This window comes from Centropristis striata, chromosome 20, assembly GCF_030273125.1.
Source record: "Centropristis striata isolate RG_2023a ecotype Rhode Island chromosome 20, C.striata_1.0, whole genome shotgun sequence".
In the NCBI taxonomy this organism is placed as follows: domain Eukaryota; kingdom Metazoa; phylum Chordata; class Actinopteri; order Perciformes; family Serranidae; genus Centropristis; species Centropristis striata.
Window position 1 is genome coordinate 24,198,782 of NC_081536.1, and position 288,358 is coordinate 24,487,139.

Consider the following 288,358-nt stretch of genomic DNA (forward strand, 5'->3'; position numbering starts at 1 on the left):
GCGGGGGGAGACCACCTGTGCCACAGTTCCTCCAGGGCTCCTCTCTCCTGTGCTCAGTGCTCAGCCTTGGAAAAGTCCTCCCTGCAAAAATGTAACAACCGACACAGGAGTTTAATTTGTTGCTGGTGTGAGGCTGAAACTGCTCGCTGGAATATTCTGTCACTAAAGATGCAACTTTTTGTAAACATATTTGTTGGCACAGATCTACCAGTGCTACCAGAGTGCTGAATTATAATGTATCTATGATTATCATTCATAGTGACCTGCATCTTTAATCATCAGAAGTATTTGTAGTAAGCATTTAATATTTGCAACTTTCTTTAAAATGCACCAGACTGTTCTCACTCTGTACATCCTTATTGTATACCTACAAAAAATAATGTACTATTTTATATATAAAACACATGTAATCATAAGCCAGGAGGTGCACTTTGTTAAGACCAATATTGATGTTTGTTGCTAGTAATTTTGGCGGGAGCAAAGGAGGAATTTAGTGAGTATAAAGTGTGATAAAGTCTGCACAGGGAGAAGGAGCTTAAGGCAGATGAATGGGTCCAAAAAAAGGGACTTTGAACCAGAAGACTGGGGTTCCTGTCCCCTGTGAAACCAAAAGTCAAAATGATAATTGTAAGTTACATACAGAAGTGAGCTACTCATTTGCCATCCCTACTACAAACTCTATTAATTAATAATTAAGCCGCCAACTAGCTGCAGCAAGGGAACCAAGAGGTAACTATACTGACTAATTGTAAGAGTCAACGTGAAGTGGCTTTAAATGGGAAAAGGTTAACAGGCATAGTGGTGCAAGTAGGTCAGGTAGATTGATAGGGAGTCGTGTGTGTGTGTGTGTGTGTGTGTGTGTGTGTGTGTGTGTGTGTGTGTGTGTGTGTGTGCGCGTGTGTGTGTGTAGCGTGTGTGGCTGACCAGCTGACTAAAAAGAGGGAGGGGAAAGAGGAGGAAGGTTTGCAGGATTTACTGTAAGTGGGTCATGAAACAAGGTAGATTGACAGGAGGTGGCAGGGGTGGAGAGGAGGAGGGGTGGAAAATGAGAGATAGAAGCGGAGGTGAAGTGCCAGGCGGGGGTTTTCATGTCAAAAGGAGAGGGGTTATAGGAGAAGAAGGGGAGAGGCTGATAGAGGAGGACTTGAGGGGTGAAAGCAGTACGGGAGGAGAGGAGAGGAGAGGAGACGCAAAGGTGACAGGAAAGCTTGGGGGTGACAAGAGTGGATTGAGGGTGAAGTAGCGAGGAAATGGCAGATAGAGGCTACAGGGGGTAGAGACATAGGAGGAGGCTATAAGGGAAGGAGAGAGGGAGTAGCAGGTGGGAGGATTACTGGAGGTCAGAAGAAAAGGTTACAGAATAAAGGTCAAGGGGGAAGGGGAGCAATGACACCAAGAGTGATGGAGGGAAAAAAGAAAGAGGGATGTTCCAGCTGCAGCTGCGACACCGCTCACCTCCTCTGATCTCTGTTTCTCCCTCAGCTGCCAGGTATGTTTGTGTGTGTGTGTGTTGAACAGTCCTTGTTTGTGTGTGTTGGGGAGCATCAGAGAGGAAGGATGGCCTCCCAGGACGCTTGCCCTACTGTAGGGCTGGTGCTTTTCAGAGCTCGGAGGCCTCTCCCAGAGTGATGGGCCTCCAGAGCAACCTTTCCACCCGGCCGCCTGTCAGTCAGCGTTATCTCTTCCAACTGACGCCAAGAGGAAGACTCACAGAAACACTGAGCTCCTTTCATGGTGCAAGCATGATGCCTGTGAAAAGTGGGTTTTTTCTTGATTTCTTTTTCTTATTTCTGGAGCTCTCTCAAAGCAAACCATGACGTCTACGGCTTACTTCAGCTGTCTCAGATTATAATTGACAGATCTGGCAGTTGAAATACTTCAGTCTGAGCCAAAGTGGTGCAACAGACCAACAGCACTCCACAAAGCTAAAGCTCTTTATCTGTTTTTCCCACTTTTCTTGAAATAATAAGTCATTTAAATTTGCTTTATTTGTCAGTCACTAGATGAAGACTCATTTTCTTCTTTTAATCATGTATGTTGGGCTGCAAACAGCAGCTTATATCATCATTTTTTAATCAGATTTGACTGACATCTTATTTTATATAATGTCTATTTTTGAGTATTCTGACTACAGTAGCAACTATCACTGTTCATTAAGTGACTTTTTGCATACAAGGAGAACTCCGCCTTTGGCCTTTGCAGAATGAGTAGGTTTTATCAGTTGTTTCTCACACAATATTAAAAATGTATCACTACTCAATTACATATAATTATCCTGCTAGTTTAGTGACCTTCAGTTGAAACTAATTAATAGGCATAGTATTTGTGTCCAGACAAGAGGATTTAGCTTCCTGAGATTCCAACATGATGACTGTGTCAGCCACACAATGCCCAGAAATATCACAAAACACAGCAAAATGTAAAAATAGTAATAATAATAAAAACAATATGTCAGGGAGCAGGGTCTCTGCAGATACAGACACCAACACACATGTCTTGTGTTAGTAGTCTTAAGTGATGAGATTATTATTAGTTTTGAGTCTTTGAAGAGTATTAGATTAGATTAGATTATATTCAACTTTATGGACGCTCGTATGGACGCTCCATCATTGAGAATGTGGATGAGGGAGCTTTTGGACTGCATTGGACTCGAAAGACTAACTTACATTGCTAAGGGCAAACAGAAAGACTTTGTTCAGCTTTGGGAACCATACATGATTATCATGAAAGCTGGAATAGTAGGCTTTACCTGAGAGGCGACTGTGAACAATGTAGGGGAACAGTTTTATTTTATGTTAATCCTGTCTGATATTGGTGCAAGTCGTGTGTGTGCGCGCGTGTGTGTGTATGTGTGTTTATGCAATATAAGTATTTCCAGTCCCAAACTGTTAAGTTGTTATTGAATGTTTCGTTGATGGGAAATTGTATTATGAGAAAAAGAAATAAATATATTGGGGGAAAAAAAAGTTTTGAGTCTTAATTTCATAAAATCCTACTTGCCTTTAATGTCGGAATTTGTGCAACTTAAATGTTTCAATCTGTTTTTATATGAATTTGTTAAATCACTGCCAGGGAAGACACCTTACACTAAAGACACACATGCATAAATACATACGTTGAGGTAGTTTATAGTGGTTTTGCAGTTTTACTAATATTAACATGCAAAACATTAATCTGAATCTGAATCTGAATTTTTATATATTTACTAACAAACTCTCATCATGCATATACATTCACTTCATTTATATTCTTTGCAATTGGTGTTCAATTTATATCTTATTATGTTATATTTTATTCCTTTTTTTAACTTGCACTGCTTTATGTTTAGATTTCGTTGTGTGATCTTTTTTTTTATACGTATTTAATGAGCATTGCTGGAGGCTGCCGGAGACTTGAGATTATAATTGCCATCGACTGCTTCTTTTAATTGTTTAGCATATGATAAATAAAGAACTTATATCTTCTTATATCATTATATCTTCATTGTTTCTGCCAGTTCTTCCCTTGTGACCCCGCTCCTCCTACAGCTCTTTTTTAACTTCTTCTATTGTTTCTATCTTTTCTCATTTTGTCTATAGTTATAAAACATGTGGGCGCTGTGTAGGTTTAAATGAGGATTTATGTCTTTCGATCCTCCATGTAAGTTCTCTGCTAGTACTTAGATGACCATAAGCAAGCGCATTGATGTGCACAGGTGGATAACATGCTTGCAAATGATGTGATCTGTGCATTTGTATATTCGTATGTGCTGCAGGTGCAAATGTGTGTGTGTGTGTGTGTGTGTGTGTGTGTGTGTGTGTGTGTGTGACCTATTCTATCCACAGCTGTCTCTGAGAGCAGAGAGCTGACTGCTGCATACAAATGATGTCAAAGGGCACCGAACATGCCAAGCAGTGTTGATTAAAGCTGACGGTACAGAGATAAGCTTGATTAATTCTGCCACTTACTACAGGTTGACAGCTGAACAAATACTGCAAGTTCATTATGAAACGCTGCCAAGAGAGAACTCTCCAACGCCGATCTGCATTTGATTAATTCTGCTCAGAAAATCTTGATTCCGAATTTTGCTCCCTGGTGTAGATTTCTGATTAAACACCTGATAAAGCATCAAGTTAAACTTCGGAAATGACCAGTGAGAGAAAAATACTTGTGGTTGTTTAATAAGCTTATACCACTGTAAAATGGGTCTTCAGGTGAATTGTTAATTGAATAAAGCTCTCTTTCATAGACTCAAACTCACATACGCTCCTAAAAATAATAATCTGGCTAAATATTGTGCTTATTAACAATTTGACTTATTTTACTGTTTCAAAGTAGTGTGTCCTGTCTTTGTTTTTTGTTTGACCAATCCATACACTTCCTTCTTACAGACTTTGTTACTCTTTATACTATGTCACCTCACTTTCTCCTTGCTCCCATCATAATTACCATTAACAAAAAACATACAAACATACGTTGAACAGGTGCACATAAAGTGGCTGGTGAGTGTATTGCATTTTCCTGCTGAGGAAAGTCAGATTATGATACTTATAATAAGACTGAAGTTGTAATAAACCAGACTTTTCCTTCAATCACCTGGTACAGAACTCATAAAAAAAGGCTTGAAGTGCCACAGGCAGCATAGGCCCTTAGGTAAACAGTTAATGAAATAGATCATTCCCTTCTGAAATGGACTCAAACTCACAACCTGACCACACATTGTGCTCCGTAACCTGATGTGAGCTTCCTGTCAGCCTGGTGTAGATTTTTAATAAACTGGTGTTATAGCTTCATGGATACCAGAAGCTTGAGGGTATACACTGACTCAGAGGACTCGAACCCACAGCACACAGTGCACCCGAACCCGCTGCGCCCCTGCATTCATCACCATCTCGTCTTGGATTACAAATAAAGCTTCCTCACAGCGCTGCAGGTATCACCAGAGGTGCACACCCACTCCGAGGACTCGAACCCGTGGCCAGATGCACAGGGTGAACCCTAACCCGCTGAGCCACTGCGCTCCTCCACAGCTGAATGTGAGCCTTTTTTTTAATAAAGCAGCCTTATAGCACCACAGGTAGCAGAGGCCCTCAGGTAAACAGCTAATGAAATCCCTTTCTCCCTCTCAGACTAAATCATCCAAATAGCAACCGGCACCTCAGGCACAGAGGCAGACGGATGGCCAAGAACCAGGCGGAGCAGGGGGGAGAGAGGGGGAGAGAGAGAGGTGGAGTGGAAGGAGAAGAGAGGAGGAGGAGGGGTGAGAGTGATGGAGGGAGACAGTAGAAAGAGTCAGGGAGGGAGAGGATTAGAGAAATTGAACGATAAGGTAGAGGAACTGAACATGTGTGTTTGTATGCTATAGTGATACAGGATATTATAGGGCAACACGGAACAGTTACATTACATCATATACCCTAAACATCTCAAGTGCTATCAATCACCACATTAACCGACCCGGCTCTGGAGGAGGCAGCAGGCACCTGGCTGTGGTTATCAATCCAGCCTTTAAGGTGAAATTCATTTTCTTTGCACTTGATGTTGTAACTACGACTGCAGCCACTTACTGCGGCTTCCACTTTGTGTTCTCGCCAATAAGCAGGCCTGTTTACATAAAAAGAGGACGTGTCATTTCATATCAGTCATTACCGAGGCGCAGTGGTCTTACTTTGTTCAGGCGAGTCAATATTTATTGAAGTGTTTGTCACTGCAGTTTCAGTTATGCCAAACAGTCCTGAAGCATGGAAATTAGATAATATAGAGGTAAAAGAAGGAATTGATGCATGAATGTTTGGGGATATGTTTACACATTAAGTGCACTGATACAGTGATTTTATATGGGGTTTATTTTGTTGTTGTTGTTGTTGTTGTTGTTTGTTTGCTTGCTAAATAGCAGCTTGACTCCAAGGATGGAGATGTTGGTCTGGCAGCTGATCCGCCACTTGGGTCCACTTGGGACTCACATATCTTTACTACTGGTGGATGGATTGCCATGAACTTTTGTATGAACTGTCATGATCACCAGAGGATGAATCTAAATACTATAGAACTAGTGCCTCTCCAGAGTGGGCCGGTTGATCAGCCTCCAGTTTTGCTGCTTGCAGCTTTCTTGAGAAAAGCTCATCAGATCGGGTCATTTGTACATGCAGCAAAATACAATCAATATTTACATTTTAGACTGTCCTCCCCACCCTCTAGCAGCCGTAGTAGTTATGAATGAGAGCGATGCAGAGTATAAAACCTGGAAGTTGCATTTTGTTGGGGTGGAAGGGGTGGAGGATTGGTCGAACCATAGACTGTATATAAATAATGGACGTAGTCACCGTGACGTCACCCATTGGTTTGTGGACTGCCCGTTGGAAGCCTCGAGTTCAGCGTTATACTCGTCGCCATCTTGTTTTTTCCGATACGTGGAGCAGACTAATTGGACTGTGGCGGAGCGCGAGGGATCTGACGACACTGACTACACGCCTCTCTACACCGGCAACTCGACTGAGAGAAGCCGCTGCTAATTCATGTTAGCATTAATTGGAGCATTAACTGGGATGTTAGTTTTGGCTAGCAAAAAAACAAAAACAAAATGTATCTTTCTTACCTCAGAAAACTGAGCAGCGATTCCTTGGAGTGTCTGGTAGTCCAACCAAACACTGAACAAGACATTTTTACTGAACAAAACGTTCAAATAAAATGTCATTAAGTTAGGGTGACCAAGAGTCCTCTTTTGCCCGCACATGTCCACTTTTTACGTCCTGTCCGGGGCGTCCGGCCAGGTTTTATAAATTCACGAAAATGTCCGGTGTTCACTATTTTTCATAGGACCAGTACACGTAATTACGAGAGACGTAATTACCAAGAGGCTGCCTTGTGGGCGGGTCAGCGCCGCGCACACAGAGAGAGAGAGACAGAGAGCAGAGCAGACAGAGGGCAGATCGAACAGCGGAGCAACATTGCACGGGAAATGCCGAAGCGTAAGTGCAGCTTCACAGATGAACTGCAAAACAAATTTCTGACGTACCGTCCCGGTCGGGACAGGTGGGAGGTGGAGTGCACCGTGTGCAATGCTGGCACATATGTCTCAGTGTCTAATAAAGGTGCTGGAGATCTCAAAGCTCAAAGCTCAAAGACAACTAAAGATGAAAAGTATAGATCCTTTTTGTTCGTTAAGTTAGTATCTTTGTGAGACTCTTCTATTATTTATCTTATTGCAGTTATTAAGAGATATATTGTTGAAGCTAAATTTTCTAACAGAAGAGTTCATATTTATAACATTATTTCATATTATTTATTCATTTATTTGAAAAGAGTCTACGAGAGCTATTTTGTTACAAGTTTTTACAGATTTCATTTTATTTTATTACAGAAGTTAATTTTGCACCATTGAAGCACAATAAAGCATGTTCATCAACCTCAGAGAAGCCTGTCTGAATTTGTGTCTCGAGGCCGTGCCGATTGTCCTCTTTTTTGGAAATCAAAATATGGTCACCCTAATTAAGTGAAAATACAGTGTGAAAGGGTCAAAGATATGAGACCAAAGTGGTAAACGTCCTCATTTCTATCTATATAATGTTATATATAACTTTATTGACACGTTACGCATTGCTCTGCTTCTCTCCTGATGACGGCTCGCCTTGTCAGTGACCTGAAGCCACGCCCCAAATCATACGATTCTTTATCTTCTATTTTCTTCTAAATGGGGCCATTATTAGAACTATTGACATTAAATTGTCTTGAAGATGATTTTTTTACTAGCGATTGAGACCATAATGTTGTCCTGAAAAAATTTTCTGAGGTAATAATCAAGTGAGAATTTTTCAAATTTTGCACTGAAATGAATGGGCAGATTTTTTTTGCAGCCAAACTTAGCACCCCCTACTGGAATTTTCGGTGAATTGCAGGCTTAATGCACTGCCTGGTTGGCCTCCATGCTCAGGCACGGAGATTGCCACCTGGGTCGAACAGGCAAACGGTGTTCATGTCCCATGTGAAAACAAAAATCAACAACTTGATTTAAACATGACTGAACTTCTGTGCCTCACGTTTTGTGCATCATGTTTTTTCGTAACTACTTCACTTTTGCATTTACATAAATTTATTTACTGTTTAAACACCTCACCAATATTTTTTTAGCCCTAAATCTTGGTCATTGGTTTTGTAGCCTAAATTCAATCAAACTGCAGCATTCTTATTACAACTGTATATGTATCATGACATATGCACTATTTCACTTTATACACATACATCCCCCCCATTCATCATAATAAAAGAGACTTCAGTTCAACTGTTGACTGAAAAAACGGGTCCATTATGACTCTTTAAATAACTAATTTTTGGTCCATGGAGGTTTTATATTTGTAAAACTTTCCTTAAACTGAGAAAAGTGATTTATAAACCTGACGTTTATTCAGTAGACCACATAAATGCAGAACTAAGTCCATTAAGAGTATGAACCTGGCAAGCAATTCTTACTAGACTGAATTGCTTTTGGCCTTTTCAATGCTTTTTTATGATCTACACTTTTTCTATCTTATTTGTCAATCATCTTTGAAACACTTCAAACTGCAGTAACCTATATGAAAGGTTATAAGAGGCAGTTATTTGGAATAAGAAAGAAAACGTTTTTTTATGATATAGAATCTCCTGTCTCTCTTTTTCATCAGCATGCTATTTTCCAGTGTAACAGTTAACAACACTACACAGTGTGTACATAACGCACTAAAACCTATGTCCCATTGATCTCAAGAGCTCCCACTCAAGATAACACTTCCTTGAGTCCACAGAAGTACACTAAGTGTGAAGTAGATTGGATTAACGGTTGTCAGGAAGATTGAAGGACAGACTCCTTCCATTTAAGTTACATTTCTTGACATCTAAAGCATAAATTGCCATGAAATGCACAGCCATGTACGGTCTAAATGTCAACTCTCAAATAAAAAGTGACAGCTCTTGAGTCAGAGCCTTTGAGCTGGCAGTCCTGTTGCAATGTTTCAATGTTCAGAAATACAGTCTTAAATACAAAAAAATATTACATTTGATTCCCATATCGCTTAGTTAAAGACTGCTGCTATAGCCAGTAGGCTTTAAAGCCACAATATAATCAACTTTTCTAACTGCAGTGGAGTGTTTGTTTGTTGAAAACAGTGTAAGTGGAGAGCTGTGGTCCAGCAGCAGGCAGGGAGCTGGCTGCACACCAGAAAGCTTCCACACTGAATGTTTATTCCTCTGCTCACTGCAGTTTCCTGATACTATTTCTACTGCAGATTCTCACTCTGTTTTAGTCCCAATGTACCACTACACTCTTCTGATTTCTGACCTTTTTATTTGGACTCGTTTTTGATTTGCATTGGGTGTCTTACATCTTCATTTGGCTTCAGCGAGGGCGGCAGTTTACCTGCTGTGGCCTCCCACTAATGCAGAATGAACAGAGTTAAAAACGATCAGTGCAACATAGTTCAACAGTTAAAGGTTCAGTGCAGTAGAACAAAAAAATCTGGCAGGAGCTGGAAAGAAAGAAAAAACAAGAAATGGTAATAAGAGATGGAACAAAGTCTTATCAAATAAACTGCTAACAACAGACTCTCTTCCAAGTTAAGCAGAGATCTGACCTTTCATGCAAATCCTTTCATTGAGTCTGTTTTGTATTGTATTTAGTCTTTTACTGGATTGTAGAGTGGATACACAGTCTGTTGCATGGGAACTGGCACGAAACTAAAAAAGCAAATCATTGAATTGTGTTTCAGTAGCAGTATTTTAAAAAAGGAAACCAGAAACTATTGTTCATCCAAAATCAATTCACCAACACACTTTACTACACAATCTTGTTTCACAAGCTCCCTTATGTGTGTTGGCACCTCTCCTGCTCACAGTTGTTCCACCCACCATCAAGGTCATATTGCGGTCCCATTTGTGTTTGTTTATTGTTTGGCAGGACAGTTTTTAAAAAACTTGTTAACAGATTTCAATTAAGTCTGGAGAAAGCTTGGGCCACATGCCAGGGAATAAATGAAGAGTTTTTGGTGTGGATCCAGGATCCTCCACATTGAGAGAGGGAGATTTCTGATCATTTTTGTTATTTTCTCATGAACTGTGGCACTTTCTTAATGAAGAACATGCTGGCATACACGTGTCAAATTATGACTGTGTATCATCTTTATTTTTAGTTTTTTAATTAAAATAAGTTTAAAGGGTTGTGCAGCATGTTCTCCTCCTTCCAAGTTTTAAGCTCATATAAATAACTGTGAATTCAGCATACAGGCAGTCACATTTGACAGAAGAGAGTGTTATTTATTCACAGACAGCCTTTATCCACTCAACCAGGTTTGGATGTTTCCTCCACTTTTCAACATCATCACATCAGTATCAGTCTTCCTTCAGGGGCTCCTTGCAAATTCAGCCATTGATTACAACAAGGTATTAAACGATCAACAATATCTCCCCGTTTCACTAAACCAAGATAAAGCTGCTCGAGCTTGAACATGCAGCTTGTTGGACTACTTTTTCATTCACTGCAAGTCAGAGCAAACAGCAGGAGGCAGAGCTGTCTCCTGCAGCGCCCCCCCTCCATCCTGAACAAGATTTATGCTGATACCTGTCTGAGTCCAGACCGAAGGCGGGTCCGCTCAAGTCAATTTAAGTAAAGTCAGTCCCGATCGACATACCGGCGGGTTGTTTCCCGCTGTTCCCCAGAAATAGACTTTGATTCACACAACTTGTTTTATGTGACTAATGAGGGCTTCACATTTACTTCACTGTAACTTTACAGGTATCATATGTAACTTTTCCACTTTAAAATATCCAAAAATGACCTTTCAATCCTATGATATATTTGTTAAGTTGTGAACTTGATTTTCCCAAGTTATCCCAATCATTTCAAAAACAAAGAAAAGTTTTCAATTTAAATATTTTAATCAAAACATCATCTTTGGGGATGTATCAGTGGTGTGGTTGTCTGGCATAAGCTGTCACAAATGTAATTTAAGTTTTAAGCTCCATTTTTTACAATAAACTTTTTAGATCTTGGTCATTCTTAACTATATATTTTGACTGGATGAAGGATTTTAGTCATCAGATGTCTGGTTCTTAAGTTATCAGAGGAACGAGCTCACAGCCTCTCTGGGGCGCCCTGTGTCTGCCAAATAGCACTGAAGAAACACATATTTTTTATGTGAAACTGCTTTACTCACTAGTTTTAATCACCTGGTCTGTTTGTTTTGGAGAGGAGGAGACCTCTGCGGATAATTTGGCTCCCAGTAAAAACCTCATGGATGACTTGATCTTAAATTATCAGAGTAACAAACTGAGCAAACGTTACAACTCGGCTGCAGCCCCTCTGGGAAGTCTTTTGTCTGCTGAACAGCATCAGAGAAACACTGATTTTGAGTGAAACTGCTTTATTTCGTGTTTTTATCAGTTTCCATTATCAAGTCTGTTTGAATTGGAAAGAAGAAAACCTCTGCGGATAGTTCGGCTCCTGGCAGAAAATTACATATTGTACATTTAAAACAGTAATCGAATAAACTGCTTGTTGAATAAACAAACAGTGTCTGAAACCCTTCCCCCTGACCTCCTCTACATCAGAATTTGGGGACTGTGTCAAACAGTTTCTGTGTTTTTCCAAAATCAACAAGAGTTTTTTTTTTTTTTTAAAGGGATGTCATAAGAGATGTTCTCTAAATGTTTAATTTTGCATTTATTTCTATCATTTATATACATTCTGGCCACCAAGTTTGTGGTGAAACTAAAGCCTTTGAATTAGTTTAAAAGCTGTGATACTGTGATTGCTTCATATATTGTGCTGAGTGAAAACTCGATTTCCTCACATAAAAAGGTTTCAGTTTAGCATCAGTAAGTTTTAAAACTCAGCAACTAAATGAGAAGTGTAACCTTTTCGTCTCCAGCACCCAGAGCAATTTAGGGAAAAATTAGTCCCACTGCTGCCATGTAGGGACTATTTAAAGGCCCACAACCCATTTTGTTTACTGACCCATAGTATAAAAAGCCTTTTAGCAGAGAACAGAAAACTCAGACAGGACCTTGGATTGTGTGAGCACAACATTGGCGGCAAACCAGGAGTGAAGGCTTCACTTGGCATCACTTTAATCTACACTTTATATTCTTTACTCTGTCTGCTTTGTTCATCAGAGAAGCAAGCTCTTCAAAAGCCTTTCAGCGTTCGACCAGGCCGGCACAAACTTTATCCATTTGACTTTTATTTAAGTGCCAACAGATAACATCTGCAAGTATAAATCCACCGCTGAAGAGGAAAAAAAACACAAACGGCCTTGCGGGGAGGATGCAAACACAGACAGAAAATTGTGCTTCAAGTGCATTAAAGAACCAGTCGTGATTCCTGTGAATGCTGACATTTCATTATTCAGAATACAGAAGAATGTGTCAAAGTTGGACACTTTATGGCTTGACATGAATCATTCATAGGGGAGGACTTGTTTGCTTGTTTCTGTTGGCTCCTTCATTCGATCCTGACATCATTAAAAAATAATATCAACTGCCATTATTTGTTTTGATCAATATTCAATGTATATTTAATTATTTTGCAAAAAGAGTGTATTTTAGACTAAGTTAGGTTAAAAACTTAAATAGAAAATCTGTAAGTAAACGGAAGAGGCTCAGGGTCATTCTTGGACGTGAATAGCCAACTTCATTGATGACTATTATGGCTCACTTACTTTAACAACTTCAACAGACTTTAACTGATTTTGCTGCAGACTAATAAGTCAGCATCAATAACAAATAATAACCAATTCTATTGATTGTCGATTAATCACTTGACAGTTATGCATTCAGAAAAAAACAACCATTTTCTGGTTTGATTTGCTGCTTTTCTTTGTTTTACAAATGGAGTCTCTGTCCCACTGCACTTTGATGTATTCTTGAGGACCCAAGGAGTTTTGAGTGTAAGCTATTGAGATCTACACATGTATTAGTAGTGTGTGATGTCGACACTGTAGTGGAGTATAGGAGTATAGGCTTAATTTAAGATGAAATTAAGAAAGCATGACCGAAAAGATGTAGCAAACTCAAACATTTCAAGCATCAGTGATACAACTTTTGGAAATGATTGTTTGTTTTTTAGATATTGCCTGGGCTCAAATAGCTCGCTGTTAGAAATTGACACCTATACTGTTAAAAGGCCGCTCCTGTGCGCATGCACCGCTCACAAGGTCCCCTCTCGGTGCGCCTTGGTAATACGCACGGTGCGCCACGGTAACACGCACAGTGTGCTTCGTGGTAATCAGTCGGGAGCAGAGTGGACCGGAGGAGTGCAGAGCGTTATGTGTGCGTCATTGCTAAAACGTAAGTTGTTCTTATTAATGGTAATGTTCCCTGTTGATTTGAGTGGTGTAATTATGTATATGGCATGATTGAGAGTGCAGTCGCGGCATTTATAATGTCCGTGATTATGCTTCTATGGTAGTTTGTGTTTGCTCTGGTGAGGTAACTGTTGCCGCCGAGTACATTATAGCTTGTTTAAAATTATTCCTGTTATGTTACCTTTTTCCTTTAGTTGTGAATGGCATTTGCCGCTACTTTTGGCTATGTTTGGTGACATTAGTCACGGTGTGACGGCCGCAACGGCTCCTATGTTAGCGGCAGCCACGTGTGTGTTTTATAATCCATGCTATTATTTGTTCAACCACTAGGTTGTGCTAGTAGATCATTTATGCTAAAGAAATATAAGCCTTGATGTAGAATTGGTTTAAGTAGTTGTAATAAATGTGCTTTCTTTACATATTACTATATATTTTATTCTAATGTTGTTCCATTGTTTTCTTACTTTTTAGACCACACTCAAACACTCCTATAAGTAAACTGTGTACTCTGGCTGGCTAAGCTGTGCTGTGTAAACCCTTTCTAACAATAAAATCTTTCGATTCAACGGAGGGCTACTGTGTGTTTTGGCTGACACACCAGGCAGACACCCATATATACTTTACCTACAGCCCAACCAGTGTCCTACCTAAGTCACCTACAAAATATATACTGTTTTTATGATTTCTGACCAAAATAATGTACTCGAGTTTGTAGGATTCCATTAATAAACAAATATACTTTTATCAGCAAGGAACAAATGTAATGGTAAAAGTTAGATGCGTTACCTGTCAGGTGGGCAGGACAGGTGGTGGATGAGCAAAGCCCTGGTCTTGCACTGCAAAAAAAAAAAGGTGTGTCTAAAAACAAGATAAAAACACTAAATCTGAGGGAAATTATCTTGATGCATGGACAGATAATTTCACTTGACAAGATTTCTTAAATTAAGATTGTTAAATCTAGAAATACGCATGTTGAACACTTAAAATTTGAAATTAACTCTTAAAACAAGATAAATTATCTAACACCTCTAAATTTAAAGGTTTTTTTTTTATCTTGGTAAGAAACAAATAATTTGCAGTGCACTCTGCTCGGGCCAGATCATCGCTGCTAGCTTCTTCTTCTTCTTTAATCTTAATTCAAGAAATCTTGTCAAGTGAAATTATCTGTCCATGCAGCAAGATCATTTCCCTCAGATTTATTTATCTTGTTTTTAGACACACCTTTTTTCAGTGTAAGAGAAATATACGTTCCCATCATGGTGATGAAAGTTATATCCTTGAGTAGAGTTGAAGCCTAACCCTGATCTTTTTTCCTAACCTTAGCATAGTGCTTCTGTTTCCTCACCTCAAAGAAGTTGTGTTGGTTGGTAAACCTAACCACTTTAATTTACTTACACATTAACAATGTGGTTTAAACAGTGATTGTGACAGTGGGCGTCATGTGTTGACAGCGAGCTGCTGTTGAAAAGAGCACTTGCCGTGTGTGATATTTCATAGGATATTATAAAAATGTAATTGCGTGTTCACAGAAAGTCATACAAACTCTGCCACACCATGGCAGATGAATTATTCAGGAACCAAGGAAGTGCAGTGTTTAGTGTTACGTTTTTTTTGATGCATTGTTCTCGAGAAAGTTGCACAGGTGGAGCAATCCAAACAGGAACATTTTGAACATGCACTGCTCTCGTCAATGTCATTCAATTCCTTTTGTTTAAACTTTAAATCAAGTGTCATGTTGTGCAGCTGCATTGAAGTGTTAAAATATATTAACAACTGCAACCTGATAAATCCTCTCGACTCTTTTTTATATCACAACACGGAGTCTCCAAACACCCTCTAATACACATAAATTTAATTGGGATATTAAAAGTAAAAGAACATGAGAAAAGAGCTGACACTTTAAATTACAGCCAGGTTGTTATATGAGCTATGTAGATGCTCAACATGAGGTAGCCTGCTATAGATTTAGACATCAGTGGAATCAGAAACAGAGCTACACCACCTCTGTTTCTCAGTCTGAAAGAAGATCAGGGTGTGCTGCAGGGAGGGGTTTAGTTTCAAAAACCCCTCATCGGCCTTCAGCACACAACATAGATACAATCAGGTGTACCGGTGCTCATTGTTTGACTGCTTGTAATCCTGAAGATTCAATGCAATCTCTGCATTCTTTGAGCTAAAGCTGGTTCAAGAGCTGTGATACAGAAATTATATATGTAACTGAACAAAAAATACAGTAAAATTATGAAAATGTCTTTTTTTTTTTTACTAAGTAAAAGTCTTTCTCTCCAGCCTCTTTGGAAACAACACTGTCTTTTTTACTCTTTACAGGCTTGTTTTTGTTTTTCCAAGGCATATTAAGCAGGTTAGTTGAAGGATACATACACTTCATTATACACCATGGCACCGTGCATTACATTTACATTTCCAGTTCTTATTTAGACACATATGTGGTGTGACTGCAGTAATTTCCCTGCATCTGATGCTTTCCCACAAATAGAAAGAGAAGATAATGAATTTCTATTTGCATTTCTCTTCAGTGGAGAGGAATGATTAACACATGTCAGGAGATTGAAAATTAAATATAGTCGAACATGATAGAAGTCAAGGAAAAGGGAGCAGCAGGAAATCTAAACGTCACACTGAACTATAGCTTTTTCCAATTTCTGATGCCCGCTGTGTTGTTTACGTACTGCATCCAATCATATAACGCATGCGGATTCTGTCCTTGCTTGCACAGTGTGTGGTTTTAAACAGATTTGAAAACAAATGTCTAAATCTAAAGAGGAAAAAACAACATTTGTAAGCACTTCACTCATTTTTTTCATGCAGAGGCATTTTCTAAAGGAAGAAAAGTTACAGAAGATGACTGACTTCTGTGAGCTATTGCAGGAGACCATCAACAGTTTTATACATTATGACAAACTTTCTTTGTCAACTTTTAAATTAAACAGACTTTAGCATCTTATTTCATTATAAACACAGGACTTAGGATCCAATAATCAAAAGGTTCTTATATTTAGGGGTCACATGCTCTGGGTTTTGTTTGTTCTATTGTTGTCTGTTCAGGTCGGCCACATTTTGGATCAAGTCACATTTGTTTTGGAATGGGACTCTACACTACAGAGCTTTTTCAGCCCCTTTTGGCTCACTGTTTTGGTTTTATGGAACATTTACTGTATGAGCTTATCAATCTAGTTTTCACTGAACATCACAAATTTATGATGGATTTCTATTACAAAGGCATGTCACTGCTCTATGCAACTAAAGTCTCTCATTTAGTTTGCCATTAACATAAGTCATGGATGGTACTTAGTACTTTTTCGGTACCAGTTTAGTTGAGTTTTCGAGCAAACTGAGCCGAGTTCCTACCAGTTCAAACATTTATACCATTTATATTGTCACTACCCCTTCACAGGACATCCTGCACAAACCTGCCATTTTTATATCATCAAGCTACCATCAACAGCAACCTCTTTTTTTTTTTCACTTGACCCAGATTTTCTTTTTAAATGGCAGACACTGATGCAGACACCAAAGTGGGTCTGTGCAATCAGTGACCACTTCATAACTTGCTGTAATCTTTTCACCTTTCACCTAACTATCTAGTTATTACCAGCTAAATCAATTTTTGACCATCCATTCTTTTTATACATCTATGGCTCGCACCTGCAGCAGCGATAGAAACCACCTGTTCTGGGCTGGATTTAATGGCAAGGTGACGTGGGTAATTACTTAAACCCTAACCAACCAGCTGTGCACAAGCCAGTGCTGATAAAAAAGAGGCATAAATGCAAAGAAAAGGAGGAGTGGAAGGAGTGTAATCTGTTTCTGCAGTGTGTGAGGCCTGAGAGTTCGTCCTTGGCGGCCAGTCTTTTCCACTAAGCTAGTGGTTTCCTGTGGAGAAAGGCTTTGGCTGGAGCAGGGAAGCAGAGCGCTCAGCTTGCGGATGTCGAATTTGCAGCGTTAAACAGGTGGCACATTAATGGGTTTTTCCTTGGCCCACAGTTCATCCTTCCACCAAGTTTAATAAAAAATCAGGCCATTAGCTTTTCTTTTTTTTTTTCTTTTTTTTACATTATCCTGCTGGCACAAAAACAAACAAGGTCTGGAAATATAAACTTCTTGGCAAAGGTTGCATTAATATATCATAGTCAAAATGTGATTTGAAATATGATGATTTCACCACAGAAATAAAACTATAATTTGATCAAAAATCTGATGTACGTAATTGGACTGTTAGCCAGATGAACCTAGAAAAAAAGGAGTGATAATCACAAGAGTACCACATAGGATTCAGAATGTGATCAGACTGCAGGCGAATCTGATTCAAATCAGATTCCTACTCAAATCCGATTTTTAGGGCTGACTGTCCAGACTGTTTTTAGCAAGTGTCCAAATCGGATATGGCTCTGTTCAGACTGGGCCACATTATTGACTGATCTGACAGGTTGCTGTAGTAACGGCATCGGATCGTCTGACATCATATAATTGCGACAGCGACAACAACAACAACAACAAACATGATGAAGGCAGGTCACCTCAGTATATTGGCCTTATCACTGTAGAGGTGCAGAACATCTCAGACGCACCAGGGGAGAAACCGGGCGGATGGACGCCCCCGTCGGGCCCACATGACTCGGGCCCGGCTGCTGGTGGACACCTTGTCTCTGCGCTGCCCGCGCTATGCGTGCCGCATAGAATGATGTCACGGACAGTCAAAACCGATCTGAGTGTTTCAGACTGAGAAGCATCTGTCCAAATGCGATTTGAAACTACCTCCCGAAGGTGGTTTCGATCTGGTCGATCGGATCACATGAATTCGGATTTCATGTGATTTGTGACTGTTCAGACTTCAAAAGAGCCATCCAATTCCAATCTGGATGGGCTAAAAATCAGATTTTGGCTGGCAGTCTGAATGAGGCCTAAGACTCAGGAAACATAGCAGGTTATTTCAAGCTTTACTTCCACATCTGGTTGAAGGTGTGCTCATCAGGTAATCAGCTGCTGCAGATACTGCTGGAGATGAAAACTGTTTCACTCTGGATTAAACACGGTTGAGAACAAGTCACATAGAGGACCCTTAAAAAGCACATAAGCCTACAACACCTCTTCCTTCCCTTTGGTTTGACAAATATCTTGTGATTTGAGACTCTGGTGATAATAAAAGTGAGGACAAAGCTATGTTTCTTCTCTTCCTGGAACCAAACAGAGCAGAACAGAAGAGAGCGACTGAGAAAGGCGAGAGCTCGGCTTCCAGGAAAAAGCCCATCGCCATCCCAGGAAACTACGCCTGGAGCACAGAAGTGCAGAAGCCTGCGAAAGCTGCCCTGCAGCGCTGCTCTCCAAATGCCAGCTAGTAATGTGCCACCTGTTTAACGCTGCAAATTCGACATCCGCAAGCTGAGCGCTCTGCTTCCCTGCTCCAGCCAAAGCCTTTCTCCACAGGAAACCACTAGCTTAGTGGAAAAGACTGACCGCCAAGGACGAACTCTCAGGCCTCACACACTGCAGAAACAGATTACACTCCTCCTCCGCCTCTTCTTCTTCTTCTTTCTGTGCCTGCTAACTGCCACTGTTTTTCTTTCTTTAAGATCTGCACTGGCTTGTGCACAGCTGGTTGGTTAGGGTTTAAGGAATTACCCACGTCACCTCGCCCGGTGGACTCCAGCTTGCTGAAGGGGGAGAGTCGTTACATCTTTATCTCTTTCTTTCTTTTCTTTTCTAAATCTTGCTGTCATTGTAACTTATGTCCTCTGTCTCTATTATCTCAGCAAATAACTCTCTGTTTTTGTGTTTTGCTCCATCACACAATGAGAACAAAACACTCAATTATTTTCAAACTGTTGGGGTAGTTTCTCCTTTCCTTACTTTCGTCCTCTTTGTCTCTCCTCTCTGTCAAATTCAAATATGCGCGATTACAATATGACTGCAATTAATAAACAAACACTCATCCAGCAAAGTACAACACTGAATGAAATTGCTATCACAGAAGTTTCTGCGTCCTCTCTATTCTTCTTTCCCTCTAATCTCTTTCCCTTATTCCTCGGCTCTACTTTCATCTCCCTTTTTCTCCTCCTCTTTTGCCTTTTTCCCTTCCTCTTCTTCTCTCAGCAGGATGACTACTGGCAAATTGAGTGAGGCAGGATTAATTGTAATTCAATGTCTATTACTGCCAGTGCTGCTTAGATCAAGCCAGCGCTGTAGGTGAGGAGATGAGAGATAGAGGGAGGGAAAGAAAATAGAGAAAGGGAGGGTTGGAGATGAGAAGAGAGGAGAGGAGAGGAGAGGAGAGGAGAGGAGAGGAGAGGAGGATGCTGTACAGTAAAAGACAAAAACAGACTGCACCCTGCTGTCAGCCAGGATGTCCAGACTGTTTGTGCCCCTGACATTTCCCCCTTGTCTCAGCACAATTTGAGGCCTCCTGCTAAACAACACCCCCTCCTCCCCATCACACACACACACACACACACACACACACACACACATAAACACATTCCCACAGCAGCATGAGGAGAGTTACACACCAAGGGCGAAACATCCAAGACCTCCAGAGTCACATCGAGACAAGCCATCATCTGCCTGCAACACCTCCACTGCCCAAAGTGAATATAACATCTTACGTAACTAGAAAATCACATGAGCTCAAGGTGCACTTATCTGCCTGATCCATAGCTTTTCACTGTACCTTATGTTCTTCAGCAGAAGATTGAACAAACTGTCAAACTTTTTATGGCAAAACTTTTTCAAATTGGTTGGAAAGTTGGCAGTGGAAAATGTAAATACTGAAAGAAACAAAGCAACATGGAGCCGAATGTGCCATGAAATATTACCTTGACTCTGTACTATCGTGAGCACAAATCCTTTCTACTCCACTTGACCTCAAATTATTTTAAAAGTCCAAGTCAGTCCTCTTGCATCTGTTGCTCTGTTTACATCTCACAGGTCGCCCACATTCCCTACGTTTTTGTTCATGTCCTGTAATTGGGTCAGTCACCTTCACAGTGCAATCCAACCGCACTAGGGTTCATTTGGAAATAGACCAAGACCCCTCTTTGCAAATAGTCTCAGAACGGATGTCTTGGTCCGCACCAGAGTACGATTCACAGTGACTAAATGAACTGTAACAAGGATCACCAGAGTTCAACTGAAACAGACTGAACTACTGACAGCAACACTACTAGGTTAAGTTTGGGAAAAGATGTCAGCTTTGTTTCAAACCTACAGCCCTTTGATGCATGGCGTCCCCACTTTCTCTTGTCTTTAGCTGTCCTACCCAATAAAGCCAGAAAATAATAGTAGTTTGTGGAAAGCATTCTCATCCCAACTTATCAGACAACGACATGCGATACCTGGTTCTGGACGTGGTGGGGACGGTTTGTCACTTTATAAGAGTTACATTCATAGTGACTTTTCTAAATAAACATTTGTGTTCACAGAAAACTTCAGGCAATACAACCACTTGACTGAGGTAAGACTGAAAGAACAGGTTTGGGCTTAAGAAAAACTACTTCTGCATTTCACTACCGGACACAGATAAGCAGGTTATAACTCTCCTGACGTCCCTAAGTGGGCTTTGTCATTCTTTATACCCTCTTCTGGGTTCCTTCATGATTTCTACAGCCACTAGATGGCGCAGTTAACTACAAACATTAATATGGGGTGTTTTAAGCTCATGTACAAACAACCCATGGGGGAATTTTGGGGAGTGGACAGCCTAATAAATTGTGTTTAACTATGGGTTAAGGCTTAAATGTAATAAAAAGCTCTTAATAAACAATCAGTAATGAACAGATTGTACGCTTGTTGGCTTACACCTATAGATTCAACCGTTTAAAGGTAATTAGCTAGTATTCATGTGCTATTAGCTTCATGTTAAGTTTTGCGTGCACCTCCTGGCATCTGCAGCTGATCCTCAGATTGTCAATTCTACGAGCTCGCAGGTTAGAGTGTCATCTGGTGCTATCAGGGGCGAAATGTTCACACCGCAGAGCGTCGCTGAGTAATGACTGCTACCCAGAGAGTGACCCCCAACTATTGAATTCCCCTTAAGATTAATGTGGATCTAGACTGCACCCAAAGCAATAAGAACATAGGGAAACAGTTGGAAATAGAAAGCAAAACATTTGTGTGTAAGACTACTTCAGAGCGAAGCCTTTGAGAAGCAAAAAAGGTAATAGAAGTTTCAAAAAACTGTGCCTGAAATAAACAAAAGAGGCAGTCAATTATTGCTCTTTAAATCTCACTCTCTTTGCATTTTGAGCCCAAACTCAAATTAAGACATAGATGTAACTACAAAGGCAGGAACTGCTAACAAGAGTGACCGGGAGGACTCCAGCTGGCTGCATTACCTTTGGCAGTTCTGGACGAGAAAAATGGATCAGAAAACAACCGAGGGCACAGCCTGGAGCAGAAGGAAATGTTGGCATCTCACAGCCAGCAATAAGAGGGAAAGCTGAGCTCACATAAACCACTGTGTCAACAAAAAATACATCAACAAATATTGTAAAAAGTCAGTGGGGTGATGGAGGAAGGAGGACTGGAGACATGGGGGGGGAAACAGCTTCTTCTTTCAAGAGCTGCTGTGGAGTAACAAGCTCTATAACGGTGAGTAAGCAAAACAGTAACTTTGTGGTGCTTTGCATCTGCAAAAACAGTACATTATATCATAAATTATGAAAAATGTTGTTGCAGTCCTACCATATTACTCTGTATGTCAACTGCAAGTACAGAAGAAGTAGAATAAAGAGCAAGTAGACGAGAGTAATTTTAAAATTCAAGAATAAACCTCTTGAGCTGATAATTATAAACATTTCAGAATACAACTATATAACAAAAGTAACTGAAGTATGAAGTTATAAACAAGTCCTTAAAGCCATACAACCACTTAGGTTGTTTGTTGCTGCCCAATTATATAAACCAGAGGAGAAGATCCTAAAGTAGTTGCTCTTTTAAACATGTTAACATTGTGAAACGGTTGCAGTTTGGTTAGATGTGGGCAACATAAGCACTTGTTTAAGCTTAGGAAAAACAGTACTTGGTACAATGAGTTAGTTACTTTGGTGAAGTGACATAGCTACATGAGGGCTTTGCCCAGAAGTTATGTTATGGTCAAATAAAAATGTTGACTCTTGTTTTCACATGTGACTTGAAATACTGGGTCAGTGTCCTGTGTTTGTTTGATCCATTGTGCTTCCATGCTTCTGCCTTTGCTTTTTTGCAATCAGTAACATCACCTCCAGCTTGGTTTCCTTAAGAACTACTATGACCACTCAATTTAGTGATGCTAACTTTCAACATATTTTGTAAATTTTGATCATAATAAGCTGCGTTCAGGTCAAAAGGAGCCAGTTGAGGTGGTTCCGGCATCTGATCAGATGGTCTCCTCGGTGCCCCCCTGATGGAGGTTTCCAAGTAGGATCAACTGGTAAGAGGCACCAAGGAAGACCTAGAGCACACTGAGAGATTATATATCTCCCCTGGCCTGGGAATGCCTCAGGGTCCCCCAGGAAGAGCTGAAAACCATTGCTGGAGGAAAGGGACATCTGGAATGCCTTGCTTAGTTTGCTGTTTCCGCAACCCGGCCCCAGATAAGCAGTAGAAAATGGATGGATGAATGGACTCGCTGTTTATTCCCCTGCTTCAGTCTTTTTGCTAATTCCCTCATGGTTGTAACTCCTCCCGGAACATACAGACACAAGAGTCAAACCTCATCTTAACTCGCAGCAGGAAGCAGGATAAGCATAATTTCCCAAAATGTCCAACCGCTCCATTGACAATTTCTTTAGCTGTTTAGTTGGCTTGTAACCTAAAATATTTATAACAAGATGGTTCGTCTCAAGAGTTTTGTTCCTGAATTTTAAAGCATATGTTTACTAGTACATATTCTACTTTGTACAGTAGGATTATAGAATACTGTGGAAATACTGTAGAACATTTTTTATCCACTTTTTATAGATGCAAAGCACGTTGAGGATCCAGACGCTATTCCCTCTTGGAGCTAATGTTGGTTTTATAAAATCTGATTTGAAATTACATTAAATTCATGTTTGGTAACACTTTCAGTGCTGTTCATAAAGCATGACGAGGCGTGATAAGTTATGTGGAAATTATGATAAGGAAACAAGTATTTTTCCTCTCAAGGCAACTGTTTCAACTTGACTGAACTGACGGAGAGAGAGTGACATGGAAATAAACAGGAGAGGAGGCTGGAGAAGGGGAGATGTGAAGATGGGGGCTCAGGGAAAGAATAGCAACACACAAAAAACAGGAGAAGGAGAAAACAATGAAACATGGAAAGATGTGGGGATACTGGGAAAGAGAGAGGGATGGAAAACGAAAGGGAGAGATTGAAAGACAGTAAAAGAAAGATCGAAAAGTAAAGGTATAGTGGAGGCATTGCAGGCACGGCTACCCAGGTCTGCGGTTTGTTAAATAGCTTTTTGATGGAATTGGTAAAGCAGTGAAGCCTGTGACACTGTTAGCTGGCACACCACAGAGAGGGAGAGAGAGAGAGCAGCAATGGAGGGGTCAACTGAAAGAAAGGAGGAAAGATGCAGGTCGAAGGTAGGGAGCAAAAAGAAGGAATGAGAGGGAGTGAAAGTGAAGGAGAAAAATATTAAACTGTTGACTCTTCGGTTTTACTGCAGAGTCAGTCTGCCCTCAAGAGGTGAAGATTGGTATAACAACTCAACCACAGGACTGTGTGTGTGTGTGTGTGTGTGTGTGTGTGTGTGTGCGTGTGCGTGTGCGTGCGTGTGCTTATTGGGCTGACAGAGAGAAGGTCAATGTTGATTTGGGGTTAGTTAAGTTCAAGTTTAATACTGCATTTTCTGCTATGTTTTTATGTGTGCTTGTCAGTTAAGATTATTCTCTTATAGTAACAATTACTCTCATATATTCCTATAGGTCAGATTCATAATCCTCATACAGAAATCAAAAAGTTGTATTTTTAAAAACTATAACTCCTACATAAATGTGTCTATTCTAATCTTTTCTGATTGTATTCTATGCTGTTGTCTATTTACCGTTGTAATGTATTGTTAGTCCTGAGTACAAAGTACAGTAGTGGATCACTAGTCTTGTTTTATTGTAGAGAGACTGTTACTATTATCAAATGTTCTTGAAATCATGCACAACAGTAGATCACATTCAGTGCATTCATACATTTCTATAAAGTCCTCCAACTCATACAACTACATAGGTTGCTTGTTCGTACCCTCATATATGACCCACAGGTCCTACAAAGTTCCTACCAGCCCGGCACTTTGTCACAGCCTTCGGCGTGTGATACTCAAGGCAACTTTTAGTGCAGAACTTTAGAGTAAATGGCGTTATATAAATTGAGACTGTCTGCTCAGGGTGGAAAGACTTCAACTCATGAGACCAGTTGTCTTATCCCATGAGACAGTGTTGTTATTTGGAGTCAACTTGCATAACTGTGTCCGGTAGTTAAGTTCAGAAGTATTAGTATCCAAGCCCAACCTTGTTCTTTTACGAAAATTTTTGTCAAGTGGAATTTATTGCCTATGTCCTCATACCTAAACTGAATGTTCGCCATTTTAAACACATGGTTAATGTTGTGAAATGTTGCAGTTTGGTTTGGTTTAGGCACCAAAACTACTGAGAAGGTCATGGTTCGGGGGAAAATAAAAAAAACCTTTGTAACAATAATTTTTATACACTACAGGCCAAATATTTGGAAGCAACTTAAATTTTCTGTTCACAATGGCTTTCTTAAAAACCAGTATGGATGGATATTTTGATTTTTGGATGTGTTTACTGCATGATCATACTTTTTTCTTTATTGAATTGAACCATTTTCCTCAATTGACCTTTAGGTATAGATTAATGTTACCAGACCATTGCTGAATAAATGTTAACAAAAGAAAATAAGTTTTAGGGTTTAGAAGACTTGGAAGAGTCACAACTTCAGTGCAAAAGTAAAAAACAAATCAGAGTTTGCATTATTCACTTTAACTCTTTGGCTTTTGAGAGTTTGGATACAATAATCCCAATAAATCTCAACTGTGAAACAGAAATGGCTAAAATTGAAGCAGCTGAGTCAAGAAACATGAGTACAGATTAATACATCAAGAAAAGAATGATACACAAAGTCTAAGCAATAAAAACCCAAAGACCTGATAATTATAGTAAAAATGTGTTCTAATAAGTGACTCTTTATATAATAATCACATTTATTTTGTTGCAAAGTATAGCAATGAAACTATGATCTTTTTTGTACAAATTTGATCTTGCTTCCAAACTTTTGGCCTGTACTGTATATGTCATGTTGTTTTATACATAATGTTGAAAATAACGTACTTATGTCACAATTGTAACGACGTGTAGTTAAAATAAGTCAATGCAGACTTTTTGTTCCAGATGGGAGATGAAGAGAGGTTTCCTTGCTAAAATTACTGTTTGTTTGACCTGACCTCCTCCCTTGCTCATTTCACACATGACTTGCTCCTTCACTCCTGTCATAATTATGAATGTCATAAGGTTGCCACCACAATAAACGTAAATATGAGTCAACATAAGCTGCTTGTACAGACAACAGGGGGTTGTTTTCTGATGGACAGTCTCTTCTATAAAGCTGGTTCATCTGTATCCATTCATTTAAACATTTTCCATAACTACGTTTCCGATAAATGCCACATCTCACTAATGATTTCTCATATTACGGGATCTTTTGTGCACCCTTCTTACAAAATGTATTGATTCAATTATGTCAAGGTCATGGCTTTTCATCAATTTAATCTGAATAAATCCTGCAACACTTATAATACCCCTTTTGTGGCTATTAACTTCTGTGGCTGAACAGATTTAGACAAGAGTGTCATCTACATAAAGCCAAACTCTATCAACAGAGAATAAGAGAAAGATCAATAAGAAATCACAGTTGTGCACACACGGTTGAAGTTGTGTGATTTCTGGGAATAAATAAAACAGCTGCTTAGAGCCACAGATGTTCTGGTTTAACAGATGATCACAGATGTACAGAGACCTTTGCAGCCAGCATTGTGTTTCCTCGAACATTACCAGAGGGACGCACAGAGGGTATCTACATAATAACTGTGAAAATGAAAATGTGCAAAGGTTTCACATCTGTTTCATATCATGTCAGCCGTCACTCGTGCTGGCAGCTTCAGGACTCATATTTCACAGGCATACTAATATATAAATAAATTATTTCCAAGAAAATGTTTCACATGACTGACAGCTTCTTAGCCTGTTTGTATTTTGTAAAAAAAAAAAAAATCCCTCCAAAAAAATTCAAAGTGCTGAATAAAGCTTGGTGAACTTCAGCTGCTTCAAAGGAATTTGACTTGTGCATGAAAAAGCATTCTGGAAGATGAAATATAAATCAATGTAAACGCAGAAAAGTGGGTTAAAAGCTGTTTCTAATATTTTGAATAAAATATTTGACAGCTTTTATGGAAATAGATTTTAATCTTTGTAAAAAGGACCCTGAGTGCAGCACTGCTCTTGTAGCTAATAGCTCCCTGCTGCTGCTGCTGCTGCTGCTTCTTACCCACTGACACACACATACACCAACACAACATGACTCACACACTCATACACATTTAAAAATTCATAAATACGTAAGCCTCTGCTCTTTTCTGCTCCGAAGGGTAAACTTTGATTTTACCCTAAAACTGCTCCTGACAAAATAACACATCAGAGTATCAAAACACTATAAAGAGGGTCTATTTTGGTGATCCCCCCCTCCCCCCATTCCCCCTACTTCTCTGTTCCAGATCGATTTGTTTCTTTGAAGACGGATTGTGAGAAGAAAACAGAACGGCTCAATCCATCATCCTGTCTGCCTGAGGCCCTGTGCCATAAACAATACATTACTGGTGGTATCTGAAAGCGCCTGTAGGAGCCCGGCACAGTTCAAAGCTATAACCACAAACAAACAGAATGGAACCACACAACTTATTTCGGATAATTCATACTGCTATTCGCCTGTGTGCCGCTTCCTCTGCTTCACACCATTTAGACTCACACTGAAGTAGCATTTAGCACATGCATTTATCTGACACTCTTAACGCGGAACAAGAGGAGACTTAGTCAGCATTCATGATTCACCGTGCAGCTGAAACAAGCTGCGTCGCCTCTGCTTCTTCGCAGCAGGAACGCAGGGAATCCTGCAGAACAAAACCGGGACAGATGAAGGGTGGAGGATTACAGCTTCAAAGATTTAAACGCTCTGGTGTTAAGAGAGAGAAACAGGAATCTGAGATGTGAGATGTCTGACGGTTTTAACGCTTACAGATGCTGCATGAGAATGAAGGTTAAAATTTTTATCAGTGATATTAAATTGAGGCGTTTAAAATACTTGTCTCAAAGATTCACAATATTTCTGTATCTAGTCTCCTCATCTATTTATGGTTTTGCTGTTGCCCTAATAGCTGCAAGTTAAAATAGGGTTCATGTTAGCCTGTATTAACCTCATCAGAATCATTGGGCTTCATGCAAACAGATTTATTCTTAAGTGGCTTGTACTAGTGATGTACGAGAACTTGCTGCATTTACCAATTTTCTTGGATTTTGAATGCTATCTTTGGTACAAAGATAATTTACAAGTAGCACAGATCTGTTTTAGGAGTTATGTGCACTTTTTCATACATGGATTGTATATTTCATGACTTTCAAGGGATTTTGAGTTTGAAAAGCCTTAAAAAAATTAAATGACAAAGTAAGATAAAATCAAGAGAAGAATACAGAAATGTTGTTGCATGATGCCCAGTGAGCATTAGCCATCTGCGTGCTTAAATATTTAAAAAAAAAAAAAAAAGTTTTGTTTTTTTATGGTAAAATATTTCCTTAAAGCAGTTGGGCACAGAGGTTTTTTAACAAATGCAGCTCAAAAAGGAGGAAATGGTGTATTTTTTGGGGACTATTTTCAGTGGCGGATTAATCTAGTTCTAGCTATAGTGAATATTTCTTGCAGCAGGAAGGTGTATGTGGGATTGGGTTGAAATAAAAAAAAAAACAACAACAACCAGAGCAACAGGGTGGCTAAACATTTTTTTTATAGCTTCTGGATAACAATGGAGCTCTCTTGCACGGATGAAGAAGATATATCCGGCTTTAATACACAGATAATACTCACAGAAAATGTTATTTCAGTGGGTTTTTTGTAATTTTATTGGATTTCTTGACCATGAAGCTATAATTATTTTAATTAATACATTATTTTAAAAGCTCCAGTTTAATATATTAAGTAAGTACATCTTATTTTCATTATGTAATGGGTTCAGTTTTGTTTTATCTTCATAACCTCCTTTTTTGTCAGATTATTTTATAATAATATTTTCAATCCTAGTATGCAGTAGCATTAATTTTGTAATTTAATAGAAACCCCAAATATGAGATATCACCTAAGGTTCACACTTCATGTTTTAAAATGCAAACGGTGTTAAGTTGTAAAATCTCATCTGTGAGTTGGCAAGAATTTGGAGATTAAAAAGCGCCGTTGGGTGAAACAAAATCAGAGTTATTAAAAAGAAAAACACAGTAGCTGTTGAGTTTAGTGATTCCTTTGATGGATTTGTAGATGCAGTGTTACTTCGGGTGAAACTCTGGGGAGTTATTACCTGCTGACAAAGACTGGAATATAAAACATTATTATGAAGGATAAACTGTCAAATAGAGAGTGAGATGTGCTCAAGAGGAACTTCATGAATATTCAGATTTCTCTTCAACTCCACATTTCATTTGTTTCTGTGGGTGGCTGCAGTAGCTCTGCAAATAATGTGTTATTTGTGCCGGTTTATATTAATTTGTACACTGCTTATGCATTTGATGTGCAGATTTTAAACCCTTATTGTACACAAATATCAAATTTTATGACTAAATGAATCACTAATGTCATACTGATGTATATTTTTGAGTATTTATGAATTGTTTAAGACAGTAGAGGTAGTGATACTGAGAGCACAACATTTCGTCGTGAAAGGGTTATGATATATGATGAAAGCATTTAATGCGAAACAGTCACAAGATCGTTGCAGCCTGTTCTCCTGTCAAAAACGTTAATATACGTTGTGTGTACGGCATCGAAAAATTTCACCGTCCACTGTAATGCGCCCGCCACAGTTTAAAAGGGCGGATTCCCACGGTTAGTTGGAGGTTGGGGTGGTGGATGGGTCGAACAAGCAGTGGACTTTCCCCCAGGATTCGCGTCCCATGTGAAATCAAAAGTTTGCCATTTTTAACGTAAGTTACGTGAATCACATTTTTTTATGTAACTTATGGGTCTTTTTATGTAACTTGCGGCAGTCACGTGACCTTTGTAACTACTTCATTTTGGGATTTACGTACATTTATTTACTGTTTTAACTGTCTTTCATAACGCCTTACCAGAAGTTATTTGCTCTAAACCTAAGGTCAGTGGTTTTAGAACATAAATCCACAGAAACTGCAGCCTTTTTACAACCGAGGACCATACGTCTGTGCTATTTTTAAGACACGCCGCAAGCCGGCCAGCGCCGCAATACGAACATATGAGCCCTGAAACACGAGCCGCGATATGTGCGTACGTGCCGTAATTTGTGATACTGACACACAACTTCTGCCGTTTCTGTTGGAGAACTTGTTGGAGCATTGTTATAAACACGCTCTGAAACCAGACTACTTTGTTAGGATTAGGCTCCAAAACTACTTGGTTGAGGTTAGGAAAATGATCAGGTTTGTATTAAAGTAATTACTTCTGCATATAATTACTGGACGCAGTCACGTAGGTGATATAGAAGTAGAGTAGAAGGTCTTCTGGGTTGAAGTCCAGATGTTTGTTCTACTAATCCACCACACACTCTCACCTTAAATGACATTTCTCTGCATGACTTTTCATAGGTGAAATAGTAATGAACAGTGAATAAGAACCAGCTGAACAATTCTAACCAAAGAAACCTGTAACAGAGTGAAAGCATTACTCAAGGGCAGACAGAAAAGTAAACAGAGAAATCAATTCCACATTTTTCTATTGCACAGACAGAATACACAAAACAATGTGTTCAAAAATATTTTTGCTCTTGGCCTTCAGCACTGTTTGTTTCCAAATGCAAAGGCCACATCCTCAAACAAATATTTCTCTGACTCACTGGAAAACACAATTAAACTAAAGTTTACCCGAACACAGCTGTCTGCTTCTTACTCAGGTGCCAGGTTGATGAAATTACAATTCATTATTTTTTCAAATTGTTTTGTGCATCAGATGAAAGACTTCTGCTTATGATCGCAACACTAACTCATGTCAGGTGTTCATCTTTTCTATGCAAATATCAGGAGACTAAATGAGATGTGGCCTCATTTAAACTCAGCTGCAACATCTGAAAGTCATATTTTTTTAATTATTTGCAGTTCTGAAATTCTATTATTTTTTCCAAGTGGGTAACATTCATTGTCTGACTCAAACTGAAACTGGCCTTTCTTTAAAGAGAGGCACAACATAAAAAAAACAACTGCTCTCCAGACATTCAAAATACAAGCAGCCGGCCTCCTCTGCCTCTCACATGAAATAATTCAGATTTACTGCGCAAAAGATGCAGCGACTCACACTTCAGCATCATTGTCTTTCCACAGCATGTTGCCAAACTAATGACTCGCCACTTGAAGTGAAATCTTTGCTAGAAAAGTGAGCCATGCTGTCACTTCCCTTAACACTTAGCATCGATGAAAACAAAGGGCTCTCTGAGTAAAGGCCGGGGATCGGTGCCGGTCCACGGGCTCATTAACCAGCATCTATCCTGCTCTATTAGCTGTAATGGAAGAGGTCCCTGAAGGTGGCAGCCCTGTTACTCTGTAGTCCCAGAGACAAAAAGGCAACAATTTTCACACATACTGATCCCTCGAGGGCTCCCCGGCCTGGTTAGCAGGTGCACAGGGAAAGCTATTAGCTACCAGGGATTTTAATGGGAGCAGGTTAGCTCTATCAGAGACAGTCACTGTGACAACGCTGCTGCTTGTCATTCCCCGATACTTAAACACAAATGATGTCTGCTTCTCTGTCACCAAGACAAAAAAAGTACCCTGCTGCTTTCAAGGCCCTGAGCTGAGAAATCTTGCTATTTGTTCCTGGTACAAAACACCCACAATGTGTTTACCTTCAACTAACAGGCAGCATGGTTCCACGGGCAGAAATAGTTTGCAGTTGGTGTTTGTTTTTAACAAAGGTTTTCATCGACAAAGTGCAGGAGCTGACAAGTTTCGGCCGTCAAGGAGGAGATAAGAGAAGGCCTCGAGAAAATACGACACAAATACACACATCGTGTTCAGTCACTCGTACAGACACACCGATGGCTGCGTGGAAATACAAGTACCTTCACTTCTCTTCTTCTCTCTTTCTCTCTCTCACACACACACACACACACATAATGGTATGCCATGCATGCACACTCACACTGAGCCACATGTAACTTGGGATGGTGTGTGTGTAGGTGAAGGACATTTCAGTCCATGCATCTTTTTATTTCTAGAAGGTTACAGACTGCAGGTGAGCTCAGGTAACTCTTACAGTAGGGAAAATCAATGTAGCTGCATAGTTGACATTGAGTCCTTATAGCAGCCAGCAGAAAGTATTTATTGATGGGACTTACTTCTTGTTTCACTTGTGCAACAACTAGAGTGGCTGAAGAGATTCTCTCCAAACAGCACAGAACATTGAAAATTATTTATATATAAACATTTTTTGGTCCTCTACTGTGTTTTTATTTGTTTTTCATTGTTTTTAAATCATGTTCCTGACGTCTTTTTGGAGGGGGCTTGATCTAGAATGATGGATGCTGTCATGTTCTCAATGAGGAGGTGATTGAAAGGGTCATTTGGTGAAGGCTGAGAGGTCTGACTGATGGACTGTACAGTGTGCTGGATGAACAGACAGAGCAATCAGCTTTTTGTCCTCTTCATTTCACTCCTCTTAGGGTGTTTCTGACTTTTCTGGCTCACAGCTTCATCTTGATGGCGTCGGAATTTTCAGACAATCTGTCACTGTTGTCAGTGATACTTCCTGGAGTTAAATCAAGAAGTATACATTGGAACAATTTTATGAACCATAATAAAAAGAAAGTCAGATTTCCCCCTGTTCTTTGAAAAGGAAAAGATCAGAATTAGCCACACAGCTGCCAGCTCAAATACAAAATATTTGATAACCATTGTATTTTATTGTTAATTATTTATTTTTAATATTTTATTAAAAATTATTATTTTTACATATAATATATTAATAAATTATAATATTACTAATAATGTAACTATTACTATACTGCTATATAACTGTATATTAATAATACAATTATTAATATTATTATTATTATTATTATATTGTTTTTTTTCTTATGGCACAATATTGTACATTTATTTAAAAAAAAAGAAGAAACAAAGTTTTTAATATTAGATTTATCCATTTATTTATTATTTAATAGGGCCACGGGGCAATCGCACCGAGCACTACTGTTATACTGTGGATTTTTTCTTCTTCCTCTTCCGGACGCATTTTCGTCCCGCCACTAGTCCTACAACTTAAAGAGTTGCAGGACAAATTATATATCAAAACGTGCGGTTTGATCGGGATCGGTGTGCTATTACTTTTCTCTACAGAATACGAATTTGGGCGAAAAACTGTCCAAAAGTTTGCATTGAAATGAATGGGATGGCCGGAAAAAAATGAGCAATAATCCAACAATAATTGGAGATTTTTAAACGTCTCGTTCTCCGGCATAGTTTCACCTCAAGACTCCATTTAAACTTAAAACAGTAGACACAAGTCTTGTGTATCGGTGTATTAATCCACGTTTCGATAAGTCATTTAGTTATAGGTAACTTTATTTTAATTACACACACACACACACACACACACACACACACACACACACACAAATTATTATTTATTTACTCATTTAGGTTGGTTTTGTGATTTTATTGTTGTTGTTCTTTTTCTTTTCTTTTTTTTCTGTGTTTGTCAATTGGTGATTTATGTTGTGTTTTGTTTAAATTAATTTAAAAATAAATTAGGTGTATTTTGCTTAAAATTGCAAAATGATCTGCCAATGGAACAAGAAAATTTGGCTTGTCAAGACTTTCCAAAACAAGTAAAAAAATATCTAATGTCCTTCTCATTTTTTTCCTGAAGCATTTCTAGATATTTCTAGATCTTTTCCTGGATTTTCTAGATTTTTTCTAGGTCATCTTCGAGATTTTGCTAGATCCTTTTAATTTTTTAAAAAAAAATTTGATATTCCTGGACTTTTTTCTAGATTTTTTTTTCCTTGTTCTTCTCAGAGCTTTTCTAGATTCTAGATTGATTCTTTTTTTTATTTTTCTTGATCCTTCTCTAGATTTTTCTAAAGTATTTCAAGATATTTCTAGATCTTTTTCTAGATTTTCTAGATTATTTTTCTAGAATCTAGAAATGCTTTAGAAAAATCTAGAGAAGGATAAAGAAAAATCTAGAAACATCTAGAAAAGATTTCGAAAAATTAAAAGGATCTAGAAAAATCTAGAAAATGATCTAGAAATGCTCATGTAAAAACTAGGGAAAAAAATCCAGAAAAAGATTTTTAAAAAATCTAGAATATGATCTAGAAAACAAAGATCTAGAAATATCTAGAAATGCTTTCGAAAACTCTAGAGAAGGATTAAGAAAAATCTAGAAAATATTTCGAAAAGTTAAAAGGATCTAGAAAATGATCTAGAAATGCTCTTGTAAAAAATTTTTAAAAATCTAGAATATGATCTAGAAAACAAATATCTAGAAAATCCAGAAAAAAATCTAGAAAATCCAGAAAAAGATCTAGAAATATCTAGAAATGCTTTCAAAAAATCTAGAGAAGGATTAAGAAAAATCTAGAAAATAATCAAGAAAAATCTAGAAAAGCTCTAGAAAAGATCTCTATGTTTTTTTCAATATCACTTTCTAGATTTTTGTAGATCCTTTTCTAAATTTTTCTAAAGCTTTTCTAGATATTTCTAGAATTTTTTTCAATTTGTTTCCTAGTTTTTCCTCGAGCTTTTCTAGATTTTTCTTGATTATTTTCTAGATTTTTCTTGATCCTTCTCTAGATTTTTTTGAAAGCATTTCTAGATATTTCTAGATCATTTTCTGGATTTTCTAGATTTTTTTTCTAGAATCTAGAAATGCTTTAGAAAAATCTAGAGAAAGATCAAGAAAAATCTAAAAAATGATCTAGAAATATCTAGAAAAATATAAATATAAATAAATATCTCGAAAAATTAAAAGGATCTAGAAAAATCTAGAAAATGATCTAGAAGTGCTCTTGTAAAAACTAGGAAAAAAATCCGGAAAAGATTTTTTAAAAATCTATAATATGATCTAGAAAACAAATATCTAGAAAATCCAGAAAAAGATCTAGAAATATCTAGAAAATGCTTTCGAAAAATCTAGAGAAGGATTAAGAAAAATCTGAAAAATAATCAAGAACAATCTAGAAAAGCTCTAGATCTCTAGATATTTTTATCACCTTCTAGGTTGTTCTAGATCCTTCTCTAAATTTTTCTAAAGCTTTTCTAGATATTTCTAGACTTTTTTCTCAATTTGTTTCCTAGTTTTTCCTAGTATGTTCGTGTCACAGTGTGTGACATCATCGCAAGAGTGTAGAGGGAGAGAAAAAATTGTCAAAAAATAAATTTGAAAACTGCGCTCAAAGGTGCAAATTCCACTCTACGGAAATAATTTATACATAGAAACTTAGGATAATTTGTCTTCTCACTCACAATCCTCTTGTAAAGCTGTCAGAGTTATAGTTTGGGCGTAGGACGCACAGACGCGCTGCCAACACACACCAACAGCCTCATTGGCTCCCATATTAAAAACGGAGGAAGATTTCTGAAAAAGGGACATGTAACAGTTTTTTTAGATCGCTCGAACAAAGCTATTTTTTTTATTTTTCTAAAAAAACAAAACATATGTAGATGTAAAAAAAAACCAGGACGCTCAAAGTGAAGTCGGATCAATGATAGGTATTATGGTTTTGCGAAAAAAATGCTTTCTGTTTGAGGCCAGAAATTCCAGTCTGTCCACCTCTGTCCTGGAACATTCGGCATCTCATCATAGTGGACATACACTGGCAGTAGCCCCCGTGGCCCTTTCAGAATTTCCCCTGAGGAAATTTTCTAGTTATTATTATCGTTGTTATTATATTGTTGTTACTTTTATTATTATTACTATTATTATTATTAATAATAATACAACTATTATTATTATTATTATTATTATTATTATCTCTCTCTCTGTCTCTCTCTCTCTCTAGGTTTGAATAATATTGAATTGATATTTAATGATAGCAAGGGTGAAAGGGATAATTAAAATAATTTCAGCTACTTAAAAATAGTAATAGTAAAGTGTGACGCTCACAGCCAGTTCCCAGTTCGCTCTTGGACATACAGTTCATTACGCATCAGCTGTAATGTACAAATTGAATATTAAGTAGCCGTTAATAAATGTGAACCGTGCATGGTTCAGAGAACAGTAGCCTATACTAGTGTATGATGATACTTTCCCCCTCTTTTTTATGCTTGATAATAAGTATTTATTAATACAGGACATTTATTTTGTCACGCAGTGTTGACATACTAATATTAATACCATCCTCGTTTTTACTTCCCAGTGTCTCAAACCGAGAAGGTAGTAGTAGCAGATTAACTGCGATAGCGCCATCATTGCTACTGAGAGAGGATTTACAGACGTTTCCTTTTTCTTTATCTTACGAGGATCTCGTAATTATGAGATCAGGATCTCGTAATTACGAGAAAAGGTGTCTATTTGTTTTTTTATCCAGTGAATGCAATGCGCTTCCGTACACAAGCTCTCCCAACAGAGCTCTATAAAGGCTGTACACAATACAACAGTAAAGACAAAACATGCGTATCGGCTCTATCGCACGGCACAATAAATCATTTTATTGCACAAAGTGCCGACTACAGATGAACCCAAACAGTAGATAAGGTGTTAAGGAACAGCACAACATCAGACAGAATCCTCACATTAACGGTTTGTTTAACGATTGTTGTTTCAGTAACACGGACAGCTCATGCGTAACAGAACATGCGCATAGCCTACGGCAACCAGTTAGTGTGGAAACCATTAAGGACACAACACCGGCCTTTAATCTTTCTGTTGTCTCACGCCAGTGTTTACTTGTACTGTTTAAGGTTGAGCCGCCAGCTGTTGTGAGAAATAAAGCACGACGCGATGCGAGCCGCAAATATAACGACCACCCGTCAGCGAAGAGTTCCAGGGTGGTCACAAGGGCCGAGTTACAAATGCAATTATACATTTATTTCCTTTCTTACATACTTGTTTATATTTTTTGTAATAAAATATGTTTTTATCAAACTATGATGGCGAATTTTGAGTTTAACAGCCGCTTGGCTTCACAATTAAAGCAATCCATGTTTTACCAAGAGAGACCTATTACACAGTTTAGGCTGTTTTAGTCTACCTAAATGCAATTTAAGTTCACGCCTCGGCTGATGCTTAATGAACTGTATGTCCAAGCGCATAAAATTACTCAAGAAGCATCCTTACTCATTGGACAGGTCCGCATGGCTACTTAATATTCAATTTGTACATTACAGCTGATGCGTAATGAACTGTATGTCCAAGAGCGAACTGGGAACTGGCTGTGAGCGTCGCACTTTACTATTACTATTTTTAAGTAGCTGAAATTATTTTAATTATCCCTTTCACCCTTGCTATCATTAAATATCAATTCGATATCATTCAAACCTAGAGAGAGAGAGAGAGAGAGAGAGACAGAGATTTCGTTAACAAGAAAATAAAAACGGGCCTGAAAATAATAGAAATATCCTGACAGCTCTGTGGGGGCTTGGAGTTCATCTATAAATTCTGCTTTCACAATCCCGTGTGAAGCTGAGACTCTGTGTAACAACTGAACTGTTATAGGCGTACACGCATTACACACACACACAGGGGTCCGCTGCGTTCGCTCGTGGCACGAATGACTCATCGCTACATGATTTCCACACACTCCACAGCGTGTGTCTGTACGCCTATGTAGAATTGTACTTAACAGTCACGCTGGTCTTCATGTCACGTATTTGAGGCGTAGTTCACCCGTCACGCAGCCGTCACGTAGGCGTCACGCAGACGCTGTACACGCGTTGTTGCGCATACGCCTATGTGACGCCTGTCTGTCCATTGAAAGTGAATGGAATTTACACGCGCACGTTAGACGTTTGATGTCATCGCATAGGCGATGTACACGCGTTTTAGTATAGTGTGCTGGCATAAAATGCCCCTCATAGTGTGTGTGTGTGTGTGTGTGTGTGTGTTTTAAAGTTTTAAAGTGTCAATTAACCTTGTTTTTCTCTCTACAGGGTCACAGAGATTATGGTATATTTTACCAAACAAATAAATGTCTACAGCAAAGTTTGAGGGTGTCTGGAGCTGCCCAAACACGGCTGCTGCTGAATTTTTCAAATGTCATTTTCACTGTTTTGAGCAGCACAAACAAAATCTCATTCATGTCTAATGAGGTGGAAGCAGAGTCCCCTCTTTAACCCTAAAATAACTGGAAAAACCAAACGGGAGGTAATTCCCCACAATGTGATGAAAACATGACACACATTTCACACCTGCTTTTTACATGTAAAAACATTTTAGGTCTTCACAGCATAACTCTGACAAAATTTGTGTTTTAATTACTGACATTACAGCTTAGCATTAATTAGAAAGTGTAATTACCATTTTTGATTACAGTTTGTGTGACCTTTTTAATAATTCATCCCCTTAGGAAGACGTTGTGGAAGGTGGCTGAACTGTGTGGCCTTAGAGCTTTTTTATTTATTTTAATTCTTTTGTGTTTTTTGCTCAGTTCACCTCTTTCCTTTACATTCTCCCTGTCAGTCGTCAGTGCAGGTGGAGAAATAAAGATTCATCTCTTCCAGCTTCAAGTCATTTATTCTAGTAAAGTGTGAAAACCAACTCCCACAGATTGAAAATTGCCTGAGCTCAATAATCCATCGTACCAAACATGAAGTACTAATTTATTTTTGTCAGAGTTTCAGTTTCATCATTATTTCATTGTGAACGAGCGTTTTCACATCAGTGTGCGGATTAAGTAACACTCTGCTTAGTGTCATTCAGCTGACACCCACAGGCAGAAATGAAAGGAAATAATCCCTAAAAACCACACAAACTTTGTCACATCCATGCACTCATAATGAGCTCAGACAGGGAGAGAGCATGTCATAAGAGAGCATTAGGTTTTATTCTTCAAAACAGCACTGTTCTTGTTAAAACTCTTGTTCACATTTCTTCTCTCAACATGCTTTTATGTAAGACTTTATATCCAGTTGTTTTGTTACCCTTTAGTGCCTTTAAAAGGTGCTTTCAGACAGAAGTTTCTACTGGAAACATGGCAGCTTAGCTACTGTCATCTGAGCTGAGGATGGTTTGACTTTTTCTTAGCTTTTGTTACATGGAAACCACAGAAACTACATGGAGGAAAGTAATGCAGGAGGTCATTTCACTGCTTTCTGAGACTCTCCAACAGGAGTGAACACATCAGTTAGAAAACACATCTGAGCAACATCATCATCAAAGTCTGACTGAAGTCAAATAATTCATGATACATAATTAACTACTTCACTACAGGTGAATAGGGTCTTTTTTTTAAAAAAACACTTACATATAGCACAATGAAACTTCCCCGGTTTGTTATTTACATTAAGCATTTTTTTTTTTGCATTACAAGCATTCTGAAATGTATGTTAGATATGCAAATAAAGTGTGAGAGAAGGAATTTGGAAAAACTCCTGTTATCGTTTCATAAATAAAAAAGCTTCACATGGGCGCTGGAATATACATATATTTAATGATAATAAAATAAAAATAATAAAGATTGTTCTCAGAATATATATATACATTTAATAATAATAAAATAAAAATAATAAAGATTGTTCTCAGAATTTATGAATTAATATTTGAAAATTAAATGTAATATTGATTAAATCGAGAAATCGATTTTTTAAACCTAGCCCTAGGCGCAAATGGATAAAATAGTAAAATATACACTTAAATGTTTGTATTGGGTGTTTTCCTTCAACTATTGTGAAAGAAGACATGTTATGGGAGAAAAAAGGAATGTCTCGCCTTAATCTAAACTTGCAATATTTCTCATATTGTGTTGCTCACACTGAAACCTTAGATTCTTCTTAATCAAGCTGAAATTTCCTGGAGGCGTCATTTTATGCACATTTCCCACATTTCTCTGGTAACAATAAAAATCTTGGGACCTCTACTAGAATTTCAAGGTTTGGCTGCTTTTGTAATGATTTTTTAGGTTAACCAGATTTTTTTTTTAAAGCATAATTTCAATCTCTTTGAGGAAAAAAAGCCAAGAAAATATCAAACACCTTACAAACAACATAAGAAAGGCCAAGAACACTGCATGAATTAGAAGCAAAACACAGAGTATTTTGGGAAATAAGATTCTTTTTGTTCTTAAGATCAGTACTTCAGTCAATACTCTGCTGTGTGTGTTATGAGTCGAGGTGGAGCTGGGCCGACGTAGCTCTCTGTAAAGACAGACTGCTGTGGGAACAGCTGGCCTGGCTTTCTTTAAAGTTCAAAAATATGTCTGTCAACATCTCTGAAGCTCACAGACTGACAAACATCTTGGTTGCTTTATTCGTACGCTAACATAAACGGGCCGCCCTGCTAGGTCATCTGGTCGAGCGTGTCTGTTGAGCAATAAAGAAAAATAATCATCTTATGAATCTCATGCTTCTTCTGTATTTCATCTGCCAGCATCCTCCTGTTTTGCTGCTTCTCCTGGGAAACTCCTGTAATTTGCATGGTACTCAAACTTATTATAGCTAACCAGCATAAGCAGATCCATAAGCTTCTTATGTTTGTCTGATCCTCTGAAAACACAATCCTTGCACTAATGATATTTCAGTTGGGCGTGAGGCGGGGTACACGCTGGACAGGTCTCCAAACTATCACAGGGCAGACACATAGAGACAGACAACCTTTCACACTCTCATTCACTCCTATGGGTAATTAACCCATAAGAACCCATGGTGACACCCTTGTAACAAACACTTCAAATCTTCAAAGCTTTATGCTTGTTTTTTTTATTATTGATTTGTTATTATTTTGTTACTTCTGAAACATAATTTGTTGTTAAATAGCACTATTAATGTCACAATTTCAATAAATGTTTGATAAATGAGATGCAAAGAAAAATGTAAATATGTGTTTCTGTAAGCAGTAAATGTGTTTTAAATTTTAAAATAAGAAATATCATAAACATAAATACCATAAATGCCCAATGTACCGTATATATGTCACATCAGAGATCTTTGACATTTAGGGGTAGTATTTTTTAAAAACATCATAAATGTGTTCTATGTGGTCGACTTGGTCTGTGGTATATCCCTCATAATTTTCCTTCAAGGATGAATAGGTCTGGGTTCTAATGGGTTAAGATCCCTAAATCAACCTAAGCTGCATGTTTTTGGACTGTGGGAGGAAGCTGGAGGACCTGGAGAGAACATGAATACTTCACAAAGAAGAGCCAGATTTGAACCTGGAACAGTGCTGAGCACAACACCACTCTGGACTGAACATTTTTCCATTTATTTTATTTATTTATTTTATTTGTTTGTCACTAGGATAGAGGTTGTTTTTTTCAGGGGCAGATCCAAATGAGGCTAAAATCTGAAATAGTGTTGTGATGGCCCATGATGCCTAGTGCTGGACTGAGTAGTTTAACTTTGCAGTTTTATCTTCCAAAATGCAAAATGTTACTTTTTTGTTAGTGTTCTTTCTTTGTCTGTTCCAAATAGTTTTGTTATTTTTGTGAGTGTTCATAGTTTTAACCATTAGTTAGTGCTGAGGCAGATACAGCCTCTTCCCTCACATTATCAGCTTTTACAAAGGCAATACCGTTGGCATGAACAAGTGAGATACAACATGCTAATTACTGATTTTTAGGGGTTTAGATTGGCATATTTTCAAACGAGAATCAGGTAAGCTGTTGTTTGTTCTCCATTTGTTTCCACTCTTCATGCTAAGCTCCCCTAATTGCCTTCATGTTTAAAACATGAGCATGAGTTTATAAAGCTTTTAAACTAAAAATAAACCCTCTTGTGAAGCTGTTTTTCAGATGAAGCACTCAATTATAGGCATAATCGTTAAAGAATATCAAACACATTACCGACTGAAGATTACTGTGTGTGACGTTTACATTTGCCTCCAAAATCTATACAATGTAATGCTAATTGAACACTTATTTCCAGCCCTGCAATTGTAATCTGGGTCTTATAAAGTGACACTTGTTGTGAGCTAATTGTTGCCTCTTGGGAAATGTATAAATCTAATTGAATGAGTTTAGCGGGGCTCATTTCGCATATTCAGTTAAAACCAATCTATCCTCACCGCTGGAAACTGATGATTTGCGAGAAACTCTTTTGCTAAGTTGACACACACACACACACACACACACACACATATACACACACACACACACACACACACACATACACAATTTTCCCCCATCCACCCACACATAGCACACACACTACGACTGCTACAACTTAATGCGTGTGTCTGTGCTTCATAATAGTCCATTAGTGTGCAGTAAAAACACAAATTAGTTGAGATGAAGAGACAGACCCACTGGGGTTCAGAGCTAATATGCAGTACAAAACACACACAGACACACACACACTCATAGTGTGTCAATAAAGACGTTTAACTGATGTATTACTGAGTCTTTGCACAGCAATGTTGAACATTTAATTTCCTTCTATAAGAGCTTCTCTCTGTATTTAAATGTGTTTATTACTGTATACTTTTTGCGTGTGTTTGCATTTGTGTGTGTGTAACTGTGTGTCCCACAGAGTAATGAAGGATGCAGAAAGGAAAAATGCAAAATAAGAGCGGGGGAAAGAATCTGACAGATGTTCTTTGGCCTTTTGCATTGCCGAGAGACAGGAAGCGAGACAGCAGGTGGAGAGAGGAGAGGTCACAGACGTAATTAATTGCTCCTTTTCACTCCTCGGAGTAAAAAGCAGAGATGATTATGCGTCTCTCCTTTAAACACAGGTATTGAGAGAAAAGCAGAGAGCAAAGAAGTGTCATCAGAGTAATATTGTGTTCAAATTGCAGAGAGCTGGAAGGAAAGGAAAAAGTAGTTTCCCATCGGAGTGAAGCTAAGAAAAGAGCGGCTGCTCGCTGAGGGCCGTTAGAGACAGGTTTCAGTGTCTGTGTTTCGAAGTCACTGCTGGTGTCTTCATGCATATGTTGCTCTCAGATAACAGCTGGAATGCCTCCATCTGTAATTGTAGTCTGGTGGCCTGCAGAGAAGACAGAAATGTCAGCAGGGCTCGACGGCAAATTGCCAGAGCAGCTTTTTCCAGATTGTTTGTGTGGGCTGGGATGGTCTTTTTACTTTTGTGTGTGCTTTCAGAATGCGTGTTTGGGTTTATTTGGCAGTTATTTCACATTTAATGGTGTGTGTGTTTGTGTGGAGTGTGGAGTGAACTTATGTCTGTTGATTTGAGACAAGTAGTGTTCAAAATTACACCGTTTTTTTTCAGCAGAGAACTATTTTTGGGCATGAGGGGTCGGAGAGTCCTGCATATAAACAGACACATACATGAATTTGTCAACTTACATTACAAAAATATACTATCAATACATTCCATTTCATACAGAGAAACAGAGAAAATATTCACCATTGCAAGTTTTTTTATTCTTGTTTATTTTTTTCTTTTTGCTCTCTGCTGAGAAACTATAAATGTGCAAATGATGGACAGACAATAGTTTGCAGAATGAATAAAAATAAATCCACTAACAGCCAGAAGATGCTGACTTGAAAGAATGCAAACAATAAGTAACATGTGTTGAATGCACAACTATGCACGGATGACCGCAGGAGAAATAGGCAGCATTGTGTTTATTAGACAAATTATCGAAACTGTTATGCACAAACAAACAAGCATGTTGATAAATGCTTAAATATTTGCATATATTTGTTCCATAAACCTATATGTAAAGTAAAAAAACAAATTTCTATAGAAAAGAAAAAACATTTGCACCTGCTAAATTTACAAATGAGGCTTTCTGGAGAGAGGTATTATAATCCTTGTGGACAACTGTCCAATTATTGTCCAATTGTTGTCCTGCAAGACTGTAAAGAGAAATATGTCTTATTAATATGCAGTGCCTTTTAATTACATAGAAATGTGAAAGTGAACTACTTACTGTAGTAAAATTAACTTAACTACAACAAAAAACAAAACAGTGAAGTTTCAGACCATAAAACCAAAATAATTTCTTGAAGATGCTAAAATAATGCTCTATTGTTTTTTTAATGTGTTGGATAATAGCCTCCAAGCTACAAATATGAGTATTTACTCCAAAGATTACTGCAGGAGTGAAACTGACTAACGGATTGTTTCCATCCAGCATCACATAATTACCATTTAGACCTCCCAGCTTGGGAATAAACTTTCTTGGCCTTTTCCATGTTACCTTTTCATTAGTTGTATCAATAAAGACTTTTTCTGTACAATCTGCACAACCTTCCCTCAGTCAGTTTCCACACCCGCTGTTTGCTGCAGAGAAAGGTGTTAAAAACAATGAAGAAAAAGGTTTGACAGCTCAATTTGTCCTTGCAGCAAACAGGTGATGGCCGTTTGCCTGCACCTGCAGACCGCTGCAGCTCTCCTGGAGCCACAATTGATCACTGTGCAATGCAATCACTGTGGGGAGCCATACTACACACTTTAGTGCTTTCAGTTTCTCTTTTTCACCGTAATTCCAGTTGAAAACTAACATAAATAAACTGGATTTCTTAACCTTTATGTATTGTCCTTCAACTAAATGAACAGAGGATGCTGAAGAATTAATTTAATACCTGTTTAGATGATTAAATCACCCTTTTCTTGCCAGTACTTCTACTGTACTATTTGTTTTCTGCTAGAAATTGAGCGTGCAGATAGAGAAATGTGTGACATTTTGCACAAAACTGCACAAATTTGTATATATTTGAATTAACTCATGATCCGGCATTAAACAGGAGGGGAAACTCTGTTGGTCAGCACTGTGGCAAACTCCAGGTGAGAAAGTGACTGAATAATTAAGAGGAAGCCTCTCCAAACCGTTCAGGAAAGAAGCAGAGCATTCAAACTTGAGGATTGCTGCTGTGAAAATAACTCAGTTTGACTGTGTGAGAATTCGTCCCCTCCCTAAATCGCACACACATAAGTAATGAAGTCACCCAGACTCATTTAAAGCATATCGATACTCTTGTCATGTCACAACCCAGCAGCAGTGACTCACCACCTACTTAACTTTGGGGTCGCAAACTCTGGCTGCAAAACAAACCATATTGAAAAACGATCTCTCCTTGTTTGCCAAATCGCCTTGGATTCTCATCGATTTTTTTGCGAGACGTTTGCTGTTGACTGATCAAGTGGAGATTAAACGCCTCACTGAGTGGCACAGCTACTCGTTGTCTCCACTCCCATCTCTCTGTGGCTCTCCTCTGGCCCTTCAATTTCTCCAGCTCTCTTCACCAAAAACCAGTTATCATCACACAAACAAATCCCTGAGAGTGTGATAAGTAGGGATAGGACACACACAAAGTGTCTCTCAGAGTACTGAACACAATGATAGGGCAGAATTAAGACCTATATCGAACTCTGTTTTTATTTCTTTGTCTGCTTCCCTTGCAAGAGTTTTTGACCTTACCAACACAGTCTTTGTGTGTGTGTGTGTGTGTGTGTGCATCCATCCTTTCCAGCCCTCTGCTATTACCACTAACTACTCCAGGCCACAGTAGTTCAGGTATTGATTTTCCTCCTTGTTCGTTCTGTTTTTCTGTCCCCTCCAAACCACTCCCTTGAGAGGGTGTGTGAGTGTGCATGCTCTCGTACATTTTATCTTTCTGTCTGCGGGCCAATTTCAGTTTTAGAGTGTTTTCTGGTTAGATGCGAAAGTGCATTTTCTTTTTAACCGGCGCCTACTTTGTGCAATAACAATAAAGTTAATCGTGAGTCCATTTATTTCGACGGGGGTCCTCACAAGAAAAGAAATACAAATGTGTTTGTTTGAATCCACCCTTACGACTCCCATCTGTTGCACTGCTTACAACAACAACAAAAACACACTTTTAGTCACTTGTCTTAATTAAGCTTTTAGCAAACGAATCAGGGAAAATTTATTTTATAGTGACTTAATATTTAAAGATGCATAAATATCTTTTTACACATCATTGTAAAGCTTTTATTATAATCCATCTACCAGTCCCATCTTCATGACATTGGCGACAACAGAATTTGACTTTTTTCCTTGAACACTAGGATAGGGCAAATTCTGAATGCCTCATATGCCCTTATAAATATAACTTTATATTGATCTGATGTGCTTGATAGTGTCATCATAAAGAGCACAAAAGAGCTTTAATTTGATAATAATATGAATAACAACAATTACAAGATTTATTATAAGAATAAACTTAACTTGTGAAGTGTGTGTTATGACTTCAGTAATCACCTCAATATATGTGTATGCAGTCAGTGGGCACAAGTTAAAATAAGATGTTAAATTAAGTTAAAATGGCATAGAGATGATAAACTGCAGTAGGTGTGTTACATGTTTATGAGGAAGAGAAAAGAGAGAGTAAAAAAATTAGTAAGAGGGGGTGGAAGTGGGGTAGATAGACAGACATGGACCAACAGACGAAGACAGACATGGATGATGCAGGTATAGGAGGCCAATTGGACACCTTCTGTGTTGGTCTGTGAAAAAGAAATGGACGCTAAATAACTTTAATGACACAAAATGTCCAGAAGATGGTGTTAGAGGACTGTGTTAAAATGTCTTCTTCGGTGCAGTCATCGTCATGATGTTGAACACAGCAAATGTATTATAAATATCATTTAGTTTTTCTCTAAGATGTATTATTAAAAGTCTCACCCTCTCTTCCTCAAAGTTATTAGATGGTGAAGGTTAATTTTATTTCCTATTGTTTGATTTTACTCTAAGTGCTGGTCCATTCTATCCACTTATTATTCACTTCAATCCAATTTTCCATTCACACCCAAGCAAAACGTATTGTATAATATGCAGTATATACAGTTATACCTATTATAACAATAGCAGCCTATTATCGTCACCCTGTTAAAATAGTTTTGCAGGAAACACAAAAAACCTCACCAAAAGTGTAACATATGACATTTATTGATCATTTCACTCAAAAAGGATGTAACAAAGGATGGCTATTGGCATAGTAATAACACTGTGTGTAAATGATGTAACTTAAGAGAAATAAATGACTTAGGCAATTTTTTGAACATGCCTTTGTGACTTAAGCAAGATATGGTAACACTTTATTTTGAAGGTGTCTACATAAGCCTGTCAGAAACATGACATGACAAGTATCATGAGCATTAATGTTACTTCAAAGTGTCACTAATGTTCATGACACATCCCATGTCATGTTTATGACAAGCTCATGTCATTCTTATGTAGACACCTTAGAGTAAAGTGTTACCAATATTAGTGTCAACAATAAAACACTGATAAACTACTAAACTGATAACTAAACAATCTCCTGTTGTGTTTTGTTTAAATTAATAAAATAAAAAAATAAAAAACAATCCCCCTCTAGCTCTTCTTTGCTGGGTTCTTCTCTGAAGCCTATGGATGTGGCAAATTGTCAAAAAGTGATGATCTTAAAGGGGTAAAATCACATGATCCGATCAACTGAGGATGTAGGCAATTTTACCATAGGTGGCCGGCGTCATGAGGAGATGGTTTAGGCAAAAAAAAACAAAAAAAACAAAACAATTTTGACAAAAAATGACTTAGGCGATTATTTTAACAGTGTGATGTTATGGTACTCTTAAATATAGTACTGTTGGTGTCCTCTGGGGGGCAGTAAATGGCCTAAGAATCTGCAATGCAGCATAAATAAAACGTAGAAGAAGACGCTTCGCTCAATGGAGGGAACTTTGACGGCTCCTTTATTGTAAACGCACGGTTTTCTTAATGTTTTGAGTTAAAATAGCATATTACCGTCGTTTTTCGAGCGTCAAACTATTTCACAAGGCATAACGAAAGGTCTGTGTCAACCCACTGTCACTGTCATAGCGTTTTAACGGTAAACGTCACAGATAACAGACATAATTAAGCTAACGTCAGTTAATAACGTTACACAACGCAAAAACACACCGACAATAACGTAACGTTAGACTTGAATTCAACACAGTTTAAGACATCACAGTCATTTAACGCCATCGTTATAAAATATGGCACTGAATTTAGGACTTTAACAGAATTAGTTTAAATATACATTGTTTGTCTGCAGTGAAAGTTAATGATAGTTAACTAGCTATAGCAAAATGTGCAACCGACCATTACTAACGTTGAACGCTAACTGTTGAATTATAAACGTTGGGCATTTGCTAATACAACTTAACGTTACATCTTATTATACTGTTTGTATGCCGAGATGAAAATGGTTTGATTATTGTTGAACAATTTCTTTAAAGCGCTTAATTCGGTCTGCTAGATAGACGTGTTGTCTTTGCTACTAAATTCACAGCTTTATAAATCGTCAGACTGTTAAAATAATCGCCTAAGTCATTTTTTGTCTTTTTGTCTTTTTTTTTTTGCCTAAATCATCTCCTCATGACGCCAGCCACCAATGGTAAAATCACATACATTCTCAGTTTATCAGATCATGTGATTTTACCTCTTTAAGATAATGGCCTATGTCAAGTGTGAGACTTAAGCGGATTTAATTATGCCTAAATCAAAATAAAATGTGACTTAGGCAAGATATGGTAGAACTTTATTTTGAAGGTGGCTACACAAGACTGACATGAGTGTGTCATGAACATTAGTGACACTTTGAAGTAACATTAATGCTCATGATACTTGTCATGTCATGTTTCTGACAGGCTTGTGTGACTCTTACTGGGGATTTCCACCGGACGCGTTACTGCAGCAGCACGTCTCCACAGCGTTTTTGCTGCGTCTTGTCAATTCACACCGGACGCGTTACTGCAGCAGCACGTCAGTTTAGCGAGCCGGCCGTATACACGCGAGATAACGAGATCACGCGATAATCCTGACCATACGGGAGACCGCAAGCTCCCGTGATAAACTTTAAACTCTATTTATACAGTCTATGGATAAACTGTGTGTATAAAGTAAACAACAACAACAAAAACCAACTTACTTTGCTTCTCCGAGGTGAAAGATATGTTGATCTGACCATCTATCCTTATAAAAACAATATATTATGTCATAAATGATTGTATGATGTTCCACTTCAACAATTAGTCTCTTGTCTTCCGTGTCGCCGATCCTCTGAGACCCTTTGATTGATTGATTGCCGATCTGGTGCCCCGGTCATAACATAACGTTGATGTGAAGTAGTTTTAGGCTGCATGAACTGCGTATTGTGTTTTATTTTGAAAGGGGCGGAAGTGTTTTACGCTGAATCTGAGTCGGACTTCCTGTCTGGTGCGATCTGCTCTGTTTAAATTCACGCGAGTTGGCAGCGTCTCGCAGAGAAATAGAAGTCCTACCTAATGCTCGCGTAGAGACGATGACGCGACGCTGCAGTAACGTTACGCTACGCGCCCGGTGGAAATGCTCTCATTGATTAGATTGTTACCTATTTGCAACGTCATACGCGACGCTGACGTTACGCTGCAGTAACGCGCCCGGTGGAAATCAGGCTTTATGTAGACACCTTCAAAATAAAGTGTTACCATATCTTGCTTAAGTCACAAAGGCATGTTCAAAAAATTGCCTAAGTCATTTATTTCTCTTAAGTTACAAAATGTACACACAGTGTTTTTACTATGCCTATAGCCATCCTTTGTTACATCCTTTTTGAGTGACATGATCAATAAATGTCATATGTTACACTTTTGGTCAGGTTTTTGTGTTTGTTGAAAAACTTGAAAAAATGAGTTAGGTGATTATTTTAACAGTGACGAAATTGAGTTCAGAGCACTGAAAAAGGAATAGCGATAAATTCTAGCTAACGTTACATGACAGTTTATTCTTGCAATACGTTGTTACTCAGAGCAACATGTAACACAATGAGACACACCGTTTATCCAGTTTATAAAGCACTTATGCCTTTCTATTCAATACACGTGCATGCTTGTGAAATGTTTGACTGAGAATATGATGAAAAGAAACTACTTTGCTTTGTATACTCTGTTGTTTCACTCACTAATTATTGCTGTATTCATCCTCTTTGCTTTGTTTTAGGAAAGCCATGAGTGGAGAGGAATCCCAGAGAGGCTCATGGAGGGTTGGAAGTGGAGGATGGAGAGGAGGAGGAGGAGGTAGTAGTAGTGGATGGAGAGGAGGAGGCAGCAGTGGCAGTAGTAGTGGATGTAGAGGAAGAGGCAGCAGTAGTAGTGGATGGAGAGGAGGAGGCGGCAGTAGTAGTGGATGGAGAGGAGGAGGCAGCAGTAGTAGTGGATGGAGAGGAGGAGGCAGCAGCAGCAGTAGTAGTGGATGGAGAGGAGGAGGCGGCAGTAGTAGTGGATGGAGAGGAGGCGGCAGCAGCAGTAGTAGTGGATGGAGAGGAGGAGGCGGCAGTAGTAGTGGATGGAGAGGAGGAGGCGGCAGTAGTAGTGGATGGAGAGGAGGGGGTGGATGGAGGAGTAGACCATGGAGAGGAGGGAGAGGTTCAACAGGAGGATCAGGAAACCATACCTTCAGCAGTCAAATAGGTGAGTATAATTAGCTTTTCTCTATTACATATCCAGCAGTAAACTTTTTAGGGGGAAAATGAATTGCTGTATTATTTGCTGGCATCTTCATTAGCAAAGTGCACTTGTTAAAATAGTGTAATGTGTGAGAAAAACATAATTAAGCAAAACACAAATGTAGCATTAGCATCCAATGTTGCTACACCATTTTATCTAATGAAATACATGAAAAGTTGCAACAACATGTGTCATAATTTACAATCCTAACTGCCTTCTACTGCCTTTTCAGTCCTTTGTCAGACTACTCTGGATATATCGTGCCCGTACAGAGGATGGACACACTACTTCACAGAAGGTGTGTGTGTGTTTATAGCTCTGTTTCCCGTAATGTTAAAGCATGCTATAGATGCAAAATGGTTTTGATGTTGTTTTTTTTCTGTCTTTATATGTCTTTTTATATGCAGGGTTCATAGAGAGCTCACCCAGTGTGGAGAAGATCAAAGTGTTTGAGAAGTATTTCACTTCAAAGATTCAACTGTATGACAAGGTCGGTCTATGTATCTCACTGTTTAATGAACTGACTTTTAGTGTTATATTTGTTTCAATGGAGTCAGTGTATCCATGACATGATCTTTTTTTCTCTTTAGGCAGGGGGAAAAACCTTTTTCAATCGAAATGTTTCTACTTTTTTTCCTGATTTATACATGATTTATACATCAGCTAAAAGGCAAATTCTTGTGTGTTTGTGCACAGGATGAGATCGAACGTCAAGGCAGTGTTTTGGTGGATTATGCAGACTTGACTGGAAACAAAACCGTTCTTGAAGCGCTTCCCGATCTGATCACAGAGCTGAAGGAGCAGCCAGAGCTGATGCTCAAGTGTTTGGGAGTGGCCATTCACCAGGTACATGTTCACAGTCACTACTACACACACATATGTTGTCATCTGCAAGTTATAACCTCTTAGAACGTACACATATCATGTATCTGCAAAGTTATTAAATACTCTAAGGTTTGTTTGGGTTACATCACAGGCACCTGCACAAATAGCATTCAGTAACTAAAATACTATTATTTACCATAAATACTGGATATAAATAAACCAGTTTCTTTTTGTTTCCCTTGTAAACATCATATCCAAAATTGACAAGAGCTGTGATAAGCTTCATAACCAGGATACTCATGTCCATGTAAACACATTCATAGTTACTTTGCATAGATTATTAAGTACTCAAAACCTTTTAATAAATTGATATTAAATGTGAAATTGTACTCTGGAAATTAATTCTTGTCATTCTTGTTATTTTTCACATGTCTGTCAATATTGGCAATTCTATTTTTTTAGGTGTTGACAATAGATTTGCAGAAACAAGCTGCCGAGCTGCAAGGGGAAGAGCTTCCTGTCGCTGCACCAATCATCAACATCCCTCACATCAGCGCAAGGTAGTGCACACAAAGAATCAGCTGTTTGCCCTAATTTAACTGAAATCACAACTGCAAGACATGAATTAAGATTAATTTATTTAAAATCATCCACAGGCTGTATAACTATGAACCATTGACTGCGTTGCGGACGTTGCGTGCCAGTGTGTTTGGACGACTGGTCTGTGTGAGGGGAACAGTGGTCAGAGTGAGCAGCATCAGACCTCTGTGTACCAGGATGGCCTTCAGGTGCCAGGGCTACTCACACACACAGTCTCTGCCACTGCAGCATGGGAAATACACTACACCCACCAAGGTATTCACACACACATTTTTCCTACAATATCTTTTCTTTGCTCTAATGTTTTCACATATTAAAGTAATAATGTATACATACATACAATTTCCCGACAGCATACACATGCAACCATCTTTGACACCATTACTTAGAAATACAGGTTTATTTTGCCTTTTAATGTGTGTGTATGTATGCGTGTTCTTAATCACCTAGTGTATCCAGCCTGACTGCCGCAGTCGTTCCTTCACCCCTGTTCGGAGTTCGCCTCTTACTCACACTGTAGACTGGCAGATCATCAAGTAAGTACATCATGTGCCTGTGTATACTATTGAATGATCAGCTGTTAAAAACTGTGGCAGAACATTGTTGATTAAAATGCTTCATATTAGCTGTTTCTCTGATCAAAAAGAGTGAGTAGGAAAGACATTGATTGCATTACTGGATTCGTTGTTCGATTTGCACAATGTACTTTATCTCCAATGGCACAAAATGTATTACTAATACTACTTCTCGACTGAAAAGTGGAATATAATATATTAACATATTCTAATGCAAAAAAGCTGTGAATCTTCACTCCTGAGTCACCATTTACATACTTCAGTTGTAATTAGTGTATTTGTGCTACTTCAGGGTGCAGGAGTTGATGAGTGGCGAGCAGAGGGAGACTGGGCGAATCCCACGGACTGTGGAGTGTCACCTGACCTCCGACCTCTGTGACAGCTGCGTCCCTGGAGACACGGTCACTGTCACAGGGATAGTTAGAGTCACCAACGATGGTATGAACACACACTCATTCTTACCAGGGTGGGAGATTTAATTTGGAGTAAGCTTTTGTAATTTTTTAGTAGGTAACATATATATTTGTATATATGCTGCCACTTTCAGCCTATATTTAAGTGCCATAATTCTCGTAGGGGGAAACGACGAAGAATTTCTCTCCTGTCTTAGAAAACAAAACACTCACAAAACACACTCTTATTTTATGTATGCAGGTACTTCTCGGGGAAATAAGGACCAATGTATGTTCCTCCTCTACCTTGAAGCCACTTCAGTCAGCAATTCTAAAGGTACTGAAGCAAGTGTGTTTAGACTTTGCAAAGCAGTTTTATGTTTGTTATTTAATGAAGCAATAAGTTGTTATTTCGTCTTTATTTACAGGTCAGCAGTCCAAGTCTGGTCAGGGGTCGCTTGAAGATCGTTCTGGAGGGGAGGAGTTCAGTCTGAAGGAATTATATGCCATCCAGGAGATCCAGTCACAGCCTGACCTGCTGAGACTTATAGTACAGTAAGATATCCATTACTTACAATTAGGGCTGGGACTCGATTAAAAAAATTAATCTAATTAATAAGAGGCTTTGTAATTAATTAATCTATAATAATCGCATATAAATATTTGACCTGAGAACAGTGAGATGTAATTTTTTTCACATGGATTTTTAGTTTACCATCGAATAATGACTAAATACATAAGCTTAAGCAAAAATATTGTTTATTTTTTTTCAAGTCCAACAGACCAGTGCAATTTTTGCCATTAAGTGTAGCAATAGCATATTTAGAAATATAGTACATTACATAAACTATAATACCTTGGTTTTTTAAGTAAAACACAATCCATGCTAGCTACCACACTAGCTGCTAGCTGCTATATGTTTTGCATTGAAGTGATACTTGAGGCTCGATGTGCTGCGGTGATTTGTGAATTCCTTGTTGCATATCTTGCTCACAACCATGCTCTTATCGACACTTCCATCCGTTTGTTTTTTGTAACAAAATTTCCCATCCACGGGGCCAACCAAAGCGGTCTCATCAGCTTCTCCGTTCATGTTCACTGTGGTTTGTTGTTGTCTGAACTCATGAACGCTAGTTGGTGCTCCAGTATATTCGGTCCGCCTGAAACTCAAAAATAAGTGCGATTAAAATGCGTACATTTTTTAAAGTCCCGGCCCTACTTACAATATGACATGTTTTAGGCGGTTATTAAATATCAACTTGTAGTTTTTAAAAATTGTGATTATTTGTGTTGGAAAAATGTGGGACAATTTTGATTATTTTAAACATGACAGAAAAACAAATCTTGCAGGTGTGTAAACACATTTGTCTGTTTATTTTTACGTTTCAAGTGTGACAATTCAGAGATGAGCCTGCAAGCCCAAAGTATGTCACAAAAGTGTCCTGAAATGGTAATTGTCTCAAGCATTAACCCTTCCGGTGTAGTTAAAGCTAACACACTTGCTTCTGACACTACCTTAGGGTGAACGTGACATTTTTTTCCCTGTTTGTCTGAAGGATCTTGGAAATAGAAAATAAAAAAAGACTTTTGCTTAGTGTTATGTTCGAGGCATTTCAGCCACGCAGGGATGCTACTGTGTGTGAGTAGACTTTAAGTCCTCTTTAGTGCTGTTAACTCATACAAACACTCTGATCTTCTTTTCTTTCAGGTCTTTGTGTCCTGCCATCTATGGCCACTTAGTGAGTTGAGCAACTGCACTGCACTTCTGACAACATTAAGAACACCAACAGTATTTTCATAGGGATCCCTTATTAAAGGGATACTTGTGATTTGGTTGAATACAGCAATGTCATTCACACCCGGTGTAAACAGGGCATTTTCTGTCATCTTAAATTTGTCAAAAATGATAAAAGTTTTATATAACATTCTGTGTTCTTGTGTGCCCCAAGCTGGTGAAAGCTGCTCTAGTGTTGGCGTTGTTTGGAGGCAGACAGAAACACACAGGCAAGAACAGCGTCCCTGTAAGAGGAGACCCACACATATTGATGGTGGGAGACCCTGGGCTGGGAAAGAGTCAGATGCTGCAGGTAAACACACCAGAAAAAACACGTTGATGGAGCAGTAATATCTGCTTTAGATTTGTAAAACACAGTCAACAATGTTATTTTTTTACTCTTATGCAAAGGTTGTAATATGTGTTTACTTTTTGAAGCTGTGGTATCTGAACCAGTTTCAGTGTGTAAATGTAACTTGTTTGCTCTGTGTGTAGGCAGTGTGTAATGTGGCTCCCAGAGGAATCTATGTATGTGGCAACAGCACAAGCACCACAGGTATATTGTCTTTAACTACTCTCCATAAATTATTCAGGTTGTGACTATTCTCTGGACAGTCTTTCAAATGCATTTTAACATAATCGAGTTGCGATTTCAATATTTTATGTTTATTGTTTTTAGGGCTAACAGTGAGCTTATCCCGAGACTCAGGAACAGGGGATTATGCTCTAGAGGCAGGAGCCTTGGTGCTGGCTGACCAAGGTGGGAAAGACATACATAATAAATATAATAATAATACATAGTATATATTGATTTATTATGGTTGTCTTGAAGTCCTGTACCAGTAACAAATATTTGTTTGAAGGTTGTGCCCGACTCTTTTGACCGCCGACAGAAAATACCAGCTGTAATGTCTTGAATCTTCTGAAAAATACTTGCGCAGTGCAGCACTATCTCTTTCCTGAGGTTTTAAATAACCCTCAAGTGTCAGGTGAACTTCTAAACTCAATTAAAAAAACAAAAAAAAACAAAGCCTTGAAGTGAAACTTGAGGAATCAACACAATTAGATATCCATGTTTTCCACACAGTGTTGGATCTCACTGCCTGTTGGGGCGGCTAGTATGCAAAACTCAAAAAAAAAAACATTGACTTATTCTCTTTCTCTGTCTGTTGTCTTTAGGCATGTGCTGCATTGATGAGTTTGATAAGTTGGGCAGCCAGCAGCAGGCTCTGCTCGAAGCCATGGAGCAGCAGTCTGTGAGTCTGGCTAAAGCTGGAATAGTTTCCTCTCTGCCTGCCAGAACGTCAGTCGTAGCTGCTGCGAACCCCATTGGAGGGCATTACAACAGAGGCAAGACTGTTTCTGAAAATCTGAAGTAAGTTAGCTCAAAAATCAGGCAATCAATTCACTGGGGTTTACAGCAACTGCTGGAGTGCATTACTGTATATCTGTGTAAATATACAAGTGGCTTACTTGTATTTACAATTGTGCCTTGTCTTTAGAATGGGCTCAGCGCTTCTCTCTCGATTCGACGTTGTCTTCCTCCTTCTGGACATCCCAGATGAGTCACATGACCGCCATCTGTCAGAACACGTCATGGCAAACAGGGCCGGGAGAGGCAAAACCAGCAGCGCCACTGTTACCAGGGCCAACTGTGGTTTAGAGACCTCCATCCTGCTAGAACACTCAGACCTGCCGCTGTCTGAACGTTTGCAGGTAAAACAAAAAGGAAAAGCCGAGGAGTGCAGTAATATCTGTCAAAAATCTTCACATTGATGCAATATATGTTTATTTGTGTCAAGATCCCTGCAGGTGAAACTGTAGACCCCATTCCAGTATGTTTGCTAAGGAAGTATATCAGCTACGCCCGCCAGTACGTCCATCCCTCGCTCTCTCCTGAAGCAGCAAATACACTTCAGGACTTTTACCTGTCACTGCGATCTCAGTCACACTCTGCTGATTCTACACCCATCACCACACGACAGCTCGAGTCTTTAATCAGACTGACTGAGGTAGGATTCTGTATGTTTGGTGTGTTTAGGACAGTAACCCATTAGCACTTAGCAACTTCTTCTACTTTTGTGGTTAACTGTGTTTTTGTGCAGTCAAGAGCCAGGTTGGATCTCAGGGAGACGGCTACCAAGAGTGATGCTGAAGATGTGGTGGAGATCATGAAACACAGGTGACACAATGGGAGTTTTTATTAGAGTAGCAAACAACAAAAGACAGACAAAAAAACAGCAAAATGCCCATCACAATGCCCTTAAAGCCCAGATGCTGTTAAAAGGTAATATATTTAGTTAAATTAAGACCCAAAAAAAGCAGGAAATCCCCCCTCATTTAACTCAAACCAGGAAATATTTGGCATTTTTACAAAAAAAACTGCCAAATGTTTAACTACAACATCATTTAGCAGACATTTTTATCCAAAGCAATTCAATTATCAACTTGTCATCTAGTTGTTTTATTGTCAATCAATTAATAGACCAACTTGCAGCTTTCATGTGTATGTGGCACTTCTAAAGAGACAAGACTTCTTTGCAGTATAATAAATAGAATTTGTTTTTAAATCCAGTGCACATAGCAGTACACCTTGCAGAACTGATAACTGTTTTTTTTCTAAATTGTGAAGCCTTGTGGGATTTACATGAACTAACCTTAGATGTATTTTTCACTCTCTCTCTCCTTCTGTGTGTCTTTGTGATTTTGTGTTTCAGTCTGGCTGACACATATTCAGATGGTCTTGGCAATCTGGATTTTGAGCGCTCTCAGCTTGGAGCAGGCATGAGTCAGCGCAGTGCTGCAAAACGACTGGTCAACGCACTCCACTTGCATGCTCAGAGGACCAATCAGAAGCAGTTCGACCTACAGACGCTTCGATCTGTGGCTGAAAGAATGAAAATCAAGGTGAAACTCAAATACACATGCACTCGATAAAAACAATACCCAAGAATTTCATCCATTAAAGGCACAAATGCCAAATTCCATCGGTGAGATATAATCTGTGACTGGGATTTTCATCTCAGTTAAATTAGCAAACGAAGGAGAACCCAAGCAGTGCCCCAGTTCCACTCATATTGCGCTTATTTAAAAAATAGTCTTCAACTTGCTAAGGATAAAATTAAAAGTTAAGACACCAACACATTATTCAAGATTTTTAATGTCGGGTCACTGAACAAACCCTAAAGAAATGAGAAAAATAAAATGAATTACTGATAGATTAAAGATGGTAAGTTGCAACCAATTGGTAAGTCAGCACCTTGCATGGTGGCTCGGCCACCATGGATGTATGAATGATATGATGTGTGTGTGAATGGATGAATGAGAAGCAAATTTTAAAGTGCTTTTTCCAGTAATGTATAATGTTGCTGTAAAAATGTTGTTCATTTACGGTTTAATAGAAAGATGAGATTTCTGTGGGTTGAAATATCTCTTTGTAGAATAGAAACATTCTCAGTAATAGAAGCCACAAGTTAGTGTTGAATACATGCAGTAAAACCTGATGTTGCACTAAATAATCATTCTATGCATGCTGGATGATTCATTTTCAGTCATTGGTTTATTCCTTCCAGGTGATGGATTTTGAAGGTCTGGTGAGTTCCCTGAATGAACAAGGTTTCCTGCTGAAGAAAGGACCCAAGCTGTACCAGCTGCAGACTGTCTGATCACTAACAACTACACCATAGTATGTACCTGCTCCTTCCTGCAAAACACTATAAGGTCAGTGTTTGGGATAACTTAACATCGTCTCTTTGTACAGAGAATGAAAAACTTTTGGTGTGGAACCCATTATCCAGACCACTTTCACCAAACCAACACCTGACAGACTACTGAATAACCTTTTGAAGAGACTGTAATAACCACAACAACTGACAAAGACGGGACAGATCATCCAACTACTGAAAAATCACACAGAGCATCTCTCCACTGGACCTTAAAGCAACCACAGCTTCCCACATGAGCACAAACTTCCTGCTAAAAAGAGGAAGTGACACCATTACACATCTCTGTTGAAATAGTCACTTATTTACACACAAAAAGCTTCAAACTAAACATGGCATAATGTTATATGGCTGTGCCTGCATTGCATCACTTAAGTAGGATTTAAACATTACTCAGGCTTTAAGAAATGTAATTAAGTGCATCACCTCTTCAGTGGTGTCACAGATACTTTTATGTTAAAGATATAAAACCTTTTGAAAACTTTATAAACACTTATAGTCAGGTACGCTTTCACTGTACATGTATTTTACAGTACATGGTGATTTGTCAAACAGCTTTCATACCTGAATTTGTTAAGCAAGGTCGGTCTGATAATGCACTGATAATAAATAGTAATGCATATAAATTGGATGAATACTTTATAGGGGAGTATATTTTTTCACTACTGAGAGTTGTTTTTTATTTTACTTTGTTCATAAAGACTTCTATGAATATGGTGAAAAGGCCACTATTACTTATTTTATACATCAAATGACATTTGTATAAATTAATTCATGTTATTTTAACAGTTGCTTCCAGTGATGCAGCTTGTCCTCACTTTGCAGAGCAGTCTCTGCGGTTCCGCTGCACGTGGCACCAAGCTGCTATATATAGGTCTACACAGTGAACTTTCATCCACTGAGGTTAACTGTCACCAACAACACCAAAATATTACAGAACAAACTTCACAATATAAGTATCGAAACATTTAAAATCAGCAAAAGCTGAAACAGGAAGCTTGATATTACCTTCCCTACCCAAAATGCAGACCTGTTTTGATGTGGTATTTAGCTGGAAGTATATTCTTCTCAGATTGACTTCATCATCATCCTCAAGTATCCAGTATTGGTCGGGCTATAATCTAAAAAGCTGCATCATGTACTTCTTTTTCTGTCCTTATGCTTTCTCAAATGTTCTGTATCGTCTACTATTTCTGTTTTCATTTTGTTCCATATGCACTTTATACGTTTTTTTTTTTTTTTTAAATTGTGAATAAATAATTTTATTTTCTTATAAATCTTTTTCTTAAAGATTTCCTAATGTATTGTCATATCAAAGCTATTTGATATAGTGCCTTTATTTCTTTTGCTGATATTTAGAAATCTGAGTTGTCAAAATCACAAAATATTTGATTTTCAAAATAAAAGCTTTGTTAACGACAGCGTTATTAGCGATTTTACGACACCGTGTCAGTTTTACGGCAACATGGCAGCCTGCTGGCTGGAGCTGGGACTCAGTCGACTCTGACCGTCAGAGTCTGAAACTTAAACATGAAAACGTCGCCGGGCAGCACGAGACCAGCAGGTCGGTAACGAAGGGCTCGTGATGATGATGATGATGTGTTTGCGGAGGATTTCCGCGCCGCTGAGCCGCAGCGCAGTAACCGTCCGCTGCCTGGTGTCAGCGCGGGGTGCTGGTGTGTTCTGGCTGGAGCCTTCGTCATGGCGGCACGCACACAGACCTGTCACAGACCACACAAGGTTGAAGCAGTCCCCGGTAAGCGGCGCGTGGCTCTTTAGAGTTAACGGGACGGGGACGGCTGGGATCCTCCAGCAGGTAAACGCGACACCCTGGCACCAGCAGGGACCCGTACTTCTGCACCGGGGAGGTCACGGCAGGACGGCGGACAGTTTACGGTCTCTGCTGTCACCCAATACTCGTGGGCTCTGCAGCGGTAAGACCAAGGAGACACCGGATAACACCCCAGCGGCGGACCCGAAGGAAGCCACTCCGGTACCGGGACAGGGACTCTTTAAGTTCAAAGAGCTGGTGAGTAACTTGCAGAGTGAAACAGTGATAGTTACAAAGTATATTACAAGCCTTGAATCTAAAAATGAAAGTATCCAAACGTTCTATTGGACTACAGTTTTGCATTATAGCAAGGGCATGGTGATATGACCAATATTTTATATCCCGAAATGGGTCATTTCATATTTCCATTATTATTGCATTTATAGAATTTATAAACCACATGGTAAAGCCTGTTTTTGTATGTGAATTAAACGTAACAAATCAGTGTATTTTCTCATTTTAGAACTAAATTTTTGAGTAAAATTGTTGAAAATATTTATATTTCCAGCTATACAATGACTATTTTTACTTGCATGCGCATGAGTACAGCGTAATCCGATTAAGACACCATTTTAATGTATCTGCACTGGGATATTCCCCTTAGTATGATGGATCCTATTCTAATGAATGAAGAAAATCCTGCACACTAATCAAGTCAAAGTTTATTTATAGAGCACATTTACAAACCACCTCAATTGACCAAAGTGATGCACCTTTATTAAAATACAATACAATAATACACAAATATAGTAATAAGTTGAGGTTGGAGTTAAAAAGGAAATAAAAGAGTAAAAAGTAAAACTACACTACTGCTCGAGACACTATTTATTTTCGCTAACATTTGGGTTACAAATTGAGCTTTAACATTATTCTCCACCATTATGATGCAGAGAGAACCCTGAGCTGCATATAATAGTATTTCAGTTGTGGAGTACTAACAAGTTTATTTTTAAACTGTAAAATTAGCTGATATGTGATTAGCAGATTTTTGTAACTCATGAATATCATTATTGATACAGTCCTTAAACAATCTAGCAGCAAAAACAAACAATTCCAGTGCTCCTTGTTTTCCAAGATTGATAATGAGGATGAATGAAAAATTCACAATCAAGCTGAGGGTAAAACCTACTGTGCATCCTCATATAAGTAATCATGTCAGAAGTAGAACCACTCTCTTGAAAGGTTTAAGGATGTATTTAACATATTTATACTAGTTATAGGAGAAGTTCTTGTAACTTCATCTGTGAGTAATATGTATCTAATCTGTTCTTCTGCAGTATGAGAACCCGTGGACGATCCCCAACTTCTTGTGTGTGTGTCGGATTTTGCTAGCTCCGTTCTTGGGTCACCTGATCATCGAGCAGCACTTTCACCTCAGTCTCGCTCTGTTCACACTGGCCGGAGCAACTGACCTCGTAATTCAGACGCTTTCACTGAAACACTTATGTGGGGTTACAGATTTATACACAGATTGACTGTACTGCAGTCTATTTTTAGTTCAGTTTAGTTTAGTCGATAATTGCTAATGTCTTACAGATTCAAATGATTTTGGTCTTGGAAACTGGGAATATTACAGAACATATTTGTATCCTGATATCAGTTATAGTAATACCGTCATAATTAATGTGTCAAGATAGAATTTCAAATTTTGCATTAAGGCTACATCAGACAGTTATTGTTTTAAAAATATGACTCATTTTATGCTGATGTCTGTCTGGACCCTTTTGACATTGAAACTGAGTTGACATTTCAGAGAACATAATTTTAAATTATTAAGATGGATATTAATCACAGTGACGAATGGGCTCATTGAACAAGCTACATTACAAGACAGCCTACAAAAATGTGTTAATTAAACATTTTTAATAATGATCAGGACATCCTAGACATGTCATTAGATCAGGATGATAATTAAGAATGGGATGGTCCAACCATTATTACTGTCAGATTGGTTAGAATCAGGATGACCTTATACCTGCTACATGTTCTCCCTTAGACCTGAAAAATCATCTATTCAATGTTTTGTATGTCCTTTTCTCTGTCTCTCAGTTGGATGGTTATATTGCCAGAACGTGGCCCACTCAAAAATCAGCTTTAGGCAGCGCTCTCGACCCATTGGCTGATAAGATTCTCATCAGTATTTTATATGTCAGTCTCACCTATGCTGATCTTATACCAGGTATTGGAGTCATTTCTTCTTTATGCTTCTTTCTTATATATTCTTAAATGTAATATTTAAGAGAATGATGAGTGACAGTAGAATTAAATAGCAGCATTTATCTGTTCAGTGTTGTTTTTTTCCATCTTTTATTTCATTTCAAAGTTCTAGCAATGAAAACACAGTGTATAAACAAGATTATTGTGCTGTTTCTTCTGTTTTAGCTCTGCTCACCGCTCTAGTGATTTCCAGAGACATTGGTTTGATAGCTGCTGTCTTCTGGGTTAGATACAAGACTGTACCTCCACCGGTGAGACACATTACATTTCACTCTAAACAAGCACACTTTGACAAAGCTTTTTATTCATTAGAAGTTGAATACTGAGACTGTGAAGCACATTATCTGATAAAAGACATTAGAAGTGCTATGGATAACAGAACTTTCAGTTCAGATTGTGCCGCAGATCAGATCATTCCAGGATAAAAATGCGGACGAGATGAATATATCTTCTGAAAAAACAGCTCATCATTCTTTATTAACTAATTTAGGGGGCAGGATTTATGCAAAATAATCAGTAGAATAATGATATGGTAGGATTTCAATGAGGTTAAAACTTTGACATCCCACCAATATAATGTCTTTTCACATGTGTGTTTATTATTAAAAACCTTTAAATAATGTAAAAAAAAAACAAAAAACTTTGAACACTATACACAAGTTCCTTCCTGGTCACTGCCTACGTTATTTTCTTATTTGTTGCAAGAAATAAATATGCAAGATTCTTCATTTCCCACACCCAGCAACCCACTGCCACCATTGCCACCTGTTTAGCTCTACGTTTCGTTACGAGGGATGGCTGCTAACACACCTGAGATAACAGATTTCTTTTTGCCGCATTTAGGTCAGCTGTGATACACACTAAACAGTCATTCCATATCGGATGGAAACATCAGAATTTGTTAATTAGTGGATGAAACAATAACAGATCCCCATAGTGTTCATGCTGCAGATTGAGACCGTGTCAAAGTAAAAACAAATGGGATGAAATGTTTAATGCTGTGTATAACTGACCATATTCGCCTGTAATGTCACTTCATGTAAAATGCCAAATGAAAGCATATGGTCAAAGTGTTTAAGCCCTGCTACAGTGTGTGAATCCAAGGTTCTCATTCATGCCAAACCGTGGGAGGAGATCTGTACAGATCACTGATTAATATGGTCTGCTGGAACACTGCTAGACCTGCTAGACCTGCTAGAAGTAGAAAGTAACATGAATTTTACTCTCTGTTACAAAGGCTGTTACAGCAGAGCAAACAAGTACTTAACAACCTCTTCCTCATTTTCCTCCAGGTGACCCTTAGCAAGTTTTTTAACCCCTGCTACACTACGGCACAGCTCAAGCCCACACTCTTCAGCAAGGTGACACACACACACACACACACACACACAACCACCCACTCTCACTTTGCACTGGACTTTGAACATTTTGTACATTTCTGCAATAAGTGGAGATTTAGCAACAATGGAGCCAGGATGTAATGAGTGTGTGCAATTATTTTAATATTAATATATTTTCTGACACTTTAGAACATGTGAACGACTGTAAGGAGATGCAGAAACATAAAAGCTGGCAGACTCGGCACACAGACATGCTTACTTGACTTTTAACTTTGTAATTTTCTTGTCATTTTGATGATAATTTGATGTTAATGCAGGTAGTGTACTTGTTGTTTTAAAAATCCAAGCTATGTTATTGCAGAAGTGCAAAACAAATCTCATAATCAAATTTATAGTTTGATTACTCCTATTTAACTGATAATTGCTCTACATGTAAACAAACTCTAATCAGCCAATCTAAAACTTTGCTGGGGATCTTGTTGACCATTTATCCATCGTGTTAATTTGAGTCTACAGTACTAGGAATGCCAAATTCTGCAGCGTGGATGCAGAAATCTGTTGTGCAAAAATTAACACATTAAAATTCACTGTCAAATGTTCCTTTACGGCTCCACCACGAACCCTGCATAATTTATTTTGATACCTGGAAATAATGGTGGCTGGCAGGAGAAGTTGTTTTTTTTGCTGCCAAAAGGTGTTTTGTGATGTGCAACAAGTTTTTTCCTGAAAAATAATGAGCCAAACTTCATTTGTTGGTGAAGCAGGTAGTCTGTGAATGTGAAAGGATGTTTTGACTTTCTAATGTTAATACTCTGATTTACTGTGTGTGTTAGGTGAATACAGCCATCCAGCTCCTTCTGGTTGCATCTTCTCTGGCTGCTCCGGTCTTCCAGTATACAGACAGTATCCTACTGCAGTGCTTATGGTAAACCACATACACTATTACAAATACACACACGCAGGTCTCATCCACTTGACTTTTATTTCTATAATCTCCTTTACTGTTCAGTGTAGTGGCTACAGCAAAAAAATATTTGTGCAAAGGGTTTTTGAATACAAATGGTTTCATCTCAAGCACATAAATGCTGTTTGTTCCAGCAGAGTGTTGGGGTTAAGTGCACTGACTCGTTTCAATCCACAACTGTGTGACTGAGTTGGAGGAGAGATCCGACTCCGGACAATCATTTCGTTGTGTCACAGTAACCTACATTTTTCTACATATTCAGCAAACTATTAAATGCATCGACTCAAAAACAAACATCTGTATTTTACTGATTGTTTGTTGTTTATTTAAGCATCTTTCATACATGCACTGCAATCCTAAACTTTCTAGATATTAGGAGCTGTTTGTGAGAACAGAAATGTCCAAAACAGTTGGACTGGGCATTAAACAGACTTTTTCCTGCCAACTCCCAAAGTACAAAGTCTGTGTAATGTCCGATCGAGCCTGTGTGTAAATTGAGCAGGTGATTGTCTGAAGAATTCACAGCACGCAAGTGGGCTGTTGATGATATTTTTATCATGCAACTGGCTCAAAACCAGAAATACGCAAACACTAGAGGGTGAAGAAGAGGGTTGAGTCATTTACACAAATACAAAAATGAGAATGCAAATGCTGAAATCGTCAGAGAAATTCAAGGAACGGCAAAACAATTTTTGCAGCATACTTTTAGCTTCATGTGCTGCGAGCTCTAGCTCGCAGCACCCGTCGTCTGAACCAAAGAGAGTATTTCCAGTAGGTGAGGATGCATCTGATGAGGACAATCTCCTGCTGTATGCTACTCCAGAAAACAACTTTATTTTCACACTTTTTTATTAATTTGTTATGGGAGGTGTATGACAAAACCGTAAAGCCTCTGAAACCAAATTGTAGCTTGAACTTCTACTTAATTTATAGTAAGTTTCTTCCTATAAGTTAGGTTGCTATAATGCTAGTTTATTTTATTGGTTGATTATTACTGATTAATAAATCTAAGATACAAGTTCTGGACATTTTACATTTCTTTTTAAATTATTTTTAAAAAGGATAAATTTAGCATAAAATGCACCAGTTAATACTGTTTCTACTTGTTTTAATTGAATTTATGGATAAGTTAAATTACATTAAAAAAGAAAATTGGGATATAAAGGGATGTTTTAAAACCTTTTTAATATTTTATTATTTTTCATTTAATAGAGTGCATTGCTTCACTGTTTCTCTTGATTCTACCACTAGGGGGACAAGTTTTATCCACATTTTACACATGGAATTTAAATGCACGATTTGAATTAAAGTTTGATCATTCAATACATAGTTAAAAATGTATCAGTTAATCCATCGACTGTGACCACTGGAAGATGGTTATTTATTTGTTGAATTAAACAGTAAAAAAAACTTAAATAGGGAATTGATTTGAAACAAATCTGCTCATGTGAATGAAACTAGTGATTGAATAACTGTTTATGGCATGTGTTGTGTGATGTTGCAGGTACGTTACAGCCGTGACCACAGCAGCGTCAGGCTACAGCTACTGGCACTACGGCCGCAAGACAGTCAAGGTGCTCAACACCAGATCACCATGAAAGCCATAAAAGGAAAAACAGCCAGAAATCTGAGCCAATAGCGCTGACAGGCCCTGCAGAGACTCTGATCAGCCGTTGCGAAAGTCGGACAGACAGATGGACGATCGCCAGGAGCTCTGAAACCAAGTAGCTGTGACAACCATTTATGAGTGGCAATGACACACGGAAACCAACCGAGGATGCAGACGGTTTACTGCAACACTACAGAAACACCCAACAGCAGCTCTGCCACTGCACTGGCATGTGGACTACAGACATGCACACATATAGAAACTGCAAACACAGATATAGACCATCCACCCTCCCACCACGCACACGCTCAAACATACATGTCCAGTGTATGTTCAGTAATCCGGCAAGAGCTTCTATTTTTTCTTAGTTTTTCAATCTGGAGGTTGCAATGTCAACATGATTGTCAGTTTTGTAAACCAATGATTTATGATTAAAAAGAAAATCTGCTTTGGTTAGTCTGTGTGTGTGTGTCTCTGTCTGTGTGCGCATGGAACTGCAGGGCTGGTTTTTCTTCAGGGAAAAAAAGACATGTTTAATCTCATGAGACACAAATCTGACAGTCTATCCATTTTGGAATCAGCAATCAGCAGATTAAAAAATGCAATGACATGCTAACAGCGTTGCACAGGACCAGCATGTCTTTGTGGTCCTTCATGTACTTGTAATCTTAAAGCTAGAGCTGCAAATTATTACTTTTCGAGTAGAGCGGAAACAATTATACTATTAAATAATTCATACATTTTACCAGTGTGTATTTTTTATAGGAATCCTCTGAAATATTTTCTTGCAAGAAATACCTAAAATTGTCTTGTTCCAGCTCTTTCAGTGAGAACGTTTGCTGTTTTTATGTAAATATTGAATATTTTTTTATTTTATCTTGCTTCATCGTCAGAAAGTAGCGAAATCTGCCAATCACATGTTCCCGGTAATTTCAAGCTTCCTGAGAAGGCTTTAATGCTGGCACACTTGCATCACATTGATGTTAAATAATACTTGCTATCTCTGATTAATGAAGTAAAAAGACAGAAGGCATCTTATAATTGCTTTTTTGTTGCACCGACAGTCAGGCTTCAAAATATATTCAACTCAAATAATATAAAATCAGCAAAACATCATATTTGAGCTAGCACACAACCAGTACATGTGAAATAAAGGACCAATTTTCTCTAATTTATTGGAGCACTGCTGTTTATTATCTCTTGCTCAGGTACAGCAAACATCTGAATCCCCTGCTTATGTCTCTGCTCACTGTTATTATTAAAAGAACAACAAATGCTGCAATGCTCCTTTCAAGTTCCTCCAGTCTCAAGATCAATAAGCCCAATAAGCTAGAGGTTATTTGGAGACACCAGAGTCTACTGTAGCTTTTTCACTGAACTCCTCTGGCGACTGCTTCTGACTCTGCTGCTTATTTTCCCCCCTCAAGAAATCTGGCGCGATGAGGGAAACGTTGCTGCGTAACCTTTTCAACTCTCCCTCTTATTTTCCGGCAATTTTCAGCACCACTTGTGTAATGCTGTTTCATTACTGACCGCGTGCCGCTGACTGCCAGGCTTGTGTGAGTTGTTTTCGTGGCCTTGTGTGGGATGTCTGCTCATTATCTCTTCACTGAATAATTTAAAGAGTCTTATTCTAAAATGAGATATCCATCACTGGGAACAAATTGATACCTACGCTCATTAAACGAGTGCTTAAAGAAGTTGCTGGTGCTTTTTATTAGATAGTTACTTAAGTCCATATTTGAAAACACAGATTGGAAGTGTGTAATCTGGATGATGCCTCACAGGCTTCTCATGTGGTGTTTGGGGAAAGCTCTTTAATTAGTAGTGCCTCAGAGATGAAAGCTTAAAATAAATCAAGCCGCTCTATTCTTTTCAAGCTCTTAGTGATGAACTTGTACTTTACTTTGCCAGGCTGCTTGTGGTCATGATTGACAGTCATTGAGAGCTTTATTCATTTTTGGTACAGTGTCGTGAAATTATTAAAACAAAAAGTAAACAACAAAGGATTGATTTATGAATTGAAGTTAGAAAATAACTAATTCAAACTTGGTCAAGTTTCTCTAAGATTCAGTCATTATCAGTCTTGAGGAGACATTTAATTGAAATAAGATGTAAAACTTTTCACTGGTTTTAAAAAAAAATGCAGCCAACATATTGCTGACATGCGGATTTGACCTGTGACTTCATGGTTTTTCTGCTATGTTGATCACTTTGAAAAGTTGTAGTTCATTATTTTATAACCTGAAATCATAATAGGCTATTGTAATTACACTGCAAAAAAGGTGTGTCTAAAAACAAGATAAAAACACTAAATCTGAGGGAAATGATCTTGCTGCATGGACAGATAATTTCACTTGACAAGATTTCTTAAATTAAGATTGTTAAATCTAGAAATAAGCATGTTGAACTAAAATAATAAATTAACTCAACACAAGATAAATTATCTAACACTTCTAAATCTAAAGATTTTTTTTATCTTGTTAAGAAACAATTAATTTGCAGTGCACTCTGCATGGGCAAGTTCATCGCTTAATTTATCTTGTTTGAAGAGTTAATTTCTTATTTTAAGGGATCAACATGCTTATTTCTAGATTTAATCATCTTAATTTAAGAAATCTTGTCAAGTGAAATTATGTGTCCATGCAGCAAGATAATTTCCCTCAGATTTTAAATACCCATTTTTTGCAGTGTAGGAGTCCATTAGCTCAACACTGCTGCGTTGATATAATTCTCCTTTTCTTGTCATATTCAAATAGATTGTATGCCCTCTGTCTCTGGACTCCCACTCGCCTTTTGATATGGGAGTAGATTGAATGTTAAATGGAAAAGTTTGTATCTGCTGGTGTATAGTTGTTATATGTGACTAGAAGTCCATGATTACAGGGTGCCTGATCAGACAGCAATATGCCGCTTTATAGTGATTTAATTATTGAGTGAATAGTAATCAAACCTGCAGTGTAAAATATCAATAAACCAAGAAAAATGTTACTTCAGATGATTGAACAGCAGTAATGTACACATTAATCTTGTCATTTTGCAGCCTAAATGTCAAAGCTCTGCACTAAACCTGAATTTAGCTGCACCTTCATGTTGCCCATTCCCCCTGCTGAAGGAAGCCTCTGTAGGGCTTTTCTCAACCACTAGATGGAAGAACCAGATAGAATCTCTCCAGGAGCTTTCACATCCAGTAACCTTGTGGCTTTCCAAAACAAGTTCAGATGTGTGTTTAAAATGTCAATAAAAACACAATGCATCTAATTCAGAATAAGTGAATATTTACAAAAAATAAATTTTTTATATAGTTTGAGCATTAGATATCTTGTTTTTGTACTGTTTTACACATGAATGTAGGAAATCATTTAATTCTGTTTGTATTACATTATTTTTGCAGCATCCCAACTTTTTTTGAAGTGAATTTAGTCATACTCCATTACCAACGGTCTATAAAACTTGCAATAGAATATTATTTTCTCTGCTCACAAAAAAGATTAATTTACAGACTTAATACAGACTTACATTATATAGAATTCTTACTGAAGGCCTTTTTGTTTCTGCTGCTGAAGTCTTTGTTGAGGATTTTCAGCGATTCTCAATTGAAATGCACGAGGTGATCCTTTTTTTAGAACTTAAATATGGAGTTAAACCATGTGTGACTGTGAATAAATATGAATAAAATGAATTATGGGGTCAAAAAAGGAGCAGCCAACTTTTAAAATAATTAATTTTGTCTCAGAGTGTTCTAGTTTTGTTCATGTGCTGCTGAGAGTTTCTATTTTGACAGGAATACAATTTATTTTGCTTGTTCAGAAAATGTTCATATTTAAAGGTATTGAGTTTGTGCGCAAACTACCAGCTGCTGGCAGTTTCAGAGTAACTGCGTTGGTGTTGGTCAATATCCCATAACATGCTTTATTGACTTACTGAAATGCTTCAGAACTACAGTTTAGTGAGAGAAGCTGTAAGCTTTCAAACAAAGGCACTGGAGAAAGAAATGTGGATGGTTCAGAACTGTTTTGGAGAGACACATGATCGTACATTTATATTAATAATGTGGTTTGTGGTAATGTGGTAAAGGCTTTTATTATTTTGTTCCTCACTCTTGGTCCTATATTGGTATCACACAACATATTTATGCTTCCGTTTTCAACACTTGAGGGAAAAAAAGATCTCCAGAGACCACCCTCGTGTTGAGAAGATGAAGCTCGGTTTGAAAGTAAAAGAGTGGTACAGATGATTTAGTGATGGAGGCGAGAGCAGCCAAATGTGCCTTCACACTTCACAGCCCGGCTCTCCAGAACCCACAGACAGGCTGAATCACACTAACAAGGACAAACTTTGGATCTGTACGCCTATGTCAGCACGGCCCTCCAGCTACCGCTCACAGTTGAAGGCAGTCCTGCGTCAAGTGAGAGAATCCTGTCTCCTACGGAGCTAAAGAAAGCCTAAATCTGCTCATCAGCATCTCAGGATAGATGCTTTCTTTCCCCCTTATTTACTGAGCAGTGGACTGCTCCTTAGAGCGAGTTTACCAAAAAAGCCAGGCTTATTTTGAGTAGTCTGACTCATTTTCATTTGATTCACTTTCATAAAGCAGATGCAACATATTTCCTAGCATAAGTTGCCATAGAAACTGAGCTTGAACTTTGCTGAATTTGCTTTATGGAACCAAATCTACTGAAAATGAGTCAAACCAACCGAAATACAGCTGGCCTATTTGTTAAACTTGCTTTATGGATTGGGTCCTAGGAAATAAGGCCTTGAGATGCCTAAAACAAGCTTTAAAGCTATGAATGTAAAATCACTTGTTATTCATTTGTTACCTAATCTCGTTGCCATCTGAATTTTAGATGAAACAAAACATTCTGCTCAAGACTTCAGTCTGAAGATGTCTTACCTGATGAAAGACCTATGAAGTGGCAGACAGTGTGTGTGTGTGTGTGCGTGCGTTTGTTTGTTTGTGTGTGTGTGTGTGTGTGTGTGTGTGTGTGTGTGTGTGTGTGTGTGTATTCTTGTACTTCCTACATAGTAAGGACCAGAACATGTTTTTAATTAGGTTTATGTTAGGGTTATAGGGTTAGGGCATTTAATTATGATGGTGAAGGTTAGGTTAAGGGTTAGGGTAAGGGGCTAGGGAATTCACTATTCCAATGAGGGCCCTTACAAAGATGGAAGTGCCAGAGAGAGAGATCACAGAAGTCATTAAGGTCCATCATGTGGGCGAACGTGACCATTTTATTGATACCAGTCGCATTATCAATTCTCGTCATCGGTCCTATTCGGAATAAAGTCTTTTATTGATTCCTGATTGGGGTTTTTTTTTTATGGAAAAAAGTGTGGATGAAGTGAGAGAATATTTGTACATAATTTTTTTAATTTTCTTCTTCTTCATTAATTTCTTCTTCTTTCATTTTTCTTGCATTAAGAGTCATTCCTGAAATGTAAGACCATGTTTAGTGGAAAGATGTTATAGCATATGTGCTGATGATCAGAAATTTTGTAAATGGTTCTCAACCAAAACAGTTTGTTGATTACCATTACCTAACTTTGAATGTTTTTACACAGTTTCATGCAATTGAGTGCAATCCCCAGAGCCACACTGTGCTTAACAGAAAAAGAAAAAAACATTTTCTCACTTTTCTCACTAGTCATGCAGATGTTTTAGTTTATCAGGTTCAGAAATATCCATAACTGAGATCTCTGCCTCCACCCCAGTACATTAAGATTAATTTGTGAAGCTCACAGATTTCACCAGTTACATTTAGATAACTCTTGTAGAGGCAGTAAGTAAGTAAGTAAGTAAAGTTTATTTATATAGCACTTTTCACAGATAAAATCACAAAGTGCTTTACAAAAGATAAAAATAAATAAATAAGATAGGGGAACATAAGACAATTAAAACACAGTTAAAACACAATCAAAACACAAATAAAACACAATGAAACATAGATATTATAAAATAATATGTACAATGCATGGTGGTCATCCAAATTTCTGTCTAAAAAGATAGGTCTTAAGGTGATTTTTGAAAGAGTCCACAGAAATAGCAGGCCGTAGGGGGAGAGGCAGAGAGTTCCAAAGTTTGGGTGCCACATATTCAAATGATCGATCACCACGTTTTCAAACGGGTACGTGGAACAGACAGAAGATGTGTTTGACCTAAGAGACCGAGCTGACAGATATGTTGAAGTAGTTCAACAATATATAGGGGAGCCTGCCCATGCAATGCTCTATATGTGAGAGTAAGAATTTTAAACTGAATCCTGTATGCAACGGGGAGCCAGTGAAGAGGCTTCAGGACAGGGGTGATGTTGGAGCGTTTGTTTGAACCACTGAGTAATCTTGCGGCGGCATTCTGAATTGACTGAAGGAGTCCTTCCCCTTACTCTGTAAATTCCATAAAACATCCTTTGGGCAGGTTTTTGTAGGGACTGTTTCTTCAGAAGAAAGTAGGTAGCCCTTAAAATGTTTCAGAGAGACCTCAGGAAATTCAAAGGAGCTTTTTTGGGAGAAGACTGCAATTAAAAGAAGGTTTTGGAAAGGCTCTTATCAGAGCTGCGAGGGAAGAGATGTTCCTGCCAAAACATCCGGGTGCACTTGACATGTCTGTGGCTACAACAAGTAAACATGTAGGCATTTTCCAGTTGCTACACAGCTCTGTGGGATCGCTGCCTTTTGAATGTGTGTGCAGGCAGCTCCGGGGTGTGACTGAGCGCGTCGTAGGCACAGAGACTCTCTGAGCTGCCAGAGGTTCTGAGCCAAACTTCACTTCAAACTTGACTGGTTATGAAACCCACTGAATCAGAGTCCTCATAGTCCTTACAGCAGGCCTACACACACACAGCTGCAACAATACAAATCTATATGGGTACTGTAGCCATGCACACACACACAAACACACTCGCACACACGCACACTTGCGTCTTTTCTGGTCCTGAAATAGCTCTCAGCCTCCCACTCTCCCTTATATAAGCTCCCAGCACGGAGATCTGCTGGTGAAGACTGGAGTGTGTGTTAGTGCATGTGCCTGTTTATGTGTGTGCACATGTGTGCCTCTGTCTGTGTGAGTGCCAGTGTGTGGGCAGTAGGAGTGTCTTGAGTCTTGTGTGTAAGTATATGTGTGTGGAAACATTTGTGTTTCTGCTGGTAATGCATTGTGCTGTAATTTAGAAAAACAAATTCTTGAAGCAGTAATTCCAGTTTTTATGCAACCATCTTATTTATGTAGTTTTGGCCGTCGCCTGTCATGATGCTGCTGTGACATCACCATAATACAGCCTGTCAGGGTCAGTAACAGTGCCATGCAGTGATGCAGGTTGTAAACAAACACTGTTTGTAAACCTTGTGCATCGCGCTTAAAATCTTCCTTGTGTTATTTTAGTGGATGGAAATGTCCCCTCCAATAACTATAAATTATTATTATCTTCCACTTTCAAAGACTTAAATCTGTTAACCAACTTCAGTCCAGGTCCTGACTATTAAATAAGAATTTTCTGTATCTGAAACCTTTAAATGCCATTTTTTTTACATAATGTCCAACTTTTACTGTAAATGATGGAGGGAATTTTTTATTTCTCAGTCTGAGATATGTCAAGGATAACAATTTCATTTTTCCTTTTGTTCGCATTTATTAGCAGACAAGAATGTCCTTGCTATGAAAATACTATATATAAATATTATTAACATCATATGAATATTAACATTTTTTAACGTCAGGCTCAATCATAAGCAAATACTAATTAATTGTATAATTTTTTAAATTTTTTTTTTTGTCAGTTAGTTTCTTTACTTTATGTCATTGTTGTTATGAAAAAATACACATCAATTGTAAATTACTGACTGTATTTTTTACCAACTATAGGAGTTTGAACTTCCAAAATTCAAAGTAAAACTCACACCCTTGCCAAAATCCATGCCATATGGACAAAAAAAACAAAAAAATTGAAAAAGGAAAATGCAAGAAATTCTCTTAATCCTCTGGAGTCCATCTATTTATTGAAAATACACATGTTTTATTTACAGTAATAACTTTATTTATATATGATATGTAGACAAGCTGAGAAAGCCAGTTGAAAGTGCAATCATAGGAGCTTTCACAGTGTGCTATTTATGTTTCTAGACCATTTTAAAAATGTGAATTTTCTTTCTACAATGAAAACTATTACCTTTTAAATTACATGCATTTTGTAGTTTTATTATTTATTATTTTTTCTGCTGTTTTGTGTGTATAAATGGTTAAAAAAAGGTACATTTCCATAGACACCTGTGTCTTTTGTTAATTAAAATAAAATAAAAAATCTGACTGATAGCCAAGTTTGTGTGGAGAAAAAGGAGCCATGCATGTGATGTAAGGACAGACTGAAAGATGCTAAACAGAGACAGAAATGAATGCATATGAAGTTGACAAATTTGAACCAAAATCTCCTGGACTTCAGAGGTTTAAAGAAGTATTAGGACTGTTTCAACTCCGTTTTCTAAACCCAATTGTTTGGAATTGAAAAGTAATCCTCATTATAGTTGTCCATTGCAATAAAAATCTAATATACAGCAAATTCTGCTGTTTTTTTCGTTAAAAAAAAAAGAGAATTCTTGATGGACACCAAATACTATTTGCAGTGTGTAGTTCAGCTGTTCCACAGAGGGACTCTGTTACAAACCTCCTCTTCTCATTTTCTCCCCATTCGTCCCTTTGTATCACCAGCTGTCTCTGTTGCAGAAGGACCTTGTTTATTGTTAGCAATTATAAGCAGCAAGAAACAGCCAACTGTGGTTGTAAGTGAGGAGATGTAATCCAAATGTTTGAAACAATCTGCACCTTTTAAATGAATGTTTTAGTGAAAATGCTGCAATGAATGATCTTTAATTAAACGATGAACACAACCTCTAAACACTTGTGTTGCTTCTCCTAATACACTTAAGACCCAATGGTGATATTCACTCTTAAATTATGAATGTAGAAAGGGAAACCACAAGAGGAATCTCTGCCCCCAAAACTACCATAAATGGTAGTGAGTGTTTATTTCTTTCATTGGACTTTCTGTATGCAAATCGAGCAGGAAGATCCTGAACCGAATCCATCTGAGACAAAGCCTCCCACCCCTTCTGTGGGAGCTCCTCCGTCTCATCTCACGGAGGTGCAACACAGAGCACCTTGCTGCTCTTTTGTGCTGACAGCTATAAAACTGCTCAATGCTTCCCCAGTGTTTACTGAAGCAAAGCGCCTGCTGTGTTTATGTGAACAATGCTCGATTGTTATCTGGACTGAACAGCATTTGTCCTGTTTTTCTTCTGTTAATGCAAAATCCCGCTTGTCCTCAATTATGATCTGATGTAAAATCTAAGCTCCTGGACCTCGTCTTTTCCATATGTTGATTTTTTGGTGTAGAATTTAACACTATATAGATTTTGGATGTCGGTATCTTGGCAACATGAGTCTTGCATGTGTCTTTTTCTGCATTAAAGTGTTTGTGTGTAGGAGGCTACAGGCCGGTAAAGCGGGCATGGATATGTGTTGAATTATTTGTGTTTAAGGCAGTGTGAAGGTCACAAGGTCAAACTGTGTTATTGGCAGAATGTTCTTGTGTATGTGTGGAAATCAATATTTTATGTGGGCACATGTGTTAAGGCAGACAGGCATGTGGTTGGTTGGCAGTGTTGTGTGTTTGAAGATGCTTTATCCATCAATTGAGATTGATCGACTGGTTTTTGGGCGCTCTGTGTCACTGTAATCTGTGTCGTCTGAGTCAGTAGCTCAGGAAGCTCTGCTAATTTCTCTTTGGGAACAAATCCTATGCGTCTTAAGCAAGCGGCAACCTCCGGGTCTGAGCATGGAGGCAAACCAGGAAGTGCCTTAAGCTGCATTCTACCGAAAATTCCAGCAGGGGGCGCCAAGTTTGAAAAAAATATCTGTCCATTCATTTCAAAATGAGAAAACTTCTCATTTGATTCATTACCTCAGGAATTTTTTTTAGGACAACACTATGGTCTCAATCACTAGTAAAATATCTTCTTCAAGACAATTTGATGTTAATAGTTCTAATAATGGCTCCATTTAGGAGAAAATAGAAGATAAAGAATCGTATGATTTGGGGCGTGGCTTCCTTTGATTAACAGGTCACTAACAAGGCGAGCCGTCATCAGGAGAGAAGCAGAACAATGCGTATCCACGGCAACGTGTCAATAAAGTTATATATAACGTGATATAGATATTTTAAAAAAGGACGTTTACCAGTCTGGTGTCATAAATTTGACCCTTTCACACTTTATTTTCACTTAATGACAGTTTATTGGAACATTTTGTTCATTAAAAATGTCTTGTTCAGTGTTTGGTTGGACTAACAGACACTCCAAGGAGTCGCTGCTCAGTTTTCTTAGGTAAGTAACATACATTTAGTTTTTGTTTTTTTGCTAGCCAAAACTAACATCCCAGTTAATGCTCCAGTTAATGCTAACGTGAATTAGCAGCAGCTTCTCGCAGCCAGGTTGAGGTGTAGAGAGGCGTGTAGTCAGTGATCAGATCCCTCTCGCTCCTCCACGGTCCAGATATGGTCTGCTCCCCGTATCAGAAACAAGATGGCGACACAAGATAGTGATGAGTGAAACACTGAACTCGATGTTTCCAACAGGCCACAAACCAATGGGTGACGTCTTGGTGACTACGTCCATTATTCATATACAGTCTATGGTCTTAATATAGTATAGGTATAGTCTGAAGATGAACTCACTTAAGATGTCTTAAGATGCCAGCGAGGAGGAGCAAACTTTGAATGTTGTGTTCCAACTTAATGTACCTTTAAGGAAAAATGCCAATCATACTCCTGTTTTATATTCCTGTCAATTGTATATATTTGGGTTTTAGACTGTTAGCTGGGCAGAATGAGCAATATGAAAGTATCAGCTTGGGCTTTGTAAAATGCAATTGGATTTTTTTCATTTTATATAATTTTATTGGCATAGAAAATAACCGATTAATCAAAGTCATCAAATAGAAAACATTTTTTTTATTATTCACCTCTATTGGTTTATGTTGCTGCAGAGTTGCTGATTAGTTTTTGGTTTAATATTCTTATGCTATCTGTCTTCATGCCACTAAAATAAAGTGAAGACAAGTGGAATTAACTTGTGGTTCTTTCATCATTCAAAATTAAATTTAAAATTTTACAGCAACACCCATTTCTATTTAGTTTATAATTTTGACTTAGTTCAAGTAATGCATTGTAAGACCAGCTTCAGACTCACTGTTTCTGTGAGTCTGGATAATCAACAGACTGCACTGTGAGCATTTTTCATCAGAACTACTTTCCACTGAAAAAAAAAAAGAATTCAATGAAAACAGCAGCCTGTGAATGATCATTAGTTGCAACATTTTCTTGCCACAAATGTCCTTGTGATATCACTGAGGATGCATTTTATTGTTTTTATGTATCTATGTTGTCTGCAGCACCGCAAACACTTAACGACAGATTTTACTGAGATTGTTTTACAGAAGACGGGACTGGATTTAAAGCCACAGCCTATTGTTAAACACAACACGCAGCTGCAGATATTACAGACGTTCACAGGGTCATGTCCTTAGATGTCCTTATTCCCTCTGAATCATTACACACATACTCACTATAAACCATGTTCTCTTGGACTATTCAGACACTAAATTGCCAATTTCAGATTTTGTATTATGAGGCAGAGACACATGCTTGCTGCTTTCTTCCTGTTTGTCATTGACTGTTTTTTTGTACAATATTATTCCAGTTATTTCATCTCCACTGTCTCGCCCACTCTCCTCCTTCCTGTTATAATTAGTTGTATTTGTAAACATACAAATTCCAACCTGTGTATTTTTAATACACTGTATTGCCAAAAGTATGTGGACACCCACGTACATATTTGGGTTGTTTTCATGGTTTGAGCCTGATCGTGTGAGCGGAGCATGAGCAGGTGTGGGACGTCAGTGGAAGGATTGTGGATGGAGCGTTGCCTTATTTCCCGCTTTATCCTGCTCTAATTGTCACTTAAGTTCCGTGTGGACACATCTGTGTATTGTGTACCCACTCTACTTTCTGTCAAAAATCGGTTGTTTTGTGCTCAACAATTGAGTTCTACAATTCTACAATTCTAAAATTGTCATTTAGCAGACGGTTTTATCCAAAGCGACGTACAAATGAGAGTTCACAGAGGGTTTTTGTTTTTTGGAGTGGACAGTGAGCAATTTGATTGTTAAGCATCGATAGACATTGAGCTGTAAATTGTCACGGCTCCAGCATAAAATTCAATTTTAAACAACAGTGTGCTTCTAAAATTGTGTCAACAGCAGAATGTATTTGACCCATGTAATGGTGCTAGTTGCTATCAGCTTGTGATAATGCAGTTAGTTATGCAGGGTTTGTAAGTGTTGGCTATATTGACTGGTATTGACTTAATTAACTGGGTTGTTTTAACTACGAGATCATGGATATACATTGATTTGCTTGATTTATGTTAATGTTAAATGTAAAAACACCCACAAGGTTGTACTGCTGCTTCTCATAGCCTCTTGCTGATGAGTTATTTATTATTTTAAAACAGATTGTACTAATAATTTTGCACAGTTGTATGTACCTAGTTGTATATTACCTTTTGGAGGGCTGTGTAGGTGCACTGCAGCTTCAGTTGAGCACTCTGCGGCAGACATGCCCCTTTTTTAGGCTGTAAGGAAGAAGTCGGATAATGTAGTATCAAAACTGACAAAGTCTGCAGAGGCAAAGTGTTTACGGATAATGAATGAATGAAAGTTATGGAACAAACATAGCAATAATTAAATTAAACCAAATTTTTTTCTTAAACTTAACCATTGTTGCCTAAACAGGTTCTGCAATATTCAATGTAAATCAATATTATTATTACCATACCGATACGTTTTATTATTAAAAGTGCCTATTTTATTATGTAGGGGAGAGCCATGCCTCAAATGATAAATAATTCTGAATATATTTTCATCACCACCAAATTAGACAGATATACTACTATCCATTGTAAATCACTTACTGTATTCAGATGCATGTTTTATAGTAAATGTTTATTGTGTGAATTTTCTGAATCGACAAGCGAAACAGCAGCAGAGGAGCAGAGAGTGCAGAATGATGTAACGTGGTTACAGATCATATTGCTGCTCCTATGAATTCCTAAAACAGGGCTTGTTTATGAGTAGTATCGTCCCAGCACCATTAAGAGATGAAATCCTTTTTCACAGTTTGATGTGGAAGAACTTCACTGGCCTGCACAGAGCCCTGACCTCAGCTCCACCCAACACCAACGCTGACTGCAAGCCAGGCCTTATCGCCCAACATCAGTGCCAAATCTCACTAATGCTGGCCAAGAGCAAATCCCTACGGCCAGCTTCCAAAATCTGATGGAAGGTCTGGAACCAGAGTGAAGGCTGTTATAGCTGCAGGTTGAAGCTGACGGTTTAGGGACATGAATTACATTTGATCGTAATGTTTAGTGTCCACATACTTTTGGCAATGTAGCGTATATTCAAAAGTGGCCTCATTTGACAGTAATCCTAGTTCAGTTTGTATCACCCTCCACCAAATCGCCCACTCTTTCCCTTTTCTCCCACAAGCTCTTCATTCTCTCTCCTCTTCTCTCCCTCCTTCTTCTTCTCTTTTCATTTCTCTCCATCTCTCCCACTCTCTTCTTTCTTTCTCTTCTATCTCTCCCTGTCGCTCCTGCTCTCCCGCTCTTATCCCTCCCCCATCTGTGGGAAGCTGCCGTTGTGCGCATGTCGCCGATGAGTCAATTTGTGGAGGCAGTGCACACCCGCACACACACACATGCACACACACACACAAATACACACACACACACACGTATCCTGTCTCCCACGAAGGCATCTGTTTCAGTCTGTCTCTCTGTGAGATGCAGCACCAACAGAGGAGAGAGGGGGAGACAAACTGAGGGAGGAAGAAGAGAAGAGGGAGAGATAAGAAAAGAGAAGAGAGAGGACAAGGAGACACAGAGCAGAGAGAAAGAGAAGAGAGAAGGACTAACATTTAATAAAAGAAGAGAAATGGGAAGAGGATGCTGCTGCAGCTGAGTGTCTCTGCCTGACTTCTGAGGAGTTTGGGCTCGGACATGACAGAGATGCAGTATCCAAGTGTCTGAGCATCTTCCAGTTTGTGTGTGTGTGTGTGTGTGTGTGTGTGTGTGTGTGTGTGTGTGTGAAGTCATGGCGAGTGCTCAGCCGGGGGTCCATGCATTGAAACTCCAGCCTCCCTCCGTCTCCATCACACTGAGGAACGGAAGCAACTTCATTAAATGGGACGAGGTAAGGACACTGATTTTCCTCAAGTACTTAATGGAAAAAAGAAGTGCAAGCCGAACCCCTTTCTTATATTCTACTCATTAATTTCATCAAATTTTGGGAGTTTATTCTTATAGTTTGCAGGCAATGTCAGAATATTGTCATGACTATATATTATTTCCCACTTAAACTGAATCCAGTTGAATTGCATTGGAGTGAGAGAAAAGGAGGAGGAAGAGGAGGAAATGTGCCATGTTGTCAGATGTGTTTACTATTCATTTGTTGATTGAGCTTTGGCAGTAAGTACCTGTGGATTAGACGCCAGTAAGACAGACAGGAGATGGACTGTGTGTGTGTGTGTGTGTGTGTGTGTGTGTGTGTGTGTGTGTGCGTGCGTGCGTGTGTGCGTGTGTGCGTGCGCGCTCGGACGTGCACAAAATTGTGGTCAGTTGCTTTAATACCACCTGTTGGCATGAAATCCTTTAGCATGGATTTACAGTGTGTGTGTGTGTGTGTGTGTGTGTGTGTGTGTTCGCGTGTATAAAACACACACAGGCCGAACTCCTCTATTGTTGTCATGTGCAGTCAAACACATAATTGGAGGTATTTGTAACTGTGTGTGTGTGTGTGTGTGTGTGTGTGTGTGTGTGTGTGTGTGTGTGTGTGTGTGTTGGTATGCTGAAGTACAGAGCCCTGACAATGAAAAACGTGCTGTACGGTTGCCATGGTAACTGGCATGGCTACCACCACCTAAACAGATCAGTTGTGTGTGAGAACGAATTGTGTGTGTGTGTGTGTGTATGTTTCTGTGCATGCTTGTGTGTGTGTATAAATCAATGCATTGAGCCATATAATATCATGAATCATACTTACGGAAGAACTAATCCAATGCACTCCCGAAACCATTCTCCATGGTTGAATTAACTGTGTATGTGTTGGTGTGTGTGTGTGTTTTGATATTTGAATTTCTCCAACATGTAGACCTGATCTTTATGAAAAATAGAATCAGTTGCTATGCCAACGAGTGACAACCAGGGATCTAGTTAACCATCTTCAGAGCTTTTTTTGTTGCTTTTTTTCTTCTAGTTTTTATTCTTTTGAATATCGGCTGCACTATTTATGAGGAAAGCAGCTCCAACAGCACAATCCACGACCTTTAAAAAAAATCATGCAAAGATATGTACAGAACTTTGTAAGCTCTGACATCTATTCAAATATTTTAGCAGACTGTTTCCCCACGAGATCTTAAGCCTAAAGCCGGTCACCAAATGTGCACTTTTCCATTAGTCTGTAGATGTGTTTCTAAATTCTGAGTTAATTTAAAAGCTCAATTTTCTTCTCTCACAGAATGAGATGCTCTTTAACATACTAAGCCATGTAATATTATTATGACACTGTCCCCTCCATACATTTGAACATTAAAACATATTTAAATTCAGAGTAAAAAAATGATTGCACAGTGAAAAATAACATTGTGAAGGTACATGTGGACTCCCATTCCTTCTCCACTCAGTAGTTAACATGCTCACTTAATTATGACGGCAATCTTGCAATATCCTTAACCAAGGGTGCTCGCAAGATAACGTTCATTGTTCCTGAGCAGTTATTAATTAATCATGACTATAATATTTCCCTAACCTCAGTGAGTTAATATCACAGTACATAGCCATCAGAGTTCAGAGGATGAAAGCATTAGAAATTACAATTCCATAATATTTTAAATGTATTATTATCATATTCATCCATTCATTCTAATGAGTAACAGAAATGCACTTATACCCAATTGACCGTTCACAAAAGCGAGTGTTTTTGGAGTCATACCTCTGGGAGGTAGGCTGCCCATTCACAAAATGCACAAAAGCTTCATATTGGCCTCTTGGGATGTTATGTTCAACATTGATATATACATTACAGGGCTGTACATTAACTGTTGCTTATAGCACTGGTGCTACAGAGGTTGATAGTTTTGTAGCACAACCCATAAAATCTCTATCATTGGTATGTAACTATAGTTACAAACACCTCATCTGTAGGCTACACTCTAAAAAACATGTAAAATAAGATGTCACTGGTGCCAAGATCGTAAATCATCCATAGCACAGACTGATGTACCATATGCTATAGGCTACATCAGTATTTTTACTTTACTGTGACTTATTGTGAAGGACTGAATAAATACAGAATCGGACCAGATGTACGTTGAAAACGATGGTTGATAACAGTGATATTTATTTGGCTTACCCAAAAACAAAAGCAGTGCCCATAGTTTTACAGCGAAGAGATGAAAGTGACCGATCCATGAAAACAATAGTCCTAGGCTAATTCACCAGCATTAGCGTCCTTTTGCCCACTCTGGTAAACCCGAGGCTAATGCACACGGTTAAAACGCTATACAGTTTGAAAGTTGTTTCACAACACTTAATTAATTGGAAACATAATATGACTGTTTATATTAGTGGTTAATGTGAAATTTTGATAGAATGTTAGCCAAAAGCCTGCCGATGGTGGATTCAGTGACGCTAACTATTAGCACTGTACAGCACTTTATTATGTTAAGCTCCTAGCAACATTGCTAGCTAGCTTAGTGTGCTAATTTCACAGACAGTGTCATTAACATACGTTTGTTGGACTAGTTCTGCACTAATAATGTATGATACTAGTAGTGAATACTAGTTGACAGCATGGACTGTATATATATAATGGACGTAGTCACCCATTGGTTTGTGGACTGCCCGTTTGAGGCATCAAGTTCAGCGTTACACTTGTCGCCATCTTGTGTCGCCATCTTGTATCGACATCTTACTCCCCGGAAACGGGGAGCAGACCATATTTGGGAACTGACAACACTGCACTACACGCCTCTCTAATTCATGTTAGCATTAACTGTATCATTAATTGGGATGTTAATTTTAGCCAGAGCCGGCCCAAGGCATAAGCGAACTAAGCGACTGCTTAGGGCCCCTTGGCCGCTAGGGGGCCCCTAAGAGGAATTAAAAAATATATTTTTTAGTTTATTTTTTTGCATGTATGAGTGATGATTTATATTTGATCAAATATATATTATTGTACAAAAACACAATTTCATGTCAACAGAGTGCTGCTGCTGTAGGCTTAGTGATTCTTACTGCCTCTCTTTATAATGTAAAAGCTCCCCTGCTCCGGCAGTGCGCACTGCTCATCCAAAGCGCAGGTAGTTGGAGGCAAAATATTGTCGCAAAAAGGACATATCCTTCAGTGGCAGAGAAAAGAAAGAGGAAGAAAGAGGAGGAGGAGAAAAAACGCCAAGATAAAGGTATGTTTTCATGGCTTGGTAATGGATTGTCTATCAAAGAGATTTGTGTAGCTGTTAATAGCAAATTAGCTAGCTAGTTAAAAACGAGAGAAATGTGTCTTTTAACTGGCCTGTTAAATACATACTAGTCATGCTAACATGTTTGTATTTGAGGGTTGGTCCTATATATTTCTGCTTCAAAATAAAGTTTTTGCTAATGTTTGATAGCAATCATTAATTAAAACGTCGCCTCGTTTGCTAGCAAGTGCGGTACTAGAAATATGTTTTTGCATCGGGCTACTAGTTATAATTTGTTTGCACAAATTGTTTGCTGCAGAGCATGGTTATTTTTGTGAGTAAAATAAACATATTCTTTATCACATCAACTCATAAGTTGTGTGAAACTTCCTCAGGAGTTGTTAAACTTTGGAGAATCAGCCCAGAGCCATTCCACATCCTCAGGCTCCACCGTGGGAAAGCATCAGGTGAGGGAAAGACTGTTACCATACACTATACATTTAATTTATAAGTATCAGAATTACACCTAGAGGGAAATTAATTTTGTCAGGTATCTCATTAATATGAATGTATATGTAAGTATGTATTTCATCTTAGGTCCATCTCCATCATCTACAGAGCTCAGTCTGTCCCCCATCCTCTGGGCCCACTGTCCCCTCCGTGTCTGCAACCACAGCTGATCTACCTGGTAAGTTAACAGTAAACACCCTTTATAACTGCTCATTGTACTGCAGAACTTTCTGAGATTAATAATTATGCCCAAAACTTAATTAATGTCCATATTGTTTGTCATTGTCTTTCTTTGGTTCTTCCTCAGCACCACAACGTCCCCTTGGAACCATGGATCATCATCATCAGCTCACGTTGACCCAGCTGAGTGGCCTTGAGGTGGTGGACTTATTCATGAAGTAAAGGTGTTATATGATATATATAGATATATAGATATTTCTAAGTGATTTTATTTGTTGTTGCACTTTATTGTTGTTCTTGCACTTCAATTTATTTTCACACAATGCTGTTGCAGTTTTTTGAAGCCAAAAATAATAAACCATATGACACTTTTACTAAATTATCTATAATATAGTTTTTTTATATAATGTTTTACCATTTGGAACGTTGTGTGAATCAACCCTAGCTCGCTCTTCTAGTTGAATATGCTACATTTTGAGAATAAAAACCACATGTGACACCCTGGACATCATTCATTCATTGGTATTATTTGTATTATTATTGCATTGGTATTATTCATGTTATTACATTACATTAAGGATAATGTAAACAACACTGCCAGAGTCACAATGAGTTTATAGTAGGTGTTTTAATGATCAACAACCAATATTATTGGCAGAATTAGAGGGCCCCAAAATCAAATTCTGCTTAGGGCCCCATGGAGGCTTGGGCCAGCTCTGATTTTAGCTAGCAAAAAGCAAAAACAAAATGTATGTTACTTACTGAAAACTGAACAGCGACCCATGGAGTGTCTATTAGTCCAATCTAATGCTGAACAAGACATTTTAATGAAAAAATGTTGAAACAAAGTGTCATTAAGTGAAAATAAAGTGTAAAAGGGTCAAAGTTATGAGACCAAACTGTAAACAGCCTTTTTTTTTAACTTTATTGACACAGTGCCGTGGATACGCATTGCTTTTCTTCTATTCTGATGATGGCCTTGTTAGCCACATGTCAATCAAAGGTAGCCACGCCCCAAAACATACTATTTACATTTATTTACATTCAATACATTCTATTTTCTTCTTAATGGGGCCATTATTTACACTATTAATATTATGTTGTCTTGATGAAGATTTTTTACTAGCGATTGAGACCAAAGTGTTGTCCTAAAAAATAAATTCTGTGGTAATAAATCAAGTAAGAAGTTTTCTAATTTTGTATTGAAATGAATGGACCTAAATGCTTCTGCAGCCGCCATCAGCACCCCCTGCTGGCATTTTCGGTAGAATGCAGGCTTAAGTCACTTCCTGGTTTGTCTCACTGCTCAGACCCAGAGGTTGCTGTTTGGTTGACGGACCTTCTTCTCTTAGAAACGGTTGCTAAGATATGATTTAACGAGAAGTGTTTGGGGGCGAAGTTTTGAGAACGGTCAATTGTAAATCAGGTTTTTAAGTTACAACAACTCATGCTGCACAATTATGACCCATGATCACCTTTGCTGTGGTCTGAATGCAGTTATTTTTGCATTCATAACTGCTTTGAGCACAAAATAGCTCCTTCCTTCCTCTTAGATCCTGATCTATAGACCTGTTTTCATAAAAAAACAAAACAATGCTTATGTTGATTCCAGTACTGATTTTATATAGCTTGAGTTGCTGAATTGTGAGTTAAATGTCAACTTTAAATCTGTGACTGCAGGCATCTCTTTTTGAATCAGCTAAAATTTGGACAAATTTGATTCTGACCAAAATTCAGTCCAATAACTTTCCAGTAGTGTCTATAAAATTGAGGCACTTCTATCCAGCCCCAGAGTAAAGAAAGAGCTTTCCCAATCATTTTAATAAAACACTTGTTTGATACTTAAAGTGTAACAAAGTGGACTTTGGTGCTAATGGATTTTTACTTAACTACAACAGTCATTCATAGCTTCAGCATGGCTGCAAACTTAAAGACATGATTTACCGCAACTCCCCTTATGTCTATCCAATGCTACCAGTTAGTCTATCAGTCTTCAGTGGCTGCAAAATAACTAAGCAGACTGTTTTGGGTTTGGGTTTTTTCCTTTTTACTTCTCTCCATCAAGTAGCCACATGAACAGTTCCTCTGAAGGGAATGTTTCATTCAAAGTGCAAAAGCTTTTTAAACAGCAACACATCAGGACAGCTGCACTGCCTCATTCCACCTGGAGCCAATTACCAACTGTCGTGGTGGGTTACGATGGCAACAGGGACAATAGTTTGGTGTCATGACAGCTGAAAAGAACTTTAGTCAGTGAGATTTTTTTGTGTCTGAAAATCACTCGATGCTCCTTGTTTAACCAAAAGACTATATTTACTACTATGAGGAAAAATGCTACAGCATTTGATCTGATTGGTGTGAAGTCTTGAAATTTGGTACGGACATACTTTAGAAATGTATGTAACAGTACAAACTTGTAATTCGTGAAACATACATGAAAAGAAACATTTTTACCGATAGACATAGTTAGGATTTTTGAAAAATGAGGAGATATCTATCTATCTATCTATCTATCTATCTATCTATCTATCTATCTATCTATCTATCTATCTATCTATCTATCTATCTATCTATCTATCTATCTATCTATCTATCTATCTATCTATCTATCTATCTATCTATCTGTCTATATATATATATATAATTGATTGTGTTCCTCGTAGTTTCTGAGATACAGCCATTTTATATCACTACATACATACATACAAGTCTTTGAGCACAGGGAATACTGTTTCTCAGTCCTATGTGCCAAAGATTAGATATAATATGATAGGAAAAACATACTTTTGACTGATTTTTGAACATTTTTGCTTCAGCAAACCCAGAAAACCTTTCCACCAAAGGAAATACTGACATTTAAAATGCGGAAACAACATTTTCAAGTTGGTTCTGTAGTGAATCATCGCCTATTTTGCGCCACCCCTGACAGGTGTAGAGTGCATAATTCTGCCTTTTCTTCTAATATAAAGTGAACACTGAGTCATCACATTGTGAGATGGAATTTATAGCATAAAGTAGTACTGTCCTTAGGCAGTATTCTTTTGATGTATTGTGGTAATTTTGAGTGCATTACAGTTCACTGTTTTCACCTCTCTCTCTCTCTGTAGGATCTGTCTACCGTGAATCCAGTGACTCTTCACGTGGATCCACATGGATTTTACCTCTACTGGACCGACCAAAACAAGGTTGAGCACACAGAGAAGTTAATAAATCCATATTTGATTAGTTGAAATATACCAAAACTATGATTAATTAATTCAGTAAACTGATAACAAACTAAATGCAGCTGCAATGTGAAAGCAGCCTTGCCCTTAACTATTTATAACTTTGAGCCTGAATATAGATGATGCAGATGAGTTATATAAAAATATACCACCTTTACAGTTGTTGTGAAAGAGGAAAATTAGCTATGAAGACAAAAAACGTTTGGGGCAGCAGGCTGTAAACATGCTTATTTTTGCTGTAAGTTTGGCATTTTAACACAGGTGTCAATGAGGACTGACTAAATTTTGCAGCCAGACTCAAGTGGTGAGTCAAGAGACCGCAGTTTATGACCCTTTCATATTGGCTTCACCTGACAGCCCCAGGGACTGATACTTGGCTAATGCACCACAATATTTCCAGATATAGAAAAATGACAAAAACTGAAGAGTGAATGCCAGCATACTAATGCTAAATTATCTGTTATTACCATACAGGACATCAGGATAACTCATAAAAAATGTGCTATGAATACATACATACCACAGTGTAAGGCTGAAGGAACAGCTCTAAGTACATATTACAAAGAGCAAGAGAAAACAGACAGCATGTGATCATTGATTGTCACACAATTGATTGTTGAAACCATGAGTATACACACACACACACACACACACACACACACACACACACACACACACACATACACACAAACCTTCCTTCCAGGTGGGCTTAATCCTGAGCAGGAAACAGGATGAAGCATTAAGCTCCAGCTGATTCTGTGTGTGTGTTTTCTCTAGGAGACAGAGTTGCTGGACCTGACCTATGTAAAAGATGTCAGAACAGGGAGAAGCACCAAAACACCCAAGGTACCATTACATCTCTGATCACATAATGCTTTAATCATTAAATCTTCATTATTTTAGGCTTTTCTCTATACGTTCCTCTTTGTTCATTTTCGTCTTTACAACAGGAATTCTTCTGTCATTATATGATATATTTAATGCTTCATTGTCCTTTCATTATGTTTTAACTTCCTGCCTTTGGAAAAATATTTGTGTAAGCGTTCTATAAATAATCAAAGAATATAATATCTATTGTTCAGTTGCAGCCACCTGAATGGGGTTCTCAAATGATTTTAAATCAGGATTGCTTGGCTGCTTCACAAATTTCCAATTATCTTCTCACTCTGTTCCTTTCATTACCTCCGTGTTTATTTTGTCATCCAGAAATTGATGTTCATATTGTAATGTTGCTTGCTGTCGCAGACGAAAAGCTCCTCATAAGCTGCAGGATTCCTCCTCACTAAATCTTCTCAGTTGGGGCAGAGGAGGGAATTAAAGTTATTGTGATCACACCCCAATTCTTAAAGAAATACATTCAGAAAACTAGAGAGATAAGGCGCTGCAATGGATTAGACTGTGTGTGTGTGTGTATGTGTGTGTGTGTGTGTGTGTGTGTGTGTGAGTCTGCCTTATTTTAAACCCTGTCTCCTAAAAATTACATTTCAATACAATGAAACTGCTTTCTTAGTTACATTTCAAGGGACACACATTTTTCCTGGATTAGAGTCACAGCTTTAGGGTGGTGAAAGGGTCACATTTTGTTTCGCTTAGTTAGGTTTAGTAAAATATCATGTTTAAATGTCAAATAAATACATATGTTGCGTAACTTGGTTAGGTTTACGCAACAAAACGCAAAAAACATTGTCTTTATGGGACGCAATATGAAAATTTTTTATAGCCCATCTATCCACTCCAACCTCCTCCGAGCAAATACATCCACAGACTTTGATTAGAAACTTTGAGAACAAATATAATCAGGGAAGAAATATTTCCCTCAATGGGAGACCAGGCTGCTTAGTTCCAGATCTGAATAAAAAGAGAGCCAAATAATTTGGAATTAGGACCACTAATAAAAGTGATCTACAAAAGTAGGCTAAAATATGACTAATTAAAATCTGCGCTGGCTTTTATTCATTGTTGTTTCATGATGATATTTGGGGCATTTGCTATACATTGCACTTTATTCTTAAAATATTCTATTATAGTGTTGGATCAAATGTGCCTGAGATTGTTTTGGTTTTGTACATTCATGACTAAATAAATGTTGTGTATTGAGCCAATCCTATGTGCTCTCCAAAACTCGACACATTGGCAGTATGCAGGGATCAGCAGATTTTCCACATGAAATGGCACATGCCACTTGTGCCAACTTAAACTGACACCTTCTTCAGCCAAGAAGCAAAACACCACATGCACCATTAGCGTGGTAAACAACATATTTAAAACGTAGCTTTCAGATGCCTCGACATAAAACTACTGTCCAGTCTCACGTTAACCCCAACAAACAGCAGTTTTTAAAGGTTTTTTTTCTATCTTCAGCTGGCAGCTTTTTATTCTATCGTCCAATAGGAGGCCAAGCTGCGCGAGCTGCTGGATGTGGGGAACCTGGTTGGCCGGCTGGAGAACCGCATGGTTACAGTGGTGACGGCTTCAGACCTTGTGAACGTCAACCAGCTCAACTTCATTGCTTCACAGGAGGACGAAGCCAAGGTACCCAACTCACTATGATGATGTCAGGGACTGATGATGATGATGGTGATGGTGATGTAATCATGATAATGGTGATAATAATGTATCTGACTTCGGCAGATGTGGTGTGAGGAACTGTTTGCTCTGTCTTCAAACCTGCTGAGCCACAATCCCAACAGAGACCACAGTCTGTTGAAAGCGTGAGTATGCACACACACACACACACACACATGCATATTTAAGGACACACCTATAGCACGCGCATCTTCAGCATATGTATTGCACTTGCTGATTTTCTTGGTGGCACGTTTCTTTGTTAACATGAACATACACACAGTGTAGTTTATTTTGACTCAATCCTGCACATCCAAACACATCCTGCTCCACTAGATGTAGATTAAATATGTGTGTTAATCCGCAGATGAAAATAATCCCCAGCAAAAGCACAATTTCCTCCTGTTTGAGTAATGTTTGCTCAAAATTGCAAAACCCAGCAGTTTGAGGAATTTTTTAAATGTTATTTCAAGCTGTATATTTCACAAAAAGAAAAATAAAGCCTCATATCAGTCATATGCTTTAAAGTTGTCTTTTTTTTCCTCAAAAAGCTTAATCTTATGGTCTACACACTGACCTGTCAAATAATTTATTTCATATTGGTTCAGGGCCAAGATACATTTCTGATCTTTTGTTAAATTATAACCCATCCAGACACCTCAGGTTGTCTGGAACAGGTCAGCTTTCTATCCCCAGGGTCAAAACCAAACATCGAGAACCAGCGTTTAGTTTCTATGCTACATATATCTGGAACAAACTTCCAGAAATCTGCAAGTCCGCTCAGTTCTTTTAAATCAAAGTCAATCAAAGTCTTCTCTGTTTGTCTCTGACTTTCATTAAATCATATAACTATTAATTTCTTACCATTTTTAGTCTTGTTATTTATACTTCTCTCGATTTTAGCTTTTTTTCTACACTGTAAAAAAAGATAAACAATAGCTACTCAATAAAAATGAGGCAACAGATTGCACGCAATATTATTAATTAAATCTAACTACGTTACAAGTTGAGTTGATAACAACTTAACAGGAAGTGTCTGTCAATTAAAAACTGACTAATTCTATTGTGTTGGATTCATTCAAAATTCTCTTGATTTAGAATTACATACACATAAAGATTATATTTAATGTGATCAAAATAAGTAGATTCCATCCCAAATATTTTTATATTTAAGTTACTTAAACAACTGCCTCAAAATCAAGGATGCATTTATATTTAATACATTTTATCAAATATATTAAGTAAAATGAAATGACTACAGAATAATTTATTACAGTGTACAGTGTACTCTCTCTGCTCTTTAATGATCGTTCATTTTCAATGATCATTTTGTAGTGTTTTTTTTGCACTGGACCTTATTTCATAACCTCGTAGAAAAACAAATTACATTTTAAGTAGATTTGAATATTTTTATTTTTTTTTTGTATTTTAGATTGTTAATCTGTTGAAGTAGATTGTAAACAGAAGTTTTTACTGTGACCCTGTTGCAATGGCTACTTTCTTTAGATATAGGTTGATACTTTGTAGAATGGGCATTAATTTAGAACAGTTAACAGACTACTTAGTAGGTGTCCTTTATCAGGAATTAATTTACACCCTGCAGCCAATCAGAATTGAGAATTCACCCAAAGCATGACATAACTGAAGTATGTTTATGATAATTTTGCTGGGTACTCAAGATTTGGATAAAGTATCAGCTCTGAACTTTTGCACTCCTTTTGTTTCAGGTACGTCAGGTTAACCCTCCAGCCGAACGCAGAGGGGAGAATCCCTGTCAAGAAGTGAGTTCCTGATTATTTTCACCCTCCTAATCTTTAATCAATGGTCCTGTGCTAACTGTGAGGCACATGTTACAGTAGATGGTGTATGTGAGGACGTGAGAAAATAGCCTGACTGAAATCTGTAGAGACAGGCATAAACTCAAACTTTGCTCTTTCCTTTCCCTTGCTTCCAAAAATACACTTAATTCCATGTGCACTTGGGAAAGCAAAAACAGGGACAGGTTTCATGAAGGTGCTTAATTCAGCACTGACCTGGTAATCAACCACTGCCAGAGCATGAGATGGGATAACACAGTTAAGAAGGAAAGCTGTATTTTAGAAGCAAGGCGGGAACAGAATTAAGGTCAGTTAATATATCGTGGAAGTCGAGGAGAATGCTTATGAGATGGTTTGAAAGTTCAGGGAGTTGGAAGGAGAAAGTTTGGGGAATGATGAGAAGGAACAACGTTCATATCGTCTGGGTAAAATTTGTTTAAGTGACATTTTAGGAAACCAGGAGGTTTGGGGAAGGAAAAGAAGCTTCATGGAGAAAGAAGAGAACATTTGGGGGAGATAATGGAGTAAATTTAGGGTCATTAATTACAGGGAGGAGATTTAGCTTCGGGACATGTTGCGGTTAAATGTGAGGTGATAATGTTGTGATTTCATTGTGTTTTGCAGCTTTGTTCGACTGTTTTCATCCGACAGAAAGAGAGTAGAGAATGCCCTGGAGAGCTGCAGACTGCCCTACGCACGGGTAAACACTTCCAATAAGTTTGTGTTATTATTAGCGGCAGTAAATAGTAGATACACGAGTCAGAGTTTAGAGTTTAAATATGCAATAGATACGTGCTTTGAAAAGCCTTCTCTTTGGATAACTACGTATAAGACACACTCACACAGTCCTTCTCAACTCTATCCTTCTCTTTTCTCCACTTTCTACTGAGGCTTTTATCTGATGCTTTTTGTCCAGAGTGACTCACGGTGCATGGAGGGGTGGAATGAGCTCAAATATCTGGGTCATCAAGTTTTGAAGCAACCAGTGAAAAGCAGAAAAAAGTCAGATTCCCCTGCTCACACTGAATCTCACATTTAATATTCCTGTGAGCACAGAAAGCTTCTTTTTAATGGAGAAGAGTTGGGGAAATAAATCAAAGACGAGGAGAAATGTTTATTTTCAAGGTTTAAAAAACTTTTCTTTTTTTTACCAGCATGTAGGAAGAGGATAAAAACACAGGGAGGACCAGGAAGCTGACACTGGCAGTTCCAGCTCTTGCTAATTAAAAAACGTGCTTGTGTTAACGTGCGTGTCCTATATATTCGACAGGGTGACAGTATCAAACTGGAGGACTTAACGCCTGAAGTCTACAGAAGCTTTTTGGACAGTCTGTGTCCTCGTCCTGAGCTCAGCAACATCTTTAAACTGCAGTAAGTGTTTGGAAAATCTCCCGATGCACCGCTACAGTCACTGACCTCTGATCAGCTCAAAGACTCACTAATGTTAATCAAGCTACTCTACTTTTAAGTGTGTTGTTATTTGCTTCGGGCCAATTTCTTTGATATGGGAAGGATGATGAATAATGATTAATCTTGTGTCCCACTTGTACACAGAGAGGGATTAAAGAGAAAAGCTGTGTCTTTAACTTTGGAGTGTTAATCACAGTAGTAACTCTTAATATGTCAAGCAAAATTATCTCCATCATTGATGAATCAATTGATTTTAATTAATTAATTAATTAATTAATTAGTCTGAAAACTGTTAAATAATATTCACAAAGGTTCTTTATCTTCCACTTTGTCATTTTGTCTGAACAACAGTTAAAAAACACAAAAGGATTCAGTTTATGATGATGGAAGATGGCCAAAGTCTTCTACCCCCATATTGTTAATTTCATATGATGATAACTAATGCATGTCATGATATAGAATGTTTTCTGGCAATTCAGTAAATAAATAGTTTAAATGAAATAAACACAGAGTAAAGCCTGTTTTTTAGACTCCATCTTATAGTAAATAATAGCTCCATAGTTCCCTCCCACGTGCAAGAATCAGAATGTAAAGCGCCGTCCAAATGGCAGAAATATTTCCATAAAAGCAGTACAGAAAAAAAAAAGATATGATACACATTTGTATAAGCTCTTAATCCTACAAATGATTGGAACCAACAATGGTTGTTTCAGCTCTGATTCAAACTAAAACATCCTCATTTTTCAGTTTTTAATTATCAAATGTGTATCAGCTTCATTTTATTTAACTTGCACTAATATCTTTACATATAGCTTAATTTTAACGGATAACGTCAGATGTTTGGAGGGTCTGTAGACACCCTGTAGTGCCCTGTAACCTCCGGGCTGACCTCGCTCTGTTCTGCAGAGGATGGGCTGACGGGACGCTGTCAGTCGATCAGATGACAGAGTTCATCAACAACAAGCAGAGAGACCCGAGGCTGAATGAAATCCTCTACCCGCCTCTTCGTCCTGCACAGACAAACACTCTGATGGAGCGCTACCAGCATGACATGCCGCTGCTGAAGCAAGGTACACACACACACACATATACACACACACACTGTCTGCAGGATATTTTTCCACTGTATTCCTAAATAGCTTAAAATGCCATTAGCTACTCAGCTGCGTTTGTTATCAACATGTAGTCTTGAATGTGCACATGGGTCGATACCAAAATACTCTTCTAACCCACACACATGCCCACAGAGTATAAACTGCCATAAATAAGCACTTGAGGTGCTCACGTTTGTGTTGGATGCTGCCAAAAGGAAATTTGGCATCTGCTTCAAATCTAGCACTAACTCTTGCATGTTATTTATGTTGGTTTTGTTCTATGTGTGAGACAGAATAGATAGATTTTTGCATTTATCTGAAGTCAGAAGGAAGCTGGCAAACATTGTTAGAAATGACTTTGCAACAAATCTGGTTTAGCAAATGTGTTTTTGTGTTAATTGAGACAATAAATGGTACTTACGTTTGTATTCAGTAGGAAAGCAGGAAGTATTCGAAGGTTTTATCTCTACAAATCTGTATTGTGCAGGGTTTTTTTCCTGAATCTGTAGGGACAAGATTTTGGTATCAGAAACATTCTGCTTTCCGTTTGAAGTCTGTTTATAGTCCGAGTAGTGTTCACTAGGCGCGTTTGAGCTGATTTTGGTTCCAAGCAGATTAACAGTCCGTACGGAGGGCAGAAGAGCTGGAGAGAAATTTTGATTTGGAATGTATTATCTACTGTGTGATAAGGATTTCACTTTTTATTATTATTTTTAAAAAATGATCTGTTTTTATCTAATTTTTATTTAATCAGGAATGTCCCATTTTGATACAACATGTCTTCTGCCAGGGAGTCCTGGTCAAAATGGGCAGCAAAGAAAAAAAAAGTTATATTTGAATATGCAAACAAGCAATAAACATCACAGGAAACATACCAAAACACAACAGTAAACACAGGAACCAGAGGCCAATGAAGTCAATTATTGTTACTTGTTAAAAGCAACAACAGTGTTCCATAAAAACAGATTTTTCTAAATATGTCCAGAGACGGGAAATATTAAGCAAGCTTTGCATTTCATTCCAAGCTTGTGAAGCATGAAAGGAAAAGGTACATTTACTGTTACTCAGCTCTGTTCGGGTTGATTGGGACCTTAAGAAATATTCTCTGATGTGTTTTAGCAACTTGAGTTATACAGTCTAGTTGTAGATGCCGTGTCTCAACTCAGACTCCATTCTCATGTCTCAAATTGCTAATTGGACTGTAAACAATGACCAGCACACTAAACAGGAAGTCTTGGCCTGGATATCTGATAGCCATTGGGTTCAGAAATTGCATTAATTTAAAATAAATCAAATTGTGTATCACTCTGATATGATTTTGCTGTGAACAAACATTAAAATGTGGATGAAATCTTTGCATTAAGCATGTGTCCTGATTATTTTATTCTGTAGCAAAGCAGGAAGTTAGGGGCTGTTTTTACCTTCTCAAGTGGGTTCGACTAAACTTTTCTGTCGAGTTTAATAGGCAATATTTTCAAATCTAAAATATAAGAAATTTAACTAGAAGTTGAGACAGTTTCAGAGTCTTAGAGGGAAACTGCATAAAATATTCATAATAAAGAAATGTTTCTCACTTTTATGTCCATGAAATCCTTTAGCATGGATTTACAGTGTGTGTGTGTGTGTGTGTGTGTGTGTGTGTGTGTGTGTGTGTGTGTGTGTGTGTGTGTGTGTGTGCGTGTGTGTGTGTGCGTGTGTGTGTGTGTGTGTGTGTGCGCGTGTGTATAAAACACACACAGGCCGAACTCCTGTATTGTTGTCATGTGCAGTCAAACACATAAATGGAGGTATTTGTAACTGTGTGTGTGTGTGTGTGTGTGTGTGTTGTGTAGGCGTCATCACTCTCCAGGCGTTCTCCAGTTATCTGTCCAGTGATGAGAACGGAGTCATCCCACCAGAGAAACTGGATCAGTCTGAAGACATGAGCTTCTCCCTGTCTCACTACTTTATCAACTCATCACATAACACATACCTGACAGGTACAAACACTCACACACACACACACACACACACACACACACACACACACACACACCACACACATGCACAGATTCATTACTTTTTATTAGGAGATTGATGCATTCGTTGGCTGTCAGGAAACAGCAACAAACTCTTGTATTAACTCATTTGAGGGGATGTTTGTTGACATCCATCTAAGAAAAAGAAGTGTGGGCAAACTGCAGTCTGCACTGATCATAGTGCTTCACCATTTATTCATTCAGTTGGTTTCATTTGTTCAGATTATCTTTTTTGTTATGACACTTACACATCCAATATCTCCAAACAAGATGACGGTTTTAATTCTGTGTAACTGAGCAGAATGTCAGGGGAACATAAAGCTCCACTCTGTGAGCCATTATAGTTCTTCATAGTGACTCTGGAAATCACCTCCACTAAACACTTGATATGTATTTGTAGCAGCGGGAAAATCACCTCAGAACCAGACCCAGACTCAAAGACATTTTTGGTCTATTTTGTCAGATTTAATTACATATAAACATTTCTAGTCAAGTAATTCATACTAAAATTAACCAAAAAAAGTTTATGTAATTAAATCAAATAAAACTCAGAAAAACAGATAATATATTTAACTACAGCTAATAGAATTTACCTAATTTACATTGATGAAGTTTATGTAATTACTGTTAACAAATTGTTTATTTAAATGTGTTTTTTAAACATCTGTTTATCTGTTGTTTTGGATAGTAAACAAACAGTAAATACTGCATAGAAGTTATCCCAAATAATACAGAAAAAGTACAGAATTTTCATACACATGGATTATCCAAATTATTACATTTCTTTATGGCCCAACTACAAATTTCTATCCAATTGAAATTATTTAACTTTAATTTGCTTGGTCACACTTGGACACACTTAAATATAATGCATTAACTTTAATTTCATAAACTTTAAGGTACATTTATTTAGCTATAGTTACATACATTTCTTATAATCTTTTCATCAAAGTTTTATTTGATTTAATTACATAATTTTTTGGTTTATGTTAGAATTACTGAAATTATTGGATGGATATTTTATAAGTGAGTTAACCTGACAAAATAAACCCAACAATTTCAAAGTGTTTGTGTCTTGTTCTTAATGGAACCATGAAGTTTGTTATCTATGTCATGCTCTGCCCTAAAAAAATGTTGATTAACATTAAGAAGTTATGTAAACAAAACAGCAACAAAGCTCTCCTACACTGGTCAGAACAAAAAAAAAAACAACATTATTTGAGTTTTCCCTCAAATACAGTCACAATTTAATCTTTTAATAGGAGATAATTTAAAATGATCTTCACAATCTTATTGAACCATCCAGCCAAAAAAGGGCTTAATCACTGTACTGTAGCTTTGTGGATAAATCTTTCAAAATGTCTTATTTCATTTCCTGCCCTTGTGTTCCAGCGGGCCAGCTGGCAGGGAGCTCCTCAGTGGAGATGTACCGGCAGGTTCTTCTGGCTGGATGCCGCTGTGTGGAGCTCGATGTGTGGAAAGGACGAACTGCTGAGGAGGAACCTGTCATCACTCACGGCTTCACCATGACATCGGAAATCCCTTTTAAGGTGTGTGTGTGTGTGTGTTTGCAGTGTAATGTTTTCAGCTTCCTATTATGTAGTCATATTGTAGTTTGGTGGAATGTACCAAATTATCAAACATGTTTAGTGGACCATTTGACTTTAATTACTCACATTATTGTTGCTCTGAGTAAGTAAGTAAGATTAAATTATTCAAGTATTGCACTTCTGTATAATTTTGAGGTACTTGAGTATTTCAAACTACTTAATACTTCCCCTTCACTTCCTTACAGGACGTATTAAAGTGAGACCTCTCAGGTCATCTGGCACAGATGCTAATACGGAAGTGCCTTAAACCTGTGTTCTTTTTAATGGCCAGCAGGGGGCGCCTCCACTGGTTGAAAAAATAAGACGCTTTGTATAAAAGCCAATACAGAAATGAACCTGCTTTCACTTGATTTATTGCCTCTGTAAACACATTTCTAATGAGTTTATGGTCTTAATCACTAGTTTTTAAGTCTTTTCAAGACAGTTTGATGTTCATTGTGTAAAGGATGGTCCCATTTAGCATAAAATAGACAATAAAGTAGGGGATGCTTAGGGCATGGCTACCTTGTGATATATTTTGGTCGCCATAAAAATATCTTGTTCAGCCTTAGGTTGTACTACATCCATACATTTTTCTGGTCTTAACTGCTGGAATATTTTGCCATTTTGCATTAGAAGTGCACAAAAATAATTACACAAACTGAAAACAATACTTCCTGTGAAATGTGCTTGATTAAAAAAAATAATAATGTAGCTTTCTTGCTATTTTTTTTGCTACTTTTTTCTTATTTTCCAGGAAGTGATTGAAGCTATTGCAGAGTGCGCCTTCAAGACCTCACCTTTCCCGGTTATTCTCTCCTTTGAAAACCACGTGGACTCGTGAGAACCTCTTTTCATTATACATTCATTGAGTTATATGTTGATGGATCAAAATGGAGGGATACAATATAAGATGTCTATCTATCTATCTATCTATCTATCTATCTATCTATCTATCTATCTATCTATCTATCTATCTATCTATCTATCTGTCTATCTGGCTATCTATCTATCTATCTATCTATCTATCTATCTATCTATCTATCTATCAGTTTGAAGCAGCAGGCTAAAATGGCTGAATATTGTCGATCTATTTTTGGAGATGCACTGCTGATTGACCCTCTGGACAAATACCCTGTAAGTAGCACACACACACACATATTAATTATGTGTTTTTATCCAACCACAGCTATCCATTGTGCTCTCATCTCGATTGTGTGTGTTTGTAGCTGGAGTCAGGTGTCCCCCTGCCCAGTCCTCAGGAGCTGATGGGCAAAATTCTCATCAAAAACAAGAAATCCCACAAACCCTCCAATAACACGGACACCAAAAGACTGATGGACCAACCTGCCAATCAGAGCAACGAACCAGTGTCTCCTAGCAACAACACAGGAGGTAGGACACAAAGACAAAAGGACTTTTTTCAGCCTAGAAATCCATGTGAAATGTGTTCAGCTGTGACACACTGACAGTCTTTGTATCAAAACACAAAACAGCTTTTAATGACTGGTGGTTTCTCAGGCTACAAGAAGCACGTACAGCTGGAGAATATTAATAAAACCAAAGAGTATTCAGAGTTTAATTTAGCAGTACTAATTGTCAAGGATTTTGTGTGGAATCTTGCAAACTGTTAGTAGCAGACATTCCGGATGTCCTCACAAATATGAGTCACCACCAAATTAGCTTCAGTTTGAAACAGGTACAGTTGGCGCTGTAGCTCCATCAGCACTGCCACTGATGATTGGTTTAATGGGATTCAGACAGCCCAGTTTATTTTTACATATTTATTGAACAGATCAAAGGAAAGAGAAAGAGAGAGAGAGAGAGAGAGAAGAAGTATTTGAAGAAGTAAGGCGAAATATGACAAATATCAGAAGTTTATTCAAAAGTCTTTGGTAGAATATTATAAGCACGGCAGTTACAGAGTTTATCTGTCTGTAGCTGATTAAAAAAAAAACATGTTTTCAATTGAAGTTAAATGGATGGTTTGGATTTCTTTTTTGTATGAGGTACTGGTACAGGCAGACAGGAGTACTGGCACAGAAGAAAAGCAATGTATGGGGGCAAAATGCAGAACTTTCTATTTCGGCCACCTAAAAAACAATCAATGTCAGTTTGTATGCTACATTTAGAATACTTTTTCAGCTTTTTTTTTGCCCTCAGACAGACCATCTATGCTCTTTCCAAAGAAATTCCTTTGACAAAAATAGTTTTTTTACCTACCAGAACACAGGAGTTGCTGGTCTACAGCTGCCTCTGTTAGTTTGTTTGTGTTATCGTGTGACTTTGGTGTTTTCAAGAGTTAGTTTGGATCCACCAAAGTCGCACAATAACACCAATTAAAGCAACCAATTAAAGCAGCTGTAGATCAGCAATTCCTGTGATCAAGATTAAGTTATTGTTTCTGTCAATGGAGTCTGGTAGTTTTGAAGAGTCCTCAGTTCCCCTTCAGAAAAAGGTTGTCTTACAGCAAGGTAAAGCAGTAAAACTTTTGAAATATAGCATACACTTCAACTGATATTGATTTTTCTGAGACTAACATACATTGTGCTGCTGCCCCCGACCACAGCAGTACACGCTTCACTATTCCTGCCTGCTTCTCCAAACTGCGGCCTTCCAACTATAGGTAGTATAGGGAGTCTCCTTTAGAAGTGCGTCTGTCAGAGGACACTTCATAATTCAAAATTTCCATCATGACTTAGGCAAAAGTGACAGATCTGCTCCTCTTGCTCACGTTGGTGTCTTTGATTTTCTTCTGCGGTCCTGCACCTCATCAGGGATGTCTCAGTAATGAGCAGGACATCCCAGAAGAGGGCGGAGGCTCAGAACAGCAATTAAACAGCAGTGCAGGGGGAAATTAGGAGGCCTTATTGACACGTCTGATGTTCAAATCCTGAAAACAGGTCTGGGACTAAGAGCCCAGCCGCACACAAAGAGCAGACTAGTAGCCGCAGCTGAAGTACACACTCATACGCTGGCCCTGACCCCTTTAGTCAGTGAATGCTTGAGTGGGCTGAATAATCACCCGCAGAGAAGTTAAAGCAGTGGGTTGTTTACAAAACTACAGGCATCTGTTTGGTTTATATTCTGGTATTTTGTGTGTTTTCTACTTGAAATCATAGCACCTAGTTGAGTTTGCCATATTTTACTCAGATAAATGTCTACAGTTGGTTAATTTGTGTTTATATGATGGTTTTATGTTTGCAGTGAGAGTAAAAAAACCTTGTAATCTAACTTCTGATCAGTTTTCATGTGTACACAGAATCAGCTGAACATATGGGGTCTATGGCAGGCCGTTTTAATAATTATCAGCTTCGTTTGATTGATTGATTTCCAATAAAGATGTTTACGTTACCTTTTGACTTGTAATTCAATTGTCTGGTTATAATTTTACTTCAAGATATCTACAATGTCATTATGACTAGTCAAAACATCAGTAAGAGATATCTCAGTTTTAAAGTAGCTCAAAGTAGCTCCTAATAGTTGCCAAAATCTCAAACAAACATTAACGGCAGTTGCTGTTATGGATATTATTTTTAAAATAATATGAAATAGACAGAGTTTACCATCAAGGAATTTGAGGCAAACGAGAGCTTTGTTCACTAGAGAGTTGTGGTTAAAAAAATGTACATCAAATTATACATATATTTATTTATATATATATATATATATATATATATATATATATGTATAATTTGATGTACATAATATATATGTGTGTGTGTGTGTGTGTGTGTGTGTGTGTGTGTGTGTGTGTGTGTGTAATTAAATGTAAGAGAAAGTTAAAGATTTCTATTCCTAATAACTCATTTGAGATATTAACAAAATCATTTGACTCAAAACTTAATTTCAAGAAACTTCAAAAACCGACAGTATAGATGTATTTCATTGAGGAACCATTTAATTAGATTGTAGATGTATGGAGTTATTTGCACATCCAACTATCTCAGGTGCAGGTGCTTTTGGAAGTAAAGGTGTCTTATGGAAGGAAGATTAATTTTCTGTTTTTGTGTGGTTTGTTTGAGAATCTGATGGATTACAGACATGCTGCTGTTGATTGGGAGACAGTCCAATGGGATAATTACTGTCACACAGAGAAACTGAGAGAAGGTAGTGAGTAGCCACAACATTTGTGATCATTAATTGTGATGCTGTGCAATAGCAATGTGCTGTATCTTCCTTTTCTGAAGAAAAAAAATATGGAACTGAAGAAAAACTAATCATAATCCAGCTGTGGATATCTGAAACTAAATTGTAGATATCTGTAATGAGAAACCCCAAACACAAGAAGTAGTTTTATTCCTTGTTAGTCAAAATATAATTACAGATATCGTGAATTAGAGCTTTGACGAGGCAAAATGGTGCTTTGGATATCAGTAATGAATATCCAGTCAGGCTTTTAAATGTTAAAACGGCGTGCCACGCAGGGTCAGGGTTTAAACTGGTGTTTGATATTTGGAAAAAAGAAAAAGGGATGAAGAGGCGCTGAGGATGAAGACTTGTTTAACTTTAATTTTAACAGAGATGGAGGCTGAGAGTGAGGAAGATGATGATGATGAAGATGATGATGGTAAAAAGGTCAGTGGTGACATCATACGAAGCTGAGGGGCGGTCGCCCTCACTGCTGTCGCCATTTGTTAATGTTTATAAGTGTTTTCATAGTTTTCTTGTTTATTCTTTATGCCATCGTCATTGTTGATCTGTGCTCTCTTTATGCTGTTGTTGTTGTTGTTGTTGTTAACACTGTTTTGCTGCATCTTGCTATCGTTTGTGCTTTTTTTTGTCGCTGCAGTGTGTTGAGTGTTTAGTCCTCTCCCTGTCGTGGTTGTTGTTGTTTATTCTTAATGTGTACTATTGTTGCTATTTTATTTTCTGATCTCCAGTGTTCACAGTGGGCCTGAGCTGTAGCCATACAAGTGATGATGGCTTACTGTTTACTCATTTAATCAGGTTTCAAAGACAAAATGCTAAATTTTCGAATGACGCAGACATTTGCTGCACTCACATGGTCCTAAAATATAAGATGTTTTTCCGATTTTGGCGTGTTCATGAGCTTTGAGTCATAATGTGGAAAAAACATTCATGTTTTTTTATTGCTCAGAGCATTTAAACACCAAAATAATGACAGTTAACCTGACCTGTAATCAGGATTAATGCTATAAATGTTTCTAACTAATATAATATATATAATATATCAGTTACAACCTGTTACTATATTACAAATATACAAAAATATTACAAATATATATATATATAATTATTATTGTTTTCTTTCTTACCATAAACCCAAGATTTACTTTTGATACCAAATAACAATAATAAAAGCAATAATAATGATGCTAATAATAATAATGATAATAAACCCTGCAACCCAGATTGAGATAAGGGGTTTAGGAAAATAATTGAATTATTTATTATTAATATATTATTAATTATTTATTATTATTTAATATTAATTATTATTATAATTAATATTATAATAATAACTTTATTAATATGGCACTTTTTACAACAACATCAAAAATAAAATGAAACAAGAGGAAAATAAAATAAAGCTGCTTTGTCAGAGTTTAGGTTGTCCTCAGCTTGCAGCAGCTAATGTTGCCTCAAGCTGAGATGCGAAGGCTATAGAAGTCTGATAAGACTTCTTTCTAACACCACTTCCCCACATCTATTTCATTTTTTATATGGTAGTCTTCAGTCCCAGCTGACGCTGACTCAAGTTGCATCACTTAAGGCCATTTGTCAGATTTTGTGCAGCTCCCTGTAGAGCCACAACAGCCTTTAGACGTTTTTCTCCCCACATACAGTATACAGTCATAATCCACTAAACCTTTCAACACACTTTGATGAACAGGAAGAGCTCCCTTTTAACTTCACAAAAAATTAGGGGGGAATACAAGAAGAAAGACAATCTGGTTAAACAAAGAAACAACCTGCTGATAAAATGTCTCCTGTGTTCAAACACAGTTCACTGCAGAGAAGAGAAGAGTAGGGTGTAAACAAATGTAAACAATAACAAGAAAAATAGGCCTGCTGTGAAATGTTTTATGAGAGAAAGATGCTGTGTTTGTGTTTGAAAGTGTACATGGATGTCTGTTGGAAGTAGTTTGCTTTTTACTCTTGTTAGTAACTCAGCTCGCTGTCAGATAATGGTGCTGTTTTTCTGCCACTAAGAACTGAAAGTTTGCTGGAGGACAAAAATAACGAAAAATGTGGATCTGTTGAGTCGGTTTCCTCCCAACATTTGCCCCGTACACACAGCAGTAAACCACTTATTACAATAAGTCATGCTTTAATCTAAAAACTATCTAATCCAAACTAATCTTCAAACTTTGTTCCTGTTGTCGTTTATTTCAGGGCTCTGCAGAGCGGGAGGCAGTGGCTACAGAGGAAATGTCAACTCTGGTTAATTACGTCCAACCAACCAAGTTCAACTCATTTGAAGCCTCTAAGAGTAAGAAAAGCAGATCAGCTCAACACTTTGACATTCAGATACAAACTCATAAATGTTGTGAAAACGTAATAAAAACAGAATGCAAGGATTTGCAAATCCCTTTTTAAACCTACACTGAATTGAACACAGCACAAAGACAATATATCTAAGAGTAAATATGTAAACTCATTCTCTATTTGATGCATTCTGTTTTGATTTACACTTTTTGTGGAATCAGGGTTGTATATTTTTCTCGCTGCAAGACAATTCTTGGACAAGTACTCCCACGAAGCTGGAAAATCCTTCAATTTCTTTCCCTGCCTCAGTTCTATCTGCACAAGGATCAACATGTCATGTTGGAAAATTACAATGATAGAGCAGCAGTTTCTCTGTCATTGATCTCATTGTTTCTTGAGAATAAGTTATCTGATGTGTCATTTTGACCTTTATCATGTTTTGGGGACACAACAGGTGACATTTCCAAAGTTTGTTATTTACATTAAAGTATTTGGGGTTTTTTACAGAAGGAAGTCTCCTTTTATCATTTCATAAATAGGTAATATACTGTCAAAAGCCATAAAAAATATTTTTGTCATGTTTTTTGGAACAAAATATTATATAAATCAGGGTATGAATAATATATAGACAACCCCCTCTGTAAAAACCTTCAGAATATAGTTAGTAATAAAACGTGTCAGTTTGTTGTCTGTAAGTGGATCTGAAGTTGAGATTTATGGCTCAGGATGAATCATTTTGAGAAAATGGCCTTTAAAGATGTCATACATTCTTAATGGAAATGACTATTTGAAGTACACAAAATATTTAATCTAATTCACAGCAACAACAATATAGAACATGTAAAATACATGATATTGTGCAGGAGAGTGGAGAGCTTAACGATGATGTGATGACGAGGTTTAGACTATGTTGTGGAACTACACAATGCAATAGAACACAAATTTTTAGTGATTTTGGGAGAAATCTGCAAGATATAGTAGATTATACAGCTAAATGTTTGTTTTGTATGGCTTGAGGAAAGAAATAGCCCAAAACCTCCAAATTGACCAGTGCATGAAAAAAAAGTGTTTTTGCCTGTAACCACAGAAGCATAAAACTGCAGCAAATTATTAATTTATATGCACAAGAATGTGGGAATCGTGTTGAAACCAAGATAATTGCTGCATGTTTCTTTGTGTGTGTGGGTGTGTGTGTGTGTGTGTGTGTGTGTGTGTGTGTGTGTAGAGGCAGCCCGCTGTTACCACATGTCGTCTTTTGTGGAGACCAAAGCTTTGGAGCACCTCACAAAGTCACCAGTGGAGTTTGTGGAGTATCCTTGGCAACAGTTACACCACACCATGGCAACCGCTTCTATACTTTGTGTTCCTTTTTCCTCTTTTGATGCTTTTTTTATTTCTTCTTTTTTTTGGAAGCTTCAAAAGTGTGTCTCAGTCACTGAGCCACTTTTAGTTTTAAATTGAATTTCAGTAACAGCAGTATTATCTTTGAAATGCCAGTTTGTGCAAGGTACAACACATTTTAGTTGAATATATATGATCATGTAACAAGTGTAGAACATCAACAAACATCTGACATTATTTACATTTACATTCAATGTTAGGATTAGATAGATAGATTACTTTATTCATCCCTGAAGGGAAATTCGGTAAATTAATATCTTTTTGTACATGTGTACGAAAGATGTCTTTGTATTTTTTGATTTTTCAGTATCAGGCAAGTGTTTGGCATGACATGGGGGTAGAATATTAATCAACTAACTTTATATAGTTCTTAACCCTGCAATAACCAGATATAATAAATCCCAGTTGAGTCGTATCTATCCAAAAGGGACAAGAGTTGACTCGTCCAACTTCATGCCTCAACTGTTTTGGAACGCTGGCTGTCAGCTCGTGGCTCTCAACTACCAAACTATTGGTGAGTGTGAAAGTCAACATGATTCAACATTTTTATACCTTGTGACCTCTTAAATTAAAGCCTCTTAAAAAGTTGCATGTGCAGGTTGTCACCAGTTCAACTGTTATTCTCCCTTCACAGATGTTTTAGAGGGATAAAGACATAACATTCTCCACTAATTCAAAAGAAAAGTTGATAAATGCTTCATCTTGTGACCCTTTGGTTTATTTAAGGTATCTAGTACTTGATGCATCAAGTTTTTATGTACACAGTCTATATCTTCTTCTTCTTCTTCTTCTTCTTCTTCTTCCTCTTCTTCATCTTCTTCTTCTTCTTCTTCTTCTTCTTTCGACATTTTCCCATTTGGGATTGCCACAGTGGATCATCCTCTTCCAATTTGGGATATGCATCTTGTAATTGGCAAAAGTTTTACACCGGATGCCCTTCCTGACGCAACCCTTATCGAGGCTTGGGACCGGCACTGATGCTACACCGGCATGTCTCATCAGAGGCTAGATGTACACTGTATAATGTTTTTTGGGGGTTTTTTTTAACCAATGAACCAGAATTGTTTCATTGTAGTTGTAATTTCAATTCAATGCAACCAGGAGAGCGTCATATTCATCTAAGCCTTGGAAATCTGCAAGTCGGATAAAAGTGGTAAAAATTAAAAGGACCCTGGTACACTGTTTGTGTGCTACAACTTGTGACTTTGCATTTTTTTTAGCAGGAGTGCAACATCTCACCTTAACTTTGTGGCCCTGAAGTTAATATCAGCTTCTTGTTCTAGATTTGTCCATGCAGCTGAATCTCTTCATGTTCGAGTACAACGGTCGGAGCGGCTACAGACTGAAGCCAGAGTTCATGAGACGTCCAGACAAACACTTTGACCCGTTCACAGAGAACACAGTGGATGGCATCGTAGCCAACACCCTCTCTGTGAAGGTACTTTCCTTTTGTTAAAGCATCTCTGTGTTTGATTTAATGTGATAATAATATCTTACAACTTGATGTCATACTGACTGTCTTCCATGTTTCCTTGCTCTGCAGGTGATTTCAGGCCAGTTTCTGACTGAACGACGGGTGGGTGTGTATGTGGAGGTCGACATGTTTGGGCTTCCTGCCGACACCAGGAGGAAAGCTCTGAAGACCAAAACCTCCCAGAACAACAATGCCATCAACCCGGTGTGGGACGAGGAGCCGATCGTCTTCAAAAAGGTGAGACGCAGCAGAGAAACAGGAGGGAATCTCATCTTTTACCACCATTCTCCCATCTGTCTGTTAATAATGTGACTTCACTCTCTGACAGGTGATTCTTCCGACTCTGGCCTCTCTGAGAATCGCTGCTTTTGAGGAAGGAGGGAAGTTTATTGGTCATCGGATTATTCCAGTGTCTGCCATCAGACCAGGTAGTTATTTAAGTCACATTTATCCAAACCCTTATATCCCTAATATTCTCTCTGTCTGCTGTGAAACGTTATAGTAGTTACCTGTGAGATTCACAGGAAATCCTGGAGGGAATTTCTTTCAACAAATTAAGGATTAACCCTCTGGAGTCCATGAATTTATTGAAAATACACATGTTTTACTTACAGTAATAACTTTATTTATATATGATATGTAGACAAGCTGAGAAAGCCAGTTGAAAGTTCAATCATAGGAGCTTTCACAGTGTGCCATTTATGTTTCTAGACCATTTTTAAAATGTGAATTTTCTTTCTACAATGAAAATTATTACTATTTTTAATTTACATGCAAATAGACTGTTTTGTAGTTTTATTTTTTATTTTTTTCTGCTGTTTTTGTGTATATAAATAATTTTTAAAAAATGGTAATGGTAAATTTCCATAGACACCTTTGTCTTTTGTTTGTATTTTCGGTTCCTGGTAGCTTTATACTTTTTTAATCAAAATAAAATGAAAAATCAGACTGATAGCCAAATTTGTGTCGATAAAAAGGAGCCATGCATGTGATGTAAGGACAGACTGAAAGATGCTAAACAGAGAGAGAAATGAATATATAGGAAGTTGACAAATTTGAACCAAAATCTCCTGGACTTCAAGGGTTTAACTGATTAGAGTTTGGTGTCGAAAGGTCAAATGTTAAGGTCACTGTGAACTGCATTCATCCTATTCTTGTGAATGTGACATCTCTGGAACGCCTGCAACATTTCTTCAAATTTAGCACAAACATCCACTTAGACTGAAAGATGAACTGAGGACAAAGGTCAATGCAACTGTGACCCCACAAAATACATTTGTAGCCATAACTCTAGAATTAATACGCTTATTATGACAAAATGTTGAATATACATCTAAAAGGACAATGACGACATTTTATATTCAAAAGTTTAAGTTCACCTTCACTGTAATGTCATAATATTCTGCAAACACACACAATTTTGTGGCCATTGTTCAACGCCAGAGCTCAGGAACACCTCAAGGAACAGAAGGATAGACTATTGGTTGAATACTTTGTGTTGCCCACCTTAAAACTGTGGTAACTGTATAGATCTTTTGAGTTACCAGGATGAAGATGTGTCCACATTTGAAAATGTGTAGTTTCTTTGCAGCAACATCCACATTTTCAGTCTTCTGTCATGGCTCTATGAGTCTGGACAGACGTGATGTAAACTGAAACTTGACTGGTTTGTGGAAGCATTCAACTGCAAGGAGGTAACTCTAGTTGATCCAGTCAGTGTGGTGTCTTTAACTAGTTGTGTCATTAAAGTTTTTATAAGTTTCACTCTTTTTCCCTGCCCTATATCCAATTTGTCTTAACATGTAAATGTCAGCAACTTTCAATATTAATAGATGCATTTTAATTTCCTTTTGCCTTTAATACCTGTGTCCACAAATCTGTTTGTCACCTTATTTAACAATTGCCAGTCTTTTCTACTTACCTTACCTCCCGGGAGACACCAGGCTCCCACTGTTTTCAAAAGCCCATTAAAACACTTTGTTCAGACATGCTGCTGCTTTGAAAATGTCATTCACCAATTCACCAATGGAAATTACTGTTGATTTAGATTTTCCTTCAAATTCTAACTGATGACTGCATCTCTCAATGTCTCTCTCTCTGTCTGTTTTCTAACGTTCCTGCCAGATTCCTACATTACTGTTCACCTCAAATAACCCAAATGATGTAACTTCACACTCTGTGTTGGTTTATGTTTGCTTTAGGTTATCGTTACATCAGCTTGAGGAATGAGAAGAACCAGTCTCTGATTCTGCCGGCTGTGTTTGTCTACATCGAAGTCAAAGATTACGTCCCAGACACCTTTGCAGGTACGACTTTCTGTCATGACAAAACTTTCCCCTTAACCTCCACTTCAGTCTTTGACCTGATATTACAGAAATGAATGGCTGCATTCCTGGTTTATCCATTATTTTCTCTAAACAAAACATGTTAAACTTGAGATTTAGTGAAAACACTCAAGTACAAGTACCTCAAAATTCTATTAATGTGCAGTTCTCATGTAAATGCACTTCTACCACTGCTTTATACTTTCAGTCTCCATCCATTTTACTCTAAATTGGACCATAATTTACCAAATGAACATCATGCTGATTTGAAGAAGACTTAAAACTAACAACTGAGACCATAATCTCAGTAAGAAAAATTTAACTGACTTAAATAAATCATGTACAAAGAAAAGTCAATTTTAACTGGACTTCTATAGAATTTGACTCCTTTTTGCTACTGGTGGAGTTTCCCCCTGCTGGCCATTACAAATAATGCATGTTTAAGGAACCAGGAGGCTACGTCCTCTTCTTTTAAACTGTTTTTTAAATATATTACCTCTGCAGATGTGATCGAGGCTTTGTCCAACCCTATCCGATATGTAAACCTTCTGGAGCAGAGGTCCAAACAGCTGGCAGCTCTGACTCTAGAGGACATCGAGGAGGACAAGCAGACTGAAGTCAGCCCTGTTTTTTTCAGATTTTCTGTCTTTGTCTTGAAAGCAGAAGATTGTGGTTGTAACCCTGTTGGTTGTTATGATTCAGGATGAGGTGGACAGCTGTGCAGAGCGTAAGAACGACCTGAAATCAGCTCCGCTGGAGAACGGGCTCAGCCCCGCCCCTGGCCCTGCAGGCCACACCCCCATCGCCACAACGCCCAAAGCCTCCGCAGCCAATCAGCAAACAGTTACGACAGGTAGCAACCATCTGCAAACACAGACACACCCATTCAAATATTACTTAAAGTGCATCTTAAATATGCTAATATTCATCATATAACCTCTCTTACAAAAAGTATAGCTGATTTTATTGTTATTGATGTTTATTATGTTTTCTTTGCATTTTAGAAGCAGCCAAACCAGCAGCAAAGAGTGAAGATCTGGTTTTAAGTGTCTTGATAGGTCAGTTTTTTACATGTTGCCTTCTAATCTAATAATTTTAGAAATTCTAGGTATGCAACCAATTAGTAATAATCATTTAATAAAATTAAATAAAACAGAATGTATTTATTTATTCATTCAATTATGCATTTATTTATTTAATTATTTGTGATTTATTTTTTCATTAGGTCCTTTGTTATGTTTTATTCTGTTAAAATGGAAAAAATGTGTATGTATATATGTATATACATATATACATATATATATATATATATATATATATATATATATGTAGGTATATATGTGTGTGTGTGTGTGTGTGTGTGTGTGTGTGTGTGTGTGTCTGTCTGTGTATATCGATAGAAATGAGCTTTAAGAATTGTGACAATAGTATAAAGCATATTTGTCTTTAAGATATAGATGTGTCTGCACTTAAAATTATAATGTCTCCCAAGCTTCAACAGAAAGAACAGAGACAGAAAGAAAAAAACAGCAGAGGAAGCCGTTAGAGTTTTATTAAAATATGCTGTGTGATCACTTGTGGTAACAGATGTCCCAGTGTGCGCCTTGGAGAGTCTGCAGCAGTCAAAGGTTTACCAGAAGGAGCAGAGACGTCAGTTTAAAGAGCTGAAAGAGTTGGTGAGGAGGCACCAGAAGAAAACCTCCGAGCTCCTCCGAGAGATCAACAACAAGTACAAGAAGGTGACCAGACAGTGCAGCAAGAGCAGGTACACACAAATTATCTCCTTCTCTCCACACTTTAACATCGAGTGAAAAAGATGTCACTTTCTTGTTCAGTATGCAGTGAGATATACTTAATTATTGTAATATCAAAGTGTGCAACTTGTTCTTTATTTACGTGTATGCGTTCATCAGGAATTCGTGTTCGGACAGTGAGAAAGACGAGCGCCTGCAGCAGCTGAGAGACGAGCAGGAGCAGCAGCTTCTGGCTCTGAGGCAGGAACAGTACTACAGTCAGAAATATCTACAGAGAGAGCATATCAAAATGGTAAAAACACCTGAACACTAGTATAAGTATTTAGATTAATTATTTCAAAGTTCCCTTTCTGTTCCAGGCGTTTTTTCTTGTCTTGTGAAGGTTAAAACAAAACCCCAAAAAACACAAAATTCTGAAAAAAAAGTTATTTGAAGATGAACATAGCACAATATAATTAACAAAAACGAAATTTTATTGAGATTATGTGCTGTAAGGTTATACAGGATGTTATAGGCTATATAGGGTTTTATGACATGCAAAAAATAGCATCAAATTGTGATTTTTGTGTGTGTTTTTTTAGTCATTTTTGCATTTCATTTTAATTGAAAAAAATATAAAAATGATGATTTAATTTTAGCTGGGGTTTCTAAACAAGCATTTTCCCTGTCATCTAAATATGATTTGTAGGCCGGATCATCTCTGTAAACACCACAGTAATTTATTTATAATGGTACATTATGACACATTTTACATTAATCACAAATTACAACTTGTGTGATAAGGATTTTGAACTTAAGCCTTAAGGTCTCAAGGTTCTGTTGTTATTCATTCTACATTCTCAGTCTGTGTTATACTGGCCTACTATGCTTTGAGCCTGAATGTAAAAAGTGAACAGTAGTTTCTGTTTCCTCCAGCTGTCAGAGCGACTGAGTATTCTGGCTGAGGAGAGTCACAACACCCAGATGAAGAAACTCAAAGACATCTGTGACAAGTGAGTTACAGCTCTAGAAAGAAAATGACAGAATATGGTGTTTTAACCTTTCTGTGGCAAATTACACAAAAAAAACATTGTTAAGGCCTGCTTTCATCTGATTTTAGAAATGTCATTTTCACATTTAAGTTAGTTTTTATACTCTGTTTGTATGCATAGTATTGATAAGGTCTGCTTTTACTACAAGAGGTTTCCTTTTTTTTAAATCTGTTGATGCTCTGTCTTTGATATTTTGATATGATAATTTTAGAGTCAGCCAGTGAGCATCTCTTGCTCTGTAACACTGTTTGAGACCACTACCTGCTGCAGATAAACCCATTCTCAACACCAAAATGAACATTTCAAACCACTTTTTCAGTTTATTTTTCCCCGAACCATAACCCACTCTGAGGTTTTTTCTGCTGCCGTAGGGAGAAAAAAGAGTTGAAGCGACTGATGGATCGAAGGAGAACAGAGAAGATCAACCAAGCGAAGACCAAAGAGAAACATCTGGCTGAAGAGTACGATCCATTAACACACACACACACACACAGCATTAACAATGTACAGCCCCTAACCCTAGATACCGGCTGTAGCTCTCTTATCTTCTTCATGCACTGATCCATGCAGCTGGTCTTGTCAGAAGAGAAAAATGTTTAGCTGAAACTCATCAGACTGTGTGTGTTCCCAGGGAGAAGATTGAGATCAATAAGTCCTACGTCAATGAAGTCGTCCAGAACATAAAACGGGTGAGCGGCGGGTGAAGAATCTGGGTTACAGGATTTTTCTTCTATAGTCTGAAAACTGCAGAGACTATGATGAAAATTTTTAAGTTTGTATCACTGTGTCTGTGTCTCGCCGTAGCCGAGTTTCTCTGCAGTTATGAAACACTTCATAAGACTCTTTGACTGTCTGTCTGTGTTTCTGTCTGCAGCTTGAAGAGACTCAGACGAAGCGACATGATCAGCTGGTGGAGCAGCACAATGAGCTCATGCAGGAGATACAAGACATGAAACCAAAGGTGAAGTACTAATTGTCTTTCTCTTCTAATTGTCTGTTTTTATTTCTTTATTTCTTGTCTTACTTACGTGTCATAACCTACCAGATGGTTTGTTACACTGAACCACCTGAGAAACTGTCACTGGTAACTGTTTAAAACAAAAGGCAGGCATTACAAAATATACCTGGCAGGTGATTGGTGAACCATCTGCCTATCATGTCACACACAGAGAAGAAAAGCAGAAGCCTTTAGTGCTGTTCTCTTCTTTTAACGAAGAAATACTTTACAGTTCTGATATAACTGATGCCATTTTAGGATATACGCTAACCTCTTCATGAGCAACCGCCATTATTGTTTCAGTGCCTTTCTGTGTCATCACACATCCAAACCAGAACTACTCTATTACAAGAAGATGAAGCATTCCAACTTGTGCCAATTGTATGAAATCATATTCACTCTCTTTTTCTTAACCCTTTGATGCACAACATATAAACACCTTCTAATGCACAACATGAGTAAGAAATGACCCACATTCATTTCCCATGTTATTTCATGTTGGCTGTGTGTTTAAAAATCGCTTTTCTTTTTTCATTACAATAGATCTTTATAGCCATTTTTCCTTTCATACATTATGAAAAAAGTTGTTTTTGTATTATTACATCAAGTTAACACACACGGGTCAAAAATGACCTTGTGCATTAGAAGCAAAAAGTAATAAACTAAAGCAAAAAATTAGGACGTATGATGATCAAAAACAAGTTAACTGGGGAAAACCTGGAATACTGAATGATGAAATTAATCTATTGCAAAAATACAGAATATAAAAACTTAGTCGGGTCACTAGACCCATGTTGTGCATCAAAGGGTTAAGGGAGAGTGGTCTCCCTCCTTCTTGAAAGTGTTTTGAATGCAAAGAATGATTATATTGTATTGGATGTTATTCTGTTTTTTATTGTTCCTTATACATTTTTATATTTTTTTGCAAACATCAGATACAGCTGACAGAACCTCCTCATTGTAATTGCACAAGTACAACGAAATTGAGGTAGAAGGTCTCAAATTCAATGCAATTTCTACATAAAACAAAAAAAGCATGTTTAGCATTACAAAAATCTGTAAGGTAGGATGTTCGTACAGTCTTTACACAGTTTGGCTCAGGCTGTCTGTTATCGCAAGATTTTGGTTAAAGATACTATATAGCACTATATTTGTTGCCAGAACTCGCAAGAGTTGAAAAAAGGTCATTTTCTCGTGATTTGTCTGTCTGAAAATGCTATTTTTGTGTCAAGTGTTCAGAAGGGGTATGGCCTGTGAAAATTGGGTTCAATATTTAATTTGGTGACACTGGAGCAAAGAAATCAGTCACAATCTGAGCTCACTTTCATTCCTCCAATTGGAATCAATAGAACTGCAGCTAGTCTCCTAAAGGGGCGTGGCAGTAACTAACCCCATATGACAAAGATACAGGAACTGACTGGACAGTGACAGTCTTGCTTCTAAACCGTGTCTGCCTAAACCATCCGTACCTGCCAGTAGCTGCAAATCGGACTCTGATCGGTCAGAACCTCCAGTTGTTTGACTCAAACGCACAATTTGGAGCCTGACAACATGGATTTGCAATCTCGTGATCCTGCAAGAATCTAGCTGCCATGGAAGGTATTCAGTGTAATTCACTTCCTACCATTCTGTATAGTTCACAAAGCAAAATTGTCTTGTCTTTGGGGCTCCAAGCTGCTGCAGTCTGACGCTCCACACCCACACAGTTTGGGATCATTGCTGACGTCAACGCGGGGCGTTTGAGTGATGTAACATGCCCTCTGGAAGCCATATTGGAGCCGTTCAACATGTTGGCAGCAATGGCCGGCAACAGCTGGTTGCATCTCTCAATGTACGACCCATCTGTCTCAACAGCAGGAAGTAAACAAGGGACATTTCTGGGTTGTTTTTGATTTGAGTCTTCACCAAGATATTTCACTGATATGGGTTTATATAATCTCTAGTATGTCGGCTAATTTGGCCGTTTTTTAATCCTTCTCATCCCGCCTGTATAAACCACTTTCTACCTTTACAAGACCACTTTGACTTTGACTTACTGGGTCAACATTTTGAACCCCCAAAAAACTAAATATCCGATTTTGAAAATTATGTTTTTGTACTTTCAAAACACAATCATGCTCAAAGAAGAATTTTAAATCTTGCAAATGTGAACACAGGTTGCAGATATAACATATAAGAGGCAAAAGTGAAATAGATTTAGCAAATTAATAACGATTTTCATGAAGGTTGTGACTTTAACCTCCACTGAACAGATTAAAACCTTCTGCTTATCACTCAACATAGATCTGATGTAACCTTATTCACATTAATTCACAAAACAAACAGAAATGTCATATTTCCATGCAGTTTTTCCAGTGTTTGAGGTTCAAGTGTATTTTTTTTAAATTACGTGATCTTGTTGTGTCCTGTTCTTATGCAATTATATATTGGTTATCACCAGCTGAACAAGCTTATATTAATCTCATAACAGTAGTGGATGGAGAGCATTCATTCTCTAGGAATTGTGATTAAAATTTGCTATACATTTGGATGGAAACCTTACTTATGTCCATCATAATTCTGGTGTTTCGGCAGCTGCAAGCGGCCGTGGAGGCAGAGTTTCAGGAGAAGTTCCAGTGTTTGCCTGGAGAGATTCAAGACTTCCTGCAGGACAGGAAGACGGAGGTCAGAGGTCACAGCAAGTCCCGATCATCGACCCCACATGATACTCTGTCAGAGGAGGACTGAAGGAGAAGAAAGAAAAATGTGCCCGAGAAGAATCACAAAGAAAGAAAGTCAGAAGGATCAAAACACAAGGAAGTAAGAAGGGAAACTCTGATGTAGATGTCAAGATTGTAAAGACTGTTACTTTTCTTTTCAATGGAAGAATGCTTTAATGATTTGTTTTATATTTACATTTCAAGCATGCACTTTGCTGTAATTCAGCGTTTAATCAGATCACATTTAGTCTTGATTTACTGTCATGTGTTGCTTTGACAGACAACTGAAACCCAACAGTTTGTACTGCATGACAACCCTATCTATCTATCTATCTATCTATCTATCTATCTATCTATCTATCTATCTATCCAGTTTGTCCAGTGAACATACTATTTTATATGCTACAATGGTCAGAATCAAAAACTGCAATAACAATAATACACTTGGAAAGAGCAGCTGGAAGTTTTCTTACTTTGCTCACAGGCACCTCAGTGGTTGTGGTCGGATTTATCCACCACATCTTGCTCGTCTAAAATTTAAAAAATGTTGCATATTATAACAACACAGGAAGATGTAAACAGCAGCACAACATAAAACACACATACCATAGCATAATGTGAATACTGTATATTTTAATATTAATACTGTATACTTTTCAGGATATGGGAAAACACACACACATACAGTGACTTTTTAAGGTCATGGTTTTATGTTACATCAGTTCATTCTCATGTTGTAATATTTCAGAAAAGTATATTATCACACATTTTTTAGGGGATGATGATTTGATTGTTAATCTGTATAACAACAAGGACATTAAAGCTGGAGCGCAGGACTTTTATATACACACAAACAAGTTCACACAAAGATGATAAAGTCTTTCGCCACCATAACATTTTTGCAGTATGCTGGATTTGTAGTGTCTGTGGTGACATGTCTGTGTTGGCACATCGAAACACAAGTTGGTGTAAAATAATAGAACAGTACTCCCTAAAAAACCTGCCTGTTTGCACAAGAAGATCTGAAGCGGTGCAAGGGGGATGGTGTGTTTGTGTAATTACTCTACCTGCCAGAGAGGGGAGACAAACGTTCTGCACTGCAGCTTTAAAAAGGACGAAGCCCGAATATTCAGAAAAGTGATGAGTTGAGACACTTGATTTTGAGAGAGGAAATATTGTGATGAGTTGAATGTGAGAGCAGCAGGGAAAGAAAAAGGCTCAGTTAAAAAACTATCTCTACTTTGTGTTTTACAGGATTTATGCTACATTATCACTTCATCATTTATGAGTCCTTAAATAACAGAGATGTGGACTTGAGTCACCTTTTTAATGACTTGCAGCTTGATTTGACAGAAAATAAATGACTTGAGACTTGACTTGTAAAATTATGACTTGAATGACTGTGTTCTTCTAATGTTTTCAGTTTAAATATTTAATATTAGAAATGTCCGATGTCTGTGTAACGTTACCCATTACTACAACATCAAACTTTGTTTGGCATTTGAAAATCAACTCAAAACAACAACTTTCTCTGAGATAACGTTGCCAGACACATTAGAATAAAATCTTGGCATATTAATGTTACATTTCTGAAAACTACGCAAACGTTGAAACCCAATCTCTAAATTAAATACACTTTATTGTTGATCCTAATTTAGAATATTTGCCTCATTTAATCCTGTATTGAATGGTTGTTACCAATTACGTTTTATGTTGTGTCTTGACTTGGGACTTGCCTTAACAAATTGCCTCAGTTTGACTTAATTTAACTTGTGACTTGACTTGAGACAAAATGACTTGGGACTTGTTTTTGACTTAATGATTTGAGTCACATGTCTGTCAAATAGTTTGATTATGCACTTATTCATTTATTGATGTATTCATTTATTTATTTATTTAATTATTTATTCATGAAATTGGATCACAATAGCAATTTCTGTTAAATTATTAGAAAAATATATAATAGCATGACTGTTAGCCATAAAAGACATTAATGGACTTTTTTTTTTATTGGACATTTTGTAGTGAAGGGAAAGGATTTGCAGAGAAAGATTATGGGATAAGTACAATATTCTTGCAAATGTTTTAGTTTTCTGAGCAGCAGCAACAGCAGCAGCAGCAGCATCCCATCAGTTCCCCCAAACCGACTCACAGCTGGATGTCCTGTTAGATGTGAAAGAGCCTTCAAAGTCTGCTGCCACTGCATGATTTATTTGTTTTGACGTGAAAGTTGTTTTCACATAGTTATCATTCTGATGATCTATTTATTTATTTATCGTTATTTTTATGATAATTAAGGATCAAGGATGTAACAATTTATAAAGCTGTTGAAGTTATTTCAGAGTGCAAAGTCTACCTTTTTGTAAAAATGTAAAATGAATGGAGCTCGTCACTCTTTGTACAGTGATCTTCCAGAAAAATATTTGTTGGGACACTTTCCATGTTCTGCTTTTTATTCTGGACTAAGGCTTCAGCTGTGTTCAACAACCTTTTTGCAGGGAACCGTTTCTTCAAATTTAAAGGGATAGTTCTTATCTATTGAGGCGGGGTTGTTTGAAGTACTTTTGCATGTTCAGTGTTCAGAAAGAGGTCGAGAGGGATGACAGAAGCTAAGCAATGTACTGCTCAAGATCATTGAGACACATAAAGAAATCAATATCAGTTCAAGTGTAAGCTATATTAAAAATATTTTTCCTGTTTTAACTTGCCATCAGACACAACAGATCAGATATGTCTATAATATATCTATGCTTTCTGCTCAGCCACCAGACTCTTTTGACAAAAACAGTAATTTAACCTCAAAAAACACAGGAGTTGCTGGTCTACAGCTGCCTCTATTGGTTAGTTTGTATTAGTTGAGTTATTTGGATGGAATGAGTTATTGTGTGAGTTTGATGTTTTGAAGAGTTTGTTCAGGTTCACCAAAGGCACACAATGACACAAATATACTAACCAAACGAGGCAGCTGTAGACCAGCAACTCCTGTGTTCTGTGAGGTAAAATGACTGTTTTTGTCAATGGAGTCTGGTGGCTTTGAAGAAAGCACAACAGCCTCAGTTCCCCTTCAGAAAGGGTTGTCTGGAAGCATGATAAAGGGGTTATAAGTGTACGCTAGTCCAACACTTTTTGACAGGGAACTAAAGCTGTCAAGCTATCTCCAACACCACCAGACTCCTTTGGCAAAAACAATAAATTTGCCTTGTATCTACTGGTATTTATCACATCTATCCGACCTACTATATTAGATGTTACAATGGTCAGAATCACAAATCGCAATTAATCACTTAGAAAGAGAAGCTGGGGGTTATTTTACTTTGCTCAAGGCTACTTCGGTGGTGATAATGAGGGAGACTTTTCTCCACCCAGATTTATCCACCACATCTTGCCAATCTAAAATTCAGATAATAAAACAACAAAAGGATTTTATCCACTTAAAGTATACACTTTATTTAGGATATTTTCACCACTTTGCCTTGCACTTTCAGACAGCACTTTTTGGCATAGAAGTAAAGCCATTACGCTGTCTCCAAAGCCACCACACTCCATTAAAACATTTAAAAAAAACAGCAATTTTACCTCGCAGAACACAGGACTTGCTGATCAACAGCTGCCTTGATTGGAATAGAAAGTTAGATAAGTTTGTTGGTGTTATTTTGTGACTTTGGTGAATCTGAACTTACCCTTTAAAAAACCAAAGTCACACAATGCCACAAAACAACAAAACAATCTAGACAGCAGTAGACCAGCAACACCTGTGTTCTGCAACGTAAAATTGCTGTTTTTGTAAAAAAGAGTCTGGTGGCTTTGAAGAGAGCAGGGATGGATGTAAAGACTTAAGTTCCCTGTTGGAGGGGCTGAAAATATTCTAAATTTATACACTCAAACTGATATTATTTATTCAAGTGGCTCCCATATGTTTTGCTACTGCCGGTCACATTTTCTGTAGATTATAAACTGATTATGGATAAGTGCCTCATGCAACCCCACTTCAAATATCTAAACTGTCCCTTTAAGCCACTGTCGATTAAGATGAAAACAATCTTGGCCACGGTCTGAACCTGACCTCATAAAAGTAGCCTACACTGCAATTTTTAATGGCAATATTTTAGACTCAGCTGCTAACATTACAGTACCTCACTATTCTGTAGAAACGATCTGTTAAAAGCATGTTTAAATCTGCAAAGTGGTTCTCCAACAAAACGCCTTGTTGAACGCACCCCTGCTTTAGTGATTAAACTGAGCATGCTTTATTGTCTTGGATTTCTCTGCCAGTTGTTTCTTGGTTTTACTGAATGCTATTTTAAGACCAGTTTAAAATTAAAAAAATATTTGATCTAAAAAATGAGGTGTTTTCAGCTTATATACCATCATTATAGCTCTATTAACTTTTTAGAGAATATGCACTAACGAGACACATGAGAGGAGGTAATTACTGTTGTCAGCCACATCAAGACAAACCCACTGCATTGCACAAACCTTCGCTGTATCTTTGTGTACGAGCTTGATAATGTGGGCTTTCACAGAGAGGCAGCGTCCTGTGGTATGTGGGGGAGGAACGTGGAGGAGGGTTTTCAAGCTGAGAGATGGTCTGTCATTATTGTGTTGCACTAAGATGAAGTTTCAACCTGTCGTTTTCACTGACAGTATGAAAATGTCATTGTGTGTAAATCTTCTTTTTAATTGCTTTTTGTGGGTGGCTTATTTGTTTGTCCTTTATCTACCTTGTCAATGCATTATATTCCTTTTCTGCACAATGAGTTGCCTTTGTTTTGTCATGTAATTTGTGTTTTTCTTACTAAATAGTAAGAAAAACACAAATTATACTATAGTATAATGGTAAGTTTTAATAGTGCATTTTAATAGTTTAAACACATAGAACATGACTTATAATTTGTGTCACATTAGTTTCCATAAAATTATAAGTATTAACTCATTTTGTGGATTTTTTAAATGTGATGGTACAGCCGATAGAAGATTGCATTAGACAATTAGAGCTCCACAAAGCCAATTTTCTTTTACATAACAACAAAGCAATGTGTAATATAAAAGGGATTCCTCTTCACCAACTCTTTATGGCACAATGTTTTGTTTTTAATGCACATTTACTGTGATCCAGACTCATCAACCCCATTAATGAGCAGCAAACAGTGGAAACAAGCTTTAAATACAACACTCACTGATATAGTATCACCTTTTTGGTCATTTGTCTGTATATCTCATACTTAGAGGTCAATTCAGTATTAAATAACAGAGGGTTTTTAAAACCATTATCATTACCAGTAGAGTATGATGATGTTTCCTCTGGGTTTGTCACTACATCACCTTTCAAATCCAAGTAGCCCTATGGACATTTGTTAGTACAAAAAATATTACTGCTGCTGTGTTAATATGTTGAGAGTTATGTGTGTTTCAGCTTCCTATTGGATTTTACTGCCCCCTAGTGGCCAGATGTCAGTGACTGCACCTTGTAAGCCTCAGAAAAATAGCCTTTTTTATTCAGTGTGAAGATTTAAGATCATAGAAAATTTAAGCTAAAATTGAGAGGTTTTGGAACTTAATATGGAAAAAATTGTTTCTAATGTTACGGGTAAACTGTGAGGTCTGTGCATATCTAGACTAATTAATGTTTTGGGTAAAACGTGTTGCTATTACAATTAAATTGTTGTTAAAGTTGCACTTTACTCGAGTATATCTATATATTTTAATTAAGCTACTTTTTACTTTTGTGCATTCCACAAGGAAACATACTTTTTATTCTGTTCGACAGCTTTAGTTATTAGTTACTTTTCAGATTAAAGATGTAAAACCTATAGGCCTAATGGGGTTCTTTTTATTAGAGTTGAACAAAAAATTAGTAATGCATGTTAATATTAGTTTTTAGTTTTATTTTGACTGTTTTTTATACTTTTTTATTTTATTTTTCACTTTTTTTGTTATGTAAATCACTTTGTGTTTTGAAAGGTGCTATATGAATAATGTATTATTATTATTTATCAAAATTAGCTCAACCAGCTTCAACCTTCATAGCAAGATCAGATAAAATAGACTTTTGATCCCACACCAGGAAAATATCCCTGTCATGGCAGCTCGAGAGTCAAGAAAATCCAGTGAGAGAATGTGATTAAGTGATACTAAAACAATTTTTTTTTAAACTATATACACTTCATACCTTTCACTTGTACAAATATATTCAATGTAAGTGATTAAACATATAGGATGATTGCACCTAAAATTATGTTACACATGTGGAGCATTGTACTAAAAAAACTAATAAAATAGAATATATATTATTAAAATTGCACTGAATAATTCCATGATAATTGTACCCTTATAATTATGATAAACATGGTGTGTAGCACTGTAAGTACTTAATACTATAGTTTATGATACATTGTTCACAATGACTGGAGCCCTTTTGCTGCCTTTAATTTTTTTGCAAATATTTATTTTGCTACTATTACTCAAGCAAACTTTTAATTAAAAACTTTTACATGTAACAGAGTATTTGTGATGTTTCCATTCTGAATACTTACAATACCCCAGCTCCACACTAGAGGTGAGTGAGCAGTTCAATATAATGTGGGTCTTTCACGTCTTCTTGAACGAGGGTGTCTCTGCAGACCAGGAGACTGCAGACTCAGGCCTGCACTTCTGGACCTGCAGTTCTAGACCCCTTGTATTTTAGCAACAATCCCCATGTGAGTATTGAATGTGAATCACATTATTTTTTTAATGTCATCAAAGTATTTTGTTGACATGAAATAGACAGCAAAATGTATGTTTTTAAGATGATATGACTGTCTTTAGCAAGATAATATACTATACTGTGATATATATATATATATATATATATATATATATATATATATATATATATATATATATTTAATTCATTCATTCGACCTCCAGCTGGTCCAAAGTCCTCCTACTCACAAAGCTGGCAAGAACCTTGACTTAATTCTCATCCGTAACTGTGCCACAGATGCACTGGTGGTAACGCCTCTCCACCTGTCAGATCACTTTTTTATCCAGTTTAATGTCACTCTACCAGAGCAACCCTCTGCTCCTGCACCAATGGTTACGTTCCGCCGCAACCTCCGGAACTTATCCCCAGCCCACTTCTCCTCTATTGTTGCCTCTGCCCTACCTCCACTCAGCACATTCTCCTCTCTGAAGGCTAATGATGCCACTGACTCACTCTGCTCTACTCTGAACTCATGTCTGAACAGGCTATGTCCTTTATCTACAAGGCCTGCTCGACCCAACCAATCCCACCCATGGTTGACTGATACCCTTCGATCACAGCGTACCAAGCTCAGAGCTGCTGAAAGGAAATGGCTCAAAACCAAACTTCCAGACGATCTCATAAACTATCAGACACTATTGTCCTCATTCTCAGGCAGCATCACCGATGCAAAGACTGCTTTTTACAACGACAAAGTCAACAGTGTCACTGACACCCGGAAACTCTTTTCCACCTTCAAATCACTACTCAACCCTCCGCCTCCTCCTCCTCCTACCTGCCTCACCGCAGACACATTTGCATCCTTCTTTACAAGCAAAGTTGCAGCAATTAGCAGCCAATTCTCTGACCCCCACCCGACTCCTAATACTGTGACATGTAGAAGTCCTACTACTTGTCTTTCTGTATCTCAGCTGGGCGGCACTGAATCAGCTGCTAGCACCTCATTTTCTGGCTTTACACCCCTCTCTGAGAGTGAGGTATCCAAACTGTTGACATGTAGCCGTCCTACTACATGCTCGTTGGACCCTATACCAACAAACCTTCTCCAGTCCATTAGCCCAACCATCACGCCAGCTGTCACACATGTGATTAACGCCTCACTGTCCTCCGGCACTTTTCCCACTGCATTCAAAGCAGCTCGGGTAACACCTCTTCTCAAGAAACCCTCTCTCAACCCTGCTGAAGTCGAGAACTATCGTCCTGTCTCACTTCTTCCATTCCTATCTAAAACTATTGAACGGGCGGTCGCTAAGCAACTCTCAGAATTCCTCCTACAGAACAATCTTCTTGATCCAAATCAATCTGGTTTCAAAAGCGGTCACTCAACTGAAACTGCTCTGTTGTCTGTGACAGAAGCCTTAAAAGAAGCAAGAACAGCAGCAAAGTCCGCAGTTCTCATTCTGCTTGACTTGTCAGCTGCATTTGACACAGTTAACCATGGCATCCTCCTCTCTACTCTCTCTAAAATGGGCATCTCTGGCTTGGCTCTGTCCTGGTTTGATTCCTACCTCAAAGGACGCTCATTCAGTGTATCCTGGCATGGACAGTTGTCTACTTTGTCTTGCCTCACCACAGGGGTTCCCCAGGGCTCAGTGCTGGGACCCCTGCTATTCGCTATCTACACCACCTCTCTGGGTGAGGTTATCCGCTCACATGGCTTTTCCTACCACTGCTATGCAGATGACACTCAGCTCTATTTGTCATTTCCTCCTGATGACCCATCGGTCTCTGCTCGGGTCTCTGACTGCCTCTCTGACATAGCCACTTGGATGAAGGCACATCACCTCCAGCTGAACCTTTCAAAAACTGAACTGCTGGTCCTCCCTGCTAAACCCACAATACACCACAACATCAACATCAAGATTGACTCCCTGTGTCTTTCACCCACCAAGGTGGTGCGAAACTTAGGGGTGATGATTGATGACCAACTCACCTTTTCCAGTCATGTCGCCTCAGTTACCCGGTCATGCCGCTTTGCACTTTACAACATCAGAAAAATCAGACCTTACCTAACTCAACATGCCACTCAACTCCTGACACAGGCTGTTGTCATCTCAAAACTTGACTACTGTAATGCCCTCCTGACAGGCCTGCCAGCCTGCTAAGTAAAACCGCTTCAGATGATCCAGAACAAGGCGGCGCGTCTGGTCTACAACCAGCCAAAAAGGTCACATGTCACTCCGCTGCTCATTGAGCTCCACTGGCTACCTGTTGCAGCCCGCATCAAATTCAAATCTCTAATGCTGGCCTACAAAGTTGTCTCCGGTACTGCTCCTACCTACCTGAACGCCCTGATTCAGACATATGCTACCTCACGACCGCTGCGCTCTTCCAATGAACGGCGCCTGGCTCTGCCCCCCGTTGGTCCAAGGCAATCCAGACTCTTTGCACTTCTTGTTCCCCGCTGGTGAAACACACTACCAGTTCCTACCAGAGCAGGGGCGTCCCTCTCTACCTTTAAAAAACTCCTGAAGACCCAGCTCTTCAGAGAGCATCTTCTCTCCTAGACCACATGATAAGTCTACTCCTCAAAGAATTGTCACTAGCACTAATAGCTCTTATTGCACTATACCTTGATTGTTTGCTTTTTACTCTTCCTGTAAGTCGCTTTGGATAAAAGCGTCTGCTAAATGACTAAATGTAAATGTAAATGTACTACTATTATTATACTCACCTTATTATTATTATATTATCATATTATTATTATATAATGTACCATTATTATATACTGTCTAGTCACAATAACATTATTACCATCATATCATCAGTATAATTATCATCATCTTGCCACTGTACCTTACCTACTAACTTATCTTCTATTTAACTCTTAAGTGTCCTTGTTCTATTCTGTTTTTTCTATTGTTGTTTTTATTTATTCTACCTTAGTATTTTATTGTACATTTATGTATATCATGTAATACACATACACACACGTATTTCATTTATTATTCAGTTTTTCTCAGTCGCTTTGGTGCATTTCTCACATCAATATTAACATTTAGCACAACAGTTAGTTCAACCTCCACAACATTTAGTCATTTGTGCTCATCAGCAGTTTCTCATTCCTTAAAACAAATTAAAAAGGCTTTTGTACATGGATCTATTGCTTTCATACAACTCTCTGCTGTTTTATAACATTATCATTTGCTTATGTCATGTCAGTCAAAATTAACTATACTTGTGAATGCTGGATAGTCATTCCATATAAAACGAACAGTCCTCATTTCATTGCTTGAGTCATTACATACAAAAATGTTGAACTAGTTGTCAAAATCTGTCAAGCTAATTTTATACATTTTTTAAAAATCTTTATTTTTTCCAGAACATGTCTTGAGAATTGAACAATTTCTCTCAGGTGAACCTCAGCTTCCACTGATGAGAAGGGCTGTGTGAAGTATAGTTGAACCAATGATAAGCCACTTCTCTACTGTCACTCAGAGCTGAATCCAATAAACCATAAACACTTTACAACATATATGAACCAAGCAGGGCATAGTGTGGACCATTTCTACAATACTGCAGAGGGTGGATTCACCACTCGACGAGATACTTTCCTTGCTGCATTGCAATAGATGATATTGGCTGTGATGTAGAGGAAACTATGTGGCCAGACAGAGGGGAACATCTTGATGTGCATAAATGATTTACATTACTATGAATGTTGTATGTTCAGTTCCATTAGGTGCTGCAATATTGTTTACAGTTGTGCACAGCTCTACCCAAAGGGAGTTTATATTTGTTGTTAATAAGGGTTTTTTTTTCTTTTGCACAATGCTGTGAACAAAATAGAATTGCAAAGAGCACATGCAATAAAAATGTGAAACATTCATATTCAGTGTGATGTACTCAGTTACCTCACTAAATACAGTAATGTGTAATTTTACTGTAGTTTTCAAATCGCTGTGCAAATAGTGCTGTCTTGAGCATTTTCAGGTATTGTCACCAAGATCTGACTTTTTTTGCATTGGAAAACATTTACAGAGTAAACTGTCATAATGAAAACATGACAGAGATATTTGACGATCTTGTTCATAAACATGGCGTCAGGACTTTTCATCTTGATGTCACTGACACTTTCATCGACATGAATACTTGCTTTCGAGGAATGAGCTATGACTCCATTTTGAGCAAGTGACACGCTTTACAGTTTATCAATAGGTCTTGCAGTTTGTACTAATTGTACCAAAGAGACTGAGAAAAACTGTATATAGGCCATAACGTGTGTTTATATCACTACATTGATATTAGGCTACTCTATAGCATATATTTAGAGATTTATTGGACAGAGATTAAGCTCAATCTAAAATGTATTTTTGCCTATTATTAGGTTTTGGCCTTGATTATGTCTATAAAACGGATGAAAAATATTAACTATGGTTAATTAAGCACTCTCTTTTTAGGTGCACATTACAATCCAGAAAAGGGAAACCTTGACCCAAAGAAATGTTCAACGTGTTGCTAGGACTGTCGCGATAGACAAGGGGTCTAGAACTGCGGGTCCAAAACTGCAGGTCAGAATCTGCAGTCTCCGGGTCTGCAGAGACATACTACTGTCTTGAACCATGCGGTTGCATATCATGTTTGTTCCCAGCAGATGGCAGCACCGAGCCGCCCATGACCCTCCTCTCTCCCCGTAGAAGAAGCGCTGCAGCCTCTCAGCATCAGCACCAGCAGAGAGACGTCTCTCTCCCTCCTCCGCTCCGCTCAGCTCTCCTCCTCTCCGCTCTCCGCTCCTCTCCACTGCGGAACCTCGGCCTGTTTTCCTCCGATCCCTCCGCCAGTGGCAGACCCAGCTCGCCATGGACAACTCCGGCAAAGAGAAGGAGGCCATGCAGCTGATGGCTGAAGCCGACAAGAAGGTCAAAGCGTCCGGATCCTTCCTCGGGGGGATGTTCGGGTAAAGGATGCTCCCATCCTCCTTCTCTATCTGTTTACCTCTCTCTCTCTCTCTCTCTCTCTCTCTCTCTCTCCCTCTCTCTCTCTCTCTCTCTCATTTTGGTTGGGGGGATTCCTGCACGCAGGGCCTCTTCAAGCCTTTCCTTGACGGAGAAATCATGATAATATCCCTTCTGCTCCATAATGAGCTGTAGCGGCCTGATTAAACCCACTATTCCTTAATTTTATATTTCATAATAGGCTTTTCTTCCTACATCCCTATAGGGCTGCTAACTATGCCTGTGACATTGTGTCCTTCTCAAAGATTATCACACGATTGTCCTAGCGCCTTTTTTTCATCAGCTGTGTGCAGAAAATATGAGCCGATTATATGGCCTGCGTGTCGTGGCGTGTCACGCAAGAAAAATGATGTGAATGTGGCACATCATCGATATAGGTGGTGGTCCTGCTGCTGCTGCTGCGGGAGGTGAGCGGGTTCCCAGGGAGCGTGAGGCCGGGCAGGAGGTGCAGGGAGGCGGGGGGAGCAGCGCAGTCAGGCCGGTGTGCGGAGAATCAGTCGGTTATGGTGCTGGTGATGCGGGGGCTGGTGTTTTTAGTGTGTGTGAGTGTGTGTGTGTGTGAGTGTGTGTGTGTGTGTGTGTGTGTGTGTGTGTGTGTGTGTGTGTGTGTGGTAGGACCGGGCTGGTGGCCTTCATGTGTGGGAGGGGCGGATGTTTACATGTAAAATGAAAACACTGGAATAATGGAAAATATAGATAGATAGATAGATAGATAGATAGATAGATATTGATTAAATTGACTAGCTGACTCAGGCTATTGATTGATTGTGGCCCCACATAATTGAATTGAGAGCGCTGGGGGTATAGTGCCTCGTCATTATGTTATGTTATTACGGTAAACCTGTTTATTTTCCTATTTTATACATTTGTGGTATGTTTTCAATAATGCATGTAGGGAAATTATAGATAAATACAGTGTAGTGCAGTGCAGCGTGTAGAGATAGCAAAGGGATCCAAAAACTGCACTGCAGAAAATGATTTGGCAACTATTTTGGCAGCCAATTGAAGATTTATTGAACAAACATTCCCCAGCTTTTTAATGTTTTTTAATGCTTTTCTTTGCCTTATAAACGGATTTGATATTGGGTTTGGGATAGTTTGTTGGACAAAATAACCATTTCAAGATGTCACATGGGACGTTTTTTTCTTTTCTGACTCACCAAACAATTAATGAATGAAGAAAATAATCAGCAGAATGATCCATAACGTTGAGAATTGTTAGCTGCAGAATTATTTCAATTAATTCATCCATGAAATCATCATATAAATAACTATACATTAAAATGAGATTTTAAAAAAACATTGATTTAAACTACAACAACATGAAATATTCAAGCCAATTTTGTCCATTGCTTTATATTTTGTTTGAAAAATGCAGATAAAATCAAAAGAAAGCAAATTGTGAGATAGTTTATAGTTCATCAGTAAGATTTTTTAATCTAAATTAGTTTAGTTTCAATCTAGTTGCTGCATAATGTTCCCACCAGCATGATGTATCCACATTTAACTTCTTCACGATATAAAATCAATTTTTTAGATAAATAATGTGATAATCTCTCCTGTGATCAGGCAGCGTCCTCAAACCTCCAAAGTGAAATGGGTCACATCTGTTTTCGCCTCATGGATACCAGCATGATTTTTTAATGACCCTCAGCCCAGAGTTAAGAGATGAAGAAAACTCAGTTTGGGTCATTTAGTGGTTTTTGGCAGATTGTAGTGATCCATGATGAAAAATGTGACATTTATTCTATAAATTTGGTTTATATAGAAGTCCCTTTTAAGGGGACCCTTTTAAATTGTCACACTTTAACCTGTAATAAATAGTTAGAAATGGAGGAAATCAGCTTCCTGGGAGCTGCACAGAGAGACATTAACTTTACTGGTTCAATAATAGATGTTAGTTATTTTTTATCACAAAACAATGCACATATATTTTATGCAATTAAAGCTACAAATCACAGTTTTCACCCATGCTCCTACTATCTATCAATCTATCAGTTTTTCCATGTTTCGCCTTCATTAAATAGACTCAGAGCTCTGTCCCATGAGAGTGACGTAAACACCGGGTGAACTAGTTCTTCTAACAGTCACATGGTTACAAATCACATATACAGCAGACGACATAGGAATCAGATGCACAGGGAGTCAAATATGAGTCCGTTTGAGATGTATGTCTGTCATCGCTGCAGTAAAAACATCCTATTTATGCCTCAGAGGAGAAAATCTGATTTTTGGAGCATTTCAGCTGCAGGTTGAATGTGTCCTCATCTGACCTCAACAGTGACGTCATTCACCAGGATGAAGCTGCACGATGGTTTAAAGGCAGAATTAGCAGGATTTTCACACAGACTGTGTAAAGAACATCTCCACTTCTTCCCACTGTACAAAAATGCAGCCCAAATATCCTGGACACAAGCTGCCATCTTGCACGGCACGGTGACATAATTTGTAGCCAGAGTCTGCACAGTAGTGACAAAGAGTGGAGCCACAGTACCGAGTTCCCACCTGACCTTAATCATGATGTTACAGCCACATTTTTAACATCAAATAACTAATGAAAACTAAACAGAACAATGAACAGATGTGATATGAACTACCTAAAATGGTAGAATGGTAAAATGGTAGAAACCATCTTTAATGTGTGTGGCAGTGTCTGTGGCAGTGTCTGTACCTGCAGAGACTCTGCGACGGTATTTTATTTCATTTTGTCTTGTTCTGGATGTTTCTGGACGTCAGAAAAGAGCCTTTGGGCATTGGGTTCGTATCCCCCAGTCACAGCAAGCATGCATCCAAGATTAAGGGCATAGTGCCCAAAAACCCCACAGATATAATGAGGCGAAATGTAAGGAAGGAAAATCAAGGAAAATTTTGGTCTATGTTATCAGGTTTACTTATGTCAATAACACATAGAATTTTAATCCAATTAATCAAGTCAATTAATTATATCATAACCCATGTACTTAAATCAAATAAAACTGAGATGAATAGACTAAAGCTATAATAGATACTATTTTTCTAATTTACATTAATCAAGATTATGTATTTCATGTAATTACTATAACAATAAAAACAAAGTAATATTAAATAATTTCAAATGGATAGAAATTTACAATTGGAACAAAAAAAACACCAAATTTATTAACAGTAATTACATAAAGTTTATCAATGTAAATTAAGTAAATTCTACTTGCTATAGTTACATAAGTTACTCCATCTCAGTTTTTTTTATTTGATTACATAATTGGTACTTATTAGGTTCATTTAGAATTACATGACTCAATTAAGAGGGGAACCGACACAATAGACCAAAAAAATTGTGAGTGTGCCAGGTGGGAAAATCTTGTTCCAAAGCAAGGCTGAAGCTGAGGTTTCCTTTCACCCACTGTGCCTTTAAAATAATGTTTCATATCAGAGGAAACAGGAGTGTCAGTTTGAAACATTAAAGTAAATACCCTACTTTAAAAATCTATGGAGCTCTTTTGTATGGAAATAGAACAAAAAAATATAAAATTGAAATTAATTTTGTTTTTCTTTGTGTGTGTTTTAAGGGGAAACCATAAGGTGGAGGATGCCTGTGAAATGTACGCCAGAGCAGCCAACATGTTTAAGATGGCAAAGAACTGGAGTGGTAGGTCACACACACACACACACACACACACACGTCACATATTCATACTGCCTACGAAACAGAAGAAAACACTCATAGACTTGTGCACAATTACAGAAAATCCCATACAAACACCCACTCACCAGCACACAAACACATTTAAACAGGATGTAAATGATTTAACAGCTTGCATAGAGAGATATATTACAACATACAAGCTTTAAATAAACAAATACATGAACATTCAGGACAGTGTGGACAGATATGTGTGAAGTTGGTTGCTGCAGAAAGCAGTGTGTGTGAGTGTGTGCGCTGTGAGGACAGATGTGCCAATAATAGCTCACGTTGTGAAGAATGTAGCTGTTCAGATGTGTGTTTGATGGTTCAGCTGCCTGATGTGTGCAGACAGACTGAATCATGAACAGAGTCATGAAGTTAAAATAAAAAAATGAGGAGTGTTTCATCCACAGCAGGTTTGGTGCAACTAGAAACTGTATTTGGATTAGATTTGCATTCATCTGAGCATTCATTGTGACTTTGTGTGTGTGTGTGTGTGTGTGTGTGTGTGTGTGTGTGTGTGTGCGTGCGTGCGTGTGCGTGCATGTGTAGCTGCGGGGAATGCATTCTGTCAGGCTGCTCGGCTCCACATGCAGCTGCAGAACAAACTGGACTCTGCCACCAGCTTCGTCGACGCCGGCAATGCCTACAAGAAGGCCGACCCACAGGGTGAGCATCGCTGTTTCTCTTTCTCTCTCTCACACACACACACACACACACACACACACACACTGCACATACATTTATCTCATAGTGGTTCTCTTGTTTTGCTTATCACTTTTGTTACGTAAGAAAAGAACATCAGGCATAAGTGTTTGGATAAAAGCATATAAACAAGTGATTTCACATCTTATCAGACCTCTGTAGTTCTCTGCAGGTTTCTGTTGACAATAAGGAGATAAAATCACAGATTCATATCAGCTGGGAGTTAAAGTAAAGAGTCTATGTGGGGTTTAAGGATTGTATTTGTGTGCCTTCCAGTTTAGATTAGTCCTATTAGTCCTATATTTAATTCAAAACAAAGACAAAATATTTAAAGTATCTTTTGTGCAGAATGGACCTAGTCCGATTGTTTTATATATTCTAAATGTATTATTATTATTATTATTATTATTATTATTATTATTATTATTATTATTATCATACATTTATGAAATATACATAATTTTACTTTTAACATGTTATTTTATGTTTAAAATCTCAACCTGAAGAGTAATTTAGGCTGTCAGCTAAATGTAGTGGAGTAAAAAGTACAATGTTTACCTCTTGAAGAAGTATAAAGTTATATGTATGGAAATACTTGAGTGAATGCACTTAGTTATATTTCACCACTGGTTAGGACATGACATCACAGATGTGAGCAGGAGGTAATAAAACAAATGTTTTACTGTGTTGTTGCTCCGGGTCAAACACATTCTGAATCCAGGACTTTTACTACACTGTGATAGTACATTATGAAAAGAGAAGCATCAGTATCACAGTCAGGACCCTGAGGTGGTATTGCTGGAAGATTAAACTGGGTCCCTGGGTTTCTCAGGAAAATTGATTTCTGGGTTTTGCTGCAGCGGCCCTGCTGCCTCCCTGTGATGAGCTTAATAAAATACTGTGGGTGAGCAGGTTAGTACTCGCCGGAGGAGAAAACTGAAAGAGCTTTAATTTCACTTATCAGTGGGCTTCAGCACACTCTCCAGCTTATTTTGTATTTATAATATCGCTCTTTTCTCCTCTTATCTGTTTCCTTCCAGAGGCCATCAACTGTCTAAATCAAGCTATTGACATCTACACTGACATGGTAGGCTCTGCTTCAGACATTTAACTGCTCCCTGTTACAATCTTATCTTTAAATACAAATATCCTGTATGTATGTGTGTTGGTTACAGGGTCGGTTTACCATCGCAGCCAAACATCACATCACTATAGCTGAGATATATGAGGCTGAACTGGTTGATATTGAGAAGGTATGTGAGGGGGAGGGATAATAACTTTTAGGTTTTTTATTATGTTTTTGATTAATATAAATGATTTTCTGTTCTTTTTTCTTGTTTTCAGGCCATTGCCCACTATGAGCAGGCAGCAGACTACTACAAGGGAGAAGAATCAAACAGGTATTTGTGCTGAAAATAACACATAATAGATGAATAAAACTGAAATGATTAGGTGATTAATGGGACACACTACAGGTGAATTGGGTCAAATTTTTAATGAATGGATTTCACTATTCTTTTCTTGTATCGCAATTTTTCTGTATTTTTTTTTTAAATATGCAGTTCAAATTGTTGTTATCTTATAAAGTATGGGCATAATTTGCATAAACTTCCAGAGAAATCTGGACATTGGATAAAGTCAGGTTTAAATATTCTTGTTTCATTTCATTTAGGTATTAGAGTTACATTTTACAGGGGGATGTTTAATATATATCTTTTTATCACTTAACAGCCATAGAATATATCAATTATCAGCATGTTTTTTGGAATGAAATGTTGCACTGTATCCTGAAGGTTTTGGGGGAAAATGGCACAAAAAAAGGCAAATTTATAATCAAATCAAATTTTTTGCCTCCCTCTGTATGTTGGTGTGTAATAATAAGCATTGCAAGAGAAAAGAGCCTGATAAACAAGTACAATAAAAGCCAAGAATAATTAATACAAAATATAGTATGGAATGCACAAAAAAAGATTGATCATTTGAATAAAATTCTTAGTTGTAGCTTTCATGGGAGTCTATGATCACACATGAATAAAAAAAGTATTAATACTTAAATTATGTAGCATCTTTTTGTTCAGGAATCCTTTTGGGAAGTTTGTCAGCAGCAACGCTCTGGATATTGTTGCTACTGCTGCACCAAAAGCTGCAGCCCTGTAACAGAATGAGCTGGTCAGTGAACTTTATCCAGTGAAGCCTGATGGCCTTTACAGAAGAGTAACACGTCATCCATCATATAAATGAGACTTCTCTACAAAAGCTCGGCCTGGATGATATTTATCTTTATACTTTAATGCAGTGAGCATAATGCTGGACGCAGTGGTGATACACATATTAGCTGTTAACTAGTGGGTTTTTTGTTTGTTTGTCTTTCAGCTCAGCCAACAAATGTCTCCTGAAGGTCGGACACTACAGCGCTCAGCTGGAGCAGTACCAGAAAGCTATTGAAATCTATGAACAGGTAACAGCTGAGTGTATAAAGTAATTATGAAATGATTACCACACATCATGCAAAATTTTAGGAACTATTACAAAACCACTGAGCTCCTTATCCTGATTGCATTATATTAGTAAAATAACAAACACGTAATGATTAACAATATTCGTAATGAGTCAAATTAGTGTGAAACAGGAACAAATACATTTTAATAATTAAAAAAGTAAATAAATAAATTAAACAAATCTGTTTTAAAAATTATAATAAATACAATTAAGAAAAAGGTGTAGTGCTGATAAATTTGGTTCATTACAGTACATAACAAGCTGTTGGCAGATTTCAATTAAATATTATTCTGAATTTGGATCCCCATTTGCTTTCACAAAGTGGTCTTTATTTATGACAATAAAATCAAATTTAAAATCACAAAGTATCAAGTAAACACACAACAAGCCAAATGTTGTAATAAAGACATCATTAAAATTATGCAACTGCAAATGAAGACAATGTCCTTTTAATACATTTTGCATAATTAAGTTGTTGTTATATTGTGTTGTGAGCTGTAGGAGGCTAGTTCAGGTTTCTGACATGAATAAATATTTATACAGAACATTTCACAGCATATATTAAAACAATTATTAAAAGAATGTCCACACAGTAAAAACAAATGAGTGTACACAAAATAGTGTGTTTTTTTGTATTTCAGGTGGCGATGAGTACCATGGACAATCCTCTGTTGAAGTACAACGCTAAAGAGTATTTCTTCAAGGCTTCACTGTGTCACTTCATAGTGGACGAACTGAACGCCAAAGTAACACACCTGCACACACACACACACAAACACAGACTCACAGGGCCACCTGCACACATGCATACAGATATACTGATGGCGAATGATAGATGAGTATGAATATGAATAATACATGTGTGTGTGTGTTGCAGTTGGCCATTGAGAAATATGAGGAGATGTTTCCAGCCTTCTCAGACTCCAGAGAGCTCAAACTCTTAAAGGTATGTTTCTGGGTTTGTTTGTTTCATCTCTTTCTCACCATTTCTATTTATTCATAAAGGTAATCATGCTCAGCTCAAGAGAACACTTTATTTAATTAACATATGGTTTTGATTAGTTACACATTCATTAAGAGTTGCAGAAATATTATAGTCATGTTTGCTTCTATATCAGCAGCCTTTGATCATAAAAGTTATCAGTTATATTAACAACAATACAATCAATTGGTCTGTTTTTGTGTTTTACAATTTGCCTTTTTTTAGCTGTACAATTATTTGCTAAATATTTTTTTTAAATAGCACCTAAATGTATGAAAAGGCCCCAAAGATGTTAAAAAAAGACAAATAAACAAAAAACACAAACATATAATGGGGGAATGGGGGTGCAGTGCAAATTGCTATTTGGCCAAACAAATGCATGCAGTGATAGTGATGGCTAATGCCTCTTGCTAGTGTAACCTTAAATAACACAGAAACGCTATCTTTCTGTCCTTATTATGCTTAGCTGTCAGTTAATAGAGTTTTGTTTTTACTGTTTTCAATGGATCAAACTGTTGCGGAAGAAAGGGCTTAAATCTCCGCTTAGCATGCTAAACGTGAGATAGCACATTACACAGTATGCTGCACTAAAAGTACATTAACATGAACCCAATTAGCTGATATGCTGTATTGCATGTAAGATATGCAGTATTGCATGTAAGTATCTCATATCAAATGATTATGGGCATGATGCTAAGCAACATGAATGTCATCCCTATAAGAAGTGAATAAAGCTAAATATCCGCTTAGCATGCTAATCGTGAATAACATAATTTGCACATTACATGCAGACCACTACAACGTCTGCAACTCCATAAAACACTTTTCATAAGGTACGCACACCATCCAGCACATACGCATTGAACATTGACATTCATTGAAAACTATTTGATTATTATTGGAAAATCAAATCTTGTAGCGCACTTTAAAACTCTGAAAGATAGGTAGGCTAAATAGGCTAACAGATGAGATGAGTCAGGCGTGGAAATCCAGAGTGAGTTGTGTTACTGACCAGGTGTAGGTCTATCACACAATGGGGCGGAGCTCCCCTAAAAGGCGTCCGATCGGAAACAGTGCAACACGTCCTACGTAAATAATGATATTTTGAAAAATGAATTCAAAATCGAGGATGCACAACTTCATGCCATGCGCAAGCCATATACGAAATCTGAGGTCAGTCTGACTAACAGTCAGCAAGATATGAACTAGACACACATCCACACAGACGCTTCTTGCTTTCATAGATAGATTTGCAGATATAGGGCTGTGTAGCAAAGGGCTAGGGGGTGTCTTTACTCTGTGTTGTTTTTAAAACATTTTTCTCAATGTTCACACATTATCACTCTATGTTAGTAAAGTCTCATGTCCTTTATGTGATCACAGAAACTCCTAGAAGCCCACGAGGAGCAGAACAGCGAGGCGTTCACGGAGGCCGTCAAGGAGTTCGACTCTGTGTCTCGTCTGGACCAGTGGTTGACCACGATGCTGCTCCGCATTAAAAAGACCATCCAGGGAGACGCCGGGGACCTGAAATAGACAAGTTTAGAGAGAGGGGTGGGGGGTGGGGTGGGGTGGGAAGAGAGAAGAAAGATCAAGGTAGGGGAGCTTTGAGACGTGTGTTGGTGGAATAAGAAGAGAGACAGACAGATGAAAGGGGGATAAAGGGACTGAGGGAGCTTACAGTTGTACATATCAGTCTGCATGTAACCCCAAAATATCTAAGCATCACCTTTAAATCTCCTTTAGACGACCCCGTGTCCCCGGTCCTACAGTATTGCTCTCGTAACAATGGACAGAATCTTACTTTAAGAGACAGAAACAACAAATGTGTGTACGTGTGTGTGTGTGTGTGTGTGTGTGTGTGTGTGTGTGTGTGTGTGAGAGAGAGAGAGAGAGAGATAGTGTGTGTGTGTGTGTGTGTGTGTGTGTGTTTGTCCACTGCAGTAAGGTAAAACACTATTTGATGGGAAAGTGTGCAGCAAAGATCACATTTAAGGATATATGTTGTTAAAAAAGGGATAATAATGTTATTTATGAGATATTTATTGTCTATACTGAAAATTATTTATGTTTATTATGGTACTCAGTGTTACGATTTGTCTTAATATTTTAGGTATTAGCCCCTCCTCGTCCCTCCTCTCTTTTATTCTCCTTCACCTCCTCTCCTCATCTGTTCCTCCTCCTCCTCCCCTCGTCCTCTCCTCACCCCTTCACCCCGTCAAAGTCAGTAAAATCACCCGTTGTGATTGGTTGGTTCTTTGTGTTCTGGCCGAACGGTTGGTCGGTGCGGTTGGCCACCACCAGTGCTCCCCCCGCCCCCCATCACTGCCTCGTTTGTGCATGTCTGTTGTCATGTTGATGTAATAGTTCTCCGTGTCGTGCTAATGTGTGAAGAACATACATGTAGCCTGGTATCATTTGTGTGCAATCAGTAAATATGTACCTCAGAGTTGAAATAAAAACACCATGGCTCCAGATATATAACTGATTCTTAGTGGGTTTTTTTCAGTAGGTGGCACCTTTCCTGAAATTCTTAAAGCAATGGTAAAAGCCAAGGTCACATCATGATTGTAGTTCTGAATGCTCTTTGTTTTAAGCAACAAGTAGCATGATGTCATGTTGCATCAAAGACTGTTTACCAAAGTACATCATAGATCTGGCTTGATTTTAGTACAAAGAAAATAAACAGCATTTAGAGCTAATTTTATCCCTTAAAATGCCTTATTCCACTTTCTTTTTTTTTCTTTTGTTATGGGATACTCCTACCTTTTAAATTAGCCACCAAGAAATTGTTGGCAATGAGGCTAAAAGCACCTTTACAACTATGAAATCGTGGTAATAAAATATTTATATTGCTTAGAAATAGAGTGCTTTTGTGTGGTGACAGCAGGTGGAGTCTCTAGTTATCAGCTCAACTGATTAACTATTTATTACTATGACTGAATCATTTTCAGTAAAAAAAAAAGAAAATAGAATAATGATTCGAAAATGATAATTCATATTGTAAATCATGTTGCACTTCCAATATTAGTCAAAAATAATTGCAATTTGTTTGGGTTTTTTGTAACCCAGTTATGCACTCCTCACTATCATTGTAATAACCTTTGCATATTTGTATTTTATCTGCATCGTTTTTGTTGTTTTTTATTGGCATCTGCAGGTGACTCCTCAAACCACAAGATTACTTAAGATTGCATTTAACAAATTCAGCATGCTAATAACATAATATCAAAATTGGCCACAATTGAGCCCTGTGTGGCTGACATTGAGCCTTGGCAATGTTACCAGTGATTGAATATGGCATTATTGAATTATTAACTATGTATGTGTTATTTATTTTAATTATAGGGTATCATGATAAGGTATCACTGCAATTTCATTTAATTGATCTTGTCACTTCAATATTGTGTGCCAACACCTGCTGAGTAGGGGTTTTGCAGGTGTTTCACTAATTATAAATCACCAGAAACAGCACAGGTTGAGATTGTAGCATGTGCAGGTGTTACGCCAAAGTTTGTTTCCACTTCAAATAGTGCCCTCAGAACCGATAGGCTACACTCTGCGTTTGTCGAAGAAAAAACTACTTAGAATTAGGATAAATGTATTTCTAGTTAAAGCATCGCAGAAAACGACTGATAGGAGAATGGATTAGTTGTAAGGCCGGTTTAACTATATGGGCAACTGGGCAATTGCCCAGGCGCCCCCGCCCTCTAAAGGGCCCAGGGCAGTGTGGGGACAAGCAACGTATCTGGTTATCTCTCACTTATATGTTAAACTGTCCATCGGAGCCGTTGCTCAAAGATGAATTTTGAGGTGACAGGGTGATTTCTGTTTAAAATGAGCTGAGACCAAAATGCTACTTGATTCTAGATTCTTGATTCTTGTTTGTGTCTTGTCTTCCTCTGTGATACCTCTATCAATTCAATACATTTGTGCTGCTAGGAATAGGTGCTGTCAAATAAATATTGGATGCTTTGAAAGTGGTTGCTTACTTATTTTTTGGTGAAAATTGAGGACGCTGAGTTCCTTCCCTATCTTTTTCTATCTTTTTGTACAGTGTCCTTGAATGCCAAGAAAGGCGCCTTCCAAATAAAATGTATTATTGTTATTATTAGGCGTATCATCATCATCATCATCATCATCATTATTATTATTATTATTATTATTATTATTATTATTATTATTATTATTACTATTATTATTATTATCTATGTAGTGGGTAAGATTATACTGATGCTGAGTGGCCTTGACAAGAGGACATCGTGGTGCATTTCAGCGTTTGCACATCTGTACATGAAAATGCACTTGATGACAGTTAGTTATTGATGTATTGAGTATATTAACTGTATATTACTGTAATTTATTCTGTATTTTGCCAGATTATGGTGATTCTGGGGTCGTGATGATGGGGCATTTGAATATTGTTGCCCAGGGTAGAGCAAAGGGTTAATCTGACCCTGATTAGTTGGGCTCAGTAGCCTACGTGTTATCGGGGGAACACAAATCGCAGGGGGACCGATTACTACGCAACACTTGCACAATAATACCCACAATGCACTTCGGCGGACCGTTGAGTTTCCGTGTGGTGCACGTTCTGTGCTCTGTCTCGTCTTGGGTTTAGTTTGTGTGGAAACTGTGAAGGTCACTTTTCATCGTAACTGGTTGAAAATCAGTTACAATATTTTTACTAGAGGAAGGGAGAGCAAAGAGCCGCCAAGATGCCGCGAATTATGATTAAGGGAGGTGTCTGGCGCAACACTGAGGTATGTGTTTACATGGCTATCCGCGTTAGCATGATGCTAACCACTAATAGAAAATCTATGAGTCTGGAGTTAGCATGAAGCTAGCTGCTCACTTAACGGGATTGAGCGCGTAGCAAGTTTGGTGTATTTGAGTTGTTGCCAGCTATATCGAAAGACTTTATTTGACGTCCCTGCTTGCGCTACGTTTAGTAAATTTTAACGTTTTTAATCTGAAAAGATGGCTACGGCATTAGCAAACATGACAATTGCCTGCTCTTCTTTGCAAGTGTTAGCAAGTTAGCTAACAATAAGTGAGCTAAGTAAGAAGAATATGTTTGCCAGCAATGAATGCCTTGTCTCATGCATTAAAGGAGTAGTAGTGCAATTTAATTGACTGACAGGATAGTCCCTTGAGTAGCATTTTTATTTACAAAGTGGTTTAATAGATACAAATGCAACATAGACAAACAAAAACATCATTACTGTAAAATCATACTATCACACATCAATACACTGCTCCTTCACCCTCTCTCAGCCACACCTCCAGTCCATAGCTTTTTCACAATAAACCTGGCTAATTAATCAGTGACATCAGTTTGCTTGGTGCTGAGTTTTTATTAATCACAGTGGGAAATGTTATCAGCTTTAACTGAAAGAAGACGAAGATGAGGTGCAAAAACAAGCTGCATCAAATAATGAGAAAATTATACTTTTAGAGACTCTTTACTGGACATATATGCATGTCTGAGGAAGGCTTATTGTAAAATGAAATGCAAAGTAAACTGTCAAGGTGTAGTGCAGTTAAGGGTATAATCATCTAAATAGTATGAAAGATCAGATGAGTTGAGTTCAGGGTGAAAATGTGTATATATTGGCTAGTGGTCGACTGATATGGCTTTTTTAAGGCCGATGCCTGATATGTGCTGCCAATTTTTTGGGCTGATTCTTGAAGCCGAGATTGCCTTTTCTCCCTAAATTTACATGATAAAAATGACACAATGATTAAAAAAGGGGGGGTCGGGGGCTTTTGTTGTTGGTCATCATTGTTGAAACATTTATTTTACAAACGCTGTGTCTGATTGAACAATGTGATTGATTGGTATCAAAGGTGAGGCAGATTCTTATAAATTTCTTTCTGTCCTTTGTCTGTCCCTTTTCTAAACCTCCCAGGATGAGATCCTCAAGGCAGCTGTGATGAAATATGGGAAAAACCAGTGGTCTCGTATCGCCTCCCTGCTGCACCGCAAGTCTGCCAAACAGTGTAAAGCCAGATGGTGAGTCTTGATACAAAAACATGTGATGGCAATATTTGCATTCATCTTTCAAAGCTATAGCAGGACTTGTAGAAGTAGCTGTTATCTGCATATTAATATTCCTGCACTTTGAAGCATTTACCGCCATTATTTCGTACTATATTTTAGAAGTATTTAGAGATGTCTGTGATTGTTTTGTTTGTACGTACAGACTTATGTGTAACTGGTTATTTGTAGTGTGTGTCCTGTTTCTATACCTGTTTACTCTGCTGTATTGACTCTTTTATCTCAATTCGATTTCCTGTTTAAATAACTGTTCTTTTCTTTGCTTTTGTGTCTGTATGCAGGTACGAGTGGTTGGACCCCAGCATCAAGAAAACCGAATGGTCCAGAGAAGAGGAGGAGAAGCTTCTTCATTTGGCCAAGCTGATGCCCACTCAGTGGAGGACCATTGCTCCTATCATAGGACGCACTGCTGCCCAGTGCCTGGAGCACTACGAATACCTGCTGTATGATTTGACATTATTAAAAACACCTTTTTACACTTATAATATGCTTCACACTTATTATTCTCACAGACCCCTGACCTTTTGTGTTTTAGAGACAAAGCAGCGCAAAGAGACAATGAGGAGGAAGTGGGAGACGACCCAAGAAAGTTAAAACCAGGAGAGATCGACCCTAATCCTGAAACTAAACCTGCCAGACCTGACCCTGTGGACATGGACGAAGGTATGCTGACACCCTTAAATCAATGTTGGATGGACTGTTTTTTTCTCAAAATTGTTGTTTGAACATTGATGCAGGGATGCAGTCTGGTCTTTACAATATCACCCTATGTACTCTCACAGTTTCTTTTGCATCTGTTGTAGAGCTTGTCAAAGTTTTTATTTTCTCTCAAGAAGAATTTAGTATCCAGCTTATCATGTTGTGATCATCTTCAAATGTTGTATCCATTCAAATAAATCAAATACTACTTCTCTTTCATGTGTGTGGCTGTATAAGTTTAATCTTACCAGCATCCTATCAAATGTGTCCTATCAAAGTGATTAAATTGTCTGTCTAACTATCTGTAGATGAGCTGGAGATGCTGTCAGAGGCCAGGGCTCGACTGGCCAATACCCAGGGCAAGAAAGCCAAGAGGAAGGCCAGAGAGAAACAGCTGGAGGAAGCCAGGTACGATAAAAACACACAGTATTTACAAATACTGGGTTGTCTCTTTATTCAGACATTTTCATCTTAAATGTATTTATGGATTTTCCATGCCTGATCTCATTTGCAACTATGGGAATGGGAAGCTTTCAACATTCTATACATCATTGAGTTTCTCTGTCTTTTTGCTGCAGACGATTGGCTGCTCTGCAGAAGCGCAGAGAGCTGAGAGCGGCAGGAATCGATGTTCAGAAGAAGAGGAAGAAGAAGAGAGGAGTAGACTACAACGCTGAAATCCCCTTTGAGAAGAAACCTGCACAGGTAATCACTGTTGATTCTTTCAGTTAATTTTAAACCGTACCCACAACATCACTACAGCATTTGGGCTCAACTTAAAATTGCAATTATTAATTATTGTTTAATTTATGTTCATTTTCAGGGTTTCTATGACACCAGCATGGAGCAGTACAACCCTCTGGAGCCAAACTTCAAACGACTCAGACAGCAGCACCTGGATGGAGAGCTACGCAAGTCAGTAACATTAAACACCACATTTTATAGTTTGAATAACACAGGAACAAACTTTAGTAGTAAAATTTAATTAGTTTAATTCGTAAAAATTACAGTACATACAAACCTTAGTCATTAAAAAGGCATAATGGTATTGTGAACTTTCATACATTCAAATTAAATGTTAACCCTTTTGTCTCATATTTTTTTATTTTTCTCTTTGGCTGAGTAAAAAAAAAAATTAACCAACATCAGTCTGGATCCTAACTAACAAAAATGTACTCATGTTCGTCATTAATTAACACTTATATGTGTTTTTTTTGTGGTTAGTGAGCAAGAGGAGAAGGACAGAAAGAAAGATAAACAGAAGATCAAGAAGAAGAAAGAGAGCGATCTCCCATCTGCCATCCTGCAGACCAGCGGAGTGGCAGAGTTCACCAAGAAACGCTCCAAACTGGTTTTGCCAGCACCTCAGGTAAGCACTTTGCTCTTCCTATGATTCCTATGCTAAATCTCTTGCCAGTGTCCAGTCCAAAACATATGCTGAATGTATCTATCATTAATTTAATCTGCTTCATAGATCAGTGATGCTGAGCTGGAGGAAGTCGTCAAATTGGGTGTTGCCAGTGAGGTCGCCCGTCAAGCTGCAGAGGAGAGCGAAAGTGGAAACTCCGCCTCTTCTGCCCTCCTGTCAGAGTACAGCGTCACCAACGCCATGTCAACGGGGCTCCGTACCCCACGCACCCCTGCTGCCCAGGACAGGATACTGCAGGTTAGAGACACACACACACTGAATACATGATCACTTATTTAAAGACTGTAAATGCCACAGAGAGGATGAACACACACTTTAGATTCTTTATTGATAGTCAGTATTTCTAATCTGATAAATAGAAAGGATATTTCAGTGCAGCTCTAAATTAACAGTTTAAAACTGAGCTAGAGAAATACAACTTATGCTTTAAACTGTATTTCCTTTTTAAAGACACCTGCCTTTGTGCTTTTTTATTGCTAGATGTTATTTTTAGTATCAAGTAATTTATTTTAAGTTAAAGCACAAAAACAAGGAAACAAACATTAATTTAAACAAAAAATGAATGCAGAACTAATACTGTTATGATAATAACAATCCAAACAGCACATCTTAATCTCTAATCTTCTTTCTTTTTTTAACTGATTATTTTCATAATTGTGTGTTCATATGGGACATGAAGGAAATTACGGAAGCAAATTTCCAGTGCGCACTTACATAATAAGTTAACGCAAACTGACAAATCTAAAACTCATGTGAGAAGAAAGACAACAATTGGTTTCGTATTTCGTTTTAATTCACCATTGAGTATATAAAATGTGCCTAAAATATGCTTGATTTTATTTTTTACTCCAAAACATCAACATGCTGACTTCTTCATCATATCCAGTTAACATAAAAAGAAACTAACTACCTGTGTCTGTGTGTGTTTTCAGGAAGCCCAGAACCTGATGGCTCTGACCAACATCGACACCCCTCTGAAGGGAGGCCTCAACACTCCACTGCACGAGAGCGACTTCAGCGGAGTGACACCTCAGCGGCAACAAGTACAAACACCCAACACGGTTCTCAGCACGCCGTTCAGGTAACAGTGCTCTCACCTCTGATACAACACTGTGAACTTAAATGTCAAACCAGCTTGTACTGTTAATGTTAACATTCACCACCATGTTATTTTAACAGAACCCCCAACCAAAGTCAGGGGCAGGAGGGCATGACCCCTCAAGCTGGAGGAGCGATGACCCCACGTGGGCCAGTGACCCCAGGTTTGACCCCCGGCCGCACTCCTCTGAGAGACAAACTGAACATTAACAGTGAGGAGCAACTGGCTGATCCTGCTTATGCTAAACACCTGGTAAAGACACGCTCCAAGTACACATGTAACACTCACTCCATTCTGAGTATGTTGAATTTAAACTTTAATATGTTTGCTGATGCCACAGAGTAAGTTGTAAGTAGCAAATGTTGCCAACTAAAACAGGCCACTGCTTTGTCAAATTAGATTTTTGATCAAAAATACTGCAGACTACAGTTTAAAACAAAATGAGACTGTTGTAATAATGTAATTTAAATTTAAAGAAAATGCATTAACCGCTGTCTCTCTCCTCTCACACACAGCAAAGGGAAAGCCTGCAGCAGCTGAGACAGGGTCTGATGTCACTTCCTGTTCCCAAGAACGACTTTGAGATCGTTCTCCCGGAAAATGCGGAGAAGGAACTCGAAGAAACGGAGGCAGAGACCGGATTCATAGAGGACTCTGCAGACATAGAGGCACGAAAGCAGGTATGAACACAGCACTTTTAGTGAGGGCGGTGACATGATTTTCATGAGTCCATAACCTCATTTAGATGATGTAAACCTATGTGTGTATGCCCATAGGTCAAAAAAAGCTAATGTTTCTGTGTGTGTCAGGCTGTACGGGATGCAGAAAGAGAGAAGGAGCTGAAGCTGCGACACACTTCTGTTCAGAGGAATCTCCCCAGACCCACTGAGGTAACAAACACACTCCCTATTTGACAAACTCTAGCAGGATAGTCTGTGTTTAGCTGGCATGAAAAATAGTAAATTCATTTAAAACATTGTTGTATGATGTGTCAGCCTCAACTTTGTTTCATACTGGAATATAATGAACATGCTTCAGTGCTTTAGTTTGCCTTAGCATGATGATCACCTTGTCTGTCTCTGCAGGTAAACGAGTCCGTCCTCCGTCCCACCTCCATGGAGCCTCTCTTGGACCTCCAGCTGGCCGAGGAGCTGATCAAACAGGAAATGATTACCATGCTGCACTACGACTGTGTGCACCACCCGGCTGGCAACTCAGGCAGTCAGCTGCAGCGCGGCAAAGCCAGAGGCCCCACCTCCACGTCAAACAACGCTTCGCATATAGCTTACCTGGAAACACATTCCTACAAACCAGTCAGCACAGAGGACATGGAGCAGGTAACACACACACACACACACACACACACAAGTTTTCACTTCAGAAGTTACTCAAACAAATACATTTGTTTTAATACAACCTGTTTACAGATATTCTGCAAATAAGGCATGGTTATTAATGATGTGTGTCAATTGACAGGCAAAGGCGGGTACTGGCTTCAGAAATGGAGGTGGTGAAGTCTGGAATGGGCCACGGTGATCTCAGCATGGAGGCCTACAGTCAGGTGTGGGAGGAATGCTACGGACAGGTAAGCATCCCTCTGTCATCTGGCCTTAGAGATAAATTGCCTTTCCTTACTGTCATCCTCATCCAAATAAACTTCTCTCTTGTTCTGCAGGTTTTATATCTACCTGCTCAGAACAGGTACACCAGAGCCAACCTGGCATCAAAGAAAGACCGTATTGAAAGCCTGGAGAAAAAACTAGAGGTAAGAAAGCACACAGACACGTGGATCAGAGTTAGAGCTGCAAAGATTTGTTTGATTTGATTTTGTTTTTCTGACTACGCATAGACCAAACAACTAATCCATTAATTGAGAAACAGGTTAATCAACAGTGAAAATTAAAGTTGGTGGCAGCCCTTATAAGCGCTCAGATCTTAAGATTGCTGTTCCTGTATCTGTCTCTCCAGGTAAACCGTGGCCACATGACAGCAGAGGCCCGCAGAGCAGCTAAACTAGAGAAGAAACTCAAAATCTTGCTGGGAGGGTTTCAGTCCAGAGCCCTGGGGCTGCTGAAGCAGCACAATGAACTCTGGGAACAGGTACTAAATATGACAGAGTTTAGAATCTTTAGCATATTTAAAACAAGTCCCACTTGTAAAACATTTTTTAATTCTTAGCGTAGTGTTAGAATACAGTTGTGGCCATTTTTTTCTCCACTCCTTGTTTAATTTGTCATTTAACAGAGCTTAGCTAAAGGATGCATCTGTGTAATATTGAATATTGACCCCAAATTGAGTGGACTGACTACCTACTTTGTAGACAGTACTGCTGCAGTGTACCTTATTGCTGCACTTAAAACATTGCAAGTCTTGATCATTGTATGAATGTTATTGTAATAACTGTCATATTCGTGGTGTCCACCAGGTGGAGCAGGCAGCCACAGAGCTCCAGACCTTCAGTCAGCTGAAGAAACAAGAGGATACAGCGATTCCCAGAAGAAAAGAGGTAATACATTTTCCAAAAATCAAGAAAATACATAGAGCATCCAAATCCACCCTGACCTAATTTTTTAGTTGTCATTCTATTTCACTAAAAACACACATAGGGCTCAATATTAAGCTTTTTTTATGTTTGTATGTCATCAGAATTTCATAAAAAATAGTTTAGTATGTCGTCCAAAAGTCATAGTATAGGGGTCAGCAACTTTAGGTGCAGGAGCCATGACTGGCTTAACCAATGTCACACTTACAATAACTCTGCAAGAGGGTTCTCCCTTTATGACATTTGCTGTATTGCAACATTTTGTAAATGAGGGAATTTCGTTTAAAGCAGTTGAAATGAGAACTCTGTATATAAAAGAAGTAAATCTATTAAGTATATATTCCTGATGAACAAGATTGGTGGAAGGTTGATTTCAACTCAGATATGTTTTTGTATAACCTTTAAGTCCCACCTTCTTGTAGATCATGTGTTTAGTATATAGTTTGTCCAAATATAGCGGAAAAAATACCATATTATGGCATGACCCTTTTTCATTGTCGATTTTTGTCGAAAGTTTTACATTTTAAAATGCCAAAAAATGCTTTAAATGGGTCAATTATAATCCGTTGATACATATTGGAGCATAATATAGCCAGAAATGACAGAAAAACACCTTTATGTGCAATGTCCAAAAACTGAAAAAAAGTTATACTATGACAACCGAATACTGGTGGTCAAAAATGGTAAAAATGAGAACCTTGATAGATCAGCCACAAGTCACTGCAAGCTGCATGTTTGCCACCCCCCTGGTTTAGAACATAAAAGAATACACCGGCATACTATGTAGTACATCGAATGTCATAGCCATGCACCTCTATGAAGTAAAAAGCAAAAGTAAAAATCACATATTTAATCATCTTTCTGTGTGTGTTTCAGGCCTTGCGGGAGGACGTGGAGAGGCAGATGGAGCGAGAGCGAGAACTTCAGCAGAGATATGGGGAGCTGCTGATGGAGAGGGAGGCACTGATCAACAGTGCTCAGAAATACTGAGCTACACACTAATCACACATTCATGCTACACACACTGACATATTCATCATGGAGACTGATATCAAGCTAAACACAAAGCTTTCTTGCTCATCCGCCCTCTGAATCGACGTATTGAACCCTTCATTTTTCAAGATTTGCGCAATTCCAGAAATAAGCCCCACCTCCATGTGCTCATGTTGCTATGATGCCACAAGCTGAGTTTTAAATTTGCTCAGTCATCTCTTGTTTCTGTATTAGTGACCAATAAAGTTTCTTTTCAACAATGATACAGTTGTGTTTTCATAAAATACAAACACTTTTTGCAAAGTCTTTATTACAACAATGAAATAAAAGTAAGTCAATTGTGCAGGTACATGTAAAAAATGTGTTGCATCTTTAGCAGGCGAGGAAGGCCATCCCACTCCTCCAATAAGCACCCTGAGAAAGAAAGGGAGATTTGTTTTAAAATACTGCCTGCCATTCCAAATTCAGTGTGTGGTTTTGAATTATTCTATAACATGAGTATCGCATTGGGATAAACTTGAAAACGCTCAAAGCCGTTCTTTAAATATGGAATATAATAGTGTGTCTGTGCCAATGTATGAATGTAACTCAATCAATGTAATTAACAGTGTTTTGTGTATGTGTACATACTGTGTGTCTGTAGTTGTATCTTCTAATAGCCTCTCTGATGTGACATGGCTGGATGGCCCCACTGGGAGGTTCGACTGTAGCCGGACAGCTCTGAAATAAAAACTATTAATACAACATAGCACACCAAGGTCATGTCTCCAGTATAGTTTCAGTGATTGTTAGATTATAACAGTCATAGTTTAGTATGTCATTAAAATTTTAAAAAAAATAAGTCATAGTATAGCATGTCATTCAAAATGTCAAGAAAAAAAGTCAGAGTATAGTATGTCATTTAAAATTCTTGAAAAATGTCATATAGTATGTAGTTCAAAATGTTGGAAAAAGTCATATAAAGTATGTCATCCAAATTTCATGAAAAAAAGTCACGGTGTAGTATGTCATCCAAATTTCATGAAAATGTCATAGTATAGTTACAGTATGCCATTTAAAATGTAAAAATGTTTTATAGTATATAGTTCAATAGTATGTGATGAAATTTGACTGGTTCTGTATGTAGGCTTTATACATACCGATCAGAAGGTTTTGGACCAAACATACCTTTTTCCGTTTCCTCTGTCTCGCTCGGCCGTCCAGACTGCCATTACCCTGTGGGAGGGGCTTTGAGGAGTGGGAGGAGCCTGGGGTAGAAGGGGGAGTGGCTTCAGGAGAGTCTGGATCCTTCTTTACCTGGAAAGACAGAGGGCAGACTGTGGTACTCTGAATATAATAACTGAATATGACATGACCACATTTGTGTGTGTGTGTGTGTGTGTACCTCAGTGTGTGTGTTGTAGTGGATGTAGTTGGCAGAGATCACATGACCAATGGGATTTGATTTGGCCGCCATTTCTTGCTTTACCAACAGAGACAAGTCCACAATCTGAAGAATGACAGAGATTTTAAAACACTGGGAATTTTTAATTTACACATGGATAAAGAAAACAACAGGATATGTGTGACATCATGACATCACCTTACCTGGGCTACAGTCTCATAGGCCAGGTATGACAGGATCTCCATAGAGATGCTGTTTGGTTTCAGCTCTAAACTGCTGCAGTCCAGCCAGTCCCGAAACTTTGACGCCTTCTTAGCTACAAACACAATTGGTCAATTCATAAATTAATTAATGGACAGCACCATTTTGATAATGGATTTATATAGTTTTGAGTCAATTTGCAAGTAAAAAATACAAACGTTTGTTAGTTCCAGCTTTTTAAATGTGTTCCTTTTCTCTATTGTATACAGATTATAGGAAACTGAATATTTTTGTATTTTGGATTCAATGTGAAGATGTTCCAAGACATGTTAATGGTCTTTTTTTCCTACAATTTCAGACTTTTTATAAACTAAATAATAAATTAATCAAGAAATAATTCTGAATAAACCTGTAGCTTTGAAAAAAGGCTGAATGTTTTGTTATTAAGGGCATTTTTCACTCCTCCCTTATTATTATCACCCAGTTGTTTTATTTTTTTCAAAAACATATGTATCTTTTCTATAACTATTAATATTCCCCTTACACACACACAATACAAATCAACATACCATATTTAACAGATTTACACGAATTAAAGTATCTAGATTGTTAATATATAATGGTAATTATTGTATTATTATAATTAGGAAATATTATGACTATTTATTTGCTGTTGGCTTGTTATGTTATATATAGCTATATGTTTTATAATAGAATAAAGTTTGATAAATGTTATCAAGTTCTGTTTGTCACATTATTTACTTTCTTTTCTTTCTGCGTGCCTGTAAAATCACTACTGTCGCTTTGGTGTCAATAAAAAAAAGTAAAGCTTGAGATGGTTTTAATTTAATTGATCGGCAACAAAAACTAACCTTAACTGTGATTAAAATTACGTATTAATAAAATATGGTAATCTAAAATTCTAGTCAGTTATGAGAGGGCGAAGGCTGGCTAAACAAATACAGTATATAACTTGAGTTTTAACAACTTCCTAAACTACAGTAGGATTATTAGAGATAGTTAATTCCTTGATTATAATCTTACCAAAGCTGAGCTGTCTGCTCTCACAGAACTCAGAGTACTGAGTCTGGTCCATGTTTCGAGTCTGCCGCTCCAAACGCTGAAGACACACAGACACATAAACAATAATTATCATGATCATCCTCATTATTAATCTTGAAAAATGTCAAATGTGTTGTTCTCCACAGTCAAATCACTGAACACATTAGGATGACCCCTGACCTCCATGCGCTCCTGTTTGACGGGGTCCACCTCACGCTCAGCCAATGACAGGAGCTCTCCAGTCTGATCCATCCACACCAGGAAGTCCTGGGCCAATCGCTGTCGCCGCTGGTTACCACCAGGAACACCACCAGGAGCACCTGAAACACACTGAAAGTAATTAGTTGACGTTTCACAGCAAAAGTAGGATGTTCTTCCAATAAAACACTATCAACAACATTTCATTTTGTAATTACACTTTCATCAATCAATGTTATTGATTACTGTGTGTGTGTGTGTGTGTGTGTGTGTGTGTGTGTGTGTGTGTGTGTGTGTGTGTGTGTGTGTGTGTGTGTGTGTGCGCGCGCACATACTTGTTTCCTGTGGAGGTTCTTCGTCCTCAAGAGACTTGAGTATTTTGGATTTATAATCTCTGAACTGGAGATATTTTAATAACCTTGCCACCTTCCTCTGATGAAGAGACATGAAGGGACAACATACAGAAAGTACAGAAGTGAAAAAGAATCAATATGAGGAGAATATTTTATGTTGAGGAGAATGCAATAATGAACAGAATAGCTATATTAACCCTCTGGAGTCACCAAAAGCGCCAAAGCATGACTTCTTCACGACATCCAGACATAAAAACAAAACAGCGTCCAGCCCTACCATGAATTTACCTTGTAACACCATGAGGCCAGTTTTAGTTTGATGATGATATACCAAGTAAAACTGGAAACAAGGTCAAATATATTTTGTATAAAAATATAGAACTGGATGTAACCCTCTTATACGTTATATTTGCAACCTGTGTTCACATTTGCAACATTTCAAATTCTTCATTGAGCATGAAAGTGTTTTGGAAGTCACATTTTATGTTGTTCTTTCTTTGTTTCTTTTGGGTTCAAACTGTCTAAGCAGAATGGACAAATAGCCCAAGACTCCATAGAGTTAATAGTTGATTTCAAAGCTGCAAGCCAAAATATTTTGAGGTAATCAGGGATTTTCCTTAATAAAAAATGCTTCATGATAATAATTTTTGTGTCTTTCATATTGATTTTGTGTGTGTGTTTTGTGTCTCGTATACCTTGTCCCTCCTCATCAGGAACAGGACGTCCTCAGCTGAAATGACCCTTGACCCACGAAGAGTCGCCCCTTCACAGGCCTGATGCAGCTGATAAAGAAAACACACGAAAATCCCAAAAAGCATTAGGTACACTAATTTCCTTTTAATTAAAAAGGTTCAGAATTGAAAGGATAATCAGGCTGTTTAGAGCGTAACTTACTGCTTACATGCTTCTGACATTCACCTTCTTAAATGAAAATTGTCCAATAATAAACAGCCTGCACTCATTTTTTTCTCATCAGTTATAAACAGAAATACGTAGAGAAATCTTGTTGAAAGTTTGGATTCTAGTCTTTCAATTTATTCTTCCACTGAAGTCTGTCTAGTGAGTAGAAGTAGAGTTCAGTAGAGTCTCAACATGATGAGAAATGTTGTGTTATGAGAATAAATGAAATGTATGAATACATTTCATATATAAATATATATATATATATATATTATATATAATAATAATAAATGCTCATCTTATTTTATTACCACGCAGGTGTAAAGTAACAAAGTACCATAGTAATGAGCTGTGTGTGCACAATGTCCTCTACCAGAGCTGCAGTCTCGTGCAGAGGCCTGCGAGCATCTCCCAGAGCAAACCTGAAACACACAAACACAAAATAATAATCAATGTTCAATCAATGTTGTCGAGCTGAGCAGAGTTTAAAGTTTTTGAACAACAATTAAAGTATAAATATATTACGATTTCAACTGTCACTGCTTATTCTAACTTCTCAGTTCTTTTCTTCCACTTTTCAACCAAGTTGCACTATTTGTTTCTGCAACAAAAATGTGTAATGTGCAATTAATAACAACAAAATAAATGTTTACTAGTATATTTATTCGCACTTATTGATACTAAATATTATACACAGTTTAATCTAAATACAAAAATGACTCCTATAAACAGCAATAAACTGTGCAATTATTCATGATATTTGAGGGAGACAAACCAATAAAAACGGCGTTGTCCAGATAAATAAATAGCTCGCAAATATATATGCATGAACATGTTCATCCATTTGTCTACCTTTCTCACACACAAACACACACACACACACACACACACTGACCACAATTTGGTCAAACCTCAATTTGCATCCAGAGAAGCCACTTCCATGATGGCAGTCGAACACAAACCGACATCCTGAAGCTCGTTCCTTCTCTCGTTCCTGCTCTTTCCCTCAAACACCAGACAGCCCCCACTGTGGTCTCTTCAACTCCCCCCTCCTCTTATCTGTGCTGTGATTGGCTGTTTGCAGCTGTCAGTCACACAGGTGAGCCTGGCTTTGGTTTGGGGTTGCGGGCAGGTTGGCCTAAGATTCAGAGGGTGGCTTCAGGCTGAGCGTTGGTTTTAGGTTTTGGGGTTTAGTTTGGTTTCAGCCTCTCTGACCACCAACACTATCTCTCCGCAGCCCACACACACACAACACAAGGTGAGTACCCCCAAACACACACACACTAATGAGAAGTCCCATCACGTATGTGACTTCTTTTGGAAAACCCACAGAATGATCTTGTTAGCGACAGAAAAGGAATTCTGTATGTTTCTATCTTTGTATGGATAAAATAAATGTTGAAATCACAACACTTAATATAGTGCACTTTGGAAATCAAAATTTTTTTGTAATCTTAATGTTTCAGTAACATTTAGAAAAGTTGTGTAATCTGCTTTATCCTTTTTTATTGTGTGTTTTAATTGTCTACTCACATATATTTTTGTCTGGTGTATTCCATCAATTAGTCCTCACTTTTTGGTGAGAAAAGTATTAACTAGACATTGTCATGTTGTGAACTGAAAGTTTTTCAATGATCCTAAATGTGTGATGTTTAGTGAGATTTCTTTAACACACTTGTGAGCCATTTCTATATAAATGCACGTGCCTTTTCCGGTTTGTTTAGTTTGCAGTAACTTTGGCAAATAAACAAGCAATAGCTTTTTTATTGGGGACAACATACATTAATCTAACTTTAAGCAAATGTAAAGGTATGTAGTTAGTTTAAAGGCTGGTTATTATTGGCAGTCACTAGACATTCTCTCTGTCGTTTGTTGAACAGGTTTTTTATAATGGCTTCAAACAGTCTGTTCAGCAGCAGCAGCCCGATGCTGTACTGGGGTGAGTCTCATTGTGTGTGTGTGTGTGTGTGTGTGTGTGTGTGTGTCTTACATCATGCTCTGTAGCTCTGGGATGAAACTTGTCCGGGAAGCTGGACGGTCTTTCGAACTGGAGGCTGCGGAGCCCGCCATGGGACTACTCATAGCCACAGCCACCTGATGGCATGAACAAAACAAAGAAATAAAGCTGCATTCAAATAGAAAATATAAATTAACTGAGGAAGCATTTTAGATCAACATTACGGCGAATATCCAGAGTAATTTCTGTAAATATAAGCAGATAGCATTTGTTGTAGAACAGTAGGTCAAATTTTTCTCCCAGCAGCATAATAAAATTGCTGAACATACAAATAAATAATGATACTTGGTATAACAAATATTTGCTGTCTAATACAGCAATTAAACAATAACTCTTTTATTGTGAAGGTTATGTTTAAGGTGCTTTTAAAGTGATGCTTATTTACCTGATTGGTAATTTTTGCAGGATGTACTCTTAAATTTTATTGTATTTTTCTGTGAAAAGCATTATTTATTTAAGACTTAAATAAGTGTAACTAATATGTTGACAGCTGAAAGTAGACTTAATGAATCAAAATGCTTAAAAAAGACTTTTGTAATGAAATATATCCCAAATGAACAACTATTTCAACCCATTAAAACTAATAATATCTCGAAAATGTTTTGACTCAGTTGTAGATTAATTAGGTACACAGAGCTAAATGTGATGCAGTCTAATACAACAATGCCTCAATAAATAACCCTTTTATGATGTAATAATGTTTAAACTGTGTTTATTCATCTGATTGGACATTTTGAAGGTTTTAATTTGTGTCGCTGTAGTTTTATTGTAATACAGAGCTAAAAAGATTTCAGTAATTAATTATATCACAAAATGTCACAGCAGCATCCCAATCAAACAATATTCAATGTTTGTTTATAATTTATTTTTTTTACTGGTTTAAATGAGTCTGTAATGTAAACTTTGGCATCGTTTAACCAAAACAAAACTCCTCAGCTCTGAAGTACAAAACAGAAGCTGAGCCAAGAGACTAAAATAACAACATAGCAGAACAGATTTGAGGTAATGTAGACAGTGAGTGTTGACACACATACATACAGAGAGGACAGGTGGTGTGACCGCAGTAACTTCCCGTCCGGCAGTGAAATCTGAATGATAATACAGCTCAGTTCCCTCCTATTCAAACACTGCGGTGAATAAAACACAATGCAGGGAAGAAGAAAAAGAAAGAGACGGACAGCAGGAGGAGGACAAGAAGACCAAATGACCGGAGAGACCGAGAGAAAGCAAGAAAAAGACCAACAATATATTTAAAATCGCACCAAAGATCAAGAAAACGTTGTTGTTGTTCCTGTTGACGCTTTTCGAGTTGTTTGATTTCGGCGCGGGTTAATGACGTCAATCGAAGGAGGAAGCGCGGAGGTTTGGTAGTTGTAGTTTTATACACTTTTGGCCTGAAATCTCCCTCCAACGTCTTGTTTGGTTGTGTGAGAGGTGAAATAAGGCAGAAAGCACACCGTAACTATGTAATTTGTGAAAAACACTGGCTTTGGCCCCTATAATAAGTGGTCAATAAGAGAAACAATATTTTGCCTACTAATAATAATAATTTGCCTTGATTAGCCAGAAGAATGCCAGCATCAATATCTTTATTAAGATTTTTTAATAAAGATGTTTAATTAAGACTTTTTTAAACGTTTTTTATTCATGCTATGACACATTTTATTTATATCTGTTCAAACGTTGATAACAATCTGTTTAACTATCAAGTAGTGTTATTTTATAATTATTTACTCATTTACATTTTGTTTTTATATTGCTGTAATTGTTTGTTTTCCTGGTTTAACAAAGTAAAGCACTTTCTGACTTTGTTTAGAAGAGTGCTGAATACTACTTTTTTATTGTTGTTATTGTTATTATAAAGTACTAGTACAGTGCCTGTATGAAGTATGTATTCGTACATTACATGCCACAACATTTGCAACTCCATAAAACACTTACTTTTCATAAGGTACGCAAACCATCCAGCACATACACATTGAACATTGGTATTCGCTGGAAACTTTTCGAATATTATTGGAAAATCAAACCTTGTAGCGCACTTTCAATCAGGTAGGCTAAATAGACTTACAGATGAGACGAATCAGGCGTGGAAATCCAGAGTGAATTGGGTTACTGACCAGGTGTAGGCCTATCACACAATAGGGTGGAGCTCCCCTAAAAAGCCTCCGATCGTAAACAGTGCAAAATGGTAAATAATGATATTTTTGAAAAAATTAATTGAAAAATCTTCAAAATCGAGGATGCACACCTTTGTGCCAGCGAGATATGCCCTAGACATACACACACACACACACACACACACACACACACTTCTTGCTTTATAGATAGATCTTGATATAATTGTAACCAATGTAAATTATTTTAAAAAATCCATATACACTTCTGTCTTATAAAAATAAAAATAAAAATAAAAAAAAGATCACCAAGATCACTGCAACACATGGTTCACACAACAACTTAAACTTTACAGGCAAGCCAGTGCAGGAAAGTATTTTTGTGTGATATGGAGACTTCAAACCACAGCGAGGGAAAATACTTCACCATTCATTTCTGATTCAAAAGAAACTTTGATGTATTTTTGTTCAGGACAAAACATGGAATCAGTAAGCCACTGGGAACTGTGAGGAATCTGCAGCTGGCTTGAAACACCTATATAAAAAGCAGGCTATGTTGTACTGTAACGTAATACAGTTTTTGTCAACTACATGAATTTTATGTATAGAAAAAAATTATTAAGGACAAACAAAGCCAACATTTGAGTGCAAAGATCTCCCTGTTGCTCCCTCCCTCTCAGATCCTGTGGTGAAGCATCGGCCATCACCCACCAGCCGCCAACTGGACGACCAGGAGGTGAGGCCCCTCCACCAGCGCAGCACAGCGCCACCCAGAGGCCTGGTGCAGACTGATAGCCCCAACTTCCTCTGCAGCAGCCTGCCGCCGCACTGGAGGTGTAACAAGACCCTGCCAAGAGCTTTTACTGTGAGCTATCTATCTAATTATCTGTCTGTCTGTCTGTCTGTCTGTCTAGGTTGGCTTCAGTTCACATAATGTCGAAGGTCAAAGGTCATTTAATAAATTTGAGACATTTTGCCTTGAGTGTATCCTACCAGACAGGCAAGTTTTCTGAGACTCGGGTGAAGGCCTTGTCCTTTTTTATGTCCAGGTGGTTGCCCTGGGCAACGACGTGCCAGACGGCGTGGTGGTCACAGTGATGGCTGGCAATGACATCAACAGCAGCGCCGAGCTACGCAACGCCACAGCGACCATGAAGCAAGGCTACGCCCACTTTAATGATCTCCGCTTCATAGGCCGCAGCGGGAGAGGTAGATGGACAGATACACTAAACAACAGTTACAGTAATATATGTAATATTTAACATTCAAGGTGACACACAAGCAGTTGGAATAAGTCACATTGGAGGATCAACACATGACAATCCATATCTAGAATATTATCCTCACCTCCTCCTCATTCATTGATTTCCAGCTTTTTACATTTTAATTATCTTTCTCTTGCAGTAATTAGACATTTTCTTTATTTTGTCTCATCATCTTTGCTCCAGTATAATGGGTTTTGCCTTGTAAGTCAGATAATTAATTCTAAAGTTAGAAGAATAAACAGAAAGAAGCCTGAAAGAAGACAGGGATACATTTTCTATTCAAGCAGTGGCCAATCAAGGACTACCCGTCTGTTTATGACCCAAAACCCAAAATTTATCTCAGAGGGCTTTACAGTCATTCTTTGCAACATATGACTATATTGTAGTGGCTAAGTCATTAAAAAGCCAACATGTTTTCATCATAGTTGAGCATACAGAGCATCCTTTTTTTTCCCATATGGCAACCTCTATTCCTAGATTTCAACATCCCTGAGACAAAATTGATATTTGACTTTAAAGAGCCCGTTTTCAATCACCGTAACATGTCATCCATTGTAACTTTGTTGCTGTTGTTGTCTTAAATTATTTTTAAAACCTGTAAAACTCTCCTATACAGGCTCAAATTGTAAATGCGTTTGTTTTTTTCAGGCAAGAGTTTCACACTTTCCATCAACGTGCTCACCTCGCCGCCTCAGATCGCCACCGTGCACAGAGCCATAAAAGTCACAGTGGATGGACAGAGACTACCGAGACGTCAGTACAAACCGGAGAAAAATAACGTGATGGTGTAATCCAAAGCTTTCAGTTTGAAATAGCTTCTTCTGTGTCTCTTTGCTGACAGGACAGAGGCAGAAGGAGGTGAAGTCAGGAGTGTTCAGGTCACCGATCAGCAGCACAGCATCGTCAGGTCAGTGTATATTTAGTTTAAAATCCTGCCTTATCATGTTTACTAATGTAACTTTAAATATGACCTATGATGAATATATGTGTATATATATATATATATATATATATATATATATATATATATATATCAATCAGACTTTATTTGTATAGCACTTTTCATACAAGCGACATGCAACACAAAGCGCTTTACATAAAAAAGAAAGGAGAAAATAATGATAATAAAAAGATAACAAAACATAGAAACAAACACCCTCCGCCCATTCACAACCCTCCACCTTCATCCCACCCATCCTATTAAAAACAAAGCACAAACTGAGGAACTGAGGAAGCGCCATCTCAACATGGAGCAGTGAGGAAACACTGGAGGCAGGTTAGAAATAAATTAGATAAAGGACAAAGTAAGATAAAATAAAATAAGATAAAAAGATATGTATAATAGTAATAAAAAATAAAAAAGTAAAAGTCAGTAATGACAATGGAAAGTATATATATATATATATATATATATATATATATATATATAAAATAAAATAAAATAAAATAAAATAAATATAATAAAATAAAAAGCTAGATAAAAAAGATAAAACAATAAATAAATAATTAAGATAACTAGAGCATGATAATATATATAGAGAGAGATAGACTAATAAATAGTAGCAAATAAATAAATAAATAAAAGAGAAGATGTAATAACACTAAGATGCATGAGCAGAAAAATCTCTAAAAATGGTTCAGGTAAAAGCCAAGTTAAAAAGATAAGTCTTAAGTTTGCTCTTAAAAATATGAACAGTCTCTGATGCCCTCAGGTCTTCAGGAAGGCTGTTCCACAAACGTGGACCACAGTGAGAAAACGACGCCTCACCGTGGGTTTTAGTTCTAATAACACTTTTGGTACTATTAAAAGGCCACTTTCAGAAGACCTGAGGGTCCTCGAGGGTTCATAGGATAAAAGTAAATCAGATAAATAGGCTGGACTAAGACCATTTAGAGATTTATAAACCAGTAAAAGAATCTTAAAATCTAATCTGAAACGCACAGGTAGCCAATGCAGAGACTTTAAAATAGGTGTAATATGAGATCTTTTTCTGGTCTTTGTCAACAGACGAGCAGCTGAATTTTGTAATAACTGTAATCGATCTAATTTTTTGTTAGGTAGACCAGAAAGTAGAGCATTACAATAGTCAATTCTACAGGTAATAAAAGCATGCATCAATGTCTCTGTATTGGCTTGAGAGAGAAACGGTCGTACTTTGCCAATGTTCTTAAGATGATAAAAGGCCGTTTTAGTAATATTTTAATATGGGGCTCAAAGCTAAGATCACAATCGATGATAACTCCCAGGTTTTTAACTTGTTGAGAAGGGTGAAAATTCAGTGTTTGGAGTTTCATGGTTAGTTTCTCTCTCTGTGCTTCAGTACCGATAATTAAAACTTCGGTTTTGTCCTGTTTTCTCTGCCATCCATTGTTTTATGTCTAAAATACAGTTAAAAAGACCATCAATTGGCCCTGAGTCATCAGGAGGCGCGGCAATGTAGAGCTGTGTGTCATCAGCATAGCTATGGAAATTAATGCTGTGTCTCCTGATGACATCCAAGTGGCAGCATGTTAAGGTTAAAAAGAGTTGGTCCTCAAATTGAGCCTTGGGGAACACTACAATTAATTTTAAAACTACTGGATGAACAGTCACCTATACTTACAAAAAATTCTCTGTCATTCAGGTAAGATTTGACCCAGTTAAAAACAGTACCAGAGATGCCAAACAAATTATTTAATCTATTTAAAAGAATTGAATGATCAACTGTATCGAAGGCTGCAGTTTAATCGAGTAACACTAAGATGCTGGGTTTTTTCAAGTCCATATTGCATCTGAGATCATTTACGACCTTTATTAGAGCTGTCTCAGTGCTATGATTGGCCCTAAAACCAGATTGGAACTTTTCAAAAATGTCGTTTGAGTTGATAAAATCATTTAGCTGATTAAAAACAAGCTTCTCTAAAATTTTGCTTGAAAATGGCAAGTTTGACACTGGTCTGTAATTACTAATAACTGAGGAATCTAGATTGTTTCTCTTCAGCAGACGCAGAGGCAAGTCGGAAAGACACCCGTCTGAAGAGAATAATTGACAATTGTGAGCAACTGTTCTTCTAAAATACTAAAAACATTTTTAAAAAAGGCCGTGGGAATGTGATCTAAAATGTACGTTGAGGTTTTTAACTGGGATACAACCTTACCAAGCATTTCAGCATCAACCAGGACAAAGTTCTCCAGTGTTTCCTCATATAAAAGCAAAGGATCTTGGGAGTTTTTATTCAAAGACTGAAACTTACCTAGATCCAACCTAATTGTATCTATTTTGTTTGTGAAGTGGACTGCAAATTCTTCACAGCTGATGTTTGTATAGGCAAGGTGCTCGGATTCATAAAAACAGGACTGGTTAAAAAAGGAATTTGGGGTTATTGTTGTTGGATATCAATTTTGAAAAGTGTGCTTGTCTTGCGTGTTTAATTTCCCTGTTATAGATTGACAATTGTTCACGTAATATTTCATAGTTTATCATAAGTTTGTTCTTTCTCCGATTTCTTTCTGCTTTGCGGCAGTTTCTCTTTAGTTGTTTAATTCTCTCATTTTTCCATGGAGGTATTGGTTTGGAGTTTACCTTTCTTAATCTTAGGGGAGCCACCTTGTCCATTGCAAGCCTTAGTTTACTGTTAAAACTTTCTACAATAAAATCACAGGATGAAGGTAAAATATCTGCTGTGGTTTTGCTTAAAAAATTTGCAGCCACTTCAGAGTTAAGATGGCGCTTCCTCACAGTTTGCTCTGTAAAGTCCTGCTGAATAAAACCAGTGATAGTAAAAAAGACACAGAAATGGTCAGATATCCTGACATCGACAACAGAGGTCACACTTGCAGATAGTCCATAAGTTATGACAAGATCTAAAGTGTGACCTCTGTTGTGAGTTGGCTGGTTAATGTGTTGGTTAAAATTCATACAATGCAGCATGTTCATAAAATCCAACGCAAAAGAGTCTGATTGAATGTCCAAATGTAGATTAAAATCGCCTAAAACAAGAATACGGTCGTATTTGGTGTGGATGATTGATAAAAGTTCTGAAAAATCTGACACAAATGACGAGCAACGTTTGGGTGGCCTGTAAACTGTCATGCATAATATTGGAGGGTTGCTAAAAAAGATGGAATTATATTCAAAAGTTGTTTAGTTACCAAATGTTATGTCTTTATGAGAAAATGATTGTGGCAAAATAGATGCTGTATCACCACCTCTTCTGTTTTTCCTGTATGAATATGTAAAGTTGTAGCAGGGTGGAGATGCTTAAATGAGATTTGCTGGTCCATCAGTGCTAAGCCATGTCTCAGTAAAAAAAACATACAATCAATTCCATTATCTAAAATAAGGTCATTAATTAAAAACGTCTTGTTTAAAAGAGATCTAAAATTTAAAAGTGCCATGTTCGGAGATACGGGTGGAGTGGCTGTAGGTGATGGGGTAGTGGATGGTGGTTTATGTGTGTACAGAGATATGAGATTGTGAAAGTTTACACCATGAGTGGGTTAGTGATTTTGCCTGGTAGTGATTATGACCGGGATCGATGTGTAGGGGGAGCTAGTCGTGGAGAGTGTACCTGATTCAAGAGGGGTCAGTCAGTCACGTGAGTAAGTATGTGTTGATTCAAGCTGGTCCACGGCAGGTTGATTGGTCTTGTGATGCAGGATGGTGTGTGAAATGTTTGAAGACAGCAGGCGTGCTGCTCGAATGTTGAGATGAATCCCATCGTGCCTAAAAGAGTCACGGCGCTCCCATAAAAGATTAAAATTGTCGATAAAAACAGCACCATGCTCCTGACAAGCGGTGGAGAGCCAGGTGTGGAGGCTCAGTAGCCTGGAGAAACGGCCCATCCCACGGCCAAGCAAGGGGACCGGTCCGGAGATGAAGGTCCGCACTTGTGCTTCCTTTAAAATGTTCAGGAGCTGGATAAAATCATGTTTTAAAATTTCCGACTGCTGCCGCGGTATATCAACAACCATGGTGTTCACCAATGGATGAGCTTCTAGCACATTGCGGATCTTGCTCAAGATGTCGATGACGGTGGCGCCGGGGAAACAGAGAGTTTTGCTGGACTTTGTTTTGATGGTTCTGATAATGGAGTCCCCGATGATGATCGTCGTGGGGCCAGAAGGAGGACCAGTGCTTCTGACAGGAGGAATCCCAGGGCTCGCTTCGGACCGAGAGTCTCTGGCGATGAGTCCAGCTGAGCCTGACCCAGTAGAAGCCCTGCAGGATGGCGGAGACACCCGGGGTCTGGGAACCGGGTGGATGAATGAACCAGCGGTGTGGAGGCCTGGATGTGGAGTGAACACCAGGGCAGCTGCCTTACGGAGGGTGGCAGGTCGGGCAGCCGGTCTGGAGCCAGCTGGGTTGGCACGGTTGCGTCTCAGGCTGCAGTGTGGGGATCCCGTGAGTGGAGGAAACTCTCGGTCATCCAGCACAGAGAGCTTGTTGTGGAGGCAGAGGTCTGGAGCCGGTGGAGAGGGCACACGACCCCCATTTCCCTGATGAGAAGGGTGAAGGGAGACTCTTTTTTTGTTGCCGACCACAACCCAAGGCTGATGCGCCGCTGTCTGCGACGGAGTAGAGCAGACCGGGGCGTTTGGTTTAGCCCCGAGCTGAAGCCACGAGTCCTCCGGGAAGATGTCTGGAGCAGGAACCGGAGGAGCCTTAGCCGGTGGAGTGGAGGCTGTGGCATCTACGTGGTAGGGAGCAGTGGTGGCCAGCTCCCCAGGACTGTAGCCACGGGTGTGCCAGAGGCAGCTGGCACACCCCAAAAAATTGCCGTCAGATTATGCGTTGCGACACCTGGGCAGGTGTGCACCCATCAGGAGTGATTCTGATTTGCGCTCCTTGTGGATTATCCTTGACAGACAGCTGGTCGAACTGAACAACCGTTTTCAGAGTGACTCTTATGGAATAATGAAGGCTGCTGCCTCCCTGCTGCCTGCGTCTGACGCAATTTGCCAGCTGGACGCATTGCGCGCGCCGTGCAGACATTATGGACTTCGTTTGGAGGCATCTGAACTCACTGTGTTTGGGCAACTCATCAGGCGTAAAGTTGACGGGGGACATCAGTTCTCGTCCCTTATTGAAGTCTTGGATTCATGTGACAAAGACGTTTTTCCCAACATGAACTGTTTACTGCGTATTCTGTTGTCACTGCCTATCACAACTTGCTCTGTTGAGTGCCTGTTTTCGTTTGTGAACAGGAATAAATCCACCAGCAGAGCTACAATGCTCACAGAGAGACTTGACAGCATTTCGTTGCTCGTGTTTGAAAAAGAGCGTGCGGAGAAACTGGACTCCGATGAAATAATAAATACGTTCAAGGCTCAATGAGAGCTGCGCAGTGCGCAATATCGTTGTGTCCTTTACTCTGCTGCTAAGCCCAATGTGTTCAGATGGTTAAATAGTGTTTTTGATCACACGTAATGTGGATACGTTATGGCTCCGTGCATGAGTACGTGCATGAATGTTACATTTCACTATGTTCATCTCATTGGGCACGCAATATCTGTGTTTGTGTTGTGTTTTTGCGGTGGGCTTTTTCTATTATTTTGTTATCCTGGGCTTACACCAAACAATTTCCCCAGTCCCAGACTAAAATCTGAAAGTCTTTAGTAAATCTAGGAGTTTTACTGGAGTCACGGCAATCCCGTCATCTCCATCGTTAAGTTTAAGGTAGTAATCTGCTCTGTTTCATATCAGTCTTTTCCTAGTCTTGGGTTTGGATCATTTGAAACGTGTTTGATATGATCGCAAGTCTCAGTGATGTAACACAATCAACAACCAATATATGAGCGAGGAAAAGGTCCCTGGTTCCAGACTGGCCAGTAAAGCCACTTCCACAGGAAAAAGTAACATCACAATAATGATAGTAAGCTCAGTCCTAAATACAACTAGGCCTGCAAGCAGGACTGAACGGGACCGAGCAGAGTGGAGCCATCGGAGGAGGCCACCAGCGTGGCGCTATGACTGTGTGTTAATAACGCCCACATAGTGTGACTGTCAGTAAAGATTTGAATAACTTTTCATCCCTTCCATCCCCACTTTTCAAGTCCTTGTGATGGTACTGACCAACTTTAAAGTCAATCAGGTTAAATCTGTAGGAGGAGTTCATTAAAATATGAAATGTGGTCATTTAATGAAAGGGGGCGTGGATATAGCATAAGGGGTGGGGCTTTATGAATTATTATGATTTAGAAGTGTTAAGGGCTGGACTCTGATGAAGCATGAGAAGTTTGGAGCAGATCGGACAAAGAATGGAGAAGTTATAACGATCTTGTGTTTTATGGCGAGATGCCATATTTTGGCGCCATAGTGTGACTGTCTGTAAAGATTTGAATAACTTTTGATCCCAAAGGCCTTGTGATGGTACTGACCAACTTTGAAGTGAATCAGGTTAAATCTGTAGGAGGAGTTCATTAAAATATGAAATGTGGTCATTTAATGAAAGGGGGCGTGGATATAGAATAAGGGGCGGGGCTTGATGAAAGATGGTTATTTAGAAGTGTTAAGGCCTGGACTCTGATGAAGCATGAGAAGTTTGGAGCAGATGGGACAAAGTCTGTAAAAGTTATAAAGATCTGTTGTTTTATGGCGAGACGCCATATTTTGCCGCCATGCCACGCCCACATAGTGTGACCGGCAGTAAAGCTTTAAGTTTTTGTTTTTTTCAACACAAACCACTGCACACACTAGAGCAGCTGGAGCCAAAACCTGCTTCTCCTCCATTTAGACAATTTTTACTTAGATCATGATAAGGGGAAAACATGCATGGTAGGTAAAAAAAAATGCTAAAAGAATCTAGTTGTAGTCTTGAAAATAGTTACCCTGAAAGATTGACAGTCTTTGTAGAATCTCAGTGTGAGACTAGGCTGTGACTAAAAACTCTAAACACTTGTCTTTAGATGTGAGCAGGTGTGAGCTGATAGTCTTCCAGGAGTCTTTTCCAAATCTTCTGGTGTATAGGTAGCATTATCGATTTATTTGAGAGCACGTCACAAGTGAATGTTTGTGGAGGCTCTGTTGAAAATAAATTTGGCACACCCAGTATTGCTGGTGCACACCCAATGTCTTTTTTCTGGCTACGCCAGTGATATATATCTATATATATATATATATATATATATATATATATATATATATATATATATATATAGTGGGGCGGATTAGCTCAATATTTTACAACAATCGTTCACTTTGTGATAAAAGCATGAAATTTGGTAGATGTGTTGGTGAATATGTTTCGAACAAATCTGGATATTGGGCCACCTCAAAAGCGCCCCCTAGTGGCCGTGGCAGGCATTTGTTATACAAATAAATCAATGATGAATAAAAACTGCCCTTTTAATAATACAAACTGGTGATGAATTGTATATTGTTGGAAAGCCTGATTAGTCACCTTTACAACGAGGTACAGCTTGTAAGAATCGTGCATTCATGGAATGAGCAACGGGGCTAAACGTGTGGGTAGCACCCCCCAAAAATGTGCATCCCCTGTGTAGTGGGGCGGATTAGCTGAAAAATCGTTCATTTTGTGATAAAAGCATCAAATTTGGTACACTCATTGCTGAATACATGTTTAATGAATCTGGATATTAGGCCATCGCAAAAAAAATTCTGATGGCTGTGGCGGCCATTTTTAAAAATGGCCATTTAAAAGCGTCCATTTTTAAAAATGGCCACCGGTGGTTACTGGCGAGGAATGCTTTGCCTACCCTACAGCTGCTGTTTCATGTTTTCAGCACCACAAAATTTTAGAATAATTTAGAGACATGTTAAAGTGACAAAAGCTTTATTACAGTCTAATAGAAAAAAACATTAACTTTGTATAACATTTTATTAGGACTTGATATTCCCATTCACAGGCTACGGCCTCCTCTTTGGCTTGTATTCTTTTGTTGCTCCTTAAAAAGAAAAAATAATTTTCAATATTGTATGACCTGCAACAATAAAAACAAAACACATTTAGACAGAGAAAAAAATCATACATTTTAAAAATTCTACTAGGGTTACTTGTAGCAGGTTACTCCTTCTGGCAAAATCCTTGTACTGAGGTGTGTGACTTAGTCAGGCGACTTAGCCAAATAAAGGGGACACGCCGGACAAGAGCACCACATTTTTTCCACATACTCTCTATCATTATAGGTTTCAATTTTTAGTAGGAGCCACTTCATCAAGATTGCGGTGATGGCAGCCATATAAAGTCTATGAGAAATGCTATATCTTCCAAGCCACTTAGAAGGTCAATCTTGGTGTCAAAATATACATTTTCTGGGTCCAGGAATCATTTAAAGCTATTGAGAATATCACTAGATGATTATTTGATCAAATACATATGTTCATTTTCACTCAGACTGGGCAACTCGCTTCAAGTTGCAGCAGGGTATCCTGAGTTGAAACTGTTTGGAATTAATGTTCACCGGAGAGTGTGGATTAGCTGCCATGTACACTGCTCAAAATAATCAAGGGTACGCTTTCATCTCATGTCAGATCTTGATCAACAAATTATTTACAGTGAGTCATCCAGTGATATTTTCAATAGCTTTAAATGATTCTTTGACCCAGAAAATGTATATTTTGACACCAAGATTGACCTTCTAAGTGGCTTGGAAGATATATTGGTTCTCATAGACTTATGGCTTATGGCTGCCATCTCCTATCTGCAATCTTGATGAAGTGGCTCCTACCAAAAGTTGAAACCTTTGGTGATAGAGAGCATGTGGAAAAATTTTGGTGCTTTTGTCCGGCGTGTCCCTTTCTTCTCAAATCTGGTCCTAAGCCGCCTGACTAATTGTGATGGAGTTATAAAATACATTTTAAAAAAAAGAAAAAAAGAACCACATGGGCAAAGGAGACATTACATATAGTGTGTGTGTGCCTGTGTGTGTGTGTGTGTGTGTGTGCAGAGAGGGATGTCCACATTCCACAGGACATAATTTAACAGTGTCTTATTAAGCTTTCACACCCAACAGCCACTGATACATGTTCCAAGCTAACTAGCTAGCTTAAGTACCTATTTTTGCTATCTTGCTAATTTACTTTTCCGCCAAGGCCCATGATGATTGTTTTTCTCTTTAGCCTTTATGATGTTCATAGCATATTTTATTCATAATTATAACAGGTGAAATAAAATATTTAGACATACCTTGATGGACAGTCCACTGCACTGCTTGTCCCAGGAAGCAAATGCTAGCTAGCTCATTTGCTAGCTAGCTCGATGGCTAGCCTGATTGTGGTGGGGCAGGAAAAATAACTGAAAGAGTGTCTAACTGGATTTTTGTTAATTTAATATGTGTATTTACATTTTTTAATTTACGTTTGTGTATTTAGTTTAAATTTTTTAAATATTTTAAGAAATAATTTAAATATTTTTTGTAATTTTAACGAAGAAAATGACTGCTATGGCCACTAGGGGGCGAATTTGCGATGGCCTAATATACAGATTTGTTTGAAACATATCCACCAACACATCCACCAAATTGTGTGCTTCTATCACAAAATAAACAATTCTTGTGATTTATTGAGCTAATCCGCCCCACAGGGGATGCACATTTTTGGGGGGTGCTACCCACACGTTTAGCCCCGTTGCTCATTCCATGAATGCACGATCCTTACAAGCTGTACCTCGTTGTAAAGGTGACTAATCAGGCTTTCCAACAATATACAATTCATCATCAGTTGGTATTATTAAAAGGGCAGTTTTTATTCATCATTGATTTATTTGTATAACAAATGCCTGCCACGGCCACTAGGGGGCGCTTTTGAGGTGGCCCAATATCCAGATTTGTTCGGAACATATTCACCAACACATCTACCAAATTTCATGCTTTTATCACAAAGTGAACGATTGTTCAGCTAATCCGCCCCACTAATATATATTTGTTACTGGCATATGTTAACATAAACAATTTGGAAGATCTAGGTTTAGGTTGGCCTGCTGTATTATTTATAGTTTCTCCTCAGATTGTAGATCCTTCTCCTCCTCTCTGTGGGCCAATGAGCCGTCCTTCCTTCAGGTGACTTCTCTGGCCTCCTCCTTCACTCCAAGTCCCAGAATGCACCACCTGCCTCCTTTCTCCTACTCCAACCAGCCCACACCCTACAGCTCCTACATGTCTTCTCCTGCTCTTCCTCCTCCCCCACCGATGAGTCACAGTGGTCCGTTCCAGCCGGCCAACTTCTACTACGGACCGAACCATTCGCTCCAAACCACGGGGGAGGACCGCAATGTGGTCACAGCTCTGTCCAACTATATAGAAGGGGCGTGTCTTTCTTTAAGAGGGGAGGAGCCTGTCTGGAGGCCTTATTGATCGTCTTTAAAAAAAGAATATTGTTGTTTTTTTTCTGTTGCAGTGAATTTGCTGTTCTTATTTTTTGTATTTTTATGAAAATATTGTATTTAATTGTTTCTGATTATTATTTATTTATCCTTTAATAATATACATGCACTAAAACAATACATTATTAATGTAATGAATGTCGCAGTTTTCTGCTTTTTTTTATTAAAGTTTTAAGGATCACAAATGTGTTATATAATAAAACATTTTATTAGAGCAACATTATTTTCATGACCCAAATACACGAAATACTGACACAATTAATCCTGAAATCAATCTCCTGAGTGTTTTATCAGCCTGATTAAACAAATTAGTCAGATTCAGTCAATAATCAGTATTACAAATTGTCTTTGCTAATTATATTGAATTAATTAAAAATATATATTTTCTTAAATAATTGACAAAACAAATGTTTAGAAACAAAGTTAAGTTACCTAAAGAAAAAAATGAGATAAAAATGAAATGAAAATAAAAAAATGAAAATTTGGAATGATTTGCCCATTAACAGAAAATTAATTTGCAACTATATTATAAGTAGAAAATATATAATACATTTTCTTTTAGCCATTTTGCATGTCAAAACATTTTATGGTTCCAGCTTCTCAAATGTGAGAATTTGCTGCTTTTGATGTTGTTGGACAAAACAAGCATTGTAAAGGCATCACTTTTGGTTCTTTTTTGGTAATTTTTTATTAAATAATGAACAAAATCAATGTTTAGAGTTACAGTTAACCAACCCTAAAAATTCCCAGAATTAAATAGAAAAATAGTGACATGCCAAACCAAGTTGGAACAATTTTGGAATATGTAAAATAATAAACAAATAACATATATATGAAACAAATGTCGATTTCTATCTGATCAAGTCAAACTATAAAAATATTCTACGTATAAAGCAGCGTGATCTCAGGGCTCCATGGCAAAGTTCTCCTGTTGGAAAAGGCAAAAGGGGCGATCACTTTCAATTTAAGGAGACTTTTACATTACATTACATGTCATTTAGCAGACGCTTTTGTCCAAAGCGACTTACAATAAGTGCATTCACTTATAATAGACTTATAATAATAATAAAAAATGGATTACATTTCTCCATCACAGCAGCAGTTTATTGTTGACTGTCCACCTGTAAAGTGTTAAGTTCAGCGACTCTCCTGCTCCACTCCTCTTCTGTCATCTCTTCTTCTTCTGCTCCATCGTTATCATCCTCCTCCACCTGGTGCTCCCCTGAAATACAAAAAATCATGGAGCAAAAATTAAAGAGAAACAACAGCAGCTGGTGAAAAGAAAAAACACAGAAGCACTAACAGAAGGGAGGAAACCTGAAACCTCTTTAATTTAGAAGCAGCAAAAATCATCATGATTATTATTATTATCAAAAAAAGAAAAAAAGGGGGGTTTTCTACATTAAGTTTCCTACTTAAGTACTTTTATTACAAATAGTAACCATAAAATACATGTTAAAATCTGTAAATATAATATAATATAATGGGACATTGATGTTTATTTTTACAGGATTAGTCATGTTGAATTATAGTGAATTCTATGTTAAAAATAAATACACATCAAATTGCTAAAGGTAAAATACAGCTTTCTATTTATTTTTTTACAGTAAAACATGAAATTTAATGTAAAACAAAATGCAAAAAGAAATCATAAAAACACTTCCAAACACTTCATAATATTAAAGAAAAGGTTATTTGACAGATTTATGTTTTTTGAAATGTATATCATCTGGAATTTTTAAGAAATTGTACTTGTATTGAAATCTGTAAAAAAAACAAAAAAACAACAACAGTTTTTTACTTTAGCTGCCAGACCGTTTACTGTTAATGTTTGCATGTGTATTCTCACCATTGCAGGTCAGAGCGGTGCAGACCCAGTTTCCACAAGCACACACACATTTGTTACACTCCATCTGAGTCTCAGCTCCGTCCTCGAACACCTCATCCTCCAGAGCACACTCTTCATACACACACACACACAAGAAAACACACAGGTTAGAAAAAACTGCAAACACACTCTGACATGGTTGTGTTTTGCTCTTCAAATGTTTTTCAAAAGTGTGTCTCCTTACATGCCAGATTTTTATTATGTGTGTTTTGTTGGCATTTTACAAAACAATATTTGGTCCTGGAGATAAGAAATAAATATCAATAAATAGGCAGATATAAACTTTAAGTAGGTAGGTAGATAGGTAGGTACAACATACTTGTCAACAATTTCACAATGCACAAATACACATTTTAAAAAACCTGTCATGTATGCATTATAGTGTTAGAACTAGAAAATTTCCTCTGGGGAAATTCTGAAAGGGCCACAGGGGCTACTGCCGGTGTGTGTACACTATGATGAGATTCTTCAGAGATTTCAAACTATGCCCTTTAACCTCAAAATATGTGTGTGTGTGTGTGTGTGTGTGCGTGTGTGTAATTAAAATCACATAAAGTTACGTGTGTGTGTGTGTGTGTGTGCATGTGTATGCATGTGTGTATCAGGGGTATTTTATGCCAGCACACTATACTTAAACGCCTAAAACGCGTCACCTGTGCCAGCATAAAGTCTGATTAATAGGCGTGCTTACAGACACGCGTATTGCGAGTACACCAGATAACATGGGTGACGGGTGAAAAGTGCCACCAGCGAACGTAGTGGATGCCTGTGTGTGTGTGTGTAACGCATGTACGCCTATAACAGTTCAGCTGTTACACAGAGTCTCAGCTTCATACGGGATTGTGAAAGCAGAATTTATAGATGAACTCCAAGCCCCAACAGAGCTGTCAGGATATTTCTATCATTTTCAGGCCCGTTTTTATTTTCTTGATGATATTTAATGATAGCAAGGGTGAAAGGGATAATTAAAATAATTTCAGCTACTTAAAAATAGTAATAGTAAAGTGCGACGCTCACAGCCAGTTCCCAGTTCGCTCTTGGACATACAGTTCATTACGCATCAGCTGTAATGTACAAATTGAATATTAAGTAGCCATGCGGACCTGTCCAATGAATAAGGATGCTTATTGAGTAATTTTATGCGCTTGGACATACAGTTCATTAAGCATCAGCCGAGTCGTGTACTTAAATTGCATTTAGGTAGACTGAAACAGCCTAAACTGTGTAATAGGTCTGTCTTGGTAAAACATGGATTGCTTTAATTGTGAAGCGAAGCGGCTGTTAAACTCAAAATTCACCATCATAGTTTGATAAAAACATATTTTGTTACAAAAAATATAAACAAGTATGTAAGAAAGGAAATAAATGTATAATTGCATTTGTAACTCGGCCCTTGTGACCACCCTGGAACTCTTCGTTGATGGGTGGTCGTTATATTTGCGGCTCGCACCGCGTCATGCTTTATTTCTCACAACGGCTGGCGGCTCAACCTTAAACAGTACAAGTAAACACTGGCGTGAGACAACAGAAAGATTAAAGGCCGGTGTTGTGTCCTTAATGGTTTCCACACTAACTTGTTGCCGTAGGCTATGCGCATGTTCTGTTACGCATGAGCTGTCCGTGGTACTGAAACACCAATCGCCGTTCATGTGAGGATTCTGTCTGATATTGTGCTGTTCCTTAACACCTTATCTACTGTTTGGGTTCATCTGTAGTCGGCACTTTGTGCAATAAAATGATTTATTGTGCCATACGATAGAGCCGATACGCATGTTTTGTCTTTACTGTTGTATTGTGTACAGCCTTTATAGAGCTCTGTTGGGAGAGCTTGTGTTATATAGGCAGTGTTTTATTATTTCTGCCTTCGCCACTGACACACAGTCTCAGCTTCATATGGTATTGTTTATAAGAAAGCATAACTTATAGATGAAGAGAAAGACTATCTCGTACATACCAGATAAACTTAACGTTTTTCCGGCCAAAACCGGAGGCTTAATTAGCCTGTTTTAGGAGTGAAAGTCAGCAAAATGCAGCTTAAACTAAATGTTTTACCTTATTAGCTAACTACAAATATCTGTAAAATATAATGGATCTGTGCATAAGTGCCGAATTGGGTTAAACAGTGTAGATATAAGGTCCGATGGAATCATATTGCGGACTGCTGTCCACATGGCTACTGAATATTCATTAGATAGGTCCGCATGGCTACTTAATATTCAGGGGTGACAGCGATTATGGCGTCTGCAGGCAGGTAAACCTACCTAATTACAGCTGGTGCGTAATGAACTGTATGTCCGCGCGCGAAGCTGGGAACTGGCTGTGAGCGTCGCACTTTACTATTACTATTTTTTAAGTAGCTGAAATTATTTTAATTATCCCTTTTTTACCCTTGCTATCATTAAATATCAATTCGATATCATTCAAACCGAGAGAGAGAGAGAGAGAGAGAGAGATTTCGTTAACAAGAAAATAAAAATGGGCCTGAAAATAATAGAAATATCCTGACAGCTCTGTGGGGGCTTGGAGTTCATCTATAAGTTCTGCTTTCTTATAAACAATACCATATGAAGATGAGACTCTGTGTAACAGCTGAACTGTTATAGGCGTACACGCGTTACACACACACACAGGCGTCCACTACGTTCGCTAGTGGCACTTTTCACCCGTCACCCATGTTATCTGGTGTACTCGCAATACGCGTGTTTGTACGCCTATGTAGAATTGTACTTAACAGTCACGCGGGTCTTCATGTCACGTATTTGAGGCGTAGTTCACCCGTCACGCAGCCGTCACGTAGGTGTATGCGCAACAACGCGTGTACAGCGTCTGCGTGACGCCTACGTGACGCCTGTCTGTCCATTGAAAGTGAATGGAATTTACACGCGCACGTTAGACGTTTGATGTCATCGCATAGGCGCTGTACACGCGTTTTAGTATAGTGTGCTGGCATAAAATGCCCCTCATATGTGTGAGGAGTGTGCATGCTTACGCGCATGTGTGTGTGTGTGTATATCTGTAACTGTAATCACATCAAAGATCAAAGGCAATCAGATCAAAGCAATCAACAGAATTAACTGACACCTGTTAATGAAAGAGTGACAGCAGCCAGAGGTGGACTGGAATTTATGGCCTTGAACAGAAAGCATTTTTGGTAAAACCATAATACCTATCATTGATCCAACTTCACTTTGAGCGTCCTGAGTTCTTCCTGAACGTCTACATATGGTTTTTTTTAAGAAAAATGAAAAAATAGCTTTGTTAGAGCGATCTAAAGAAACTGTTACATCTCCCTTCTTTTAGAAATCTCCCTGCATCTTTAATATGGGAGCCAATGAGGCTGTTGGTGCATGTTGGTGGTGCATCAGTGTGTACTACGCCCAAACTATAACTCTGACAGCTTTACCAGAGGATTGTGAGTGAGAAGACAAAGACCTGGAGCGCAGTTTTCAAATTTATTTTTTGACAGTTTTTTCTCTCCCTCTACACTCTGGCGATGATGTCACACACTGTGGCACAAACATTCCGTGCAATACACACCCATTATAATCTCAGAATTTCTCCAAAAATTATCATGGTCATTGAACATGGATTGATAAAAAACTACTTATATATATATATATATATATATATATATATATATATATATATATATATATATATATATATATATATATATATATAACGCAGTTTTTCAATACTTACGTTGCGAAAAATTCGTATTCTGTAGAGAAAAGTAATAGCACACCGATCCCGATCCTGCAACTCTTCAAGTTGTAGGACTAGAAGCGGGACGAAATTGCGTCCGGAAGAGGAAGAAGAAAAAATCCACAGTATAACAGTAGTGTAGCAGGACAGCTACACTACAGCTATTGCTGTATGGGACCAGTGCTCGGTGCTATTGCCCCGAGGCCCTAATTAAGTGGCTGCTGTTGTGGTCAGAATAAGCGAGGGATGGTGTTTGGATCTGGCAACATTTTTAATGTTTCCATAGCATTTATTTTGTGTTTTAATATCCCATGTATCACATTTAACTTATTGTTCAAACCCAGGCAGTGACAGATCAAGTGTGCAGTGGTTAAAATCACCTAGAAATATCACTGTACATGCATGGATTCGTTGTGTGTGTGAGATTACTTCTCTCGTATGGATGGTAGGTGGGCGTCAGACAGTTGATGAACTCCGTTAAACTCAGTTTCCAGTCTGCGTTTTCATCTGACAGCTCGATCAAAGCGTCGACACACAGAGACCTGACAGACAGAGAGTGAGCCATGTTATTAATGTGGGACTACATGATGTATATTATTACAGAAACTCACTAAGCAGTTGTCAGATTTGTCTGACATCGTAACTGTGTTCATGGCATACAAATGTATTTACTTTGTATAAAAAGAGAATTTATAACATTTAAACTATGACAGTGAGTTCATACAGTCTCAATCACTGCCAGATTATTGCCTGTGTGTGTGTGTGTGTGTGTTTGTGTGTTTGTGTGTGTGTGTGTGTGTGTGTGTGTTGTGTGTGTACCTCAGCAGCGAGTTAGTCCCCAGAGTATGAGAGTAAGTGAGGTTGAGGGCTGTCTCATTATGTTTCAGGAAGCTCAGGAACTCTTTGGAGTCGAGCGCTGAATCTCCGCTATCGTACATCTGTAACAAACAAACAGAGTTAGAGATAAAATATCTTATTCAGTTATTCTCATTTAGCTTGTAACTTCTCAGCTTGTCCAGTTGCAAAAATGTGCATTGAAATGAATTGAAATCAACTTTAAAAATGACTGAATTAAGTAATGACTATCTGTATTTTGGGGAAAAGTTGTAACCTTGAAGTACGTCTGCAGGAGCTGATCGGCTGAGGTCACATTTGAGGTTGAGTTTCCAGATTCAACCTCCTCCTGAACCCACTGCATCACTCTGTCTCTCAGCCAATCACGATCTGACAGGAAACACACGACTACAAAAACAGAAATAAAAGCATTAAATGTAAATGTTAATGTTAAAGTAATGTAATTATGTAATTAGCTGCAAACTTACTGGGGCTCACGTCTGTCTTTGTTGGTTTCTCTGAAAAAAGGAATACACAGATCACTGAAAAAGCTCACATACAATTCAAATTAATTCAAACAACTTTATTAATCCCACAAGGGGCAATTCATTTTGAGTAGCAGGTTGTCATGGTTCATACTCCCTACATGGCCAGCAACACATAGTCAATACATTAATAGTTGACACAACACACATCAGACAACATGGAGCTTAGAATGGACACATTGGGAAAAAAATAAAATAAAATAAATAAATAAAACCCTGTGAAGAATTTAGTGCAAGGGGGACGAATGATTTGGAGAAGTGATTTGTTTTACACCTAGGAGGGGCATAACGGCCCTGAAGGTAACAGAGAATTCACCTGCAAGGGCATGGCTCGGTTAGAAATAATCTGTCATTCTGTCTCTGTGTGACGAACGTCACCATCTATCATGCGTAATTCACTATATGTGTGTGTGCCCTCTGTGCATTTATAGATTTATCATGCAAGATGCTTTGCTATAATGCTCATGTGCTAATATTGGGCCTCATTCACGAACCATTCTTAAGAACAAATTTGTTCTTAAGTCCTATTTACGAAGATTTTACGAAGATTGTGGCATTCATGAATTTTTTTCTTATCCAGGATTTTTCTTAGGTAAGAACAAATCCTACGAACACTCAGAAGTACTCTTAAGCACATTTCAGTGCTGATGTTGGCATGGTTGTGTTGTCTTCTTTTGCTAAGTTCAATAAAATACATTACATATACAAATACATACAAATACATACAGTGACATTTCCGTCATATTTATGTATTTATTTATTAATTTCATTTTTTTTCATTTTTCATTTTCATTAAATTAAATGTGTCAAAGCTTTAACATGAATTAAGTAAATTGGAAATCATGTCGTCCATTAGTGATACCACCCTTTTTATAGGTGGCATTTCTCCACGACCTACAAAACAATGGCAAATATATATTGCTGCTGCAGGAGGGCTCTGTTTGTTCTGGTTCTGTTGCAAGTTGGCTCTGCGGGACTTCATCTGTGATAAAATAAAATAAAATCAAGCCAAGCTTGCAACCCCTCAGTCCACAACCTCTGGACACAAACTCGCCACGGGCCCCTACCTACACACGCAAAGTGTGCGCGCAAAGGCGCTCTTCCCATTACGCACATAACACCGGCCAACACACAACCACACAAAATAACTGTCATTTTAGGTCTGTTTTGTTTGGCACCTGCCACGTACAGGACGATATACACATAGACGGATTATCATGACCACGAGCCCCTGTCTACACACGCATTATGTGCAACGGCGCTCTTTCCATTATGCACATAACACCGGCACACACAACCACACAACATTACTGTCAGTTTAGGTCTGTTTTGTTTGGCACCTGCCATGTACAGGATGATATATATATTATGGGAGAGACAGAAAGCTCAAATAGCCAGCCCTTGTATTAATTAAAATATAGGTAACCACCTATTTTGAAAAAAACAACAACTATCAATCAGCGCATCCAGAGTGTCCCATTAATATTCTCTCTCTCCCTCGCGCTGGCCGGCGCACACAGACGCACTTACACACACAAATACAGGCACATGCCATGGAGGAGTCATGTTGTAATGGTAATAAAAAAATGCACTAAATCACGCTAATGTGTTCAGACCGACCGTCCGACCGGGGGGTCGACACGGCACTCGGATTCCGAGTACTCAGATACCGGCTACAGTCCTAGAAACTACTCACCTAAACCACCGGCTTTTTACTGGCCTTCTTCGAGGAAAAGTCCTTGATAAAGTAATCACAGTCCAATTCTCTGACCAGTTTGGCCTCTACGGCCAGTCACATATTGTGGTTTCAAGGTATTATTCCAGAAAATAAATTGTTTGTGTTGTTGCAACCTGTACTAAGGCTGCTAATTTTTTTATTTTTACCTGTGCTCCAACAAATTTACGCTTTGCTTTAGGCATTCTGTTGCTGTTTCCTCTGTGTGGCGTCTACACACGGCCCTGCTGTCCTTTTTATGGGTCCTTTTATGGGCATTAATGGGCGGTTACCTATGCTAATCCTATGTAAATTAGACTCACCTGGCACGCGCGAAGATATATAGAAGATATTGGTGAATGAGTTCATTGTTGTTAAACTATTGGTAAACTAAATACAGTTACTCCATCTACTTAAACTTTCTCTGTCCTATAGTAAAATTTTATAAACATAGAAAGATATTAATATTAATAGTTTTATGTGGATGTTTGTTGCAAAATCTGTGTCTCCAATAACATCTCTGCATGTCATATCAAGGCAGGAGTTTGTGTTTTAAAAGTTTTGTTAACAGGTCAGGTCATGGACATGATGTGCTGAGCAGAAAGATAACTGCTTGGTGTCATGATGTGTCCACGTATGCAATAAACTGACAAATCAACGGATTGAAAGGAGGCGACTTCTGGAGAGTTCTACTTACATTTTTTATTAAACTGTTAGGATATAAAAAAGCATTCAAGGGAAAGTAGACTGGTTCAGCCTTTATGAACTGACTAGCCTAATGTCATGTCAGGGAAATGTAGTCTTGACGTATTGTAATAAAATGAAGGTAAACTGAGAACCTACTGAGAAGGTAAACTCCTGCTCATTATTCCCCATCTAACGATCGGCGCAGAGAAGTAGGTAAGGATTTTGTGTTGGAGTCAGAAAATTTAATTCTAAAGGTTGCCTCAATGCATTTCTCAACAGTGTGTGTGTTTGTGTGTGTGTGTGCACGTGCACTGACCCTGACAGTGTCCTCCGTGCTCCAAGTGTATCTTGGTGTGGGTGATGCAGGCGTCTCTGTGCAGCTCACAGTGATTTCTGTAGGATCTGCTGTTGCTGCCGCACACCCAGTTCTCCGTCACGTCGCACCGCTGTAGGGAGAGAGAGACAGATCAGAATCTACTGAACATGTTACGTTATAGTTTTACTTCAGTGCATTTCAGGCGGAAATACTGCATTTTTTACTGCATTAAAATAAATTGACAGATTAAGTTTTTAGATCTAAAATTTCTGTACACAAAAAAACAAGTAAATGTACAAGTAAAACTGAAATGATTTTTCCATTAGCAGAAAATTAATTTGCAATTACAATATAATACTTATTAGTCATTTTACATGCAAAATAGAACAGTTTATGGTCCCAGCTTGTCGAATGTGAGAATTTGCTGCTTTCAATGTTAGCTTTTTAAATATATTTCTAATAATTTTGAAGTTTGGACAAAACAAGCAGTGTTAAAGTGTCACTTAGAGTTTTGGGTAATTGTGACTATCACTGTTTTCTGAATTCCCTCAACAATTAATTAAATCGGGGAGAAAAAAAGAAGAAGATTAATCCATAATAAACAATCATTAGTTCCATTCTGACAATGGCCTCCACTTCAACTACTAGGGTAAAATGATATAATATATACATTTTCAGATGTGACAACAGGTGACATTTTTTTATTTCATTTTTATCTCATAAAATCTGTGATAATAAGTAAAAAAGTCGAAGTAAAAGCATGTATCCTGTGGGGACATGCTTCTACCTAAAATTTGAAGTACATAGTCCTGACTATAGTTATTTACTTTTACTTAAGCAACATTTTAAATGCAGGACTTTTACTTGTAATGGAGTATTTTCACAGTGTGTTATTAATACTTTTATAAGAATAAAGGGTCTGAATTCTCTCTCCACTAGTGGTGTTCAATAACTTTTACCTGTAAACAGCGACAGACTGGCTCTCCTTTATCAGTTGATACACACTCTCGTCCTGCGCCGCAGAAAGTCATGGAACACACTGACTGATCCTGACACACACACACACACACACACACAGAAAGAGAAATGTGTGTATTTATTTCTGTTTTATATTGTGAAAAGAAGTAAGAAGTCCAGATGGTGACCTATGACCTCCCACTGGGAGAGACCCCCGCCGTTTTGAATAACAATGACTCTCTCTCTCTTTCTCTCTCTCTCACACTCACACTCACACTCACACACACACACACACACACTTTTTACGGAGGCAGCTGGACAACGGTACAGCTCATTTAGATTTTTTCCCCCAATTTTTTCAAAAGCTGGGTCTCATTCCTCGAAGTTTTCATAAACTTTCACTGACCAGCTTTATTACTGAGACACGGTGGTATCCATAATATATATCCATAATGGCAACGAAGTGGCAAAACTATCAGTTTTTCATACTTATTTTCAAGTGAAATTAACTGATAACATATAAAATCAATTAGGCTGAAACGCTTCCTTCCTTCAGACCTACATCCATCAGTGTTGTTTTTAATTTCTTCACTTCTAGGGTCTTAAACTCAAATTGTTACACACAAAGAAAATACCAGAGCACACACACACACAAAAGGTACATCTGTCAGCCAGCTGACATCTGCTGCACCGCAAACCTGCTGTTAGCAAACAGCTGACTGGAGCAAAACATTAAAAAACACACACACACACACACACACAGCAGTTGTGTGTGTGTTGGTATGACTGCAGGTTCATGTCTGACCCTGTTTTGGTTGTGAAACTATTTCTCCTGCTGTTTTGAATCTTTTCTCCTCTTCCCTCTCCTTTTGTCCTCACTTTCACTTCACTTTCACTTTTAATTCATCATTATTTTTGCTCTTCTTCTGCTCCCTATGATAGGTTTAGTCCTTTTTTGCAGAATTTAGTCATTTTTTATTATATTTAGGTATTTTTGTATGGTATTTGTTTTTAATACAGCCATGTTTTAGATGTGTAATCATGATCAAGTATTTTTTTCTAGTACAGGGATGCACAGTCTGATATTACCATTCCTATGTGTTGTTTTTTTTTGTTGTTGTTGTTTTTTTGTTTTTGTGTGTAAGAAAGTTTGAAATCAGCACCATTATTTTTTTTTAATTTGATTTTTCTGCAATTGGTTTTCTCTTGTGTTGTTCAAGTTAACAATACAAACTTAAATGCACAGACACATTGAAAGAATCAACACTAAAAATTGTCCTTTGATTTTGCATTTTTGTCTCTAAAGAGACAAAACAGCTGTTTACACCAAAATTACAGCTGCAGGGGCTAAGATTAGAGATGAGCTGCTGACAGCACTAATCACACACATACCTGAGGACCTGCTCACCTGTGTATGTGTGTGTGTGTGTGTGTGTGTGCATGCAGCTTCTATGCTTCTTTAAAAAATTGTTTTCAGAGCAAAACATATTTCAAATGTGACCTCCACATGCTGACACCCTCCTGAATGTGTAACCCCTCAACTCTTAAACTCTTAACACACACACACACACACACACACACACACACACACACACACAGCAGGCGATATTCCACATTTAGCTGTTTTTCCTGCAGTCAGAGGTCAACATCAGTCTTCCACAGTGACAACTTGTGATGGAAAAAAATCCCTGAAGATATCATCAGTGGAAAAAAGCTTTGACCCCGAACCTGCAGACGATCACATGTTTTAAGCAAATCCCGTTTTTCTTTATTATCTTATCTGAATTTTATATTTGTGTGTAACAGTTATTTTCTTGTTTTCATGCAAGTTTGAGCTGATCAAAAATACAAAAAGTCATTATATCGACCTGCTTTCACGTAACAACAGTCATTTGTATTATTTGTGGCAGAAGTTTTGTGTTATAAGACAAAATGAGTAAATAAAAGTAATTCATGCTATGAGTTTACCTGAGCCAGAGGAGAGGAGGAGACGGGAGGAGAGGAGAGGAGCAACGGCAGCAGGAGCATGGAGACAGTCAACATCTGGAGAGGAGAGGAGAGGAGAGGAGAGGAGAGGAGAGGAGAGGAGAGGTTTTCAAAGTCCCTTTATTAAATAATTTTGAGGAGAAACCAGATCACTGTTAGGCCATCACTCAAAAAGACAAAATAAAACAAAACAAAACAAAACAACTTAGGATTCAAAAACCTCCCTCACAGCCCATGTGTGACTGAAGGCTTGCTCCACCCTCAGTCTGGCCAGTCCAGCAGATAAGAAGTTCATCAGAGTGTGCACAGTCTTTTTCTTGGCACTGTATTTTGGGCCAAAAAATAACAACTCAAAGGAAATACACTCACCAAGACCCAGAAACCGCTTTTCCAAGAGTTCAAACAATCTTGTGAGCCGACAACAATTTACAAATAGATGCTCGGTTAAAGAGCAGAGGTTCCTCGAACAGCCACATGCCTGGGATCTCATTTGGAGCATGTCTGGGATGTAAGATCTGCCATGCCTGGAGAGAACAGAGCTGTAAAACGGTGTCAGACCAGTTAGATCCACTTTGTCCTGCTGTATAAGGAAAAGTTGTTTAAAATACCCAAGACGGCCAGCTCTCCTCAGCAGCAGTCGAGCGGTGTTGAACCAGCTTGGGCCACAGTCATAGAGCAGTCTCTGTGCAGTCCTTAGTCTAAAAGCAGCGTTCTTTCCCTGGATGTTAACCAGGCCCTGTCCTCCTTCAGCCACTGGCAGGTAAAGGGCTGCCGCCCGAATCCAGTGTTTGCCAGACCAAAAGAAATCCAGGATGGCTCTCTGGATATGGTCCACCAAGCCTGTTGGTGGTGTCAGGGCCATAAGTTTGTGCCAAAGAGTCAAGTTATTTAGTCTAAGTTATTTGAAACCAGAACTCTTCCCCTATATGACAACTGCGGCAGCGACCATTTCCATTTAGACAACCGAGCACACACTTTCTCCTTCACTCCCTCCCAATTCTTGAGCTTAAAGTTTTCAGTGCCCAAAAAGACTCTGAGCACTTTGAGTCCTTCCCTCCCCCACTCAAGCCCTCCAGGCAGACTGGGCACTGCCTGGTCTCTCCACTGTCCAAGCAGCAGGGCTTCACTCTTTGCCCAGTTCACCTTTGCAGAAGTTGCCCTTTCATACAGGGACAGGGTGTCCTGTAAGGTCTGGACATCCCTCTCACAGGAAACAAAAACATATAGATCATCTGCATAAGCAGAAACAGTTGAAGCAGGATGTAAAACAGGACACTCAGGCAATGGGAGGCCACTGAGTCGACCCCTCAACCTGCACAGCAAGGGCTCGATGATTAAACTATAGAGTTGTCCTGAAATAGGACAACCCTGTCTGATCCCTCGCTGCACAGGGATAGGTCGGCTCAGCCCCGCCCCCATCTTTATCATGCACTGAGCCCCACTGTACAAAACACCAACCCAAGACACAAAACCATCACCAAAACCAAAAGCCCTCAGTGCAGCAAACAAATATGAGTGATCAACCCTGTCAAAAGCTTTCTCCTGATCCAGGGAAACCACACCACAATCAACATTGTAAAATTTACACACATCAATGACATCACGCAGAGGAAAACATTGTCCATTATTGTTCTGTCCGGCACGCAATAGTTCTGGTCGGCATGAACAATAATTCCCATAAAGTCCTTGAGCCTGTTAGACAGAGCTCTGGATAACAATGTATAATCTGTACATAGTAGAGCTACTGGCCTCCAGTTTTTCAATAAGGCCAGGTCTCCTTTTTTGGGCAACAAGGAAAGTACTGCCCGCTGACAGGAGACTGGAAGAGACCCTGACCTGCAACATTCCAAAAACACACAGGCCAGGTCAGGCCCAATGTATTTCCAGAACCGTTGAAAGAACTCCGCAGAAAGACCATCTATCCCAGATGCACGCCCTGATGCCATCTGGTTCACCGCGACAGTGAGCTCCTCCAGTGTCAGCTCACTGTCGAGAGAGGCTTTCTCTCCGGGGCTGAGCTGAGGAAGCCCCTCCAGCAGCTCCCCACGACACTCCAAGTTGCAATGCCCTGCTCCAAAGCTCTCCTGCAGGAAAGAGCTCAGCTCCAGTCTCTTCTCCTGCAGCAGCTGATCAGTAGCAGGATCAGAAGTCCTGTGTAAACCCTCCTCGATGTTGTGAATGCTGGATTCCAGCTCCTGGACTGCTGCCTTGAACCTGGCAGTGGAGTGGGAGGTGTATTGCTGACAAAACACACAAATCTGTGTCTTGCAAACTTCCCACCACAGTTTCAGAGAGCCAAAATCTCCTTTTTTGGTTTTCCAGTGGTCCCAGAAGAGACCAAAATGAGAAAAAGAGACAAAAAACACTGTCTTGCAACAATTTATTGTTGAAAGACCAGTATGATTTGACTCTGCAGGTGAGGTTATTAAATCCATAATGACGAGGTGGTGCTCCGTAAATCCAACTCGAGTGATGGTGCTGTATGTTACTCTGGAGCTGAGACTTTTTGAAATGTAAATATGATCCAGTCTGCCTGCACTTACCTTGTTATTGCTGACCCTAACCCATGTATACTGTGTGGACTGTGGATGTTTAACCCTCCATGTATCTACCAGATCTAAATGTGTGATGATGTTTCTTAGTCTTTCAGATGAGAGTGGATGTGGTTCCTCTCCTATTCTGTCCTTGGTAACGTCAACAGTGCAGTTAAAATCACCAGCTAATATCAGCTGGTCCTGACTGTACTTTGAAAATTCATTTTTTAGAAGGGAGAAAAAGGCGACTCTCAGGGATCCCCTGATTTGGTGCATAAATGTTTACCAGGTAAAAGACAGAGTCGTCAATCTCTGTCTTCACTAACAGCAGCCATCCCTTCACCACTTCAGTAAAGGACAGAACTTTAACATTAACAACTTTTCAGAACAACACAGTCACCCCTGCACTGATGTTGGTACCATGGCTTAAAACACAAGGAGCCTCCCACCATGACAGCCAGTCCAACTCATCTGAGGGGCTACTGTGTGTCTCCTGCAAAAACAGGACATCAACTTTTTTTTGTGTGGAGACTTCAGATATTAAAGCCCTTTTTTGTCTGTCTCTCCCTCCATTATTATTAAGAGTTCCTATTTTAAGGCTCCTCATAGGAAAGTCAGGAAGAAGAAGCAGACAACAAAAAACAAGGAGATAACAGTCGAAAAAGGAGAACACCGTGGGATGCATGGTCATGTTAGCTTACCTTTTAGTTCTTTGGACAGTTCTGCCTTTTGTGGCTTTTCTCAATGTTGTGATGTGTTTTTTAAGTCGGAAGCGTTTCTTTTCGTCTAGCAGATCAAATCCTACCAGCCTCTTCAGTGTATCTACTGACCTAATAAACTTATCTGTGTCTCCGAAATAATCACCTACCTTGACAGATTTTTTGAATGTTTCATCTCGAAACTGATTAATGTCCTCTAGGGAGCAAAGATCTGTATTCTTGCTCACTGATTCAGCTACTGAAACAGTGTCAGACTCTGTCATATTCCATCTTCTGATGCCTGGCTGAACATCACTCCCTGCCCTTCCTCACTGCCCACAGTGTGACCTCCTCCTGCACCACTAGTGGAAGCTCCCTGTTCATCATTAATAGCCTGTGATGTTACATTAGTGGCTGCAGGTTGGGGGGCACTCAGGTGTTCTTCAGTTACAGAAGCCTGTTGCTGCTCTGGTTGGCTTTGTTTTTCGTTTTTTTCAATTCGTGCATCAGAAAACACATCAGAAACACTATCTTCCGATCTAGCCGCGGACCCGTTAGCCTCACTAGCCGCCTCCTCAGCGCTCGCGAAGCCGGCCGGTGCGCGAGCCTCGCCTTGCTGCCGGTGCGGACAGGCGAACCGTTTATGTAGAGTTATGTGGAATGTGGATATGCCCACATCTCCACATTCAAAACACTTCATTTGGCAGGAGCTGGCATACACCATGTAGAAACTGTCGCTATACCTTACCCTGAATGAAACATCAAGAGTCTGTGTGGGCGATTCCAGGAACATACAATCCTGCCGCCTCAGAGACTTCACAAGCTTTAGTTTGGGATCTTTACATCCCAAACTAACAGTTTTAAATCCGCTGGCCAGTTTTCCAAACCTGCGCAGCTCTGTCTCTAACAGCTCATTTGGAATAAACGGCGGAACACCGGATACGGAGAGGAGAAAGAGAGGGGATGAGAGAAGAGATCAGACAAGAGGAGCAAAAAAAGATGTCAGGAGAGGAGGAAAGAAGAGGAAGAAAAAGAGCAGGAAGAAGACGAGAAGATGAAAGGAGTGGAAGAAAATAGGAGAGGAGATGAGAAAAGAGGAAGAACAGGATGACGAGGGGGAGAGGAAGGAAAAGAGGAGAAAAAAGTAGAGAAAAAAGATAAGAAAAGAGAGGAGTAGAGGAGAGGAAAGGTTAAAAAAAAGAAAAAAGGAGGGGAGAGGAAGAAAAAGATGAGGCAAAGGGAAAAGGGGAGAGTAGAGGAGGAAAAAGTTAAGCAAGAAGGTTAAAAGAAGAGTAGTTGAGAAGGAAGAAGAGATAGAAAATGAGCAAGAAAAAGATAAGAAAAGAGGAGAGGAGAGAACACAAGTGAAAATAAGAGGAATACGGAAATATGAAATTTATCACATCACATTATCTCAATATACGGACAATATTTACAATTTTAAAGCACTAAAACTACTATTTTAACTCATGCTTCCACGACAACTGCTTTTACCACTACTGCTACCTTCAATACTGTGAATACTGCTACTGCTAAATATTATAATAACATCAAAGCATCCGTACCATGTCAAACTGAACACAGTTTGTCCAGAAGCTGTTGCTGTTGCTCAGTCCAGATTCAGTCCACAGTTTCCGATCAGCACTGAAAGAAGTGATCATTAAACCAGTCGATCAATCAATCAGTTGGTAAATTCATATCCAAATATCCAGAGTTTATATCCAAAAATCAGTGAAGCTGTCTGCTTGACTCTGCAGAGAAACACCGTCTGAGTTACAGAAAGAAAAAGGAGCAGGAGGAGGAGGAGGAGGGATGCTGGGGGAGAAGGAGACCAGCTGTCGAGAGTCCCCCCCCCCCCCAGACCTCTGACACACACAAAAAGAGCCGTCCTCTTGAAGAATGATAAGTTAAAGGCACGCGACCAGCAGACGTGTTCAGACAGCGTTACACCACCGACGGGGAGAGGAGGAGAACTTATTAGGGACCGAGCACCGAGGTGCGAGGACCCTATTGTAATTGGTCCGTCTATTATTATTTTTCCGGGTAATCAATCGCTTATTTGGGGGCTTTATCATATTCAAAAACTCACCATTTTTGGAATATACGTCGCTCTCCTGTGAAATTTACGTATTCTAGTATTCGCGGGAATGGGCGTGGCAAAATGACTCACTAGCGCCCCCTAAATTTCATATCCTCACACTGGTTTGTCGGAGAAGCACGAAATTTGGTACATACGTGTATCATGGTAAGACCATAGACACATAGACTCCGCATTGAGCAGGTTGGTACGTTGCTGCAATACGTCAGCGCGTCCGCCATATTGGATGTGGCAGATCTGCCTGTAAACTAATGAAAGTAAACGGACTGAACTTCATAAAGCGCCTTTCTACAAAGTGCTTTAAGTTAATGCCTCTTATTCACCCATTCACACACACACACTAATATATCTGGGAAACAAATAGGTACCAACAACAAAGTATGTAACTTTTAAAGTGATGATTATCAATGTTTACTCCTTATATTTAGGGTGACCAAGCGTCCTCTTTTGCCCGGACATATCCACTTTTTACGTCCTGTCCGGGGCGTCCGGCCGGGGTTTATAAATTCACGAGAATGTCCGGTGTTCAGTGTTTTTCATAGGACCAGTACACGTGCACGTAAATTGACCGGCGCTTTGCACACAACTTTGCGAGACGTAATTACCAAGAGGCTGCCTAGTGGGCGAGTCAGCGCCGCGCACACACACAGAGAGAGACAGAGAGCAGATCGAACAGCGGAGCAACATTACATATTGAAATCTAACATTTAATCTGTGTCTATAATAACCAGATCCTGAAATGTAGATGTGACATGAGGGTTTTCTGAATAAAGAGCACTAACGTTTACATTTAACTGATTTGATTAATCGTTTTTATATTCACATTGATGAACATACAGTATATCTACACAGGGGGCATTGATGAGAATACATATCTATACAGCTATACAATTGCAGTCTGTGTGTGTGTGTGTGTGTGTGTGTGTGTGTGTGCAAGTTACTATTAAGTTACTATTATTATTATTATTTTTATTTATTATTATTATTATTATATGTACTGTTGCTGACATTACTATTATTATTATTATTACTATATACTGTAATATACTACTATTATTATTATACCGGCCTTATTTATTATTATTACTATTACTATTATTATATATTTATATATTATATATCATACTATATATTATATATCATACTATTTTATTTATAATTTTTTTATTTTATATTTTTACTATTTATTATTACATATATTTTATATTATATACTGTACTATTATTATAATTATATACCGTCTAGTCACTATAGCATTGCTGCCATCATATCAGTATAATTATAATTACCATCATCTTGCCAACCTACCAACTGATCTGCTTTTTTAACTTCTTAAGTGTCCTTGTTCTATCCAGTGTTTTTTCTATTGTTGTTTTTTATTTATGCTACCTCAGTATTTTATTTTATTGTACTTGAATACCGGACTGCTGTGACAACCGAATTTCCCTTCGGGGATGAATAAATCTTATTAGTATTATGCGCGGGACTTCATAGTATTAGCCAAAATCAGCAAATTCTGTTCGTAAAATGACGTTATAATAGCCAGATACAATCAAAAGTATTTTTTGATTCTTACCTGTGAAAGGTAAGGCCATGGGATTGGGTTTGTACTGTAAATCTGTTGGTACATTTCCATGCAGCACATGAATGAGGCATCTTCTCGCTGTCTCCGCTTCTGCACTTTGCCACATCCAAGATGGCGGCGACGTTGACGTACGCTTCAGCACTCAATGCGGAGTCTATGTATATATGTCTATGGGTAAGACGCACCAAAAAGTCAGTGGAAGCCATGTCCTAAAACATACAGGAAGTCGGCCATCTTGGATTTTATATGGAATTTTCGCCATTTCCACGTCGCATACTTTAATGAACTCCTCCGACAGATTTCACCCCATGGACTTCAAACTAGGTCAGTATCACAAGGGCTTTGTACTTTGGGATCAAAAGTTATTGAAAGCTTTACCGACTGTCACACTATGTGGCCGTGGCATGGCGGCAAAATATGGCGTCTTGCCACAAAACTACACATCCTTATAACTTTTACATACTTTGTCCCATCTGGTCCAAACTTCTCATGCTTCATCAGAGTCCAGCCCTTAACACTTCTAAATAACAATATTTCATAAAGCCCCGCCCCTTATGCTTAATCCACACCCCCGTTCATAAAATGACCACGTTGCATACTTTACCAAACTTCTACGTTGGTCAATACCATTACAAGCCCTTTGGGAACATAACATATCAACACCTTTACTGACCTTCGAATATGTGGGCGTGGCATGCCGGCAAAATATGGCATCTCGCCATGATACACCAGACTCTATAACTTGACCATACATTGTCCAATCTGTCCCAAATTTCCCACACCTGATGAGGGTCCAGCCCTGACCACACCCACATGTCATTATTGACACACAGTCATAGCGCCCCCCCGCTGGCTACTGAGTCCACAGCGCCGCGCCCGACGTGGCCTCCTCCTGCTCCACTCTGCTCGGTCCCATTCAGTCCTGCTTGCAGGCCTAGTTAGGGACCGAGCACTAACGGTGCGAGGACCCTATTGAAATTGGTCCGTTTTTTATTATTCTTCTCCCAAATGAATCTTTTTGGGGGCTTTATCATATTATATTATATACATATATATACATATATATATATACATTTATATATATTAGTGGAGCGGCTAAGTGCTCATTTTTGCCAGAATCTTTCAGTTTATGATACAAGCGTGAAAATTGGCATGAACACTCTCCATGGGTCACTTAACAAGAAAATTGTCCGAGACATTTGAAATTTTAAGATGGCGGCCATTTTTCAAGATGGCCGACACCTAAGTGGAGCAGTTAAGTGATATAATGGTTTATTTGGTGATACAAGCATACAAATTGGCATGACCAGTATCTGTGGGTCACTTGACAATAACCCACCCACAGTTATTTGAAATTCCAAGATGGCGGCCATTTTTCAAGATGGCCGACACCTTTGTGGAGCAATTTATTTATTTAATGTTTTATTTGGTGATACAAGCATAAAAATTGGCATGAGCAGTCTCCATGGGTCACTTGACAATAAGCCACCCACAGTAATTTGGGTTGACAAAAAAACGCTCTCAGCCTGCACTTGAAATTTCTATTTTCAAGATGGCTGCCCCCTGGATCCTCAAAAGATCAATTTTCTCAAAGAAATGTATTGGGTTTTAGATTATTCTGGAAAACAAGTTTTAACACATCATAATACAGTTGTGTTGATTTGTTGATCATAGACAGATTAGACAAGAGTGAGAATCTGCACTACCAGGGCACACTGGTGATATATGACTGCTGTTAAACTCAGAGTGGGGTTCAATGTCAGCCAATTGTAAAGGTAGTCAAAGAAGAGACGACAACTCTCTGAGTAGTTTTAGTTAACCGGGTGGTGTACAGATCGTACAGGGTAAAAATGGCATTGGATGAACGATTGGACTAAGTGAAGGGTTAAGGCATGAACTTAGTTGTATCCCATACATCAAAGTGCTTATTAAAAGGTGGTAAAAGGATAAACCCTCGGCCTCTGCCTTTGAATCTGCCGCAGACATTGCAGAAGCCATCATAACAGTTGAGAAAACAAACAGCAGGACACCAAGATCATACTGGTTATGATACCATTGCAAGAAATGTTCGATTATTTCATAAAATAAATGCTCTACCTATCTTACGTAGATGAAGACTAGAACATCCCGACTAGATGAAGGTGATGGCATAGAAAGCACATTGACAAGAAACAGAGCAAAATATCATTCAAGCTGTAAACTTATGTTCAACAACACACAGCTGTGAAGGGCACAAAAAAAGGCATCTACTGCTGCGTAAGACACTAAAGATACCAAAGATATCCATGTCAAGAGGTCAAGAAGATCCCAGACTTCTTATGAGGCTGGATATGTGTAGGGACTGGCATTGAAGAGACACCCACAAATACCGAGCCCGTCCGACTGGGGATGAGTTAAACAGGACAAGGAGTGGAAAGTCTTCTGGACTCCACTTCCACCTATTGCGGAGAGTTGTTGGGAGTTGACAAAATGTGGGTGCACCAAGGCTTGTACTGGAAAGTGTAAGTGCTACAGATATGGACTCAGTTGCCCCTGCTAGAACTTATTTGCTTGTTTCTTTTGCCAGTGTTATTCCTTGTTGTCCTTTGTGTTTTCAAGTGTAGGCCTATGGCTCGGCTTCCCCTCGCCACATCGGCGCATTATGTTCTATTTTGTCACCAGCCTATTACTGTGACATGTTCAGTTTTTACTTTGTAACATTGCTTTCACATTTTCAGTTTAGTTCCCTAGTATAGTTTCAGATACTGTTTGTCATGGTTCCGTGTCAGCCAGAGCTGCTGTTGCCTCTGGATCTGTCATTATTGCCATTCAGTATTAACCATTGCTCAATTATTATTTTGGAGCACTGTCCGTTCAGCACCACAACTGTGTTTCCCCACCCCTTAGTATTTATTTGGCATGTTTATTGGCAGTAGTAATGGTTAGTTATAAAAAAAGTAATTTAAAAAAGTATTTGAAAAATGTGTAAGGGAGCCTGTGTACCTCGCTGAACCCGGAGAGCTACGCCGGTGGGAGGGAACTCCTGTCAGGTTTTACCAAACTGGACAGGTCGTGGGCAAGGAGTCTGACAAAGCACAGTCAAACAACCTCTCTTGAGGAACCCAATACATTTCTATGAGAAAATTCATAATTTAAAAGGTCCACATGGCAGGCGGCAGTCATCCTGAAAAAAAAAATTGCCGCCTTGAAATTTCAAGTAGCTGTGGCTGGCTTATTGTCAAGTGACCCACAGAGACTGCTCATGCCAGTTTTTATGCGTATATCACCCAATAAACCATTGTATCACTTAACTGCTCCACTAAGGTGTCGGCCATCTTGAAAAATGGCCGCTATCTTGGAATTTCAAGTAACTGTGCGTTGCTTATTGTCAAGTGACCTACAGATACTGCTCATGCCAATTTTTATGCTTGTATCACCAAATAAACCATTATATCATTCAATTGCTCCACTAAGGTGTCGGCCATCTTGAAAAATGGCCGCCATCTTGGAATTTCAAGTAACTGTGGGTGGGTTATTGTGAAGTGACCCACAGATACTGCTCATGCCAATTTTTATGCTTGTATCACCAAATAATCCATTATATAATTTAATTGCGCCACTAAGGTGTCGGCCATCTTGAAAAATGGCCGCCATCTTACAATTTCAAATGTCTCGGACAATTTTCTTGTTAAGTGACCCATGGAGACTGCTCATGCCAATTTTTATGCTTGTATCACCAAATAAACCATTATATCATTCAATTGCTCAACTAAGGTGTCGGCCATCTTGAAAAATGGCCGCCATCTTGGAATTTCAAGTAACTGTGGGTGGGTTATTGTCAAGTGACCCACAGAGACTGCTCATGCCAATTTGTATGCTTGTATAACCAAATAAACCATTATATGACTTAACTGCTCCACTTAGGTGTCGGCCATCTTGAAAAATGGCCGCCATCTTAAAATTTCAAATGTCTCGGACAATTTTCTTGTCAAGTGACCCATGGAGAGTGTTCATACCAATTTTCACGCTTGTATCATAAACTGAAAGATTATATCACTTAGCCGCTCCACTATATCCTGTAAATTTACGTATTCAAGTATTCGTGGGAATGGGCGTGGCAAAATGACTCACTAGCGCCCCCTAAATTTCATATCCTCCCACTGGTTTGTCGGAGACGCACGAAATTTGGTACATACGTGTATCATAGGAAGACGCACCAAAAAGTCAGTGGAAGCCATATCCTAAAACGTACAGGAAGTCAGCCATCTTGGATCGGATATGGAATTTCGGCCATTTCCAGGTCGCATAATTTAACGAACTCCTCCTACAGATTTTACCCAGTTGACTTCAAACTTGGTCAGTACCATCACAAGGCCTTTGGGATCAAAATTTGTATAAATCTTTACCGCCTGTCACACTATGTGGGCGTGGCATGGCGGCAAAATATGGCATCTCGCCATAAAACACGAGATCGTTATAACTTCCACATACTTTGTCCGATCTGGTCCAAACTTCTCATGCTTCATCAGAGTCCAGCCCTTAACACTTCCACATAACAATATTTCATAAAGCCCCGCCCCTTATGCTTTATCCACGCCCCCTTTCACAAAATGACCACGTTGCATACTTTACATAACTCCTCCAACAGATTTCATTCCATTGACTTCAAACTTGGTCAGTACCATCACAAAGCCTTTGGGATCAAAGTTGTATAAATCTTTTCCAACGGTCACACTATGTGGGCGTGGCATGGCGGCAAAATATGGCTTCTCGCCATTACACACGAGACTGTATAACTTGACCATACATTGTCCAATCTGTCCCAAATTTCACACACGTGATAAGGGTCCAGCCCGGAACACACCCATGTGTCAATATTGACAAACAGTCATAGCGCCCCCTGCTGGCAACAGCAAGTAACTTGTTTTATACTTAGCCCTTGCAGTAGGTTTCACGTAGAGACACGAAATTTGGAACACACATGAAACATGTGGAGACGCACCAAAAAGCCTCTTGGACCCATACCTCACACCCAACAGGAAGTCCGCCATCTTGGTTTGAATATCGCACTCCTCATTGTTTTTGGCCATTTCCAGCTCGCATACTTTAATGAACTCCTCCTACACATTTCACCCGATTTACTTCAAACTTGGTCAGTAACATCACAAGGCCTTTGGGATAAAAATTTGTATAAATCTTTACCGCCTGTCACACTATGTGGGCGTGGCATGGCGGCAAATTATGGCGTCTTGCCATCTAACACCAGACTGTATAACTTCACCATACATTGTCCAATCTGTCCCAAATTTCTCAAACATGATGAGGGGCCAGCCCTGGACACACCCACATGTCAATATTGACACACAGTCATAGCGCCCCCTGCTGGCTACAGCAAGTATTATGTTTTACACCTACCCCGAGCACAGTGGTAGGAGACACGCCATTTGGGACGCATAGGGACTGAGCCCACATCGCCGCGTCCGATGTGCCCTCCCCTGACGGCGCCTCCCTCGATGGCTCCACTCTGCGAGGGCCCGTTCAGTACTGCGCGCAGTCCTAGTTATACATGTATTTCCTTTCTTACATACATGTTTATATTTTTTTGTAACAAAATATGTTTTTATCAAACTTGGCTGGGTGGGCCAGTGAGTAAGCAGTGAGTAGGCCCATTACTGGTTACGCGTCTGGACTACTGATCTCGGTGAATGCTCTCCATCGTTGTCTTTACAGTCTCTATGGGCCAAAGTGACCCGGAAGTACATACATTTAAATGAAATTATTGCGAGATCTCGCAAAACCTTTGCCACGCAAATATTTTGCAAAACGTTTGCCTCGCAAATATTTTGCGAAAAAAATTATACTTTTTTCTCGCAAAAGTATTATTTTTTAAAAAAAATTTTCTTTCAATGTCCCTTAAGGGGCTCCGTAGTCCCTGACATCCCATGAAGTTGAACTTATATTTTTCGCATGCCAGTGTTCATGTGAAGTACATTTGGAGTGTGGAGGCTCTGTGTGGACATCTGCATACTGCCATTTTGTTGTACACTACTGTCTAGTGTAGTATCTACTGTGCTAATAAACATAGCTTTAGCTTGTTGTTACCGAGTTTCAGTGTTTATGGTAAAAATAAAAATAAATCTCTCATTAAGCAATTATTTCATCTGCCTTTCTGAAAAATGAAGCTTTTTTCTGGAAATTATTTTCCCCGTACTTCAACAAATCGGCAACAACAGCAGCTGAAATTAGAAATTGAAATCTTTGTGATTGGCTATGTTAGTTAGTTAGTTAGTGATTAGTTTTGTTACAAATGTGTGCTAGGCCAGTATGGAAAGGAGGCATGATTAAAGCAACCAATAACTCTTTCAACGTAAATATGGCATGCAAGTCTTGATTTGATTTGTCCGACCCAATCCTTCGATGCTTATATGGCCCACAGTTTTCATATACTGTTTGCATCAAAAGTGGTTTATGTCCGTGCCATCCGTGTACAAAGCATCTGCAGTCGAAAACACTTTACTGCAATCTCTGTGTTGACTGTTGAGCTACTGTAATCTGTACAGCTGTTCGTCAGTGATGAGCAGCAATAGTTTCTCAAAATATTAAATACAACACAAAAACAGGATTAATAATGACATTATTTATAATTATCTAGGAAATGTGTTCAACTGAAGAGTTGAGAAAAAAACCCAGATAAACATGCAATCCACAATATGTAACAAAATAAGAATCTTAAGACGAGTTAAGAAGACGAGTTAAAAAGGTACCACACATAGAAAATACTGCTGTTAAAACATGGACATGAAAACAGTTAACAAATAATTTGTTTGTGGGGGAGTTAAAATAACTTTAATTTATGTAAAAGATGTCCATTTTTGTAAGAGAAAACTTATTTGAATTATAGAATAATCTTTTCTCTGTTCATATGCTAAAATTCTTAGCTATTCTGTTTCCCGAACGTTCTGATAAGGCTGAATATCGAAGAAAAATAAATCTGAAATTAAAGACTTTCACAAGAATTATTCTATATCTAATAGGAGTGGCCAGACTGAACCCAAGGCTAATTTTAATAAGTCATTGCAAGACAGATTTATTCGTATGAAACTGTGGCAATAATACAAAACAAAACAAAATAATCAGCTTCATGTTCAGTCTGAACACACCTTTATTATAATAACCAGTTTCAGATTAGCAATAACATCATCATCCAAAGTTAAATACAACTGGGAAATTCGTACATGTATGTGTACATTCTCTTTATAATTTTTGCCATTCATTGTTTTTCTGCACACATTTATTTCCTGTCTGTCCATCCAGGTAAAACAATGCCTCCTCCGTTGCTCTTCCTGAGGCTGCTTCCATTTTTTGCCGTCAAATATCAAGAAGAAGATCTCAGGACTGAAGGTGATGTATGCTGTACAGATTGTAAAGCCCCTGGAGACAAATTTGTGATTTTTGATAATGGGACGGATAAATAAAATTGACTTGACTATAAGCTCTGATATGGCTGGCATGGCACTTCACAAACCAGGTCAAAACCTAGTATATGGTTAACTACGTTTAGTTTGGTCCATGTGATTTTGTGAGGAACGTGTTACAGGAATAGTTAATGGCTCCCAGAACAATATTGCTCTGCACCACTCAGTGCTTGGGCCTTTTGATTACCTTTGAGTTAAATTAAAATAGTGAAATTAAAGCACTGTTATGAAGCCAATGACAACATGTTTGTTTGAGAACAGGCGCACCCTGCAGACATAGTTGACAAAGGGCATGCTTGTAGAAAATGGGTGTTCGCTGTGGACGTAGAAGAGGACATAAAACAAGCAGCCTCGCCCTTGAAGAAAGTGGTCCACTAACTCACTCAGTCACATACAGACCTGTGTGTAGCGCTGACCTCCATTTGCCAGGAAGCCAAACAAACATGGCAAACAAACACAGCCTTATCAGCTCATCGTGTGAATAAACCTGGGCATCATTTCCACCTTTATCTTTATCCTTACATGTCCTTAGTCCTGTTTGTATAGTGGGTGCATGTCAGATCTGTTGTTGCAAAAACAGCAGATGATTGGACCACAGAAACATTATTGGAAGAAAAAAAATCCCACATGCTGGCCATTTAAAAAAAGTTCATGTTTGCATGTTTTGTCACACAAACAAAACTGCTGGTAGATTTTCTATCAAAGAATTTCAATCCCCACACTGAAAAAAAAGAAAAGTTGGGTGAACTCAAAATTTCAAGGCAACAAACTTCAATAAAATTTTAAGTTGGACAATTAAACTAAATATTTTCATTTTTGAGTTTGCTCAACTCTGAATTCAGATTTTTTTGAATTTATAATTTTACATTGTAATAACATTTAATCCTTACTTCTGCTAACTTCTGCAATGTGCTGAATTGGCACGATTGTAACGCCGCTATGAAATGTCAGCTAATGTTGCAACCACAATTTTGAGTTAGCATTGATATGCTAATGGCTACTCTTGTAGCTGTAACAAGCAGCGCCCCTAGCATCAGTTAGCCGCTAGCATCAGTTAGCCGCTAGCTTTCGCTAATGACCGAATTTCACTGCTTTCCCGCATTTCACAACAAAGAAATAAGAGTTAGCAGAACTATTGTCCCTTGTTGTGAACCCCAACTTAAAGATATAAGTAACAACAACTCACAAACTTGTTTTTGAGCAGACAACTGGCTTCCTTTGTTGTGCTAATTTACATTATTGCCCTAAATGTCAATAATTTATATTTCCAAGTTTTACCAACTTAAATCACTGTTTTTGGCAAAAAATACAAGTTGGCTTTTTTTGCAGTGTACTCACTATTACAATTTACAAGGTGTTAATTGCAAAATGATTTAGCAATCTAAGATTATGTACAAATACATTTCCAACTACTATTAAAAAACTGAATGAATTAAAGTGCAAATGATGATCGCATCCCTCTGAGGAAACATTACCCAAGTTCTCTTGTCTATTTTCTCCACAAATTGCCTCCATAAAAACATGACTTTTTTTGTTTACTTGTGTTGGTTTCAGTGTGGCTCTCTTTGCATTTCTGGAGAAAGACTGCCACCTGTTGGTTAGACTACAGCAAACATCAGTGTTAACCAGTCCTATTGTCCCTGCACATCTCGTGTGTGTGTGTGTGTGTGTTTGTTTCCCAAAAATATATATATATATATTTATACTGATCCATCTTGGCCAATGGATCATAAAAATATTCCTTGAAGCATGGTTTGAAGAAACAGATAGCGGTAAAATCAGGTTTGACTTCCCTCCATCACTTCTTTCCTTTCTGGGGGTTTCTTCAAATATCTACAAATCAGTGTAATAGAAAATAATGTTGACGTGCAAATATTCAAAGCGGTATAAAATAGAAGCTGTCTGACTTGACGTGAATCAGGTGCTAATGTATTTTATTGTAAACGTTAACATATGTATTTCATGATGGGATTAGCATTGTGAACCATCCAGAAGATGACAAATTCAAGCCACACATAAAGCTCTGAAATGTCATCTCTTTCGGCCTCTCATATTGTCTTCAGGGCAGCTGGGACTGACAGTCATATTTTTTTAACATATTTTCAGCTCCTGACAACAACTGCTACAGGAAAGGATTAGTGGGGAAAGAACAGATCATGGTGCAGTGCTACCCCCTGTGGAGAAGATTTTATATTAGCAACTCTTAAATCCTGCCATCAGCAGACAATAGTCGCTCACTGCCAGCCTCACTGTATTTTGTGAGTGAGCCGACAGACGAAGAGTTGTGCATGTCTGGGTTCAACGTGTTGGCTGTAGCACGTGACCCTCTAGATGTGAGGCTAAAGTGCTAACCACGACACCAATGTGTACCCTAAATCTAAGACTGCTCTAAATGATTATGGGTTTAATGCTGATGCTTTTTGCAACTGACTTTGTCTTGGGATGGTTTTGTTTAACGCAGAAGCAAACATCAAATGTGAGTTGTTTTGAAGAGGGAGAGAGCAAGCAGGTGAGAGACAGCTGAGGGACAGAGGCCTTTAGTTTCACAGTGGTGTGGTGCAGCTAAAATTCAAAAGGTGGAGCTCATTCAAAAAAGTGAGCTGGGTCAGATGTCCCTCTTCCAGCTATCTCAGGTACTGATATCATGGACCTCATCACAGTTGAACATTTCAGTTTACCACTGAAATCCATCAGCCTTCTGACAAAGTCATACCTCCAGCTGCTGACAGAAATCTGACAAGTCATCTCAGTCCATCATCTTAAAAATGTGGTCAGTTTTTCCTGTGCTTTATTTAACAAAGTTCCATTTTGTGTGCATACAAAACAATAAAATAAAAAAAGATAAAATACACTTAAATATAAAATCCCCAGCTTATAGGAACTAAAAGCCCTGTATAATATATTGCTACTCCCTTTGAACATATATGATAGGGTATAGTAACTAAACAGTGAGCTTACTTTGGACTAACATCACATTTTTATTTGAGTATTTCAAAGAACTGTTATGATCTTTCTGTCTGTATGTATACCTCATGACTTTATCTATTCGCCATATAGTAACATGCATTCTGTTGTAGCTACTCAAAAATGTATTCATGAGATTTTTCTCTGTTTATTCCATGAACAACTGTCAGTCTAAATAACAGAACTTTTTTGGCAGTTGAAACACTAAGACATCAAGTGTGATCTTATGGAGCAGGACTAACACCCAGGTCACCGCAGTGAAACTAGAAGGCCGGATAATGGGCGGAGCATGCTACATGGAAATCCATGCAATTTCTACCTCTCCATGCATGATGACCCTCACCTCTGACCTACTGACCATGGCCATCGCAACATGTCATAGAGAGAACCACTGCAGGTGTTCCCATGCAGCCACACTTATAGGAGCTTTCTACAGAGCAATAGGATGTAGTCTTCTGTTGTGTGTGTGGTTTCTTATTCATATAATTTCCTTCTGTCTGGCAAGTGCAAAATACGATACACCAACTCTGAAGCAGTTGCATCAATTTTTGGAGATGAACAGAGAAGCTATTGATTCATGTGTTTTATACTTTCAATCTTTTCCATTTACCTTGCAAAATACTTCCCAATTAGCTTTTATGTGCTAGTTACTCTATGTTAACTCATCAAAACTGATCACTGCAGACCAATCTGTAGGATAAGTTACTCACAGTGAGTACCAGCAATCAGGACTTCCTAGCAAGTGAACAGCAAGGCTTCAGGATGTCCCACACTCAATCACAGGACATTCTTCCATGGAGGTAGCCCTTCGTGCTTTGGTGGTCCAGATGGCAGCTGTCAGGTGAACTGAAGCTGTGAGTGGACGGACTGTTTCCAAGCTGTGTTTTGGTATTTTTACATAGCTTATCCTAACACAGTCACCGATACGTTCCAAACCCATACAATGTGTTTTGCTTCAAATAATCAAATCAAATCAAAAGCAGTGAAGATAAATCCAAACTGCTCTTGTTTTGGAGTGCAGCAAACTGACGTTCCCATTACACCAGGAAAAAAAGTGAAAAAGAAGTGAGGTTATCACCAAATCAGAAGCGGACTGGACTTCTCTGTGACGTGGATCTCTGTCCAGACTGTGTGCACCTGGCAGGGACAGGTGTATCTGCTGGCTGGATGATACCTTCCCCTTAGCAGTGCTGAGCGACGAGAGGGACAACAGTCATAGGAGAGTTGGTGCTAACGGTCAGAGGATGCTTGTGGTGAGTTTTGTCAGTTTTCAGCCAGTGACAGTGCCAGAGCTGCCTGCAGTGCTGCTTCTTCATCAATGCTGTAGTCCTGACAAAACACAAAAACAACAGCAACTGGTCATCGCAAAGCATACAAAGCAATCCAGATGTAATACCAACATCAACATTGCTGACACTATACTGTCATCTCTCCAATCAAGTTAAAAATGTCACATAAAAAACATCTACAAAATCAGATCTGTATGACATAACAGCAAATAAATGATTCTCTCAGTTGATGCCAGACTAGTCTAGTCTCATGGTTAGTACTCATGAGCTACTGGTTTTACATTTATTTATTTTCATGAGTCATTTGTGTGTATATGTGTGTAGGCAAATACATATTTATGTTTAGTGTATATGTATGTATATGCATATTTTACTATGTACCTCTTGTAATAACTTTATTTTATATAAAAAGCTTGTCTTTTTATTTTTTATTTTATTCTTGCATGTTTTGAAAGATGCAATACAAATCAAATGTATTGTCCTTTGTTGTCTTTATTAGGGCCTCGGGGCAATCGCACCGAGCACTGGTCCCATACAGCAGTAGCTCGAAGCCCCGAGCACTACTATACTGTGGATTTTTTCTTCCTCTTCCGGACACAATTTCGTCCCGCTACTAGTCCTACAGCTTGAAGAGTTGCAGGACAAATTATATTTCAAAACGTGCGGTTTGATCGGGACCGGTGTGCTATTACTTTTCTCGACAGAATACAAATTTTTTGCGACGTAAGTCGCAAAAAACTGCCCAAAATGTTGCATTGAAATGAAAGGGACGGCCGAAAAAAAATGAGCGAAAAAGAACAATAATTGGAGATTTTTAAACGTCTACTCATCCAGCATAATTTCGCCGAGAGACTCCATTTAAACTTTAAACAGTAGACACAAGTCTTGTGTATCCGTGTATTAATCCACGTTTCGATAGGTCATATAGTTTTTTATCAATCCCTGTTCAATGACCATGATCATTTTTGGAGAAATTCTGAGATTATAATGGGTGTGTATTGCACGGAATGTTCGTGTCACAGTGTGTGACATCATCGCCAGAGTGTAGAGGGAGAGAAAAAACTGTCAAAAAATAAATTTGAAAACTGCGCTGTACCAACAGCCTCATTGGCTCCCATATTAAAAAACGCATGAAGATTTCAGAAAAAGGGACATTTAACAGTTTTTGTAGATCGCTCTAACAAAGCTATTTTTTTTTCATTTTTCTTAAAAAAAAAATATGTGAAAATTGAAGTCAAAGTGAAGTCGGATCAATAATGGGTATTATGGTTTTGCCAAAAATGCTTTCTGTTCGAGGCCAGAAATTCCAGTCCACCTCTGGCTGCTGTCACTCTTTCATTAACAGGTGGTGTCAGTTAATTCTGTTGATTGCTTTGATCTGAGCCTTTGATCTTTGATGTGATTACAGTTACAGATACACACACAAACACACACATGCACGTAAGCACGCACACTCCTCACACATGCATACACATGCTTCAAACACACACACACACACACACACACACACACACACACACACACACACACACACACACACAGGTAACTTTATGTGATTTTAATTACACACACACACACACATATTTTGAGATTAAAGGGCATAGTTTGAAATCTCTGAAGAATCTCATCATAGTGTACACACACCGGCAGTAGCCCCCGTGGCCCTTTCAGAATTTCCCCAGAGGAAATTTTCTAGTTATTGTATTGCTGTCTTTCTTTGGGGAGTGTTAGAAGGAAAGAGAAGAAGGGGAGAATTAGGAGGAAACATATGACTAAGTATTTTGTTAAGTTGATACACTTAATATCAAATGAAAATAAAAAAACCTTCGACCATGATCTTTATTTATAGAGCGCTTTTCAGCAGAAACATTAGAACTGACTACTAACAATGAATCTAGTTACCAACATATCTAAGATGAATCCAATAGGGCACCATTTGAAGGCATATTTTGTTTCACCATGCGCTGAGACCCAATTGAAAGGATCTCTGTTTTATCCCAGTTCAGACAAAACATTATGACAGCACTGGACTTACAACAAATGTGTCATAAGAGAACTTGTGTCTGTGGAGGAGATGCTGGAGGAAGTTGGAACTCTTATAGCTGGGGTCTCCCCATGGCATGGCTGAACACACTGGACACACCTGGAGATACAAACACAAATCTTAGTTTAAGTCAGGGTCCTTTCACAATGTTTATCACACACTGAGCTGAACAGAATTGTCCCATCACAGCTGTGATAACTCTGTGGGCCTCATTTGGTCCTGCATGGTTCATGGATCCATACAAAGCAGCATCTGTAAAGTAGGATGCTGATTTAGTTTAAATGCACTTTCTTTCACACCTTCACAGTCTCATTGTACAAACCCAATTACAAAAAAGTTGGGACGCTGTGTAAATGTGAATAAAAAAAGAATGCAATGATTTTTATCTAATGAACCCATATTTTTTCCACAATAAAACCTAAACAACATAGATGATGAAACTGAGACACTTTGTTTTACCATTTCATGGAAAATGATGGCAGCAACACATCTCAAAAATGTTGGGACAGGGGCAACAAAAGGCTGGAAAAATAATCGGCGAGTTTTTGACTATTTGAACAATTTAGGTTAATTGGCAACAGGTGAGTTACATGACTGGGTATAAAAGGAGCATTTCAGAGAGGCAGAGCCTCTCAGATGTAAAGGGGGGCGGAGGTTCACCAATATGTGACAAAACATTGTGGAACAATTTCAGAAAAATGTTCCTCTACGTAAAATAAAGACTTTGAAGATTCCACCATCTACAGTGTATAATATCAAGATTCAGAGAATCGTGAGAAATCTATGTGTGCAAGGGAAAAGGGTGAAGGTCAAAACTGGATGCTGGTGATCTTCAGGCCGTCAGGCGGCACTGCATTAAAAACAGGCATGATTCTCTACTGGAAATCACTGCATGTAGTCAGGAACACTTCCAGAGATCACTGTCTGTGAAAACAGTTAAACCTGGATCATGTAAAGAAGAAGCCATATGTGAACACAATCCAGAAACGCTGCCGTCTTCTCTGGGCCAAAGCATATTTAAAATGGTCTTTTTGGAAACCTGTGGACTAAAGATGAGTGGGGCTTGTTATCGGCGGACAACTCAGGGGGTCCCAACAACATGCAACAAAGGTCCTTGGCCAGACACACTGATGGTCAGCAACGTTAAACAAGAGAACTGGTGTACTCATCTCAAATGTCTTTAATAGGTTCCGGCCCCAAAATCACACAACAAGCAAATTAATTCCTCAGCACTTGGAAATAAGTATGTAAGACTTTTAATTATGCACAGCAATGGACAAATACAATAAGGTTCCTCAGTGTTTGTCAAACAGAAGCCTACATTCCACCGTCAATCTGAACATACCAGATAACTTTCACTTGATACCGACCATCATTGAATCATGTTTCGCAAAATGCAGAATAACTTTGCTTGAGTAGAATCTCTACAGCCAGAAAGTCACGATGGGCAGTTCTGTGTGAGGATGAACAAAATGGTCCCCCTTGATCCAGGAGATTCCATCCCTCAAATGACTTTGCTAAGGGTCAACCAACTGTCAGCAAACAAACGGGTTAGGGAGAAGTGTGTCCATTTCCGTCGGCAGTTGTGTAGCATTTAACATACCTATTTGTAAGTGCTGACCCCTTCATTTGCCAGCACCTTAAACCCCAACACTCTTAGATATATCGCAAGTCAGTTACTTACTGTTGTTCAAACATAAATAACAACATTAGATTACAGTATTAAAATTCCTGAGAACCTCAAAGTGTCCCTGGGATTCTTAAAATGTTGACGCAGTAAAAAAGTGCTGGTTCTTGGACAGACTTTTTGGTGAGCCAGGGTCCCCTAAGTGACTAGACAATGTAATGTAGTGTAGTAAAGAGTTGCTTCTTACCACTTTATTAGGGTCATTACGGTGGTTGTCCATACAGTGCTTCACCAGCTCCTGCTGGTCCAGGTTTCTAGCCCCACAGAATGGACACACAAATGTGGATCGGTTTGGAATATTGCTGGATATGGGAGGAAACACACACACACAGACAGAAGATGAGAATCGTCAAATTTGATCCCTCTAACTGGTCTTGGAATTTGTGCTGGCCTCTAATGTCTCACAATGTACACTGTACATGCGCAATACATCAAATTAGAGAAAGGAAAAATTAATCCAGGATATATTAATGGTCGTTTATCTATGACTGCGTATCAGTACTCACTGAACTTAAACACAGCCAAGTTCAGTTCTGCGGCTGTACGTGAAAACGCAAAAAGGTGAGAATTAAGTTGGCTAAAGCTACAGTTTGAAAACTGAAAGCTGCAATAACAATTGTAAAACACACAGAAATACATGAGTGTTAATTTGAGCAAAACTATCTTACGGTGTCAAACCTTGGCAGCATGAATACTGAGTTTAATTTAATCCAAAACTTATTGAAACAAAAGACACACTTAAATATGCAAGATTACCTTAAAAATCAACCTCATGCCTCTTCGGGGGCTAAAACACAAAACATTGAACTCCTTGACATTATCTTTACAGTATCACCTCACTTGAGTTAGTTTCACCATCGACAGGATCAAGTCTCTTTTCGTCCTTTCAAGATAAAAGCATCCATTATCAAAACAGGCTTTACAAAGTAATGTATATATATATTTTATTTTGCCCATGTATGCATGTTTTTATGCATACCGGAGTATGTTATTATCAAATAACTACCTTTACATGCTACCACTCATCCTCATTCACCTCCTTTACATACATAGCTATTTATTCTATATTTAGTATTTTTTTGCCATTCAATTATTTATTCTTGTTGTGATATTTTATACCTTTTATACCTCTATACCTTATTGTCCTTAAGTGTTTGTGTGTTGTTGTTGTTCTTCTTCTTAATTTGTTTTATGCATTATGGGAGTTGCACTCTAATTTCGTTGTGCTATGTACAATGACAATAAAGGCTATTTTATTCTATTCTATGTATAAAAACATAGCGCTTAATCGATCGTTTACGTTACAGATAATCGAGCTAGAAGATTACTTCCAAACGCCCATCCCTACATCAAATATTAGATGATTTGCAGGCAGTAGGTTCCTGGACTCAGTTTGTTCTAGCTCCAGACTGCCTGGATTATATTTTCTGTCCATATAAAATATAATTTTAATCAAGAACAAGCAACAGTAATTGTCTTTAAATACAACTACTAACAGCTGGGACTCATGGGAGGTAGTTGTTGAATGCACAAAAATAGATTTTGACTGTTCGCAAATTCTCTAGAACTTTCAGTTTGTGAGAGATGCTGTGAAAGGACTGGACTGGACGTGGCCACGGTGTGTACCTTGGTATAGGTTGGGAGGTGGGCACCACAGGGACAAACTTAGGACAGTTGGCTATCTGCTCCTGTACTTTAGAACATGAAGCAATATGGGACCTCATCTTTACCAGAGCCACCTGAAAACACACACATATAATGTTAGGATTGTGTATCAATAACAATAATACAACAGTTGAATTTTGTCACATCAGCCTCATTATTGTGCCTCCCCCCTTAAAAATATTACTAATTAGCTTACTGTTGTGTTTTTCTTACATATATGTTATTTACAGTGCTTACTTTGTCAGCCTTGTTATTTTTGTCCTATTCTATATATGTCATATTAATGGTCTTGGAAAAAGATGTTGTTCTTAGAGCACCAAACTGATTGAGCAGCTGTTCTGTCCGCATCTTCAATATAGTTTACATTTGCATCATGAATTTAAATATCCAGCTAACCTGCAAACTAAACAGAAACATGCAAACCATAAATTAAAACTGATAAAATGTGTTCATCATTCAACCCTAGACCGACCAAGGTTAGAATGACCAATGTTGATTTGACAGTTCCAGCTGATATTGGGCAAGCAGTAGGCTAAACCCTGGACATTGCTATAATATGTTTTTTTATTTTGCAGAATTGTATTATCAATCAATTTTTAAATGTAAAGTTACAATATTATTTGGTCAAGTTTATTTACTGTGTTGTTATTAATTTGAAATGTTTGCACACAGCGCTGTTTAATAAATCACTAACAAAGGCTAGTTTTTTTGTTTTTACTGTATATGCTGAAAAAAAGTAAGTTCTATCTTGATTGCACAGGTGTACTTGACAGTCACAACATAATTTATGGATGTAATAATAATAATAATAATAATAATAATGTTGTTGTTGTTATTATTATTATTATTATGACATACCTCCATAATGTAAAGTTGCATGTGGGATTTTCTAACATGAGTAATAAATGTACCTTCTTGTTACAGCCCCTGCAGGGTGCTTTGTATGAGGCCAGCTGCTTCTCCACGCTTGAGGAGCGCTCCACTTTCTTCGGGTCAAAGGGCACACGACAGAGAGGGCAGAGGGGCGAGGTCACCTGAAGACATGGTTGCAGACACTCTCCACAGAACCTGGAATAGCCGACAACACACAGGACTAAAATAGATTAAAGTGAGCCTTATCTCTGTACTTAATTAAAGGTTTGCAACTCCTAGTGTAGCCTGAAGGTTGTTGGTGATGTAACTGACAAGAATGTCATATATTATATTGTATAATATTATTTTATATAATGTATAATATAATTGTATATATTGTTTGTTTTGGGATGTTGGAATACTACCCTTTACGTTCTCATGATATATTATGGAGTATACGAAAATAAGCTATACCATGTGGTTATTTCATGTGGACTATCCATTAACTGAATTACCAGAAAACATACTATATAATGATATAAACTGTTATCAAGGTATGAAATAACCTTGAAGACTTTTGGTCATATTAACAATTTAACATTAAGGCCACCTCTTCTCACAAACACAGTTATAAAGTGCTTAACAAAGCTATGAGCAGATTTGTTCACAGACGAAATTGGCTGGTGCCTTTATCACGACATCTAAAGTTTCCTCTTATGGTAAGTAGCTCCTTATCTCCAGTTTTGTAACAATAATAATAGAGTAAAAACAATTATGTCCATTATCAATTCATATATTCTATTATTATTCCATATGAATCAGTCTCTTGAAGGTCAAATATAATGATCACAAATAATTTCTAACCTTTCAATATGCAATTATGCAAAGTTTAAAAATTCAAACAGGGGTTGCAAAAGAAGTCTGGTCCTATCTATCTCAATACAAAACAACACATCTTCTCACTTGATTAATTACCTCATACCTCATGGTAACATTATGGTCTCAATCACTAATTTCAAGTCTTCTTCAAGACAATAATGGTCCGATTTAGAAAAAAAAAAATGATAAAGCAGGTTATGATTTGGGCCATGGCTACCTTTGATTGACAGTTTGCTAACATGGCGAGCTGTCAGTCAGGAGAGAAGCAAAGCAAAACATTGTGCATCCATGGCACTATGTACATCTAAACAACTGTGAACGCATTGCCATGTCTTTGTCTCAAATCTTTCACTGTGTGTTTTCATTCCATGGAAGCTTATTTGAACATTTTGTTCATGTAAAAATGTCTTGTTCATCGTTCGGTTGTACTAAAAGACACTCCAAGGAGTTCCTTTTTTCCGGTAAGCAACGTTAGTTACAAAGGTGGCAATGGACGTAAAGCAAGATGGCGACAGCTGTAACGGCAGCAGTCCACAAACCAATGGGTGATGTCAATGTGACTACGTGCATTAATTATATACAGTCTATGATCCATCTCCATCAGCTGCAGAGGAGTAAAAATAGCTGCACTTTCCTTTAACTAGAAATAGAACTGAGGCTGCCGAAGGTCTACTTTGCTCCTTTGTTGTTCTGTTCATTTCCACATTGAAAAAGATACAAATACACCTCTCTATTCTCATTAGATAAAAAATATGAAGGCTTTGATGGTAAAAGCTGATAGTGGTGTGAAAAAAATAAAAGATGAATTTGCGTATTGGATTGGTAATTTATTTTTCAATGCCTGATTTGATAACTCAAATCCGCTTGCTTCATTTTAGTTGTTAAAACACAAGTTCGAAAACAGCCTATAGCCTCACCCAGTCTCCCATGAGTTGGCCACTCCCCCTAAGCCTATATATTTCTGCCCTTGAGGCCTGTGACTTCCTCAGATTTCCCTCCAAACCACCAGCCAGAACAAAGAGAATGGATGCGAGTTAATCTTGAGTTATTTTGGAGTGATTTGACCTTCTAATACTTAATTTAGTTGGTTGATATGGCATGTATTGTTTGAAAGTAATTGTTGTTTCGTTATACATGATTCCTGAGTTTATTCTTATGTTTCATCCATCCATCAACTATCCTTCCATGTATCAATCATCCATCCCACTGTTGACCAGTGAAACCATTTTGTCCATTTATTCATTCTTGAATAAATTGTTGGAACAGCATCCGGGATCCTGTGTTTCAATGTGCAACACATCAGCCAATGCCACTGCACCAAGCGTAGTCTTTTTCATTAGTCAATGTTGAGGTGGAAGGAAGTTACCACTTTTATATTGCTAGTCTAAGGGTAACGTGGCATCAAATCTGTCTCAAGCAAAACAAAGCCAAAGCAATCCTGGACCGCCAAATGCTACCATTACACAGGCTTATGTCAGTTGCTACAGCAGTTAATGTTGGGGCTTTTGTTTATTTTTGTGTCGTGTATGCTCTGTTAAATAGAGAGAAGGGTTGAGAGCAGGGCAAAGAGAAGCATCACTCGCTCATTGTAGCTCTACAAGGAAGAAGACCATAATCAATTTAAATAATGACAAATATGAATATAAAATCGGTATGTGGCGGACTAGTATTATATTAGTGCGCCTACCACAAATAAAAGAATGTATGGGAAAGGAAACACCAGCTTGATGAACAGTTTAAGTTTACATGAAAAAGTACATTAACATTTTATTAACCTGTTGGAGTTCCATAGGCCCATCAGCCCGTCTGTGGGCTGAGGGGGCTATAGTGGGTTTAATTTTACAGCTACGGAGAATATATTATATCATATGAAACTATAAGATTTAAGGAATCCATTGGTACTAAGCATGCCAATATAGCCGGGAAGCTGTTGAAATAACGATGCAAAGTTTGGATTTTTTTTTGTTAGGCGATTTAGCATCGCAACTTTCAAAGTGGTCATGTGGCCTCTGACGTCATGATATCTGAACGAAACTGGGCTCTCTGGTCTCCTCTCTACATACGTGCCAATTTAAGGCAAGAACCACATAGTTTGTGCTATTTTCGCCTACTGTAATTGAAAATGCCTAATTCAGCATCAATTGGCATCAACCCAAAAATGATTTTCATTATTAAAGGTAATTAGTAGGGTCCAAGCACAAAATGGTGCAAAAGCGCTCTTGTTCTGCGAGTGAGACGTGAGCAGCATGTATTCATTCTTTCAATGCAATCTACAAAGATGCTGTCTTCCATTGCGTTTAGTAATCTGCATAAACAACTGTCGTAAATCACACAAAAATTCAGCTGTGTATGTGTTTTGAACATATTAACATATTATGTGTTAATTGAATAATCAAGGCTCCCGGTCTTCACTATGAGCTTCCCCTGAACCACTGCGGTGTCGGCCAGTCGCTGTCTGTCAACAGCAGCACAGAGTGGCTGAACTGCCTTCATCAGGCTCACTGACATTTACAGATTTACAGAGTAGTTTTCATGTCAATGTTATGGGAAGAAATCAACAACTATTGTATATAATAAATGATGACTGATTTTATATCCCCACCCATGGAGATACTGAATCACAATACTTAAAAATCGTGACAGTATCGTATTGTGAGAAAATCCTATTGTCCCAGCCTGAGATGAGAATGTCATTTTCCCACCATTTACACACTTCACAAGTCACCATTGACCTGACTGCAAATGTTTTGCCCACATCAGACACTAGTAATGTGTTGTTCAACAATTCTACCAAATGAACAAATCTGTGAACAAACTGAACCACTTCCTGAAAGTGTTGATTATTTCTCAACTTTAGTTGAGCTCTCGTCTTGTGTGTTTCTTGTGACGAGTGCACCCTCCCTCTCGCTCACTCCCTCCTTCTTTTTGTGTTTTAAAGGCGGTTGGCAACCAGTGTAAAAGGTGCATACCGCCACCTTCTTCTCCGAAGCTCCTTCTCTCCCTCTTGAACGAACTGCCTTTTACTGCAGGGTCAGTCAGTGATTGGTTTGGTGTACTGAACAGACGACACAGCACAGGAGCCCTGATTCAAGCACGCCCCTCACTCTGCCTCGGCATCAGTCAGTGTCGTACATTTATTGAACTGGTACAATGAACGGAAGTCCTGTAAGAGTCAAAGTCGCTCACCCCCCTCTCTCCATCTCTCGTGTTTGGAAGTCTTGAAGTGCCAAATAACCTGCTGCCCCCGCGACCCGGCCCCAGATAAGCGGAGGAAAATGGATGGATGGATGGAGGGATGGATAATTAGGTAAAAAATATATGTGATCATTACATGAGCTTTTAGTTTACAAACTGTAGCTTTATCCAACTAAATATGAACAAGCGGCCATCTGTTCACATTTTACTTAGCGAAAAGAAATCAACATGTTTCAGCTCTGATACGCAGTCATAGCTCCAGTTAAGCACTCAACGAACTCAGTGAACGCTCCAGTGAACAAATCTTTTTAATAAACTCATTCTACTGATTCAGTACACTGGAAACAACTGTTGTGTCCATCACTAGCAGCCACTCATTCATGTATACATCATTCTATGAGAAGACATTCTGTAAGATTGTTTTGCATTAATGACATATTGCACTGCAATGTAGTTGTAGCTATATTTTCTCTTACTTAGTTATAATGTCATTGGTAATGAATACCACACATGGAATATCTGTAGTCTGTACTGACAAAACCAAGACTCCTTATTTTTGTTTCATTAAAACAACAGATAAAAAAAAGACTGACATTAGTGTTTGTATGTATGTCTTATCTTATGTATATGTTGTCTAATACCAGTGGTGGAAGAAGTATTTATTGAATGTACTGTTATGAGGTTTAATTTAAAAAAATGTCAAATTGTTTTACATTGATCGTGTGTTTTATGTTAAATCCTGAAAAGTAACTAAAACTGTCTGCTAAATGTAGTGGAGTAAAAAGTACAATATTTGCTTCAAAATGTAGTGGAGTGTAAGTATAAGGTTACATAAAATGGAAATACTCAAGTAAAGTACAAGTACTTTAGTAAATGTACTTGGTAGTATTCTACCAATGTCTAAAACCGTGCTCTCGGAACAATCCAAGCTTAATAAAGGACTGGAATTTCTTCTTCAGTCCCCTTAATAACAAGGCACAGATTGTTACAAAGCTAGCTGGGTTTTGACCTATGATAGAGCTTACAATACAGGGGCACCTGTGCAGAACAAAAATAATGAATCTGTGAGTGGATTCATCAAAATGCAGTGATTGGTGTACTAATGGTGCAAAACATAAGATCAGAATGAATGAAAAGGACTGACTATCTCCTTGCCTCTCCTATCAGGACCAAGCACTGAACCTGAGGCGACAGAGCCTTCTCATAGCACCCTCCCTCTGGAACTCTCTCCCAAAAAATATCAGACTGCTCTCATCCACTCACCTTCAAAAAACGTGTCAAAACCCACCTGCTCAAAACTGCTTTTAATGTATGACCAGTGTTGCTGATTTTAATTGTTTGTTTTGATTTGTAAATTGCATTTTTACTGTGTTTTAACTGTAAAGCATCTTTGAGTACCTTGTAAAGCCCTCTATAAATAAAATGTATTATTATTATTATTATTACTATTAACTAAACTTGAGTCCACGCATGCTGGCTGATGTACAGCTAAACACATTTGTGTAGAAAACAAAGTGCAGCACCATCATTGAGTTTGAGGTTGGTATTAGTAATTTAAATTAAAAAAAAAGATTATTACAAGTATTCCAATTTTATTTTCTACACAACTTAAATAAGAACTGTGTATGCAAACCCGTTATATTTACATGTCAAAGGATGTAAAGTCATGTACGGGAATGTTAGTGTAAAAACCAATCTGTGCTCTCTGATGAACATTTCCTAACTGTCTTCCTGACCCAGGTATCATATCGTCACCCTGTTAAAATAATCGCCTAACTCATTTTTTCAAGTTTTGCAGGAAACACAAAAACTTCACCAGAAGTGTAACATATGACATTTATTGATCATTTCACTCAAAAAGGATGTAACAAAGGATAGCTATTGGCATAGTAATAACACTGTGTGTAATTTGTGTAACTTAAGAGAAATAAATGACTAAGGCAATTTTTTTGAACTTTGTGACTTAAGCAAGATATGGTAACACTTTATATTGTAGGTGTCTACATAAGAGTCACACAAGCCTGTCAGAAACATGACATGACAAGTATCATGAGCATTAATGTTACTTCAAAGTGTCATTGATGTTCATGACACATCCCATGTCATGTTTATGACACGCTCATGTCACTCTTATCAACATCTTAGAGTAAAGTGTTCCCAATATTAGTGTCAACAATAAAACACTGATAAACTAAACTGATAACTAAACAATCTCCCTCTAGCTCTTCTTTGCTGGGTTCTTATCTGATGCCTATGAATGTGGCAAATTGTCAGTGATGTTAAAGTGATGATCTTAAAGGGGTAAAATCACATGATCTGATCAACTGATGATTTAGGTGATTTTACCATAGGTGGCCGGCGTCATGAGGAGATGATTTAGGGAAAAAAACAATATTGACAAAAAATGACTTAGGCGATTATTTTAATAGTTTGACGATATCTGCAGTGATGGAATGAGCAGAATGTGTAGGATAGGATCACTGCCTGTTGAGGCTGACAGAGGTTTTAAATGATGAATGCTTTGGTAAATAATCAGAAGAAAGTAAACCGAAATAACCGAGCCGGGTCAGCTGTTAGAATGTGTCTGCGCCTATACAACAAAGCAGCACGTTATTTACTGCATGTCCACACAAAATGACACGCATTCAAAGAAGAAGCACTACTTTACGTATGAGCACAGCTGGCGATGCTGACGGGTTTGTGGTAGACCTCCAGGCAGATGGGGCAGGAGAACTGGCTCTCGATGCCCTCAGCCGGGGCGGCCGGCGAGTCGGAGCCGCTGCTGGGCGGCTGCTGCTGCTGGCGGAGCTGGGTGCTCGCCGACACAAAGCTCCGAAACATCGCCATCATGGAGCCGGAGAGGATCTGCAATAGTCGACAACAGCTCGGTGCCAGATAGAGGAGGCTGTCCTAACTGCTGTTAGCTGGTATAGCCTACATTACCCGCAAAGGAATTTGAAGATATATTTTAAAATCATAGTGGCTTTCCAATCGACTTATCACAAAACTTCAATCTTCAATAAAGCCCAGCATTACTTTTCCTGTCTGAAGGAGACATGCCGGAGAAGTAAACATTGGGAGCAGTGTCCGCTTGTGAGTATCAGCACTGTGCTGCGAGGATGACCTGAATAAAAATCACTAATCTATAAACTCGTGGAGCCCATCTAACGCTGATCCACTAGGTTGTCAGATCAGCGTTTTTGGGAAAACGCCAGTGAATGCTCATGAACACAACAGAGGTTACGACAAGAGCCCTCCGCGCTTTGTTTTGTGGGGGTTGAAGTCCTTCTCTGCATTTACCTCCATGTCTCTACATTTCTGCAAGACTGCTATCCCAGAAGCCACATCAGGGTGTACAGTAAGCGGGTCGGGCCAAAAGTCCTGAATAACAAAGGAGACATTATTTTTAACATGTCCGGGAGGGAAACGACTTTACACGACAATATAGCCTACCAAACAACCAGGACAATTGTGTTCTAATGTTATGGCTATACCAGGGATGGGCAACTTAAATGCTGGAGAGGGCCACAATTTTTCATCGACACTACCACAGGGCCACATATAGGACCGTGTACTTAACCAGATATGATGAAACTGCAATTTTAAATATGTTTAGAGTGCAGTAACTTAACATATTTCATGCTCAAATGCATGTATAACAGTATAAATAGGAATACAAAAGGTTTGAAGCAAATAAAAAAGAACCACTTACTGTGATTTCTGTTTCAGTGCAATAACAGCAGACCAACATTAATTGCAAGGAGTAATTTTGTGTATTCTTACACTGCACTTTTAAGATTTCATGTTCAAATGCATGTAGTTGTAGCCTACTGAGGGCCACTTCAAGAGAGGGTGCGTATGTGGCCCCCGGGCCACCAGTTGCCCATACCCCCTAACCAGGGCAATGCATTTTTGGCTGGAAAAAAAAGACTTCAAAACAGAGCGCTGTGCTATCAGTGTCTGATTTATTAAACTTTGGGACTAATAAACACATACAAAATTCAAACATTTGAAAAAAAAACATATTATTATATAAATATTTTAAATGTTAGTAATCCATGACTTAATTTATTGCAAATACTTCTCATCATTAAAATGTAGTGATTCAAACTAATGTAGTAAAAACAGTGACCATATAATCATTTAAAACTATAACTGCTACACTTCAACCACGACTCCATCTTTGAGTTTTCAAGTGACAGGTGATGCCAGGTGGCATATGACAGGTTGGGTCGAACCATCCTGGTATGGGGGAGACTCTGGGTTTTTAGGATAATTAAATTGAATATAAAATTCATTTTATGAACGTATACTTATATTTTCCGAAAATATTTAATAATTATTTTTAAAGGATTTTTGCAAGGATGCTACTTTTTAAATGTATATTTTAAAATCCTACGTACCCCCTGGAGTGCCTTCATGTACCCCCAGGGGTACGCGTACCCCCATTTGAGAACCACTGCAGTAGGCAACTAGAGGAAATAAACTTTTCCATTATCCATCAGACCAAACAAGGCTATACTTCAAATATTATGCACAGTAGGCCAAATTATTAAAGTCGATAATTCCATTACACCAGTTTTAGTGAAATTGTTCGAGAGATAGAGTATAGACAGAAAGCTATGGGGTGACAACACAGAATTATGTTGTATAGAAATGATGATAAAAAAGCATACATTAGCAGAGGAGGCCAAGTATAGTCCCACAAATACAAAATAATCCTATAATACACATAAATCGGAAAGCACAACACAGGAAAAAATTTGGGGGAATTTTGTGATTCAGAGAATTTGAGTATAAGTATATACTATAAGTATAACTACTGATATACTGTATCATGCTGGGAGAAATGACTTGAGATTAATTTGCATTATGATAAGGAAATAGGCTATTTTGCAGATATTGTTATCAGATTATAGTCATTATTATTATTATTAATAATAATAATAATAATAATAATAATAATAATAATAATAATAATAATAATAATAATAATATAATTTATTATTATGGATTGTTATGCACTTAATTTCCACTTTTGATTGCCCTGCTCAGCAATACTTTACTAGCAGCATTTACTGTAACTTTTCAATGGCCTGATACTTTTAATTTTAATTTTTTGGTTGGTTGTTTGCTGTAACTGTGATTAATGTCCCATGTCCTTTATGTTGTCTTGTGTTTTTCTTCTTGCCCTCTACTGTAAATCAAATTTCCCCTCGAGGGACAATGAAGACCTGAACCTGAACCTCTTGCTGTGAGTGCTAACCACTACATCACCGTGTAGCCACGTCATCAAGCTGCAAAAACAAATTCTAGACACATGAAAATGTCAAGGATGTGACAAAAGTGATTCTGTACAGTTCAGGGCAGAGATAAGCAATTGTTCAGCACAGTCGAGAAGCAGAAATGACAGAATCGAAATAACTGTCAGATCAGATGCGAAGTAAAATGGCTACAGTGGGAAACGGTTAGAGACATAGCTTATGATGATACTTAGTGTTCTCAGACATGGACTGGATCTTCAGTGGAATGCAAGAAGCTTAATTTAAAATGGCCAAGAGTTTAAGAAGTGTATATATGAGTTGGAAAACAAACCCAACGCAATCTGTATACAGGTGACATGGTTGAAATGTTTTTTATTAAGGGAGATACTGCAGTGAGAAGGGATCGGGGATCTGGAAAAGCTGGAGGAGTGGCAACATTTATATAGAATGGAATGTGTCCTAAGGTTAAATTTGTAAGCAAAACAATTAATCAATTCAAATTTTTGATTTTCAAATTAAAATCCTCACAAAGTAACTATATTTAATAGCTTTATTGAAAAAAAATCCTGAGATGTAACTGTTCTTTAACAGGAAACCCAGGACAAGGCTGTTATTCAAAAATAAAATCACCACTAAGAAGCTATATCTTGTAGTTTAGTAGAATACAAGCCTTAGAGGCAACTGTGTCTCAACAGGAGGCCCAGGACAAGGCTGTTTTTCCAAAATAAATGCCCCACAAAGTACTTATATTTTCACAGTTCAGTAGACGAAAAGTCTGAGAGGTAATTGTGGCTGAATAGGAAACCCAGGACAAGCCTTTTTAAAAAATAAAAAAATAAAAAGCCCCACAAAGTAACTTTATCTCAGTAGTTTAATAAAATAAAAGCCTGAGAGGTAACTGTGTCTTAACAGGAAATCCAAGGGTACAAGTACTTCTTGCAAAGTAAAGTAATTCAATGTTAATAGGATGTTAAGGCTGTGACTGTATTGTAAATTTTTCGGCATACTGTCAAAGTTTCCGCAGGAATTTTCTAGTTTGAGTTACTGTTGCCTTTCTATCATCTCCAACAAGTCTGGCCATTCTCCTCTGGCTTCTGGCATCAACAAGGTATTTTGAAATGAAGAAAATGGCTACTCTCTGGAAATTCTCTTTTCGGACCATTCTCTATAAACCCTAGAGATGGTTGTGTGTGAAAATCCCAGTAGATCAGCAGTTTCTGAAACACTCGTCTGGCACCAACCATGCCACATTTAAAGCCAATTAAATCACCTTTCTTCCCCATTCTGTTGCTCTGTTTGTACTTCAGCAGCTTGTCTTGACCATAAAAGCAGCAGTGTCTTCTAACCCATTAGATGCTCACAGCACAGCGAGCGCAGGGATCGAACCATCAACCATCCGGTCAGTGGGTAATGTTAGAAAAATTGCATGAGGAAACCTTGAAAATTGATAATCTGTCACCGACAGAAAAAATCTGTCACCAACAGAAAAAACCTCACCATTTTTCTGCGCATTCGTTGATGGGGAAATGAAGAGCTGGAGACGTCTAAGTTTCTCAGTTTAACAAAAGTTTTATTACAATACGTCAAAAAATGTGCACTTTACAGAGATTCTCCGGGTTCAAAAACTCATGTCCCTGAATACAAACAGACGTGTTTCAGTTTGTGAAGTCTGAACCACGACTCTCTCCCTGGAACCCATTAAAATAACCTTACAATTGTTTACAAAACATGCTGGTCGATTTCCTCCAGGAAGTCCCGCCCTCTTGATCGCTGATTCGCCAGTTTTAATTAATACAACGGCACGTCAATGCCAGCTGGGCATACGATCTTGCTGCCCCGGACAAGGCCATCCTGACTTCTCCAGGACATTCAACAAAAAACCTACTGCCTTGTTTTGTCTCACAAAGATATCATGTCTACAGAGTCAAAGGAATTTAACTGTCTCACAGATTCTAAAAGTCTAAAAAATATTAAACAGACAATGAAATATATGTAGTCAAAGTTTCTAAACCAAAATTAACACACAAACATAATCATTGTATCAAAATCATATTGTCTGACTTAGTATAAATGCATAGAGATATTTATTACACTCAAGGTTTAGTGAATTACGCATGCATAGTGACCTGTGATGACTGTTTGGAGAAAAATCACAAAGAGGAAAAAGAGAGGAAGACAGTAACATTTCATTTTCAACAAGTATAATATTCAAATTATTTTAACAATTACCACTCTACCAACTGCACCACAGTAACCCACTCGACACAGCTGATGCACCCACTCGTCTTAGCGCTACTGATGCCAGCCATGGTTGTAGCACATCTTTAACTAGCATCTTTAGCTTCTGTAGTTTGTCTGTTTTTTAAGGAAGGTTTATCTGTATGTTTCATTTTGCAACTGATGCTACATCACCACCATTAAAATGCTGTGGCTGTAGATAACCGTAAATACAGAAAGATATACATGGTCTATCTGAGTATTTTAATGACTTGAAGCTTTGTGATATTGTGGCGGGAGTCTCGCGAGGGCCCAGAATGTAGTGGAGATTTTGAGGAGGAATTGAGTGGTTGCCGACAACGCCACCTAGGGGAGATTTCTTTCCACCCCCAGGAAATCTAAATAAGGGTTAAATCCCACAACATACCGAAAAGGTCACACAGGTTGGAATGAAACACTGGAAGAGAGTGACGTGATTCCTCAGTATAAAAAAATATCTTTATTGCAATAGATAAGTCAAGGAATATAAAATTGTCAACAAGCAATGAATATTCTTAAACCGTAAAATATTGCACCATACACAATCTGCTAAATACAGTTGTCTTACTATTAACCAGGGGCAGGGGGCGCCCACTCAAGGAAGGACAGAACGAGGGATAAATGGGAGCAAACAAAAACACCCGTTTGTGAACCCAAAAACTCAACCGGTACCGTACTCCACCACAGCAGAATGTGAGAGGGGGACCACCACCAGGGGGAAACGACCTCGTCAGCCTAAGGTTGGCCCAACTGCTCCTAAGGTCACACAGACCTTCGCCACTTGGTGGTGAAGTGGCGAAGAACAGGAGGAAGAAAGAAACAGCAGCACCAGGAGAGCCTCACAGTTAGGAGGCCTGTGAGCCGCTTTTGGTTGCAGCCAGTGAACAGAGGCGCAGCCTCCCAGGTACCAGGAGGGGAGTCTCTTTCACTATGACTATGCCGCCCATTGATGCAAGACTCCAGTTCCTTTCACTGATGTTTATTCACCACATAAACACCGTAGAACTAAATGTTCAAATAGACAAAATAAAATACATCATTAGAAATTGTAAACAATACAGAAAAAGCCTTGCTTACCATTAAATAATACTATTAAATAATACTGACCACTTTAGCCTGCTTCTCAACCAACGGCAGAGTCATTCCCCAGAGGCAATCTTCATGGTCAAAAATATGATTCTTAAACGTACATGATGCATGGAGCAATAAAGAAAAAAGAAAACAAACGAGCAGGTAACATCACCGCTACAGGTTGCCCTCGGTCTCTGTATTAAGCTTACGGAGCTAAGATCTCCGGTTTACTTGTTTCAAAATAAAAGCACGTATTTCAAAATAAAATTAAAAACTACTGCATTTACACTCCCACCATCACACAATGTGTGATTCACAATGAAAATCGACATTGTTAACAGAACTTTATGAGACACCTTTGAAAATACACAAATATACCTTCAAAAAGCAAACAAAACAATCTAAATGAAGAACTAATCTACTCATTTAGCCTCCAATAAAAGTACTGTTTTGTGTATGAACCTTTCTAAGAAAATTGGCTTAGTTGTGCGTGTGCCTTTACTGCCCTTACTTAGTGTTGTGTCACTAAGTAACAGTTTGAGTTTTCTGACTCTTCCGTCAGCTCCTTGGAAGACATCAACTACCTTCGCCAGCTTCCACTGATTTCTTGGTATGCCATCATCTTGTAACAATACAATGTCATTCACTTTAGCATTTCTCCTGTCCTTGTTCCATTTGCTCCTCTGCTGCAGATTCAGCAAATACTCCTTTCTCCACCTGGTCCAAAATTCATTGGACAAGAACTGAACTCTCTTCCATCTCTTCTGCAGATAGACATCTTCCCTTACAAACTCTCCAGGTGGTGCTGCGATGATTGACGATTTCATTGTCAATATGTGGTTTGGAGTTAGGGGTTCTGGTCCTAATGGATCATTGAGATGCTCTGTGGTCAATGGTCGACTATTCACTATCGCCATCACTTCGTACAAGAAAGTTCTTAATGAAGAGCTGTCTAATCTTCCAACAGACTGGTCTAGGATGGATGTGAGGACACTTCTCACGGTCCGAATCTGCCTCTCCCAGATGCCGCCCATGTGACTGGAAGCAGGTGGGTTCATGACAAAGTTACATCCTAGCTCTTTCACACGTTCTTGTTCCATTCCTTTCATTAATTCCTGGAATTCATTGCGTGCCCCCACAAAGTTTGTGCCGTGGTCAATTTGTAGTTGACTTACATTGCCCCTTATGGCAATAAAGCAGCACAATGCATTGAGGAAGGCATCAGTGAAAGGTCATCCAATACCTCAATGTGGATGGCACGTGAACACATGCAGGTGAATAAGAGCCCATATCTCTTCTGTTCTTTCCTACCATCTTTAACATAAAATGGTCCGAAGCAGTCCATACCAGTATAGGTAAATGGAGGGGTAGCTTCCATCCTCTCTGGTGGAAGGTCGGCCATTTTTTGTTCTTGATTACACTTCCTGAGTTTCCTGCATTTTATGCACTTGAAGATGAGCGATGACACTTCACTACTACATCCTAAGATCCAAATCCCATTGGAGCGTAGTTCATTGATGGTCATTCCACGACCCTGGTGCTTCACCTTCTCATGATAGTGTTTTATCAACAACCGAGACACATGATGTCCTTTGGGTAGGATAGCTGGGTGTTTGACGTGAGGGTGGAGCGTTGCTTGTGTCAATCTACCTCCCACCCTCAGGATATCTTGGCTATCCATGAAGGGGTTCAACTTGTGTAGCTTGGTTGACTTGCTCCTTTTTACCTCTTTCTTTTGTATCAGAGACTTGATTTCATCACTGAACGCTTCTTCTTGAACTGCTTTGATTATGAATTGTTCAGCATCCTTTCTTTCTTCAAGTGTCGTAGCTTCATTAGATCTTGTTTTAAGACCTTTCACCTCCCTTACAAGACGCTTAAGTCTTGCTACGGCCCTTACAGCTCTCTTCCAATCTGAAAACTTCTGAAGTCAGTCTGGTAGAGACCTCTCCTCCTTTGCCTTTGTAGTGTGAACTTGTGCTCTTTTGATTTCCGGGTCGTCCTCATTGATTTCTTCCTTAATCTCCTCTCTCTTAGGGAGGTCTTTTTGCCACAGGAAACTAGGTCCTGTGAACCAGTTAGACTCTACAAGCTCCTTTGTGGTGAATCCACGAGAGGCATGGTCAGCCGGGTTATTTTCTGAGACAACATATTGCCACTGACTTGTTTCTGTGCTTGATTTGATCTGCTGGATCCTGTTGCCTACGAATACATGAAATCGCCTTTCATCATTATTAATGTAACCAAGGACAACTTTGGAATCGGTCCAAAAGTATTCCTGTAAACCTTCAATCTCCAATTCTCTCTTTAGCAGATCACTTGTCCTTGTGGCCACGACTGCAGCTGAGAGTTCCAGCCTTGGAATTGTTGTTACTTTTGTCGGTGCAACTCTTGCCTTCCCCATAACAATAGCACAATGGACTTCTCCAGACTTCGAAACAGCCCTGAGGTAAGAACACATTCCATAGCCAGAAACACTAGCATCGGAAAAATGGTAGAGTTCATACTGCTGAACTTCCTTGGATGTCAATGGTATGTAGTGCCGTGGTATCTCTACCGAAGACAGATTGTGGAGATCTTGAAGCCATGCTTCCCAACGCGGCCTGAGGTCGTCAGGAAGTGGTTCATCCCATCCCACCTTGTCTTGGCACATCCGTTGTAGGATCTGTTTACCCTTAAAAATTAAAGGTGCCACCAATCGAAGAGGATCAAAAATTGAGGCTACTGTTGACAGTAGTCCTCTTCTGGTAAAAGGATGTTCTTGTACACTCACTCTGAACTTATCTGAGCTAATGCACCATTGGACCCCAAGAGCCCGTTCCATCTTGTGTTCTCCCAAGGCCATGTCAAGGTCAGCTGCACCTTCAGCACGTTCTTGCTTTGGGATTGTGACAAGCACCTTCTTGTTGTTGGTGATGAATTTGTGTAGGCGGAGCCTACCAGTCTTGCAGAGGTCTCTTGCCTCTTCAACAAGCTTGATAGCTTCTTCTTCACTGTCCAAACTTGTTAATCCATCAATATAAATATAATAATAATATATATAAACTTCACTGTAGCCTCACTAAACTTGCCTTCTCCTTCTGCAGCCAGGTGTTTTAGCCCAAAGTTCGCGCAGCCAGGTGACGATGCAGCACCGAACAAGTGAACCTTCATGTGGAACACTGATGGTGGAGCTTCCATATTACCTCTTTCCCACCACAGAAATCTGAGGTAGTCTTGGTCCCTTGGTGCAACATGAAATTGATGGAACATCCGCTCCACATCACACATGATGGCTACTTGTCCTTTGCGGAAACGACACAAGACCCCTACAAGGGTATTTGTAAGGTCTGGCCCGGTGAGTAGATGCTCATTCAGTGATGTATTCTGAAACTTAGCTGAACAATCAAATACCACGCAAATCTTTCCTGGCTTTTGGGGGTGATAAACCCCATGGTGAGGGATATACCATGTGGTCTGATTGATTAACTCTGACTCTGGAACCTTTTCAGCATCATCTCTTGTTATTATGTCTTCCATAAAGGCCACATAATCCTTGTGATATTGATCATTTTTCTTAAGACGCTTTTCCAGACATCTGAGACGATGTTCTGCACACACTTTGTTGTTTGGCAGACTTGGTCTCTCTTCCTTGAAAGGCAGTGGCATTTCGTAATGTCCATCTGGCTTTTGCTTGATGCCTTCTTTCAGCTTCGCCAAGAACTTAATATCATCTTGCGATATTAGAACTTGTTCACTCAGTAAAATCTGACTCAAAGACCTTGAGTATATCTGTCGGAGTGATCATTTCCTTGACTTGAGTTCGATAAACGAAATGGACCTCAGACTTGAGCTCAGAAGAAGGCTTCGTCACTGGCAGAACTTCCTTTATGACACGGTGGCTGACACCGATTTCATCCTCCTGATCATAATCGACATCAGGGCTGCTGTAGCCTATAATGGTCCAACCTAACACAGACCTTTGTGCATATGGCTGGCTTTCTGCCTTTCTGGCTATCTGCCAAATGTTCCAGGTGAGCCAGGACTTTGCCGTTGTGCTTGTGGGTATATGGGATCTGTTTGCTGGTATGTATTCTCTGGTGTAGGTTGTTGGGAGTTTGATTTTAGTGTCAGAGCTGATGCCTCTTACCTGTAGTCCTTGCACCTTTTGGCTGTTCACCACCTTTGTTTTTGATGTTATTGTGGACACTTTAAGTTTTACTGGCTCTTTCTTGACACGCAATGTTTCAGCTGCATACTGCAGGGTGAAGGTTGTGTCACTCTGACTATCAAGTAAAGCATACACTAGAACTTCCTTGTCTGGTTCAGCTGTTGTGGAGACATAGGCTGGAACAATAGATGAAGTATGAGTGCTGCTCTTCTCTTGAACAACTCGATTAGAGGTTGCTTGCTGTGTTTCTATAGGTTCAGACTGTTGATTCTTGTCTCCTTTGTTTTCATTTGATCTTCCTTGTCCTGTCCCTTGTTCTTTCTTCCCACGATCTTGATGTAAGCAAGTGGGGTGGCGTTTTTCACATAAGTCACACACACTCCTGGATGTACAAGATTTGGAGTTATGGCCGATCTTGAGGCAGCCAAAACATAACTTCTCCAGATGTACGAACTTGACCCTTTCTTCAACTGGTTTTTCCATAATCTTGCGACACTTATGGAGAGTGTGGCCTTTCTTCTTGCAAAAAATGCATGTGATGTTTGTCTTCTCACTTGTGTTAGTGGTGAAAGTCTTAGCACTTGTATAGTGGTGTCACGATAGTCCAGTGGTAAAGGACACTATCATCTGTTGCATTTTTTTTTTTTTTTGCTGGTTCGCATCCCATCCGCGGACAGGGGTCTCATTATGATTTAAAATTTTAATTGATAAATTAATGTAACAGTAATACAATCCGTGTAACCAGCTGCTTCTCTTATTGAAACGTTTAACAAGAGATGATGGGTAAATAGACTTGGCTACGTGATTAAAAAGGTATAATGAAAAATACGCTATGATGATGATAATGATTTGAGGATAACATTGGTGCGTGTAATGCAGTGTATCACCGTCCTATTTACGCGGTCAAAGCCAGGGGGCGCATAATTAGGCTAATGTTGGTAATGCTTTCACAAGAAGAAGACTTTGAGCAGGATTCGGAGCGCGGCAGCGAATGAATGGGAGACGAGATGGATGGCCAAAGACCTCAAGTAAGTTCATTGCTAAATGTTGCTACAACTCAAAACACTCGTACTTATCAACATATATAGCGGGCCTTTGTCGGCACTAGGGACAGCAACTCATTATGAATGAAGTGACGTCAGCGGGGATTCCCTTCAGCTCGCGCATCATTATGTGTGCCTACCTGCCGCTGGTACGATCATACGTTGGCAATTATTGTACTTTCTGTTGTACATGTTACAATGAAGGCCCGCTATATATGTTGATAAGTACGAGTGTCAAAATGATTACTGTACTGTTATTGAAACTACTGTATATGATAGATATGTTTTGAGTTGTAGCAACATTTAGCAATGAACTTACTTGAGGTCTTTGGCCATCCATCTCGTCTCCCATTCATTCGCTGCCGCGCTCCGAATCCTGCTCAAAGTCTTCTTCTTGTGAAAGCATTACCAACATTAGCCTAATTATGCGCCCCCTGGCTTTGGCCGCGTAAATAGGACGGTGATACACTGCATTACACGCACCAATGTTATCCTCAAATCATTATCATCATCATCATAGCGTATTTTTCATTATACCTTTTTAATCATGTAGCCAAGTCTATTTACCCATCATCTCATGTTAAACGTTTCAATAAGAGAAGCAGCTGGTTACACGGATTGTATTACTGTTACATTAATTTATCAATTAAAATTTTAAATCATAATAAGACCCCCGTCCGGACGGGATGCGAACCGGCGTTGCATGGTTTAAAATGCAACAGATGATAGTGTCCTTTACCACTGAACTATCGTGACACCACTGAACAGGTGAGAAATAAAAAACTATATGTAGATAAATAATAATAAAAATAAATATATATATATATATATATATAATCTAAACTACGATAACTCTTTTTAGGACTATTTAAGATTAATTCTACATAAATATGCTGCGTCTTAAATAGGTGACAATTCAAATAGCTGGCTAATATGGTAAATTGGTGTATTTTAAGAGAGAAGCAGTTTTACAAACAGACCATATACCCGCCCCTACGGAGCGCTCAAAAAGGCGAGGGAACGCACCTAAGACGGGGCCACAATCTAGCTGTCTCCCTATTGGCTGGTGAAACACACTATTTTAAGCGCAGGGCGGGACATCGTTCAGTCTGAGCAGACACCTCAACCTGAGAGGACGTGCGTGTTCTGGGTGCGAGCACAAAAGTTTTGAGAGCGCAGAGTTGAGATCTGAGCGCGCACAGAACATATGAGTGCGAGTGAAATGTTTGTGTCCAAGAAGAAGAAATGTGAGCACAAGCATGTGATTTTTAAGTGCACGCACACATTTTGAAAGAAAGCAGCAGAAATCTGAGTGCGAGCGCAAAATGTGAGCATGAGGAGAACAAATCTGAGCATGAGAAAGACAAATTATGCTCTCAAACTGAAAATCCACGCTCTTGAATAAAGATTATTCTTCCATAAAAGCTCACCTTAAACACGGAGGGAGAGAATGATCATGTGCAATCACGCTGCAAACACTGCGGCCAACAATGCCAGCTCGTCACCCAAAGACAGTCTGCAGCAGACTGAAGCTGCACTGATTTAACTCAGCAGCACAGGCCCTTAATTAGCTGAGTGCCCACAGGTGTAGGTGGGCAGGGATGTGAGGAAGCAGCAGCAAGAGGGAGAGAGAGGGAAAAAAAGAAGCTTCCAGCCTAAACCTAACTGTGGCTGGAGGACTTTGCCACAATATTTACAATGTGTTCTTTTTTATCAGTAGCAACTCCCTCCTCCTGCATTACTGTGTGACAGGGGTTTATGTATTCTTGCAAAGTAGGCATATATTTTATAATTTTTTTATTAATGTTTTAATTATGTGGAAGACACAGTAACCCTGTGACAGACAACTAATTTGTTTTGTTTCCTTTCTCAAAGGGGGACCAGGCCAGCCACTGATTTCTACTGTTACTTTACACTTTAGTTTTCTTTTGTCAGCTTATTTTGGTTGATGCCTTAGTGTGGTACACTTTGTTAGACCAGTGTTAGGCGCTTAATGGGGGTAATCTCTTTGATGACTGATAATAATTGTAATACAGGTTGCTCTCCCCCCTCTGTATACCCACAGCTTGAACCTGTACAAGGTCGAGTCTGCGACACCTCACTGCCTCCTTGTGGTGAGACTGTATTGGGGGGGACACTGTAGTGTGTATGTATAACTTCGACACTGCATGACATTTTGTAGTGACAATTTGCATGACACTTCTGTAGTTTATCTTGAAAATGTTACGTGTGTAGTGCATTTTCTTGTGGTGTCAGGCCTGTACTGTCTGCCATCAACTTTGTTGTTTTACTAATTTAACCTACCTGGGATTTTAAGTGGGATTTTAACTAAATTTTGTAATTAATATTTTTGTACTATAGACGCTTCCTGCTAATTTTTCCCCTGTTCGGGGAAAATCAGAGTTGGTCACATGACACTAATGAAAATATTTAGGGTTTTAAGGATTCCTCCTGGCCCTCAACGGCAGGTGGCGTTGTCAGTATTAATAATAATAATGCATCAGTTTTATATAGCGCTTTTAAAAATTCACAGACGCTTTACAAAAAAACACAAAGTGAAAAAGAATACAAATGGACAATACATACAGTACATACATAGATGCATATGTAACCCGGCCCGCGTGAGATGAGCCTCTCCACACTCTGGGACTCTGCGTTGTGTTTTAGGGTGATGGTGTAGGGCGGAAGAGGGACCAGTCAGACTCGGGTGGTTATATTTGCGGCTCGGACCGCGTCTGGTTTATTGCTCGCAGCGGCTGGCAGCTCAACCTTTAACAGTACATATAAACACTGAATCAGACAACAGAAAGTCTAAAGGCAGATTCTCATGCTAAACAACAGACACTTACAACAACAACAACAGTCTAACAACATACAGAAACAACCGTTAATCTAACAGAATAGACATTAATTTGCCGCGCCCCGTTTACAGTGCTTACCTTTAACAGTACATATAAACACTGAATAAGAATGCCGACCGCGCCAAATACAGAAAATGAAACACGGTGTCCCGCAAGGGACAAAAAGCTAAACTACTCCAGGCCATACATGACGCCAGAGCGCCATCCCCTGACCACCTGAAGCAACTACCTTACATCCACCCCTTCTTTGATTGATGGCGTCCCAGGCATCATAACAAATTAAATAAAACAAGGACCACCCATTCAACTTACACCTTAAGAACAGTCATGGACTTGTGCAGAATAAATGTTTGTGTAGTACAGACGTGTAATGAGAATATGCACATGTGATGTGTAAGGAGAATATGTACGTGTCCTCCCTCTTAACGTGGGTGCACTTGCTGTGTTAAGCTACATATGTCCTGCTGCTCTCCTTGCTTTGGCTCTCTGCCACAACTTCCATCCTCTTTCTATCTTCTGCCGATCCTCCTCTGACTCCACGACACGCACCTCACAAGACAGTTTCTTTGGGGGACGTCGATTTCTCGGTGGGTTCCTCCCTGGAGCACTGGGTCCGGAGGCCGAGACGGTGCCCCTGACTGTTACATTTTCCTGCCCTCTGTCACTAACTTGTCTCTCCTCCACATCCACTTCCTCCATGTTTTCCACCTCCGAGCCTTCTTCTGATTCTGATTCCTCTTCTTGTGTTGTCAGTTCACCAGCTAGCTCATGTATGTCCTCCGCTGTGTCTGGCTCAACCTCCCCTCTCATCACTTCACCAGCCCGCTCTACTGGGAGAAACATACACTGTGTGAGGAGATTGCGGTGAACCACCCTCTCTGTGTCGCCATCCTCTGACCGCACCACATACACTGGTATACTGGGCTGTTTCTTCACCACCAGGTACGGTCGAGGCTCCCACTTGTCTCCCAGTTTCTGCCGCCCCTCCACATGACACACTTTGACGAGAACTCTGTCTCCTGGGCTGAAAGCGTGACTCTTTGCTTTCTGATCGTAATATTTTTTCTGATGTCCCTTGGCCTGGCGAGAGGCCTGATTAGCCTGGGCATAGGCATGTGACAGACAATAGTGCAGCGTCTGGACATATTCACTGTACTCACATGGCTCATTGGTGGTTTGAACCCCGAAAACCAGATCGACAGGGAGCTTGGGATGCCTCCCGAACATCAGGAAGTATGGCGTATACCCAGTGGAGTCGTGGCGTGTGCAGTTGTAGGCGTGAGTCATTGCGTCCACGTACTCATGCCACCGGGGCTTCAGGTGAGGTTCTAATGTCCCAAGCATGTTCATGAGGGTGCGGTTGAACCTTTCAGTGGTCCCGTTGCCCTGGGGGTGATAGGGGGTTGTGCGGGTTTTGGTGATGCCAGTACACTTACACAGCTCCTTCACCACAGCACTTTCAAAGTTGCGCCCTTGGTCTGCATGCAATTTCGCAGGAAAACCCAGCCGGCAGAAGACGTTTCTCCACAGCACTCTGGCCACAGTGGTGGCCTTCTGGTCTTTGGTGGGGTATGCCTGTGCATAGCGTGAGAAATGGTCTGTGACAATGAGGACATTTTCTATGCCACCCTTTGACTTCTCCAGACACAGAAAATCCACACATACAAGCTCCATGGGGGCGCTGCTGTGAATACTGACCAAGGGAGCCTTGACACCCGTGGTTGGTGTCTTTCTGAGGCAGCACCTCTCACACTGCTCACACCAAGCCTTTATCTCCTGGAACATCTGTGGCCAGTGAAATCTCTCTCTTATCATCTGCACAGTCCTCTCAAAACCTAAGTGCCCTGAATCATCATGGAGAGCCATCTTGACTGATTTACGTAGTTTCTCCGGCAGTACTAGCTGCTCCACTACTCCCCTTTGGCGGTCTTGGACACGGCGGTACATGATACCGTCTCTTACTACTAGCCTCCTCCACTCTTTTAAGAGAAGGCACACCTGCCCACCACCATCGATCCTTTCACTGCGGTTTTGCTTCAGGTTCCGACTCTTATAGTGCAAGACAGGGCCAATAACAGGGTCTTCCTTCTGCCCCACACGGATCTCCTGTTTTGTCATGGCAGGCAGTGACTCCATCCCCACGTCTCCATAAGGCTCATTTGGTCTGAGGGGTTCAGATTGGGTGCTTGTGGGGCCTACTGGGTCCTGAGTGGACCTGTAGGCTGTGGGCTGTTTCGCACCATGCTTGGGCTCACTGAACCTCACCTGCTGAGGGCAGGAGTGCAGGACCTGGGTGACGTCTTGGTTTGACATACGTGAGAGGGCGTCGGCATTCGCGTTGCTATGTCCCCTCCGATACTGGACGTCAAAATCAAATGCAGCCAGGCGAGACACCCACCGCTGGCCCGTAGCATCCAACTTAGCAGAGGACATGACATACTTGAGAGGGTTGTTGTCTGTCTGGACTGAGAATCTGCGCCCATAGAGGTGGTCATAGAATTTATCGGTCACTGCCCATTTCAAAGCGAGGAACTCAAGCTTATGTGCAGGATACCTCGTCTCAGCTGGACTCAAGCCTCTGCGGGCGAAAGCGATGACCCTCTCTGTGCCACCCTGGACCTGGACCAAGACGGCCCCGAGCCCCTCCCCTGAGGCGTCTGTCTGGAGGACAAAAGGCAGGCTGTAGTCTGCGTAGCCCAGCACCGGAGCGGTCGTCAGCTTGTCTTTCAGGGTCTGGAATGCTTCCTCACAATCAGCGGTCCATAGGAAGGGTGGGTCAGGCACCAGAGCTTTTTTTCTGCCTCTCTTTTTCTGTTTGGGGTCACCAGTAGTGAGGCGGTACAAGGGGGCTGCTAGTGCAGAATATCCCCTCACATACCGCCTGTAATATCCCGCAAATCCCAGGAACTGTAGCACTTCTCTGCGGTTTGTGGGCCTCACCCAGTCCTTAACTTTGCTTATCTTATCTGGGTCCGTTCGGATCCCCTCCGCTGACACCAAATGGCCCAGATACTGCACCTCTTTTCTCACCAGCTGACATTTGGATGGTTTCAGTTTCAGGCCATGCTCCCGGAGCCGATCGAACACCAGCTGCAGCCTCCCCAGGTGCTCATCAAATGTCTTAGAAAATATGATGAGGTCATCGAGATATATCAGCAGGTGAGTGAAGTTCAGATCCCCGAAGCAGCAGGTCATGAGGCGCTGAAAGGTGGAGGGGGCGTTCTGCAGTCCAAAGGGCATTCTGTTCGCTTCAAACAGCCCCATGGGGGTACTGAATGCGGTCTTGTGTTTGTCATGCTCCGCCACCTCCACCTGCCAATAGCCTGACGTGAGGTCGAGTGTTGAAAAGAACTTGGCCTGACCCAGCGCTTCCAGGGCCTCCTCTATTCTGGGGAGGGGGAACGCATCTCTCGTGCTGTAGGAGTTTAGCTTGCGGTAATCGATACACAACCTCAGTGAGCCGTCTTTTTTGGTTACAACCACTACAGGTGAAGACTCTTACTGGGCCTGATGACTCCTGTCTCCTCCATTTCCATCAGCAACTTTCGTACATCTTGCCACTGTGATGGGGGGATTTTACGATAAGGGAGACGGAAAGGCTTACCATCGACCAGAGGGATTTCATGCTGCACCGTCTTTGTGTGGCCATAGTCCATGGGATGCTGGGAGAACACAGCTGCATTCCTTTCCACAAGCTCTTTAAGTAAGGAGCACTGGTGCTCGTTCTCAACCGCTGCCTCACTCAGGTCCACCTCACAGTTTGTCACCACCTGGTCCAAGCTCAGGCATGTAATTCTGTCTCCACCATCATGGCATGCGCCCTGCTGCTTATGTGAAAAATCCATGACACTTTCAACGAGGGACACATTGGCCAGGTATGTGTTGGGCCTGATAGTGACAACATGCTGGCATAAGTTCATCACTCTTACAGGGGCACAACCTCTCTTGACATTGGCGAGGACTTTGGCAACTAAGAGGCCTTGGGGGAGCTGCATGGAGGAGTGGCCTTCAATCACTGCGGTGTAAGTCTTTCTCTGCGGCCCGGCTTTTACTCTACACCTTAAATCCATCTCCTTTCCTCCAGGGATGTGTACTGCATTGCCAGTGTACACAGCAGGCCCCACCATATCTTCTACATCACAATGCTCAGTGTCTCGAACTTCTAATAGAGAGGTGTACCACTCTGGATGGTCCTCTTTGACTTGGTGGAGGAACTGCTGGCCATAGGTTTCTTGGAGGTGGCGTCTGGCAGCGCGGAGGACATTAGTTCCTACCAGAAGAGGGACAGATTGGCGATATTCAGAATCAGTGACGACAAAGGCTGGCACCTTCTTGAAGTCTTTCCCCAGCACTTTCACATTGATACTCAGGACACCATGGTAAGTCACGCTCTGACCAGCTGCACCTTCTATGGGTATTTTAGAGGGCTGTAACTCTAGTTTCTGAAGGATGGGGTGATTTCTCCAGAATTTGTGTGTAATACTGGTTATCTGAGAGCCAGAGTCGATGAGTGCCTTGCAATTCATTCCATTTACTTCCACCTCCCCCTCATTCCTGGGGCCCACTAAGGGGGTGCCCTCCCCTCCATCACCAATCTTTTCCACATGCAGTGGGGGGTCTTGCTGCTCGCCCATAGTTGCCCCGGTGACCATGGGCCCTAGCCGTTTAAAGGCTGAGCTGAGTGAGGTGTGCTCCCCTCTACTGGAGCTACCGGGTGAGGTTGGTGAGCCCATGACTGATTGACCTCCGGGAACACTGCTCTGCAAACCCGGGCTATGTGTCCTTGCTTTCCACACCTGTAGCATGTGACAGTTGAAGTCTGGGGTGTAGATACAGGAGAAGGTCGGGCTCTCAGTGAGGGGGCAGGCGCAGAAGGGGGAGCAGCCATTCTTGATTCAAGGTGAGCTAACTTGGCCATTTGTTCCTCTTGGCACAGAGCTAACTTCTTGACAAGCTCTGTTAGCTCTGACCACTCTGATGACTGTTTAGGCCTCTCTGTCTTCACATTTGAGCTACACTCAGCTGCAACCTGGACCTGAGCGTAGGTTTTCTTTGGCTTGTTTGGTGGGTGGAACTTTTTTGCTTCTTTTGCCAGGTTTCTGAGCTCAGCTTGCAGCTCCCGGAAGCTCAGGAGCCGGGGTTTCATTGGTGCAATTCTCATGAACACCTCCTCATCATTAAGTCCTCTTAAGAACTGCCGAGTGAGCTTACTGTCACGGTCCGGAAAAGGCTTGCCACTTCTTTGGGTGTCTTCTACTGCTCGCAGTGTTGCCTCTAGTGCTATGGCATAAGAGCAGGCAGACTCACCTGCCCTCTGGCTGCGCTCATAGAAGTCGGCTAGTGGGTCGAAGGAGCCCTGTGTGTCACCATACTCCGCTCTCAGTTCTTCAAATGCTTTTTCAGGGGTTTGGTCGTGTGGGGGTAGATTGAGGACCAGCTTTCTAGCTTCGCCGCTAAGATGACGTACCACAGTGGAGAAGCGGAGGTGAGGGGGGAGATCTATTGCCTCCAGGAGGTATTGCATGTCACGAATCCAGTCCTCTATAAGCATCTTGCTATCAGAATTACCCGTGAAGATTTGGACATTTTTCACCTGGTGAGTTTGCAGAAAGCCACCATATGCAGCTGGTGGGAGGCTTGGGGTATTAATTGGTGCATACATGTTTTGGGAGGAGGTTTGGGGCAGAGGAGTCGGTTGGGGATGTGGATGAGGAAACATAATGGCTTGAGGGGCTGAGGCGGGCGGCTGAAAATAGACTGGGGCCTGGGCGTGAGGAAAAGCCTTGTCATGACAGGCAGGTGCAGCTGCAGCGGTGTTCCATACACCAGTGGCAAGTGAGTGCAGGGGGACCTGAGAGTGATGGACGGTGGCTTGGGGTACAGGCAGCTGGAGGACTTGTCTGTTCTCTACGCCCTGAGGAGTCTGCTCAGCCGCGCTCATAGTCTGTGGTGTTGGGAAACTTGGCACAGGGGCTTGGACTGCAGGTGAGGGGCCTGCATAGCTGCTGGGGACAATGGGGCTGGGCTGATTAACCTGCACTGGGTGAGGGGGGGCAACTTGATGATTCATGGTGGGCTGTGGTGTCATTTGTGTCACTGGAAAGTTGTGGCGTGGGAGACTCTGAGGTCGAAAGGTGGTCATAGGTCCATGCACACTGGTCTGGGGCAGGGGGGCAGAGGCCATGGTTGTCTGCATAGCTGGCTGGAATGCTGAGGGAGTTGCACTTATGGTTACAGGGGCTGGTAATGTGGACACTTCAGCTGGAGCAGCACAGAGATTAGGGTGTGGTGATAGCACTGGGGGTAGTGGGGTGAGTTGCATGCCCACTGGTGTGGGCTGCCGGACTGGAGTGTGATAAGGCAGCTGCTGGCTAGGGGACTGGGGGAACTGGGTGGCGAGTTTCGACCTCACAGATGACAGTTGGTTGCTTGTGCCAGGTATTGCTCCTTCATTGGAAGGGTGAGGGTGTGTTCTCCTGGGGGAGTCATAGTCGTGGCTTGTGGCAGCCCCAGGGGCGGGTGGAGGGCCTGGGGAGTGTGCATGGTCACTCATCATCTTCAATGTTATTTATTTTCTGTGATGTAGGCAATAGTGTAAAATGTATGTGTGTGTGAGATACTTGTTATGATTAGCTTGTGGCTGTGTATGTGTCAGAGCTATTTCTAATAGAATATGATAAACAAAAAATAGATAGTGTGGTACAATTGTAAATAGCCCAAAAACTCACTTTTTCACTTAAACCAAACTCAAAACGTCATTACACACGCTCAATGCAGATATGTATGAGATAACTCAGCAATACTTGCTTAATAATAGTCACAAATTACCCTTAAATAAATGTTTAACACAAAATATACTAATTTACCATTTGATTAAATATTATTACTGTTAGAATAGCATGGAAAACACTCAACTGAAAACACGTTTACAAAGGATATGTTAGAGAGGAAGGATATTCTCGTAACAAAGCTCTAATGGTAGTAGTTATTCAGACAGTTTAATAATAGCAGCCGAGTTGAGGAGCTGCGGCCGGCCTTGCTTCCTCCGCGGTCTCGAAGCGCCGCAAATCCGGGTCACGGCACCAAAGATGTAACCCGGCCCGCGTGAGATGAGCCTCTCCACACTCTGGGACTCTGCGTTGTGTTTTAGGGTGATGGTGTAGGGCGGAAGAGGGACCAGTCAGACTCGGGTGGTTATATTTGCGGCTCGGACCGCGTCTGGTTTATTGCTCGCAACGACTGGCAGCTCAACCTTTAACAGTACATATAAACACTGAATCAGACAACAGAAAGTCTAAAGGCAGATTCTCATGCTAAACAACAGACACTAACAACAACAACAACAACAACAACAGTCTAACAACATACAGAAACAACCGTTAATCTAACAGAATAGACATTCATTTGCAGCGCCCCGTTTACAGTGCTTACCTTTAACAGTACATATAAACACTGAATAAGAATGCCGACCGCGCCAAATACAGAAAATGAAACACGGTGTCCCGCAAGGGACAAAAAGCTAAACTACTCCAGGCCATACATGACGCCAGAGCGCCATCCCCTCTCCACCTGAAGCAACTACCTTACACATACAAACACATACAAATATTCAAAAACAACAATACAGTGGATAGGAAAGAGATAAGAAGACAGAGGGTGGAAAATGATTTATCAGGTGTTGTAAGTGATGTTGAAGAGGTGGGTTTTGAGTTGACTTTTGAAAGACGGCAGTGAGTCGGAGTTTCGGATGGCCAGGGGGATGGAGTTCCAGAGGGTAGGGGCGGCAATGGCAAAAGCTCTGTCCCCTATGGTGCGGTATTTGGTCCTGGTGATGGTGGCGAGGGTGTTGGCGTCAGTGGAGCGTGTTCGGTGGGGGTGAATGGGGCGATGGAGGAGATCTGTCAGGTATGAAGGGGCAAGGTTGTTTCGGGCTTTGTAGGTGGTGAGGAGGATCTTGAAATGTATGCGTTGTTTTACGGGAAGCCAGTGAAGTTGACGGAGGATGGGCGTGATGTGTTCTCTGGAGGGGGTGTGGGTGAGCAGTCGGGCAGCAGAGTTTTGTACATGTTGCAGTTTTTGAAGGACAGTGAAGGGGAGGCCATATAGGATGCTATTGCAGTAGTCGAGTCTGGAGGTGATGAAGGCATGAATTAGTGTTTCAGCGGCTGAGAAGGAGAAAGTGGATCGAAGGCGTGCTATGTTACGGAGGTGGAAGAAGGATGTTTTGGTGACGTTGTTTATGTGTGACTTGAAGGAGAGTGCGGGGTCCATGTAGATGCCAAGGTTTCTGACCAGGGGGGAGGGAGTGACAGAGTGACCATCGATACAGAGTGTGAAGTTCTCGGAGGTGGGGAGGGTGGATTTTGAGCCGAAGATTATAATTTCAGTTTTACTGCTGTTGAGTTGGAGGAAGTTGTGGTTCATCCAGGTTTTTATGTCGGTGAGGCAGTTGGTCAGGGTGGAGAGAATAGTTGGAGTGATGGTATTGAAGTTAGTCCCTGTGCTCCTGCACTACACATAGTTATATAGTGGTTATTGACACATTAATTCTGTCAATAATTGTGTGCTGATTAGAAATGTGATACATGTTGTTGATGGTACACTTATTAACAACAAGTACCCAGAAGAGGGAGCTGAAAGCTGTTGTGACAGACACAATGAAAGGATAAAGTGTCTTCATGTAACCTTTGATCAATGTTTTTTGTTTTTCACTTTGCTATAATGTAAAAAATCTATATCACCGTGTTGTGTTTCTGTTTCAGAAGTGCTCAGCCTTTTGAAGTGGAATCTGAGAAATAAAGGAAACACAACAGTGATGGATATTTCCCGGCGGCTGTGGAGTGTCTACAGAGGGTGTTGAGGGACTGTTTCCTCAGTGGACAACAAAAGAAGAATACAGGCAAAACTATAACTAATGCAAATGCTTTCATACAGGAAAGGCTGCTCTGATGAGTATGAAAATGGTGTAAGCCATATGTCTTCACAGTCACCCCATCTTACCCTAACTGAACTATGTGAGAGTCTGGTGCCCTCTCAGTCCCTATAATAAATACAGCAAATGAGGGAACATTTCCACACAGCTGGAGTATCTAATACATGAAATCTATTGGGACACATTCCATGCATGTATGAACTAACAGAGGAAAAAAGTGGTTTCAGAGTTTGTTCTTGTAAAAATGGTTTTGGTATTAGTTTGGTGGGTAACTAGCAGTCAGTAGCACAAACACGTTGTAGTGGCAATCCGGAAAAAAAAAAATGCCACCTAAGGGACTCTGAAGATGCTGAAGTTGTTTTGAACTCGTTGTGGTGCCAAAAATTAGATCTTCCCAAAGGTATGCGTTCATACGTACGGAGCCCCTAAAGGGACATGGTGAAAATAAAAAAAACGTTGGTATCTCGTGAGCACGAGAAACATTTCTCGTGCTCACGAGATACTTTCTCGTGAGCACGAGATACTTTTCTCGTGAGCACGAGATAGTTTCTCGTGAGCACAAGATACTTTTCTCGTGAGCACGAGATGCATATTGCATGCGCGCATGGTGTCTGTAAGAACACCCTCTGCATTTCAGCTTGTTTCTGTATGAAAATGACATTACAGGAGTTAGTTCGGCTATATTTTGACCTTGGGCTTCATTATAAGGACATTGCTGCTTTACTTGAAAAAAAACGCTCTCCCAACAGAGCTTTATAAAGGCTGTACACAATACAACAGTAAAGACAAAACATGCGTATCGGCTCTATCGCACGGCACAATAAATCATTTTATTGCACAAAGTGCCGACTACAGATGAACCCAATCAGTAGGCTCGATAAAGTGTTAACGTACAGCATAACATAGACCTGCATCAGACAGAAAATTATCACATTAACGGCGATTGCTGTTTCAGTACCACGGACAGCTCACGCGTAACAGAAACTGCGCAGATCTACGGCAACCAGTTAGTGTGGAAATCAGTAAGGACACAACACAAGCCTTTAATCTTTCTGTTGTCTCACGCCAGTGTTTACTTGTACTGTTTAAGGTTGAGCTGCCAGCCGTTGTGAGAAATAAAGCAATGAAAATAAAGAAATGTTTCTCGTGCTCACGAGATACCAACGTTTTTTTTTATTTTCACCATGTCCCTTTAGGGGCTCCGTACGTTCACCTTCACAAAATTAATGAATACATTAAAATGAAAATAAAAGGGTTCCCTCCAAAACAAAGGTTGCATGCATTAAAAAAGGATTAACTGAAATATGTGTGTATATTCATGAAAATGGTCTAAACCACGGACATGATAAGTGAGATGAGAAATTTTACCTAATTATTGCTTAACTTAAATTCAGCTCTGCGGTGTGAATATTTGCACCAGTACTTGTGACTGCTGCCTGGATATGTTTGTGTGTGTGTGTGTGTGTGTTTACTCGTTCTGTTTTTTTTATTTTTTATTTGCTGTCATACATTCAAATTCATGCCTTTGTTGTTTGAACTGGTTGTCATTGAGTATATCAACAGTGTGTTGTACATTATTCTGAAAATAATAATAAACAAATTCTCAAAAAAAAAAAAAAACATAAGACATTTTGCGGAACTGTCTGATGGGATTTTGTTTCCGTCCGTCCGAAATTATTTGACACACAGCTAAAGCTGTCGGTTAGCCTGGCACGGAGCAGGCTAGTTTAGCCATAGATATATATAAGAAAGTATATATATATATATATATATATATATATATATATAATCACGAGTCACATAAGCAGCATTAATGGTATGGATCTCTCTCTTAAATTAGCGAAGCTTAATAAAATAAGGCAGGAGCCTTTATCCGTCTCGATAGAATACGCCGCCCTCAGCAAAACCAACCTTCCTACGTCATCAAAAAGAGCCGTTGTTTAGACACACGCACACATGAAACCGTTTTGGTAAAGTTGTTATAGAAAGAAAACTAATAGCGTTCACGGCATCATAGCGGCATCCTGCTCCTGCTGCTACAGGGAAGATTACACTTTCCCTTAAGTCTAAAACTTGATACAAGTCCCGCTGGAAGCTGTTGTTTTTTTGTGAACTACAGGAAGCAAAAGCAGAACTTCACAATGTGCCAGGTGGATGAAGACTACCACAATCAGCTGCATCAAGCGGAGGTGCCCAGGTATGTTAGAGCATCAGCATGTATTTGTTTTATTATAAACTTGCGGATGCGTTGTATCATTGAGATCAACACCATGTTCAATTCGTTCCCATTTTGTGCATCTCATATGTACGCAACAGGCCAAAAGTTTGGAAGCAACTTAAATGTTCTGTTTACAATGGCTTTCTTAAAAACCAGTATGGATTTTTGGATGTGTTTACTACATGATCAGACTTTACTTTCATTGAATTGAACCATTTTCCTCAGTTTACCTTTAGGTATACATTGATGTTACCAGACTATTGCTGAATAAATGTTAAGAAAAGAAAATACGTTTTTGGGTTGAGAAGAGTCATATGTGGTAACTGCAGGTGAGTTAGCTTTGGTCATTTGATTAAATGCTGTTTTTAAGAAGTCAGTGCAGTACTCGCATACTATGTGTATTATGTACTACGTATTCCATATGTTGTATTGCATTACATTCTGGGCTCACTGCATTTGGGTAGTCAGCTTTTTTCTGTAAAAAACAGAAATCAGTGGAACAGCGTGCAAACGATGAGGAGATGCAGCTCCATCATCACTTCAACAATCAACTTAAAATGTCTGCCGAAAGCTGCTTTTCTATGCATTCACTGACCTCCTGTTTTATCTTTAATCTATGATTTAACAAGCATATTTTGTTATGTGCTGTTGTGTAGCTTTGTGTTACATGTACTGTGTTTTTAGTATTTGCTGTTTGTTGTTTCTTTGTGAATTAGCCTGAAGCTACAATCTGTCATCAAATGGCAACAGTTATGTTTTAAATTAAAATTTAAAATATCAACTAAGGCAGGTGCTGCATTCTTACAGCCCACAATCCTAAAAAAAAAAGTTGTTTATTAATACTTGGCATATGTACTAAAAAATTGGTTATAGAAAAAGGACTGGTATACTGGTATAGTGTAGCTGTTGTGGCATTCTTGTAGCAGGTGTAAATGACAATAAATGTGTAATTTGTCTGTTTTTCCTCAATTGATTAGTGTTTCTAAGAAATGTGTGAAATGCAAAGAGGCTGCTGCAGCTGTGGTCATCAGAGCAGGAGATACATACTGCAGGTAAGACATGCAGTGCTCAGCCCTGTTTTACTGCTGTCTATTACAATTGTTGCTGGCTGACCAGCAGTAAACAAGCCAAGTAAAAAAAACTCTAGTTGTGTACATTCTGCATGATGTCCACAACACTAATTCTATCAGTACAACAACAGAGGGAGGCCACACTCACCACTCTGATGCTCCCACTTAGTCTTTTAGCACTGCAACTGTTTTCATCCAGTAATTATTACCAGTCACCTGTACTATCAGAAAAACACACAGATTTCTTATTAAAATATGATCAAATAAAATTAACAACCTATCTCTATAGAATCGAATTTACAGTTCTAATATGACTCTTTAGTTGTGAGCAGTCCATATATTGAACATGTCCTATAACTGATGTACTTATTTATTTATTTACAGTAGAGCTTTATTTTGAACTGGAGGCATGGCTAGGAGAAATCCTCTTAAAATGTTTACATAGTAAGAGAAGACCTGTACTGCCTAATACTGACTTTGCTCAAATCCTTTCTCTGTCTGTGTTAGGGACTGTTTCAAGGAATACTTCATTCATAAATTCAGAGCCATGCTGGGCAAAAACAGGGTGATATTCCCTGGAGAGAAGGTAAAACCTTTGACTTATTTGTATAATAACTCTATTTAACAATAACTTGTGTTTTCTCCTGATACAACATGAGAAAACCCACTTGACTGCAATTAATTTTCTGAATTTGTTATACACACAGGATAATTAAGATTATATAAGGGTGTGATGCATAGTTTGTGTTCTCTGTTTGTAGGTGATGCTGGCTGTATCTGGAGGTCCTTCTTCCTGCTCAATGCTCAGTCAAGTCCAAGAGGTTTATGTGTTGTTTTATTTATTATGATTATTCTTTTATTCCTTTTCCCTAAAGCGAGTTTATAAAATTATTCAGGCTAATCATAGTTCAAGCTCAGTTACCATGGCAATGTATACTGAGGAAACTAACCTGGTCCAAGGGTTCATTGAGCACCAGAGCTGCAAAATAATGTTCTGTCTAACTTTGATCTTTTGGCCTGTAATTACTTTTTCAGCCAAGACCACTGAGCAAGTATTATTTTTTGGGGGGGATCTTAGTTGTCCCTGTAGATTTATTAATATTAACATTAGTTTTTAATAATTATGAAATATGTTGAATAAGTCTAAAAACACCCCAAAAGTCACACAGGCTTCCAATAAACATGCAGCCACAATGACTGGAGGAGACAATTGTAAAAAAAAAAAAAAAAAATATATATATATATATATATATATATATATATATATATATATATATATATATATATATATATATATAATATATATAAAAAAAGAATCAATGGCTTAAGTCAGTAGGAGAGTATTGTTCTAAACTCAAATGTCATCATGGAGAACTCAGTCCAGTCTCCTACCCACTGGATAAGTGGATGATTTTCACTAATAAATCCTGGCCCTGTTGCCCTCAATGATTTAATAGATGCTTAAATGTATATTTCTAACCTATAGAGATTCTGTATGATGCTGTGCATTCAGTATTATGTTGTTTCCTTTGTCTTGATTAATGCAAGTGAAACCTTTTCTTCCTTCAAGGGTTTGAGTCAGAATGCTCACAAGAAGTTGAGATTCTTACCTGGCATTGTCTTCATTGACGGTAAATACAATTTTGAGTGTAACAATTTTCTTGTGTGTCATGAGGACTTTCTGAAACGATTCTGTATAAAGCCTTTTATAAAGATTGTGTGTGTTTGCTCCCAGAGGGTGGTGCTGTAGGTCAGTCTGTGGAGGAGAGGGAGCGCACATTGGCTGAGCTGAAGGCTGTGTTCAAAGCCACTGGTTTCCCTTACCACATGGTGCCTCTGGAACAGGTCAGTGTGGAGGCATCAGCACTGCTGAACCTCAGAGGTCTCTTACACAATGTAACATGAAATGCACTACATTCAAGGGGACAAGCACCCCTTTCAGACATGCACTTTGTTCAGTATGTCGGTAAACACCACGTCAGTACACCGGCATTCTATACTGAACCTGTAACTCTTCATCACAGTATATGTCTTTTTTTAATTGCAAAACAAGATAAAACATTACCAGAACAACGCAGGGAAGACAAGAACAGTGAAGACTGGCCATTTGGAAAGGGTTATGCTGATTTGATGATGTTGAACTTTTGGAATGTGTTGCAACAATGTTTTCCATTTGTATCCAAGTGTATATTATTTTGTGTTAAGTCTGAATTGAGTGCTGCCACATTGACAAGGCTAAAAAGGCTAGAACAGAGCAGAAGTATTATTGAAGGTGTCCTCCAACCTTCTCTCAGGTTCTGGACCTTCCTAGTTCAGTTGTGGTGACGGGTCCTTCACCTTCAGAGCGACCTGCCAGCGCCTACAAAGAAGCTGTGGATCATTTCATTGAGAGCAACTGTAGAAGCTGTTTGACACCACTTGAACCGGAGGAAACATCACTAGCCGATTTCCAGTCCCACACACAGTTACTGCAGCAGCTGATTGGCTCTGCTAAAACCCTGACAGCCAGAGAAGACATGTTAAACACATTAAGGTGAGGCAGTAACTTACTAGGTTTAAGTTTAACCAAAGATGTTCACTGGAGATAAAATTTTGTCAAGTTGTCTGATGAAATAAATTGAAACTCAAACATTGAATCTGATTTATTTTACTTCCTGTTCTTCAGATGGCCCTTGTAGCCATTTTCTAAGTGGTGTGTTATTCCAATTGGAATATAATTTGCTCCCTCTTAAAATGAAATACATGGTTGATACCAAGTGCTGGAATACAAATTGGGTACCATGAGAGAACAGTGCTGTGAAAAAATATAGTATACATTTGACATTTGCCTTACCAATGACAATCATGATGAAAAACACATTATGTCTGAAAGTCCAGCCTGTCATTTTAGATTTTCTCACCCCACTGTGCCTTCTGTTTAAAGGCAGCATCTGTTGGTGCACACAGCTCGGACTAAAGGCTACAGTAAACTGATGCTAGGAGACAACTGCACCAGACTAGCTGTTAAATTGCTCGCCAATATATCACTGGGCAGAGGAGCACAGTTGGCTCAGGACACGGTATGTACTTGTGTGTGGTGATGATGATAAACCATGAGGGAAGAGCTCTGCATTTACTGTAATATCCCATTCAGTGTACAAATCCAGATTCATATTCCCCTTTCCTTTGTTTGATAGTGTTTCAGATGATAATCGATGTGTAATCTGAAGTAATGGTGTGTGTGTGTGTGTGTGTGTGTGTGTGTGTGTGTGTGTGTGTGTGTGTGTGTGTGTGTGTGTGTGTGTGTGTGTGTGTGTGTGTGTGTGTGTGTGTGTGTGTGTGTGTGTGTGTGTGTGTGTGTGTGTGTGTGTGTAGGGTTTTGCAGACTCCCGGTATGGTGACATAGTGTTGGTGAGGCCAATGAGGGACTACTCCGCTAAAGAAATCACTTACTACAACCGTATTTTCAACGTGCCCTCTGTTTTAATACCAAGCCTGGACAGCAAGGTAAGATCTGACTCTCTGTCACAATTAAACAGAAATGTAAAAAAAAAAAAAAAAAAGACAGAACTTGCTAATGCTACCGATTATCCCTGCCTCATATTTAAGAGAGCATTGAAGAGAAGCTGTTTCTCTCCCTCTCCACCAGACAAGGCATCCACATGATCAGCAGTGTTGTTTTTATTCTTGTTTCTTCTTCTTGTTCTATGCTGATGTCTTTTTGTGGATGGAGGTCTGGTCAAGGTCAAGGTCAAGGTCATTTTTATTTATAGAGCACTTTATATACAACCAAGGTTGACCAAAGTGCTTTACATAACTGAATCACAACAAAAAATCCAATGCAATACAAGATACATAATTGAATAACAATAAACTCACAAAATAAAAAGAAAAGACAATTTAATCTAATAATATATGAGATGAGATGTACAATACAGCACACAGAAACAACTTTCTTCTCACGCAGGTTCAAACGCCTGGGAGAAAAAATGAGTTTTAAGAGAAGATTTAAAATTGTCCAATGTCTTTGACGACCGGATATGCAGCGGTAAACTGTTCCACAGCTTCGGGGCAGCCACTGCAAAAGAGCGATCGCCTTTTGTTTTCAGCCTGCATTTAGGCTCATCCAGGTAGGACTCATTTGCAGACCTCAGAGCTCTGGTCGGTCTGTGAACCTGTATCAGTTCGGTCAAATATGCTGGAGCCAATCCGTTTAAAATTTTAAAAACAAACACCAGGATTTTAAAATCTATTCTGAAACGGACAGGAAGCCAGTGTAGAGAGGCCAGAACTGGGGATATGTGTTCCCGTTTCTTTGTGCCTGTTAAAAGACACGCTGCAGCATTCTGTAAGAGTTGTAGGCGTCGCAATGAGCGCTGGTCTAGACCTACATACAGCGAGTTGCAAAAATCCAGCTTTGTAGAGATAAAAGCATGAATAACCTTCTCCAGGTCACTAGGAGAGAGGTACAGTTTTACCTTGGCCAGAAGTCGCAGCTGGAAAAAGGCACTTTTGACCACATAGCCGATTTGCTTATCTAGTTTAAAATCACTGTCGAAAGTGACACCAAGGCTCTTAATGACAGAGCACTTTTTTGAACCCAGGGAGGGGGGCAGAGCATCAGCACAGTTGCTGTAATGTTTGTGACGCCCAAACACAATGACCTCTGTCTTGCTGTCATTCAGATTTAGGAAGCTGAGGCTCATCCAAGTCTTGATGTCAGTTATGCAGTCAAGTAAAGATTGTACAGAGTCTTCACAATTCGTTTGCATGGGGAGATAAATCTGAACATCATCAGCGTAACAATGAAAAGACACATTATGTTTGCGGAGAATGGAACCAAGGGGCAACATGTACAGTGTGAACAGTAAAGGGCCTAGAATGGACCCTTGAGGCACCCCACAAGTAAGAGGGGTCACACTAGAAGAGAAATCTCCCAAATGCACGGAGAAGCTCCTATCGGTAAGGTAGGACTGGAGCAACATGAGGGCAGCACCCTTGATACCAACATGATGCTCCAAGCGTGAGAGCAGGGTCCTGTGATCTACCGTGTCAAATGCAGCGGTTAAATCTAATGTCACCATGATGGCAGCACATCCAGAATCAACAGTTAAAATAAGATCATTAAAAACTCTTAACTCTCTTATTCTGTACTATGACGAGTGGTTCAGTTTTCATGGCTTTGTATCTAATTTAGTTTCCTCTTCATAGTTTAGTTAAGGGGGGAAGTTCAGGGTCTGCTGGCGGCCTCCCTTTTTGGCCAGACCTTCTGTCCCCCATGATTTTGGTTAATTTCTGGTAGTTTATTTAATTTAGCTCCTGAAAAAAATAATGATTTTCTTCATTCTCGGGTTGGTTTCCTTTCTTATTTGTTATGGTCACAAGGTGGAGTTAAAATGTCTTATTTGTTGTGGCTGTAATAGGCAGTGTACATAAGTCAGGACTTCATGAACCTAACCTTTTTAAAGCAATAAGCCTCAAACCAATAACTCCATACCACTTCTGAAAAATGCCGCTTGCAGCTATCTTTAAGCATTATTGTTGTGCTATCTGTGTAGGTTATGCTTGTAGGTTTTGCCACCACTAAGTTGAATGATAGTTTTGCTCAACACAGACACAGGATCTTGCATGCAACGTCACCATTCCCTTTCTAACCTTTGAATTTGCTTTTCCAACACCGACATACACCTTTGAAGAGGAATTCAAAGTCCATAGCACACAGCCCTTTGTTCTGAACCCTACACCTCAACATGTGTTGAAGACCGAACAAAGACCTCCCTCTGGCCACCAACTTTGTTAGGCTTCCCATGTCTGAAGCCATGTGGGCATTTTGATAACTCAGGCGGTGGCCTTTGCCTTTGCAGCCCCCCCCCCCCCCCCCCCCCTTTCACACACACATACTCACACTCTCTCTCTCTCTCACATACCCACACTGTAAATAGTCTGCTTCCATTGGACATTGTGGAGCAAAGTAAAGCACAACAAAACACACAGTGTGTGTGTGTGTGTCTTTGTCTTGGAGAACAAAAGTATGTGTAAAGCAAGACAACATCCAACTTTAAGTAGTGTAACAAAGCCTAATACAATGAATTGCACAGCTATCAGCAATAACAACACACATTAAACCAAACCATCAAGTAAACTTAACCCTCTGGGCCCACTTTATTTTACTACCCTTTTGAGCCCTTAGGGCCGAAAATGTCCACCTCCAAAAAAATGCTATAAAAACTTTACAGATTAATATTTTTTTCTACTTTTTTCTGCATAAATCTCTTAAACAACTTCTGTCCTGCTCAAAACTATTAAACATTCAAAGATTTTGAGGATTTTAACCCTTTAAATGCCAATTTGATTGCATGATGTCACTGATGTTTTATATGAAAAAAACAGAAAAATGTAGTTATTTTTCATATAATATTTTTTTTTTGGCTGGGGCATTGGTTTTTATCACAGCCTTGGATATGTCAAAGATTAAGAACAAAATTGATTTTGATGCATTTTTAGTTTTTGTGTAGTGTCAGATTTAAAATGTAATACCCTTTCAGGCCGTGTGGGCTGAAAATGTCCACCTCCAAAAAAATGCTATAAAAACTTTACAGATTAATATTTTTTTCTACTTTTCTGCATAAACCTCTTAAAGAACTTCTGCCCTGCTCAAAACTACCAAACATTCAAAGATTTTGAGGATTTTAACCCTTTTAAATGCCAGTTTGATTGCACAATGTCACTGTTTTTCAAAGAAAAACACCAACAAATTTAGTTATTTTCCATATAATAAATAATTTTTGGCTTTTTATCACAGCCTTGGGTAGGTCAAAGATTAAGAACAAAATTGATTTTGATGCATTTTTAGTTTTTGTGTAGTGTCAGATTTAAAATGAAAAAAACCCTTTTTGGCCACTTGATGGCAGACATGTCCACTTCTAAATAACGCTTTAAAATATTACTGATATATAATTTTTTCCAACTTTTTGGGATTAAATCTTTCAATCAACTTCAGTCCTGATAAAAATCAAATATTCAATTATTTTCAGGATTTTAACCCTTTAAATGCCAGTTTGATTCCATGATGTCACTGTTTTTCAAAGAAAAAACACAAAAATTGAGTTATTTTTCATATAATAAATAATTTTTGGCTGGGGCATTTATTTTTTATCACAGCCTTGGATATGTCAAAGATTAGCAACAAAATTGCTTTTGATGCATTTATAGTTTTTTTGTGTAGTGTCAGATTTAAAAATGTACTACCCTTTTATGGCAGACATCTCCACTTCCAAAAACACTATAAAACTATTACTGATATATATTTTTTCAACTTTTTTGGGTTAAATCTTTTGATCAACTTCAGTCCTCATCAAAACCATCAAATATTGCATAATCATCAGGATTTTAACCCTTAAAATGCCAGTTTGACTACATTATGCTAATATTTCTTATGAGGCAGATTTGCTGTGTTTTGTTAGGTGTGTGTGTGTGTGTGTGTGTGTGTGTGTGTGTGTATTATATTAGCATAATGTAGTCAAACTGGCATTTTAAGGGTTAAATTCCTGATGATTATTTAATATTTGATCGTTTTGATTAGGACAGAAGTCGATCAAAAGATTTAACCCAAAAAAGTTGGAAAAAATATATATCAGTAAGAGTTTTATAGTGTTTTTGGAAGTGGAGATGTCTGCCATAAAAGGTTAGTACATTTTATATCTGACACTACACAAATAACTATAAATGCATCAAAATCAATTTTGTTGCTAATCTTTGACATATCCAAGGCTGTGATAAAAAATAAATGCCCCAGCCAAAAATTATTTATTGTATGGAAAATTACTCAATTTTGTGTGTTTTTTATTTGAAAAACAGTGACATCATGGAATCAAGCTGGCATTTAAAGGGTTAAAATCCTGAAAATAATTGAATATTTGATGGTTTTTATCAGGACTGAAGTTGATCAAAAGATTTAACCCCAAAAAGTTGGAAAAACATATATTTCAGTAATATTTTAAAGCGTTATTTAGAAGTGGACATGTCTGCTATCAAGTGGCCAAAAAGGGGTTTTTACATTTTAAATCTGACACTACACAAAAACTAAAAATGCATCAAAATCAATTTTGTTCTTAATCTTTGACCTACCCAAGGCTGTGATAAAAACCAATGCCCCAGCCAAAAATTATCTATTTTTTTATTTTTATTATTATTTTTGTGTTTTTTCTTTGAAAAACAGTGACATTGTGCAATCAAACTGGCATTTAAAGGGTTAAAATTCTCAAAATATTAGAATGTTTGGTAGTTTTGAGCAGGGCAGAAGTTGTTTTAGAGGTTTATGCAGAAAAAAGTAGAAAAAAAGATTAATCTGTAAAGTTTTTATAGCATTTTTTTGGAGGTGGACATTTTCAGCCCGAAAGGGTAATAAGCTTGTACACAGTGTATTATAGAGCCATTAGAAAAAATTAAATTAGAATTTCAAAATATATCAAGAAAGAAATCCTTCTTCCAAAAATCATGTCATTTGCAGTATCACAGCCAAAATTATTGCCAAAAATAAAGTGAAAAATTTCTGAAATGGCTGAAAAATGTCCTTAGTGGGCCCAGAGGGTTAAACCTTGTGCTTAGCCTTTTGCTTGTTTCTATTATAGCTATCGCCTAGTACATTACCAGACCATCACTTAAGAGGATTGTGAAGAAAGGCACAGAAAAAGGTGGAAGAGTTGGTTTACTTTTTTTTACTCTGTTGGCTCCTGTTGCATTTGAAGCAGTTGAGAGACCTTCTGTTGTGGTCTCTAGGCTGACTTGTAGTAAAATTGTCTTCACTAACCAAAATCTTGATGCCTTGGTGCGGCTATTTTAGCAAGATTACTTTAAATTTCCTAAATATTTGAGACTAATAGACTATATTTTAAATAACTCCCACTTTACACAGAAGGGTTTCTCCACTTTTGCTTAATTAAAAAGGTGTGTTATTACTGTGGCCATCTATCAATCATGGGGTCCAAGAAGTCATTCTCTGCTATGTGATCCTTTAGGTTGTTCGTCCAATCATATGCTTTAAGACCGGCCTGGATCTAGCTATAGCTGCCCCAAATCTTCACATTTCCTCCTAGATTGAAATTCTTAAACTCAGCTCGGAACAGTTTATTTAAAAAATATTGAAATGTTGGTATTATGTGGCACCCAGTGGGCCTTTATAATATTAACGTAAATAATGTCCCTGTTAGGGCATAAACAAGTCTGTTGGTGAATCCATAAAGTGACTGTTGTGTTCAATGTGTGAATCGTATTTCCCACAGACAACAGAAAAGTCCAGCATCCAGCATCTGACGGAGAGCTTTGTCACCAAACTGCAGGCGGACTTCCCTTCTACTGTCAGCACCATCTATAGGTCAGTAGGAAAATACAAATATGTGCATAAGCATGCATGCTGCAGAAATTGGTTGTTAGAGCTTTAACACATCCATTATCATTGGATAATGGATGCTGGGCATTTTGGAAATAGTATATGCATACTTGCATGTATAGTATATGCTTTTTCTAATTATAAGCAAGCCAGCATTTTCCAAACTAACTTTGGAAGCACCCCATGAAGTCCTAAAAACTTGCTGTGTGTGCTGTAGGACCAGTGAGAAGCTGCAGACAGCATGTAAGAGCTCCTCCACAGCTGACCCCTGTGACAGATGTCTGCTCTGTATGTGTACCCTGGACATTGCTGTTGGTGAGTGTTAAATTGCTAGCTTATTGACAGGTTCCAGAAATCTGTTAACTTTATTAGCATAACTATATTCATCGTAAGCAACTTCACTCATGAGCTCACAGTTTAGGAGTACAGGAGACAGGAAACTGTTCAACAGAGCTACAATGACAGCATCATACAAATAATACATATGTAAGTACCCAGCATACTATCAACATAAAAGCTCAAAACAACATGTGCATGTAAGAACCAAAACTTTAAGTCTGTGTCTCCAGCTCTATGTACTTTTTTAGCTTCTACCTGAATCTCTGTTTTAGAGTTTAGTTACCTCCTGTGGTTCTGGCTGTACTGTCACATATCTGCTATTTACTACTGTTCACTGTTTTCTCTCATAGATTTGTTTCTACAGCATCAAATCAAACTGTGATAGAGAAAGTTAGCACAGCTTCAGTACTGATGTGTAAAACTGAAAAATGTCTTCCTTTCTGAAAAGCCATTTATTCAGCTTCCACAAAACATTCTCATTCATTCATTCAGCTGTATCATTCATGGTTAGCAGATACCATATTGACTCTGTCATATTTTCAAATGGCTTCCTGGAAAATTCCAGTTCATTTTCTTCCTCCCCCTGTCCTGAGGTCTATGATCATGACTTTGTTAGCATTTTCCGATGTTGGCTCAGTTGGTAGAGCGGTTAGCCACTGATCGAAAGGTTGGTTCAATCCTTGACCATGGCGGCCTACATGTCAGCATATCCTTGAGCAAGATACTGAATCCCAAATTGCACCCGATGATTATGTTATATGAATGAATTCCTGATGGTAGCAGGTGGCACCGTTTAGGGTAGCCTCTGCCAACAGTGTTTGAATGTGTGTGTGTGTGTGTGTGTGTGTATATATGTATATGTATGTATGTATGTATGTATGTGTATATATATATATATATATATATATACACACACACACACAAATATGAGCATACTTTACTTTTATTTTACTTATTTTACACATGAAAGAAGGCCTTAATGTGTATGTCTTCTTTCCCTCTCTGCCTTTGTTTCCTTTTTTTTTGTTTTCTTTTTACAGAGAGTGCTTCAGCCTTTAATGCTACACTGATCTCAGAGCAGCTCTCCCAGACTAACCTTTCAGGAGCTACCAGTGCTTCGATCCCAAAACAACTCCCAGGTGTAGTATACTGTTAGTTAATAAATATGTTTCATCCCCACTCATTCCTTTGAGATGTGGTTATTGTGTCTCCATGGCACGGTGTCATCATCTCGAGTCATCTTTCCAATAGCATATGAAAACAGTAAGACAGGTTAACATTAAGGTGAGGCCAGGCTGGTTGATTATAAAATGTAATAAGAATTACACAGTTGTGTTACATTTCAGAACAGTGTCTATAGTGGCATAGCTAAGAAGTTGGTATGTGGCCCTGGGCAGAAACCTCCAGCTGAAGTCACATGGTTTACCAGGGAGGGAAAATAAGTTTACACCAGTAAGAACAGTTAAATACCAGTTAATCCACCTCATCAGTGTTGATATCAGTTTCCTGTGTTTTCATTAAAGCTTCCCACTGGGAAGCTTCAACTGGACCATGCTGCTCCTCTGGTGGAGGAGAGAACTGTGGGAAAACAGCGAGTGTTGGAGGCTGCTGTTTGCCTGCCAAGTAAGTGTTAAGTGACTTATGATTTTAATCTAATCAGGCCTCACACTGTCACTTAACATGCATGCAGAGTAAAAGCAAATTACAAACACATAATTGCAAATGGGCACTGCGATCTTGATTCCTTTTGAGCTTCTGTCTGTCTTTATTCAAGAGAATAAAATGGTTAACAGTGGCCAACAAAGAGCCATTTGAGGCAGAGGACAGTTTTTCTCTGTTGGGTCCATCAGGGCAGAATGTTACAGTACTAATCTCTGCATGTTGTATGATCATGTCTTTGTCTTCATTGGTTATTGATTAAAACTACTCTAGTCACATCTTAACTCTCTGTTGGCAGACTGATGCTTCCTTAAACAGAATAGTCTTATGAGGCTGTACCTCAGGCACTTACACATTCATTATCTCCTCTTGTGTGTGTCTCCCCTTTATAGATGGATAGATAGATAGATGTACTTTATTTATCCCAAGCTGGGAAATTACAGTGTAGCAGCAGCATTACACACAGAGACAATAACAACACAATTAAATAATTAAATAAAAAGAACAACCTAGGCATACTCCAAGCAATAAAATATAAAAATACAATAAAATACAATAAAATACAAAGTAAAAATACAAATAAAGTGTCTAAAGAAGGAGTATGTATGTTGGTGCTATGAAACAAATAAGGTGCAATGAACAGTGTGCATAAAAAACACATAAAGTGCATAACGACGGTATGTAATGAACCAGGCTATTATTTGTTATTGTACAGTGTGATGGCATGTGGAAGGAAAGATTTTTTGTATCTGTCCCTATGACAGCGGAGCTGGAGCAGCCTGTGAGAGAAGGTGCTCCGCTGTCTTTCTACTGTGTGATGGAGAGGGTGCTGATCATTGTCCATGATGGCCAGCAGTTTGTTTAGTTTTCTCCTCTCCACCACAGTCCCAAAAGTCTCCAGCCTGAGACCAAGTACAGAGCCAGCCTTCTTGATAATTTTATCAAGTCTGTTGGTGTCGCTGGCTCTGATGCTGCTGCCCCAACACACAGCAGCAAAGAATATGGCGCTGGCAACAACAGACTGGTAAAAGATCTCCAACATCTTGCAGCACACATTGAAGGATCTCAGCTTCCTCAGGAAATAGAGTCTGCTCATCCCCTTCTTGTACACAGCCTCTGTGTTAGATTTCCAGTCCAGTCTGTTGCCGATCACCACTCCGAGGTATTTGTAGTCCTCCACCTCCTCCACCACCTCCCCCCTGATCTGTAGTGGCTGTGGAAGCATCTTCTTCCTCCTGAAGTCGATCACCATCTCTCTGGTCTTGGTGACGTTCAGCTTCAGGTGATTCTGTTCGGACCACTCTACAAATCTGTCCACCAGTGTCCTGTACTCACCCTCCTCTCCCTCTCTTATACACCCGACAACAGCTGAGTCATCAGAAAACTTCTGCAGGTGACATGACTCAGAGTTGTACTGAAAGTCAGTGGTGTATAAGGTGAAGAGGAAGGGAGAAAGCACAGTTCCCTGCGGAGCTCCTGTATCACTGACCACCACATCAGACAGGACACTGCCCAGACGGACAAACTGTGGCCTGCCTGTCAGGTAGTCAGTAATCCAGGAGATCCTTTAGTCGTCGACACCCATCCCCCGCAGCTTCTCACCCAACAGCAGAGGTTGAATGGTGTTGAAAGCACTGGAGAAATCAAAGAATGTGATCCTCACAGTGCTTCCTCCACCATCCAGATGCATATGGGCTCGTTGCAGCAGGTAGATGACAGCATCGTCGACTCCTAAATGGGGCTGGTAGGCAAATTGCAAGGGGTCCAGAAACGTCCTCACCTGTGGCCTCAGCTGGGCCAAGACCAGTCTCTCCAGGACCTTCATCACATGAGATGTGAGGGCGACAGGTCTGTAGTCTGCTGGGTCAGATGGTCTCGACTTCTTGGGGACTGGGACCAAGCAGGAGGTCTTCCACAGCAGCGGGACTTTCTGCTGACTCAGACTCAGGTTGTACAGGTGTCCTAGTACAGGAGACAGCTGGCTGGCGCAGGTCTTCAGGATCCTGGGTGCGATACCATCAGGACCTGCAGCTTTACGCTGATGGAGTCTTTCCAACTGCCTCTTTACCTGGCCTGTAGTCACCGCTGAGGGGGGGTTGGTGCAGATGTCATCAGTGTAGGAGGAGGAGGTGGGGGAGAAGGAGAGGGGGCAGATGGAGAAGTGCTGCACTGGAGAATGCTGGGGGGAGGGTAGAGCCATTCGGGACAGTGTGGATGTGTGGGGGGCAGGGGGTGTAGAAGGGGTGGCAGGCGGTGAGCTAAACCTGTTAAAAAAGTTGTTATACTGGTTTGCTCTGTCCAGGCTCCCTGACATCTGCCTGTCCTTCCCCTTCATCCCTGTGATGTGTTTCATTCCTGTCCACACATCCCTCACACTGTTCTGTTGGAGTTTGGCCTCCAGCTTCCTCCTGTAGGTGTCCTTACATGTCCTCAGCATCTCCCTGAGTTCGTGCTGCACTCTCCTCTGCTCCTCTCTTCAGAAGTGCCTTCAGGTCACTGGTAATCCAGGGCTTGTTGTTGGAGAAGCAGCGTACGGTCCGGGCTGGCATGGTGGTGTCCTCACAGAATTTAATGTACTCTGTGATGCAGTCAGTCATATTGTCAATGTCCTCCCCATATGGCTCACAGAGTACATCCCAGTCTGTCGACCCAAAGCAGTCCTGCAGTGCCTCAGAGGCCTCGTGTGTCCACCTCCTCACCGTCCTGGTGTGCACAGGCTGCCCTTTCACAAGAGGAACATACTTTGGGGTCAACATGACCAAGTTGTGGTCCGACCTGCCGGGGGGGGGTGTTGTCTCATATGACTTCACAGGCCACTGCTGCATTAGCTGATGGGGGGATGTAAACAGCGATAAACATGGTGGACGTGAACTCCCTCGGCAAATAATACGGGCGCATTCCCACCGCCAGCAGTTCAATGTCCGCGGTACAGAGCCGTTCCTTCACCCTGACATGTCCAGGGTTGCACCACCTCTCACTCACATAAAGTGCAAGTCCGCCACCTTTCTTTTTCCCACTTTTGGAACAGCCTCTGTCACCTCGAACCAAACTGTAGCCAGGAACATCCACGCTGCTATCCGGGATATGTGAGTGTAGCCAAGTTTCACTGAAGCAAAAAACGCTACACTCACGGTATTCCCTCTGGGTCCTCACCAGCGCTGCAAGCTCGTCCGTCTTATTTCCCAAAGACCTCACGTTTCCCCATTATAATTGCCGGGACTGCTGGCTTATGTTTCCTCCTTCTCTCCCTCCGCAAGGCTCCAGACCTGCAACCCCGGCGTCTCCTCTGCAACTCCTGCGGGACCGCAAGTCTGTCTCCGGGCAGCAGTAGAGGCTCACACAGCGCAATCAGCTGTTCGCGCGTGTAAACAATGCCCTCATAACTACCGGCGAGGTTCTCTGTTACAAATAGAGTAGAAATTGTTAGAAAAATTGCATGAGGAAACCTTGAAAATTGATAATCTATCACCGACACAAAAAATCTGTCACCAACAGAAAAAACCTCACCATTTTTCTGCGCATTCTTTGATGGGGAAATGAAGAGCTGGAGAACGTCCAAGTTTCTCAGTTTAACAAAAGTTTTATTACAATACGTCAAAAAATGTGCACTTTACAGAGATCTCCGGGTTCAAAATTAACTCATGTCCCTGAATACAAACAGACGTGTTTCAGTTCGTGAAGTCTGACCCACGACTCCCTCCCTGGAACCCATTAAAATACTAACATTTGTTTACAAAACATGCTGGTCGATTTCTTCCAGGAAGTCCCGCCTTCTTGATCCGCTCATTCGCCAGTCTTCTTTCATACCGTCACACATCAGGCCACCTGGGCAATACAATCACTGCTGCCCATAACAAAGCCTTGTGGCCTGCTAACAAACTTGTTAGCACAAACATTTTTCCTTGTTATGACTTACAGAGATTCTCACACGGGATTTTCATTCGGCCTTCTGTGGTCTCCCCTCTCCAGACACACATACACACACACACACTCACAAACGCACATACACACACAGCAAAAACTATCTATCAATATATCTGGATGTCATTCTTTGTGATTTATAGAATCTTAATCAGTTTAAGCAAATGGAATATATGTAATTAAAGTAATCATAGTTTTCTACATCAATATTAACACACAAACACAATCAATGTATCAAATCATATTGTCTGACTTAATATAAATGCATAGAGATATTTATTACAGTCAAAGTTTGACCTTTGATAGTGTTAGAAAAATTGCATGAGGAAACCTTGAAAATTGATAATCTGTCACCGACAGAAAAAATCTGTCACCAACAGAAAAAACCTCACCATTTTTCTGCGCATTCTTTGATGGGGAAATGAAGAGCTGGAGAACGTCCAAGTTTCTCAGTTTAACAAAAGTTTTATTACAATACGTCAAAAAATGTGCACTTTACAGAGATCTCCGGGTTCAAAATTAACTCATGTCCCTGAATACAAACAGACGTGTTTCAGTTCGTGAAGTCTGAACCACGACTCCCTCCCTGGAACCCATTAAAATACTAACATTTGTTTACAAAACATGCTGGTCCATTTCTTCCAGGAAGTCCCGCCTTCTTTATCCGCTCATTCGCCAGTTTTAATGCATACAACGGCACGTCATGCCACCTGGTTGCTTGCTGCCGAAACCAGGCCTTGCCTTGGCCTACTAACAAACTTGTTAGCACAAACATTTTTCCTTGTTATGACTTACAGAGATTCTCTCACGGGATTTTCACTTGGCCTTCTGTGTTCTCCCCTCTCCAGACACACATACACACACTCACAAATGCACATACACACACAGTAAAAACTGTGCATCAATATATCTGGATGTCATTCTTTGTGATTTATAGAATCTTAATCAGTTTAAGCAAATGGAATATATGTAATTAAAGTAATCATAGTTTTCTACATCAATATTAACACACAAACACAATCAATGTATCAAATCATATTGTCTGACTTAATATAAATGCATAGAGATATTTATTACAGTCAAGGTTTGACCTTTGATAGTGACCTGCGTCACTCACAGAGAACAGAGACAGAAGCAGAAATAAAGCATAAAATAATTTACCAATATAGAAAATAATCAATTATTTTAACAATTGTGACCTGCGTCACTCACAGAGAACAGAGACAGACCACAGAGAAGCAGAAATAAAGCATAAAACCATTTACCAATATAGAAAATAATCAATTATTTTAACAAAATACAGTAGAAAAAGTAACAGATGTAGTAGATAAAAAACAACAACAAAAGGAATAAAAACCAACAAATAGACAAAATTTACAAGACACTACGGGAACTGCGGCTACAGGCTGCCACCTGGAGCGGCGCCAGAGACGAATGATGAATTATGTTATATACATCTAGTTCTTATAACTGAGTGTTCTAGCAATAGCAATTTAAAATGCTCTACTTAAATTGCTTTATCAATTCTACTCTCTATTCCAAGTTAAGTCAGTCTCACGTGTGTTTAATAACAGGGTTCCAGAGACATCTGATCTGAGGAGCCTGTTGTGTTACAGCTGTCAGCTGACCGTCAAAGACATGGTGAGTGACACCATTTGCAGGAATATACTGAATTGTTGTCATGATTTTCCAAAACAGGGTAAACTGTATTTGTTGTTAATCACTTAATCCAAAACCAAAATGGATCATGACCTTACAGATTTGATTTAAAAAAAAGTTGAAAATAATCAGCTTTGTCTTATATTGCCTGTTGTCCCATGTTTTTCAAAGATGCATTAAAATAAGAACATACACATTTTGGTCTTTCTTTTGTTTTAATGCTGCAGGTGTTCTCTGTCCTCTTTATCAGTTATCAGTTATCAGTTATCCTCTATCAGTTATCAGTTATCCTCTTTATCTTTTTCAGTTGACAGTGGAAATCCTACCGCAGTACATCCTGTCAGAGGCTCAGAGGAGGCAGAGGAGGTGAGGAGAAAATTAGTTCAGTTAACACATCACTTCACTTTTGAAATTGCTGCTAAATCAGTTTTGAAACAAAAACTGTTCATTTGTGACGTTCAGTGGTCTTGTCAGCCTAGTATGAATACTACTAGACATCTTCTATGTGCTAAACTGTTGCAGTCGATCACCCAAATCAACATGAAACATTACAATAAAATGTAAACGGAGAATAAGAGCAGAAACTTGAATCATAAACCGTCAGGACAAAAAAGATCACAATACTGAAATTGTGTTGTGTTCTGCAGGTCCCAGATGAAAGAGGAGATCAGTGAGTTCCTGCTGGATGATGCTGACGAAGGCGATTAGAGGGAAAAGTGAAGCTTAATTGTAGCAGCACTCCGATTGGTCTTCCTTCTTAACTATGGCACTTCTAGAGTCATGTCGACAAAAACACTCTTTTTCCATGCGATCGACGAGACATGACAACTTTTTTGTCTTTTAAAATGTTTACTTAAGAACAACAAAGTAAATTACAAGTCTGACGCATGGTCAAAAGACTGTAAGCAACATACTCTAAGCATTGCATGAATTACAATGAAATTATCATAATTCATTTTTTAACTGTTTTACTAAAATTATTATTGCTGAACTGGCCCTTATTGGCCCTTACATGATGTTTACCTTTCAGTAGTCCACCTTAAATATATGGACAACACATTTATGCTAATTTCCACGTGCAGGGACATGTATAGAATTTTTTTCAAAAGCAGCCATTATACAGTATGTATTTCTTTATCTGTGTGGGCTGCATTTTTTCTAACATTACAGACACGATATTGGATAGTTAACATTTTAGGAACTGGTCATAATAAAGTATCTATTTTTACTGCTACCCATGCACAGTTTTCCTTATTAACTACGGTAATTATCTTGTCAATTAGGCATTGAAAAGCTGGGACAAAAGTGATGTTCAAAGTGTAAAGCATGGTAATGCTGATTCTGAGAGAGAACACTGACTCACAGCCATAAGTTTATTGCTGACAACATCTTCTTTAGGTCAGAATGTTTAAAAAAAAAAAAAAAAAAGAGGAACGCACACATATTTATAAAGGTAGCACCAATAGGCTTACAGGCTCTGTAGTGGCATGTGTGACATCATCTGCAAAACCCGAAGGTGATAAAAATAACACAATAAACAATTCAGTACAGTTATATATACATAAGGAATAATGGAGAAGTACAGAAAAATACAATGATCTCCAACTTGAAAAAGTAATTTTCAAATACTATCAGAGCATAAAACCACAAACAATGGGGGGCATGCCATAGACCTTTTTTTTGGGCTTAACAGGGTCATGGTCTAAAAACAAATCAAAAACTATTATGAACTTCATTATTGCACACCCATTGGCATATATTTTATAGAATAGTCCTGAGTTTGGATGGCGTTTCTGTGCTCTTTGGGTCTACAATTGCCAGACCACATGGCCAGTTAATTGAGTAGATTATATTCTTATTGGAACAAGAAATGGTCCCTTTTAATTTTCAAGTTTTTCCGGTTATGAGGTGGGGATATCCTTTTATACCCAGTCATGTTACTGACATGTTGCCAATTTACCTAATTAGTTGACAAAAGCTCCTCCAGTTGTTTTTAATTTGTGCCAATGACTTTTCCGGCCTTTTGTTGCCCTTGTCCCAACTTTTTTAAGATGTGTTGCTGCCATCAAATTCAAAATTATAGTATTGTCTTGAAATGGTAAAATGTCTCAGTTTCAACATTTCATATGTTGTTTATGTTCTATTGGGAATAAAGTATGGGTTTATGAGATTTACAAATCATTGCCTTCTGTTTTTATTTACATTTAACACTGCGTCTCAACTTTTTAGAATTTGGGTTTGTTCATTGTATCTGATTATTATTATTCAAATACCTTATAACCAAAGTCAAGAGACACACTTTACACAAGGCCATACAAAGACAAAGGAGGGGCTCTCCACAGCCCCGCGAAGCTGCTCTTGAAGCCGAGCTGGAGGCAGGTGCGGCAGGTGATTGAACGCCAGACCAATCGAGCGGACAGAGGGCGGAGCCAGGGGAACACTCGGTCCTGCTACCGGCATTCGATGGAGGCATTACCCAGCGGGGATTCCCTCTGACGGAGGCCGTGACGCTGCTGCGGTCCTGAGGCACAAACAAAGCAAAACCAAAACACACACAACGTACCCCAAGGACGTAACACCACCCCCCCCATCCCCCACCCACATAAATGTAAACCTGTAGGGTTTATTACAATACAATATAACTCTTTGATATTACATCGGCAACTACATTTACATAATAACCAATAATATAATAGCCTATAATAATGTACCTTTCAAAGTGCCGATCGGACCACAGGAGCGCAAGTGTCTCCTTTTCAATAGTCGAATACTTGAGTTGGTGTTTGGTGAACTTGCAAGAAAAACAGCTAACCGGCTGCAGCACTAGCATCAACTTCCAACTCGACAAAACAAGCAAAATCAGAAGTAGCAAGGACGAAGGCATAACAGAGAAGCGTTTAGACACTCTCAAAGGCAGAGCTGGACCATCCGTCTGCACAGGTAACCCTTTATGCATGAACACATTATTTTTAGGGACCGAGCACTAACGGTGCGAGGACCCTATTGAAATTGGTCCGTTTATTATTATTCTTCTCCTTCCCAAAAGTAAATCGCTAATTTGGAGGCTTTATCATATTCAAAAACTCACCATTTTTGGAATATACATAAATCTCCGCTTAAATTTACATATTCTGGTATTCGCGGGAATGGGCGTGGCAAAATGACTCTACAGCGCCCCCTTGAAAGTCAAGAAAATTCAGCCCCTCGCACAGGAATGTCGTAGAGACACGAAATTTGGTACATACATGTATCATGGCCAGACGCACCAAAAAGTCTCAAGAAACCATACCCTAAAACGTACAGGAAGTCGGCCATCTTGGATCGAAAATGGCGTTTCCTGCTGTTTTTGCCCATTTCCATGCCGCATACTTTAACGAACTCCTCCTACAGATTTCATCCAATTCTCTTCAAACTTGGTCAGTAGCCTCACAAAGCCTTTGGGATCAAAAGTTGTATAAATCTTTACCGCCGCTCACACTATGTGGGCGTGGCATGGTGGCAAAATATGGCGTCTTGCCATAAAACATCAGATTGTTATAATTTTCCCGTTCTTTGTCTGATCTGATCCAAACTTCTCATGCTTCATCAGAGTCCAACCCTTAACACTTCTACATAACAATATTTCATAAAGCCCCGCCCCTTATGCTTAATCCATGCCCCCTTTCATAAAATTACCACGTTGCATACTTTAACAAACTCCTCCGACAGATTTCACCCCATGGACTTCAAACTTGCTCAGTACCATCACAAGGGCTTTGGGATCAAAAGTTGTATAAATCTTCACCGCCTGTCACACTATGTGGGCGTGGCATGGCGGCAAAATATGGCGTTTCGCCATAACCCACGAGACTGTATAACTTGACCATACATTGTCCAAGGGACCGAGCACTAACGGTGCGAGGACCCTATTGAAATTGGTCCGTTTATTAGGGACCGAGCACTAACGGTGCGAGGACCCTATTGAAATTGAAGGAATTATTATTAGGGACCGAGCACTAACGGTGCGAGGACCCTATTGTAATTGGTCCGTCTATTCTTATTATTCTTTTTTTTCACAAAAGTAAATCGCCTTTTTGGAGGCTTTATCATATTCAAAAAGTCCCCATTTTTGGAATATACATAAATCTCAGCTGAAATTTACATATTCTAGTGGTCGCGGGAATGGGCGTGGCAAAATGACTCAACAGCGCCCCCTTGAAAGTCAAGAAAATTCAGCCCCTCGCACAGGAATGTCGTAGAGACACGAAATTTGGTACATACATGTATCATGGCAAGACGCACCAAAAAGTCTCAAGAACCCATACCCTAAAACGTACAGGAAGTCGGCCATCTTGGATCGAAAATGGCGTTTCCTGTTGTTTTTGCCCATTTCCATGCCGCATACTTTAACGAACTCCTCCTACAGATTTCACCCGATTGACTTCAAACTTTGTCAGTAGCATCACAAGGCCTTTGGGATCAAAAGTTGTATAAAGCTTTACCGACGGTCACACTATGTGGGCGTGGCATGGCCGCAAAATATGGCGTCTCGCCATCTAACACCACACTGGATAACTTGACCATACATTGTCCAATCTGTCCCAAATTTAACACACGTGATGAGGGTCTAGCCCAAAACACACCCTCATGTCAATATTGACACACAGTCATAGCGCCCCCCGATGGCAACAGGAAGTATTATGTTTTACACCTACCCCGAGCACAGTGGTTGGTCGGATTAACACCAAACTTGCTATACTTATTGTCAATGCCCTCCTGAGGATAACCCTTGAAGATATTATTGATCAGCCCCTAGGTGGCGCTCTGGCGGCAGTTTAATTAAATGAGTGCCACTGTGCCCAGACCATAAGACTTAAGGCAATGAAATTCATAGGGGTGGTATAGACTGGCCCCTGTAACGCACACACCCCGACGGCAGCATGCCCCTACACGCGTGTACTGCGAGGGCCCGTTCAGTACTGCGCGCAGTCCTAGTTATTATTATTATTCCGGAAAATAAATCGCATTTTTGGGGCCTTTATCATATTCAAAAACTCACCATATTTGGAATATACATAAATCTCTGGTGAAATTTACGTATTCTTGTGGTCACGGGAATGGGCGTGGCACAATGACTCAACAGCGCCCCCTTGAAAGTCAAGAAAATTCAGCCCCTCGCACAGGAATGTCGTACAGACACGAAATTTTCCACGTACATGTATCATGGGAAGACGCACAAAAAAGTCTCAAGAACCCATACCCGAAAACGAACAGGAAGTCGGCCATCTTGGATTGAATATCGCACTTTTCATCGTTTTTGGCCATTTCCAGGTTGCATACTTTAACTAACTCCTCCTACAGATTTTACCCGATTGACTTCAAACTTGGTCAGTACCATCACAAGGCCTTTGGGATCAAAAGTTGTATAAATCTTTACCGACAGTCACACTATGTGGGCGTGGCATGGCGGCAAAATATGGCGTCTCGCCATAAAACACGAGATTGTTATAACTTTTCCATTCTTTGTCCGATCTTGTCCAAACTTGTCATGCTTCATCAGAGTCCAGCCCTTAACACTTCTACATAACAATATTTCATAAAGCCCCGCCCCTTATGCTTTATCCACGCCCCCTTTTACAAAATCACCACGTTGCGTATTTTACATAACTCCTCCAACAGATTTCGTACCATTGACTTCAAACTTGGTCAGTACCATTACAAGGCCTTTGGGATCAAAAGTTGTATAAATCTTCACCGCCTGTCACACTATGTGGGTGTGGCATGTCGGCAAAATATGGCGTTTCGCCATAACAGACGAGACTGTATAACTTGACCATACATTGTCCAATCTGTCCCAAATTTCACACACATGACTAGGGTCCAGCCCAGAACACACCCACATGTCATTATTGACACACAGTCATAGCGCCCCCTGCTGGCTACAGGAAGTAACTTGTTTTACACCTACCACAAGCACAGTGGTAGGAGACACGCAATTTGGTACGCATAGGGACTGAGCCTACAGCGCCGTGTCCGACGTGCCCTCCCCTGACGGCGCCTCCCCCGACGGCTCCACTTCGCGAGGGCCCGTTCAGTACTGCGCGCAGTCCTAGTTAAAGTAACTTGAATTCTCGGTTACAGTCTGATGACTACTCGCCACGGTAGCGCAGCATTTACGTAAGCTCCGGTCCACCTTTCGAGCAGCGACAAGCCGCTCGCGAGTCACAGGCAACCTTGGTGCGTCAGCGGTTGCCATGCTTATGCCAACTAGATCAGTTTTAACCTCTGATTGGCTCTTATCCAAACTGGTCTCAGTGTTGTCCTGCCCTGCAAAAACCTTCATTACCACACTATCGGAGCGATCAATAACTTTCTGTTCCTCCGAAACAGTTTCAACATAACCCTTCTGTGTTTGCGCGCGTGTAATTACGCATGAAGGAAACAGATGCGGCTCGGAAGCCTCGGTATCGACAAGAGTCGGCGACGCATCCAGTACCTCAAGCGCAGGTATGACTTTACCTCCTGCAATGTCATTGCCCATCAACAGAGTAATGCCACGAATCGGCAGCGCGGGGCACACAGCTACATTGAAAAATCCAGAGGTTAATTTTGAATTTACATGAACGCGGTGCAGCGGCCGAGGGGTGTAACCCATTTCAATGCCACTGAGTACGGTGCTGTAACCACATGCGGACTTTTCATTGAATGGCAACGCTTTGGTGACAATTACCGACTGTGAACACCCAGTGTCCCTCAAAATCTGAACTGGCAATTGGTCTGAAGCTTTACCTGTGAGCATAGACGGATTACCACATGGGCAAAGTGGGCTTGTGCCCAGGGCCCTAGAGCCAATAGGGGCCCTTGGCCTTCAGATTTTTATTTTTTTTGGTACAATTTAAAAATATATTGGAATGAATGTCTTTGAAAATGTAGTATGATAATAAAATCAATTAAATGCTTTAGAAATTATAAGATTAAATCAGTAATGTGTGATGACACAATATGCTGGTCACTGGGGTCATAGTTGAAAAAAGTGCGTTTTTAAAATGGAGACGTGGGTGCTCAGTGGATCAGCTAAACGAAAACAGAGGAAAGAAAAAGCTGAAACCACACTATGTAACTGGTCAGAGAGTTGGACTGTGATTACTTTATCAAGGACTTTTCCTCGAAGAAGGCCAGGAAAGAGCCATGTGCCATGTCCTCGCACTGGCCGGCGCACACAGACGCACTTACACACACAAATACAGCACATGCCATGGAGGAGTCCTGTTGTCATGGTAATAAACAAATGCACTAAATCGCGCTAATATGTTCAGACCGACCGTCCGACTACAGTCCTAGAAACTACTCACCTAAACCTCCGGCTCTTTCCTGGCCTTCTTCGAGGAAAAGTCCTTGATAAAGTAATCACAGTCCCCAGTGACCAGCGTATTGAGTCATCACACATTACTGATTTAATCTTATAATTTCTAAAGCATTTAATTGATTTTATTATCATACTACATTTTCAAAGACATTCATTCCAATATATTTTTAAATTGTACCAAAAAAAAAAAATCTGAAGGCCAAGGGCCCCTATTGGCTCTAGGGCCCTGGGCACAAGCCCACTTTGCCCATGCGGTAATCCGTCTATGAAGCCAATCATTGATACTAATGATGATGAATCAATAAATCACTGCAGGGATTGAATATGAGTCAAAATACATGTTTCCTGCTTAAAATGAGTTGAAATCACAAGAAACTGCCAAAATGAAAAGAAAAAAGTTGAAATCCCATGAAAAGAGTCAAAATGATATTTGGGATTTACAGTTTTAAAACATGACTGCTTGTGTCCAAAACAGTGTTATTTCGGCGAGAGAAGAACAATTTAAGCCAATCATTGATACTAATGATGATGAATCAATAAATCACTCCAGGGATTGAATATGAGTCAAAATGCATGTTTCCTGCTTAAAATGAGTTGAAATCACAAGAAAAGAGTCAAAATTATATTTGGGTTTTACAGTGTTAAAACATGACTGCTTGTATCCAAAACAGTGTTATTTCGGCGAGAGAAGAACAATTTCAGCCAATCATTGATACTAATGATGATGAATCAATAAATCACTCCAGGGATTGAGTATGAGTCAAAATGCATGTTTCCTGCTTAAAATGAGTTGAAATCACAAGAAAAGAGTCAAAATGATATTTGAGTTTTACAGTGTTAAAACATGACTGCTTGTGTCCAAAACAGTGTTATTTCGGCGAGAGAAGAACAATTTAAGCCAATCATTGATACCTATGATGATGAATCACTAAATCACTACAGGGATTGAATTTGAGTCAAAATGCATGTTTCCTGCTTAAAATGAGTTGAAATCACAAGAAACTGCCAAAATGAAAAGAAAAAAGTTGAAATCACATGAAATGAGTCAAAATGATATTTGGGATTTACAGTGTTAAAACATGACTTCTTGTGTCCAAAACAGTGTTATTTCGGCGAGAGAAGAACAATTTAAGCCAATCATTGATACTGATGATGATGAATCAATAAATCACTGCAGGGATTGAATATGAGTCAAAATGCATGTTTCCTGCTGAAAATGAGTTGAAATCACAAGAAACTGCCAAAATGAAAAGAAAAATGTTGAAATCACATGAAAAGAGTCAAAATGATATTTGGGTCTTACAGTGTTAAAACATGACTGGTTGTGTCCAAAACAGTGTTATTTCGGCGAGAGAAGAACAATTTCAGCCAATCATTGATACTAATGATAATGAATCAATAAATCACTACAGGGATTGAATATGAGTCAAAATGCATGTTTCCGGCTTAAAATGAGTTGAAATCACAAGAAAAGAGTCAAAATGATATTTGGGTTTTACAGTGTTAAAACGTGACTGCTTGTGTCCAAAACAGTGTTATTTTGGCGAGAGAAGAACAATTTAAGCCAATCATTGATACTAATGATGATGAATCAATAAATCACTACAGGGATTGAATATGAGTCAAAATGCATGCTTCCTGCTTAAAATGAGTTGAAATCACAAGAAAATAGTCAAAATGATATTTGGGTTTTACAGTGTTAAAACATGACTGCTTGTGTCCAAAACAGTGTTATTTCGGCGAGAGAAGAACAATTTAAGCCACTCATTGATACTAATGATGATCAATCAATAAATCACTACAGGGAATGAATATGAGTCAAAATGCATGTTTCCTCAACACATTCTCACTCCCAATGCGTCAACAGGTTGACTATTGGTCAGGGTCCCTTAGAGTCACATGCCGACTCATTAGGCACCCATTTTCGTCATTTTTAGACACGTTGGGTAACCCAACTGACTTACATAGAACTCCAACAACGTCGAAAATAGACACCACGGGAAACATTTGGGGGCGTCCCCTGACTCTTTATTGTCATGGTAACGTGACGTTTTCTGTCATATAAAACGTCAGTTTTATATGGTTATATCAGCCATTCTCTACCTTGGTGTCCCGACCCCAATTGGGGTCGCGAGATGATTTCTGGGGGTCGCCAAATCATTTTGGAAAAACTATAAATGCACAAGTTAATATTAAGTTACATAATTTCAGACAGGGATAAGTTTTAGTTGTTGTCTGCTTCATTATTTGTCCAAAATTCGTCCTATCAACTGAATTTGTATGATCTGAACTGTGCGCGTGAGATTCTGTTCAGCGAGCACAGCGGAAAAAATAAACAAACAAAAGGAAAAAAAACTGGCGCTGGAAAAATGGAGCGATGGCTGCAAAGAAAAGCTCCAGACTTGGGTCAGCAGCAGCAGCAGGGGTCCCAAGGTCTACCAGCAGAAAGCCTAACGGGACCACCAGCCGAGAAACGAGGGCAGTGGGGCCGACACCGGCTAGGCTCCGTAAATATCAGCCGGACTTCTTGAAGTATGGCTTTTCATGCATGACAAAAAACACCAGAGAATATCTACAGTGTGTCATTTGCTCTGAAGTGCTAGTAAACGAAAGCTTGAAACCATTAAAACTGAAGAGACAAGAGGGTAGGGGGGCCATCCGTCCGGCTTTAGGCCGGACAGTCCGGCTTTTAAATGCCCTGTCCGGCTGCAGGCGCAGCCTTAATCCAGACACTCATTTATCCTCCTTTTAAGAAAATAACAAAAAAGTCCGCCTTTTGTTACCTTGTTAGTTTAATACTTATTGGCTAAAAACGTGTCAAAAAAGCTGTGTCAAAATAAGTAATTTCATTAGTTACATTTTCCTGTCATGACCTATAAACACATGGCTCATTTGAATATTCAAATGAGCCATGTGTTGATTTGCCACAACATGCACTCATGCCAGTTGCTACCACCAGGCTGTCAATCAAGCTCTTCTGTGAGGAAGTAAGAATAAATAATGTTGAGTATGAAAACCCAACTTCATTACATTTTCCTTAGTACATTATACTTTTGCATTTGCTGTATTCATTGGTGCACTTACTGTAAGAGCATTCATGTTCTGTTTTTACAGCATTTAAAAAAAACTTGTTCTGTACATAGTGTGTTTACTATTGTGATCAAACACACTGGGCTGAAGCTGAATTCTGAGGCTGCTCTGTAAATAAGTTTTTAATAACAATAACTATAGCAACTTCTGTTTAACCCATATCAATTTCAGGCTTGAAATAAAATAGGCTACTGGTTTAAAACCCACCCATTTCCATCCAAACTCCACTCACTTCCCTTTTAGGTCCCACCCACTACGAGTAAAGATACAGCTACAGATAATGTGGTTGAACAGATAGATAGTGGTGTACTCACTCATCTCTAAAGTTGAATAATGTAATAATATACCTAGTTTAGTTAGGTACACAATACACAATAAAATAAACACAATAACAATATTTTATTTCACAACTTTTATTTTCCAATGCTGCATTCAGCTGATTGACTGAAGTGCTGGAATTCACTGGCCGGCTCCCATGTATCATCCCAGGTCTTGCCACTGTGAAGTATCATAAGTGCACAGTGTCATTAGAATGCAGGACAAACTTCAAGATCATTGTTGTTGAAAAAAACCCATGATGTGATTTTCCAATACATTTTAAGAGGGTTTAATTTAGAGAGTTCAATGACATTGTAGTGGAGGAAATAAAGAACAACTTTTTGAGGTAAAGGTCAAAGGTAAAACCGCTAATGTTCTCCTCTTTATCAGTGCTTTTCTCTTCCACACCATCCTGATCTTCCTCATCATCATCATTGCCCCTCTCTTCCTCATGAATTGTATCATCATTTCTGGAATCGAGAATTGTTTCCAGTTGAAAACCGGTTCTAAATTGTCTGATCCATTGGTATCAAATGCCTCTGAGCTTATTGATTCCTCTTTGATGCCCAGGGATGTGATATTGACTGAATGAAATAAGATGGAACTCAGTTGTGGGGGTAGTTAATTTCAGCTATGTTGTCCTTCATATTCAAAAAAGGCAGTAGTGGCAAGTATGTTTTTGGCTGTGAACCATTGTTCTTATCTAAAAGTTGTGTCTCATATTTTCATCAGCAAGTAAGGTCATTCATAAACAGTGAACACCTGTGTAGGTCTATTTTCTCCACACAGAAAATTGATCAGCAATAGATCAGGGAATTGATTGAGAACATGACCAATAAGGGGAATCAATAGAATTGGTATCAGTAAAATCTTATCAGCTCTTATCCCTAGATATCACTGCTCGCATTCTCACTGAAAGATGCTGCAGTAATAAATTCCAACATCATATCGACCTCAGTCACTACATCTATTTTCTCTATTACTTCCTGTGTGCTACTTTTGTTATGATCCCACAAAGTTGGGGTGAAAACCTCCTAAAATACTAGCCTGGGTATACCCAGACTGCCTTGCGCGCTCGAATTTGATTTCGAACCTCCAGACGGTCTGGAAACGAGGCGATTATCTTAGCCCTGTTTTAGGGATCCAATCACAGAGCGGGGAGGGACGGTGAGACGATGACGCGTACTACTCGGCACTTGGAAGCTTTCCGGATCCAACATGGCTGCTGCAGACGCGAAACTCTCTTTAGCTGTAGATGGTGTTTTAAATAGTTTAGAGCGAAAGTTGAAAGGCGAAAGGTCTCTCGGCAGCTCCGCTGTCCCCCGGCTCGTAGCGAGATCACCGGTAGCGGGGCTATTAGCGCCGCACGGGCGGTTTCTGCGGCTCGTTGCGCCGAGCCGGTGAGACCGCCGGTCACCGCCGGTGATCTCGCTCCGAATCGGGGGACAGCGGAGCCCCCAGAGACCCCCAGCAGCTTGTTTGTTGCCCATAAAATCAGTGGATGTGTGTGGCTGAATGACATGAGGGGGAATAAAGCGTGAAAATAAATAATCTCGCAGAAAGCGAGAACTGGAGAAGCAAAGCAGCAAGCAACACTCTCTCACAGACACACACACAACAAACATCCATCTCTGTTGCTCTACTACGTCATCTGGTATAACTGATCTGATTGGCTAAGAGCTACCTACAGACGCTTTGATAGACATTCTAAGCGTCCAATAAACGGCTCCGGAGGATCGTAAACCACACCTCCTCTACGGAGAAATACATTGTAGGTGTCCAGACCTAATCTCCAATGAGATTTGGTCTGGTGTTAGCCAGGCTACTAAAATACACTTTTCGGTCAGACAATTGATCCTGAAATGGTTCAAAGTGAAAATAGAACAAACATGTATGAATGCAATATTAACTTGTTCTTATCACACAGAGCAGGGCAACCAGCGTAACTTCAGTTCTTCTTTCCCCTGCAAACAGAAGATAAGATAACGAACAATAAATTTGTCTGTTGAAGCAATCAATGGATGGAGCATCTATTGTTTTAGTGTCTTTGTAAGGCCAGAAAGAGTCACTGGCCCTCATTTATCAAACTTGCGTAGATTCTGGTATACTGTAAATGTCTGCATGCGCCAAGTGTCACGTGTGATTTACTAAAATTGTGTACCCTGCAGATTTTGGTGTAGAACCACTGAGGTGTTGATAAATTTGACTGTTAAAAAAACACCGTAATTTAAATGCGCTCATGTTCAGATAGATAAATGTCTATCCTTGTGGTGGATTTGGCGTACACCGATTTTTTGGTGTGGGCATGTTTGATAATGAGGGCCACTGAGACAAAGAAGCAGCCAAATGAAAAATACCATAAATTAAATGCATTAAGGGCTCAACATCTAACCTCTTTTACCCTTCTATCAGTTATGCTGTCAAACTGGAAGATTTTTTGCCGGCTACATTTTCGGCAACCTAGAATGATGAAAAGACAAGTAAAGTTTATTTGTATAGCACCAGTTCAAAACTGTTTAATATAGTGCAGGTCTAGACTGCACTATATGTAAGCATTTAGCAACACTGATGTGCTAAGGATTTTAAATTAGGCTATATTCTGAATTTTACAGAGCTAATACAGGTGCTTTGTAGTAGATGAACCAAATATAAGCCCATCGTTTTCATTCAACATGGGGGAATATGAGATAAGTTCCAGTCTTATTCATTTGTGTCAGGTGTGTCAAGTGAGTTTGTTTTTGTCAATCAAAGAAAATGTTCTGGACTGGGTTTCATACAGTCCTCAGGGTTCGACATTAACATGGCCCTTGAACCTTGTCACTTCACAGTTGCCACCAAAATACAGCTAAATAATAAAGAATAAAATATAGTGTCATGGCTGGCTTGGTGTAATGTGTACAATGTAGTGGCTTGTCATCCAATAAGAATAAGAGATACTCTATTTACCCCAGAGGGAAATTCAAACGCCTCAGAGAGCTCATCTATTTATCAATACTTGCCAAAGTCTAAATTTGTCAATGAGTCAAATTATTAATACTGTGGAGGAACACACATAACATGCAAAACAAAACTTACCTTTTCTTTTCATCTTCACTTGTGTCACCTCCTTACTCATAGTTCCTCTCTTCCTCTTTCTCATAGACTGAGAAGAGTTTGGAGTAGGGATGGCTGTGTCCAGAGGAGGCACAGCAGCTGTGTCAGTGGTAGAGGAAGAAGGAGAGAAAGAGGTGGAAGGTGGTGTGGGAGAGACAGGAACAAGATTAAGAATAAAAACAGTCTCTTCCTCTGTTTGGCCGTCGCACTGCTCTTCCGTGGTGGCATCGCCGTGCTCCTCTGTTTGGCCGTCGCACTGCTCTTCCGTGGTGGCATCGCCGTGCTCCTCTGTTTGGCTGTCGCGCTGCTCTTCTGTGGAGTTTGCCACAATACAAGTTTACTTCATTTACAAAGAAGATTAGATTTATTTAAAACAATTATCTCTGATCTTACTCTTACCCTTAGTCAAGATGAATTCGTAAGCTCTCTGCATCTTCTCTAATAAAGCTTTTGTGGAAGGAGTGGGGGGCAGATGGGTCATTATATCTGCTTCCCACTTGTTTGAAGCCCTTTTATTTATTTTTTTCCAGTTCAGTAACATGTACAGGCAGTAGCCCTACCGGTGTTCAAGTACGCTACTTTGGTACTTCAGAGGCAAGGCAAGGCAATTTTATTTGTATAGCCCGTTTTTACAAACAGTTTGTCTCAAAGGGCTTGCATCATAACATGTCCTTAGACCCTCACATCGACTGAGGAAAAACTCCATAGAAAACCCTTTTAACAGGGACAAATCGGAAAAACCTCAGGGTAAGCAACAGAGGAGGGATCCCTCACCCAGGACAGACAGATGTGCAATAGATGTTGTTACAGACAAGAAAACAGTTTACAACAGAGAATGTGGGAAACATGGAAATGTTAACAGCTGAAGAAGGAAGCTTCTGGTAGGCAAGGTAGGCATGGAGAGCAGGCCAGCTTGATGGGAGGACTGGATGGAAGACTGGTTCATGGGAGGGGAGCACGTCACAGTGCATCATCTGAAAATTCACTGTCACTGTCAGAGTAATCATCTGCACTGTTCATGAAAGTGGTTGTCTCTGCTCCTGGCAAAGTTTTCAAATATTTTTGTCTTGCATCAGCCATCTTTTCCCTGATGTACTGCTGCTTTCTGTGGATGATGCACTGCAGACCTTCAAGCCATCTTCATCCAGGTTCCATGGTGAATCCGTGGTGTATGGCACAATAATAAAAATCTGTATTAGTAACTTAATCATCACAGGTGTATGTATATATATGTATAGTCATGCTCCGTAAAATTTTAAATACATGCCTTGCATTGTTGCACTGGTAACCAAGGACAGCTCTCTCAGCGAATCACCACGAGATGCAAAGGACCTCCAGTGCTGGTTCATCTCCGTGATAACAATGGTCTTCTCCTCCTGATGTCTCCTTATTGACATGATGAGGTCGAATGCCCTTCGTTTTGTCCTGAGGTCGACCGAGTCTGGAAAACATTTGTGACAAAACAAGAATTCATGTAGAGAAAGTCAACATTGAAAAGATCTATTAAAGGCCCACCTAGGACTATTATTTAGGTTATAAAAAATTGTCATATTAATGTGGATGAATCTTTGTTACCCACACTTGTTAATGCACCCATTTTTGATAAATATATTGTTTGATGTTAGATGGAGATGGAGAAAAGGAGCAGAGTGAGAAGCTTCTCCCACCACAGACAGTCAAGGCAGGCGGAGCAGCTCGGTGTCACTAACCTGAGCAGTCCTGATATGCACATTGTATGTTTGTCATGCGCTAGAGCTCATGGGAAATATAGTCTTAATGCTGGCAAACCATGGAAACTCCTTGATAGGCGTTTAAGTCTTGTGGTTTAGCACAGTTTTTTGCAGCATTAAAGATGTGTCACATTTGCAGAAAGCATTCAACAGACTGGTGTACCTACCACAATGTGGCAGCTGCCATGGCCATGCTGTTTCTTCAGACAAAATGGTTTCCAAGCACATACTTTCTGTGCTTGGAACCATTTTGTTGTATTTCTCCACTAACGAGGTCAGGATCCCTCTCTCCTTCCTAATCTTGCAGCGGATTTTGGCTCGACCTTTGTTGCCGTCATTGTCTTTGTAAAGACGCTGAGACCGCCTCCTGATACTTGTCACCAACACCTCAATTCTGCTGGCCAAGGCATCAGTATCATGGGTGGTTGTTGTTGTTGTTGTTGTTGCTGCAACAAAGGAGAAAAAGATGGCTTTCACTTTACTTTAACTAACTTATCTGTGCCATTTCCTCTCAATTTTAAGAATTTCTTAAAACACCTTTGTGATAAGGTAATGGATAATAAAAAACAAAACCAAGATTACATTGGTCGGGTAATTGCAGATAAAAAAAACCAGACTCATCGGAGCTGTACAACTCTGCCATGAGGTAGAACATCAGGAAAAGGGTGGGACATTTCTCTTTGTTTGATAAAGTTAGGCAAGCAAGAGGGTTAATTAAGAGAACAGTGTGGTATAGTGAGAACATGTGACTGATCAGATGACCAGGACAGGCACAGCTTGAGTCGTCTGCCTGAACTAGCACCGCAGGCTTTGCAACATTTACGGGCTGGGTCTGAATTGACTTCTGCATGTGGACCTTGGTCTGGACTTTGAGACCAGGGCTGTTATTTTGAATTCAGAGTGAACTAAAATGAAAGGACAAATTATAAATGTATTACCAGTAATAATTTCCTCACCTTCTGCCCAGTCCTGTACATCCTTGACCCAGTCCTCCAATTGGCTCTCTGTCACTCCAAATTCGGCTTTCAAGGACTCAAGGTTTTTTAACTGGCTTTGCAGCGCTTTTGTTGTCTACAATGATAAACAGATAAAACAAAATGAGAAACAAATGTTCAGCCTACAGCTTCAAATACCGCTAACATGGAATATTAAACATCTTAAAAAAAAACATGCTATTATGCTGATGCTATTACCTTCTGGTATCGGTAACTCAGTGAGGTGGCCAAATTTTCAAACTTTTGCTGATTCCAGCGCATGGCCATGAGGGTCAGCATGTCTGTGCGTCCTGTAAACATAGAAAATATTATTTACCCATTAATATCCTTACGTATTACACTTAGATTTAACTAGCGCAGTATGTGGTAATCTCACCTGCTTTTGACATATGCTTTGTTGTCACTGCGATCCTGGACAGGAAGGCATTGCATTGTTCCACCTCCTCCCTGAGTGTTGACCCCGCTCCCTCCTGATATGCCCCACTCCATTTCACCTGTTTAAAAATAAGAACATAACAATACAGAAAAGCTGTTGACATTCATATGCAGGTGTTCAGATAAAGTGATTGTATCACATGGTAATATTTTTTTACCTCACACTTGAAATCGTGGGCTTTGGCATGAAATACCGACAGGAAGGGCTTCATGTTGAGCAGGTGCTGGAGCTCTGGGCAGCTTTTTGCGACTCTTTGGAGATATTATATATAATATATATATAATATTTGCAAGTCACATCCATACAAAAAAACGTGACTGGCCTACTGGCCAGCTTGTCTTGCAGATACAGGGGATATGCAAATTACGGTGGCCTGGAAGTGCAAAACACTTTTACAAAGTGCAAAACACTTTTACAAATGACAAAACACTTTTACAAGTGACAAAACACTTTTACAAATGACAAAACACTTTTACAAATGACAAAACACTTTTACAAACACTGAAAACAAATTTACAAGTGGCAAAATACTTTTACAATTGACAAAACACTTTTACAAGTGGCAAAACACTTTTACAAATGACAAAACACTTTTACAAACACTGAAAACAAATTTACAAGTGGCAAAACACTTTTACAATTGACAAAACACTTTTACAAATGACAAAACAAATTTACATTTCAAAAAACAAATTTACATTTCAAAAAACAAATTTACATTTCAGAAAACAAATTTACAAGTCCCAAAACACTTTTACAAATCAATTTTCAACCGGAAAAGGAATGTACCGGCTCCAGGGCTGAACCTGGATGGGCCAATCACCGGGAGCGACAACTCTTAGTCCCGCCCACCGGGGATGCATGGAGAGACGCAAGTGAGGGAAGCGAGGAGAGGGGAAACGATTTACAGTTTTTCACAACCGCTATTACGGAGCCCCCCAGGGGACACGGGGGGAAAAAAAAGATGGGTGAAAAAAAAAAAAAACGATGGGTGAAAAAAAAAAAAGGACGGACTTTTGCGAGATCCCGAGATAGTTTTGCGAGATCCCGAGATAGTTTTGCGAGATCCCGAGATAGTTTTGCGAGATCCTGAGATACTTTTGCGAGATCCCGAGATACTTTTGCGAGATCCTGAGATACTTTTGCGAGATCCCGAGATACTGACGAAAGAAGAGGAGCAATGGAGGAGCGATATTCGCCTATTTTCCGGCCTTCTAACTGGAATAGCGTCACGAAAACCGCACCAATTTCCCCCAGGATGGTTTTATTTTGTACAGAAAACTAAGACTGACATTTCACAGGCTTGATCAACTCCCCAAAATCAGCGAGTCTGGCGAAAGATTAAAGTAACCGGGCCGAATATACGTCCTAGTGCCCAACGGCAGCCAGAGTGCTTAGGGACCGTCGCAAAAGTGCAACGTCTTTCTTTTCTATTTTTAATAACTCACTGGAAATTCATCTAATAAACACCAAACGACTTCTGATGTGTTCATGAACTCACTGTGGACTTCCCACACCCTTTATTTTCAATACACACCTTTTCAATTCATTTTATTCAGTGTGTACAATATTTAAGCCTTTTATTTTGTAATAGCTCTCTTGTTTTTATAGATATCAACACCAAACCACTTCTGATGTGTTCATGAATTCATTGTGGATTCCCCACATCCCTTTATTTTCAATAAACCCCCTTTTTTTAAAGGCACAAGTAATATGTGTGTATAGTTCTTTCATATATAAGGCCTTTCTTATTTGATAGGTTCCCTAAGCACTCTGGCTGCCGTTGGGCACTAGGACGTATATTCGGCCCGGTTACTTTAATCTTTCGCCAGACTCGCTGATTTTGGGGAGTTGATCAAGCCTGTGAAATGTCAGTCTTAGTTTTCTGTACAAAATAAAACCATCCTGGGGGAAATTGGTGCGGTTTTCGTGACGCTATTCCAGTTAGAAGGCCGGAAAATAGGCGAATATCGCTCCTCCATTGCTCCTCTTCTTTCGTCAGTATCTCGGGATCTCGCAAAAGTATCTCGGGATCTCGCAAAAGTATCTCGGGATCTCGCAAAAGTATCTCGGGATCTCGCAAAACTATCTTGGGATCTCGCAAAAGTATCTCGGGATCTCGCAAAAGTCCGTCCTTTTTTTTTTTCACCCATCATTTTTTTTTTTTTTCACCCATCTTTTTTTTCCCCCCGTGTCCCCTGGGGGGCTCCGTACGCTATGACCCGTTTGTCAGAACCTTAAAAACTTTTTCAAAACTGTTAACGCACATCACACCTGATACACTCAATTCCCCAAACAGTTAATTTCATGGTCAAAATCACCCAGTGTAACTAAACACAGACACACACTTCCAAAATACAATAATACACTAACACAGTTGACCAAATCTACCAAAACACTGACACAAGTTGTCTTCCAACAGAAACATTTAGTCAGTCACAGCACCGTGTCATAAAAAACACTGACAACTGATGGAAGAACACAAACCGAATCACTTTGCATGTTTCTTATCTACTTTTTTTCCTTTTTCTTTTACAATCAACCGATTATTGTATTGATCACACATTTAAATTAACCCTGTGGAGTCTCCAAAAGCACCAAATCATGACTTATTCATGACATCCAGACTAGAAAACAAAGCAGCGTGGAGCCCTACTGTAAATTTACCTCTAAAGTTCTGGCTGTAAACTCCATGATTCCAGTTTCAGTTTGATGATGATATACCAAGTAAAACTGGAGACAAGCTCAAATATATTTACAGTTTTTCACAACCGCTATGACCCGTTGTTCAATACTTTTACCGCTTTTTCAAAACTCTTCACACAGTTACCACAACATCAGCCTGTGTGGGCGATACAATTAACACAATTCTTCTTCTTTTGACACAAAATTCACACATTTTACACATTTAAAATTAGTTTTAACTCCTTTTACACACAAGCTCAATCAAGACCAAAACAGTAGATGTTAACTGGTTAATTTTCAATTGCTTTCACACAGTTTGTCAAAACAGAAAACCTCATGTTCAAAACTAATGAATTGAAGATTACATTGATCACAGCTTCTGCTCCTTTTTCTTTTTGTCTATTTGGCAATACAGTAATGAATGACAGCTGATTTTTTTTTACCACTTTACTCTACTGTAAGTCATTTTAATTTGCAATACAGTAAAGTGTTTACTGCAAATCCTGTCATTCACTATCTTCTTCTTTCATACGTAAACATTCTGCAAAGCTGCTCTGACATGGCTCGTTCACTTTCTGTACTGAGTGTTGTACAAAAAAGGACCAAAATTCATGGCCAACAAATGAAAAATGAAGAACATCATCACAAACATTGTCTCTATGGAGGCTATTTTGTCCATTTTTGAATCATTTTCATGTCTTTTCGTGTCTTTGTAAGTCATTTTGTGTCTTTTTTAGTCATTCAGTCCAACATAAAATGTGATTTTTAATCTTTTTTTACTTTCAAAACACTATCATGCTCAATAAAGAATTTTACAGTAAATGTTGCAAATGTGAACAAAGGTCGCAAATACAACATATACGTAAGCGGGTTCCATCCAGTTCTATCATTTTATACAAATATATTTGAGCTTGTCTCCAGATTTACTTGGTATATCATCATCAAACTGAAACTGGCCTCATGGAGTTTACAGCCAGAAATTTACAGTAGGGCTCCACGCTGCTTTGTTTTCTAGTCTGGATGATGAAGAAGTCATGCTTTGGAGCTTTTGGAGACTCCAGAGGGTTAATTTACATGTATGATCAATACAATAATCTGTTGATTGTAAAAGAAAAAGGAAAAAAAGTAGATAAGAAACATGCAAAGTGATCCGGTTTGTGTTCTTCCATCAGTTGTCAGTGTTTTTTATGACACGGTGCTGTGACTGACTAAATGTTTCTGTTGGAAGACAACGTGTGTCAGTGTTTTGGTAGATTTGGTGAATTGTGTTAGTGTATTATTGTATTTTGGAAGTGTGTGTCTGTGTTTAGTTACACTGGGTGATTTTGACCATGAAATTAACTGTTTGGGGGATTGAGTGTATCAGGTGTGATGTGCGTTAACAGTTTTGAAAAAGTTTTTAAGGTTCTGACAAACGGGTCATAGCGGTTGTGAAAAACTGTAGTATAAAATGATAGAACTGGTTGGAACCCTCTTACGTATATGTTAGATTTGCAACCTTTGTTCACATTTGCAACATTTACAATTCTTTATTGAGCATGATAGTGTTTTCAAAGGAAAAAAAAGATTCAAAATCACATTTTATGTTGGACTAAAGGACTAAAAAAAGACACAAAATGACACAAAAAAAAGACACAAAATGACTTACAAAGACATGAAAGTGATTCAAAAATAGACAAAATAACCCAAGACTCCAGATAATGTTTGTGACGATGTTCTTCATTTTTCATTTGTTGGGCATGAATTTTGTTCCTTTCTTTTGTACAACACTCAGTACAGAAAGTGAACAAGCCTATCAGAGCAGCTTTGCAGAATGTTTATGAAAGAAGAAGATAGTGAGTGACAGGATTTGCAGTAAACACTTTACTGTATTGCAAATGAAAATGACTTGCAGTAGAGTAAAGAGGGGAAAAAATCAGCTGTCATTCATTACTGTATTGTCAAATACACAAAAAGAAAAAGGAGCAGAAGCTGTGATCAATGTAATCTTCAATCCATTAGTTTTGAACATGAGGTTTTCTGTTTTGACAAACTGTGTGAAAGCAATTGAAAATTCACCAGTTAACATCTACTGTTTTGGTCTTGATTGAGCTTGTGTGTAAAAGGAGTTAAAACTAATTTTAAATGTGCAAAATTTTGTGTCAAAAGAAGAAGAATTGTGTTAATTGTATCGTCCACACAGGCTGATGTTGTGGTAACTGTGTGAAGAGTTTTGAAAAAGCGGTAAAAGTATTGAACAACGGGTCATAGCGGTTGTGAAAAACTGTAAGAGACATATGAGACGTCCTTCCCTACGAAGCATCAGGTGAAGCGACGTCCGTTTCTAATGATGGCTGCAGCGGATCACAGCTGGATCAGCTGTCAGTCGCTTTAACAGCTGGAGACATGCACTAATAATAATAAGTGTTTTCTCTGTTTAACAAACACCTGCACATGAATAACAACCTCCATTGTGTATTTATACTGTGAACTGTGTCCAGCTCAGGGTCACGGGAATGCCTTTATATTATTTATTCATTATTATTTTATTAGGACGGCGTATTAGGGCCAAGTGTGAAAAAAAAAATACGGACCGGGGGAAGGGGGGTAAAACTGGTCCATGCCTCACTGGGTTCGTCCGGTGCCACAAATGCAGGCACACACACACTTCAAAGATGAATAAAGATTCCATAAACCCGGCTCCATTGCACGCGTAAAGACGCATCACATGAGAATGCCCGTGAGGAATGAATGCTGGGAACAATAAACCTGCTGCTGTGAAAAAAGTTTAGACGAACGTTACACACTGTAACTGTCAACAAGAAGCAGAGGAGGTCTGAAAGAGAGACAGCGCTCCGTGTGAACGCGAGGAGGAGGGAGCGTCAGTCGGATCACTCTGATAAAACACCCAAAACAGAGCGAGTGATGGAGAAGAAGAGACATCCCGCAGGTAGAAATCAATGAAATGTGGTGATGTAGTACCATCACCTCATGTTATGTGTTTTTAAGCATGCCATGGTGGCTGGGCCCTTCTCCCCTGGGTCAATATATATACATATATATATATATATTTTTTTTTTTTTTAAATACATGGCCCTAATACGCCGTCGTAGTACACGATCCTGGTGATAAATTAATTATTTGATATCCCAGAACATGACTGTGTCCGGCCAATATTTTATTAGGTTAGATGATTAAGGTAAAATGTAAATTATGTCACTCAGATCAAAGCTACACCCAGCAAGGATCAGCCTCACGTCGGACTGATGGAAATGACAAACAATGTCAGACTCTCATACTCTTTACTGTTTTTTTTTTTTTTACTTTAATAATAATAAATCTGTCGCTCCCAGTGACTGGACCAGACCTGGTCAGACCTCCTGTGCTCCTTGTTTTCAGTTACAGTGTGTAACGTTCGTCTAAACTTTTTTCACAGCAGCAGGTTTATTGTTCCCAGCCTTCATTCCTCACGGGCATTCTCATGTGATGCGTCTTTACGCGTGCCATGGAGCCGGGTTTATGGAATCTTTATTCATCTTTGAAGTGTGTGTGTGCCTGCATTTGTGGCACCGGACGAACCCAGTGAGGCATGGACCAGTTTTACCCCCCTTCCCCCGGTCCGTATTTTTTTTTTCACACTTGGCCCTAATACGCCGTCCTAATAAAATAATAATAAATAAATAATATAAAGGCATTCCCGTGACCCTGAGCTGGACACAGTTCACAGTATAAATACACAATGGAGGTTGTTATTCATGTGCAGGTGTTTGTTAAACAGAGAAAACACTTATTATTATTAGTGCATGTCTCCAGCTGTTAAAGCGACTGACAGCTGATCCAGCTGTGATCCGCTGCCGCCGTCATTAGAAACGGACGTCGCTTCACCTGATGCTTCGGAGGGAAGGACGTCTCATATGTCTCTTAAATCGTTTCCCCTCTCCTCGCTTCCCTCACTTGCGTCTCTCCAGGCATCCCCGGTGGGCGGGACTAAGAGTTGTCGCTCCTGGTGATTGGCCCGTCCAGGTTCAGCCCTGGAGCCGGTACATTCCTTTTCCGGTTGAAAATTGATTTGTAAAAGTGTTTTGGGACTTGTAAATTTGTTTTCTGAAATGTAAATTTGTTTTTTGAAATGTAAATTTGTTTTTTGAAATGTAAATTTGTTTTTTGAAATGTAAATTTGTTTTGTCATTTGTAAAAGTGTTTCACCACTTGTAAAAGTGTTTTGTCATTTGTAAAAGTGTTTTGTCAATTGTAAAAGTGTTTTGTCAATTGTAAAAGTGTTTTGCCACTTGTAAATTTGTTTTCAGTGTTTGTAAAAGTGTTTTGTCATTTGTAAAAGTGTTTTGTCACTTGTAAAAGTGTTTTGTCAATTGTAAAAGTGTTTTGCCACTTGTAAATTTGTTTTCAGTGTTTGTAAAAGTGTTTTGTCATTTGTAAAAGTGTTTTGCACTTTGTAAAAGTGTTTTGCACTTCCAGGCCACCGTAGCAAATATTTCTCCCCTGTACATGTTTAAAGCATGGAGCAACACTCCATGCCGACACCCCGCCAGCTCCAGCCCCTCCTCATCCACCTTGCTGGTGGACCTTTGGGAGGTCTCTCTGGCTGCGGACCACTCCCCTCCACAAACACCTCTTCCAGAGACCTACAGTTTGGAGAATGGTTGATGTAAATGGTCCACAGATTCAGCTAAACAAACTCAGTAGAAGGTTAATTATCTCCTGCAGTCTTACATGTTTCGTTGTTTTGTGAATGTAGTCCACAAAGTTTTTCACATCTTCATCCTTGGCAATGAAGATGCCTTGAAAGATGGCCTGTTCCTCAGACGGTTGCACAGCAGTTTACAATATTTCACAGTTTAAGGTTACTTGGTATATTTTGGACATTTTGGAGTACCTTGCTGCATTCTTAAAGCGGTAATGCTTGCGGTTTCCATCTACTGAAACAGCAAGCATATTTGGGGAGCAGGCAGGACAGGTCCTCCTTACAGATGTTGTCCACCTCATATCGGACAGCCTCCCATTCAAAAAAACTTTTCTGAAAGCTGTCTGCTGAGACCTTCCCAGTCTATTTCGAAACAGGGAAAATAACTTCTTATAATGTTCAAAACTGTGTTTCTATCCACAATACAAAGAGATGAACAGTGCTGTAGGATAATTAACTTAAATACTCACACGGCCAAAGCGGACAGTCCGTCGGTCCAGCATTCTTAAAAATGCCTGGCAGGACAGTCCTGGTGCCGCCATCTTCAATTCTTCAAAGGAATGAAAGATGTCTGAAGAATATAGTGTGGCAAAGTGAAGGGTGGCAGGCCAGTATTCGTTTCGGATAAGGTTATCCAGTCCAGCACTCCACGTGGCTTGACATGATTCACAAATTAATCCAGGCAGGCTCAGATCATATCGTCCTAGAATAATGAGAAACACATCCACTGTGATGGAAAACTTAGCAACTTAATAAGGGTTAGGTTTTTTGTACAACGTGGCATACATTACTCAATAGTGCTGTAGATTTCATAAATAATAATAATAATAATAATAATAATAATAACATTATGTATAATGCCTTTCAAGGAGCCCAAGGATACTGGCCTGAAACAGATACAAAGATATATTTTTAAGCTTCTTTTCAAACAGGACAAAATCAAAGTTCTTTTAATCCTCACCATTCATTGTGACCACAGCAACTGCCTTTCCAGGTTTGATCCTTAATGACCCTGGTGGACAATCACATATTTTGGCAGGCCCTCCAGAGGTACAAGCCGCTCTGAAAAAGTTTATACATGTGAATTACCATAATGGGACATATAACATTGCAATGAGACAAATGTTTCTGGACGATTGTTGTGAAGCTTCATAAGAGAAAATTAAATAAAAAAAAAGACTAAATGAGACCTCAGACTGGCATTGTGTATTCACATAAATTCAAGATCAAGCAATAGAGACAAAAAGCAATTGCTTAAATAGTCAAACTAATGAGCTTAACGAGTTAGAAAAAGAGAAATGCATCATGTGGACTGCAGTTGCTGTATACTCACAAGCCACAACTTACCACAATGGGAAAGAGCCTTATCCACAACGACAGTTGTTGGAGGCAATGGCTGAAAGAATCCAGCTGTCATTGCATCTCTGTTATGGAGAACATGTCTGGTGTGCATGTCGACGTCACATTTAGGACAGAAGAAGGGGCGTGGTAGACAGTCACGACAACGGACAGCAGCTGGATTGCACCATTGTTTCACAAGAATATGTGTGTATGTGTGGGAACACATACACACATATTCTTGTGAAACAATGGTGTTCACAAGACGGGGTCTCTCTGCCCTCCAGCTCTCTGACAAGACACTTTTTCGTGTGCTCCAGTCAGTGGAAGCCTGAAGAGGTGCTCTTGATACTTCCTCCTGCTCATTACCAGCATCATTTAGCGAGTGCTGGAGATCTCGTAGAAAACATTCTGTTAAAACAGTATAGAATAACTGAGTGTCACATCGTATGAGTATGAATGCACATTGTGCTTTGGGCTATTGGAGAGACAATGACATACATACCAACAGTGTCTGGAGCAAAGGCCACCTCAGAGGTAGTGTCAGGAGCACTGAAGGGAGGATCAGTCTTGCGACTGTGTCCAGCTGTATCGGAAAGAAAAATCTAATTTAGCTTCAGTCTACACCTTTTGCTGTTTGTTTGATCTATATGTATTTTTTTTGTATTGCCAGGTTGATTTCTGGAATATTATGACAAGATAAACATATCAAATCAAATCAAATCAGACCATCAAAATATCTTGATTTAAAAAACAATACTGACCCTGATTTAACTGATTCCTGCTTGATCTTGGCCTCAGAGAGAGCACGTTTCCATCCCTGTCTCTCTTTTTCCACCTCACCCTTGGTTCAGAGGGTGGTGCTGCTGCTGCTTCCGCCCCTTCCTGCACCACACCAGGTACATGCCCAAGACTGTGGAGGTGATCATTGAGCTCATACTGATCAACCAGGTAATCCAGGCTCATAAGTGGATCTTCTGAATCACTCATGATAAGTGATCAGAAAAACAGACAGACAGACAGAAAGATAGATGAAGAGATAAGACAAATACGGGGACTCTCTCTCTCTCTCTCTCACATACACACACACACACACACACACACACACACACACACACACACAAGAACGCACACACACACACGAGTAAAGTGTGTGTGTAGTAGAGTGTGAAACAGACTGACAGGTACACTCACGTTAACATACAGGAAAGACAAGACAGAGTGGCTCTTAAAAGTGCCTTTGTGTTGTTTTTTGTGGAACTACTGATGAAATAAAGAGTTTATGGCAGACCAGAAACACCTGTTAAGAGAACACAACAACAAACAATAGAATTGAGTAACTTATTCTCTTCGTCATACCTAGCTTTGTCATTCATACCAAGTTCACATTTTTCGATCCCCTGGATCACAGTTTTAAGAAAAAATGTCTGGGTAAGGGGTCTGGTTACTCACCCAAAAGACTTAGCACCAGTAGTGTTAGATAGAAGATATTGAGCTATTATGGACAGTGTTTTGGAATCATTTTTAAGCTTCAGCCTTCTTTTATTTTGAAGAACACCGGAAGTAGGGAGTGTTTTGTTCTATTTATTTTAGCGGGTTTTATCTTTCTGGCGGACTTTTACCGGGAAAGCACCATGAGAATATAATGCAGTAAAGATATTGAATAGCCTACAATAAAATACAGTACAATACAATAGCCTACTGAGCAAATCGTTCAAAGACAGCACCTTGTTTGCCAACTTGTACCGTCACGTTAGCAGAGTTAAAACCATACGTTAACTAACTTAGCCTCGCGTTAAATTCATTATATAATGTTGTTTTGTGTAACGTTAAGCGTATGTTCAATGAACCCAACAACTCTCTTTTTCATTTGTGCTGACCAATGTCACTGGTGGGGATTTAATCTAATTTATAATTTATCAAGTGTATGTACCAGACGCATAGTCAATTTACCTTCACTGTAGTTTGGGAGCGAAAGAGCAAATGTTACCAGATCAGATTGACAGTTTCCAGCCCAATCAGATTTTAGAACCCGCCCAATCCAATAAAAAAACAGCCCAAACCACAAAGTTGCCAGATACCCGTGTAAATCCGTAAAACACATGCAATAGAAAACACTCGTAGGCCTAAGTATCCAGAGCTTCATATCTGCATCAAATTACTACACATAAATGATAGATGAATAGGTTTTTGCAAATTGCAATCAACAAAAACGCAGTAAATCAACTATAGGCTACACAAAAGATGAACCTCTCTAATAATGTCAGCTGCACGTAAAAAGGTGCACTTTTAAGCCGTGTAGGCCTAATACATTTAATTATTTACATCACAAATGACCAGTATGAGGATTACTTGCAAAACAATTAAAAAAAAAAAAAAAAAAATGCACAGAGCGCCTCTCCCTGCCTCTCTTTCTCTCCTCTCTCCCTCCCTCCCCCTCTTTTTCTCCTCGCAGCTTTCCACACCTGTGGTGCTGAAAGACACACAACGACCTGGCCGTACAGCAGCTGATTGAGGTTCCGAACACACAACCACGAAAAACTAGTTTTAAAATCAACGAGCAAATGCCATAGGATAAGTGGGCTACAAATCAGTCACAGTACAAATAAGATAAGGTGAAAAATAATCTTACCTTTACGCAGAATCAGCGTCTTTCCATTAACTTGAACAATGTTGAGAACGAAGAACTTTTTACAGTCACTGGAAGCCACGTCGGCTGGCTAATACATGTTTGAAAGTGGCGGACATTAATCCGTTTCTGCTCAGGCCAGAGCGTACATCCATGAGGCTGGAAAGGAGCCGTAATCCAATGCGCCCAATGTATTTTCCCCCCGCCTGACGTAAACAAAAGTAATTTGGCGGAAAACCGCCCAATCTGGCAAAAATCCCCGCTACGCAGTGACGCTTCCGGCCAGAACTTTAATTACAACGTAAATAAGGTTACGGTTTTCGAAATAAAAATTGGATTCTGTACAGAAAATATAAAACCTAGAATGTAAATACATAATAACCATATAAAAATGACGTTTTATATGACAGAAAACGTCACGCTACCATGACAATAAAGAGTCAGGGGACGCCCCCAAATGTTTCCCGTAGTGTCTATTTTCGACGTTGTGGGAGTTCCATGTAAGTCAGTTGGGTTACCCAATGTGTCTAAAAATGACGAAAATGGGTGGCTAATGAGTCGGCATGTGACGCGAAGGGACCCTGACCAATAGTCAACCTGTTGACGCATTGGGAGTGAGAATGTGTTTTGAAAGGCTGTTTTGGCCACAAGCAGTCATGTTTTAACACTGTAAGACCCAAATATCATTTTGACTCTTTTCTTGTGATTTCAACTCATTTCAAGCAGGAAACATGCATTTTGACTCATATTCAATCCCTGTAGTGATTTATTGATTCATCATCATTAGTATGAATGATTGGCTTGAATTGGTCTTCTCTCGCCGAAATAAGGCTGTTTTTGCCACAAGCAGTCATGTTTTAACACTGTAAGACCCAAATATCATTTTGACTCTTTTCTTGTGATTTCAACTCATTTTCAGCAGGAAACATGCATTTTCACTCATATTCAATCCCTGTAGTGATTTATTGATTCATCATCATTAGTATCAAGGATTGGCTGAAATTGTTCTTCTCTCGCCGAAATAAGGCTGTTTTGGCCACCAGCAGTCATGTTTTAACACTGTAAGACCCAAGTATCATTTTTCTCTTTTCTTGTGATTTCAGCTCATTTTCAGCAGGAAACATGCATTTTCACTCATATTCAATCCCTGTAGTGATTTATTGATTCATCATCATTAGTATCAAGGATTGGCTGAAATTGTTCTTCTCTCGCCGAAATAAGGCTGGTTTTTGGCCACCAGCAGTCATGTATTTAACACTGTAAGACCCAAGTATCATTTTTACTCTTTTCTTGTGATTTCAACTCATTTTCAGCAGGCAACATGCATTTTCACTCATATTCAATCCCTGTAGTGATTTATTGAGTTCATCATCATTAGTATCAAGGATTGGCTGAAATTGTTCTTCTCTCGCCGAAATAAGGCTGTTTTGGCCACCAGCAGTCATGTTTTTAACACTGTAAGACCCAAGTATCATTTTTACTCTTTTCTTGTGATTTCAACTCATTTTCAGCAGGAAACATGCATTTTCACTCATATTCAATCCCTGTAAGTGATTTATTGATTCATCATCATGAGTATCAAGGATTGGCTGAAATTGTTCTTCTCTCGCCGAAATAAGGCTGTTTTGGCCACCAGCAGTCATGTTTTAACACTGTAAGACCCAAGTATCATTTTTCTCTTTTCTTGTGATTTCAGCTCATTTTCAGCAGCAAACATGCATTTTTCACTCATATTCCACTCCCTGTAGTGATTTATTGATTCATCATCATTAGTATCAAGGATTGGCTGAAATTGTTCTTCTCTCGCCGAAAATAAGGCTGTTTTGCGCACAAAGCAGTCATGTATTGAACACTGTAAAGACCCAAATATAATATTGACTCTTTTCCAGTCATGTTTGAACACTGTAAGACCCAAATATAATATTGACTCTTTTCTTGTGATTTCAACTCATTTTCAGCAGGCAACATGCATTTTCACTCATATTCAATCCCTGTAGTGATTTATTGATTCATCATCATTAGTATCAAGGATTGGCTGAAATTGTTCTTCTCTCGCCGAAATAAGGCTGTTTTGGCCACCAGCAGTCATGTTTTAACACTGTAAGACCCAAGTATCATTTTTACTCTTTTCTTGTGATTTCAGCTCATTTTCAGCAGGCAACATGCATTTTCACTCATATTCAATCCCTGTAGTGATTTATTGATTCATCATCATTAGTATCAAGGATTGGCTGAAATTGTTCTTCTCTCGCCGAAATAAGGCTGTTTTGCGCACAAGCAGTCATGTTTGAACACTGTAAGACCCAAATATAATATTGACTCTTTTCTTGTGATTTCAACTCATTTTCAGCAGGCAACATGCATTTTCACTCATATTCAATCCCTGTAGTGATTTATTGATTCATCATCATTAGTATCAAGGAATGGCTGAAATTGTTCTTCTCTCGCCGAAAATAAGGCTGTTTTGGCCACCAGCAGTCATGTTTTAAACACTGTAAGACCCAAGTATCATTTTTCTCTTTTCTTGTGATTTCAGCTCATTTTCAGCAGCAAACATGCATTTTCACTCATATTCACTCCCTGTAGTGATTTATTGATTCATCATCATTAGTATCAAGGATTGGCTGAAATTGTTCTTCTCTCGCCGAAATAAGGCTGTTTTGCGCACAAGCAGTCATGTTTGAACACTGTAAGACCCAAATATAATATTGACTCTTTTCTTGTGATTTCAACTCATTTTCAGCAGGCAACATGCATTTTCACTCATATTCAATCCCTGTAGTGATTTATTGATTCATCATCATTAGTATCAAGGATTGGCTGAAATTGTTCTTCTCTCGCCGAAATAAGGCTGTTTTGGCCACCAGCAGTCATGTTTTAACACTGTGAGACCCAAGTATCATTTTTTACTCTTTTCTTGTGATTTCAGCTCATTTTCAGCAGGAAACATGCATTTTCACTCATATTCAATCCCTGTAGTCATTTATTGATTCATCATCATTAGTATCAAGGATTGGCTGAAATTGTTCTTCTCTCGCCGAAATAAGGCTGTTTTGGCCACCAGCAGTCATGTTTTAACACTGTAAGACCCAAGTATCATTTTTACTCTTTTCTTGTGATTTCAGCTCATTTTCAGCAGCAAACATGCATTTTCACTCATATTCACTCCCTGTAGTGATTTATTGATTCATCATCATTAGTATCAAGGATTGGCTGAAATTGTTCTTCTCTCGCCGAAATAAGGCTGTTTTGCGCACAAGCAGTCATGTTTGAACACTGTAAGACCCAAATATAATATTGACTCTTTTCTTGTGATTTCAACTCATTTTCAGCAGGCAACATGCATTTTCACTCATATTCAATCCCTGTAGTG

The 288,358-nt window shown here is 39.1% G+C and overlaps 10 protein-coding genes and 1 long non-coding RNA gene across 20 annotated transcripts; 8 read left to right on the forward strand and 3 right to left on the reverse strand.

The window, feature by feature from the left end:
- Window positions 1–47,006: 47,006 nt before the first annotated feature.
- On the forward strand, window positions 47,007–59,420 carry mcm8 (minichromosome maintenance 8 homologous recombination repair factor). 2 transcript variants are annotated; one of them, XM_059359256.1, is made up of 22 exons: window positions 47,007–47,433; window positions 49,606–50,075; window positions 50,344–50,409; window positions 50,519–50,601; window positions 50,808–50,957; window positions 51,399–51,496; window positions 51,593–51,791; window positions 51,987–52,072; window positions 52,404–52,549; window positions 52,766–52,840; window positions 52,932–53,058; window positions 54,212–54,242; window positions 54,453–54,590; window positions 54,773–54,833; window positions 54,957–55,037; window positions 55,457–55,652; window positions 55,780–55,993; window positions 56,080–56,289; window positions 56,383–56,459; window positions 56,995–57,184; window positions 57,850–57,962; window positions 58,038–59,420. In XM_059359256.1, the coding sequence occupies exons 2-21, from the start codon at window positions 49,613–49,615 to the stop codon at window positions 57,940–57,942; spliced, it is 2,784 nt and encodes a 927-aa protein (XP_059215239.1). In that variant the 5' UTR covers window positions 47,007–47,433; window positions 49,606–49,612; the 3' UTR covers window positions 57,943–57,962; window positions 58,038–59,420. The 2 variants fall into 2 exon arrangements, with proteins under 2 accessions (XP_059215239.1, XP_059215238.1); XM_059359255.1 differs by having other exon boundaries at window positions 57,850–59,420.
- A 21-nt stretch (window positions 59,421–59,441) lies between these two features.
- Window positions 59,442–66,408, forward strand: crls1 (cardiolipin synthase 1). The gene is made up of 7 exons (XM_059359257.1): window positions 59,442–60,028; window positions 61,108–61,245; window positions 61,880–62,009; window positions 62,213–62,298; window positions 63,340–63,408; window positions 64,221–64,312; window positions 65,856–66,408. Exons 1-7 carry the CDS (start codon window positions 59,585–59,587, stop codon window positions 65,947–65,949), a joined length of 1,053 nt encoding a protein of 350 aa, XP_059215240.1. The 5' UTR covers window positions 59,442–59,584; the 3' UTR covers window positions 65,950–66,408.
- A 13,723-nt stretch (window positions 66,409–80,131) lies between these two features.
- On the forward strand, window positions 80,132–118,504 carry LOC131993191 (1-phosphatidylinositol 4,5-bisphosphate phosphodiesterase beta-1). The gene is made up of 32 exons (XM_059358974.1): window positions 80,132–80,262; window positions 87,325–87,402; window positions 88,219–88,287; window positions 89,833–89,973; window positions 90,073–90,152; window positions 91,734–91,787; window positions 92,448–92,523; window positions 93,094–93,194; window positions 94,140–94,303; window positions 96,160–96,306; window positions 97,738–97,895; window positions 98,692–98,774; window positions 98,987–99,071; window positions 99,164–99,329; window positions 102,457–102,512; window positions 104,295–104,391; window positions 105,613–105,697; window positions 106,178–106,302; window positions 107,072–107,226; window positions 107,332–107,499; window positions 107,591–107,690; window positions 109,464–109,568; window positions 110,091–110,203; window positions 110,289–110,439; window positions 110,591–110,644; window positions 111,174–111,351; window positions 111,500–111,632; window positions 112,256–112,332; window positions 112,743–112,832; window positions 113,003–113,060; window positions 113,246–113,332; window positions 115,943–118,504. The coding sequence occupies exons 1-32, from the start codon at window positions 80,164–80,166 to the stop codon at window positions 116,093–116,095; spliced, it is 3,486 nt and encodes a 1,161-aa protein (XP_059214957.1). The 5' UTR covers window positions 80,132–80,163; the 3' UTR covers window positions 116,096–118,504.
- Window positions 118,505–127,507: 9,003 nt separating this feature from the next.
- napba (N-ethylmaleimide-sensitive factor attachment protein, beta a) lies at window positions 127,508–139,597 on the forward strand. Of its 2 annotated transcripts, XM_059323774.1 has the most exons (10): window positions 127,508–127,709; window positions 131,316–131,395; window positions 131,984–132,100; window positions 133,177–133,223; window positions 133,312–133,389; window positions 133,481–133,536; window positions 134,510–134,594; window positions 135,277–135,381; window positions 135,513–135,581; window positions 137,001–139,597. In XM_059323774.1, the coding sequence occupies exons 1-10, from the start codon at window positions 127,612–127,614 to the stop codon at window positions 137,151–137,153; spliced, it is 888 nt and encodes a 295-aa protein (XP_059179757.1). In that variant the 5' UTR covers window positions 127,508–127,611; the 3' UTR covers window positions 137,154–139,597. The 2 variants fall into 2 exon arrangements, with proteins under 2 accessions (XP_059179757.1, XP_059179759.1); XM_059323776.1 differs by lacking the exons at window positions 127,508–127,709; window positions 131,316–131,395; window positions 133,177–133,223 and having other exon boundaries at window positions 131,993–132,100.
- A 565-nt stretch (window positions 139,598–140,162) lies between these two features.
- Window positions 140,163–148,703, forward strand: cdc5l (CDC5 cell division cycle 5-like (S. pombe)). Of its 2 annotated transcripts, XM_059359055.1 has the most exons (20): window positions 140,164–140,380; window positions 141,530–141,633; window positions 141,960–142,121; window positions 142,214–142,341; window positions 142,686–142,785; window positions 142,956–143,082; window positions 143,201–143,292; window positions 143,602–143,746; window positions 143,852–144,043; window positions 144,739–144,887; window positions 144,986–145,157; window positions 145,421–145,585; window positions 145,715–145,795; window positions 145,991–146,242; window positions 146,349–146,353; window positions 146,388–146,490; window positions 146,581–146,670; window positions 146,874–147,005; window positions 147,331–147,411; window positions 148,324–148,703. In XM_059359055.1, the coding sequence occupies exons 1-20, from the start codon at window positions 140,336–140,338 to the stop codon at window positions 148,435–148,437; spliced, it is 2,439 nt and encodes an 812-aa protein (XP_059215038.1). In that variant the 5' UTR covers window positions 140,164–140,335; the 3' UTR covers window positions 148,438–148,703. The 2 variants fall into 2 exon arrangements, with proteins under 2 accessions (XP_059215037.1, XP_059215038.1); XM_059359054.1 differs by lacking the exons at window positions 146,349–146,353; window positions 146,874–147,005; window positions 147,331–147,411; window positions 148,324–148,703 and having other exon boundaries at window positions 140,163–140,380; window positions 146,382–146,490; window positions 146,581–146,667.
- A 28-nt stretch (window positions 148,704–148,731) lies between these two features.
- Window positions 148,732–155,903, reverse strand: supt3h (SPT3 homolog, SAGA and STAGA complex component). 6 transcript variants are annotated; one of them, XM_059359060.1, is made up of 13 exons: window positions 155,818–155,865; window positions 155,590–155,643; window positions 154,529–154,632; window positions 152,876–152,960; window positions 152,334–152,420; window positions 151,621–151,717; window positions 151,268–151,407; window positions 151,070–151,145; window positions 150,028–150,140; window positions 149,825–149,929; window positions 149,608–149,736; window positions 149,071–149,172; window positions 148,732–148,854 (listed from the first exon to the last, which is right to left on the reverse strand). In XM_059359060.1, the coding sequence occupies exons 3-13, from the start codon at window positions 154,618–154,620 to the stop codon at window positions 148,813–148,815; spliced, it is 1,068 nt and encodes a 355-aa protein (XP_059215043.1). In that variant the 5' UTR covers window positions 154,621–154,632; window positions 155,590–155,643; window positions 155,818–155,865; the 3' UTR covers window positions 148,732–148,812. The 6 variants fall into 6 exon arrangements, with proteins under 6 accessions (XP_059215043.1, XP_059215042.1, XP_059215044.1 ...); XM_059359059.1 differs by having other exon boundaries at window positions 155,594–155,643; window positions 155,818–155,863; XM_059359061.1 differs by lacking the exon at window positions 155,590–155,643 and having other exon boundaries at window positions 155,818–155,903.
- On the forward strand, window positions 154,429–169,375 carry LOC131993255 (runt-related transcription factor 3-like). Its single transcript, XM_059359068.1, has 6 exons — window positions 154,429–154,477; window positions 157,353–157,537; window positions 157,722–157,881; window positions 158,586–158,690; window positions 158,779–158,844; window positions 168,884–169,375. Exons 1-6 carry the CDS (start codon window positions 154,429–154,431, stop codon window positions 169,228–169,230), a joined length of 912 nt encoding a protein of 303 aa, XP_059215051.1. The 3' UTR covers window positions 169,231–169,375.
- A 73-nt stretch (window positions 169,376–169,448) lies between these two features.
- Window positions 169,449–186,914, reverse strand: LOC131993253 (follistatin-related protein 1-like). Of its 2 annotated transcripts, none has more exons than XM_059359064.1 (11): window positions 186,689–186,914; window positions 181,874–181,948; window positions 179,908–179,997; window positions 178,949–179,078; window positions 176,175–176,204; window positions 175,964–176,094; window positions 175,672–175,790; window positions 175,282–175,394; window positions 171,109–171,219; window positions 170,381–170,481; window positions 169,449–170,187 (listed from the first exon to the last, which is right to left on the reverse strand). In XM_059359064.1, the coding sequence occupies exons 1-11, from the start codon at window positions 186,782–186,784 to the stop codon at window positions 170,164–170,166; spliced, it is 1,020 nt and encodes a 339-aa protein (XP_059215047.1). In that variant the 5' UTR covers window positions 186,785–186,914; the 3' UTR covers window positions 169,449–170,163. The 2 variants fall into 2 exon arrangements, with proteins under 2 accessions (XP_059215047.1, XP_059215049.1); XM_059359066.1 differs by having other exon boundaries at window positions 170,341–170,481.
- Window positions 186,915–195,917: 9,003 nt separating this feature from the next.
- Window positions 195,918–214,841, reverse strand: LOC131993256 (E3 ubiquitin-protein ligase RNF166). The gene is made up of 6 exons (XM_059359069.1): window positions 213,504–214,841; window positions 206,821–206,977; window positions 205,871–205,983; window positions 204,432–204,546; window positions 202,549–202,656; window positions 195,918–200,553 (listed from the first exon to the last, which is right to left on the reverse strand). The coding sequence occupies exons 1-6, from the start codon at window positions 213,683–213,685 to the stop codon at window positions 200,488–200,490; spliced, it is 741 nt and encodes a 246-aa protein (XP_059215052.1). The 5' UTR covers window positions 213,686–214,841; the 3' UTR covers window positions 195,918–200,487.
- On the forward strand, window positions 213,829–236,332 carry LOC131993257 (uncharacterized). Its single transcript, XR_009396296.1, has 3 exons — window positions 213,829–213,928; window positions 216,068–216,089; window positions 236,243–236,332. It is a non-coding gene; the product is annotated as an uncharacterized LOC131993257 (long non-coding RNA).
- A 1,871-nt stretch (window positions 236,333–238,203) lies between these two features.
- ctu2 (cytosolic thiouridylase subunit 2 homolog (S. pombe)) lies at window positions 238,204–257,879 on the forward strand. The gene is made up of 16 exons (XM_059359057.1): window positions 238,204–238,609; window positions 239,608–239,682; window positions 240,208–240,286; window positions 240,462–240,521; window positions 241,271–241,331; window positions 241,436–241,545; window positions 241,995–242,233; window positions 242,624–242,759; window positions 243,055–243,186; window positions 248,961–249,052; window positions 249,285–249,382; window positions 250,447–250,545; window positions 250,930–251,029; window positions 256,561–256,627; window positions 256,953–257,011; window positions 257,293–257,879. The coding sequence occupies exons 1-16, from the start codon at window positions 238,554–238,556 to the stop codon at window positions 257,351–257,353; spliced, it is 1,524 nt and encodes a 507-aa protein (XP_059215040.1). The 5' UTR covers window positions 238,204–238,553; the 3' UTR covers window positions 257,354–257,879.
- Window positions 257,880–288,358: the final 30,479 nt, after the last annotated feature.

Excerpts from the sequence above, each read along its gene's own strand:
- mcm8 (XM_059359255.1), top strand. The coding sequence starts at position 49,613 with ATGAGTGGAGAGGAATCCCAGAGAGGCTCATGGAGGGTTGGAAGTGGA. Across the intron at positions 55,994-56,079 it reads CGCTGTCTGAACGTTTGCAG|ATCCCTGCAGGTGAAACTGT; the intron begins GTAAAACAAAAA and ends ATTTGTGTCAAG. Across the intron at positions 56,460-56,994 it reads GTGGAGATCATGAAACACAG|TCTGGCTGACACATATTCAG; the intron begins GTGACACAATGG and ends TTTGTGTTTCAG.
- crls1 (XM_059359257.1), top strand. The coding sequence starts at position 59,585 with ATGATGATGATGATGTGTTTGCGGAGGATTTCCGCGCCGCTGAGCCGC. Across the intron at positions 62,010-62,212 it reads CTATGCTGATCTTATACCAG|CTCTGCTCACCGCTCTAGTG; the intron begins GTATTGGAGTCA and ends CTTCTGTTTTAG. Across the intron at positions 62,299-63,339 it reads ACAAGACTGTACCTCCACCG|GTGACCCTTAGCAAGTTTTT; the intron begins GTGAGACACATT and ends ATTTTCCTCCAG.
- LOC131993191 (XM_059358974.1), top strand. The coding sequence starts at position 80,164 with ATGGCGAGTGCTCAGCCGGGGGTCCATGCATTGAAACTCCAGCCTCCC. Across the intron at positions 89,974-90,072 it reads CACAGGAGGACGAAGCCAAG|ATGTGGTGTGAGGAACTGTT; the intron begins GTACCCAACTCA and ends TGACTTCGGCAG. Across the intron at positions 107,227-107,331 it reads CCAACACCCTCTCTGTGAAG|GTGATTTCAGGCCAGTTTCT; the intron begins GTACTTTCCTTT and ends CTTGCTCTGCAG.
- napba (XM_059323774.1), top strand. The coding sequence starts at position 127,612 with ATGGACAACTCCGGCAAAGAGAAGGAGGCCATGCAGCTGATGGCTGAA. Across the intron at positions 131,396-131,983 it reads GATGGCAAAGAACTGGAGTG|CTGCGGGGAATGCATTCTGT; the intron begins GTAGGTCACACA and ends GTGCATGTGTAG. Across the intron at positions 135,382-135,512 it reads TGGACGAACTGAACGCCAAA|TTGGCCATTGAGAAATATGA; the intron begins GTAACACACCTG and ends TGTGTGTTGCAG.
- cdc5l (XM_059359055.1), top strand. The coding sequence starts at position 140,336 with ATGCCGCGAATTATGATTAAGGGAGGTGTCTGGCGCAACACTGAG. Across the intron at positions 141,634-141,959 it reads AAACAGTGTAAAGCCAGATG|GTACGAGTGGTTGGACCCCA; the intron begins GTGAGTCTTGAT and ends GTCTGTATGCAG. Across the intron at positions 142,786-142,955 it reads AAACAGCTGGAGGAAGCCAG|ACGATTGGCTGCTCTGCAGA; the intron begins GTACGATAAAAA and ends TTTTTGCTGCAG.
- LOC131993255 (XM_059359068.1), top strand. The coding sequence starts at position 154,429 with ATGGCTTCAAACAGTCTGTTCAGCAGCAGCAGCCCGATGCTGTACTGG. Across the intron at positions 157,538-157,721 it reads CCCTGCCAAGAGCTTTTACT|GTGGTTGCCCTGGGCAACGA; the intron begins GTGAGCTATCTA and ends TTTTATGTCCAG. Across the intron at positions 157,882-158,585 it reads CATAGGCCGCAGCGGGAGAG|GCAAGAGTTTCACACTTTCC; the intron begins GTAGATGGACAG and ends TGTTTTTTTCAG.
- supt3h (XM_059359061.1), bottom strand. The coding sequence starts at position 154,620 with ATGAGTAGTCCCATGGCGGGCTCCGCAGCCTCCAGTTCGAAAGACCGT. Across the intron at positions 152,421-152,875 it reads ACACACAGCTCATTACTATG|CTGCATCAGGCCTGTGAAGG; the intron begins GTACTTTGTTAC and ends TTTCTTTATCAG. Across the intron at positions 151,408-151,620 it reads AGAACCTCCACAGGAAACAA|GTGCTCCTGGTGGTGTTCCT; the intron begins GTATGTGCGCGC and ends AGTGTGTTTCAG.
- LOC131993253 (XM_059359064.1), bottom strand. The coding sequence starts at position 186,784 with ATGATCACTTCTTTCAGTGCTGATCGGAAACTGTGGACTGAATCTGGA. Across the intron at positions 176,095-176,174 it reads AAAGACAGACGTGAGCCCCA|TCGTGTGTTTCCTGTCAGAT; the intron begins GTAAGTTTGCAG and ends CTGTTTTTGTAG. Across the intron at positions 175,791-175,963 it reads TCCTGCAGACGTACTTCAAG|ATGTACGATAGCGGAGATTC; the intron begins GTTACAACTTTT and ends TGTTTGTTACAG.
- LOC131993256 (XM_059359069.1), bottom strand. The coding sequence starts at position 213,685 with ATGATGGCGATGTTTCGGAGCTTTGTGTCGGCGAGCACCCAGCTCCGC. Across the intron at positions 206,978-213,503 it reads ATCGCCAGCTGTGCTCATAC|GTTCTGTGGAGAGTGTCTGC; the intron begins GTAAAGTAGTGC and ends CGGCTATTCCAG. Across the intron at positions 204,547-205,870 it reads ACCTCCCAACCTATACCAAG|CAATATTCCAAACCGATCCA; the intron begins GTACACACCGTG and ends TCCCATATCCAG.
- ctu2 (XM_059359057.1), top strand. The coding sequence starts at position 238,554 with ATGTGCCAGGTGGATGAAGACTACCACAATCAGCTGCATCAAGCGGAG. Across the intron at positions 249,053-249,284 it reads ACTGTCAGCACCATCTATAG|GACCAGTGAGAAGCTGCAGA; the intron begins GTCAGTAGGAAA and ends TGTGTGCTGTAG. Across the intron at positions 251,030-256,560 it reads GGCTGCTGTTTGCCTGCCAA|GGTTCCAGAGACATCTGATC; the intron begins GTAAGTGTTAAG and ends GTTTAATAACAG.